Source organism: Triticum aestivum, chromosome 5B, assembly GCF_018294505.1.
Source record: "Triticum aestivum cultivar Chinese Spring chromosome 5B, IWGSC CS RefSeq v2.1, whole genome shotgun sequence".
Taxonomy (NCBI): Eukaryota; Viridiplantae; Streptophyta; class Magnoliopsida; order Poales; family Poaceae; genus Triticum; species Triticum aestivum.
The window spans coordinates 163,890,565-164,178,922 of record NC_057807.1 but is presented as its reverse complement, the minus strand read 5'-3'; positions in this window follow the sequence as shown (position 1 = coordinate 164,178,922).

Genomic DNA, 288,358 nt, shown 5'->3' with positions numbered 1-288,358 from the left:
AAGGACAAGTCATCAAGGAGCTACACAAAACGAAGACATCAAGCTCATGTTGGTGAATGGGTATCCGGCTCCGACTCCGACAATCACTCCGAGAGAAGCTATCACTCCGACTCCGAATATACTCAAGATGAAGGTGTTGCCGGTCTAGCACTTGTGTCAACCAACTCCTACGACATATTTGATTCACCAAATGAAGGAATTGGAAGATGCTTCATGGCCAAAGGTCCAAAGGTAACACATCCTGAGTATGTTGATTTCGATAGTGATGAAGATGACTTGCTTGTGGATGATGATTTACTTGTTGACAACTCTAGTGATGAATACTATGATGAAACGTCAATTAATCATGCTAATCAAGATAAAACGAATGACAATGATAAGGAGAAGATTGAGCTTCTAACTAAAGAACTAAACACTCTTAAGTTAGCTCATGAAACTATCTTCGAAGATCATCGAGAACTTTTAAGGGCTCATGAGAAGTTACGCTTTGAAAAGCTCAATCTTGAGCAAGAGCATGAGTTCTTAAAAGCAATCAATGATGATCTCCGTAAGAAAAGTTCTTCTTACATTGCCAAGCGTTTACTCTTATCTACTTACATGCCTCAAGTCAAGTCTAGTAACAAGTACAAGAAAGATCCTTCCTCTAGTAGTAACAATAATAATGTCAAATCCAATATTGTTGCTTCTAGTAGTTCTCTTGATTCCACTAATGATTCTCTTAGCCAAGTTACACTTGAGCAAGAAAATAGCTTATTGAAGGGAATTATAGAGAAAGGTGTTTACAAGAGCCTTGCCGGGAGTAAGCAATTCGAGGAAATTGTACGCAAGCAAGGAAGGCACCGGAAGAATCAAGGTGTTGGTTTTGAACGAAAGTTCAATGCCAATGGAGTTGAGTGGGAAGAAGATCAATACCCCAAGACGAAGTTTGTTCCTCAACAAGAGAAGTATGATCCTACTTCCTTCAAAGGAACACAAGCACAAGATGATCTTCCACCACAAGACCACAAGAACAAAGGCAAGGACAAGCTTCAAGAAGAGATTGATGCATTTGAAGAAGCACCTAAGGCCTCGGTCAAGTGGGTTCCCAAGACTACGTCAAGTTCTACTTCATCAAGTACAACTACAACTCCAAGGATTCCCATCAAGATGATGTGGATCCCGAAGAAGAAGAACTAGAGAGTTCTTGAGGGTGACTCCGCCAACATTCTTCACTCATATCATTATGGCAAGAACAAGTGCAATCAACTTCCACATCTTGCACTAGTTCAAGGAGTCACAAACCCTCATGTTGGTAAGGCAAGGGACAAGGTAACCTAATGATTTCATGGACATCATCTTGTGTGTGCATCACTCTATGTCTATGGATATTCTTGTTTGTTCCTTGTGGGACTAACCCATGTAGGTAAGTTGAAAGTGCAACTCACTCCAAAGGATTGCTCCAAATGATCTACATCAACATTGAGCATCCACATCTTCAACACCTACATGAAGTCATCATCGACAAAACCCAAGGTTAGTTCATCCCTCTAAAAGGGGATCTCACATCTAGGGGGAGCTTAACTCTAAGAATTGAGTCAAAGCAACTCTAATGGTGTGAACACATCAATGCATTATGTAAAAGTGGTAACCCCACTTGAGCTTAAACGATGAGTATGACCTATGATCAAATGTTTTCATTTGACTCCTAAGTCAATATACTCATATATAGATGACCTAGTCATCGCCAATTGTTTGATAGATGCTAGAATTGGTTGTGCATGTTTTGCCACATATTTCATTTGCCATCTTATTGTGTGAGCATGTTGGTGCATATTTTACTCATTCAAGGACATCCACTTGTTGTTTTGATTGATTGGCTTCTTTTCTTTTTGCCAAGTGGATGGACAAGGATTCCTAAGAACCTTCTCTGGCTATCGATGCTTTTCTCGTCTCAAACTCTATTCATGCTACATCACAAAATTTGATCAAGTCAGATTCGAACCACTCTGTGTGAGGAGCACTCGGAGTCCATGATTCGTCATAGACTTAAACTTCCAAAACTTCTTTGTGATTCTCGGTCTGACCGGTTCCTCCATTTCGGTCCTACCGAGATCACTAAGTCGATCTAGGTTTTCAATCTCGGTGCAACCAATTTGAACTTTTTGGTCACACTGAGTTGTAGTAACTGTATACAGTTATGCATCTCGGTGCCACCGAGTTGTTCCACTCGGTCACACCGACAGGGTCGGGCTATATATAGTCACGGGAAAAAATTTGGAAACTTCTCCGAACCTCTTTGCCCGCGCAATAGCTCGCTCTGCCATCAGGGTCTCCGGATCGTCTCCTCGTCGCCAGCCGCCTCCTGTCGCTGGTCTCCGCCGCTGTCAACGGATTTCACCCCGCTGTTGCCGCCGTAGCGAGTACATCGCCAAGCTAGGGTATGGACTAGATCATTGTGCTATCCTCGTCCGATTCCTAGCACATTGTGTTCTTAATGATTCTTGCCACGATTGAAACACTCCTATCCAGTCAATGCAATCCGTAGATTAGATGAGATTTGAAATTTTAGGGTTAGGTTTCCATCGAAACCATCTCGGACCCACCGAGTTGAAAAACTCGGTCCCACCGATCTGGCTAACGCCATTGCACTAGTAACTCATGGTCTGACCGAGAATTGCTAATCGGTGAGACCGATAGGACTTTGTGAAACCCTAGAAGTCTCGGTGCCACCAAACTGTGACTCGGTCCAACCGAGTAGTTTAGGTTTCAAAACTTCTTCGGTATCACTGAGTTTGAAAATCGGTTGATCCGAAATGCTTTCTGTGGAAAACTAAAACTGAATTTTTGAATCATTCTTTTGCAAAAATCTCTGCATTTTGTGATGCTCATCCACTCTATCTCATCTATAACTCTTCACAGGGTCAGCAGTCAGTGATTTGCAGCATGTCAGACCAAAGTGACAGTCAGAACAGGTCAGAAGAGCAGATTCACATGAGTGAGGGCACTAGTCCCTCTAGCACTTCAGATGATGGCAGCAGGAGCACCCCAAGCAATCTGCCTAAAGCTGCCACCAGGACAAGGAAGAAGAGAACCTCAGATTCTGAGGATGAGAATTATAGAGCAGAAGAGGATGAGGCTACCTCCAAGAAGGTAGTGCTCAAAAAGGAGTATGCCTCAGCACAGAACACCAAACCTGGACTCAATAGGAAGGTTCCTGCCAAGAGGACACCTATGCTGAAGGTCAGAGGATCTACTCAAGTGCCTGAAAGTCTGAACCCAAAGAGGCACCTGCAAAGAGAGTCACAACTTCCAAACCCAAGAAAGTTCCCACTAGAGAAACTATGAAGTTTACCATTGAATCAGAAGATGAAGCTGCTCAGGATAAGAAGAAGAAGAGAGCCAGAACCACTACTGCCCAGGTTCTTGGAAATCCCTCAATGAGGAGAGACTCTGAAGAGGAAGAAGAGGTTGCTGCACCAGCACCCAAGGCACAAAAGCTTATGGGTGATGCTATTAGATCAGGGGCTGCAACATCAAAGCCCAAGGAAGCACCCAAAGCTGCCCCCAAGCCCAAGCTTGCACCAAAGAGGAATACCAGGAGTATTCCAGCTGCTGAGAAGAACAAGGCCCCAGTGCCTGAAGTTGCTGATGAGGAAGATGAAGAAGGACAAGTTCTGAGGAAGCTCAAGCCCAAGATACCAGACCACAATGATGCCCATCCTGTGGCTGAGGACATGAAGATCAGAAGAGACTCAGGGTTGAGGCTATGGAGGATGACAGATCCATATGCCACAAGGAGAAGAACTGCTGTTGATTACAGGTTCCATACAAAGGAACAGCAGGACTTCTATGAGACAATCTTGTTGGACAAGAAGCCCATAGTGTGTGATATGAGGTGGGTCGACTGGACCTACATGAAAGACAATGAAGAACACTATCCTGGAGTGCAAGACAGTTTTGTTGCTTGTGGAGTTGCAGATTTTGTTGGGCAAAAGCTCACCAACTGGAATGATGAACTCATTATGCAATTCTACTCCACAGCACACTTCTATCCAGATGGGAGGATAGTTTGGATGTCTGAAGGTACAAGGTACCATTCAACTGTTGAGGAATGGGCAAAACTGATCAATGCCCCAAAGGAAAGTGAAGATGACTTGGATGTCTATGCCAAGAAGAAGATGGGCCACAATTCCATGGCACACATGTACAAGGAGATCCCAGACAAAGCTATTGAGACACATAAGTTTGGGTCAGTCCACTTTCTTCTGTCAGGGCTGCCAACAATCAACTGGATCCTAAGGCACACTCTGTTGCCTAAGTCTGGTGACCACAACATGATTAGAGGGCATGCAATCAACATGTTGCATTTGTTTGATGTGCCACAGAAATTCAAGGTCATGAGCCTTATGGTAGAGACCATTAAGAGGACTGCAGCAGACCAAAAGAGAAGTTGTGGATATGCCCCTCAGATTCAGGAGTTGATTAACTCAAATATGGGCACAGGAAAATATCTATTGGATAAGGAACATTTTCCTCTCTATCCAGACTTTGAGGACAATCAGGTTGTCATGAATAAGAATGAACCATCATCAGTACAAGCTCAAGAGAAGAAGGAGAAGGCAAGGAAAGAGAAGGCTGCCAAGATGCCAACTCAAGAGGAGGCATCTGAGTACTTTTTGAAGAACAAGCAGGAGCAGCTTGGTTACTTGATAGCATCAACTCTGAGGATTGAGAAGGGATTGGCCACCCTCACTTGAAATCAGGAGAGCTTGGAAAGAATCATGGAACTAAAATTCCATGATCTAGATGTCAAAGTAACTGAGATTCAGTCAGTTGTGGAGCAGCTACAGGATGACATGCAGGAGAGGCAGGGCAAGACTACCACTAATGTATTTGCCAGAGTGCCTAGAACTCAGAGGTCAGCTATAGTGCCTGTGACAGACATCAGAGCCACATCATCTGCACCAGCTACAGCTCCTACAGCTCCAGTGCAACCAGCTCCAGCACCAACTCCTCCAGCTCCATCCACTTCAACTGAAGCCTTCGTTCTTGGAGTTATCCGGACACCACCACCTGAAGATCAAGCCTAAGAAGCAATCTAGCACTATGCATTTTCTATGAACTTTTTGGTAACTTGTTGCCAAAGGGGGAGAAAAATGTATAGATCATAGGCTTCGAGAGAGAGAGTGTTGCTTTTGTTCTCTCTTGCTTTGGTGGTTAAACTTGTTTGCTTTTGATTACTTTGAGATACTATGATGCTTTTGTGAGACATTGATGATCATGTGTTTGATCATAAGCTACACTTATGCATGTTTGATGATATTATCTTACCTATCCATATGTGATCATTCACTTTGCTTGGTGATGAGTGCATGTATTCAATCTTTATCATTTTGAGCGCTCCACCAAGATGTATGTGACATGGAAGAGTAACCCATGAGCCTAATTCCTTGTGCATTTGCAGTCCAAAGCAAATCTTAAACTATGCACAAATTTAGGGGGAGCTCTTGCTTATCACATACTTCTCAAAGCGACGATGTTTTCAATCTTATTATCATTTGTCGAAGCTTTGATCTATATGTTGTCATCAATTACCAAAAAGGGGGAGATTGAAAGTGCAACTATCCCTAGGTGGTTTTGGTAATTCATAACAACATATAGCTCATTGAGCTAATGCTATTCCAAGACTATTATTTCAGGAAAGCTCAATGAATGGCATGGCATGGATGATGAAAGTGGATCCCTCAAAATACTAATGACAAAGGATTGGCTCAAGCTCAAAAGCTCAAGACTCTTCATTTTACATTTTAGTGATCCAAGATCACATTGAGTCTATAGGAAAAGCCAATACTATCAAGGAGGGATGAGGTGTTGCTTAATGAGCCTCTTGCTTCATGTGCTTGTGATATGCTCCAAAAACCCTCAGCTACTTTCTCACATCCACAAATGACCTAAACCTAAAGCCAAAATCGGTCACACCGATTCTTTCTATCCGGCGCCACCGAGTTCTAATGTCATAGCCACTGCCACAAACCCTAGGCAAATCGGTCCTACCGATAGGGATCTCGGTCTCACCGAGATGGGATTGTAATCTCTCTGTTTCCCTTCGTAACATTTCGGTCTAACCGAAGTGAGCGATCGGTCCCACCGAGATTGCAATGTAAACTCTCTGTTTCCCTTTTGTAACATTTCGGTCTCACCGAAAAGAGCAAATCGGTCCCACCGAGTTTACCTGACCAACTCTCTGGAAAGCTTATTACCAAAATCGGTCTCACCGAGTTTGTGTAATCAGTCTTACCGAGATTACGTTATGCCCTAACCCTAACCGAATCGGTCCTACCGAGTTGCATGTCAGTCCCACCGAAAATCCTAACGGTCACTAGGTTTACTAAATCGGTCCGACCGAGTCTGTTGAATCGGTCCCACCGAGTTTGGTAAATTGTGTGTAACGGTTAGATTTTGTGTGGAGGCTATATATACCCCTCCACCTCCTCTTCATTCGTGGAGAGAGCCATCAGAACAAACCTACACTTCCAACTTACCATTTCTGAGAGAGAACCACCTACTCATGTGTTGAGGCCAAGATATTCCATTCCTACCATATGAATCTTGATCTCTAGCCTTCCCCAAGTTGCTTTCCACTCAAATCTTCTTTCCACCAGATCCAAATCCTATGAGAGAGAGTTGAGTGTTGGGGAGACTATCATTTGAAGCACAAGAGCAAGGAGTTCATCATCAACGCACCATTTGTTACTTCTTGGAGAGTGGTGTCTCCTAGATTGGCTAGGTGTCACTTGGGAGCCTCCGACAAGATTGTGGAGTTGAACCAAGGAGTTTGTAAGGGCAAGGAGATCGCCTACTTCGTGAAGATCTACCGCTAGTGAGGCAAGTCCTTCGTGGGCGACGGCCATGGTGGGATAGACAAGGTTGCTTCTTCATGGACCCTTCGTGGGGAGCCCTCCGTGGACTCGCAACCGTTACCCTTCGTGGGTTGAAGTCTCCATCAACGTGGATGTACGATAGCACCACCTATCGGAACCACGCCAAAAACATCCGTGTCTCCGATTGCGTTTGAATCCTCCAAACCCTTCCATTTACTTTCTTGCAAGTTGCATGCTTTAATTTCCGCTGCCTATATACTCTTTGCATGCTTGCTTGAATTGTGTGATGATTGCTTGACTTGTCCTAAGATAGCTAAAATCTGCCAAACTCTTAAATTGGGAAAAGGTTAAGTTTTTAATTGGTCAAGTAGTCCAATCACCCCCCTCTAGACATACTTCAAGGTCCTACAACGGTCGAGCGGGAAGAAGAAGGAAAAGCCTTCAAAGTTCAGCGCCCAGTATATTATCTTTCTGAAGTTTTGACCCCATCAAAGCAAAGATACCCTCATTATCAGAAGCTTGTATATGGGACTTATATGACCACGAAGAAGGTTGCTCACTACTTCTCTGACCATTCCATTACAGTCGTCAGCAACGCTCCATTGTCAGAGATTCTACACAACAGGGATGCAACTGGTCGAGTGGAAAAATGGGCGATTGAACTCCTTCCCTTTTATATCAAGTTTGAGGCAAAGAAAGCCATCAAGTCCCAAGCAATAGCAGACTTCATAGCCGAGTGGGTTGAGCAGCAACTGCCGACTCAAGTTCACTCGGAGCACTGGACCATGTTCCTTGATGGTTCTAAGATGCTGAATGGTTCCAGTGGTGGGGTAGTGTTCGTTTCCCCCTGAGGAGATAAGCTCAGGTATGTGCTCCAGATCCATTTTGATTCCTCCAATAATGAAGAAGAATACGAAGCACTTTTGTATGGGTTGCGTATGGCCATTTCACTCGGCGTCTGTCGCCTCATGGTCTATGGTAACTCAGATTTGGTGGTTAATCAGGTAATGAAGGAGTGGGATGTCAGAAGTCCAGCCATGACTGGTTACTGCAATGCAGTGAGAAAGCTAGAGAAGAAATTCGAGGGGTTAGAGCTCCATCATGTACCCCGACTGAAAAATCAAGCGGCTGATGATTTGGCAAAAATAGGTTCCAAGAGAGAAGCCATTCCCAGTAATGTGTTTTTGGGGCATATTCATGCACCCTCAGTTCAAGAGGATCCATCCACTGAGGAAGCCCCGCAGCCAAAGAGTGTCACGGATTCGACTGAAGTTGAGGTCCCAGCTTTGGTCGACCTGATCATGGAAGTTTTGGTCATCACTCCCGACTGGACAGTGCCATACATCGCGTATATCCTAAGGAAAGAGCTCCCAGAGAATGAAGAAGAGGCTCGACAGATCGTCCGCCGATCCAAGGCCTTTACTGTGATAAAGGGACAGTTATACAGAGAAAGCGCGACTGGAGTCGGCCGGAAATGTATAACACCAGAAGAAGGTCAGATAATTCTTGACGATATCCACCCGGACTATCTATCACACTTGTCGACTATCTATCAGCAGGACTTGCATCGATTCCATGCCAGAAACATGAAGAGTCGAGCCTTCCAAGAAGGAGATTTGGTTCTCCGAGTGGATCAGCAGAAGCCACACAAGCTTGCTCCTACTTGGGAAGGTCCCTTCATCATCACCAAAGCTCTCCACAATGGAGCGTACCGTCTTTACAATATCGATCGCCAGATTGACGAGCCACGAGCTTGGAATGCGGAGCTGCTCCGCCACTTTTATACTTAAGTGCTCACTCGGATGAGATGTAATAAAAGTACCTCTGTAGTTTGTTTATCAAAGACAAGAATGTTATAATTTTCCCAGTGATTGTTATTACTTTTTGTTTACATGAGAAATCCCCCAGTGGGTGGCTTAGCTGCGAATTCGTTTCGCCTAAGTTTGTAAAAAAATCCCTACCGAGTGGTGAGCCAACCTCCCACTCGGGGGCTTAGCTGCGAATCCGTTTCGCCTAAGTACTTGAAAATCCTACCGAGTGGTGAGCCAGCCTCCCACTCAGGGGCTTAGCTGTAGTCCAAGTACTCGCCTAAGTTTGAAAAATCCTACCGAGTGGTGAGCCAGCCTCCCACTCGGGGGCTTAGCTATAGTCCAAGTACTCGCCTAAGTTTGAAAAAATCCTATCGAGTGGTGAGCCAGCCTCCCACTCGGGGGCTTAGCTGTAGTCCAAGTACTCACCTAAGTTTGAAAAATCCTACCGAGTGGTGAGCCAGCCTCCCACTCGGGGGCTTAGCTGCAGTCCAAGTACTCGCCTAAGTTTGAAAAATCCTACCGAGTGGTGAGCTAGCCTCCCACTCGGGGGCTTAGCTGCAGTCCAAGTACTCACCTAAGTTTGAAAAAATCCTATCGAGTGGTGAGCTAGCCTCCCACTCTGGGGCTTAGCTGTAGTCCAAGTACTCGCTTAAGTTTGAAAAATCCTACCGAGTGATGATCCAGCCTCCCACTCGGGGGTTTAGCTGCGAATTTGTTTCGCCTAAGTACTTGAAAATCCTACCGAGTGGTGAGCCAGCCTCCCACTCGGGGGCTTAGCTGCAGTCCAAGTACTCGCCTAAGTATTTAAAAATCCTACTGAGTGGAGAGCAATCCTCCCATTCGGGGGTTTAGTTGCAGTCCAAGTACTCGCCTAAGTTTGAAAAATCCTACCGAGTGGTGAGCCAGCCTCCCACTCGGGGGCTTAGCTACAGTCCAGTACTCGCCTGAGTATTTAAAATCCTACCGAATGGAGAGCAATCCTCCCACTCGGGGGCTTAGCTGCAGTCCAGTACTCGCCTAAGTATTTAAAAATCCTACCGAGTGGAGAGAAATCCTCCCACTCGGAGGCCTAGCAGCAGTCCAGTACTCGCCTAACTATTTAAAAATCCTACCGAGTAGAGAGCAATCCTCCCACTCGGGGGCTTAGCTGCAGTCCAGTACTCGCCTAAGTATTTAATCCATTCCGATCCGCAAGGACGACGAGGTGCAGGTCGACTGCCACCTTCTCCTTCGGAGCTACGCCAAAAATACAACATGCACTCTGCAAGGATGACGAGGTGTAGGTCGACTGCTACCTTCTCCTTCTGAGCTACGCCACAAATACAATGTGCGCTCTGCAAGGACGATGAGGTGCTGGTCGACTGCTACCTTCTCCTTCTGAGCTACGCTACAAATACAATGTGCGCTCTGCAAGGATGACGAGGTGCAGGTCGACTGCTACCTTCTCCTTCGGAGGTACGCCACAAATACAACGTGCGCTTTGCAAGGATGACGAGGTGCAGGTCGACTGCTACCTTCTCCTTCTGAGCTACGCCACAAATACAATGTGCGCTCCGTCCTGATCCTGAAGGACGTAGGTCGACTACAATCTGTGCTCCATCCCCACCTGCAAGAGCGATGAAGTGCAGGTCGACTGGACTTTCCACCTCAGAGCTGCGTCTCAAGCATCAAAGTATATTCCGAATGAAGAACAAAAGTTCGCTCGAAGGCAAATGCAAGCATATTCAATGATAAGCCAAGTTCAGATAACATCCTACGGATTCAGAAGTGCTCATGCGTCAAGCCTGTAGAAGTTTATCGGTTATGAAACCACTCGGCATTCCAAGGCAAATTTAAGGCAAAGCATAGAAGTTTTTCTTACTCCTCAGGTGGAGGACTTTAAGGCGCAACAAACTGGTCCAGGTCGATTCCGTCAGCAATCCGAGTGGCAGCTGCGATGAAGGTCTCCATGAAAGATTGGAAGTTGTGCTTCTTGGTATTGGCCACTTTGATGGACGCCAGCTTGTCCTCTCGTGCATCCTTGCAGTGAACACGGACCAGGGACAGAGCAACGTCAGCACCGCACCTGGCAGAAGACTTCTTCCATTCTTGCACTCGACCTAGAACGTCGTTCAGTCGAGTCATTAAAGACTTGAGGTCATTTTGAAGCGTCTCTCTTGGCCAGAGTGTCGTGTCAATTCGTGACACCGCATCCTTTAGTTGAGCGAGGTAGTCAACCACACCAGCAACACGAGACTCCAGTCGGAGCACGTTCATAGTGGCTTCATCCTTGACAGGAGAGTTAATGGGGTCCAAGCTTGTATCCACTCGACTGGTCTTCTCCTCGAAGTTCTGGTAGAATTCTGTAAACACAATTCGAAGTTAAGCCAACATTTCTATGACGAGTCAATGATGACAAGTCAGTCAGATAGAAGAGATTACCTTCAAGCATGATGAATAACTTTTTGGCGAGCCCTCCCAGATAAGCCTCCAGATCGTTCTTCTTCGCCGCCAGTTTGCTAGCCTTGTCACTCAGAGTTATCTTGTCATTCTTCAGACGGCTGACTTCCTTGTTGGCCGCGTCGAGAGCAGCTTTCAGATTGGCGTTCCCCTCTTCAAGTTTTCCGACTGAAGCCAGTTTTTCTTTCGCAAGCTTCATTTTGTCCAAAGCCGCCTTCTGTGCCTCGGCGAGGTCATGGTCCTTCTTCTTCAGAGCTTCCTTCAGTTTATCTGCAAAGTGGCAATGAGATCAGAATCAGGAATGGACAGAAAGATAAAGACAGTCGTCAAGATTCTCACCAAACATACCTTTTGCTTCGTCCTTCGCCTTCTTAAAGTTCTCCTGAACAAGCTTTAAGTCAAGGTCGAGCTGGATATGCTTGTTTTTCAATTCAGTATAACGAGCCACAAGCTCACAAGATTTCTGCGAAGGGTCAGTCGACAGACATCAAAGATAGGTTGCTTCCGAGTGATTAAGAGAAAAACAATAACATTTCTAAGACTACAGTCGAATCAAAATATTCAACAGTAGTCTTGGGGACAACACCTAGTGAGTGCACTCAGCGTGCCCCCACTAGTTCTACCGACTCGGTCCGATCAGTCGACCGGAAGAGACAAAAAGGTTCTGATCCTAAACCATGGCTCTCTGCCAGCAGTCAGCCACGGTATCATCGTGATCCAAAAAAAAAACAGGTTCTTCAGACCTTAGTCGACTGCCAGCAGTCGACCATGGTCTCGGGGACTACACCCAGTGGGTGCACTCAGCATGCCCCCACTGGCTCCAAGATTCCATTCGACATGGTCCCACCAGCCCGAGTGAAGAAATTCAAAGAATAAAGACTATGGCCGACTGCCAGCAGTCCATCATAGTCTCGGGGACTACACCCACTGGGTGCACTCAGCGTGCCCCCACCAATCCAAAAATTCAATCGACACACCCAGTGGGTGTACAAAGAAAATCTTCAGGTAGCATATCTTAACAGAACAAGCGGTGACCAACTAACCTAGACGTTGCTCTGAAGAGCTGAGCTAGCATCGTAGGCTGCTTGGCTGGCTTACCGGATCGCCTTCACCTGATCCATCATGATCCCTGCCTGGCGTATAGCCTCCTTAGCAGCACCCGCTTGGTCCTCTGGGACGTGGTGCATCGCGAAAAGGGAAGGCGGGTCAGCAGTCGACGACGAAGGTCGAGCACTCGTCAGCGGCACAGCGAAAGACACAGAAGTCCGAGTGATGCTTCCACCCTCCTAAACCAGTGTCTCAGACGCTGATGCAACCTGAGCGGTCTTGCCAGCCAGCGCCTTTTTATTCCTCCTCGGCCTCAACAGCGCCTCATCGTCATCATCAGGGAGATCAATGACATGAGGTGGGGCTACAGGAAAGATTCAAAGTTAAAAATGAAGATCCAATTGACCAAAAGCGAAACTACAAAGATCATATCAAGGTTGGAGGTGGCAGCATCTTCCATTTCCTGGTCTTCGTTCCTGGCTGAGGTCTCGGAGGTAGCAGCGCTGCAAATTTCAGAAATCAGTCGGTTAGCCAACGAGTCGACCAAGAGTTTGTCACTGCTAGACGAGAAAACACAAGTTCTGCTGTTACCCGGAAATGGTGGGAATGGCCATTCTCATCTTGGGCAGGGCCTTCGACTGCTTTGATGATGCCACTCGGGGATGCTTTGGCACTTTTTCAGTCGGCGCTGGAGAGGTCGTCCGAGGGCGTTTCGTCGACTGCCCAACAGGCACAGTCGCTTTGCCACGCTCGACCGCGGGGTCATGGGCGAGCTTGGATCGCCTTTCCGTGCGAGGAGGGTCGACTTCCTCCTCCTCCTCCTCCTCCTCTTCACCGGAGCCGTCATCATCTTCATCCCCCTCACCATCAGATTGCCACTCCTCCTGACTTTCACCTCTGCTCGCCTCCTCCTCCTCGACCTGTTCTTGCACCCCGTTGGGCATCGAGTACATCTCAGTAGTGGCCTAGAAGACAACAAACAAGACCAAAGTCAGTCGACTGATTTTAAGCAAGAAGAGTGAAGAAAACATGATCATAGTCGGAGATGCAGAATTGAACATTGTCTACTTTGTATGATTGGTTGAGTGGAGGAATCCTCCTGGCTCCTCGGGGTTGTCCCTGTTCCTGTGATGGCCGTCAGCCACCTCTCTAGCGTGGCTTCCTCGACCTCCTCCGGGTGGATCCGAGTGGTGTCCTCGGTGCCAGAATACATCCAAATCGGATGGTCTCGATATTGAAGCAGCTGGATGCGTCGTCGGAGGAAGACCTCCAAGAGATCCATGCCGGTCACCCCGTCACGGATAAGCTGGACTACACACTCGACCAACACCTTAACCTGCGCCTTCTCTTCCGGGATCACCTTCAAATAGGAAGGCTTCCTCACTCGGTCCATGGAAAAAGGAGGGAGTCCGGTCGACTGCCCTGGCGTAGGCTGGTCTTTGCAGTAAAACCAGGTCGACTGCCATCCACGGACCGAGTCGGGAAGGACCATGGCCGGAAAAGCACTTTTCCCCCTCATTTGAACCCCAAGACCCCCACACATCTGAATCACTTGTGTTCTCTCATCACTCGGATTGGCCTTTTTCACCGTCTGGGAGAGACAGGTGAAAATGTGCTTGAACAGACCCCAATGAGGCCGACAACCCAAGAAATTCTCGCACAAAGACACGAAAGCTGCGAGGTACACGATGGTGTTGGGTGTGAAGTGGTGGAGTTGCTCCCCAAAGAAATTCAGAAATCCCCGAAAGAAAGGATGAGGCAGCAAAGAAAACCCATGGTCGACATGAGTGGCCAAGAGAACAACCTCACCCTCCTTAGGCTGTGGCTCAGACTCCTTCCCCAGGAGCCGCGCCGATCCATGGGGGATCAGTCCTCCATTGGCCAGGTCGTCAAGATCTGTTTGATGAATCGTTGAGAGGATCCAGTCGCCCTGGATCCAGCCCTGCGGCAGGCCGGCCCTCGATGAAGATCCACCCCGACTGGTCGCCCTTCCATTCGCCTTCTCCGTTGCCTTCTTCGCCCTCTCCAGGGCCGGCGTCTTCTCCTTCACCATCATCGCCGGAGAGACGCGCACAGAGCAGCGGCACTGAGATGGAAGCGAATGCGGCAGATAAGTCTGAGGAAGAGAGGAGGAAATGAGAGCGCACTGTTCAAAAACCCCCGTCCGAGGCCTTATATGAGGTTACTTCCGAGTGACTGACTTGTAGGCCCGGGCGATCCTGTCAAATCCCACAACAGTCGTCCGTGCGATACGTGGCGAAAAAGGTGGCACAGAGATCGAGGCGTCCCTGCCTTATCCCATCCGATTAGTGCGGCTTCCTCCGCCTCGTGCGCTTCCCGAAATTCGAATACCGCTAAATCTGCGGGCTGCACAAACAGAGGATTTCCTCCGCCCTATCAGTCGGAGTTCTCCAAGTAAAGAAATTCACTCGACGGATACAGAGAATGGATCAAGGCGACTGAAAAGGAAGTTGATGTCGTCACCTAAGTTCATTGATCCAGAACAAGACATACTCATAGCACGAAAATGGGTCGGAAGTATGTTCAACTCCTTCCCCACTCAAACCTCCACTACAGGAATCGGCTACTTTGCCGTCTGCCACGGCGGACGGCAAATGCATGAATGGCGGATGGCAAAGGTCTTTGCCATCCGCCACGGACGGCAAAAGTGGACGGCCAAGAAAGGTCCGGTAAAGAGCTACGTTGCTGTCTGCTTTTGGTGGCTGACGGCAAAGGGGCGTTTGCCATCAGCAGCGGACGTCAAAGAACGCAAACGGCAAAAATTTCGCTGTTAGTCCCTTAGGTGGCTAACAGCAGGACTTTGCCATCCGCTGCTGATGGCAAAATTCGTCCTGCCTTTGTCGTCTGCCACTATAGTCAAACTGACTAAATGGGTCAGCTCCCAGGAAGCATAGTTGGCTGCCACATGCCTCATTTGCCATCCCAGGAGACACATATTGGTTACGCATACTGATGATTCAAGACACATATATAGCTAGCTATCAAATTTCATCGGCACGAACACCGGAACAGAGCAAATAATTAATGGGGGAGGAGGACATGTCATTTGTGCTCACCCACGAACGAAGGGGCAGAGCTCGTCAAACGCACGGCGAGGTCGTCGAACACCAAACCTCGCAGTGGTGAAACAACTGCACATTTAAATCAACCCGATCAACACAATTATATATGATGTTTTTCATAACAAAATCGAAAAATATATGACCTAACTAATAATTCACAAACATAAGACCCCGTCGGCCTCGGGGGGTCGGGTGTCGGGGTGGCTGGGTGTCGTGTCGGGGTGTGGTGTCGGGGTCAGGGGGTCGGGGTGTTTCCTTCTATCCTTCTTCTTCTTTCTTTCTCTTCTTTTTCTTTCCTTTCTTCTTCTTCTTTCATCTTTTTTCTACTTTTTTACTTCTTTTCGTTTCTTCTTTTCTTCTTCTTCAACTTCTTCTACTTCTTTTCTTCTTCTTCTTTTTTCATCTTTCTACTACTTCTACTTCTACTTCTTCTAATTCTTTTCTAACACTAACACTAACACAATCAAGCACTAACAATTAAACAGCAAAAAAAATTGAAAAAACAGAAGAAAAAAGTAGTAGTCCCTCGCGGCGACAGGCGGCAGATGCGGCGCCGGGCGGCGGGTGCGGCGCCGGGCGGCAGGACAATGGGGCATCGGCGGGTGGGGTGGGGGCGGAGGGGTGGTGGGGCGACGGGCCAAGGGTGCGGGGGCGGGGGCGGCGCCGGGCGGCTGGGCAGGGGCGGCGGCGGGGGTGGGGGCGGCGCCGGGTGGCGGGTGGCAAAGGGGTGGTGGGGCGAACGGGGCGTCGGCGGGTGGGGTGGGGGCGGAGGGATGGTGGGGCGACGGGCAAGGGTGCGGGGGCGGGGGCGGCACCGGGCGGCGGGGGCGGCGGCGGATCTAGCTAGGGCGGGGCGTCGGGGAGGAGAGAGGAAGAGAAGAGAGAGTAACGGGCGGGGGGTGGCGTCCGTTAGTTACTCGGCTCTTTGCCCTCCGCCCCTCTTTGCCGTCCGCCGTTATCTCTCTTTGCCGTCTGCTGTCGGACGGCAAAGATTCTTTCCCGTCAGCTGATGGATGGCAAAGAAATGGCGCATGGCAAAGAGCTTCTTTGCCGTCTGCCGTTTCTTTGTCGTCCGCTTTTCGGTAGCTGATGGCAAAGAGCTCCTTTGTCGTCCGCTACCGGACGGCAAAGATCTAGCAGATGGCAAAGTAGCTGATTCCAGTAGTGCTCGATCCATTCGGGGGCTAATGATGAAGCCATGTACCTAGGGTAGGGTCATGGACCTGTCCAAGAAACCCTCCCCAAGGACATCTCTAGAAGAAACTACCTTTCAGTCGACTTGGAAGGGTTCCACTCGACGGACTCGAAGACACTCGACCATGAAGCCAACCACTCGACCGCCAGGAGATCTAAAGTCACTCTGCACGCAAACGGTCTGCCATTAAGTAGTTTTTTGGTCATCATAGCACTTTATTTGTGGCGTTACCAGTAATGCCGGCCTTAATGTACTTTAAACCCTACATAACTGAGGGCCGGAGGGGTCTGGCGAACTCTATATAAGCCACTCCCCTCCTCAGTGTAAAGGGTTCGCACCCCTGTAACTCATATGCACATAATCCAGTCGACCACCTCCGGGCTCCGAGACGTAGGGCTGTTACTTCCTCCGAGAAGGGCCTGAACTCGTAAACCCCTTGCATATACAACTACTCCATAAGCTAGGATCTTGCCTCTCCATTCCTACCCCCCTATTCCACTGTCAGACTTAGAACCACGACATGCACCACAAGTACACATGTACATTTTTTCTAGCCATTTTGGTGCACTCGAGCATGTATTTGTAGTTCGGATTTGAATTATAGACATTAAATGCCTAGAAAACTCAATTAATGAATAAAAAGGGTCAAACGAACCCTGAATAATTTCAAAGTTCAGCGCGAATCTCCCGTTGTTCCGTGTTGCGTGTATAAGAAAATACGAGGCTAGAAGAGGGAGAGATTATCGTTTGGCCCACAAGGGGACACGTTTCCCTATCGGAACCACGAGGGTTCTTGCGACATGCTTCGATTTGTAAGAGGTTTGTAATAAAGCTTGGCCCAAACTGGCAATGTTTTTACCACGACATATATGTGCCATGACGTGACACCATGCCACCTTTGATGATTTTTTGGTGAGTTTTGGATTTATGAGGATTTAAAAACCGAGATTCCAAATGTTTGACGACTAGCCAGGACGCCGGTAAGGTTGTAATTCGTTCCCATTCCTAGCATGGGACCTAAACATGCACCCAAGGACACATGTATACTTTTTCTAGCCATTTTGGTGAACTGGAGCATGTATTTGTAGTTCAGATTTGAATTATGGACATTAAATGCCTAGGAACTCAATTAGTGTATAAAAAGGCCAAACGAACCCTGAATAACTCTAAATTTCAGCATGGATATCCTGTCGTTCCATGTTGCCCGTAGAAGAATGTCAGGACCCCGACTCAATGCCACATCGATCTAGCATGTAACACCTCATATCACTTTGTGCCCTCACGCACGGTATTCCCACGGGTGTCGCCTTACCTTGCCCGGGACCGTTTGCGCCTATTGGCACACGTATATGATAGTGTCGCTAGCATCCTTATGACAAGGAGCCCAGGCTGACATGGCTAGTCGTGAACCCAAAGTGGCACTAACTTACAGGGACAGGCATACATGACCCAGCAACGGACATGTCGGTCATCAGCGAGTGAATCCGGGCTGTAGCACTGGGCTAGCAGGACTCCGGTAAACCGGGCTGTAGCGGGCTAACAGGACTCCGGTAGTCATCGCGTGACATTTCCCCGTAGGGACAGACACAAGAACGAAGGAGGACACATGTCGGCCAGCCTAAGTGTTCCGGAGCAGTAGCAAGCTACCATGGCTCAGTGGAAGCACTAGGAGACATTTCCCGGTAAGAGAGGCTACCAAGGATAAACAACTAGATAGTCAGATCCCACACATACCAAGCATTTCAAGCGTACACACAATATGCTCGATATGTGCAAATACAACATGGCATCACAACATGACTCTACAACTCAAGTACTTTATTTAAAGGCTCAGAGAGCCATACATATCATACACACATGTACGGGTCACCCGACCCAGCATTCAAGTCATACAAACATACAAGCCAACACCGGAAGTAACATGTCTGAGTACAGACAACTAGAAATAAAAGAGGCTTGAGAAAGCCTGACTATACTACACGGTCCATCGTGAGCTCAGGATCACCACCTGGGCTTCAGCCTACTCGTCGACATCGACGTCTATGAAGAACCCATCAGAAGGGGTTGCAGCGTCTTCTGTAAAACGTAAATTAAGCAACTTGAGTACAAAGGTACTCAGCAAGACTTACATCAGATCCTACATACATGCACATTATCAAGAAGGGTTGGTGGGGTTATTGCAGCAAGCTAGCTTTGACTGTTGGCTAAGCTATCTTACGAGACTCCAACTTGAAATTTTTTTGTGCACTCGAGTCCACTACACACCACTTAAATACACTATCGAGGATCCACCTCCGTCATCCTACGGAAGAGCCATCCTCGGCACTCACGCTTATCTTGAGGCTTTTAGTAGTATCCATTTACTTGTCTATGAACTGTATAGGCAACCAAGTAGTCCTTTACCGCGGACGCGGCTATTCGAATAGATGATGTTAACCCTGCAGGGGTGTACTTCTTCATACACGCTTTCACCACTTATCGCCGTTTGCACGACATGTACTCGGCAACCTTCAAGCGGAAGCCCAACGTGGGTGTCGGCCACAACCTACCTAAACACCTGAGTCTCTAGTCCAGGTCTATCGCCTATTCAGGTTCCATCCGCAGGGAGTCCAGCCAAGGTTTCCACATACGGCCCCGAACGATGTGTGCAGGGTTCCCGAGATACCAAATGGGCATCCGGTACACCGTGCCACGTACCTTCCGCATCACAGCCCACCCCGCGGGTCAGCGCTGCCCACGGCCTCCAGTAAGCTACGAACACCAGAAACTACTTGCAACTCCTGGACAGAGGACTAGGGTGATTAAGAAGTCGAGAGGGTCCATTGGTTTCGGGCCAAATGCATGGTAGTAGCTGATTCTTAAATCACACATACAGATCTCAGTGCTGAAGGATGGTTCCAATGAAACAACCCACCCTGTACTCCTAAATGGCCTCTCGTCGATACCTTTACCAAATCGTATTCAACACATCACTCTCATTACCGACATGATCATTTCACTCTAGCCCATCACCCAGATGAACCAGACCTGACACGACTTTAAGCATAGCAGGCATAGCAAGGTAGGAAACACATACACATGGCTCAATCAACTCCTACACATGCTAGTGGGTTTCATCTAGTTACTGTGGCAATGACATGTCATGCAGAGGAAATGGGTTCAACTACCGTAGCACACAGCAGTTTGAAACACGTTGTCTTAATGCAGTAAAAGAGGGCAGAGGCGAGAACATGGGATGGTATCGATATGATCAAATGGTTGGTTGCTTGCCTTGCGGGTCCGTGGACTGGTATTGCACCTCGTTTGGATACTCGCGATACTCTTCAGGGGCAGAACCTGCCGCAAAGAGCACCGATATACAAACATCACCAAACAATGTGCAAGAATATGAGATGCATGCATGAGACATGGCAAAATGAGTGTATTGGGCTAATGCAACTAAGACCAGATGGGTTCGAACCATTTTGAATCAAAGATTCAAGTTCCAAGCTCATATATGGTCCTTAATAGTGCTTTATCATGTTCTACACTTAACAGCAGGTTAACTTGCTTAAACATGCATGAAACCAGTACAGATGGATACATTGGATTTTTCTGATCATTTTTCATATATAACACTTTGCATTTGGAGCTACATATTAATTTCTATGAATTTTTGAAGTTTGTAGCATTTTCTGGAATTTCCTTTATAAGAATAAATCCAGTAATTGCGTTATTGCGTCAGCATTGCGTCACGGTGAAGTCAGCGGTCAACGGGGATGGTCCAGGTCAAACCTGACCAGTAGGTCCCGTGCGTCAGTGTCATTAGTCTAACTAATTATAGTTAGTCCTAATCCTAGGTTAATCAGCAGGGCAGGCCCCACCTGTCATTGACACAGGGGGGTCAAACTGGGTCCGCTCGGGGTCAAACACGGTCAGCGGGGTCAAACTCGCCGGTGTTTAGCTGCCGATGAGGCCAAACACGGTGGGGCAGTGCGGGATTCGTGCTCTGGCGACCAAAAAGGCGGCGGAGGGCATCTACGTGTAGCTAGGGACGAGCCGCATCCAGTGGTGGCGGTGGTTGGGCTCGGGGTCGCAGGAAACGGCACCGACGATGACCTTGCCGGCTGCCGGAGCTCGGGTGGGCTCGGGCTCATCGCTAGGAGGCACGGCGAGGAGCATGGAGTAGTGCTGCGACCTCCTGGGGGTGCGGTAGGCTAACAGACAGGGTAGCATGGCCGTTGCATGGCCGGAGTCACGTCGGCGATGAGCTCGGCGGCGGCGCGTGCGGGTGAGCTTCGTGCGGTCGCTATGGTGCTTGAGAGAGGGAGCTGAGAGGATGGGGAGGTAGCTAGGCTCATGGTGGTCACGACAGAGCAGACAGCGGGGTCGGGGACGAGTTGCTGCAGCGGTAACGGCAAAAGGGATCTCCGGCGACGGTCAGTGAAGACGGGGTCGGTGGAGGAGGTGCAAAGTGTGCGAGCGCTTGGGGCTCGGCAAGCTCGACGGAGCAGACGACGGCGGGGGTCGTGGACACGATGGAGCGGCGCGAGGACAACGGTGGGCGTGGCTACAGCGGCGGTGCGGCGGTAGCTGCTTCGGCCATGGCGGGAGAGAGCGAGAGGATGGGGGGGGGGGGAGGAATGAGATGTCCAGGGGCTCAGGGCGGCGCCAAGGAGGCCCTTCGAGGCGTCGCGCTGGCGCGGGTGACGCATGCAGGCAGGGAGGTGGCGTGGCGAGCTCGACGGCGTCGTGGTGTCCCTCCTCTGCCTACTGGCAGAGGTGGGTGGTGACTGGCACGGGCCAGGTGGGCCGGCCCAGTGCAGGTAAGTGGCGTCTGGCCTTTTTCTCTCTCTTTTTTTCCATTTAAATTGTTTTTCTAATTTCCTGCAACTGTTTGGCTTTATTAAAAAAATACTAAAACGTTTCCATAAATCCTGAAAATAATTGTGGACTCTATTGGGATTATTCCTAACAGCCCTCACTTAATTCCAGAATTATTTGGGCATTTGAATTATTTTATAGCATTTAAATGCCCAAATGCAAATAGGTAATGATTTAATCCAGTGACCTTATGTGTCCTAGAAAAATGTGAACCAATTTTGGCAGAGGTTCTGGACCAAGACAAAAATGATGGACATTTTAGAAGGGCATTTGAGGTTCATTGAAATTATTTTAGTAAACCCTAGTTGGTTTCAGGGGGGCTGGGGGTTCTGTCATCCCCATTTCAAGTTTCTGATGAAAGGTAAAGATGATGCAACACTCTAATGCATGAACTAGCTAGGCTGTGACAACTCACCCCCACTCAGAAAAATCTCGTCCCGAGATTTAGGATCCTCCGGAAAGAAGGCGGGATACTCGAGTCGAAGATGATCCTCCCTTTCCCAAGTTGCTTCTTTCTCAGAATGGTGCTACCATTGAACCTTGAGAAACTTGATATTATGACATTGAGTGGTACGCTCGGCTTGATCGAGGATACGAACGGGGTACTCTTGATACGTGAGATTGTCTTGAAGATCAAGCATTTCGTGGTCCACTCCACGAATAGGATCCGAGAAGCAACGCCTGAGTTGAGAAATGTGGAAGACATCATGGACTCTGGAGAGATGCGGTGGTAGTTCTAATTGGTAGGCAACTTCTCCTCGTTTGGCAAGAATGCGAAAGGGTCCAATGTAGCGAGGAGCCAATTTGCCTTTGATACCGAAATGATGGGTTCCCTTCAGAGGAGTAACCCGAAGGTAAGCCTTCTCGTCAACCTCAAAAGTCATAGCCTTATGTTTTTGGTCATATTGGTTCTTTCGACGAGATTGGGCTGTTTTCAACTTTTCATGAATGATGCAAACTTGCTCTTCTACATCCTGGATCATATTCGGGCCAAAGAATTGTCTTTCCCCGGTTTCTGACCAGTTAAGAGGCGTTCGACACCTTGATCCATACAGAACTTCAAAAGGGGTTTTACCCAAGGTAGATTGATAGCTGTTGTTATAAGAAAATTCGACAAATGGGAGGCATTTCTCCCAACCCATTCCAAATGAGATAACAGAAGCTCGAAGCATGTCTTCTAGAATCTGGTTCACACGTTCCACTTGACCACTTGATTGAGGGTGAAAGGCGGTGCTAAAGGAAAGGCAGGTTCCCATAGCATTTTGGAAACTTCCCCAAAATCGAGAGGTGAAGATACTTCCTCGATCTAAGTTGATTTCCAGTGGAACACCATGGAGGGACACTATTCGGGAGATATACAAGTGTCGGTGTCAAAACCGGGGGATCTCGGGTAGGGGGTCCCGAATTGTGCGTCTAGGCGGATGGTAACACGAGACAAGGGACACGATGTTTTTACCCAGGTTCGGGCCCTCTCGCTGGAGGTAAAACCCTACTCCTGCTTGATTGATATTGATGATATGGGTAGTACAAGAGTGGATCTACCACAAGATCAAGGAGGCTAAACCCTAGAAGCTAGCCTATGGTATGATTGTTGTAATGGCTGTTCGTCCTACGGACTAAAACCCTCCGGTTTATATAGACACCGGAGAGGGCTAGGGTTACACAGAGTCGGTTACAATGGTAGGAGATCTACATATCCGTATCGCCAAGCTTGCCTTCCACGCCAAGGAAAGTCCCATCCGGACACGGGACGAAGTCTTCAATCTTGTATCTTCATAGTCTTGGAGTCCGGTCGATGATGATAGTCCAGCTATTCGGACACCCCCTAGTCCAGGACTCCCTCAGTAGCCCCCGAACCAGGCTTCAACGACGACGAGTCCAGTGCATATATAGTCTTTGGCGTTGTAAGGCGGGTTCTCCTCCAAATTCCATGTGCTTGCCAAATAGTGTCCGGCTCCCTTACAAATGTTGTGCTCCTTGGCTTCCATGCCCAATAATGGCCCTCTTCCACGCGTTGCACGAATGCGAAAAGCCAGGGTATATTTTATGTTTTACCCCCTAGCTGCGCAAATAATCTGCCTATAAGAGAGACAAGAATCCAGATCCAAATCACACCATCCTCCTTCCGCGAGTACTCATCAGAGCGATTCTGACCTAAAACCCATTCCATCATGGACCGTCGACGCGGCTCCTCCTCTCGCGCTCCCCGCCCTCCGCCAGGAGATTGGAGGAGATGTTCAGTTCCGCACAACGAGCTGGTGAAGCCTCAAGCGGAGGGATATCTTCCTCCGGCCTTTATGGTCCCGGTTCGAGCCGGGCTGGCCACCTACAAAGGTGGGAAGCAAGCGGAGGCCACCCCTAGCCCCTCTAAAGGAGAGCGGGTGTGTTTCGTCCCCTATCTAATAAGGGGGCTTGGATTTCCCGTACATCCGTTCCTCCGCGGGCTTCTGGAGTTCTATGGACTCCAGCTCCATCACCTCACGCCCGCCTCTATTCTGCACATCGCGGGTTTCGTAGCTCTTTGCGAGCTATTCCTGGGCATCGAGCCCCATTTTGCGCTGTGGATGAGGCTATTCTGCCTCGTACCCCGTTCTCATGAGGGGTCAATATATCAAGTGGGCGGCGCCGAAATATGGCGCATCGCTGGGACCGGATATCCATCCAAAACCCCAAAAAAGGCATCCGAAGACTGGCCTTCGGAATGGTTTTATGTAGAAGACGCTCCACTGCCGGACCCAGTTCGGATTGGCCTCCCAGAGTTCAGTAGGGCTCCTCTGAAGAAACGCCTAAGTTGGCGCCCGCGGAGCCCTCAACTGGAGGAAGACAAGGGCGTCCATTATTTGATGGGCCGGATAAGGTTGCTGGCCCATTCCGGATTGACCATGATTGGAGTCATGGCTACGTGCATAATGCGGGGGGTGCAGCTGCTACAATACAGGGGCCACCCCATGTGGGATTTCAACGGGGAAAATGACGCCACCCGTCATGGCCGCAAAGGGCCGGAATCGGCCGAAGATCTTGCGAAGATTCTGTCCGGCCTGTACAAGGGGGAGAAGGAGGACTTCCTCCAGACGAGCCCATTGAATGGGTTCTCCATGAATAACCCTCGGCGCTGGGTAAGCGGACATTTTATTTATCCGACCCATGCCTTCAAAGTTTAAGTACCTTACTTTACGATTTCGACGCAGGAGCTGCGTCAGGATGTGGAGGGCATACATAGTCCGGCTCCACAACCCGAGGATCCAGGAAGATCCCTTGACCCGGCCTCCGAAGAGGATCCGGACATAAAGGTGGAGCTAATCGATGGGGTGTTCCACCAACTCAGCATGGACAATGCTCTAGTCGCCATTACGGCTGACTACCCCGGCTTGCTACCGGCTTCCCAGGTACTTATGACCGAGGTCCTGACACCATTATTTCATCCTTGCGCATTCCTGACCGCCGTATACAACGGCGTCTTGCAGGAGGTGCCTTCAAGGCGGGAAACCGAACCCGCGGCGGCTGACCCACAAGGGTCAGTCCGACCCCGCAGGCGGAAGAGGGGTGCGGTGCGAATCGAAACGTCACTGCAACGGTATAGCTCGCGTCCGTTATTTAGGAAAAGATTCCTAGGGGGTGTATTAATGCTCATGACTTTTTCAGGAGAAAGAGCGCTCGCCGGACTGTGCCCGGCGAGGTTGCCACCGAAGCCTCCGCCAGCCAGGCTCCACCACCTGGTCCGGAGGGGGAGGCGAGCGCAAGGCGCAAGCCGGATACTCCTCCAACGGAGGATGCCGACAGGCTGTCCGCCACCAGGTCTGAGGTGGAGAGCGCCATGAACCATAGGCGCCGCCGGACAGTTTTTCGTGACGTGTGTCTCTCCCCTGAGGCGTTGAATGCCTTTAACACGGGAGACACGCACCTCCGTGCTGCTCAAGATGGTTTGACCAGAGCCACGGAGCAGTATGTAAAAGACATACGGGTAAGGGATTATAATAGCGGTATATACCAGTAGCCCCCGAGACTTAAAGTAGTTAAAATAACTGATTTAAGGATCTTTTAATGTGCAGGATCTTACAAAGAAGAATACCCAATTGTCCCAGGAGCTACAAGAGTGCAAGGCCCAACTTGAGGCCGCACTCGCTGCCGCAGGAGGAGACACAGAGACACCTCCTGGTAACACATTATTTCAAAAAGATAAGCGTTGTGCGGCTTGCGTGTAAGTCTGACAATGATATTGCAGATGTTGCCGGACTGGACCGGACAAGCAACACCTACTGCACCAGCTGAAGGCCGGCGAGAGGGTGCTTATGAAGGTGCAGCAGGAGAGGAACAAACTCCAGGATGCCCACACCCAGCTTGGGGAAGAGCTGAAAGGTGTTCGGGCCGAGCTGTCTGGCTCCATGAAGGAGAATCAGCGGCTTCGTTGCGGCATCTATGGTAAGTGCTTGAGCGAATTCTGTTGAAGAGAAGAGTTCGGCAAGGAAGCCTATTGACAGAAATATGTCTGTAGGTGTGCTCATAGGTCGCCCTGCGGAGGAAATGCCCGGTTCGACGGGTGACCAACTTCCCGAGCTGGTGCAACTGCTCGAACGTGTTCGGCAGGCGATGGGTGGCGTCGTCCAGGCCCTATGGCCATCCGTCTCCCTACCCGAGGGCCTTGGAGAGCTTGCGGAGAAGCTTCAGGGAGCGCGGCAGCGCTTCCGTTTATGGAAGATATCAACCTGCCGTCAAGGTGCCAGGGAGGCTTGGGCCATGGTGAAGACGCGGTACAAGAAGGCGGATCCAAACCACATGGCCGAGGTCGGACCTGTGGGGCCCGATGGGAAGGAGATCCCTGTGAGCTTAGTATACGGCCAAGTAGAGTTGGCTGCTAAGTATTCCCAACGGGACTGTAAATTAGACAGCCTGTTAGACGGGATTGAGGAGGAGTACAGTCAGTCAATTTGACGACGTATTTAAAATGACATGTAAAATGCCTTCTAGCCGGATTGTAGATCGTTTGTCTTTGCCGACCTTTTCGCTTCGACCTCGGGACCCTAGAGTCTGGAGTGTGTCCGAATACCTTATCGGTTATGACAAAACCGGGGCATGCATGGAGACTAGGCGTAGGGGTCATTAGTGCTTTATCAGACAAGTGCCCAACTAGTTATGTTATATTACATGGTTAGTAAGAAACATCTTCCAGGGAGAATAGTTCCGTTAAGGGTTCCTTTCCCTGGGAGGCATGCCCTAAAGTGCATGTCCGGACTGCGAAAAAAGCAGGAAAACATCTGGGGGCGGATAAATAAATGTGTAAAAAATCGTCTTTCAAGTCACCGACCGAATATTCTCTGAAGAACGCTAGCTTTCGGCTTCACCCAGTCTAAGGTACACATCCAGCTGACCCGGCAGTAACAATCGGAGAGGTGCTCCCTTTACCTCCTAGCCGAACAATCAGGAACGTAGGGGTAAGCACAGGAGCCAGGCAACCCAGCTTGGCCAAAACTTAAGTCATATCGATGCATATAATGGTGAATAAAAGGTACATGTGGAAGTTTGACACATGTGATGGGCATAAAGCCCTTATAAGTAAGCTTCTGTTAGAGAAGCCCCCAGGTATAATGAGTGCGGGTAGCACATCAGGTGTGTGTGAACAATGTGCAAATAGGCCCCCAAGGGCTTTCATGAAAAAGGTAGGAGAAGAGAGAGAAACAAAAGACAGCTGAATTGTGAAAATGTGGAGGAAGGATACGAACTCTTAGTCTGGCGCTAGGCGTAGAATCTTCGGAGGCGGGCTGCGTTCCATGGGTTCAGCTCGAGTTGGTTGTCCGATGCATTCCGCAGACGGTATGCTCCACCGGTCAGGACTTGGTCGATGATGAAGGGACCTTCCCATTTGGGCTTGAGTTTGTCCTTTTTCTTGTCCGGCAGGCGTAGAACTAGTTCGCCAACATTGTAAGTTTTAGCCCGTACTTCTCTGCTTTGATATCTTCGAGCCTGCTGCTGATAGAATGCGGAACGGGCCTTTGCCACATCGCGTTCCTCCTCCAATGCGTCCAAGCTGTCCTACCGATCCAGCTCGGCTTCTCTTTCTTCATACATGCGCACTCGAGGTGAGTCATGAATTATGTCGCAGGGCAAAACTGCCTCTCCGCCGTATACCATAAAGAATGGTGTGAATCCGGTAGTACGGTTTGGCATGGTCCGCAGTCCCTAGAGTACAGAGTCGAGCTCCTCAACCCAGTGCTTGTTAGATTCCGTAAGGGACCGCATGTAACGCCCCAGATCCGATGCGCCAGGTGTCTGCCAGTTATTCGCCTTTGTTGCCATGTCATTTTCTTGCGTGTTGCACTTTGCCATGTCATCATCTGCATTTCATCCGCATGTTTTTCAAAACATGCATCCGTTCGGGTCCTCCCGGTTCTCTCCGTTGTCCGTTCGGAGTCCAGACCACACTCGCACGCGCCCGCGGCACCTCCGAAATATTATTTTATAAGTGGCATAAAAATGTTCTCGGAATGGGATGTAACTTGGCGTGCGATCTTATTATAGTGTAGACAGACCGCCTGCCAAGTTTCGTCGCATTCGGAGTTCGTTTGGTAGCCCAACCGTCATCTGTAGCGGCACCCTTGTCGGTTTATTCGTCGGACATTTCGGTCTCCGAAACTGCCGCCGGGCTGCAGCTTCTCTTCTCTCCTCTCGGCCCAACTCCTCTTCACAGCCCACTAGCCCACCTACCTAACCCCCTCCGCTCTGGACCGTCCGATCGAGATCGAACGGCTCCGAAACGGAGCAGAACACCAAACCCTAGCCCCCCTGCCTTATATAAACAACCCCCCTTGCCAATTTCAGCCTTCTCCATTCCTCCTTGTTTTCTGCGCCCCCTAATCATCAGCGCCGCCGCCCACCTCCATTTCCGCACCTCCCCAGCCGCCGGCCGCCACTTGTCGCCACCAGATTGGCCGCGCCGCCAGCCAGCCACCCTCCAGCCAGTGGCAAAGCGCCACGTCGCCCCTGCCTCCCTCCTCCCGCAGGGCCCGCCGGAGCCCATCGCAGGCCCGCCCCGGGCCAGATCCGGGCCGGGACAAGCCCGCGCAAAGCCGTCGTCGCCCCAACTCCCTCGCGCCCTGAGCTCCCACGCCCGATCCCCGCAGGCGACCAACGCCTCGTCGCCGTCGACCACCACCCCGAATCCCGCAACCTGCTCCTCTCTCCTTCCCGTGCCTGTGCTTCTTCCTCTTCCTCTCACAGAGCTCTCTTTCCCCATGTTCCACAGGACCCCGGAGCCTCATCGTGCCGCTGCATGGAGTTCGCCGGATCTCGCGAACCCGTCGTTCCTGCGCTCGGTTCCGTGCCGCCCCTCGCCGTCCTCGTCCATCTCCGGCTGGATCCGTTGCCCAGGGACCAGATCTGCCCGTTCCCATCATCCCGGCACCCTCCCGGCCTCCCTGCTGACCGGCGCCGCGCTGCCCTCGCCGGAGAGCGCCGCCACTCGTCGTCCAGACCGGATCGGGAGGAGCCCGATCCCGTCGCCCCCGTTGACCGACCACGCGGGCCCCGCAGCCGTGGCCCGTCTCCCCCGGGTCCAGCCACACCGCCGGCCCGATCCGCCTCACCCTTCGCTCTGGGCCAGGCCCATGGTGAGAACCCGTATAAACCCCGCTCAGTGGGACGTATAACTATTTGACGCTCACCTGTTTTTTTCCTGAAAATGACTGTCCCTGAAATTTGCATATTCTCGTGCACTATTCATCGCATCATATCTCTGCATCCGTAGCTCTATTTTGTGCGTGTAATATGTCAAATTGTTCGTCAGGAAGAGTACTTCATTTCATTCCATTGTATCATTTTCATTTGAGGTCATCTAGATGCCTGAATCATCGTTGTTAGAGTGCTAAGTGATGTTAATCTGCTGAAACTGTTATAACTTGCTCATTTGTCATTTTTGCCATGATTGAGGTGTGCATCCTATGAGGTTGATGTCTTCATGTGTTTTGATCTATGCCATGCCATCTTTCCAGAGGTGCTTACCATGTATTTTTGTGATCAATGTGGTGACTAGCACAAGCATGCAAACTAGGCATCGTGATGTTGCTGATTTAAGTCCCTGTTTTGCTGTTATTTTTATGCCATGTAAACTTGAGGCTACAGAGAGATCCATGCATATTTTGAGATACTTCAGTAAGGGTGTTTTGAACATATGGTTGTTGTCAATCCATTGATGCCCTTTGTTGCAATTATGGAGTAGTCTAGCATGTCATTTTGGTGCTCTACTTTTGCTTCCAAAATGTTTCCTGACAGATTGTTTACGTGTTATTCAATTTGGCCAAGCTTGCTATAGTTGATCCTTGCATGCTATGGACTTGTTCTTGCCTTGGTTGGTTACATAAACATGTCTTATTGATGATGCTATGCTTATATTTTCATGCAATGACTTGTGGTGAGTGATTCAAGCTTGTTAAGTAGTGTACTCGCTGTTACTATTTTGCTTGGCTGAATCTGTTATTTCGTGATGCTATATAAACATGTTGCTACTAATCATTCTATGCATAATCTATAGATGATCACTAAACATGTTTTGATCTACATGTTATGTTTTATCCATCCATGCCCCTGGTTGCATTTATAGCTTGCTGTAGCTTATTGTTTTCATGCTCCAAAGTTGCTAAATAATGTTGCTGTCAACCTGTTAACATTAAGTTCAGTTGCTTCCATGCTTATTGTTAGTGTTCCATGCACCCTATGAACTTGCTATTGCCATGCTTAGCTTCACAAACATGTATTCTTACTGTTGGTTGCCTTGCCATGCCATGTATTTCTCTGTGGTGAGTGTAACAGCTCACCAACATGTCTACTTATTGTTGATCCTGCCATGTATGAATCTGTCATATAACTTGTCATGTTTACATGGGTGCCATCATATCTTCTGGTCCTTTTTACCTCTTGGTCAGTAAGGGACTTTCTTTCTATGCAATTAGTAGATTCATGCCATGCCTTTGTTTGCCATGTTAAGTTCCTGTAACATGTTGTTTGATTGCTCTAAACATTGCAACCTGATGTTATTTCCTGATAAGTCTGTAACTGTTATTATTTGCAATCTTACCATGTTTGTTTGAGCATGATCTAGTGATTTCTGGAGATAGCTCAGTGTTCATGTTTTGTTATGCTTTACCTGTACATCATGCCCATGCCTTTTGTTATTACGTTGAGATACTGTAGCATATTGTTTTGATGCTTGCAATATGCCTACTTGCTGTTATGGACAGATTGTTGCTATGACTTGTATAGTGTGTGTGTGTGTTGAACCGTTGCTCCGTTTTGAGTGTGCTCTATATGAAACTTGCTTGTTTTTGCATGTAGCTTCATATTATCATGTTGCATCCTTGTTTTGAGGTGTTTGCTTGATGTTTGGATGCATTTTGCATCAATGCCATATTTAACTTGTTTTGCTCATATCTTCTAGGTCGTAGCTCCGAATCTAATGAACTTTATATGTAACTTGACTAGAATCTCATGTAGATCATCTTGGTGCATCTTAACTTGCTGTTTAACAACTTGAACATAATGTTTATTCAGATCTGGACCAATTTCGAAAAATGCATATGAGGACTTACCGGATTTGTTATAAGTTGTTCCAGGCCTCATTTAAACTTGCTTTGATGTGTTGCTCTTCTTTGCATCATCCCTTGCCATGAATAGCTTCATGTATCTTTGTCATGCATCATGCTTGGTTGTGCATCATGTCTTGTTCATGTGTGGTGTGTTTACCATGTTGTGTGCTTCTTCTTGTTAGTTCCTGTTTCGTTGCGATCGTGAGGATTCGTTCGTCTACGGTTGGTTCGGCTTCATCCGTTCGTCTTCTTCATGGACTCGTTCTTCTTCCTTGCGGGATTTCAGGCAAGATGACCGCTACCCTGGATCTCACTACTATCATTGCTATGCTAGTTGCTTCGTGCTATTGCTATGCTGCGCTACCTATCACTTGTACATCAAGCCATCCCATATTTTCATGAACCTCTAACCTTTGACACCTTTCCTATGCAAACCGTTAATTGGCTATGTTACCGCTTTGCTCAGCCCCTCTTATAGCATTGTTAGTTGCAGGTGAAGTTGAAGATTTCTCCATGGTGGACAGGATTTTGGTTGGGATATCACAATATCTCTTATATTGTTAATGCATCTATATATTTGGTAAAGGGTGGAAGACTCGGCCTTATGCCTGGTGTTTTGTTCCACTCTTGCCGCCCTAGTTTCCGTCATACCGGTGTTATGTTCCCGGATTTTGCGTTCCTTATGCGGTCGGGTGATTTATGGGACCCCCTTGACAGTTCGCTTTCAATAAAACTCCTCCAGCAAGGCCCAACCTTGGTTTTACCATTTGCCTCACCTAGCCCTTTTTTCCTTTGGGAGTCGCACTCTCGAGTGTCATCTTTATTTTATCCCCCCGGGCCAGTGCTCGTTGTGAGTGTTGGTCCAACTTGAGCGATGTCCGGCGCCCCCTGGGCAACCAGGGTTTATGCCAACCCGACGTCTGGCTCATCCGGTGTGCCCTGAGAACGAGATATGTGCAGCTCCTATCGGGATTTGTCGGCATAGCGGGAGGCTTTGCTGGTCTTGTTTTACCATTGTCGGAAAGTCTTGTAAACCGGGATTCCGAGTCTAATCGGGTCTTCCTGGGAGAAGGTCTATTCCTTTGTTGATCGCGAGAGCTTATCATGGGCTAAGTTGGGCCACCCCTGCAGGGTATAATCTTTCGAAAGTCGTGCCTTTGGTTATTGGCAGATGGGAATTTGTTAATGTCCGGTTGTAGATAACTTGACACCAGATCCGATTTAAAACGCATCAACCGCGTGTGTAGCCGTGATGGTCTCTTCTCGGCGGAGTCCGAGAAGTGAACACGGTTTCTGGGTTATGTTTGACGTAAGTAGGAGTTCAGGATCACTTCTTGATCATTGCTATTTTCTCGACTGTTCCATTTGTTCTCTTCTCGCTCTTATTTGCGTATGTTAGCCACCATATATGCTTAGTCGCTGCTGCAGCCTCACCACTTTACCCCTTCCTTACCCATTTAAGCTTTGCTAGTCTTGATACCCATGGTAATGGGATTGCTGAGTCCTCATGGCTCACAGATTACTACAACAACAGTTGCAGGTACAGGTTTTTCCGATGATCATGACGCGAGAGCGATGCTTGCTTGTGTTGAGTTCTTCTTCTGCTTCTTTGATTAGGGGTTAGGTTCCAGGTCGGCAGCCTGGGCTAGCAGGGTGGATGTCGTTTGAGTTTCTGTTTGTGTTTCATCCGTAGCCGGATGATGCTCTGATGTATTGTGATGTTGTATTTATGTGGCTTGTATGCCTTATGTATGTATCCCCATGTATTATGTAATGTTGATGTAATGATATCCACCTTGCAAAAGCGTTCCAATATGCGGGTCTATCCTTAGTGGGACCTTCGAGTTCCTTTTGGATAGGGTCGCATATTGGGCGTGACACCGCACTAGTCTGGGTTTGATGCCGCTCATTATTAGACCATTTGCTCGTTCCACTTGACCGTTGGTTTGAGGGTGGTAAACCGAAGCGTAGTCGAGCTTAATGCCCATGTTTTTGCACCAGAGTTTGACCTCATCGGCCGTGAAGTTCATGCCGTTATCGGTAATGATGCTGTGGGGGACGCTGAAACGGTGTACTACCCCGGATATGAAGTCTATCACTGGTCCGGACTCTGCCGTCTTAACTGGCTTAGCCTCTATCCATTTGGTGAATTTATCCACCATGACCAGTAGGTATTTTTGCTTGTGGGTTCCCCCTTTAAGGGGTCCAACCATGTCAAGCCCCCAGACCATGAATGGCCAGGTAATGGGTATAGTTTTGAGGGCGGTGGGTGGCATATGGCTCTGATTAGCAAAGAGCTGACAACCAGCGCATGTCTGGACTAAGTCCTGAGCATCTGCCCAGGCCGTCGGCCAATAAAATCCTGTACGAAATGCCTTGCCTAAAAGGGCCCGGGCTGCGGCGTGGTGTCTGCCTAGTCCGGCATGAATTTCAGCCAGAAGTTTTCGCCCTTCCTCTTCGGAGATACACCTTTGAAGGACTCCGGTTGTGCTTTTCTTATAAAGTTCTCCCTCGTGGACCTTGTAGGCTTTAGATCGCCGAACTATGCAGCGGGCCTCATTTTGGCCTTCGGGAAGTTCCTGCCTAATTAAGTAGGCTAGGAATGGCTTTGTCCACGGGGCGATTACTGCCATTATTTCGTGGGCTGAAGGTGTTATTTCATCGGCTGAGCCGCCGATTATGTCAGATTGTTCTGTGCTGGGTGGTGCGGCTGCTTCCGGGTCGTTATTTCTGGACTCCTCTTCCCATAGTACGGATGGCTTAAAGAGCCGTTCCAGGAAGATGTTTGGAGGGACAGCGTCGCGTTTCGCGCCGATGCGTGCCAATACGTCGGCTGCTTGGTTATTATCCCAGGCTACGTGGTGGAATTTGAGTCCTTCGAACCGAGCTGACATTTTTAGGACAGCGTTACGATAGGCTGCCATTTTCGGATCCTTGGCGTCAAAGTCTCCATTTACTTGGGATATTGCGAGGTTTGAATCCCCGCGCACCTCTAGGCGTTGAATGCCCATGGAGATTGCCATCCGGAGGCCATGTAGGAGGGCCTCGTATTCGGCTGCATTGTTGGAGTCCGTGTACATTATCTGAAGTATGTATTGGACTGTGTCCCCGGTTGGGGACGTTAATACGACGCCAGCCCCCAAGCCGGCCAACAGTTTGGAGCCGTCGAAATGCATAATCCAATTGGAGTACGCGGCGTACTCTTTAGGGAGTTCGGCTTCAGTCCATTCAGCGACAAAGTCAGCCAAGACTTGCGACTTTATAGCTCGCCGAGGTTTGTAAGTTATATCGAATGTTAATAGCTCAATGGCCCATTTTACAATCCTGCCCGTCGCGTCACAGTTGTTTATAATGTCGTTAAGGGGCACTTCGGACACCACTGTTATCGAACACTCTTGAAAGTAGTGTCGGAGCTTCCAGGATGCCATGAACACCGCGTATGCTATCTTTTGATAGTGCGGGTACCGGGACTTGCAGGGAGTTAAGACAGTGGATACGTAGTACACTGGTTTTTGAAGAGGGAATTTATGCCCTTCTGTTTCTCGTTCGACGACGAGCACCGCGCTTACAACTTGATGTGTTGCCGCGATATATAACAACATTGGTTCGCCCAGGTTAGGCGCGGCCAGGACCGGATTTGTTGCCAATATGGCTTTTATTTCTTCGAGTCCGGCAGTGGCAGCATCCGTCCACTCGAAGTGTTCGGTGCGCCTGAGGAGGCGATAGAGGATCAATGCCTTTTCTCCCAAACGGGAGATGAAGCGGCTTAGAGCCGCCATGCATCCAGTCAATTTTTGTATTTGTTTGAGGTCTTTTGGAATATCCAGCTGTGACAGAGCTCGGATCTTGGCTGGGTTTGTTTCAATTCCTCTACTCGATACAATGAAGCCCAGGAGCTTTCCGGCTGGTACGCCGAAAACGCATTTTTCCGGATTCAGCTTAATGTCATATGCTCGGAGGTTGTCGAATGTGATCCTCAAATCGTCTACTAGAGTTTCGACGTGTTTGGTTTTGACGATTACGTCATCTACGTATGCCTCTACTGTTTTGCCGATCTGGGTAGCCAGACATGTCTGAATCATGTGTTGATATGTTGCACCGGCGTTTTTGAGTCCGAAGGGCATCGTGTTGAAGCAGAATGGTCCATATGGAGTAATGAATGCCGTTGCGGCTTGGTCCGCCTCCGCCATCTTGATTTGATGGTAGCCGGAGTATGTGTCAAGGAAGCACAATGAATCGTGCCCTGCAGTAGCATCGATTATTTGGTCGATGCGGGGAAGGGGGAAGGGATCCTTTGGGCAGGCCTTGTTGAGGTCTTTAAAATCGACACATAGGCGCCAGGATTTATCCTTATTTGGTACCATTACAAGGTTTGCTAGCCAGTCCGGATGTTTGATGTCTCTGATGAATCCGGCTTCCAGTAGTTTGGCTAGCTCTTCTCCCATTGCCTGTCTTTTGGGTTCGGAAAATCACCGAAGAGCCTGTTTGACTGGCTTGAATCCTTTTAGGATGTTTAGGCTGTGTTCTGCCAATCTGCGTGGGATTCCTGGCATATCTGAAGGGTGCCAGGCAAAGATGTCCCAATTTTCCCGAAGGAATTCTCGTAGTGCGGCGTCTACATCAGGGTTCAACTGTGCCCCGATGGAGGCCGTCTTTGTTGGGTCTGTTGGATGGACCTGGAATTTGACTATTTCATCAGCTGGTTTAAAGGAGGTGGACTTGGATCTCTTATCGAGTATCACATCGTCCCTATTTACCGTAGAGCGCAGCGCAGTGAGTTCCTCTGCCGCTAGGGCTTCGGATAGTGCCTCCAGGGCTAATGTGGCTGTCTTGTTTTCGGCGCGGAGTGCTATGTCCGGATCACTAACGAGAGTGATTATTCCGTCGGGCCCGGGCATCTTAAGCTTCATGTATCCGTAATGGGGTATGGCTTGAAAAATTGTGAATGCCTCTCGTCCTAATATAGCGTGATATCCACTGCTGAACGGGGCCACTTGGAACGTGACCTCTTCGGACCTGTAATTATCCGGCAAGCCGAACACCACATCAAGTGTGATTTTTCCTGTGCAGCGTGCTTCCCGGCTAGGGATTATTCCTCTAAAGGTTGTGCTGCTTCGCTCAATGCGGCTCCAGTCTATTTCCATTTTTTGAAGAGTTTCCTCGTAGATGAGGTTTAATCCGCTTCCGCCATCCTTGAGTACCTTAGTAAGACGAAAGCCGTCCACTATTGGACTGAGGACCAATGCGGATGGTGCTCGGGCTGTTCGGAATTTAGGTTCGTCGCTGGCATTGAAGGTGATGGCCGTGTCGCTCCATGGATTTGTTGTTGCTACTTGGTAGACTTTGGCGAGGCTGTGGATTGTTCATTTCCGCATATTATTTGATGCGAAAGTCTCGAAGACTGTTGACACCATACTGGTACTGTTGGAGTGGTTCTCCGGGGCTAGAAGCTCTTCGCCACTTTTGGCCACCTGCCGCAGTATCGAACATGCTCGAAGGCTATGTGTTGGAGTGGCGCCTTCTGTACTGTGAATTTTACAGGGTCCGCTGAGCCATTCCTCCAGTACGGTTCCATGCCTTTTATGGGGTTTCTGCTTTTTGGTTTTTGTACCTGGTGCCTGAGTGTGATGCACCCTTTTGTTTCGGACTAGGGTTTTATTCGGGGCCAGATTGTCCCAAAACTTAGTTTTGGTTTTCCGGAAACTCTCCATCGCACAGTACTTTCGTACTATGGACGCCAGATCGGCGAAGCATGTAATTTCACGGCGACTGACGGCGTTCAACATTCCCTCGTCCGTGTAATGATTGCAAAAAATTGAAATTGCGTTTTCCTCTCAGCAGTCCTTTTTCCTGTCCATAACCAGGAGGAATCTGGCCCAGTAATGATGTACTATTTCAGCGGGCTCTTGCTGGATTTGAGATAGATCGCATATGTCTGGGTGGGTGGGTGGAATTGAGTCCGGAACCCTACCCATCCACCCAGAATTTGGAAGCTTGCATTGTTGGAAGTTGTCCAACGAGTCTGGTCCAATGCCTAACTTTAGGTTCAGTGCTTGATCGAAGTCCATCCCTCCGCGGGAATCCGGCATGGAGGGTTCGGGAGTCTGGACATGACTAGTTTTCAATACAGAAGAAGAGTCGCCGCGTTGTTCCTCTACCACCGCAGCGTGGCGGGTAACCTGGGGAGAGTTAATCTTTCTCAGATCGGTTTTAAGCCCAACATGATTGTAGTCTGTAGCGACTCCCAGGGCGGCGATGCGATCCAAGAGCTCGTTTACGGACGAGAGCTCTATTGGATCCAGCTGCTCGGCGAATTCCGAGCTGACGTGAAGATTGCTTTTGATGACCCGTGAGGTCATCGTCGAAGCGGTGGCCGAACAGGCGGTCATGAGAAAACCACCCAGCCGGATAGTTTGGCCGGCGGCCAAGGCTCCTTTGGCGAAGATACCGTCTTTAAAGACGATAAGAGGCATCCTTCCTATCGGTGACAGCACAGAGGAACTCTCAATGAAAGCACCAATGTCGGTGTCAAAACCGGCGGATCTCGGGTAGGGGGTCCCGAACTGTGCGTCTAGGCGGATGGTAACAGGAGACAAGGGACACGATGTTTTTACCTAGGTTCGGGCCCTCTCGATGGAGGTAAAACCCTACTCCTGCTTGATTGATATTGATGATATGGGTAGTACAAGAGTGGATCTACCAAGAGATCAAGGAGGCTAAACCCTAGAAGCTAGCCTATGGTATGATTGTTGTAATGGCTGTTTGTCCTACGGACTAAAACCCTCCGGTTTATATAGACACCGGAGAGGGCTAGGGTTACACAGAGTTGGTTACAATGGTAGGAGATCTACATATCCGTATCGCCAAGCTTGTCTTCCACACCAAGGAAAGTCCCATCCGGACACGGGACGAAGTCTTCAATCTTGTATCTTCATAGTCTTGGAGTCCGGCCGATGATGATAGTCCGGCTATCCAGACACCCCCTAGTCCAGGACTCCCTCAACAAGTCTGCTAGCTCGCTAGCGGTTATACTCTCACGAACAGGCAAGAAATGGGCTACTTTAGAAAGAAAATCAATAACGACAAACACAGCGTTATTCCCTCTCTTGGTCCTGGGAAAACCGATGATGAAATCCATACCAATTTTATCCCATTTCCATTCAGGAATAGCTAAGGCTTGAAGGGTGCTAGCAGGCCGTTGATGCTCTGCTTTTACGCAACGACAGACGTCACAGTTAGCAATATACTGAGTAATTTCTCTCTTCATCCTAGTCCACCAGAACCTCTGGCGTAGGTCCTGATACATCTTAGTACTTCTGGGATGAATGGTGAGAGGGGATTCATGAGCTTTGATGACTGAGGGAGTCCTGGATTAGGGGGTGTCCGGATAGCCGGACTACCACCATCGGCCGAACTATCATCGGCCGGACTATCATCATCGACCGGACTCCAAGACTATGAAGATATAAGATTGAAGACTTCATCCCGTGTCCGGATGGGACTTTCCTTGGCGTGGAAGGCAAGCTTGGCGATACGGATATGTAGATCTCCTACAATTGTAACCAACTCTATGTAACCCTAGCCCTCTCCGGTGTCTATATAAACCGGATGGCTTTAGTCCATAGGACACAACAACATCAACCCTTACAATCATACCATAGGCTAGCTTCTAGGGTTTAGCCTCCTTGATCTCGTGGTAGATCCACTCTTGTAAACATCCACAATATCAATATCAATCAAGCAGGACGTAGGGTTTTACCTCCATCAAGAGGGCCCGAACCTGGGTAAAACATCGTGTCCCATGTCTCCTGTTACCATCCGCCTAGACGCACAGTTCGGGACCCCCTACCCGAGATCCGCCGGTTTTGACACCGACATTGGTGCTTTCATTGAGAGTCCCTCTGTGTCGTCACCGATAGGCTTGATGGCCTCTTCAATCAACTAAGACGCAGTCCTGCGTGAGACTTTTCTCCCTGGACAGATCTTCGTATTCGGCGGCTTCGCACTGCGGGCCAACTCGCTTGGCCATCTCGAGCAGATCGAAAGCTACGCCCCTGGCCGTCAGGTCAGGTTTGGAAGCCTAAACTTCACAGCCGATATCCGCGGGGACTTGATCTTCGACGGATCCGAGCCACAGCCAAGTGCGCCGCACTGTCATGATGGGCACGACCTAACTCTACCGCCGGACAGTGCCTTGGAGACCGCACACGAATCCGCTCCGACCCATAGTCCGGAGCCGATCGCACCGATCGAGGACGGGTGGCTGGACACCGCCTCGGGAGCTGCAACTTTCACGACGATGGAGCCGAACACTGACCATTTCCCGCATAGAGCTCATGACTCCGAGGTGCCGGACTCCCTGCCGGACTCCGAACCTCTTGCGCCCCTGCCGATCGAATCCGATTGGGCGCCGATCATGGAGTCCGCCGCTGCGGACATCTTTCAATACTCACCCTTCGGCGACATCTTAAATTCGCTGAAGCATCTCTCGCTATCCGGAGAGCCCTGGCCAGACTACGGCCAGGATGGTTGGGATGCGGACGACAAAGAAATTCAGATCCCACCCACCACCCACTTCGTAGCCACTGTCGACGATCTAACCGACGTGCTATACTACGACTCCGAAGACATCGACGGTATGGACGACGATGCCGGAGACGATCAAGAACCAGCGCCTATAGGGCACTGGAAGGCCACCTCTTCACATGACATATATATGGTGGACACCCCAAAAGGAAGCGATAACGAGGAACAACGGGACGCGACAGAGGATAATCCCGCCGACAAAAAACCGAAACGGCAACGCAGACGCCGCCCTAAGTCCCGCCTCGATCAAAGCAGTATTCCTAACGACCCAGCAATAGAGCAGGGCAAACCAGTGGACGACGAACATGCAATCAAGCAACCGTCCGAACAGGATGAACCGGATAATCAACCCCTTCCCGGAGCAATCAACAGTCCGGACACACCACCGGAGCATAAGAACCTTCACAAAAGACTCCTCGCCACCATAAGAAGTTTGAAGAAGGAAAAACGGAAGCTCAAAACAGCGGAAGACATACTCAGAATGAAGTGGAGCAAAGTACTCAAGACCGCAGGCAAGTATGGCAATGGCCATCAAACAAAGAGCTACCCGAAGCGCAAGCTGCTGCCAGAATTTGACGAGGAAGCCATAGAGCCCCACAATCAAAAAATAAAGAGGCCGCCTGGCCGGATAGACGGCCAGATGACAGGCCAAAAGCGGCAAACGGCGCCACACTCAAGCCGACTTACGATTCTGGGAAAATAGACGGCCCAACTAGGTGCATCTACGGGCCAAAAAGGAGGGCCCCAGGAAGCAACACAACACGACAAGTGTTCGAAGACAGCGGCACACCCAAATACAGGGGCGCCGCACACCCACTATGTTTCACTGATGAGGTGCTGGATTATGAATTTCCAGCAGGGTTCAAACCCATAAACATAGAGGCATACGACAGCACAACAGACCCAGGAGTCTGGATAGAAGATTACATACTACACATACACATGGCTAGAGGAGATGATCTCCACGCCATAAAATATCTACCCCTGAAGCTCAAAGGGCCAGCTCGGCATTGGCTCAAAAGCCTCCCAGAAAACACTGTTGGAAATTGGGAAGAGCTTGAGAACGCGTTTAGAGCAAATTTTCAAGGGACTTATGTCCGCCCTCCGGATGCAGACGATCTAAGTCATATAACTCAACAGCCCGGAGAGTCAGCGTGCAAATTCTGGAACAGGTTCCTTACCAAAAAGAACCAAATAGTCGACTGTCCGGACGCGGAAGCCTTAGCAGCTTTTAAACACAACGTCCGAGACAAATGGCTCGCCAGACACATCGGCCAAGAGAAGCCAAGAACAATGGCTGCGCTAACAAGCCTCATGACGCGCTTTTGCGTAGGAGAAGACAGCTGGCTAGCAAGATGCAGCACCAGCGACCCGAGTACATCCAAGATCAGAGATGGAAACGGAAAATCATGGCGCAGGAAGAATCAGCGCCGGAATAAAGAAAAAAGCCCAAAGAGCACGGCGGTCAATGCCGGATTCAAAAGCTCGAGGCCAAACAATAAAACACTGCCTCTTAAGGACAACAGTGACGAGCTATCCAACTTAAACCAAATTTTGGATCGGATATGTCAAATCCACAATACCTCCGGAAGGCCTGCAAACCATACCAACCGAAATTGTAGGGTTTTTAAACAGTCCGGCAGACTCAACGCCGAACACAAGGGGCTCGGTACGCCAAGCAAGGACGATGACGAACCCCACCAGCAGAGCGCCGGAAGTCAGAAGACTTTCCCACAAGAAGTCAAAATAGTAAACCCACTTCATGGGATAGTTCGGAAATACAACACGGCACTCACTAAGACAAGTGTCGCACGGTCCACCCCAGCGGAACACCGGGATTGGATGTAAAAACCAATCACTTTTGACCATCTGGATTATTCCAGAAGTATCCGGAACGCAGGATGGACTGCTCTGATATTGGATCCCATAATAGACGGACTGCGATTTACGCAAGTTCTGATGGACGGCGGCAGTGACTTAAACCTGCTATATCCGGACACAATCCGCAGGATGGGGATAGACCCTACTACAATTCGACATAGCCGCACTTCCTTCAAAGGAGTGGCGCCAGGTGCACAGGTTCATTATTACTAGAAGTTGTGTTCGGGTCACCTGACAACTTCCGACGAGAAAAGCTAACCTTTCAGGTCGCCCCATTCAAAAGTTGCTATCAAGCACTACTGGGACGTGAAGCTTTCGTCCGCTTTAACGCAATACCACACTACGCGTCTCTTACGCTTAAAATGCCCGGTCCACGTGGCATCATTTCATTAAAAGGTCGGCTAAGCCCCCGGACACGGTTGGACGGGTCCGGAATAAATAAGCTAGGGGCTACCTAGCCGCACACCCCCTCACAAGGGTTTGTGTATATAAGCTATAATGAGCTAGCATAGGCTCAGCTTTCTAAATTTATATTTCAATTTTTTATGTACCTTTTTGCACGATTTCTTTTCAAACTAAGTTCCTCTCTTTTTACAGATGAACAACATGCACACCCGTCCAGGATACGGCACAACGGAGACACAGGCGCAGACGTGCAGTAGGGACCCGTTTCAAGGATTCTTTTCAGACTAAGACCCTACGTAAACCTTTCTTACTGTCTCTTGTTGCTATAATCCCCTGGTTTCTCATTATAACCAGAGGGGAGGCTGGCGTTTTGGCATCGGCCGCGCCAGAGGAACCTGCCCGTACCTGGACACAAGGGGCTTAGGGCATTATGCTGCCCGCTATTGTAAAAGACCAAACACCTTCGGGAGTGTTCGGCGTCTCGAGTTAGGCCTTATATGCATCAGCTCCGAATCATGTCTTTGGTCAAATGTTGGGTTTGCCCGGCTCCTGTGTTTTGCTGCCTTACGTTCCGTATCATCGGCTAACGCGGCACCAGGAGAACTACTATGATTGTGCCCCAGTTCGGCTGGGCGAGCACCTCAGTAGAGAAAGCCGAAAACTGACTATCATGATACAGCGAGAGACTAGTCAACCACTCGATCGACCAAGGGAATGTTTAGAATTCCTCCGCCTTGACGAAGGGCCGTTTCCCGGTCAGGCACATACGCGCCCCAAATTCGGAGAGCGTGGTGCCCCCAGGGGCTATGTCGTAGCCCCACCCTCGAACTCCATGGCTAAGTGAAAGTGATAAAGCATTATAGTCTGGTTGCCTTGTTTGCTATGCTACCACCTCCTTTACAGGACCGAGACGTCGGATTAAGTGTGAAAACGCGCTATTTTTTGCGAACACCCCCGCACCTTGTGCATGGGGGCTGAAGCCGACGACTGCCATCTTTTAGGTTATACACACGTATACATGAACGGCCGCATAGGAGATATTACATTACTCGAACGCACAAGTATAAAAGGTGATTACATCATAAATATTGTTTTACAACATAAAATGTTCATTTGAACGTAACATTTTTTGAACACTGCGACTCTATTACACGAGCACCACGCAGCACTTCGCCAAAATAGTGCTCGGCGGGTAACCGACTATCGTCCGAACTCGGGGTCGCAACAGCGGTGGCATCCATCTCTGTCCAATGTGCCTTCACACGGGCGAGTGCCATCTGCGCACCCTCTATGCATGCCGACCGCTTCATCACCTTCATATGCGGCACCGCCCCAAGAAATTGATGTAATAAGCCAAAGTAACTCTTCGGCTTGGGCCTATCCGGCCAGACATGGGTCACGATATCCGTCATGGCAAGCCCGGACAACCTATTCAGCTCAGCCCACTCGGCCAAACGGTCGGTCAGCGGAAGTGAACTCTCCGGACTATGGAATTGAGACCAAAACAGCTCTTTCGTCTCGTGATCCTTCTGGCTTCGAAAATGCACAACGGCATCCGCCGCACTCGCTGCTAAGTCCATATAAGGGTCCTCCGGACCCCACAGTTGGCCCAGCTGAGCATACTTTGGATCCGTAAACCTTCGGCGCAGCAGAAAAGGCTTGCCAGCTACAATGTCTCCGGCCTGGCGCAGCTCCTCCTTTATAGCCCGCATTGCAAAGCGGGCATCCTTGGCTTCGGCAGTGGCCTTCCCCAGGTCTTCTTGCCCCGCCAGGCGCTCCTTCTCAAGAGCCTCATTGCGGTCGGTAGCATCTTTTAACTTCACGGCCATTTCGGCCATCTCTTCCCTGCTTCGGCAGTGTGCGACCCTTTCGGCCGCTAACTCTTCGGCCGCCCTCGAGGCCACCACATTACTCCTTCGGGCCTGCTCCTTGGCTTGAGCAAGTTCGGCCCGAAGGCTCTCCATAGCAGCGACACTATCTGCATTTCACACACATGTTGTAAGAAGCTGGCTTCGGCTCCCTTACCAAGTGACCACACAGAAACAATTACCTTGCGACTCATCAAGTCGCCTGTTGACCAGCGTGATGTCTTCATCCGCAACGGTGAGTTGCCGCTTTAGTTCAGCAACTTCATCAGTCCGGCTGGCCCCCGGACGACCCGCCACCTACATAGGCACGGCGAAAATTTAAACCTGCGATTTTGATCCTCGGCACGATGTCGTTTTCAACAACCTACCGAGTCTTAGGGGCTACTATCTATACAGGGCGCATTCTATATGCAAAACTGTCAAAAGGTGTGTCATTTTTACGTACCTCAAACCCCGCCAGCAAACTCCTGACGGCATTATGCAACCCGCCTTCGGCGGATGAAATCCTTTCAATCACCACACTCATCAATGCGTGGTGATCTTCTGAGATAGACGCCTTCTCAAGCAGATCCTTCAGCCGTACACCAGTTGGCGCCGAACTATCCGGCTTCGCCAAACCCGGGGGCTCCCTCCTTGACGACACTTCAGGCTCGTCCGCCCTATCCGACGGCGCCCCAGACGGAGGCGTCTCGCTCTCCACCATATCCGGACGAAGGTCCCCCGAAGACGAGCTCATTTGCGAAGGACGGAGATCCGAACTACAAGGTAAAAACTTTAGTTATCCTTAGAAGCACAAATAGGGATGCCCTTTATTATGAAAATCCTTCCTTTCTACTTACGGCTCGTTGGAGGGCTGATCCTTTAAGGGAGACTGTGCGGCCGGGGCCTCCCCGGACGCAGGTCCTCGGAGGCAATCCTCTTCTCCCCTTGGAGGGAGGGATTCTCGATCCCCCCTCTTTCAAGAGCCTCCTCAGGCGAGGCAGTAGCTTTTCCACTTTCCCCTTCACCTTCCTCTGGAGGCGCAACCTCCAACATCCGGACCAGCACGGAATCCGGCGCGGTCTCTGGGAGGGGGGCCGGACACCATATCAATTTTGCTCCCGCTATCCACTCCTGTTTAGAAGGAAATTGGTCATAAGGCGAATCGTCGTAAGGCAAACAAACGGTATGTCCGGACTTGGAGCTACTTACTTGAGTATCCGGGAGATTGCAGCTTAGGCCAGCATCCTCGGTCAATTCCGGACGCGCCTCTTGCGATCCGAAGAATAATTTGTGCATCTCCAGGGGTGTCATACCCATGAAGTGTTGAAGAATCCGTGGTCCCTCCGGATTAAATTCCCATAGTCGGAGAGGACGACATTTGCAGGGCAAGTAACGCCTGATCAGCATAACCTGCATCACCACGACCAGATCGATTTCCCTCGCCTGGAGATCTCGAATCCGGCCCTCCAGTAGGGGCACGTCCTTTGACGGCCCCTAGTTGAGCCCTTGGTTGACCCACGACATCAACCATTGTGGAGGTCCCGGGCGGAATAAGGGCGGCGGCTTTTGTTTGCGGCCCCTCGGAACGGTAATATAGAACCACTCTTGCTGCCACAAGCCGAGCTCCTCTTGGAAGGAGCCTGCGGGCCATGGGGCATCGGCCCTCCTACTGACGGCCGCCCCGCCGCACTCTGCTTGACGCCCCCCGATCATCTTCGGCGCCACATTGAAGGTCTTCAGCCACAGGCCGAAGTGAGGGGTGACGCGGAGGAAGGCTTCGTAGACGACGATAAATGCGGAGATGTGGAGGATGGACTCCAGAGCCAAATCGTGGAATTCCAACCCATAGTAAAACATGAGCCCTCTCACAAAAGGATCCGTCGGGAAGCCTAAACCCCGACGGAGGTGGGATACAAAAACAACATACTCGCCAGGCTCGGGGGTGGGGATGGCCTGCCCTTCGGTAGGCAACCTGTGCGAAATCTCGGAGGTCGGAACCGGACATCGTTGAAGGTCCGAAGAGCTCGAATCTGGGGCTCTAGGTGCTGGAACTTGGAGCAGGGAGAGGATTCGATGGAGGATTGAAGAAAAGAAACGAGCCTTGGTCCCGTTATAAAGAGGTAAAATACCAAGAGCCGTCTCCGTGACCGTTCGGGACCCGCCTTCGATAGAGGGGGTGTGGCGACGGGCGCGGTTGGGTTACCCACGTCCGTATTGATGAGAATCCCGGGATAAGGGGAAACACGATCTCTGCTTCGACAATACGTGCCAAGGAAACCGCTTCGCTAAATGCACTGAGGTGGTAAAGTAAAAAACAATTCAAGTAATGGCTTGGTAGTGGTGTGACGTCATGACGCAAAAAACGTCAGCAGATTGAACTTGTGTATACATTATTCTCTCTACGGTGGAATGCGGAATTTATTTTGCAGAGCCGGTCACTATCCTGGTGTTCACAATCTTCTACGAATTATTCAGAGGAGGAACCCGCCTTGCAATGCTGAACGATATGCGTGCCGGACTCATCGTCATTGAAGCCTGGTTCAGGGGCTACTGAGGGAGTCCTGGATTAGGGGGTGTCCGGATAGCCGGACTACCACCATCGGCCGAATTATCATCGGCCGGACTATCATCATCGACCGGACTCCAAGACTATGAAGATACAAGATTGAAGACTTCGTCCCGTGTCCGGATGGGACTTTCCTTGGCGTGGAAGGCAAGCTTGGCGATACGGATATGTAGATCTCCTACAATTGTAACCGACTCTATGTAACCCTAGCCCTCTCCGGTGTCTATATAAACCGGATGGCTTTAGTCCGTAGGACACAACAACATCAACCCTTACAATCATACCATAGGCTAGCTTCTAGGGTTTAGCCTCCTTGATCTCGTGGTAGATCCACTCTTGTAAACATCCACAATGTCAATATCAATCAAGCAGGATGTAGGGTTTTACCTCCATCAAGAGGGCCCGAACCTGGGTAAAACATCGTGTCCCTTGTCTCCTGTTACCATCCGCCTAGACGCACAGTTCGGGACCCCCTACCCGAGATCCGCCGGTTTTGACACCGACAATGACCCACAAGTATAGGGGATCTATCGTAGTACTTTCGATAAGTAAGAGTGTCGAACCCAACGAGGAGCAGAAGGAAATGATGAGTGGTTTTCAGCAAGGTATTCTCTGCAAGTACTGAAATAAGTGGTAACAGATAGTTTTGTGATAGGATAAATGGTAACGAGCAACAAGTAACAAAAGTAAATAAAGTGCAGCAAGGTGGCCCAATCCTTTTTGTAGCAAAGGAAAAGCCAGAACAAACTCTTATAATAGGAAAAGCGCTCCCGAGGACACATGGGAATATCGTCAAGCTAGTTTTCATCACGCTCGTATGATTCGTGTTCGGTACTTTGATAATTTGATATGTGGGTGGACCGGTGCTTGGGTACTGCCCTTACTTGGACAAGCATCCCACTTATGATTAACCTCTATTGCAAGCATCTGACACTACAACAAAAGTATTAAGGTAAACCTAACCATAGCATGAAACATATGGATGCAAATCAGCCCCTTACGAAGCAACGCATAAACTAGGGTTTAAGCTTCTGTCACTCCAGCAACCCATCATCTACTTATTACTTCCCAATGCCTTCCTCTAGGCCCAAATAATGGTGAAGTGTTATGTAGTCGACGTTCACATAACACCACTTGAGGTTAGACAACATACATCTTATCAAAATATCAAACGAATACCAAATTCACATGACTACTAATAGCAAGACTTCTCCCTTGCCCTCAGGAACAAATGTAACTAGTGACAAAGCATATTCATGTTCATAATCAGAGGGGTAATAATGAGCATAAAGGATCTAAACATATGATCTTCCACCAAATAAACCAACTAGCATCAACTACAAGGAGTAATCAACACTAATAGCAACCTACTAGCACCAATCCCGGACTTGGAGACAAGAATTGGATACAAGAGATGAACTAGGGTTTGGAGATGAGATGGTGCTGGTGAAGATGTTGATGGAGATTTCCCTCTCCCGATGAGAGGAGCGTTGGTGATGACGATGGTGATGATTTCCCCTTCCCAGAGGGAAGTGTCCCAGGCAGAACAGCTCTGCCGGAGCCCTAGATTGGTTCCGCGAAGGTTCCGCCTCGTGGCGGCGGAGTCTCGTCCTGAAAGGTTGCCTTCTATTTTTTTTTCTCATCGAAATACTTGACGTCGGAGAGCCACCAGGGGGGCCACGAGGTAGGGGGGCGCGCCCATGGGGGGCGCCCCCCACCCTCGCGAGCAGGGTGTGGGCCCCGTGGCCTTCATCTTTGGCGATGATTTTTCTTTATTTATTTTAAGACATTCCGTGGAGTTTCAGGACTTTTGGAGTTGCACAGAATAGTCCTTCAATATTTGCTCCTTTTCCAGCCCAGAATTCCAGCTACCGGCATTCTCCCTCTTCATGTAAACCTTGTAAAATAAGAGAGAATAGCCATAAGTATTGTGAGATAACGTGAAATAACAGCCCATAATGCAATAAATATTGACATAATAGCATGATGCAAAAATGGACGTATCAAGCTTCCTTAAGGATCAATCGCCTCAGGTTTCGCACCTTGGGAACCACTAGACGGTTCCCGAAGTATACGACTCCTTGATCATCAATGGAGAAACAATCCGCAACTCCTTTCTTGATGTTTCTTTTGATACGGGAAATCCCCGGATCTACCTTCTGAGCTGTGATGATATGATCCGTAAGGGTAGGTTTCGCCACCAAGGTAGAAAGGAATCCTTGAGGAACGATGTGAAGGTTAAGCTTCCGAAATTCCTCATGGAGAAGTGGTTGACTTTGTTGTAACATCACATTGTTACAATAAGATTTACGACTTAGTGCGTCAGCCATGATATTGACTTTTCCTGGGGTGTAAGTTATCCCTAAGTCGAAATCTGTGATCAACTCAACCCAACGTCTTTGCCTGAGATTCAAATCAGGTTGGGTGAATATATACTTCAGACTTTGGTGATCAGTGAAGATTTCGCAATGATTACTGAGGAGGTAATGTCGCTAGGTTTTGAGTGCATGGACTACAGCTGCAAGCTCTAGATCATGAGTAGGATAATTTTCCTCATGTGGGTGCAATTTCCATGAAGCATAAGCAATTATGTGACAATCTTGCATGAGAATGCAACCTAGTCCTTGTCGCGAGGCGTCGGAATAGATAACAAAGTCCTTGGAGAAGTCTGGTGGAACCAGTATGGGAGCATATGTCAGGCGTCTTTTCAGTTCCTGAAAACTGTGCTCGCACTATGGGGTCCACTCAAACTTTTTATCTTTCTTGAGGAGTTCAGTTAGAGGTTTAGCAACTTTGGAGAAGTTCTCGACAAAGCGGCGACAATAGCTCGCTAAGCCAAGGAAACTCCGAACTTGCATGACCGATTCAGGTGGAGTCCAATTAAGAACGGCTTGAACTCGCTCGGGGTTGACAGCAATACCCTTACCAGAGATTACATGGCCTAGATAGGTCACTTCTGGCAACCAAAATTCACATTTAGAAAATTTGGCATAAAGGCGATGCTCTCAAAGTTTCATCAACACTAGACTTAGATGCTCGGCATGTTCTTCCTCATTCTTGGAGTAGATGAGTATATCATCGAGGTAGACCATGACGAATTTATCCAAATACTCCATGAAGATTGAGTTCATTAACTGAGAGAAGGTGGCTGGGGCATTGGTTAAACCGAAGGACATGACAGTGTACTCGTATTGGCCATAACGAGTAACAAAGGCCGCTTTGGGAATGTCCCCGTTCTTGGTTTTGATTTGATGGTAGCCCAACCTCAAATCCATCTTAGAAAAGATTGAGGATCCAGCGAGCTGATCATACAGGTCATTGATCTTGGGAAGCAGATACTTGTTCTTTATTGTGACCAAGTTGACAGGTCGATAATCTACAACCATCCGATCCGTACCATCCTTCTTCTTGACGAAGAGGACGGGACAAGCCCATGGAGATGAACTAGGACGGATGAAACCCTTTTTCAAGGACTCATCGAGTTGTTTCTTAAGCTCGGCTAGGTCTAGTGGTGCGATCTTATAGGGTCTCCTAGAGATTGGGACAGTTCCTGGAATAAGATCTATCACGAACTCGACATCTCTGTCAGGTGGAACACCTGGCAATTCTTCTGGAAAGACATCCAGAAATTCACGGACTACCGGAACGTCTTCGAGGTCTGGCAAAGGACTGGCATTAAGAGAATATAGCTGTCGCTTAGCTACTCAGGTCAAGACATTGACTACCTCTCCCGATGGGTGTGTAAGCTGAACAGTCCTAGAGAAACAATCAATCTTGGCATGATGGGCTGACATCCAGTCCATACCCAAGATGATATTAATATCCGAAGATTTGGGAGCTATCAAAGACGCAAGGAAAACGAGTCTGTCAACTTGAATTTCATTTCCATGGCTTACTCTAGAAGTTTGCCATTTCGATCCCGGGGTTTGAATTACCATGGAGGTGGGCATATCACAAAATGTGGTGTTATGCAAACGAGCATAGCTCTCGGATATAAATGAATGAGATGCTCCAGTATCGAAAAGAACAGATGCCGGGTGGCAATTGACAAAGAGCGTACCGAGAACGATGTTAGGATCCTCCTGAGCCTTTTCAGCTGAGACACATTTCACATGGCCATGTGCAGCGGTGGCCGGCTTGGCATAGTACACCTTCCCTGTTGGCTTGCCACAGCCAACAACCCTTCCAGACTGGTTGGGATTGGTCTATGGACACTCTCACATGTAGTGGCCCGGTTCTCCACACTTGAAACACATCACAGAGCTAGTGCGTGGAGGTGCAATGTTGGTTGGACCACCATAGGGCTTGGCTGGTGCATACTACTGAGCTGGACGAGGCGCCTGACAGGATGGCCTCTGTGTGAACCTGGGTCATAGGGCGGTGTTAGGCACGCACACCCGGCGCTTCTCAGGGACAAAACCGGATGAGGAACCCGTGTCACTGCCATGCTTGCATGTTGCTTCAAAATCAGTCTAACCTGTCTCAGCACTGATGGCCTTGTTCACAAGATTCCGGAAGGAAGTGCACTCGTGCAGATGGAGATCACGGCGGAGCTCGGGGCTAAGTCCCTTGCGGAACCTTGCCTGCATCTTAGCATCGGTGGAAACTTCCTCAGTTGCATAGCGTGCTAGGTTACCGAACTCCCTACTGTATGCATCCACAGAGAGTCTACCTTGGGTGAAACTGCAGAACTCCTCACGTTTGCGATCCATAAGACCTTCCGGAATGTGATGTTCACGGAAAGCCTCACTGAATTCTGCCCAACACGACAAAAAAAATACACTTCCGTGATGATACGTGTTTGTCACAGTAGGTCGCGTTTTCTGTCATGCATGTACATCCATGACGATTTTATGACAGAATAAAGATAGTCATACCTGTGCTATCATAGAAGTGTTCCATGACATTACCAAAATTATCATCACGGAAGTGTCCACTTCCATGATGATAAATCGCGCGTCAGAGAAGTGCTTTCGTCAAGGGTGACCGACACGTTGCATCCACCATAACGGAACACCGTTAAGCTATCGGGTCGGGTTTTGGATCCGATAACCCGTTAACAGCCCCGACCAATGGGGATTTTCCACGTGTAAAATCATCATTGGCTGGAGGAAATACGTGTCGGCTCATCGCTAGGACAGATGTCATCCACTCTTTGGACAGAAGGCGCCTATGATACGTCGACACATGGCACGGCCCAATAGAGGCCCATTCCTGTGAAAAGGCCGGCCCGTTTGACTTGGTCAAAAGGTGGCGGGCCGGCTCATGGAAAGCCTGTTAATGGCCTGTTCGCATATAGCCCATTTACAGCCCGCTAACCCAAGGCCCGTGACGCCCTATTCGAATTAGGTCCAGTGGCGTCATCTGGGCCATCCAATATGATTCCTGCCCGTTTTCACTTCTAGCCCATGTATGGCCCATGACGTCTTTCATCCCATATGAGACCCTATGTAACTCTTGGCCTATTAACGGCCCGTCGTGAAACTGGCCCGTAATGAACAATATATCACTTTACACCCATTAACGGCCTGTGGTGAAACTGGCCTGTAAAGAACAGTGTATCACATTATACCCATTAACGGCCCGTTATTCCGTTGGGCTCATTTCTAGCATTCGTTTACTTATGGCCCGTTACTGTCATTTTCTGCTTGTGGGCCAAATTCAGCCCGTGGTTACAATCGGCCCGTTTGTGGTCCGTTAATATGTTGGGCCGTTTTCATAGCATCATCAAATACGGCCTATTAACGATGGCCCGTTATGGTCAGCCCATGAACGGACGATTCCAACTCTAGCCCGTTTACGGCCAGAATGCGGTCTGTTTGGCCCATTTTTGGCCAATCGATCATACGACCCGTATAAGGCCCATTGATGATACGACCCATAGAAGGCCCATTGTTTCTACGGCCCGTAGAAGGCCCACTATTTCTATGGCCCGTAGAAGGCCCACTATTTATACGGCCCATAGAAGGCCCACTATTTCTACGGCCCGTAGGAGGCCCAGTGTCAATACAGTAAATATTAGCCCCTGGTTATTGTGTCCTAGTTTTAAAAATAGGTTATTGCAGCCACTAGCAAACCGCAGAAAAAAGAACTGCACTGACTACAAGCAAACAAATAAACAAGACAACAAGGAAATAAATAAGCAAGCAACTTACACTAGGCTATCACGGCTATTACACATATTACATCCACTGGGCATCAAAGTTCGCCACCAGTGCAAATATAGGGAACACAGCAGCATATAAACGCCGTAGCAAAACAAGTCCGGAACTGAAACCACTTCATAAGAGCTCAAGAAACAATATCCTGGGTACCCATAATGCTGGCAAGATGCTTAGCAAGCTTATTAACTTCCTCTTGTTTGGCGCTTAAGTCCTCCAGCGCTTGCTGTTGCACCAGAAAGTATGCATCTGAATTTTGCAGGGACTTCCTCAGTCCTTCGACTTCCCGTCGCATAACATCTGATCGATGTCTTTCAACTTGAAGTTGAGACTCAAGAAGCCGAACTGATTCAGGCAACGAGTTCGAAGAGCTGGTGCCAGCAGTGGTAGCCAGTAACTCAAACACTACATCAAGACAGGACTTTGGGGTTGTCTCAGTGTCTTCAATATAGTTTTTATCAGCTTTCTTGGAGACCAACAGGGATGTCTCACTATCTTGAACCTTATCTGCATTACTTCCTTTACCATTGCATAACATGGTACTCTTCTCGAATATTTTATCCGTGTTCTAAAAGAGAAACAAACAAACACATCTCAGGTTTACAATGTAGTATATGAAACTCATTTTGGTAAACCAGTTCAGTAGTAAGGTGGACAGGATAACAGCATGAAACAAACATATATGTCTGTAGTATGGTCACTATATGGTCTTATATCATTCTAGTTTATGTTGCCAAATCAAGATAGATACAGTTCGAATCATATCTATTTAAGACAAAGCAACATAGACCGAATATAAGTGTGGGAAACTACACAACAATAACAACACTTGTAATGTGCATGGCATGAGAACATAACTGTTTATTCAATTGAAACTGAAATCAACATAGAGCAAGTTACAACAGCAAACAACCAAACACGTTGAAGAAACAGGTTTAAAACCTACCTGTTGCGCCATTGGAGTTTCAATTGCATCCTTAAAATTTGAAATTGGTTGGTATCAGTAAATACAGTGATGCAAGAGCAAAGTAGTATGAACCATAGCTACGGAACCTGACCTGAGAACAATTCTTCTTCTGCTTGAAGCGTTGACTTCGGGTTTGGAGTGGTGGTCCTCGTGATTTGGGCACTGCAGTTGCCTTACTAACTGCTCGTGTTTGGGTGCTCTGTGGTGGAGACGGTGCTATGTCAATGGGAACTGGGTGTCTATCTGCTGGGGTCGGGGTTAGAAGGGGTGTAGCTGGTTCTCTGTCCAACTGGGCAGGGGTACAGTCTGCATGAGTGTGGGTTATGTGTGCTGGGGCTGGTTCTTGGGCAAGTACAACCGTGGTTCTATCTGCATCTACAACCGTGTTTTTACTCCCACAGATATTGCCATCACTCCCTCCAATTGAAATGGCTGATAAACAAGAAAAGTAATTGAATGTACAAACATTGTAAGATAGATAGGTGCAATTGATAGTAGGGAAGAAAACAGGGCATGAAATAATTCACATTTATGTTGTCTAAGCAAATAGAATAGCAGGACATAATTTCACATATATGATGGCTAATTAAACAGGATAGCATGACACAATTTCACATGTATGATGGCTAACTAAACAGGATAGAATGACATACTTCAAAATATGATGACTATGTAAACAGGATGACATGATAAAACTATACGATGTGTCTATTAAAGTGGTTGGCATGCCATAAATCACAAACATGCCGTCGATGGAAACATGATGGCATGATATAATTCACGGATAGAATGACATAATTTAAAATATGATGACTATGTAAACAGGATAAGATGATATAACTATATTATGTCTTTAGAAAATGGGTTGGCATGCCATAATTCAGATACATGCTATCTATGTAAACATCATGGCATGACATAATTCAAATATATGATTTATATACTAACGAAGTGAGCAGAGGGCAATCGCATATATGATGTGTCAACTAAGGAGATGACATTCAATATTGTGTATATGTTGTAAAAACTAAGCATTGCAATACAACATATGCATTATATGAGTAATATAACCCTGCCAAGTTTGAGCATACACCTCAGGGGGATAATAGGACTGATCATCTGCCTCTGAATCCTCCTCTAAAGAGCTATTTGTAACCAGCAAGATATCTGCTTCAGCAGGTAGCGTTGTCTGCTCTGAAGACCTTGTTTTCACTCCAGATTTCTCCATGTCACGACCGGTTTTCCAATAAAAATATTTATTGAGAAACCAATCTTTTGAGTCCAGTATGAGAGAAATCCTCCTCACTGGTAGACAATTTCTTGATACAATAAGCCAGTAGCATAAAATATATTACAGGGTCGAACTGCGGTTGCTCAACCAAATTATTACAAGCACGCCAATAATCATACATAATGGCGGACATGACACAGTGGTGTGGAGACATACTACTGACTCGAGGATAGGGTGGTGGTGGAAAAACACAGCGGGGAGAGAAATACAAGACTCTAAGTCTATCATCTCGTCGAGCGTCGAGGTGAGGCTCGATGAATTTATTTGGTAGCGGAAGCGGATATAAAACAGTGACCAAATCCAGGGTCGCACGAGACTGACTGGGACTCCTCTAAGTGTCGGACTCGCTATCGAACTCTTCATCCATGAAATCGCCTTCGTCAGCATCTGGCCAAATCAACAAGCCAGTGAGTACTTTGAAAGTACTCGCAAGACAGTTCGGACGTAAGATATAACAAATGCATGCATGGATGCGTCATGAATAAATTCACCAATGTTCATTCAAAAATTATCATAACAAGGTAAGCAAAAGGGAAACGGCGGTAGTCCGCCTGAAATCCCAACAGAACATAAATAATTTCCGATCGGGTGTCTGAAGCGACGCCTCGAAAGGTGAACAAATAAAAATAAGAAAAAGCTGCCACAGTTGGGCGTCTTAGTGACACCACAGAAAGGGCTTAAAAAGAAATACCATAGTCGGACGTCGGGGCGACGTCACAGAAAGGGCTTCAAAAGAAATGCCACAGTCGGACGTCGGGGCGACATCACAGAAAGGGCTTGAAAAGTAATGCCATAGTCGGACGTCGGGGCGACATCACAGAAAGGGCTTGAAAAGAAATGCCACAGTCGGACGTCGGGGTGACATCACAGAAAGGGCTTGAAAAGAAATGCCACAGTCGGACGTCGGGGCGACATCACAGAAAGGGCTTGAAAATAAATGCCACAGTCGGACGTCGGGGCGACATCACAGAAAGGGCTTGAAAAGAAATGCCACAGTCGGACGTCGGGCGACATCACAGAAAGGGCTTGAAAATAAATGCCACTGTCGGACGTCGGGGCGACATCACAGAAAGGGCTTGAAAATAAATGCCACAGTCGGACGTCGGGGCGACATCACAGAAAGGGCTTGAAAAGAAATGCCACAGTCGGACGTTGGGGCGACATCACAGAAAGGGCTTGAAAATAAATGCCACAGTCGGACGTCGGGGCGACATCACAGAAAGGGCTTTTATGGACAGATAAATAATAATCATAATAAACTTTTAATTCATAAGAATAAATGGGTTAGTCCATCCACAGGAATATCATTTAACCGGAATTAGCACTCATGCGAAACACCGGAGTTTCTGTCATCAACACTGTCATTGTTAGGACAAGATAATACGAATTTGGACATGGAATAGATGACGTGGAGGGATATATGACTCTGCAGAGTTTGTACAAAATTATTCCCACAGCCAACAGATTTCCGTAGTCACGAAGGACTAGTTCCGTTTACGGTATTTTGGAAGAAAACACAGCTAACCAGTACACACCCATCATATCTCTCGATGCTAGGAATCACCCTAGATATCGTCCAAGAAAAACTTTTGAGACGGGGAGATCACAATCTCGAATAGCATGGGATCAAATTTATATATGCGCGCTCTAAGGGGTGCCCCCCTCTCGGTCCCAACCGGAAACATGCATGCCCCCTGACCAGATGACTGGCTTTAATCCAGGGCCATGGAACCATCATCACGGCCTCTCCTTTTGGTGTGTACTAGAAAAGCGGTTTGCAACTTACAAAACCATATTCCTTGCGGAAAACATGTGGTAGTACAGGGAAGGAACTGAAAGGAACTGGACCGATACGGTTTGACACTGAAGTCACATAGTCCGGCATGAGACTGGCATGCTACAACACTGCCATCTCACCCATCCTCATGCCAACACATGGCCATTCATACTCACATCCATCCACTTATGGATCATCGAACTCACTTACCTCATTATCGCATAAAATAACATTCATCGATATGCTTATCAACATGCCATGAAACTAACTAAATGCAAAACATGCCAAGACACTCATCATATCAAAAGTTCAAACATGCTTGCCTGGTTCAGAGTAGTCGGAGCCTAGCACGGTGAAGTTCACGGCTCCGTCACCTCCTTCGGTATCTACGGTATAAAGAAAATATATGCGCTATCGTGAATACCAAGGAGTGCACAGAAAGTATACCAAATATTTTCCAAATAAATCTGATAAAAAACTAGACAAAATTTTAAAGAGAACAGAAAAAGAATCAACCAAAAATACCTTTCTGTTTAAAAGATATAAAGGTTTTTGTCCAGGGACTCATCTGTAATGAAATAGAAGTTTTCTAGGGGCTAGTTTATAAAAACAGAAAGCGCTTCGGTAGCGACTACGCCAGCCCAGAGGGAAAGCATATTCGGAAGAAGACGTTTTCAGAAAACGCTTCGTTTAGGAAGAATAGAGAGGCTGACAGCGGGTCCCGCTTGTTAGGTTTGAAAATATGAACGGGGCGGCAGATCTCGCCGGTGCCCGAGAGCCGCGGTGGTCACCGGCGGCGATCCACGGCGAGGCAGAGAGATCGGAGGGTACCTCCGTGTTCAGGGCACCCTTCCGCGTCGGTTGGTGGTGGTGGCGGCGGTCGGCGAGCCCCATGTCGACGGCGAGCTTTGCTCCGGCGGACGGCGGTTCGGGTGGTTGCGGACTTCGTCGGAGAGAGCTGCAGTGATCAAATTGAGGAGGGGGTTATGCTCCTGGTAGCTAGAGAGGTTAACGAACGGGGTTTGGGCGCCGGAGACGGCCTCACCGGAGCGAATCGAGGTGGCGGCCGAGGCGGATCGGGGCGACCAGAGTTGAGGGGGAAGACCTCCTCGAGGTCCCCCTAGTGGCCTGGCGTGGCGTTGGTGAGGTGTGGGGATGAGGCGTGCACGAGGGTGAGCTCGGGGGCCCTTTTTATAGGCAGCCCGATGCGGTGGCCGTGAACGGGGATTTCCGGCGATGGTTACGGTGGCGCAGTGCTCGGTCGGGGGTGATTAGGGAGTCGAGCGCCGTCGTGGGAGTTTACTGGGTCCGTTTTGATGCTAACCGGACTTGGATTAGAAGCTTAGGGCAGGCTTTGGTCGGAACGGGACGGCGCGGGTCCGTTGGCGGCAGAGAGCGCGTCCAGGGCTGTCGGGCCACGGCGACGGTGCAGCGGGGGTGCGCTGGCGTGCATGAGGCCACGCGGAGAGCCAGGGAGCGCTTGGCGGCGCGGAACGGCGTTGAGCCGCCGTTCTTGCCCCCTGTCAGCCGCCACGGGAGGTCCCGACGCCGCGGAAGACTCCGGTGAGGGCGGGCCATCGTGCCACCGACGCCAGGAAGAGGCCAAGTGAGCGTGTGGTGCTCCAGACAGTAGGAAGAGGCGGAGAGGAACGTGCCAAAAGCACTATGAGCGCGTGAGAGGAACTGACGAATGCACACGACACTGAAATTGAACTTTTCTGAATTTTTGAACAGTAACAGTGCCCGCAAGGTGTTCGACAGAATGAAAATGGCATCTAGGGATTTTTCCTTGAGCTGAAACTTGGTGGAGTGGCTTCTCATTGCTCACATAGGTTGCCTGAATTTTGGTGGAATTTTTGGAGTAGTGTAGATATGAATTTCATCAAATTTGGCAAATCTGGTCCAAACTTGCAGAGGCTGAATTTTGAAAATTTTGAAAAGAGAAGGAGTGGATCAAGATGGTTCTGGGTTGTGGGTACAAAGGACTATCCAGGAGAGTTGGTTTGAGGTCAAAACTCAAATGCAATATGGTACGTGCTTTGAAAATCATTTGGGCTCAAGATAATTTTCAGAATTGATTTGAGAGGGAAAAATAATTAGAATAAAATCCAAAACTTGTTTGGATTAGTTGGGACAGAGAACTTAGGTTGATCACAAGGTGTAGGGGAGGTTTTGGAGGGGTTTTACCACATGGAAACAATGCAAAGTCAAGGGTGGTTCCAAGATATGAAAATCCCCAAATTTTCATAGAGCTTTATTTTAAAAGAAAACAATTTAAACTCAAAAATTAAATTTGAGAGAACCAACAGAGAAGAAGTTTCAAAAGATCAAACACCAAGGTTTTAAAAAATAAAATCCTTGCCAAGGCAAAGGAAGTTTTTAAGTGGGAGGTTTTTTTTTGAAAAAGAAAAATTTTAAATAGCCTCTCCTCAAAAACCACAAAGTTTTTGATAAAAACCAAATAAAATTTTTAGAGTGTCACACTCCATCACCAATTCAAATGGCTGATGCATAGGAAGAGCAGTTGAATATACAAACATTGTTGACAAAAGCAATGAGAAATACAAAAAAGGGCATTGCATAATTCACATACATAATGCCTTGCAACAAGATAACATTGCATAATTCACATACATAATGTCTTGCAACAAGATGGCATTGCTTAATTCACATATATGGTAATTAGACACTAAACAGGTGGCATTCACAAAAAGCATGTCTAAACTAAGCAAATGACATAGCAATGCAAGATACCATACACACGATATGAGCAACATAACCCTGCCAAGTTAGGGCATGCACCTCGGGGGGGGGGGATATGACCGGTCATCTGTCTCTGAATCCTCCTCTGAGGAGCTATCGGTAACCAGCAAGACATGCGCTTCGTCAGATAGCATTGTCTGCTCTGAAGACCTTGTTTCCACTCCATATTTTTCCATGACCGTGCCGAATGGCTGATGCACAGGAAGAGTAATTGAATGTACTAAAATTGTTGACAAATTTAACACGTAATAAAAATGATGGCATGATATAATTCACATATAAGATGACTGGCTAACCAGGGTGGCATTGCAAAATTCACATATATGATGCCTGGCTAGACAAGATGGCATTGCATGATTCACATATACGATAAAGAAACTAAACAGATGGCATTGACACAAAGCATGTCTAAACTAAGCAGATGACATCTTTAATGTATACAGTAAGCAATGCAAGGCAGCATATGCATGATATTACCAACATCAGCATGCCAAGTTAGAGCGAAGACCTCATGGGGTAATTAGGAGTGGTCTTCTCCTTCTGAATCCCCCTCAGAACAGTTATCTTGCTCTTGATTACGATCCGAAATGGGTGGAGGGGGGCTGCCTTTGCGCCCACCATGGAACGACGTCTGCATGAAATTTTATTGCCATGCAAGGCTCGTCTCTTTTGCTCTACATGATCAGTTCCATTGTGTACAATAACTGGCATGCATTGGAATAAAACATAGTGAGATTATGTAAGGAGTGCATGCACAAATCCAGAGTGATGGTAGGAAACTGTGGATAGACCCAAAACCAATGATAGCAGGCAGATAATAGCTTTAGTTAAAAAATACAGATAATGGCTCCTTTAATGTTTGTTTGCACCCAACATGAAACTCATAGTAGACACCAGAGATTAACCAGATAGTAGACAGATAGTACTGATTGCTGCCCCAACATGTACCCCACAACCATTTAAAAACTCAAGTTTCAGCATTAGTTTGGATCTGACTTGGAGTCTAATAGGTGAACACGACGATAATGTAGCATGTCATCATATTAAGCGATGCATAACGTAAGCAGACAAGGAAGAGTGCGACCTCTCTTGCGGACCCGTGTAGTCCTCAAGGTCATCCACTCAGTTGATGATGGTAATGCAGTTGTCGTGGCTGCCAGCGGCGGGGATGAAGATCTGAGGCGGCGAAAGACAGTCTGGAGAGCGGATCCCTACTGTGGTGAACCCTTCCGTCGTTGGTGCAGCTGAGCTGGGGTGGAACACAGCGCCCCAAGAGCAGGACAAACCACACAAGGTTTTCTTTGACACATATCTGTAACAGAAGTAATTGAGTAAGGGCTTCTTTGAATTTGAGGATTCTAACAATCCATGCATAGGAAATAGACAGGAATAGGATAGGAATGCACGTGCAAAACAGAGAATTTAAAAACACAGGATTTCTGCCAATCTGGGTGTTTGATTTAACAATTGGAAGATCACAGGATGCAAAAAAGCATGGTGAGATTAAGTCAAACCACAAGAAAATGTACGGTTATAATGCTATTATGCTACTATCTCTTAGTCTTGTGCTTGATGAATAGGAATATGAAAAGGAGGAGAAGTGGAAAGTAGAATTCCTACGGTTTTTCTTCCAAGGAGACACTAAAGGAACAAATCCTACTGTTTTCCTTTGCTCCATTCCTTTGCACCAAATTCATGAAAAGTAGTACCGTAGGAAACTTTCCAATTCCTATGTTTTTCATTCACTTTTCCTTTCAAGCACTGGCGATTCTAGTAGGCAGGCGTGAGCAAGGAAAATCCTACACTAAAAAAATGTTTTTGTGCTACTTCTATTACTTTGGACCTAGGCCACTGTCGTACTAGCTCAACTCCCAGGCCCATCGACAAATGCACGGCTCAAACACGCACACATAAATAATGATGGCGTTCAAGAGAGTCCATCACGGATAGCCAAGTTGCCTGGTACATCACTACTTGTCATATAGTAGGATAAAATAATCGTATTTCCCATTACTACGAGTGCTGAGTGGACAATATATATAACATGCAGAGTAAAAAAGAGATGCAACAAGTGTACAACCTCTTTGACGAAGCCATGTCGATCTCAGCGTGATTGGGTTGGCCGGTGAGGATGCTCTAGCTGACTTGGCTGTCGGAGGAGGGGAAGAAGATCTTAGGCGTCTGGAGATGGAGCCTGAGGTACTGCTCTGCTGTGATGGAGGGTTTCGTCGTTGGAGCAGCTCAGATGAGTTGTACGATGCCGAGGCTGAAGCAGGACAAGTAGACAACAAACAACGTTAACCTGGGTGGAATTCTAATAGCATCTCCAATACATGACGTAAAATACATAACCACAAAGTGCTACATGTAAAATAAATCAGCTGCTCATCTCTGAACTTAACTGTCAAAACTGAACTTAACTGTCAAAACTGAACTTAACTGTCGAAACTGAACTTAACTGTCGAAACTGAATTTTGCTGTCGAAACTGAACGCACTAGCAAGGTGAGGCTACATGTCGGTCGACTGAATTTTTCATCTCTGGTCAGTCGATTTTGCAGCCGTTGGATACGAATCAAGGGCCTGCAGTTCATCTTCAACTTCCACCCCCATGAGCCGCCAGCCACCATCGGCCAAACAGCAGCCCCCCGCCGCCCGCGGCAGGCAGTGCGCCGCTCCGCCTGCCCTGAAAACACTCCCCACCACCGGTCCGCCGCCGCCCCGGCCATCCCTCTAGCCCCCCCCCCCCCATGCCGAGCTTTTTCTCTGGTGATCCCCACGCCATCGCCCCGCCATTGCCGGCGACCACCGCCCCCATCCTGAACCCTAAGATAGATAGTGGGGTACGTCTCCGGCGAGCCCCCCTCCCCGTTGTGGCTGGTTCTTCCTTCACCCCAGCGAGCCCACCCCTTGAAAATCGACTGACCCAAAAGTCAATTCAGTCGACAGAAGTGTAGCCAAATCGGAGCAGCATCGCAAGCAAGAGCAAGAGCGAGAGCAGCAGCACAAGCAAGAGCAATAGCAAGAGCAGACCAGGCAGGGGACTGAGAGCAAGAGCAGAGCAACAGCGCGAGCGAGAACTAAAGCAGCAGCAGCTCCTACTAATGTGGACGTCGCCGCCGAGGGAGCGGCACCGTGGAGGAAGTGGCCGGCACCGCCGCCGTGGATGGAGACGCGCCGTGTCGGCTCGGGACCGAGCACCGGCAGCACCGTGATATCGAATCAAGAAGAAAATGCGGCGATTGGTGTACAACCTCTTTGGTGGTGCCGAGTAGGCCGCAGCTTCATCCGAGGAAACGGTGATGATGATGCTCTTCCGGTGGTGCAGGTGAAGACGGCGGTGTGGGAATGGAGGAGGCATGAAAGATGAGGGGAACGTCGGGGCAGCTCCTTGGAGGTGGAGGACGGGGTGGCTGAACCAGCGGGACGAGGAGATCGACAACGGATCCTCATCCGGTACGATCGATGAGGGACGTCGAGGTGTTGCTGTGGACGACATCATCGGGGAAGAGGCTCCGGCTGGGTGGCAGACGGAGCAGGGTGTGGGGTTTCATCGCGGGTTTTCGCGGCCTCGGTGTACGAATGGCTGGGCGGATGGGATGGCAGTGGGGAGCCAATGCTTAGAGACGCGCTTGTCCAAAATGTGGGGTAAGTTATGAAAGTACCCCCCACCGATTTGAGGCAGTTCTTCGGTTCAAGGGTACCATGGGCATTTCGCGTGTCGGGATTTCACAGGAGGCGGGAGTTTTCGTGCGCATTGTAATTTCGGAATAGCAAGGCGCGGGTTGAGATGGAGGGAGTTGTCGGAGCACAACGAGACAAAGATATATCTTAAATATTTCGGGCTAACAAGGCGCGGGTTGAAGAGGCGGGAGTTTTGCAGCACGATAGATAGAGACGCTAGCTTGAATTTTCGGCATAACAAGGCGCGGCTTGAAATTTCGGAAGAACAAGCTTAACGTGTACCCCAAAAAAAGACAATTTGCACCTCAACACTCACAACACACACACAAACACCATTTAGACTAGAGTAAGGTACACGTGCATTGCACGCATGAGATTTGGCAACCAAATTATGAATAAATACCACATTATAGCATGCAAGCTTTGAGTCATATATGCATGATGTAGATGTTCGTTTAATTCTTATAGTTCATTTCATTCAAAATCATCTAGTTTTTATAAGAAAGCTAATCTATTTTAAGATTCATGGAATTGTGCGTTGTAAGACATAAAGTAAAAAACAAATAATGGCAAATCATGTAGAAAAACATTTGGGCAATTTTGATACGGAAGATTCTAGAACAAATAAGAAGTGCTTGTGTTTTGATGTTTGTGCATTATTCTTAAGTTCAACCATGGAGTCTTCTAGATTATACATGTGGCGAAATCTGGTGGAATCTAGAAGATATCCAACGGCCAATAGTGCTCAAATTTGCCATCTTTGGACCATCGAATTTGCCTCATCCAACGACCATATTTCAAAGTTAAAGTTACCCGCACACAATATAAATATATATATAGGGGTATAGATATAGATATGTGATGCGAAAGCTGCCCATCATCTCCAATTAGAATAGTGTGTCCATGCACGGATGCGACGTGGCCAAATGATGTCTGCCATTGGTATCTCAAATTCAATTCAGTATGACCTTGTTCAATGTGTATACATTACAACATGCTCGTTTCCAAACCACACCGTGCAGATCTCCGTTATATTCATGCATGCATGGGTTTCAAACATCAGGATCTCTTATTCAAATATTTGAATTCAACTTTACATTCATTATGACCTCACCTATTCTTTTACACCCACACAGTAGTCTTCTCTTTATAATTGTACCACTAACTTTCTCTCGTGCATGCATGCACACACACTACAAGTCGACATTATCCATCGCACGCATGCAATCTTTTTTTTAGGTCGGTCTCCCATGAAGGCAAACACCCACACACATCCCCCTCTCCATCATATCGGGCATTCTTTATCTCTCACGCGTGCATGCGCAACGATCGATGTTCCTCAATGTATGTGTGTATATAGCTAGGTCTTTCATAGTTTTCCACACAAACCGATCAATCGATATATCCACTAAGGTCTCACCCTCTTTCCCACGTCCACATCGATCAATCTATACCTCTCTATATAGGATTAACATATATAGCTAATACACCCATATTAATTATATATCCAACGCCCCCTCTCATCATCCATGCCTTCCGCTTCATCTCTCAGACGCGTGCACAATGGCGAAGACAGGGGCAGTAAGGGCCGTGCCCCCCCTAACATCACTATATATTGAGGCTAATATGAATGTGATCATTAGACAATTGCTGCTAAAAATGTTTTAATTTCATGAATTAACCCTCCTCGTAAAGGATTAGCAATGCTTGCCCCCCTAGCTCATTTATTTTTCATGGCTCCGCCACTGCGTGCAACAGCTGTAACGCCCCGGATCCGATGTGCCAGGTGTCCTCCAGTTATTCGCCATCCTTGCCATGTCATGTGCTTGCGTGTTGCATTTTTCCATGTCATCATCTACATTTCATATCATGTCATCATGTGCATCGCATTGGCATACGTGTTCATCTCATGCATCTGAGCATTTTCCCCGTTGTCCGTTTTGCAATCCGGCACTCCTATGTCCTCCGACGTCCCCCTTGTGTCTCTTGTTGTGAGCGGGTGTTAAACATTCTCGGAATAGATTGAGGTTTGCCAAGCGGCCTTGGTATAGCGCCGATAGACCAACTGTCAAGTTTCGTGCCATTGGGAGTCCGCTTGATACCCCAATGGTTAACCGTGGAACCTTAAAAGCCTCTTTTGTCTGCAGCCCAACACCCCTCCAAAGTGGCCCATTAACCCATCCAAACCACCTCCATGCTCTCGGTCGTTCGATCACGATTGTGTGGGCAAAAACCGCACCTCATTTGGACTCTCCTAGCTCCATCTAGCTATAAATAGGTCCTCCCCCTCCATTTTTCGCGGATAAACCCTAGCCTCCTCCCCCCGCGGCGCCGGACATGTCCGCCGACGGCCGGACACGTCCAACCGCCGCCCCTCCGCGGATCGCATGCCGCCACCTGTCCCGCCGCCGTTCCCCACCGCGGCCTGGGGAAGCCCATCACGGGCCCGCCCGGGCCCAGATCCACCGCCGCCGCCGCCCACGGCCTCGTCCCCGCCGCCGGCGCGCCTTCGCCTCGACGCTGGCGTGCTCCGCCGCCGCCGGCGTGCCTTCACCTCACCACCGGCGTGCTCCGCCGCCGCCCCGCTCGCACACCTCCCACGTCCGACCGCGGCCCTCCTGGCCCGGCACGCCGCCGCCCGCCTCCCTGGCGCCCGAGCGCTGCCAGCGCCCGCAGGCGCCTCGCACCGCCGCCGGCCGTTCGCGCTCCGGCCGCTGCCCGCTTGCCTCCACCGCCGCCCCGACCGGCTCCCGCTGCCGCCGCCCGCTGGCCTCCCCTCGCGCCCTGTGCCTCGGCTTCCGCGCCGCCGTGCCGGAACCACGCCGCCCCGCTGGTCCCCACCGATCGCCGCCGCCTCCCGCGTTCCCGCGCCTCGCCGCCGGCGCGCGGTCGTCATCTCCGGCCGGATCCGGCGAGATACGGCCCGGAACCCCGCAGGTGGATGAGATCCACCCAGCCCCTGAACCAAACAGCGCCAGCTCCATCCCGTACCACCCCGTCCACTTTTCCCCGAGGTGCTAATTTCCACCAAGTCCCCAGATCTGCTACATTTTCATGCCGTGTTCAACATGCCATAACTCTCTGCATGTTTCTCCGTTTCATGCGCATGACATATCAAAATGTTCATCAGGATGTGCTCTTCATTTATTCCATTGTGCCATGTTTGTTTGAGTTCATCTTGCTACCCTAAATGCGGTTCCAAGAGTGCTATATGATGTTAACCTGCTGAAACTATTATAACTTGCTGTTTTGTCTTTTTCGTTGCATTTTGTGTGTGCATCTTATGAGCTTGATGCCTACATGTGTTTTGAACTACATCATGCCATATTTACAGTGGTGCAATCCATGTATTTTTTTGAGTCTTGTAGTGAGTGCATCGAGCTCGTGAAGTAGAGTACTTGTTGTTACTGTTCTGACGGACTGTTTCTGCTATATCATGATGCTATGTCAACCTGCTGCTACAAGTCATTCTATGCATAATCTGGAGATGTTCACTAAGAATGTTTTGTTATAAATGTCATGATCTATCCATCTAAGCCCCTGGTTGCATTTATAGCCTGTTGTAGCTTGTTGTAATCTTGCTCTCAATTTGCTAAATAATGTTGCTGTCATCCTGTTAACATTAAGTTCTGTTTTGCCATGAGCTTTGCTTGTGATCCATGCATCCTATGAACTTTATCTTGCCATGCTTAGCTTCATAGACATGTATTCTTACTGTTGGTTGCCTTTCCATGCCTTGTATTTCTCTGTGGTTAGTGGTTCAAGCTCACCAACATGCCTACTTATTGTTGTTCCTGCCATGTATAAATCTGTCATATAACTTGCCATGTTTACATGGGTGCCATCATATTTTCTGTGCCCTTTTTGCTCATGGTCAGTAAGGGACATTTGTTCTATGCGTCTAGTAGATTCATGCCATATCTTTGGTTGCCATGATAAGTTCCAGTAGCATGTTATTTGATAGCTCTAAACATTGCAACCTGATGTTATTTCTGCCAAGTCTGTAAACTGTTATTATTTGCAATCTTGCCATGTCGTTTTGAGCATGTTCTAGTGATTTCTGGAGATAGCTCAGTGTCCATGTTTTGTCATGCTTTACCTTTACTTCATGCCCATGCCTTTTGTTCTTATGTTGGGGGTGCTGTAGCATATTGTTTTAATGCTTGCTAGATGCCTAGTTGCTGTTTTGGACAGCCTGTCCTTTAAACTTGTATAGAGTGTATGTGTTGAACCGTTGCTCCGTTTTGAGTGTGCTCTATATTAAACTTGCATAGAATTGCATGTAGTTTCATATTCTCATGTTGCATCCTTGTTTTGAGGTGTATGATTGATGTTTGAGTGCCTTTTGCATCAATGCTATGTTTATCTTGTTTTGCTCATATCTTCTAGGCCATAGGTCCGAACTAAATGAACTTTATATGTAACTTGACTAGAATCTCGGGTAGATCCTCTTGGTGCATCTTAACTTGCTGTTTAACTACTTCAACTTAATGTTTGTTCAGATCTGGACCAATTTCTAAATTTGCGTATGTGGACTTACCAGAATTGTTATACGTTGTTTCCGGCCTCATTTAAACTTGCCTTGATGTGTTGCTCTTGTTTGCATCATCTCTTGCCATGAGTAGCTTCATGTAGTCATGTCTTGCATCATGCTTGGTCGAGCATCATGTCTTGGTCATGTGTGGATTGTTTACCTTGTTGTGTGCTTCTTCTCGATAGTTCATGTTTCGTTGCGATCGTGAGGATTCGTTCGTCTATGCTTGGTTCGTCTTCGTGGCTTCATCTTCTTCATGGACTCGTTCTTCTTCCTTGCGGGATTTCAGGCAAGATGACCGTCACCTTGGATCTCATTACTATAATTTTTTGCTAGTTGCTTCGTTCTATCGCTATGCTGCGCTACCTCTCTTTTGCTCCTCAAGCCTCCCAAATTGCCATGTCAGCCTCTAACCTTTTCACCCTTCCTAGCAAACCATTGCTTGGCTATGTTACCGCTTTTGCTCATCACCTCTTATAGCATTGTTAGTTGCAGGTGAAGTTGAAGATTTCCCCATGATGGACAGGATTATGTTGGGATATCACAATATCTCTTATTTAATTAATGCATCTATATACTTGGTAAAGGGTGGAAGACTCGACCTTATGCCTGGTGTTTTGTTCCACTCCTGCCGCCCTAGTTTCCGTCATACCGGTGTTATGTTCCCGGATTTTGCGTTCCTTACGCGGTTGGGTGATTTATGGGACCCCCTTGACAGTTCGCTTTGAATAAAACTCCTCCAGCAATGCCCAACCTTGGTTTTACCATTTGCCTCACGTAGCCCTTTTTCCCTTGGGTTTCTGGAGCCTAAGGGTCATCTTTATTTACCCCCCCCCCGGGCCAGTGCTCCTCCGAGTGTTGGTCCAAACTAGAGCCACTTGCAGCGCCACCTCAGGGAAACTTGGGGGATGGTTTTAGTTGTACGTAGTGTTCATCCAGTGTGCCCTCAGAACGAGATATGCGCAACTCCTATCGGGATTTGTCGGTGCATCGGGCGGCTTTGCTGGTCTTGTTTTACCATTGTTGAAATGTCTTGTAAACCGAGATTTTGAGACTGATCGGGTCTTCCTGGGAGAAGGTATATCCTTCGTTGATCGCGAGAGCTTATCATGGGCTAAGTTGGGACAGCCCTGTAGGGTATTAACTTTTGAAAGCCGTGCCCGCGGTTATGTGGCAGATGGGAATTTGTTAATGTTCGGTTGTAGATAACTTGACACCAGATCCGAATTAAAACGCATCAACCGTGTGTGTAGCCGTGATGGTCTCTTCTCGGCGTAGTCCGGGAAGTGAACACGGTTTTGGGTTATGTTTGACATAAGTAGGAGTTCAGGATCACTTCTTGATCATTACTAGTTGACGACCGTTCCTTTGCTCCTCTTCTCGCTCTCATTTGCGTATGTTAGCTACCATATCATGCTTAGCCGCTGCTGCAACCTCACCACCTTACCCTTTCCTTACCCTTTAAGCTTTGCTAGTCTTGATACCCATGGTAATGGGATTGCTGAGTCCTCGTGGATCACAGATTACTACAACAATAGTTGCAGGTACAGGTTATGCGATGATCATGACGCGAGAGCAATGTTTGCTTGTTTTGGAGTTCTTCTTCTGCTTCTTCTTCGGTCAGGGGATAGGTTCCAGGTCGGCAGCCTGGGCTAGCAGTGTGGATGTCGTTTGAGCTTCTGTTTGTGTTTCATCCGTAGTCGGATGGTGCTCTTATGTAAGATGATGTTGTATTCGTGTGGCATTGTATGCCTTATGTATGTATCCCTACCTATTATGTAATGTTGATGTAATGATATCCACCTTGCAAAAGCGTTTCAATATGTGGGTCTATCCTTGGTGGGACCTTCGAGTTCCTTTTGGATAGGGTCGCATATTGGGCATGACAAGTTGGTATTAGAGCCTCGACCGACCGTAGGAGCCCCCCTGGTTTGATCGTGTAGTTTGGCCGCTGTTGAGTCTAGAAGAAAACTGTTTTCAGAGTCTAGTTATATTGGAGAGTAGGAATTCTTTTTACTCCTCAGCCCCTTCATCGCCCTAGTGAGGAATCTTGACGTAGGTGTTTTGAATTACTTCTCTTCCCCTTCAAATTTTCTTTAGGTTCACGCAGTTGGTTTTCTGTTCGTTGGTTCTCAGCTCTTTTCATCCGGTGCATTTCTCGTCAAGTTGACTCGAGCCTCTTCATCTTTGCCAAGTTCAATCCTCAGTTGTTGTCTTTTTCCCACCCACCCGCCCGTTTTCATCTCGGAGCCGGAGTCCGTAATCGAGTATCCATCCTACTCGTGTGAAGCCTTTGTTTTCTTTCAACCGGTGTTTTCTATTCAAGATATTCGTCGGTTCCCCCTTCCAAGTGTCTTTGTTTTTCCCGCCCTCCCACCCTCTTCTGAACGGAGCCTGAGTCTCTTTTGGGCATCAATTTCTTTCGTGCGGAACCTCTTCAGTCTTTCGTAAATTATCTCAACCGGTGAATTCTCGTTTTGTTCGACATTCTTCATCTCTTTTTCTTTTCCGGTGGTTTCAATTCAAGTTTTTCGGTGTGGATCGTATTCTTTCCCTCGGTTAAAGTGTTCTCCTTGCTCGTTTGCCTCTCGCCATTCAATCATTCCGGAGTGTTCAAGACATCTCAGAAGATTCGTCTGTGTTCCAATTATTTCGAGGTTACCACCTCATTCAAATAATTCTATTGTTCCGGTGCATCATTTCTCATTCAAACAATCCTTTTCAACGGTGTTTTCTTTTAGTGGGCCCTAACCCATAGGTCTTTTCCTAGGATCTTACCTGACTCTTCTAATTTGCCGGAGCTATTCTCAAATTCTTTTCGGAGTTTGATGTAAGAATGAATTTCATCAGTCATATGCCATCTCCAAGATCGCTTTCAAATTCTTTTCATCTTTGGTTAAACTTTTCCTCTTTTACATTCTCCCGAAGTAGCTCAGTAATTTTGGTGGTGTTTCTCGTCGTCATTTGAAGATCGAAGAAGAGTTCCTCTTAAATTTTGCCCGTTCTCTCGAAGATTCGTCGTTCTAGCTTCATATTATCCTCTCGAATTATTCCATTTGTCAGCTATTCTTTTCTTACCCATCTGGAGTATGTCAGGAGTTGTTTTTTCCATTTCTTTTCACCGGAGGCCATCATTCCAGAAGAATTCTTTGTCCTCACATTTCAGCTACCATTATCCAATTATCCTGGTACTTCGTTCAAGTGTTCTTTAATCAGCTCATGATCTCTTTGTTCTTTTGCATCTAAATCCCCTCTAGCATTTTGTCCTTCTAATTCTTCCGGTGATTCATTCTCTTTCCTCAGTCATTTTTGAATTCTTACGGTGGATCATTCAAGATTCTTTTTCTTTCTTTATCATATTAATTCATTCATTTTTCCAATCCTACCGGTGGTTCATGAAGACCTTCTCAAGTTTGCGATATGTCTCTTCTCAATCCTTTTCAAGAAGAATAAGTAGTATGCAAAATCCTTTGCTTGTCATCAATTTAATTTGATGAAGGATAAGCATACAATAAATCTTATTCTTATTTCCTCAAAGTGATTAATCCCTTCCTTCGGAGTTTGCTCGTGAGGAATAAATTCTAGTTCCAAGTGTTTTCATCTTTTCTTTTCTGGAGTTCAAATTCCCTCGGCCATTTCGTCAGAACCTCCATCTAAATCACCGCAAGGCTCATCTTATTCTTTCTTCCTTCATTCTATCTCATCATCCTTTTTTCACCGGAGTTCTTCATGGTGGTTCTTCATGATTTAATTCATTCTTCAAGAGTTCATCAAGACTTTGTTGGAGAAATTCAAGTATCTTTTCTTCTCGCGTCTCGAAGTGTAATTAATTCTCCGTATTCTTTTGAAGTGGAGTTTTGGATTTCTTCGTTCTTCTTAGCTATCCAATCATTTCCGTTTGTGGCTGGTTATCACCTTATGATCTTGAGATGTTACCACAAGACCACAACGAGCTTATTCTTTTTGTTGTTGATTTTCTCAACAACTCCGTTCTAACCTTCTTCTAAGGATGCTATTGAACTCATTCATGGTGGAAGATGTTGTTCTCTCATCCGTTCTTTTCATTCCATTGTTTCAATTCTTCCGGAGGCTTTGCGTTGCTCATCTCATCAAGTATCATTCCATCCTCTCAAGCTCGTGTTCTATTCCTCCATGTTTCAGCCAGAGTGCTGCCTAAATCCTTTCAGTCTTATTCGTTTCTTATCTTGTTCTTACTGGAGTGGTTTTAGAGTCTATCTGATTCCGTGAGTTTTTGATTCTCGTCATTCTTGTCATTCCTCTCTTCTTCTCGAGTGCTCTCGATTCTTTGCTTCTTCTCTTGAGTTCTTGTTTCACTCATCCCTTTTCCCTTCCGTCTTGGTCCTAAGATCTCGGGATGAGATCTCTTGTTAGTGGAGGAGTGTTGTAACGCCCCGGATCCGATGCGCCAGGTGTCCTCCAGTTATTCGCCATCGTTGCCATGTCATGTGCTTGCGTGTTGCATTTTGCCATGTCATCATGTGCATCGCATTGGCATACATGTTTGTCTCATGCATCCGAGCATTTTCCCCGTTGTCCGTTTTGCAATCCGGCACTCCTATGTCCTCCGGCATCCCCTTTTGTCTCTTGTTGTGAGCGGGTGTTAAACATTCTTGGAATGGACCGAGGTTTGCCAAGCGGCCTTGGTATAGCACCGATAGACCGCCTGTCAAGTTTCGTGCCATTTGGAGTCCGTTTGATACTCCAATGGTTAACCGAGGAACCTTAAAAGCCTCTTTTGTGTGCAGCCCAACACCCCTCCAAAGTGGCCGATTAACCCACCGAAACCCCCTCCATGCTCTCGGTCGTTCGATCATGATCGTGTGCGCAAAAACTGCACCTCATTTGGACTCTCCTAGCTCCCTCTAGCTATAAATAGGTCCTCCCCCTCCATTTTTCGCGGATAAACCCTAGCCTCCTCCCCCGCGCCGCCGGGATGTCCGCCGACAGCCGGACACATCCAACCGCCGCCCATCCGCGAATCGTGTGCCGCCACCTTTCCCGCCGCCGTTCCCCACCGCGCAGCCCGGGGAAGCCCATGGCAGGCCCGCCTGGGCACAGATTCCCCGCCGCCGCCCAGATCCAGCGTCGCCGCTGCCCGCGGCCTCGTCCCCGCCGCCGGCGCGCCTTCACCTCCCCGCCGTCGTGCTCCGCCACCGCCCCGCTGGCGCACCTCCCGCGGCCGACCGCGGCCCTCCTGGCCCGGTGCGCCGCCGCGCGCCTCCCTGGTACCCGAGCGCTGCCAGCACCCGCAGGCGCCCCGCGCCGACGCCGACCGGGCGCGCTCCGGCCGCCCCCCCGCTCGCCTCCGCCGCCGCCCCGACCGGCTCCCACCGCTGCCGCCCGCTGGCCTCCCCTCGTGTCCCGCGCCTCGGCTTCCGCGCTGCCCCGCCGGTCCCCGCCGATCGCCGCCGCCTCCCGCGTTCCCGCGCCTCGCCGCCGGCACACCGTCGTCAGCTCCGGCCGGATCCGGCGTGATCCGGCCCGGAACCCCGCAGGTGGATGAGATCCACCCAGCCCCCGAACCAAACAGCGCCAGCTCCATCCCGTACCACCCCGTCCGCTTTTCCCCGAGGTGCTAATTTCCACCAAGTCCCCAGATCTGCTACCTTTTCATGCCCTGTTCAACATGCCATAACTCTCTGCATATTGCTCCGTTTCATGCGCATGATGTATCAAAATGTTCATCAGGATGTGCTCTCCATTTCATTCCGTTGTGCCATGTTTGTTTGAGTTCATCTTGCTACCCTAAATGCTGTTCTAAGAGTGCTATATGATGTTAACCTGCTGAAACTGTTATAACTTGCAGTTTTGTCCTTTTCGTTGCATTTCGTGTGTGCATCTTAAGAGCTTGATGTCTACATGTGTTTTGTACTACATCATCCCATCTTTACATTGGTGCAATCCATGTATTTTTTTGAGTCTTGTAGTGAGTGCATCGAGCTCGTGAAATAGGGTACTTGTTGTTACTGTTCTGCCGAACTGTTTCTGCTATATCATGATGCTATGTAAACCTGCTGCTACAAGTCATTCTATGCATAATCTGGATACGTTCACTAAGGATGTTTTGTTATAAATGTCATGCTCTATCCATCCATTCCCCTGGTTGCATTTATAGCCTGCTGTAGCTTGTTGTAATCTTGCTCTCAAGTTGCTGAATAATGTTGCTGTCATCCTCTTAACATTAAATTCAGTTTTGCCATGAGCTTTGCTAGTGATCCATGCACCCTATGAACTTGCTCTTGCCATTTTTAGCTTCATAAACATGAATTCTTACTGTTGGTTGCCTTTGCATGCCTTGTATTGCTCTGTGGTGAGTGGTTCAAGCTCACCAACATGCCTACTTATTGTTGTTCCTGCCATGTATGAATCTGTCATATAACTTGCCATGTTTACATGGGTGCCATCATATTTTCTGTGCCCTTTTGGCTCATGGTTAGTAAGGGACATTTGTTGTATGCGTCTAGTAGATTCATGCCATGCCTTTGGTTGCCATGATAAGTTCCTGTAGCATGTTGTTTGGTAGCTCTAAACATTGCAACCTGATGTTATTTCTGCCAAGTCTGTAAACTGTTATTATTTGCAATCTTGCCATGTCCTTTTGAGCATGTTATACTGATTTCTGGAGATAGCTCAGTGTTCATGTTTTGTCATGCTTTACCTGTACTTCATGCCCATGCCTTTTGTTCTTATGTTGGGGTGATGTAGCATATTGTTTTGATGCTTGCTAGATGCCCAGTTGCTGTTTTAAACAGTGTATGTGTTGAACCGTTGCTCCGTATTGAGTGTGCTCTATATGAAACTTGCTTAGAATTGCATGTAGTTTTATATTCTCATGTTGCATCCTTGTTTTGAGGTGTATGCTTGATGTTTGAGTGACTTTTGCATCAATGCCATGTTTATCTTGTTTTGCTCATATCTTCTAGGCCGTAGCTCCGAACTAAATGAACTTTATATGTAACTTGACTAGAATCTCGTGTAGATCCTCTTGGTGCATCTTAACTTGCTGTTTAACAACTTCAACTTAATGTTCATTCAGATCTGGACCAATTTCTAAATTTGCGTATGAGGACTTACCGAAATTGTTATACGTTGTTTCCGGGCTCATTTAAACTTGCCTTGATGTGTTGCTCTTGTTTGCATCATCTCTTGCCATGAGTAGCTTCATGTAGTCATGTCTTGCATCATGCTTGGTCGAGCATCATGTCTTGTTCATGTGTGGTTTGTTTACCTTGTTGTGTGCTTCTTCTCGATAGTTCCTGTTTCGTTGCGATCGTGAGGATTCGTTCGTCTACGCTTGGTTCGTCTTCGTGGCTTCATCTTCTTCATGGACTCGTTCTTCTTCCTTGCGGGATTTCAGGCAAGATGACCGTCACCTTGGATCTCATTACTATCATTGCTTTGCTAGTTGCTTCGTTCTATCGCTATGTTGCGCTACCTATCTTTTGCTCTTCAAGCCTCCCAAATTGCCATGTCAGCCTCTAACCTTTTCACCCTTCCTAGCAAACAATTGCTTGGCTATGTTACCGCTTTTGCTCAGCCCCTCTTATAGCGGTTGTTAGTTGCAGGTGAAGTTGAAGATTGCCCCATGATGGACAGGATTATATTTTAATTAATGCATCTATATACTTGGTAAAGGGTGGAAGACTCGGCCTTATGCCTGGTGTTTTGTTCCACTCTTGCCGCCCTAGTTTCCGTCATACCGGTGTTATGTTCCTGGATTTTGTGTTCTTTCCGCGGTTGGGTGATTTATGGGACCCCCTTGACAGTTCGCTTTGAATAAAACTCCTCCGGTATGGCCCAACCTTGGTTTTACTATTTGCCTCACGTAGCCCTTTTTCCCTTGGGTTTCCGGAGCCCGAGGGTCATCTTTATTTACCCCCCCCCGGGCGAGTGCTCCTCCGAGTGTTGGTCCAAACTAGAGCCACTTGCAACGCCACCTCGGGGAAACTTGAGGGATGGTTTTAGTTGTACGTAGTGTTCATCCAGTGTGCCCTGAGAACGAAATATGTGCAGCTCCTATCGGGATTTGTCGGCGCATCGGGCGGCTTTGCTGGTCTTGTTTTACCATCGTTGAAATGTCTTGTAAACCGGGATTCCGAGACTGATCGGGTCTTCCTGGGAGAAGGTATATCCTTCATTGATCGCAAGAGCTTATCATGGGCTAAGTTGGGACACCCCTGCAGGGTATTAACTTTCGAAAGCCCTGCCCATGGTTATGTGGCAGATGGGAATTTGTTAATGTCCGGTTGTAGATAACTTGACACCAGATCCGAATTAAAACGTATCAACCGTGTGTGTAGCCGTGATGGTTTCTTCTCGGCGGAGTCCGGGAAGTGAACACGGTTTTGGGTTATGTTTGACGTAAGTAGGAGTTTAGGATCACTTCTTGATCATTACTAGTTGACGACCGTTCCTTTGCTCCTCTTCTCACTCTCATTTGCGTATGTTAGCCACCATATCATGCTTAGCCGCTGCTGCAACCTCACCACCTTACCCCTTCCTTACCCTTTAAGCTTTGCTAGTCTTGATACCCATGGTAATAGGATTGCTGAGTCCTTGTGGCTCACAGATTACTACAACAACAGTTGCAGGTACAGGTTATGCGATGATCATGACGCAAGAGCGATGTTTGCTTCCTTTGGAGTTCTTCTTCTGCTTCTTCTTTGATCAGGGGATAGGTTCCAGGTCGGCAACCTGGGCTAGCAGGGTGGATGTCGTTTGAGCTTCTGTTTGTGTTTCATCCGTAGTCGGATTGTGCTCTTATGTAAGATGATGTTGTATTCGTGTGGCATTGTATGCCTTATGTATGTATCCCTACCTATTATGTAATGTTGATGTAATGATATCCACCTTGCAAAAGCGTTTCAATATGCGGGTCTATCCTTGGTGGGGCCTTCGAGTTCCTTTTGGATAGGGTCGCATATTGGGCGTGATAACAGCGCACGTGTTCGCCCCCTCTCTTTAAATATCGATCTCACAGTTGTGCATTCCTTCATAGTCTCCCTCCACTCGGCCCCTCGCAACATCTTCTAGCCCCCACCGGATTTTGCCACATGTACAATCTAGCAGACTCCATGGTTGAACTTAAGCATAATGCACAAACCTCAAAACAACAGTGGTTCTCTTTTGTTCTAGAATCTTCCGTATCATAACTGCCCAAACTTTTTTTCTAGTTGAATTGCCATTATTTGTTTTTACTTTATTCTTTACAACGAAAAATTCCATGAATCATAAAATAGATTAAGGGGTTCTTTGATTCAAAGGATTCTCAAAGGAATTTTGGAGGATTCTAATCATTAGGAATTTTTCCTATCTTGGTTGTTTGATTCGTAGGATTGTAAACCATAGGAATTTTTCCATATGATTCATTTGCACTAGATTTCATAGGAAACATACTATCCACTCAATCCTCTTTGAAAGAATTCTGCGTTTTTTCTATGCACAATCAAACACTCGTACAATCCTGTAGGATTCAAGACGACATTCCACTATAATCCCATGTTTTTCCTATTCCCATGTTCTTAGCTTTTTTATAAAAACTAATTGATTTTGAATGAGATGAACTATAAGAATTAAACGAAGGGCTACATCAGGCATATATGACTCAGAGCTTACATGCTATAGTGTGGTATTTATTCATAATTTGGTTGCAAAATCTGATGCGTGCAATGCACGTGTACCTTACTAGTACTTCGAGTATGTGCAAAACACGTAAATTAGAATACCAATGGCATGCTACACAGTCTCTCTCTTACAGTTCATGAAGCCACGTGGCACATGTGGAGGCATTGTCGCGACCTCCTTGCATGGATTGATCACAGTGACGTGCTGCTGGTTCCAGAAGAATGTACTCGTCCTCCCTGATCCATACTGGCGGTACATGCACGAAGCGAAGATGTGCACGCACGCCACACATGCACTCATTCCCTCGCACGCACATGCGGGTACACGGGCGGACGCAATTTTGTACCAAGATCCACCCCATGTGATAATTTGACGCGTGTAAAGTCGTTCACTCCATTGATGGTCAATTAATACAGCGCATGCCAATTGAGTGGACGTGAGGGCGGAAGAAAGACATTATTACTCCACTGCGCGCATGCGAGTAGTTAAATCGTGGGTTGCTAGTAGTACTTCCATTGGTCTCCTTCATTTTTTGTGCCAATTTTTGACAGTAACATAATATTTACGCATTTGAGCAGTGTAGTACTTGAAATTTTTGTTCCGCTAAACTTATCGGGAGCCGTTTCGGGCCTCGAAACCAAAACCATCAATTAATCTTTATCTTGTTCCCATCACATTCGAAAGCCTTCTCACACCTACTAGTACGTACCAAACCTGAACATGTTCCCACTATGCATGTATTAGTACTAGTGCTAGTAATTAGGTTATAAAAAGGGGAACTACCTCACCAAAAATTAGTCTACCTTTCCTCCTCATAAGTGCTTCTTCTTCGTCCGTCGTTGCCATGGCCGGTGAGAAGAGCTCTAGGTCGATAACTACTCATAACAAGGGAGCGGAAACCAAGGCTGCGGAAAAAAAGAGAGGTCTCGCCGCCACACAGAGACCTCGAAAGATCTCTCACGTGCAGGCGATGGCTCCCAGGAGCGCCCTAGCCGCGGAGGAGAACATGCCGAGCCGGCGGAGCTGGAGTCATTATCCCTCGACGGCATGCCCGATCAGCTCAATAAGCACCTCAATAAGCAGAAGGAGTTCATCCAAGGCTTGATAGAGTTGCTGAAGGAGAGCCTCGACGACATGCCCGCTGAGCTCAATCCGCAGGGGGAGTTGACCGCCGGCTTGGTGATGCTGCTGAAGAAGAGCATTGCCTCGGAGAAGAAGGCGACCGGTGAAATCCTGCGACTTCAGGAGGACAGGGCGAAGCTTTGCCACGAGATCGACCTGTTGAAGGAGAAGAATGCCGGCTGGAAGAAGCTACATGAGAATAGTAGTTCCTCGATGAAGATGTTGCAGGCCCTCGTCATGGAACAGAAGGAGGAGTTGGCGAAGCTCCGCATCAAGCGCCCGACTGCTATCAAGGTACGTAATGCGGCCGTGGAATAGATGATGAAGGCTCGCATCGAGAAATCCCGCGTCATGGACAGAATGAAGAAGATGGCGGAGAAGACGCGCAAGGAGATGGAGGTCGTGGAGGCGATGAAGAAGCAGTTACGACTCCGCAGCGAATTAGATCATTTGGGGTGATAATCTTCCTTCTTCTTTTGCTGCTGTGTTTCATCTTTTTCTTCGGGTGTTTTGCCGCACGTGTCACGTTCTCTGCGAGGCATGAATAAAACAATGTTTTTTTAGGGAATGAATAGAACAATGCTAACAATGAGATGACTAGCAAATTGGATCATTTTTATCGCCATATGGCACTGGGCTGCCGTGTTTCGTGCTCCTCCGTCGCAGTACTACTCCAGTGGAAAACTTGAGTATACCGCACGGTTATTTGCTCCTCCTCGATCAGGCCGTCGACGCATTTATACGAGCAGTCAAATCACAAGGCCTCGCCTTCCAGCAGTAATGAGCCGTCAAATCACAAAGGCCCTCGCCTCTCGTGAAACTGACCAAGCTAGACTGCCCCTCCCTCTAGCCTTTTAAAAAATGTATACTTTTGTACAGCAGTAGCATCGATGGATTGCGCCATGGAGCTAAACTTGAAATTAAAAAAAAGGTGGTACATATAGAGAGTGCTCGTCGCCAAATTATGCATATAGTACTATTAAAAAGGCTAGTCATAATAATGGTGTCCAGCACAACCCACCCCTCAAATAAAACTAAGCACCCTGAAATTCTTTGACAACTAAACTGCTGGCTATATGATGTTGGCCATATATATTGTACGTATATAATGTGAAGAAACGAGTGGTAGTACTATACCAACTAAAAGATGAAATGTAAGAAATACTAGTATGTACGTACTGAAGAGTTAAAGTAACAAGAAGAAACATAACATAGTTCTGCTGGGGGCTCAGCACAACACACCCCTCAAATTAAACTAAGCACACTTGAAATTAAACTATGCAACTAATCCGGTAGACACTGCATTAGAAGTTTAGAACCACCATGAGCAACGACACTTCCACCTTACTCGGAGTCCTCGTCCACGTCCTCGACTTCGTCCTTGTCCCTCTTCCTCTTGGCCGACACTTCTTTGCTTGAACCGCACACTTGGCTGTTGCCCTTCATCCAACCCTTGTAGATATTCAAGCAAAGATAGCCATCCATTGCAGCATAGTGGATGTGGTCTATATCTAGTACATTCCGCTGCCATGCATGACGATGAAACGTGTAATGAGGTTTCTCCAGTTTACCGTACGAAGGATGAACCATGGCTCCTGCCAAGGTCAGCATTGAAGGCTGACGAGAGGGCACCAGCCGATTCTTCTGGAGGTCGAAGGTGTTGCCTACAACGAGGCCTATTCGACGTAGGACTTCTTTGTCGTTACCAAAGTCTACAGTAACAAATTTGACTAGGTTGCTCTCGAGGAAGTCCTTAAAATCCTCGCACTCAACGTCGGCATGGCATATGTGGTAGACCAAGCATAAGTCATGCACGCAAACTTGGATCACGGCGGGCTTCTTCCTCTCTTCGGCCTTTAGATGCTTCTCTCGTCCCAGGACTATGGTGTACTCAACATCTAGCCCAGCGACCCACTCATCATCCGAGTCTTCGAACATGCGTCTGAAGCGAGAAAGGCATCCTTTCACCGTCGAGGAAGAACGGGTGTAGATGACGTGGAACTCATCGCCAGTGATGGTTCTAACCTTGTACTCACTGCCGATCGGGGAGATTTGGGACGCCATGGATTTGGGTGGAGGGTTAGGATTAGTGGAATTGCCGTAATGTGAAAGGATGGGACGACTAGGAGCGAACCGCCGTAGTATTAAAGGACGTGCGGGGACGAGTAGGAGCGAACTGCCAGCGTATGAACGGCAGGGTAGTGGCTTTCCATTCTCCCATGTATGAGCTTCCGAGAGCCCTTGGATCTGAGATTGAACGGTTGCATGGCGTGATTCTAGACCTATGGGTGAATATCCTATCCTGGAGGGTTATTCTGCAAATTTTTAGCAACTTAGCATGCGACCATTTGATCTTAGATCCAAGGGCTGCCAACAGCCCGTATCATGGTCGTGCCTACCACGACTGTAGCGTCGCTCGTGCCGTCGCGCCCTTGGAGATTTAACACAGTGCGTTAGGCTATCTGATGTTGGCATGTCATACATAGTCATCACTTAGTCACTCATACTACAACAAGGTTTTGGCTATAAGGTTTGCTATAAGTGTATTTTTTTTACTTCTCTCTATCTCTTTCTTCTTACTCCCTCCGTCCCATAATATAAGGACGTTTTTGACACTAGTGTAGTGCCAAAAACGTTCTTATATTATGGGACACAAGGAGTACTAGTATTTATTGCATTTGCCAAGGAGTGACCTCTTCCAATGAAATGGTGTTGCTAAGTTTGCTTCATTTAATTAGCTATAGACTCAAAATTGTCTTTTCACCTAGGTACACGCGCTTAGAGCATCTCCAGTGTTTGGAGGCAACCTTGCCTCTAAACTGGGACCCACGGGTCTACCTCTAACTATAGATGAAAACTCTGCAGTGTTTAGCCTCTAGCGTTAGAGACAAAGCCGAGCCCAAAATTAAATAAAATATGATGCATTTGTCAACCAACTCATCGGTCCCTCCAGCACCTAACTGACTAACAATGGGGACATCAGAATATTTTATTCACCACAAAGCATTGGAGGCCGGTGCTTAGCATAGAGGCGTCTCCAAGAATTTTTAGCCTAGAGGCGGGTGATGCAGTGTATAGAGGGAGTGTTCATGGGTCTAGAGGCAGCCTTAGTGGCACCAAATACTCACATTGTGGATGCCCTTAGCACCATTTCTTCCTTGGGTCACCAAACTGGTCTCTCTCTTCTTTATGAACTTGCCACATCAGACTTTATGCCTATGTGGCAAGCTTAAGCACCTGTAGGAGCAAGTAAGTACAATAGTGCGCTTTACATGGCATTTTTGCATATGTGGAGGAAAGAGAGGCAAGGAAAAAGTGGAGAAGTGGGCTCTCATGCAAGAGCCAGCCTCTACTACATGGTGGAGCATTGGGAGAGGCACCTGTATGGAGGTGGTCAGGAATCGGGAGACTCATGCCGGTCGTAGCGCCGCGGTTAAAATGATAATGGCAAGTCAAATCACGGGGCTCCACCTGTCCAGCAGTAACTCACTGTCAAATCACACAACCCTATGTTTGCAGCAGCCTACTCTCTCGTCTTCTCTCTTCTCTGTCGAACCGACTAGGAGGAACTGCCCCGCCGCCTACCGTGCAGGAAAAGCCCCGCCCTCGACTTTTAAATAGTATACAGTATACGAATTTTGTATCCATGGATTGCGCCCACGGCATGGAGCAAAGCATCTAGAAAACGGCGGTACACATGTACGGAGTATACAACACACCCGTCGCGTTCGTGTCGCACCCCAGACGGTCGTTCGGTCTGGCATGCTGCTCTCCGAATGGAACGCGCGTCATATTGCGTTCGCACACACATGTGGGACGACAATTGAGAACCGACCATAGGCGCACTCCCGGCCCCGCAAGTCGGGTGACTTAATAGAAGAGGGAGACGAGCGATAGTACTAGAGAAGTGTTGTACTACGTTGGTGCCTGGACGATCCCTGCAAGACACGGAAGATCAGTTCGTCCATGCATGTGACCAGACTCGAGCAGACATGCCTGGATTGGCTATCGTCTACATATCATGCAGGCTATGTTGTACATGGCTGTAGTTGTGGTGAGAAATCTAAAAAAAGGTTTCTTGTCACCTCGCAAAATTAAGTGTCATGTGCTTCGGATCACTGCGAGGGTTAAACAGCGAGAACTGAGTTGGACTAGTCATTGGGGGCACATGCACGAACAGTGACTACTCGGCTGCCATCTAGGTCAAGCCGGCTATGTTAATTAGGACATCTATCGACGGACCCCTTTTCTACGAGTTTATCTTTAATTTGAGCTTTGTTCCTTGTAACACCCCAACAATTTTGATTTGGTTTTCATTAAAACCTTTATTTGAATTAAAGGAGGGTATTTGATTTTTTTAAGAGGGACTCTTCTTCTCAAATCTTTTCTTTTTATGACCAATATTTTTTCTAAGAAAGGTCCTTCTCAATCTTGATCTTTTGTCTTAAGGGTTTTTCAAAATTGTGTTGGCTCAACACAAATAATATAGGAGGGTTTTACAATTATTTTTATTAAAAAGAAATCCTTTGGATTTTTGGTTTTTATTCTTTTACCTTTTAAAGATTTCTCTTTTGCCTTGTCACATGTTGAAATTTTCTTCCAAAATCCCTCCCTACACTTTAGGTCAAGTCAAGTATCCAATCCCTGCAAATTCAACCCAATTTTGATTTTTATTCTATTTATTTTATTCTCAAAACAATTTCTGTCATTTATTTTGGACCTAGGTGATTTACAAAGGAACCACCAGTTCCCTCTTGAGTTTTGGTCCCAAGCAAACTCCTCTGACTAGTCCATAGTACCCCAACCTAGATCCATCAAGATCCACTTGTCCACAGTTCAAAATTTTTAAATTTTGCTTGTTGCAAGTTTGAACCAGATTTACCATTTTTGATGAAATTCATTATTTTTCATCTCCAAAAATTCTGAGATAAATCAGGCAGCTCCCAGATGCATTGAGAGCTCACCCCACCAAAGATCAACTCCAGTAAAATTCTCCACATGCCAAAAACATTTCATCGAACACCTGGCATGCACTATTTTCTGTCAAAATTCAGAAAAGTTCAGGTTTTAGTGTCAGTTTCAGTCGACGGTGTCGTTTTCGTCAGAACTCGTCGACAATCTCGCCAGTAGCCACCTTGGATCGTTGCTCACTGCTCCTTCTCTAGTGTGCCGCACGATCGTTTGGACGAGCGCAAGTGTCGGTGGCGACATGGCACCTCATCACCGGCGTCTTCTGCGATGGCAGAACCCCCCTTGGCGGCCAGCAGGGGCCGGCCCTGCCTTTCGACACTGACCAGCACCGGCCTAGCCACCCGGAGCCTCCGCATGGCCACCCCCTCCCCTGTGCACGCTGCAGCACAGTCACCGCGGTCAGAGAGGCGCAGAGCGAGCTCTCTGCCGCCGACGAGCCCCGTGAGGCTGTTCCGTCGAGAGCGTGGAGTAGCGCCCAAGTTTTGCCAAGCTTAGCCCCGGGATGGAACCAGTGAACCTATCCGCAGCTGCCCCGACCCCTAAACCCCCCGTTCAACCACTGCCTCGCCGTAATCACCGCTGGAGTAATCCCAATCGCGGCAACCGCCTCGGGCCGGCTATAAAAGGGGGCCTCGAGCTCGATCTCGACCAGGCATCACCCTCCACCTCACCAGAGCCACGCCTAGCTACTAGGAAGACCTCGGGGAGGCCTTCTTCCCCGACTCCGGCCACCCCGATCAGCTTCGGGCTTCGGCAAGATCCGCTCTGGTGAGAGCAACCCCACCTCCCATACCCTGTCAGCAACCTCCTAGTGCACCCACACTTCTAACCCAAGCTCCAATTTGAAGGTTGCAGCCCTCCTCGACGAGATCAATCACCACCCGAACCACCGTCCGCTGGAGTAGAGGCCGCCATCGACGTGGTGCTCGCCGACGACCAAATCCACCACCCACAGGTGCGGAAGGACTCAGCGAACCCGTAGGCACCCTTCTTTCCCCCTACCTCGCAGTGGATCGCCGCTGGCGACCATCGCGGCCCTCGGGCGCCGGGTGCTCTGTTTTGGTTTTTAAACCTGACGGGTGGGACCCCCTCGTTAGCTTTTTCTCTTTTTTGAACCGTTTTCTGAAAATGCCTTCGGGCAGAATACGCTTTCTAACTGAAACGTTTTTCTGTCTTTTTATAAACTACCCCTTGGAAACTTTCTATTTCATTAAAGATGAGTCCCTGGACTAAAACCTTAATAACTTTTAAACAAAAGATGATTTTGAATTGATTCTTTTTCCGTCATCTTTATTTTTCTGTCTAGTTTTTTATCATATTTAATTGAAAAGTATTTGGAACACTTTTTTTGCACGCACGGTATTTACGTAGTATCTGACTTTCTTTTATACCGTAGATACCGAAGGAGGTGGCGGAGCCACAAACTTCACCGAGATAGACTCTAGCTACTCTGAACAAGGCAAGAATGTTTGAACCTTTGGTATGATGAGTGTTTTGCATGTTTGCCTTATTAGTTATTTCATGGTGTTTATATATAAGCATCAGTAAGTGTTATATTGCATGCAAGGCAACTACAAGTGAGCTTCGAAACTTGATGTGTCATTTGATGGGAGATAACATGATCATGTGGTGACATGAAAGGTGGTAAGATGGTATTGTTGAAGCATGCCAGTCTTATGTCAACCGCAAAACTCCAGTGTTAACGTGGATCAAGTCACGTTACCGTCCGTCCCCTTTTTGTGCTACCACATGTTTTCTGCAAAGAATACGGTTTAGTAAGTTGCAAACCTTTTGCCTTGTACACACCAAATAGAGGGGCCGTGATGAGGGTTCCATGGCCCTGGATTAAAGCCCGTCATCCGGTCAGGGGGCATGGGTGTTTCCGGTTGGGACCGAGAGGGGGGCACCCCTTAGAGCGCGCATATATAAATTTGATCCCATGCTATTCGAGGTTGTGGCCTCCCCGTCTTAAAGTTTTTCTTGAACGTTGCCTAGGGTGATCCCTGGCAACGGGATGTGGAATGGGTGTGTACTGGTTAGATGGGTTTTCTTCTAAAATACCGTAAACGGAACTAGTCATTCGTGACTACTGAAATCCGTTGGCTGTGGTTAAAGTGTACAAACTCTGCAGAGTCAAAACCATTCGAGTAACCGTATCTATGGTCAGGGACTCTGATCAACTTATTTATGTCAGTGTCAGTGTCAGTCCCAACGTCCGTCTCAGTGCCAATCTCAGTGACAATCTCCGGTGAATTTAACATGAGTGTTAAACCCAGCTGAGTGTTATTCCTGTGGATGGACTAACCCGTTTTACTGAGTATTTCCTTGGAATGATTTAAATTCGTGAACTGCTTGAATTCGAATAATGGAATATAGCCCTTTATGTGATGTCGCTCAGACGTCCGACTGTGGCACTCTTGTTTTTGCTTTCGATATAAGCCCTTTATGTGATGTCGCTCAGACGTCCGACTGTGGCACTCTTGTTATTTACTTTTGATATAAGCCCTTTATGTGATGTCACTCAGACGTCCGACTGTGGCACTCTTGTTATTTACTTTCGATATAAGCCCTTTATGTGATGTCGCTCAGACGTCCGACTGTGGCATCCCTGTTATTTATTTTCAATATAAGCCCTCTTCGAGATGTCGCTTAATACGCCCGACTGTGGCACGCACTGTCATTTACCTTTCAATAAAAGCCCTTTATGCGGTGTCGCCCTGACGCCTGACTACGGCATGTTAGTTCATTTTTACCTTTCGAGGCGTTGCTTCAGACACCCGATCGGTCTTCAGTTATTTTATTGGGATTTCGGGAGGACTACCGCCCGACGTCCTTTTTATTTAACATGCCGTGCAAAAATTTATTTTCTGGGTGTGCATTACTAAACTGCTCATGTGCATCATGTTTGTATTTGTTATACTTATGTCCGAACTGTCTTGCGAGTACATTCAAAGTACTCACCTGGCTTGTTGATTTGGCCAGATGTTGACGAAGGCGGTCTTATGGATGAAGACTACGATAGCGAGTCCGACGCCTAGAGGAGTCCCAGTCAGTCCCGTGCGATCCTGGAATTGGTCACTTGTATCATATACGCTTCCGCTACCCGAATAAATCATCAAGCCTCACTCCGGCGCTCGATGAGCTGTAAGATTAGGAGTCATGTCACCCACTCCACTGTGACATATCCACCACCACTTTTATTATGAGTCAGTAGTTATGCCACCATACCCTTGTGTCATATCCGCCTTTATGTATAATATCGGCGTTCTTGTAATAAATTGTTGAGCAGCCTCAGCTCAACCTTGTATAATATTTAGTACTTCTGGATTTCTGTATCAAGGATTTGTCTACTAATAAGGAAGATATTCCTATACTGGTCTATAAAAAGGGCGGTTTCTCAATAAATGTTTTATTGGAAAACTGGCCTTGACAAACTTGGTACTAGAGCCAGGCTGACTGTAGGAAGCCACTAGGTGCGATCGCTAATCGGTTGTTAGCATAATGAGTGATATTTTAATATTTAGCAAATGTAGCAATTTTCTGTTGGTCATCATACATTTATGATTTGACTATTCGGAATTTTTGTCCACTTTTGTAGATGGATGGCAGCGACTTTGAGTCATAGGTGTTCGCTAATGTACCTGAGGGATTTATCAAGCTTCTCGTATCCATCACCAAAGTCGCGATCGGGCCATCGGCTCGTCCGGAGTTCACACTCTACCAGCACAAGATCAGGACAGTGTGTCTATGCACCAGGTCGCGGTGCAATTCAAGGGAGGGCGTTCTGAGTCACGCCGCTTCCGATTTGTGGGAAGGGCCATGCCTATGGAGAGGCATGCTATGTAGATGGCTGCCCGTGAGGCGATAGCTCGTCCCCGGGATGCTCTTCCTTCGATGAAGGCTCGTCGCTACCGCTACCTCCCCTGCCACATGCCATACACTTGTCACTATGCATTTGCTTGCCCTAGGGGAGAGAGAGATGATGCTATTGAGATGTTGGTTGAGTATCTCAAGGCTCTCGAGGCAGCTTTCGATAACCTCGTGGACAACTTTGTGGCTGCTCGTATGGACTTCGTGCAGGGCTGTTCCGCCAACAGGAGGGAGCTCTTCCATACAGCGCCACCACTGACTTACGTCTCGTCCGCAGCATCCTCTACACCTGCCATCTTCGCCACCGCTCGCCACCTGCCTACCACTAAGGAGTTTGACCAGGTCATTGCTCCTACTCCGGTCAGTGCTGCACCACCTGCCGCGCCCGCACCAGCTCCTCAACTCAGTACTTCGCGCCTGGAGCCTATTAATGAGGAGGAGGTTGAGTCTCCAGCATCACTGGGTCTTACCCTCGGCAGGCCGAGGGAAATTCTCACCATCTCCGACTGAGTGCGCCTAGCAGCCGTGCGATGTACCAGCACGTATGATATGTTTATATGTATATAGGTTGTGAGAAGTAGTTTGTGTGCGCATCATGTAGGAACTCGGAAAAGTGCACTAGCCTAAATAACATGTCAGGAATGTGTACGCACATCCTGAGTGATGTATTGTATAATTACGGCTTGCGTGTAAGATATGTACTGAGCGGTCCTTCTCCACGCGCAATCAAGTATTTTCTTGAAAAATGTTGGAGTTCTTAAATTTCTGTCTTTGCAAAATTATTTATTTTGCCACTCAGTTTTTCTCATGAGTTTTACAAAAATACCCAGAGTGAAAAATGCCTCGTCTTTTGACTCATTCCATGCCAAGTCTGCCGAAAGAAAATTATGGTACCCAGACAAGTAACAATTTCACACAGGGGCAGTCAAGTCAGCAAGGCAGTGAAGCAGCATTTTCTCAAGTATGCCGCCTTTATGAGCAAAGCCAGCAGCAGCATCAAGAAATGATGAACCATGTTATCAATATAGGAAATCACCATGAAACGTATCAGCAGCATTCCAAGTTGTCTGAACTACAAAAGACACGTCCCCCAACATTCTCTCACACTGATAGACCGCTTGAGGCCGATGATTGGCTTCTAGACATTGAAAGGAAATTAATTATTGCACAATGTTCGGACCGTGAGAAGGTACTTTATGCACCTCACTACCTCACTGGAGCAGCTGCATCATGGTAGGAGAATTTCCTACACATACACCCCGATGAAAATAACATCACCTGGGAAGAATTTAAAGAAGGTTTTCGTGGGGCGCACATTCCCAGAAGCATTATGAAGATCAAGAAAAGGGAATTTGATGACCTCAAGCAGAGAAGCATGACAGTGACTGAGTACAATAGTCAGTTTACTCAATTATCTCGTTATGCCAACGAAGAGCACATGACTGAAAATAAAAAGATGGAAAAATTTCTGGACGGTCTAGCGCCAGCACTTAAATGCCAGCTGGTCGTACACACCTTTCCAGATTTCAAAACACTTGTGGACAAAGCCATCACATTGGAAAATGAGCGCCGCAGCTTGGAGGATTTTCACAAGCGCAAAAGGGACTAGACTACTCATGCTCGCAACAACCGGAATAAGACTGATTTTCAGAAGAATGGAGCAAACAAGTCCACAACCAATGTTCCACGCCCAAAAAAATTTCATGCGAGGGACAAGGATTTTACATACCGCCCAGGTGTTACTTGCTACGCTTGTGGAGAGGAAGGGCACTATGCCAAACAGTGGCCAAAGCCAAGAAACTCAGCTCCCAAGCCGAACAATGGTGGAAATAATTCAACACCCAAGCGTAACAACTTCAACCTCAATAACAATCACAAGAAGGGTCACTTGAACCATGTGACCAAGGAGGAAGCACAGCATGCCCTGGATATCATACTCGGTATGTTCCCTGTCAACACAATACCTGCCACAGTTTTGTTTGATTCTGGAGGTTCTCACTCATTCATTTCAAAGAAATTTGCTTTACAAAATGATTTTTCGATCCTTCCCTTGGAAAAATCCATGATCATCAAGTCCCCCGGGATTAAGCAAATTACTCAGAGTTACTGCCAAGGTGTGGTTATTGAGTTTGAGGGACTAAAGTTTCATGCAAACCTCATTGTATTGGAAAATAAGGGACTGGATTTTATCCTAGGGATGGACTGGTTAACCACCAACAAGGGATTTATCGATTGCTTAAATCGGACTGTAGTTCTTACCCATCATCATGGGTAGACAATAAAAATTGCAGCTCAAGAAAGACAAATGTCACGACAACCAAGGTTGAACAAGGTGGACATTTCAGAGTTAAGCAAAGTTCCAGTGGTGTGTGAGTTCCCCAACGTATTTCCCGAAGAACTACCAGGAATGCCACCAGACCGGGAAATATAATTCATCATTGAGATAGCTCCTGGAACCACCCCAATTTACAAGAAAGCCTATAGAATGGCACCATCCGAGTTGGTAGAATTAAAGAAGCAAATAAAAGAATTACTGGACAAAGGATTTATACGAGCCAGCTCCTCACCTTGGGGTTCACCAGTATTATTTGCAAAGAAAAAGGATGGGACACTGAGATTATGTATAGACTATCGAGCACTCAACATGGTCAACATCAAAAACAAATATCCGATGCCACGGATAAATTATTTATTTGACCAGCTCGCACAAGCCAAGGTTTTATCAAAAATTGATTTAAGGTCAGGCTATCATCAATTAAAGGTACGGACAGAAGACATCCCCAAGACATCATTCACCTCCAGATACGGACTATATGAATTTACAGTAATGCCGTTTGGACTAACAAACGCCCCCGCATATTTTGTCCACCTCATGAACAAAGTGTTTATGAAATTTATGGACAAATTTGTTGTGGTGTTCATTGATGATATTCTGGTATACTCCAAGACACCAGAAGAACATGTTGAACATCTCAGGATTGTACTGGGAGAATTAAGGAAACATCAATTATACGCCAAATTCAGCAAATGCGAACTTTGGCTAAGGCAAGTTGGTTTTCTAGGCCATGTGTTAACCCAGGAAGGTGCTACTGTAGACCCGGAAAAGGTCAAGGCCGTACTTGGCTGGAAACCACCAGCCAGCTTAACGGATGTACGAAGTTTCTTGGGAATGGCAGGATATTACCGAAGGCTTATTGAAGGGTTCTCCACCATAGCAAAACCCACGACTCAGTTACTCAAGAAGGATAAGAAATTTGTATGGACTGAAGCATGCGAGAAAAGTTTCCAAGAACTCAAAAGGAAATTAACAACAGCACCGGTATTGGTTCTGCCAGACATACACAAAAGTTTTGAAGTGTACTGTGACGCATCCCGGAAAGGTCTCAGGTGCGTATTAATGCAAGAAGGCAAAGTAGTCGCATATGCTTCCAGGCAATTACGCAAGCATGAAGAAAATTATCCTACTCATGACTTGGAATTGCCAGTAGTGATTCACGCACTCAAAGAGTGGAGGCAGTTTTTACATGGGAATCGTTGTGAAATATATACGGACCATAAAAGCCTCAAATATATTTTCACACAACCAGAACTCAATTTACGACAACGACGCTGGTTGGAATCAGTGAAGGATTATGATGTTGGCATTCACTACCATCCGGGAAAGGCGAATGTTGTGGCAGATGCTCTTAGTCGAAACCCCAGTTCGGGCAACGACGGTCTACCAAACTTGAGACCCGAATTTCAATAGGAGTTCGCCAAACTCAACTTGGTGATGGTCACGGAGGGCAATGTGTCAAATTTGGAAATACAACCTACCCTAATGGAATAGATTAAGGAGGCTCAGCATGGACACCCCAACATCGAAGGCATAAAAAGAAAAGTCAGTTTGGGCAAGGCCTCAGAATTCATCATAGACGATAAGGCAATATTATGGTACGGAGACAGACTTTGCGTACCAAATATAGAAGACCTCAAGCAGCAAATTCTAGCCGAAGGCCACACTGCTCCATATTTAATCCATCTTGGAGGGACCAAAATGTACAAGGACATTCAGGAATTTTTTTGGTCGCACGGTATGAAAAGGGATATAGCCACATTCATTGCATGTTGTGATTCATGTCAGCACATTAAAGACGAGCACCAAAAACCAGCAGGACTATTACAGCGAAACAATATACCTGAGTGGAAATGGGACAAAATTGGAATGGATTTTATTGTCAGACTACCTCGGTCACGATACGGAAATGATGCCATATGGGTCATCACAGATAGATTGACTAAGGTGGCACATTTCATCCCAGTAAAGACGACCCACACCACTCAGAAGCTTGCCAAACTTTATCTGTCCCATATTGTTTGTCTGCATGGAATTCCAAAGACTATAATATCCGACAGAGGCACTCAATTCATCTCTAGATTTTGGGATCAATTATAACAATCTCTGGGAACTCAACTAGCATTCAGTACAACATACCACCCTAGACCGATGGACAAACTGAACGCGTGAACCAAATTCTAGAGGACATGCTGAGAGCATGTGTTCTCAACTATGGAACCAGTTGGGAAGAACGCTTGCCATATGCCGAGTTCGCATACAATAATAGTTACCAAGCCAGCCTACAAATGGCACCTTTTGAAGCCTTATACGGGCGGAGATGTCGTACTCCATTAAATTGGTCAGAGACAGGGGACAGTCGTATCTTCGGCCCAGACATGCTCAAGGAAGCTAAGGAGAAAGTTAGGCTAATCAGGGACCGACTTAAGACTTCTCAAAGCCGACAAAAGAGTTATTATGATCGAAAACATCGGGGAGTCAGCTATGAACCTGGTGACTATGTGTACCTACGAATATCTCCTATGAGGGGCCTGCAACAGTTCAAAGTTAAAGGAAAGCTAGCACCAAGATTTATCGGACCCTTCTGTGTAGTTGCACGAAGAGGCACAGTAGCCTACAAGCTAGACCTACCCGAAGAGCTATCAGACGTCCACGACGTGTTCCACGTCTCACAGTTGAAGAAATGTGTAAGCAACCCAGAGAAGCATGTATCTCATGAGGACATTGACGTGCAACCAGACCTCACCTATAGGGAACGTCCAATAAAAACACTGGAGGATTCTGAAAGGAGAACCCGTCAGAAAACAATTAAATTTTTCAAAGTTCAGTGGAGCAATCACACCGAGGATGAAGCAACATGGGAAAGAGAGGATTTTCTTCAGACAGAACACCCACACCTATTTGAGGATCAGCTGAAATCTCGGGGATGAGATTTTTCCTAAGGGGGTAGGTGTTGTAACGCCCCAAAAATTTTGATTTGGTTTTCACTAAAATCTTTATTTGAATTAAAGGAGGGTATTTGAATTTTTTAAGAGGGACTCGTATTCTCAAATCTTTTCTTTTTATGACAAATATTTTTTTCTAAGAAAGATCCTTCTCAATCTTGATCTTTAGTCTTAAGGGTTTTTCAAAATTGTGTTGGCTCAACACAAATAATATCGGAGGGTTTTACAATTATTTCTATTAAAAGGAAATCCTTTGGTTTTTTGGTTTTTATTCTTTTACCTTTTAAAGATTTATCTTTTGCCTTGTCACATGTTGAAATTTTCTTCCAAAACCCCTCCCTACACTTTAGGTCAAGTCAAGTATCCAATCCCAGCAAGTTCAACCCATTTTTGATTTTTGTTCTATTTATTTTATCCTCAAAGCAATTTCTGTCATTTATTTTGGACCTAGGTGATTTACAAAGGAACCACTAGATCCCTCTTGAGTTTTGGTCCCACGCAAACTCCTCTGACTAGTCCTTAGTACCCCAACCTAGATCCATCAAGATCCACTTGTCCACAGTTCAAATTTTTCAAATTTTGCTTGCTGCAAGTTTGAACCAGATTTACCATTTTTGATGAAATTCATTATTTTTCTTCTCCAAAAATTCTGAGATAAATCAGGCAGCTCCCAGATGCATTGAGAGGTCACCCCACCAAAGATCAACTCCAGTAAAATTCTCCACATGCCAAAAACATTTCATCAAACACCTGGCATGCACTGTTTTCTGTCAAAATTCAGAAAAGTTCAGGTTTCACTGTCAGTTTCAGTCGACGGTGTCGTTTTCGTCAGAACCCGTCGACAATGTCGCCAGTAGCCACCTTGGATCGTTGCTCACTGCTCCTTCTTCTTATCCAGTGCGCCACACGATCGTTTGGACGGGCGCAAGTGTTGCTGGCGACGTGGCACCTCATCGCCGGCGTCTTCTGCGGTGGCAGAACCCCCCGTGGCGGCCATCAGGGGCCGGCTCTGCCTTTCAACGCTGACCAGCACCACCCAAGCCACCCGGAGCCTCCGCGTGGCCATCCCCTCCCCTGTGCATGCTGCAGCACAGTCACGCGGCCAGTGAGGCGCAGAGCATGCTCTCTGCCACCAACGAGCCTCGTGAGGCCGTTCCGTCGAGAGCGTGGAGTAGCGCCCAAGTTTTGCCAAGCTTAGCCTCGGGATGGAACCAGTGAACCTATCCGCAGCTGCCCCGACCCCTAAACCACCCGTTCAACCACTGCCTCGCCGTAATCACCGCCGGAGTAATCCCGACTGCGGCAACCGCCTCGGGTCATCTATAAAAGGGGGCCTCGAGGTCGATCTCAACCAGGCATCACCCCTCCACCTCACCAGAGCCACGCCTAGCTACTAGGAAGAACTCGGGGAGGCCTTCTTCCCCGACTCCGGCCGCCCCGATCCGCTTCGGTCTTCAGCAAGATCGGCTTCGGTGAGAGCAATCCCGCCTCCCATACCCTATCAGCAAGCTCCTAGTGCACCCACACTTCTAACCCAAGCTCCAATTTGAAGATTGCAGCCCTCCTCGACGAGATCAATCACCACCCGAACCACCGTCCGCCGGAGTAGAGGCCACTGTCGACGTGGTGCTCGCCGACGACCAACTCCACCACCCACAGGTGCGGAAGGACTCAGCGAACCCGTAGGTACCCTTCTTTCCCCCTACCTCGCTGTGGATCGCCGCCGGTGATCACCGCGGCCCTCGGGCGCCGGGTGCTCTGTTTTGGTTTTTAAACCTGATGGGTGGGACCCCCTCGTCAGCTTTTTCTCTTTTTTGAACCGTTTTCTGAAAATGCCTTCGGGCAGAATACGCTTTCTAACTGAAACGTTTTTCTGTCTTTTTATAAACTACCCCCTGGAAACTTTCTGTTTCATTACAGATGAGTCCCTGGAGTAAAACCTTAATAACATTTAAACAAAAGATGATTTTGAATTGATTCTTTTTCTGTCATCTATATTTTTCTGTCTAATTTTTTATCATATTTATTTGAAAAATATATGGAACACTTTTTGTGAACGCACGGTATTTACGTAGTATCCGACTTTCTTTTATACCGTAGATACCGAAGGAAGTGACGGAGCCACAAACTTCACCGAGCTACACTCCGACTACTCCGAACTAGGCAAGCATGTTTGAACCTTTGATATGATGAGTGTTTTGCATGTTTGATTGAGTAGTTATTTCATGGCATGTTTATATAAGCATCAGTAAGTGTTATATTGCATGCAAGGCAACTAAAAGTGAGCTTCGAAACTTGATGTGTCATTTGATGGGAGATAACATGATCATGTGGTGACATGAAAGGTGGTAAGATGGTATTGTTGAAGCATGCCAGTCTTATGTCAACCGTAAAACTCCAGTGTTAACGTGGATTAAGTCATGTTACCGTCCATCCCCTTTTTGTGCTACCACATGTTTTCTGCAAAGAATACAGTTTAGTAAGTTGCAAACCTCTTGCCTTGTACACACCAAATAGAGGGGCCGTGATGAGGGTTCCATGGCCCTGGATTAAAGCCCGTCATCCGGTCAAGGGGCATGGGTGTTTCCGGTTGGGACCGAGAGGGGGCACCCCTTAGAGCGCGTGTATATAAATTTGATCCCATGCTATTCTAGGTTGTGGCCTCCCCGTCTTAAAGTTTTTCTTGAATGTTGCCTAGGGTGATCCCTGGCAACAGGATATGGAATGGGTGTGTATTGGTTAGATGGGTTTTCTTCTGAAATACCATAAACGGAACTAGTCCTTCGTGACTACTGAAATCCGTTGGCTGTGGTTAAAGTGTACAAACTCTGCAGAGTCAAAACCATTCGAGTAACCGTATCTACGGTCAGGGGCTCTGATCAACTTATTTATGTCAGTGTCACTGTCAGTCCCAACGTCCGTCTCAGTGCCAGTCTCAGTGACAATCTCTAGTGAATTTAACATGAGTGTTCAACCCAGCTGAGTGTTATTCCTGTGGATGGACTAACCCATTTTACTGACTATTTCCTTGGAATGATTTAAATTCGTGAACTGCTTGAATTTGAATAATGGAATATAAGCCCTTTATGTGATGTCGCTCAGACGTCCGACTGTGGCACTCTTGTTATTTACTTTCGATATAAGCCCTTTATGTGATGTCGCTCAGATGTCCGACTGTGGCACTCTTGTTATTTACTTTCGATATAAGCCCTTTATGTGATGTCGCTCAGACGTCCGACTGTGGCACTCTTGTTATTTACTTTCGATATAAGCCCTTTATGTGATGTCGCTCAGACGTCCGACTGTGGCATCCCTGTTATTTATTTTCAATATAAGCCCTATTCGAGATGTCGCTTAAGACGTCCGACTGTGGCATGCTCTGTCATTTACCTTTCAATAAAATCCCTTTATGCGGTGTCGCCCTAACGCCCGACTGCGGCATGTTAGTTCATTTTTACCTTTCGAGGCGTCGCTTTAGACACCCGATCGGTCTTCAGTTATTTTCTTGAGATTTCGGGAGGACTACTGCCTGACTTCCTTTTTATTTAACATGCATTGCAAAATTTTATTTTCTGGGTGTGCATTACTAAACTGCTCATGTGCATCATGTTTGCATTTTTTATATCTTATGTCTTAACTGTCTTGAGAGTACATTCAAAGTACTCACCTGGCTTGTTGATTTGGCCAGATGTTGATGAAGGCGATCTTATGGATGAAGAGTACGATAGCGAGTCCGACGCCTAGAGGAGTCCCAGTCAGTCCCGTGTGATCCTGGAATTGGTCACTTGTATCATATACGCTTCCGCCACCCGAATAAAATCATTGAGCCTCACTCCAGTGCTTGATGAGCTGTAAGATTAGGAGTCATGTCACCCACTCCACTATAACATATCCACCACCACTTTTATTACGAGTCAGTAGTTATGCCACCATACCCTTGTGTCATATCCGCCTTTATGTATAATATCGGCGTGCTTGTAATAAATTGTTGAGCAGCCTCAGCTCAACCTTGTATAATATTTAGTACTTCTGGATTTCTGTATCAAGGATTTGTCTACTAGTAAGGAAGATTTTCCTATACTGGTCTATAAAAGGGCGGTTTCTCAATAAATGTTTTATTGGAAAACCAGCATTGACATTCCTCCTCTAGTTTGTCCGTCGGGATTCATGTTGTCTCCTTTGGGCAGTGAGGTTATGATTTCTCATCATGTGGCATTTTTTCGTGTTATATGTTATAATCTGGCGCTTTAGATCAAAATGACGACAACTACGCCTCCGGGCCACGTGCATGAAGACTTCTCGACAGTCATTGACGAGATCAAGCCGGCTCCGGTAGACAAAATAAAACTAGTACTACTCCACTATATAGGCAGGAGCCTCCGCGCTTGCTTGCTAGTGTTGCTCTCTTCACACTGTCTCGGCCTCTCCAGATCTAAACACGACAGCGGTGGCCACACACTCTCTCTCTCTCTCTACTCACTGCTAGTCATAGATCTAGCCGGATCCTTTCCGCCTGGGAAGGTGAGAAGGTGCAATGTTCATGCGGTTCTCCTCGGCGACAGCTCTTACCCACTACTGGGCGCGTCCGGATCAGCCTGCCTTGCCGTTCTCTCCCAATCACCGCTGGCGAGGGAGGGCCTCCGACCCCTTCTTCCTTGCTTCCGTAGTGTGGGCAGATCCGGCCTCCCGCCGCCCACCTAGCGACATCCCGGCGACCATCAGGTATAACTTCCTTCAAAACTGGCCTTGCTCTACTTCCCGAGCTCCTGACATCGTTGCATTTGTATCTTTTACTATTTCTCAGGCCCCCTCTTTGATAGGATCGATCGGCTGTTCGAAAGCCACCTAAATGTTTTACGTTTAGGAGGTAAAACTAGTTCATGCACTCGAATCTAGTACTACTTGGTTCAAACAAGGAAGAAAGGGGGTGGGGGTGGGGGAGGATTTGTTACCTGAATCTAGGACTTGGTCGAAAGAGGAAATAATGGGGGTGAAAAGTAGCAGAGACTGGCTATCCAACTGGTCTCTAGGTCTAATAGGGAAATAAAGGGAAACGCAGTACAAACTCAATATAAACCCGATCTATTGGTTGAAAATGGAAAGAAAGTGGGGACTGGGGGACAAGTCAACAGAGTAAGTCCAGCACTAGATTTGCTAGCCTCACACAGTACAAGGTGGCTATACCGAACAAAAATGCAGCAGTCGCATTGTTAAAAGTAAGGACACGTTAAACCAATGTTGTTTTCAATGTAATGCCTCCAGTAATATGAATCAATGGCACTTCTTTACTTGTCCTGCTAAAATTTCCCATTAAGATAAGTTGGTTCTTTTCGTTAGAAATGCAACTGTCCTGGTCCGCCTACTCTCCCGTGCCCAAAGTAATGTAGTATTTAACGGTTGTCATAGTTAATCCTAATGCCCACCCTAATATCTAGCAATGCCACTGCTTTAGAAATTGCTACTGTCCTTGTAGGATTGCCACTCAGATAAGGAGCATGCTTCTTTTCATTTGATGCATGTTTCATGACTTGTTAGTCACCCTCCTTTCCACTTTTTTGTGCAAACAGAGATATACATTTCACGCTCGATCTTAGTTGAACTGCACAAATTATATCCAAATTATAGTTGAGCATTCCAGGAGTATCACAACCAACCTTGATGTTGCTCAATTTTATTGCAACTAATGAAGAAGAAGCTCTGTGGGTTTCATTTTCTGATGGAAATGGAACCGGGGCTGGAGCCCTTTTCTTAAAAAAATTGAAGAAGCTGCTAGCTCACGGGACATTGCTTCATTTTAGGTGAACTGCACTAAAAGGTCCCATGAATTGAATCATCCATGTTGGTTACTGAAAGTGCCAGCTTCAGCATCCCAGTCTAAGCACCCCCGGCCTCCATCCTTGCGACGCACGGTACACCTCGTTTGCCACCTGCTCGACCCTAGTGTCACTGATAAAATGAAGTAATAATACAGTTAAAATAGAGCGAGTGTCGTCTCTATCATTTCATTTCCAATGTAGATAAAGAAAGTGCTTCTCTTTGTTAATGTATGTTTCATCAACTAGTCCCATTGTTAATGTTTAAGCGTTTCTGCAAACTGGGGTGCTTAATTTTAGGTTATATGTACAAAAATAGAGATTTGAATGTCTCAAGGCACCTCCTTGTACTACCGCTGTACGCTGATGTTCATCACTGGCAGAAGGTGTATCTGGGAGACTTGGGACGATGTCCAGTATGAGGCGTATCGTATGAGGCGTCGCAGGGCCCATCTCGCCCTCGCAGCATGGCATACTATGATACTATCGCAATATTTTCTTCTATTTATTTTGGGTGTTTCATCAACTAGTGCCACTATAATGTAATCATGCTTTTTCATTATCTGTGCAAACAGGATTATTCAGCTGCATTTTGGTGGAACTGCACAAATGTACATATGGAACCGGCATAAATGCAGAGTGCGAGGTGTGCCATGTAAAAATTACTGACACCAAGCATGCTGCATGCACGCATTGGCATCCACCACCACCAGTGGGATGTGTTGCGCTCTCTATGGACGGATCTTTCTTAGCAGCAAATCCTCTAAGCAAATACTAGTAGCTTATATTGGAAGTTTTCTAGGGAGTACTCTTTTCTGAAAGAAGCACCAATCTATTTTTCTTTATTTGTACACTGTGTCACAACTTTGACCCAAAGGTCCAGAGCTATTTTAGGGTGATTGGCGTAGTACTCGGAGACTGATTGTAAGCATGATTTTCCTTAGCTGTCACACTGATTGTAAGCATGAGCAGGTGGAAGATTAGGTTAGTGCGAAGCTTACCTTAAACCCTACCGCCGCCGTTTGAACGAGGCGAGCGTCGAGGGAACCATGGAGAACGGCGGGGAAGCGATGTCATGCCATCCGTCCTCCTCTTGCGGTGGGAGAACGAATACTCCTGTGGCTCCGGCTGGATCTGCACCCTCACGAACGGCACCCCATACTCGATCGATTCGTTATCCTCTGGGTGCTTGACCTTCGACCTGTATGCCCACCACCTCTGCCTGACTGTCCCCTCGGGCGAATCTGTCTGCTCCATCGCTCATAGGTGATACTCAATGAACTCGGAGGACTGCGGCGTGACTGCTGCCGAGGAGTACATGTACATCGCCGCCCTCATCGCCGTCGTCTCGCTCTTTCGCATACATTGGCACATGGACTGCACCGTCCTCAAAAGCTCCCACTCATTGTCAAACCAACTAAGGATCTCCTTCAACCTGGCTAACTTTGCCTGGTCGCCGCCAGCGATCTGCCTGATTCACTACTGCATCCTCTCCATAGATGTCCTTCTGAGTGGTCCGGTGCTAGCTTTGGAAGATGGGAGGAGAGATGGTGGTCTTGCAATAGAGAAGAGGGAGAGTCGAGATGGTGGTTTTGGAATGGAGATGATGGAGAGGAGGGGAGATAGTTTTGCAATGGAGAAGATCAGAAGAGGGAGAGGCGAGATGGTGGTTTTGGAATGGAGATGATGGGGAGGAGAGGAGGTGGTTTTGCAATGGAGAAGAGGGGAGGAGAAGAGGTGGTTTTGCAATGGAGAAGAGGGAGAGGAGCATGTGGCATCAATTTAGGATTGGATGAGAGGGCCGGCGCGCTGTGACTGGATCAAAATCAAAATCAATTTACCCTTCAATTAAGAAAGCGACCCCACATTAACTAGTCTCCCTTTTATTCTGGGTCATAATTGACCATGATTTTCGCACATAAAATATATGTTATACATTGCAAAAATAATATAATTTGAAAGTACATTCAGATACGAACCAAACGATACAATTTTTGGTGACATCAGTCACATTTTGCTTGTCAAATACAGTACGTGGTCAAACTTTGACCCAAAATACAAAACAACAAAAAAAATACTTCCAAGACCAGCGCCGCTCTTCCGCTCTTCTCCTCTTAAACCATCGCCGCTCCTCTCCTGTTCTAATCCAAATCCAGCGCTGATCCTCCCCTCTTCCATTTAAAAACCACCGCCCCTCCTCTCCTGTTCCAGTCCAAAACGAGCGTCGCTCCTCTCCTGTTCTAATCCAAAACCAGCGCTGCTCCTCTCCTCTTCCATTCAAAAACCACCACCGGCGAGTGAAGGTGCTGCAGAGAAGTAGATCGATGGAGGAGTACAGCCGATACATGAGGATCACAGACGGCGACCCTGTGAAGCTAGCTAGGATGTTGGAGATACAGTCTTGGTTTGACAACAAGGACCAACTAGCAGCGACGGCGACATCCATGGCCAAATATCTGCAACAGAGCTAAAAGGCGGCGATACTCCCGGAGGGAGTCGCGCCGGAGTACATAGAGCTACTCCTTTGGTGTAACGCCCCGGATACAACTTTCCATATTCGTAACTCCACCTCTTGCCCTTTCCGGAGATGCGATATGTTATTTCCTTCGTGGTTGGGTTTTTGTCTTTTGTTTTGCATTTTGTTCATGTCATGCATCTCATCTCATAGCATCATACGCATTGCATCCACATGTTTTATTAACTTGCACCCGTTCGTAGTTGACCATTCCGAGACCAACCGTGTTTTCGATTCCCTCTTGTCAAGCCACCTAACCACTCTTGTCAGCCCGTGGCCCCCTCGAGTGCGCGTCCGAAACTTCCCCGAACCCAACCCAGGCTGTCGTTATCGGTTTTTTTGACACCTGAAACAGTAGGAGAGGCTCCTACTGTATATATTGAATTAAAGTATCAAAAAGTGTAGTACAATGTCATATCCTTACATCCATAGCCATGATAAAATTAAGGGTATATGTAGGTAGCCTAAGTAAGTACTAGACTATGGGGCAACAAAGGACTGAATAAAAGTGGAGAGAAAATGTTTGAGTTTGTCTTTATCTCTATGTATGAGTAAAGAGAAGTCCTCTTTGAATCTTCTTGCCCATGATCCAACCGTGGGGTCAATTCTCCTAAAGTGCTTGTTGTTTCTTTCCTTCCACAAACTCGAGGAGGCATATAGAAAAATCTCCGTAAACATTTGGTTGTTCCATACGGACTTGGCTTCCTTGATCCAGTTGAGGCGATCTCCATTAGTTGTCCAGTGGATATTCAAAGTGTCCCAACAGGCTAAACTGAAGTGGCAAGTAAAGATCATATGTTCAATTGTTTCTTCCTCATTGCTGCCACACAGAATGCAACCATAATTGTCCCCGATGTTGTAGTGTCTTCTCTTCAACTTGTTTCTGGTGTTGAGGCGATCAGAGAGAAGAAGCCAACCGAAGACTTTGATTTTCATTGTGGCCGAAGATTTCCAGAGCCATTTGTAACTAATATGTGTTGTGGCCTCACGAAAATAGAATTTGTAGTATCTTTTGGCAGTGTATATCTCAGAGCCCCACTCGTAGATCCAGGAGTCCATGTCATCACCCTCACCAACGCCAACATGCGCTGTGATCTCCTGGATATGACGTAGCTCATTGTGTGCTTGCATGGACAGTGGTAGGTGAAAGGTTTCATTGAGATTGGTGCACCTAAGAAAGTCTCGAATAGAGATGTCTTCAAGTTTGGCATAAGAAAAAGCACTTGGGTGTGAATCAGCAAGGACATCATCCAACCATAGATCTTTCCACATAAGCACAATATCTCCTTTGCTAACGATCACTTTTGATATTCCTCTATAGATAGGTGTGAGTTTGAGTACATCTTTCCACCAGAATGATCCGCATGGATCTGAAGCGTGTGGGATTTTGTCATTGTAATATGTGGACCAAATCAAGTCAACCCAAGGCAGATCCCAGTGATTATAGAATTTGTGCATGTGTTTCATGAGTAAAGCATCACTTTGGGTTTGTAAATCTAGAACCCCGAGACCCCCACACTCTTTTGGTCTGCAAACCATTTGCCATGAAGCTAATGAGTTACATTTTTCCCCATCATCAGTTTTCTTGGTCCAGAGACATTGTCCTCTGATTTTATCCAACAGATCAATAATTTTCAGTGGCAGTTTGAGGGTGCAAAGGGCAAAGATTATAAGGGACGTGATTACCGAATTGAGAAGAGATAATTTCCCTCCATAGGAAATCATTGACATCGTCGCCGAAAGTCTCCGTTGAACTCCACAAACCAATGGCATGAGATCTTGTACTGTAGGTTTAGAAGTACCCATTGGCAACCCAAGTTAGGTAAAAGGTAACTTTCCCACCACGCAACCAAAAATTTGCGCAATATGCTGAGCGGTGGAGGCATCACAGTTCATGGGCACGAGAGTAGACTTGTGGAAGTTAATCTTTAGACCAATCGAAGTGGCATAATCAGTAAGAATTGTTTTAACAAGAGAAGCTTGGTCCGGACACACAGGAAGTAGCATGATAGTGTCATCGGCGTATTGAATCACCGGGTAGTCTGATTGGTTGGGTCGGTGAACGGGCAGCTTAAGATCGTTTCTTCGGAAGGAGTCATTGATTGCAGCCTGCAATAAATCTGCCGCCAGGACAAAGATTAGGGGGGACAGGGGATCACCTTGGCGCACCCCACAAACACAATTAAACTGTCTGACCGGGACGCCATTAACGAGCACAGAAGACTTCGCAGATGAGAAAATTGTTTTGATCCATCCCAGCCATTTATCATTGAAACCCATGTGTTTCATGATTTCCAGCATAGCATCATGGTCGATGGTGTCAAACGCTTTTGCAAAATCCAGCTTGAGCAGTACTATTGGCTTTTTAGAAGATTGGCATTGGTATATGTACTCAAAAGCCCAAGCAAGGCAGTCTTGAATAGACCTCTTTTTCAGGAAACCGTTCTGGTTGCGGTGAATAATCTTGAGAATGATTTTTTGTAACCTGTTAGCTAGAAGCTATGTGATGACCTTAAGACAACAATTTAGCAGAGTGATCGGTCTAAAGTCATTAACTCCTTGTGGCGCCGAAATTTTAGGGATGAGTGTGATGAATCCATCGTTGATACTCTCCAAGTTGAGACCACCCTAAAAAAATTGATCACATAGAGCATAGAAATATTCCTTAATTATGTGCCAACAAGATTTGAGAAATGCCCCATTAAATCCATCAGGGCCCGGTGCCAGATCCGCAGGCATTTCTTTGATGACTAGATCAATCTCCTGCCTAGCAAATGGCACAGTTAGGTCATCCAGCACCTCAATTCTCTTGATATTGGAGGGAAGATCAAATTTCATCTCATGCTTAGAGGAGGTTCCAAGTCTTTCTTTAAAAGAGTGATAAATGACAGATTCTTTGCTTGCGTGATCATCAATTATTGTTTCATCATGTAGAGTTAATGAGGCAATATTGTTCCTCCTGTAGCGTTCGGAGGCCATAGCTTGGAAAAATTTGGAGTTTTCATCCCCAAAACGAACCCATCGAATTGTGCACCGTTTCTTCCAATATTTTTGTTGATATGACAATAGTCGTAGGATGTGGGCCTATAGGATAATCCTAAAATTAGCCTCAAGAATTGTCAAAGGCCTTCTGTTCTCCAGCATGTCCAGGTCAGCTAGAGCCTTGTTGGAGTTAGTAATGGCTATAGACCATGATTACGTTCCGGATACAACTTTCCATATTCGTAACTCCAACCCAGTGGTGCAGTGTTGTAACGCCCCGGATACAACTTGCCATATTCGTAACTCCAACTCTTGCCTTTTCCGGAGATGGGATATGTTATTTCCTCCGTGGTTGGGTTTTTGTCTTTTGTTTTGCATTTTGTTCATGTCATGCATCTCATCTTATAGCATCATACGCATTGCATCCGCATGTTTTCTTAACTTGCACCCGTTCGTAGTTGACCGTTCCGAGACCAACCATGTTTTCGATTCCCTCTTGTCAAGCCACCTAACCTCCCTTGTCAGCCCGCGGCCCCCTCGCGTGCGCGTCCGAAAGTTCCCTGAACCCAACCCAGGCTGTCGTTACCGTTGTTTCGGATCATCCCCAAATATCTACAAAATATCTCCATTTTCTTAACTGGACGTCCTAACCTATATTTTCTCAGCCGTCTGATTAAAATCGGAGGGACCAAATGCCCCTCCTACCTACCACCTACTATATATATCGTCCAACCCTAGAAACTAGGGATCATGTCCCATCCATCCACCCATTCCCGAGCCGCCGCCACCCACCTACCTTTCTTCCTCGGGATCTCCTCATTCCTATCGATCCACTCACCTGCCTTCTCCTCGAATCCCCATCCCTCCGGTCCAAATCCTTCGAGCAACCCAATTCCTCCATCGATCCACCGCAGGAGAGCGATTGCTCCCCTGCCTCCCGCGATCCCTGCTCATCCCGAGCGCCATCCGTGCCCGACCTTGACTTCCAGGCCAGCCCTCTGCGCCCCGCCTCCTCAACTACTTTGCGCCGCTGCATCGTCAGCTCTGCTGCCAGCGCTGCCACCAGTGACCAGCAGCCGCTCTAGGCCTCTCCCTCATCCCTCTGCTTCTCCTTCCCTACACTCTCCATCTCTCTCTCTCTCTGACCCCCTGCTTTTCTTCTCTTGTCCTGGACAGGAACAGTGACACCATGGCGCCCGGAGCTCGAGCTCGTCCGGCACCACCGTCCAGACCCACCTCCGGGGACCGGATTCGCATCCCTTCATCCATCCCAGCCGTCCACGCATCGTCGGAGGTCGCCCCGAGCGCCAAGTTCGCCGCCGCCGACTCCCTCCATCTCTGGTTCCGTCCGGCCCTGCTGCCTTGCCGGAGATCCAAGACGCTGCCACGCCACGGCGAACCTCGCTAGCAGGTCCCGTTGACGAGCCCCTACTCCTTTCCTCTCCATCCCGTCCCCCTTCCCTAACCTCTCTCTCATGCCCCGGTCTCTCTCTCTCTCGTCAGGTGCAGGAGCAGCGGAAGCTCCGCTATGGCTGCCAAGGGCCTTCTCCTGCGACGATCCGTCAAGTCTGCCGCCGGGAACGGCCTCCACCGCCCGGATGCATGCCTCCCCTGTCGTCGGCCTTCGTGTCTGCTTCCTCTGCATCATGCCTTCGCTGCTTTGTCAGTTTCAGAACACAAGCGCGCCTCCCCTGCGTTGACCCGCGCCCGGTCCTGCCTCGCGTGACCGTGCCTCCCCATCTCGCTCGATCCAGCTGCGCGCCTAGCAGCCGAGGAACCGGCCTCCTCCAGCCTTTGCATCGAACGGGGCCAAAGCCCAAGGGTGAGCAGCCCCCCAGCCCCTCCTGTGCACTGTTAGCCCAGAAAGATTCGGCCCGATGCGTTTTTTCCTACCTGCGATTTTATCAATTATCCAGTGATTTATTGTTTTACAGAAAAGTCCCTCTAGATCATGCATTTAATAACTCCACAACCGTGCATCATATGTAAATAATTTATACATGAAAAATGCTGTTTTCATCTAGTTTCACATTATGCCACTTTCATCCATGTTTAAAATGTTTAAAATGCTGTTTGCATTTAATTTGCTAAATGCCATGCTAAAATGATTTATTTCATAACTAAATAACCGTAGCTCCAAATTTAGTAAACTTTATATGTAAATGGGGTGGAAAAATGCATTGATTAACATGGTGGCATCACTTTGCATGTTTAACAACTCTAAAATTGTGTATAGGGCAGAACAGTCGCAAATCCAAAATATGCATATGGGGACTTTCTGGAATTGTTGTTTGTTGTTCCGGCCTCATTTAAACTTGTCTAGATAGGTAGTTTAATTATGCTTCACCTCTTGCCATGTTTAACAACATTTAATATTGTTTGGTAGCTTAAACGAGTATAACTAAATATGTCAATGTGGTGTTTTGTCAATATGCAACTCGTGGCATATTGAGCTCCACTTGACTTGTAGTATTGTTTGTTGCACTTTGCCATGCCATGCCTCATTAAACCGGACATGCATCATACTTGATTGTGCATCATGCCATGATTATGCTTGTGCGTTTACCATGTTGGTTGCTTCTTTCCGGGTCGCTTCTCTCGTTAGCTTCGGTTTCGTTCCAGAGTTGTGAGGATTCGTTTGACCACGTCCGCTTGTCTTCTTCATAGACTCGTTCTTCTTCCTAGCGGGATTTCAGGCAAGATGACCGCTACCCTGGATCTCACTACTATCATTGCTATGCTAGTTGCTTCATTCTAGTGCTATGCTGCACTTCCTATCACTTGTTCTTCAAGCCTCCCAATTTGCCATGTCAGCCTCTAACCTTTTCACCCTTCCTAGCAAACCGTTGTTGTTGGGGAACGTAGTAATTTCAAAAAATTTCCTACGCACACACAAGATCATGGTGATGCATAGCAACGAGAGGGGAGAGTGTTGTCCACGTACCCTCATAGACCGTAAGCGGAAGCGTTATGACAACGCGGTTGATGTAGTCGTACGTCTTCAAGATCCGACGGATCCAAGCACCGAACGTACGGCACCTCCGAGTTCAGCACACGTTCAGCTCGATGACGATCCCCGGACTCCGATCCAGCAGGGTGTCGGGGATGAGTTCCGTCAGCACAACGGCGTGGTGACGATGATGATGTTCTACTGATGCAGGGCTCCGCCTAAGCACCGCAACGATATGACCGAGGTGGAATATGGTGGAGGGGGGCACCGCACACGGCTAAGGAACGATCACGAGGATCAACTTGTGTGTCTATGGTGTGCCCCCTGCCCCCGTATATAATGGAGTGGAGGAGGGGGAGGGTCGGCCTAGCTATGGCGCGCCCTGGAGGAGTCCCACTCCCACCGGGAGTAGGATTCCCCCCCTTCCTTGTAGTAGGAGTAGGAGTCAAGGAAAGCGGAGAGAGAAGAGAAGGAAGGAGGGGGCGCAGCCCCTCCCCCTAGTCCAATTCGGACTAGGCCTTGGGGGGCGCCCAACCTCTCCTCTCTCTTTCCCCTAAAGCCCAATAAGGCCCATATACTCGCCGGCGAATTCCCGTAACTCTCCGGTACTCCGACAAATACCCGAATCACCCGGAACCTTTCTGATATCCGAATATAGTCGTCCAATATATCGATCTTTACGTCTCGACCATTTCGAGACTCCTTGTCGTGTCCCCGATCTCATCCGGGACTCCGAACTCATTCGGTACATCAAAACTCATAAACTCATCATATAACTGTCATCGAAACCTTAAGCATGCGGACCCTACGGGTTCGAGAACAATGTAGACATGACCGAGACACGTCTCCGATCAATAACCAATAGCGGAACCTGGCTGCTCATATTGACTCCTACATATTCTACGAAGATCTTTATCGGTCAAACCGCATAACAACATACATTGTTCTCTTTGTCATCGGCATGTTACTTGCCCGAGATTTGATCGTGAGTATCCAATACCTAGTTCAATCTCGTTACCGGAAGTCTCTTTACTCATTACGTAATGCATCATTCCGTAACTAACTCATTAGCTACATTGCTTGCAAGGCTTATAGTGATGTGCATTACCGAGAGGGCCCAAAGATACCTCTCCGACAATCGGAGTGACAAATCCTAATCTCGAAATACGCCAACCCAACATGTACCTTCGGAGACACCTGTAGAGCTCCTTTATAATATCCCAGTTATGTTGTGACGTTTTGTAGTACACAAAGTATTCCTCCGGTAAATGGGAGTTGCATAATCTCATAGTCATAGGAACATGTATAAGTCATGAAGAAAGCAATAGCAACATACTAAGTGATCAAGTGCTAAGCTAACGGAATGGGTCAAGTCAATCACATCATTCTCTAATGATGTGATCCCGTTAAGTAAATGACAACTCATGTCTATGGTTAGGAAACTTAACCATCTTTAATTAATGAGCTAGTCAAGTAGAGGCATACTAGTGACACTATGTTTGTCTATGTATTCACACATGTATTATGTTTCCGGTTAATACAATTCTAGCATGAATAATAAACATTTATCATGAAATAAGGAAATAAATAATAACTTTATTATTGCCTCTAGGGCATATTTCCTTCAGTCTCCCACTTGCACTAGAGTCAATAATCTAATTCACATCGCCATGTGATTTAATACCAATATTCACATCTGTATGTGATTAATATCGATAGTTCATATCGTCATGTGATAAACACCCAAAGGGTTTACTAGAGTCAATAATATAGTTCACATCGCTATGTGATTAACACCCAAAGAGTACTAAGGTATGATCATGTTTTGCTCGTGAGAGAAGTTTAGTCAACGGGTCTGTCACATTCAGAGCCGTACGTATTTTGCAAATATTCTATGTCTACAATGCTCTGCATGGAGCTACTCTAGCTAATTGCTCCCACTTTCAATATGTATCCAGATTAAGACTTAGAGTCATCTGGATCAGTGCCAAAACTTGTATCGACGTAACCCTTTACGACAAACCTTTTGTCACCTCCATAATTGAGAAACATATCCTTATTCCACTAAGGATAATTTTGACCAATGTCCAGTGATCTACTCCTAGATCACTATTGTACTCCCTTGCCAAACCAGGGCAGAGTATACAATAGGTCTGGTCCATAGCATGTCATACTTTTATAAAACCTATGACTGATGCATAGGGAATGACTTTCGTTTTCTTTCTATTTTCTGCTGTGGTCGGGATTTGAGTCTTACTCAATTTCATACCTTTGCAACACAGGCAAGAACTCTTTCTTTGACTGTTCCATTTTGAACTACTTCAAAATCTTGTCAAGGTATGTACTCATTGAAAATCTTATCAAGCGTCTTGATCTATCTCGATAGATCTTGATGCTCAATATGTAAGTAGCTGTGCCGAGGTCTTTCTTTGAAAAAACTCCTTTCAAACACTCCTTTATGCTTTGCAGAATAATTCTACATTATTTCCGATCAACAATATGTCATTCACATATACTTATCAGAAATGTTGTAGTGCTCCCACTCACTTTCTTGTAAATACAGGCTTCACCGCAAGTCTGTATAAAACTATATGCTTTGATCAACTTATCAAAGCATATATTCCAACTCCGAGATGCTTGCACCAGTCCATAGATAGATAGCTGGAGCTTGCATATTTTGTTAGCACCTTTAGGATTGACAAAACCTTCTGGTTGCATCATCTACAACTCTTCTTTAAGAAAACCATTAAGGAATGCAGTTTTGACATCCATTTGCCAGATTTCATAAATTGTGGTAATTGCTAATATGATTCGGACAGACTTAAGCATCGCTACAGTTGAGAAAATCTCATTGTAGTCAACACCTTGAACTTGTCAAAAATGTTTTTGCGACAAGTCAAGCTTTGTAGATAGTAACACTACTATCAACGTCCGTCTTCCTCTTGAAGATCCATTTATTTTTCTATGGCTTGCCGATCATCGGGCAAGTCCACCAAAGTCCACACTTTGTTCTCATACATGGATCCTATCTCAAATTTAATGGCCTCCGGCCATTTTGCGGAATCTGGGCTCATCATCGCTTCCTCATAGTTCGTAGGTTTATCATGGTCTAGTAACATGACTTTTAGAACAGGATTACCGTACCACTCTGGTGCGGACCGTACTCTGGAAGACCTATGAGGTTCTGTAGTAACTTGATCTGAAGTTTCATGATCATCATCATTAGCTTCCTCACTAATTGGTGTAGGAATCACTGGAACTAATTTCAGTGATGAACTATTTTCCAATTCGGGAGAAGGTACAGTTACCTCATCAAGTTCTACTTTCCTCCCACTCACTTCTTTCGAGAGAAGCTCCTTCTCTAGAAAGGATCCATTCTTAGCAACAAATGTTTTGCCTTCGGATCTGTGATAGAAGGTGTACCCAACAGTTTCCTTTGGGTATTCTATGAAGACGCACTTCTCCGATTTGGGTTCGATCTTATCAGGTTGCAAGCATTTTCACATAAGCATCGCAACTCCAAACTTTAAGAAACGACAGCTTAGGTTTACTGCTAAACCATAGTTCATACGGTGTCGTCTCAACGGATTTAGATGGTGCCCTATTTAAAGTGAATGCAGCTGTCTTTAATGCATAACCCCAAAACGATAGTGGTAAATCAGTAAGATACATCATAGATCGCACCATGTTTAATAAAGTGCGGTTACGACGTTCAGACACACCATTACGCTGTGGTGTTCCATGTGGCGTGAACTGTGAAACTATTCCACATTGTTTAAAATGAAGGCCAAACTCGTAACTCCAATATTCTTCTCTACGATCAGATTGTAGAAACTTTATTTTCTTGTTACGATGATTCTCCACTTCACCTGAAATTCTTTGAACTTTTCAAATGTTTCAGACTTGTGCTTCATTAAGTAGATATCCGCATATCTGCTCAAATCATTTGTGAAGGTCAGAAAATAACGATACCCATCACGAGCATCAACACTCATTGGACCACATACATCGGTGTGTATTATTTCCAACAAGTTAGTAGCTCGTTCCATTGTTCCGGAGAACGGAGTTTTATTCATCTTGCCAAAAAGGCACGGTCGCAAGCATCAAATGATTCATAACCAAGTGATTCCAAAAATCCATCTTTATGGAGTTTCTTCATGCGCTTTACACCGATATGACCCAAGCGGCAGTGCCACAAATAAGTTGCACTATCATTATTAACTTTTCATCTTTTGGCATCAACATTATGAATATGTGTATTACTACGATCGAGATCCAACAAACTATGTTCATTGGGTGTATGACCATCGAAGGTCTTATTCATGTAAACAGAATAACAATTTATTCTCTAACTTTAAATGAATAACCGTACCGCAATAAACATGATCAAATCATATTCATGCTCAATGCAAACGCCAAATAACATTTTATTTAGGTTTAACACTAATCCCAAAAGTATAGGGAGTGTGCGATGATGATCATATCAATCTTGGAACTACTTCCAACACTCATCGTCACTTCACCCTCAACTAATCTCTGTTTATTTTGTAACTCCTGTTTCGAGTTACTAATATTAGCAACGAAACAAGTATCAAATACTCAGGGGCTACTATAAACACTAGTAAGGCATACATCAATAACCTGTATATCAAATATACCATTGTTCACTTTGCCATCCTTCTTATCCACCAAATATTCAGGGCATTTCCGCTTCGAGTGAACATTTCTTTTGTAGTGTAAGCACTCAGTTTCAGGCTTTGGTCCAACTTTGGTCTTCTTCACGGGAGTGACAACTAGTTTGCCATTCTACTTGAAGTTTCCCTTTCTTTCCCTTTGCCCTTTTCTTGAAACTAGTGATCTTTGTCAATCATCAACACTTGATGCTCTTTCTTGATTTCTACTTTCGTCGATTTCAACATCACGAAGAGTTCGGGAATCGTTTACGTCATCCTTGCATACTATAGTTCATCACGAAGTTCTAGTAACTTAGTGATGGTGACTAGAGAATTCTGTCAATCACTATCTTATCTGGAAGATTAACTCCCACTTGATTCAAGCGATTGAAGTACACAGACAATCTGAGCACATGCTCACTAGTTGAGCGATTCTCCTCCATCTTTTAGCTATAGAACTTGTTGGAGACTTCATATCTCTCAACTCGGGTATTTGCTTGAAATGTCAACTTCAATTTTTGGAACATCTCATATGGTCCATGACGTTCAAAACGTCTTTGAAGTCCCGATTCTAAGCCGTTAAGCATGGTGCACTAAACTATCAAGTAGTCATCATATTGAGCTAGCCAAATGTTCATAACGTCTGCATCTGCTCCTGCAATAGGTCTGTCACCTAGCGGTGCATTAAGGACATAATTCTTCTGTGCAGCAATGAGGATGAACCTCGGATCACGGATCCAATCCGCATCATTGCTACTAACATCTTTCAACACAATTTTCTCTAGGAACATATTGTCGTGGTTCTAAGCCTGACAGTAGAGTGGGGGGTAGGTATGGAGAGGCAAGGTCCTAGCTATGGAGAGGTTGTAAACACCAGGGATGTACGAGTTCAGGCCCTTCTCGGAAGAAGTAATAGCCCTACGTCTCGGAGCCCGGAGGCGGTCGAGTGGATTATGAGTATATGAGTTACAAGGTGCCGAACCCCTCTACCTGTGGAGGGGGGTGGCTTATATAGAGTGCGCCAGGACCCCAGCCAGCCCACGTAGGAGAGGATGTAAGGTGAGTTAAGTCCGGGGCGTTACTGGTAACGCCCCACATAAAGTGTCTTTACTATCATAAAGCCTACTTAATTACAGGCCGTTGCAGTGCAGAGTGCCTCTTGACCTTCTGGTGGTCGAGTGAGTCTTCATGGTCGAGTCCTTCAAGTCAGTCGAGTGAGTCCCTCGTTGGTCGACTGGAAGGCGACCTCTTCTAAGGGTGTCCTTGGGCAAGGTACTTAGATCAGGTTCATGACCCTACCCTAGGTACATGACCCCATCATTAGCCCCCGAATGGATTGAGGCTTCGAGTGAGGAAGGAGTTGATGTCGTTTCCGATTAACCTTTGCACACTGGTCGTGCGTCGTTCTGGACCAAAGAATCTCTTCGTCGATAGTGAGCAACTTGTCTTCAGTCGACTCGATCCATTCTCTTCTTTCGTCGAGTGATCTTTCGGGCTTCGACGATCTCCGAGCGACGGATCGCGGGAAACCCCGCGTCTGACAGACCGATCTGCCGTTCGCGGATTCCGCGGGATGCGAAATTTGGGGACGCGCACGAAGCGGAGCGGACCGCGGCGTTCGGATGGGACGGGACATAGACGCCTCGATCTCCGTGCCGCTTTCTTTGCCACGTATCCCGTCTGCATAACTGTTCCTGGATATGATTAGATCGACCGGGCCCACCTGTCATCCACTCAGAAGGGACCTTATAAATGCGCCCGGCGTGGATTTTTTGTACTGTGCCCCAGCATTCTCTCTCTCTCTCTGCCCCCTTCGTCCCCGTCCAGCGCGCTCGCTCTCGCCTCCGCACAACTTCCCCTAGCGCATCTCGCCGGCAACCATGGCCAAGGAGAAGACGGCGGCGCTGGAACGCGCCAAGAAGGCGTCGGCGTCGGAGAAGGCGAAGGGGAGATCTACCAGCCGCGGCGGGTCTTCGTCCAGATCCCGCCTGCCGAAGGGCTGGGTCCAAGGAGACTGGATCCAGTCGACCATCACAGAAAAAGATCTCCTCGACATGGCCAACGAGGGCTTGATCCCTCATGGAGCTGCGAGGCTTTCGGGGAAGGAGTGGCAGCCCCAGCCAGAAGAGGGTGAGTGCGTGCTCTTGGCCACCCATGTTGATCGTGGATTTTCTTTGCCGCCAAGTATTTTCTTCCGTGGCTTCTTGAATTTCTTTGGAGCGCAGCTCCACCACTTTACCCCAAATTCTATCGCCTATCTTGCCGCGTTCGTGTCCATGTGTGAGGGTTTCCTGGGCTGTCGACCGCACTGGGGTTTGTTCAAGCATATATTCACGTGTCGCTCTCAGACCGTGAAGAAGGCGAGCCCAGGCGATGAAAGAACCCGAGTCGTCCAAATGTGTGGGGGTCTGGGGATCCAGGTGAGGAATAAGAGCACCTTCCCGCCCATGACCTTTCCCGAGTCAGTCAGAGGCTGGCAGTCGACCTGGTTCTACTACCAGGACCAGTCGACGCCGGGGCAGTCGAGTGGACTCCCTCAGTTTACCATGGACCGAGTGAACAAGCCCTCCTCTCTGAAGTTGATTCCGGAGGAGAAAGCTGACGTGAAGATGTTGATGGAGCGCGTGGTGCAGTTGGTTCGGGAGGGGGTGACGGGCATGGATCTCCTGGAGGTCTTCCTTAGGCGTCGCATCCAGCCCCTTCAGTTCCGGAGCCACTGCATGTGGTTGTACTGTGGGACTGAAGACGAGACTCGAGTCCATCCAGAAGCAGTCGACGATGTCACTCTGGAAAGATGGATGGCAGCCGTTACCGGAAACAAGGATAACCCACGCGGAGCCAGAAGGATTCCTCCACTCGACCACAACAGCGATCCAAACAAGGTACGCTCGCTCTGCTCTCCACTATGTTCTTGTCACATTCATTTCTGTTTATCCTGCCGACTGGTCGATTGATCCTTGTCTTGATATCTGCTAGGCCCTCACCGAGCTGTACTCGATGCCCAATGGGGCACAAGCTCTGACTGAGGAGGGTGAGGCGAGTGGGGGCGAGAGCCAGGAGGAGGAGGAATGGGACTCGGACGTTGCTGAGGATGATGATGACGGTGATGAAGATGACGTTGAAGACGAGGAAGAAGAGGAGGAGGAAGTCGTACCACCGCGCTCAGAAAGGCGGTCGAAGCTTGTCCACGACCCTTCGACTAAACGTGGTAAGGGGATTGCGACCGTTGCTCAGTCGACCAAACGCCCTCGGACCACCTCTCCAGTGCCGACTGAAAAGGCGCCGAAGCAGCCCAGGGCGGCCCCGTCGAAGTCGATCAAGCTCCTGCCGAAGATGAAGGTGTCCATCCCCACCATATCAGGGTAATCGTGCTGCTTAAGTCTTCTTATTTTGTGTGAACTTTGTCTCTGGTTGACGCTGAAGTTAGTCGACTGATTCTTTGGAGTTGCAGTGCTGCTACTTCTGAGACCTCAGCCCGGGCTGATGACCATGAGATGGAGGACGCAGCAACTTCAAAACCAGGTACTATATTCTTAACGCTGTTTTTAGTCGACTGACTCGCGATCTCTGATCCTGATTCTTCTCCGTAGCTCCACCCAATGCTGTTATCAATCTCCCTGATGATGATGAGGATGAGGAACCGCTGAAGAGCAGAAGGAGTAGGAAAGCGTCCGCCAGCAAGGTGCCCCAGGATGTGACGGCGCCTGAGATTCTGATTGCGGAGGAAGAGAACACCACTCGACACACGGTGTCCTTCGCAGATCCACTGACGAGTGCTCAGCAGCCCTCCCTCTTCACGACGCACCACGTCCCAGAGGACCAAGCTGGCGCGGCGAAGGAGGCGATACGCCAGGCGGGAATCATGATGGAGCAGTTGAAGACCATCCGGGATGCGAGCCAGGCAGCTTATGACGCCAGTTCTGCCCTCCAAAGCAATGTTCAGGTCAGTCGACCACTGTTTGTTCTGTTGGATATGCTACCAAAAACTTTTTCCTTTCTGGAATTTATAGTAGTCACCCACTGGGTGTGTCGATTAAACTCCGTGTTAGCGGGGGCACGCTGAGTGCACCCGCTGGGTGTAGTCCCCAAGGCTAAGGTCGACTGCTGGCAGTCGGCCTTAGGCTTTATGATGTCAATCTTTCTGTCAGTCGACTATGTCGAATGGATTTGACAAACCGGTGGGGGCACGCTGAGTGCACCCACTGGGTGTAGTCCCCGAGACTGTGGTCGACTGCTTGCAGTTGATTACAGTCTTAAAGAATACATCTCTCTTTTTTTTGAGGTCGACTGGTCGACTTTATCTTCAACAGGATTAGTGGGGGCACGCTGAGTGCACCCACTGGGTGTAGTCCCCGAGACTACGGTCGAATGCTTGTATTCGGCTGTAGTCTTAGAAACGTGTGATTTTTCCTTTTTCACTCGGAAGTGAATTATATTTGACATTTAGTTGATTGGTTCTTCGCAGAACTCCTGTGATCTTGTGGCTCGCTACTCTGAGCTGGAAAACAAGCACACTCAACTCGAGCTGAGCTTGAAGCTGGTTCAGGAGAAGCTGACGAAGGCAAAGGAGGAGACCGAAGGTATGTTTGGTGAGACCCTGACGACTGCTTTTCCCCTTGCTTGTTTCAGAATCTGATCTTGCTGTAACTTGCAGGTAAGGTAAGGGAGGCCCAACAGAAGAAAGACCTCGAACTAGCTGAGAAGATCAAGCTTGCTGACGAGAAGTTAGCTTCAGTCAACAAGCTTGAACAAGACAATACCAATTTGAAAGCTGCTCTTGGGATCGCCAACAAGGAGGTCAGTCGACTAAAAACTGATAAAGCTGCCCTGACCGACCAAGTCAGTAAGTTGACTGGGAAGAAAAATGATCTGGAGGCCTTCCTGAGTGGTCTTGCCAAGAAGCTGTTTCTTATGCTTGAAGGTAAACCTCTATGCTCGGCAAACATTTCCAATCATGGTTTTTCCATTCGACCATCCCCTTGACTCAGTGATCATCCTTGCAGAATTTTGCCAAAACTTTGAAGAAGAAACTAGCCGGCTGGAGCCAAACCTCGACCCCGTCAATTCTCCGGTGAACAACGAAGTTGCCATGGATGTTTTCCGACTGGAGTCTTGTGTTGCAGCTGTCGTGGACTATCTCGCAAGGCTGAAGGCCGCCACATCTCGCATCGACTCGACGCTTTGGCCTGAGGAGACACTTCAGAATGACCTTGAGTCGCTGATGGCCCGCTTGAACACGATCCCTGGTCGAGTGCAGGAATGGAAGAAGTCCTCGGCTCGGTGTGGTGCAGATGTTGCTCTGTGTCTGGCCCGAGTCCACTGTAAAGATGCGCGAGAAGAGAATCTAGCGGCCCTTCAGGTGGCCAACACCAAGAAACACGACTTCAGGTCCTTTATGGAAACTTTCCTTGCGGCTGCCACTCGGATCGCCGACGGACTTGACCTTGATGAATTCGTTGCGCCTTCCAGCCCTCCACAGGAGGGGGAAAAAACTTCTTCTGGCTCGACGCTTTAAATTTGCCTCGGTATGCCGAGTGGAATTGTAACCGATAAACCTTAACAGGCTTAACGCCTGAGCACTTTCGGTTCCTTTAGATATCGATTCAAACTTGAATTTGGTGCTTGAATACGATTGCTTTTGGCTCGAAATGTCTTTTGCAGGTTCAAAGCAAGGCGCCTTTACTGCAATCGACTTATTCTTTAGTCCACTTAGGCGAGCACTGGGCTGCGGCTAAGCCTCCGAGTGGAAGCCCGGCTTACCACTCGGTAGGATTTCTATAGCTTAGGCGAGCACTGGGCTGCAGCTAAGCCTCCGAGTGAGGGGTTTACTCTTCACTCGGTAGGATTTTGATAACTTAGGCTAGCACTGGGCTGCAGCTAAGCCTCCGAGTGAGAGGTTTGCTCTTCACTCGGTAGGATTTTTATAACTTAGGCGAGTGCTTGGACTGCAGCTAAGCCTCCGAGTAAGAGGGTTGCTCTTCACTCGGTAGGATTTTTGTAACTTAGGCAAGTGCTTGGACTGCAGCTAAGCCCCCGAGAGAAAGTCTGGCTTACCACTCGGTAGGATTTTGATAACTTAGGCGAAACGGATTCGCAGCTAAGCCTCCGAGTGGGAGGTTTGCTCTTCACTCGGTAGGATTTTTATAACTTAGGCGAGTGCTTGGACTGCAGCTAAGCCCCCGAGTGAAAGTCTGGCTTACCACTCGGTAGGATTTTTATAACTTAGGCGAGTGCTTGGACTGCAGCTAAGCCCCCGAGTGAAAGTCTGGCTTACCACTCGGTAGGATTTTGATAACTTAGGCGAGTGCTTGGACTGCAGCTAAGCCTCCGAGTGAGAGGGTTGCTCTTCACTCGGTAGGGTTTTTGTAACTTAGGCGAGTCCTTGGACTGCAGCTAAGCCCCCGAGTGAGAGGTTTGCTCTTCACTAGGTAGGATTTTTATAACTTAGGCGAGTGCTTGGACTGCAGCTAAGCCTCCGAGTGAGAGGTTTGCTCTTCACTCGGTAGGATTTTTACAAACTTAGGCGAGTCCTTGGACTGCAGCTAAGCCTCCGAGTGAGAGGTTTGCTCTTCACTCGGTAGGATTTTTTACAACTTAGGCGAGCACAGGGCTGCAGCTAAGCCCCCGAGTGGAAGTCTGGCTTACCGCTCGGTAGGATTTTGATAACTTAGGCGAAACGGATTCGCAGCTAAGCCTCCGAGTGGGAGTCTGGCTCACCACTCGGTAGGATTTTTACAAACTTAGGCGAAACGGATTCGCGGCTAAGTCACCCGCTGAGGGGGAATTTTATTGGACAAAAATAAAAAGTGACAAAAATTATGGAGGAACTATGACACTATTATTTTGAGGTCCATGAACTACAGAAGTACTTTATTGCAACTCATCCGACTGATAAAACTTAAGTATAAAATGGGCGGAGTAGTTCCGCGTTCCAAGCTCGGGGCTCGTCGATATTATGCTCGACGTTGTAAAGACGGTACGCCCCGTTGTGGAGAACCTTGGTGACGATGAAGGGACCTTCCCAAGAAGGAGCAAGCTTGTGTGGTTTGTGCTGATCCACTCGGAGAACTAAATCTCCTTCTTGGAAGGCTCGACCTCTCACATTTCTGGCATGGAAACGACGCAAATCTTGTTGGTAGATGGTCGACCGGATCAGAGCCATCTCCCTTTCTTCCTCTAAAAGGTCGACTGCGTCGTGCCGCGCTTGTTCAGCCTCTGCTTCGTTGTAGATTTCAACTCGAGGAGCATTGTGGAGAAGATCACTCGGCAAGACTGCTTCAGCTCCGTAGACCAAGAAGAATGGAGTTCTTCCGGTCGACCGATTAGGTGTGGTCCGCAGCCCCCAAAGCACTGAGGGAAGTTCGTCGACCCAAGCTCCAGCTGCATGTTTGAGATCACGCATCAGTCGGGGCTTCAAACCCTTAAGAATCAGTCCATTAGCTCACTCTTCTTGTCCATTCGACTGCGGATGGGCGACTGAAGCGTAGTCGACCCGTGTGCCTTGGGAGTTACAGAAATCTCTGAATTCCTCCGAGTCAAAGTTCAACCCATTATCCGTAATGATGCTGTGCGGGACTCCATATCTGAATATTAGTTCCCTGATGAAGCTAACATCAGTACCGGTGTCAAGGTTCTTGATTGGTTTAGCCTCGATCCACTTGGTGAACTTGTCGACTGCCACCAGTACATGCGTGAAGCCGCTTCGTCCTGTTCTCAAAGGACCGACCATGTCCAATCCCCATACTGAGAAAGGCCAGACGAGTGGGATGGTCTTCAGAGCTGATGCAGGCTTGTGCGACATATTCGAGTAGAACTGACATCCCTCGCACTTATCCACTATCTCTTTTGCCATCTCATTCGCCTTTGGCCAGTAAAATCCGGCTCGGTATGCTTTGGCCACGATGGTCCGAGAGGACGCATGATGACCACAGGTTCCCGAGTGGATATCATTGAGGATGAGTCGACCTTCTTCTGGTGTTATGCACTTCTGACCAACTCCAGTCGCGCTTTCTCTGTATAATTGTCCTTTGATTACGGTAAAGGCCTTAGATCGACGGACGATCTGTCGAGCCTCTTCCTCATCCTCCGGAAGCTCTTTTCTCAGGATATACGCGACATATGGAACTGTCCAGTCGGGAATGACGACCAAGACCTCCATGATCAAGTCGACCACCGCTGGGACTTCAACCTCAGTCGGATCTGTGGCACTCTTGGGCTGTGGAGTTTCTTCGGTGAAAGGATCTTCTTTGACTGACGGAGTGTGTATATGCTCCAAGAACACACCACTCGGAATGGCTTCTCTCTTGGAACCTATCTTTGCTAGATCATCAGCTGTTGATTTTTTAATCGGGGTATATGATGGAGCTCCAACCCCTCGAACTTCTTTTCCAGCTTCCTCACTGCACTGCAGTATCCAGTCATGGCTGGGCTTCTCACGTCCCACTCCTTCATCACCTGGTTGACCACTAAATCCGAGTCGCCATAGACCATCAGGCGACGGACGCCGAGTGAAATGGCCATGCGCAACCCATATAGGAGGGCCTCATATTCTGCCTCATTGTTGGAGGAATCAAAGTGAATCTGGAGCACATATCTGAGCTTATCTCCTCTGGGGGAAACCAGGACAACCCCAGCACCGGAACCATTCAACATCTTAGAGCCATCAAAGAACATGGTCCAATGCTCCGAGTGAACTTCAGTCGGCTGCTGCTGTTCAATCCACTCGGCGAGGAAATCTGCTATTACCTGGGACTTAATGGCTTTCTTTGCCTCAAACTTGATATCAAGGGGAAGAAGTTCAATCGCCCATTTGGCCACCCGACCAGTTGCATCTCTGTTGTGCAAAATCTCTGATAGTGGAGCGTCGCTGACGACTGTGATGGAATGATCAGAAAAATAATGAGCAACCTTCTTTGTGGTCATGTATATTCCATACACAAGCTTCTGAAAATGAGGATATCTCTGCTTGGATGGAGTTAAGACTTCAGACAAATAATACACTAGGCGCTGAACTTTGAGAGCTTTTCCTTCTTCTTCGCGCTCGACCGTAAGCACAGTACTGACGACTTGTCCTGTGGCTGCGATATAGAGCAACAGAGGCTCTTTGCTGATTGGAGCAGCAAGCACCGGCTGGGTGGAGAGCAGAGCTTTTAGCTCGGCAAATGCTGCATCAGCTTCTGGAGTCCACTCGAACTTGTCTGTCTTCTTCATCAGTCGGTAAAGAGGCAATGCCTTTTCACCGAGTCGTGAGATGAATCGAATTAATGCGACCAAGCATCCAGTAAGCTTCTGGACATCGTGCACTCGCACAGGGCGTTTCATTCGGAGAATAGTGCCAATCTTCTCTGGATTAGCGTCGATTCCCCGTTCGGAAACGAGAAAACCGAGTAACTTGCCACCAGGAACTCCAAATCTGCACTTTGATGGATTGAGCTTGATATCGTATCTTCTGAGGTTGGCAAATGTTTCGGCGAGATCAGCGAGCAGGTCGGAACCTTTTCGTGACTTGACAACGATATCATCCATATATGCTTCCACATTCCGACTGATTTGAGTGACTAGACACTTCTGAATCATTCGCATAAATGTGGCTCCGGCATTCTTGAGGCCGAATGGCATGGTGATATAGCAGAAGCACCCGAATGGAGTGATGAAAGCTGTTTTTACCTCGTCGGGTCCGTACAGACGGATCTGGTGGTACCCGGAGTAGGCATCTAGAAAAGACAATCTCTCGCATCCCGCGGTCGAGTCAACAATTTGATCTATGCGAGGGAGAGGAAAATGATCTTTCGGGCAGGCCCGGTTGATGTGTTTGAAATCAATGCATATTCGGAGTGATTTGTCCTTCTTAGGAACCATGACGACATTAGCAAGCCACTCGGAGTGGTATATTTCTCGGATAAATTCTGCCGCCAATAGTCGAGCCACTTCTTCACCAATGGCTTTTCTCTTCTGGACGGCGGACCGCCGAAGATGCTCTTTGACTGGTTTTGCAGATGAGTCGACTCTTAGGCGATGCTCAGCCAGTCCCCTGGGAACACCTGGCATGCCAGCGGGCTTCCATGCAAAAATGTCCCAGTTCTCACGGAGGAACTGGATGAGCGCTTCTTCCTATTTTGGGTCGAGTGTTGTGGAGATGCGGGTCGGAGCTGCATCGGGGTCGGTCGGGTGAATGTGAACAGGCTTCGTCTCACCAGACGACTGAAATGCAGACTCTGTGGCGGGTTTCTTGGATCGCAGCAAGTCACTTGGATCTGCGTTTTGCTTGTATTCCTCGAACTCGACCGCTGTCACCTGGGAATCGGCAATCTTTGAGCCCTTCTGAAAGCACTCTTCTGCCTTTTTCCGATCACCGGTGACAGTGATCACTCCTTTGGGGCCGGGCATCTTCAATTTGAGGTACACGTAACATGGTCGAGCCATGAACCCTGCGTAAGCTGGTCTCCCCAAAATGGCATGATATGCACTCTGAAAATCCACGACCTCAAACGTCAACTTTTCTTTGCGAAAATGTTTCGAATCACCAAACACCACGTCCAAAGCTATTTGGCCGAGTGACTCGGCTTTCTTCCCTGGTATAACTCCATGAAAGCTCATGTTACTAGTGCTCAGTCGGGACATCGGAATGCCCATTCCTTTCAGTGTGTCTGCATACAATAAATTCAGCCCGCTTCCATCGTCCATCAGCACTTTTGTCAGTCGAGTGCCTTTGACAACTGGATCGACCACCAAAGCTTGCCTCCCAGGGGTGGCAATATGAGTCGGGTGATCAGATTGGTCGAATGTGATGGGTATTTGAGACCATTTCAGATAATTTGCTTTTGCTGGGGCAACCATGTTCACCTCTCGGTTAATGACTTTCAATCGACTCTTGCGTTCCACATCTGCAAAGATCATCAGAGTGGAGTTGATATGCGGATATCCTCCCTCACTGTCCTCCTTGTCTTCGGCCTTGTCCGACTCCTTCTCCTTGTCCTTAGACTGTTTTCCCTGAAACTGTTGGATCAGGAGTCGACATTGGCGAGTGGTATGCTTCAGGTAGATGATATTCCCCTCTTCATCTTTCTTCGTGTGGATGTGACATGGCATATCCATTACGTCGTTCCCTTCTTTATCCTTTACCTTCTTGGGGTTCCAGGATCCTTTTGGTTTCCCCTTAAGCTTTCCCTGAGTCACGGCCAGAGCATCTCCAGGAGCTGCCGGTTCAGCCTTCCGCTTCTGTTTCCGACTGGTGTTTCCTTTTTCCGACTGACTCGGCTTGTGCTTGCCGCTTCGGAGTCGGTCTTCTTCTTCACCGTTGGCGTACTTGGTAGCAATCTCCATCATCCGACTCAAGGTCATGTCACTGGTTCGACCAAACTTCAAACTCAGTTCTCTGTTCTTGACGCCATCTTTGAAGGCGCAGACTGCTTGATGATCAGACACATTCTCCACAGTGTGGTGCAAAGTGATCCATCTCTGAATATACTCTCTGAGAGTCTCATTGGTCTTCTGCACGCAGACTTGCAACTCTGTCAGTCCAGCTGGTCGCTTGCAAGTTCCTTCAAACGTTCTAATGAACACTCGGGACAAATCTTCCCAAGTGTAAATGCTGCTAGGCGGTAATTGAGTTAACCATGCTCTGGCAGAACCTTCCAGCATGAGGGGCAAATGCTTCATGGCCACCTCGTCGTTCCCACCACCAATCTGAACCGCCACTCGGTAGTCCTCAAGCCAAGTTTCAGGCTTAGAATCACCAGTGAACTTGCTGACTCCTGTTGCCAACCTGAAATTGGGAGGGATAACTGCGACTCTGATAGCTCTGCTGAAACATTCAGGACCAGAAACATGCACTCGACTGCTTGTGGGCGCGTCTCTGTCGAGTCCGCCTCGATGGGCTCTGTTCCGGTCGACCAAACCTTGCACGATAATGGATCGCGCGTCGAAGCCTGGTTCTCTGGGGTCGACTGGAACCCTTCGCCCTGTACTGTACTGACGCCTGTCATCTTGCTGCCGAGGAGCGTAAGACCCACCCCTCAGAGGGGAATTGGGCACTCCACGCCTATCATCTCGGTCGAGTCGGTCGCCATATTGATCTCGCTGATTCTCGCGCCCTTCACGCCGCGGAGGCGATCTGGGGCTGTGAGCCGACTGAACCGTATTCGCAGTGACGGATCGACTGTGAATTCTGTTGCGCGACTGAGACACGGCTGAATTCTGATCTCCTGCTGCCCGGAGCAGATCCCTGATCTGCATCAAACCTCTGCCAGCTTCCAACTGAGAAGGCTGGATGGACTCTGCTATACGGGTCGCAGCTGCTAAATTCTGGATTGGGGTTCGATATACCTGAGTCGGCGGGAAGAGTTGACGTCGACTGGTGTCGGGAACTCGTTGCCGCGCGCGCTCGTCGAGTGCTCGCTGAAGATTCTCTAGTCGAGTGCGTTCGGCCAAATTGGCCAGACGTGCCTCCTCCAAGGCACGAGCCTCGGGGGTTTCTCCTGCGATGGGAGTACGCAGAGCATCCACGTTCCTGCGGTGAAGTTCCTCTCTTTGCAGAGAGTCGAGTGGCTCGGGCTGGTACTCTTCGTGGCCTCGTGCGGGGTCGCCTCCGTCACCTGCTCCACCATCACGGGCGAAGCCAGGGGGACTGCGGGGCTCGTCGACCATCAAGATTTCCGCCGCTGGATCACTGCTACCGCACTCGGATGCCGTCTCTACGGAGCCAGTCGACAGATCGAACAAGCCGTAGAGAGATTCGTCGGGCTCGATTGCCGCAACTTGGGTGGTGGCCGATTGGCGAGCCACCGCGTGCCTCACCCATCGCTGAAGCCTCGACCGGCCCGAGCGCTTGCGCTGGCGGGAGACCGGGAGGGTGGACGATGGAGGAGCCGACCGATACGGGGTCGACGGTTGCCGCAGCAGAACACCGCGGACACATGCGCGAAAATGCGTCGCACCGCGGACTGGGAGCGCATCAACGTCGAGTGGAGCCTCCTGGAGCCACGCGGAGTCGTCGGCGATGAAGGTGAGAGTGCTGAGACGGATCTCTCGACCCTCGACCAAAACTCCAGCAGACACCATGATGAAAGTACTCGGAAGAATCGCAACTTCTCCACAAAATCGCTAAAACACCTGCCCCACGGTGGGCGCCAACTGTCGTGGTTCTAAGCCTGACAGTAGAGTGGGGGGTAGGTATGGAGAGGCAAGGTCCTAGCTATGGAGAGGTTGTAAACACCAGGGATGTACGAGTTCAGGCCCTTCTCGGAAGAAGTAATAGCCCTACGTCTCGGAGCCCGGAGGCGGTCGAGTGGATTATGAGTATATGAGTTACAAGGTGCCGAACCCCTCTACCTGTGGAGGGGGGTGGCTTATATAGAGTGCGCCAGGACCCCAGCCAGCCCACGTAGGAGAGGATGTAAGGTGAGTTAAGTCCGGGGCGTTACTGGTAACGCCCCACATAAAGTGTCTTTACTATCATAAAGCCTACTTAATTACAGGCCGTTGCAGTGCAGAGTGCCTCTTGACCTTCTGGTGGTCGAGTGAGTCTTCATGGTCGAGTCCTTCAAGTCAGTCGAGTGAGTCCCTCGTTGGTCGACTGGAAGGCGACCTCTTCTAAGGGTGTCCTTGGGCAAGGTACTTAGATCAGGTTCATGACCCTACCCTAGGTACATGACCCCATCACATATCAAAATAAACATATGAAAGCAACAACGCAAGCTATTGATCTACAACATAATTTGTAAAATACTACCAGGACTAAGTTCATGATACATTTAAGTTCAATTAATCATATTACTTAAGAACTCCCACTTAGACAGACATCTCTCTAGTTATCATAGTGATCACGTGATCCAAATCAACTAAACCATGTCCGATCATCACGTGAGATGGAGTAGTATTCAATGGTGAACATCACTATGTTGATCATATCTACTATATGATTCACATTCGACCTTTCGGTCTCCGTGTTCCGAGGCCATATCTGTTATATGATAGGCTCGTCAAGTTTAACCTGAGTATTCCGCATGTGCAACTGTTTTGCACCTGTTGTATTTGAACGTAGAGCCTATCACACCCGATCATCATGTGGTGTCTCAGCACAAAGAACTTTCGCAACGGTGCATACTCAGGGAGAACACTTCTTGATAATTTTTAGTGAGAGATCATCTTAAAATGCTACCGTCAATCAAAGCAAGATAAGATGCATAAAGGATAAACATCACATGCAATCAATATAACTGATATGATATGGCCATCATCATCTTGTGCTTGTGATCTCCATCTCCGAAGCACCGTCGTGATCACCATCGTCACCGACGTGACACCTTGATCTCCATCGTAGCATCGTTGTCGTTACGCCATCTATTGCTTCTACGACTATCGCTACTGCTTAGTGATAAAGTAAAGCAATTACAGGGCGTTTGCATTTCATACAATAAAGCGACAACCATATGGCTCCTGCCAGTTGCCGATAACTTCGGTTACAAAATATGATCATCTCATACAATAAAATATAGCATCACGTCTTGACTATATCACATCACAACATGCCCTGTAATAACAAGTTAGACGTCCTCTACTTTGTTGTTGCAAATTTTACATGGCTGCTACGGGCTGAGCAAGAACCGTTCTTACCTACGCATCAAAACCACAATGATAGTTTGTCAAGTTAGTGCTATTTTAACCTTCGCAAGGACTGGGCGTAGCCACACTCGGTTCAACTAAAGTTGGAGAAACAGACACCTGCTAGTCACCTGTGTGCAAAGCACGGCGGTAAAACCAGTCTCGCGTAAGCGTACGCGTAATGTCGGTCCGGGCCGCTTCATCCAACAATACCGCTGAACCAAAGTATGACATGCTGGTAAGTAGTATGACTTGTATTGCCCACAACTCACTTGTGTTCTACTCATGCATATAACATCAACGCATAAAACCTAGGCTCTGATACCACTATTGGGGAACGTAGTAATTTCAAAAAAAATCCTACGCACACGCAAGATCATGGTGATGCATAGCAACGAGAGGGGAGAGTGTTGTCCACTTACCCTAGTAGACCATAAGCGGAAGCGTTATGACAACACGTTTGATGTAGTCATACGTCTTCATGATCCGACCGATCCAAGCACCGAATGTACGGAACCTCCGAGTTCAGCACACGTTCAGCTCGATGACGATCCCCGGACTCCGATCCAGCAGGGTGTCGGGGATGAGTTCCGTCAGCACGATGACATGGTGACGATGATGATGTTCTACCGACACAGGGCTTCGCCTAAGCACCGCAACAATATGACCATGGTTGAATATGGTGGAGGGGGCAGCGCACACAGCTAAGGAACGATCACAAAGATCAACTTGTGTGTCTATAGGGTGCCCCCTGCCCCCGTATATAAAGGAGTGGAGGAGGGGGAGAGCCGGCCTAGCTATGGCGCGCCCTGGAGGAGTCCTACTCCCACCGGGAGTAGGATTCCCCCCTTCCATGTAGTAGGAGTAGGAGTCAAGTAAAGGGGAGAGAGAAGAGAAGGAAGGAGGGGGCGCAACCCCTCCCCCTAGTCCCCCTAGTCCAATTCGGACTAGGCCTTGGGGGGCGCCCAACCTCTCCTCTCTCTTTCCCCTAAAGCCCAATAAGGCCCATATACTCCCCGGCAAATTCCCCTAAGTCTCCGGTACTCCGAAAAATACCCGAATCACTCGGAACCTTTCTGATGTCCGAATATAGTCGTCCAATATATCGATCTTTATGTCTCGACCATTTTGAGACTCCTAGTCATGTCCCCGATCTCATCCGGGACTCCGAACTTCTTCGGTACATCAAAACTCATAAACTCATAATATAACTGTCATTGAAACCTTAAGCATGCGGACCCTACGGGTTCGAGAACAATGTAGACATGACCGAGACACGTCTCCGGTCAATAACCAATAGCGGAACCTGGTTGCTTATATTGACTCCTACATATTCTACAAAGATCTTTATCGGTCAAACCGCATAACAACATACGTTGTTCCCTTTGTCATCGGCATGTTACTTGCCCAAGATTTGATTGTCAGTATCCAATACCTAGTTCAATCTCGTTACCGGCAAGTCTCTTTACTCGTTACGTAATGCATCATTCCGTAACTAACTCATTAGCTACATTGCTTGCAAGGCTTATAGTGATGTGCATTACCGAGAGGGCCCAGAGATACCTCTCCGACAATCGGAGTGACAAATCCTAATCTCGAAATACGCCAACCCAACATGTACCTTTGGAGACTCCTGTAGAGCTCCTTTATAATCACCCAGTTACGTTGTGACGTTTGGTAGCACACAAAGTGTTCCTCCGGTAAACGGGAGTTGCGTAATCTTATAGTCATAGGAACATGTATAAGTCATGAAGAAAGCAATAGCAACATACTAAACGATCAAGTGCTAAGCTAACGGAATGGGTCAAGTCAATCACATCATTCTCTAATGATGTGATCCTGTTAATTAAATGACAACTCATGTCTATGGTTAGGAAACTTAACCATCTTTGATTAATGAGCTAGTCAAGTAGAGGCATACTAGTGACACTATGTTTGTCTATGTATTCACACATGTATTATGTTTCGGGTTAATACAATTCTAGCATGAATAATAAACATTTATCATGAAATAAGGAAATAAATAATAACTTTATTATTGCCTCTAGGGCATATTTCCTTCAGTTGCTTGGCTATGTTACCGCTGTGCTCAGCCCGTCTTATAGCGTTGTTAGTTGCAGGTGAAGTTGAAGATTGCTCCATGGTGGACAGGATTATGTTGGGATATCACAGTATCTCTTATTTAATTAATGCACCTATATACTTGGTAAAGGGTGGACGGCTCGGCCTTATGCCTGGTGTTTTGTTCCACTCTTGCCGCCCTAGTTTCCGTCATACCGGTGTTATGTTCCTTGATTTTGCGTTACTTACGCGGTTGGGTGATTTATAGGACCCCCTTGACAGTTCGCTTTGAATAAAACTCCTCCAGCATGGGCCAACGTTGGTTTTACCATTTGCCTACCCAAGACTTTTTCCCTTGGGTTTCCGGAGCCCGAGGGTCATCTTTATTTAACCCTCCCCCAGGGCAGTGCTCCTTCGAGCGTTGGTCTGAACCAAGTAGACTGCGGGGCCACCTCGGGGAAACTTGAGGTCTGGTTTTACTCGTAGGATGTCTCATCCCGTGTGCCCTGAGAACGAGATATGTGCAGCTCCTATTGGGATTTCTCGGCACATTGGGCGGCTTTGCTGGTCTTGTTTTACCATTTCCGAAATGTCTTGTAAACCCGGATTCCGAGACAGATCGGGTCTTCCTGGGAGAAGGAATATCCTTCGTTGACCGTGAGAGCTTCTGATGGGCTAAGTTGGGACACCCCTGCAGGGTATAAACTTTTGAGAGCCGTGCCCACGGTTATGTGGCAGATGGGAATTTGTTAATGTCCGGTTGTAGAGAATTTGACACCAGATTCAAATTAAAATGCATCAACCGCGTGTGTAGCCGTGATGGTCTCTTTTCGGCGGAGTCCGGGAAGTGAACACGGTTTTGGGTTATGTTTGACATAAGTAGGAGATTCAGGATCACTTCTTGATCATTGCTAGCTTCACATCGGTTCCGTTTGCTTCTCTTCTCGCTCTTATTTGCGTTTGTTAGCCACCATATATGCTTAGTCGCTGCTGCAACCTCACCACTTATCCATTCCTTTACCCATTAAGCTTTGCTAGTCTTGGTACCCATGGTAATGGGATTGCTGAGTCCTCGTGTCTCACAGATTACTACAACAACAGTTTCAGGTGCAGGTTATGTGATGATCATGACGCGAGAGTGATGTTTACTTGTTTTGGAGTTCTTCTTCTGCTTCTTCTTCGATCAGGGGATAGGTTCCAGGCCGGCAGGCTGGGCTAGCAGGGTGGATGTCGTTTGAGTTTTTGTTTGTGTTTCATCCGTAGTCGGATGTTGCTCTTATATATGATGATGTTGTATTCGTGTGGCATTCTATGCCTCTTGTATGTATCCCCAACTATTATCTAATGGTACGATGTAATGATATCCACCTTGCAAAAGCGTCTCCAATATGTGCTTCTATCCTTGGTGGGACCTTCGAGTTTCTTTAGGATAGGGTCACATATTGGGCGTGACAAGTTGGTATCAGAGCCTCGACCGACGATAGGAGCCCCCATGATTGTTGGCCATTGTTGAGTCTAGAAGAAAACTATTTTGAGTCTTAGGATTATATATATCGGAGAGTAGGATTCTTTTTACTCCTCATCCCCATTCGTCGCTCTGGTGAGGACTCTCGACGTAGATGTTTTGTCTTTCCTCTCCTCAAACTTCACTAAAAAAATTTTAGGATCACACGGGTATCTTGGGATCATTCCGATAGTCTTGTGATAAGAACATTGTTCTTGGTGCCTCCTGACATTTAGGGGTTGTGGAAGTGTCCCGGGGAGTTGAGCTCCGAGGTGTTGTCATCACAATTTTATCGTTGCAGTTCTGGAATACCTGAGTTTTGCCGACATCGAAAATCTCTTTTATGCAGTTGTTGGTGATATAACCTCAACACCACCTAGTACTGGGGAGTTCGGGAGTATTGCCATAGCTCGTATAACGGATGTTTTTCGAAGGTTGAGTTACACGATTTCCGAAGGTTTCTTGGTTATGTGTTGATAGATGGATACAGCTTGGATGTAGGTATTGTTAGTTTGGGTGAGATATATTGCTTCCCCTGTATCCCCAACACCAGATTGCATAACCAGAAAGTTTCGGGAGTTTTATAGGTGGGAATTCAAGTAGCTCCTAGAATATCTTCCCGATAGATGCATGATATGAGATTGGGGTTCGACGTCTGGTGGTCCGCCTATCCACGGTCGTTTTTACAGTGGTCTCGTTGTGTCTTAAAGAGCCCTTGGCTATGCTGGTTCGGGGACGCTTCGTATGTCATGTGCACTGCCTTGTACATGATGGTGTTGTACGATCGAGCCCATGTGGGCCCCACCACGAAAACTTCGGACGAAATCTCTATCATATGTTTGTTCCGGCTTATTTCAGCAAGCCAATCCTTTGTTTTGTTTTGTGTTATATGTGGTATTCGAGTTGCTTCGAAGTCAAATGTTGAATCCATACCTTTCCTAAACGTTGTTCTCATATTTCTATGTGAATACTAATCCTTTGTGTTCATCAAGGTCGTCATGTTAATTCTTTTCCAACCGGCGTGCTTCTCTTCAAGTGGATCCAACCATTTCAACATTTGTGAGATCAACTCTAAGTTTTCTCACCGGTGTTTGTTTCATCCATCTCAAGTTGTCTTTGTTTTCCCTGCCCTCCCACCCTTTTTCTTCAAGGAATCAGATTTCTTAATCATGTATCCTTTTATTTGTGGGAAGTCTCTTCATTCTTTTCAATCAATGTTCTTATCCGGTGATTTCCCATGAAGATGCTCAACAGTTTCAAGTTCATCATCCTTAATTGTTGTTTCTTCTCCGGTGGATCCAATTCAAGCTTTCAATACTCATCATATTCCTTTCCTTGTTTCTAATGCTTTCTCATGCCGATGCACCTCTTAATCATTCACTTCTTCCTATTCACTTGTTCTGGAGTGCTGAAGATATCTCACAAGACTTGTGTTTCCATTCTCAATCCGTTCAAGATATTTCGAGGTTGTTATCCCATTCAAGCCTTTTAATTCAACCGGTGCAACCTCTATTTAAAATTGTTCAACGGTGTTTTCTTTTGAGTGGGCCCTAACCCACAGGTCTTTTCCCAGGATCTTACCTGACTCTTCTAATTATCCCGAAGTTATTCTTAGATTCTTTTCAAGTGTGATGTAAGAATGGATCCCATCAGTCACATGCCGTCTCCAAGATCGCTTTCAAGTTATTTTTCATTGTTGGCTCAACCTCCTTGTTTTTTCATTCTCCCGGAGTATCTCAACAATTCATGGTGGTGTTTCTCGTCGTCATTCTTGAATTTTGAAGACCAAAGAAGAGTTCCTCTTAAATCCTTACCTGTTCTTCCAAAGATGCGTATTTCAAGTTTGATGCCATCCTCTCATAATTTTTTTCGATTGTGGTAATTCTTTTCACCCATCCGGAGCATTTCATGAGTTGTTTCCATTTATTTCCTCTGAAGGCCATCATGTCATAATTCTTCGTTCTTAGCGTGTAGCTATCGTTCTCCAAACCTTACCGGTGCATCATTCAAATAACCTCTAATCAGTCCACGGCCTCTTCGTTCTCATGTATCTAAATCCCCTCAAGTATATTCATTCATTTTCAAATTCTTCCATGTGAATTGTGCCTTTGGTACTTTCATTTTCAATTCTTACGGTGGTTCGTTCAAGATTTCACTCCCTTCGTTATCATATCAATTCATTCGTTGTTTCCAAATCCTACCCGGTGGTTTGTTCAAATTTTTCCCAAGTTTGCGCTATCTCTATCCTTAATCCCTCAAGAAGGATAAGTAGTATGCCAAATCTGTTGCTTGTCATCAATTTAAATTGGTGAAGGATACGCATAACATAATTCTTATTATTGTTTCATCCAAGGGATCTAGTTTCTTCTTTCCATCGTTGTTCATCATGTCACATTTCTCGGTTCGAGATGCTCCATCTTTTCTTTACCAGAGTTCCAATTTTTCCGCATTATCTCATCACGAAGCTCCACCTAAATTATTGCAAGGCTTCACCTTGTGTTTTCAACTTCTCTTCCTTTCTATCACCCTTTTATTACCAAAGTTCTTCATGGAGGCTCTACATGGTCGTTCGTCATGGATTCTTTTCATTCTTCATTTGTTCTTCAACATTTCTCTTGAGGTGATGATCCACCAAGCTATACTCAAAATTAAACATGGTGCTCAACACATGTATTGTTTTGAGGCGTTCAAGTATTCTTCTTCTTGCATTTTGAAGTGCAATTCTTTCTACCTTAGCTTTTGAGGTGGTGTTATATCATTCTTGGCAATTTCCATTCAGGTTTCGCGATTCACATGTTGTCAAGAATGAGGTATTTTAAATCCATCAATCTCTTCTTTGGAGTTATCTTGGTATAGATTTCACCTAATGCCTTCCCTAAGGAATGTTGCTATTTGTGCTGCTTATCAATGATCCGAGTTTTCTCCTATCCTCTTGGCGAAAGAAGTTTTCATCTCTTCTTTGATCTCAAACAAGCAATCGTTTTTCGTTAGTGGCAGAATTTCACCTCAAGTGTTGAGATGTTTCCATAAGTCCACTACAAGATTATTCTTTTCGTTGTTGGTTTCCAATAACTCCGTTATAACCTTCTTGGAAGGGTGCTTTCCAAGCTCATTTGTGGCAGAAGTGGGCATTTCCTTCTCCATTCTGTTATTCCAATGGTCCATCTTCTATTCTTTCTTCCGGAGGCTTTGTCAGGTTGCTCTCGTTGACCCATCATCTCATTTTGTAAATATCATGTTCTTTTTCTTGCTTATCCATTTAACCGGAGTGTTGTGTTCTCATTCAAGTTCTTTCATCTTATCAAGTGTTGCCTCTCTTTTCAACCTGAGTGCTGTCTGAAATCCTTCTTACCCATTATGCCACTCTTTCAATAGTTCCAGAGGTAGTGTTTTGTTGATTTCATCAAGTATCATCCCATCTTCTCAAGTTCATGTTATATTCCTTCCATGTTCAACCGGAGTGGTTTCGAATTCCTTATTGTCCATTGTACTCGCCATTCATAGCTTTGCATCCTCCAAGGTTCACACGGTGTTCCTTGTTTCTATTTTCTACCGCGGTGCTCTCAATTGTGTTCAACTCTGTTGTGTTCTCTCTTTCAACATTTCAACCTCTCAAGGTTCTTTGGTTTCACTCATTGGTCGAAGAAGCAACTTAGTTTCACCTCTTCTCTTCCTCTTCCGTCTCTCGCCAGTGCCATCCTAGATCTCGGGACGAGATCCTCTCATAGTGGTGGAGTGTTGTAACACCCCGGATACAACTTTCCATATTCGTAACTCCAACTCTTTCCTTTTCCGGAGATGCGATATGTTATTTCCTCCGTGGTTGGGTTTTTATCTTTTGTTTTGCATTTTGTTCATGTCATGCATCTCATCTCATAGCATCATACGCATTGCATCCGCATGTTTTCTTAACTTGCACCCGTTCGTAGTTGACTGTTTCGAGACCAACCGTGTTTTCGATTCCCTCTTGTCAAGCCACCTAACCTCTCTTGTCAGCCCGCGACCCCCTCGCGTGCGCGTCCGAAAGTTCCCCGAACCCAACCCAGGTTGTCATTACCGTTGGTTTCGGATCATCCCCAAATATCTACAAAACATCTCCATTTTCTTAACTGGGCGTCCTAACCTATATTTTCTTAGCCGTCTGATTAAAATCGGAGGAACCAAATGCCCCTCCTACCTACCACCTACTATATATATCGTCCAACCCTAGAAACTAGGGATCCTGTCCCATCCATCCACCCATTCCCGAGCCGCCGCCACCCACCTACCTTTCTTCCTCGGGATCTCCTCATTCCTACCGATACACTCACCTGCCTTCTCCTTGAATCCCCATCCCTCCTGTCCAAATCCTTCGAGCAACCCAATTCCTCCATCGATCCACCACAGAAGAGCGATTGCTCCCCTGCCTCCCGCGATCCCTGCTCATCCCGAGCGCCGTCTGTGCCCGACATCGACTTCCAGGCCAGCCCTCTGCGCCGCGCCTCCTCAACTACTTCCCGCCGTTGCCTCGTCAGCTCCGCTGCCGGCGCTGCAACCAGTGACCAGCAGCCGCTCCAGGCCTCTCCCTCATCCCTCTGCTTCTCCTTCCCCACGCTCTCCATCTCTCTCTCTCTCTCTGACCCCCTGCTCTTCCTCTCTTGTCTTGGACAGAATAGCGACGCCATGGCACCCGGAGCTCGAGCTCGTCTGGCACCACCGTCCAGACCCACCTCCGGGGACCGGATTCGTGCCTCGTCCAGACCCACCGTCCAGCCGTCCACGCATCATCGGAGGTCGCCCCGAGCGCCAAGTTCGCCGCCGACGACTCCCTCCATCTTTGGTTCCGTCCAGCCCCGCTACCTTGCCGGAGACCCAAGACGTTGCCACGCCACGGCGGACCTCGCCAGCAGGTACCACTGACGAGCCCCTGCTCCTTTCCTCTCCATCCCGTACCCCTTCCCTAACCTCTCTCTCATGCCCCGGTCTCTCTCTCTCTCGTCAGGTGCAGGAGCAGCGGAAGCTCCGCTATGGCTGCCTAGGGCCTTCTCATGCGACGATCCGTCAAGTCTGCCGCCGGGAACCGCCTCAACGCCCGGATGCATGCCTCCCCTACCGTCGGCCTTCGTGTCTACTTCCTCTGCATCATGGCTTCGCCGCTTCGTCAGTTTCAGAACATGAGCGCGCCGCCCCTGCGTTGACCCGCGCCCGGTCCTACCTCGTGTGACCGCGCCTCCCCATCTCGCTCGGTCCAGCTACGCACCTAGCAGCCCAGGAACCAGCCTCCCCCAGCCTTTGCATTGAACCGGGCAGAAGCCCAAGGGTGACTAGCCCCCCTACCCCTCCTGTGCACTGTTGGCCCTGAAAGATTCGGCCCGATGCGTTTCTTTCCTGCCTGCAATTTTATCAATTATCCAGTGATTTATTGTTTTACAGAAAAGTCCCTCTAGATCATGCATTTAATAACTCCACAACTGTGCATCATATGTAAATAATTTATACATGAAAAATGTTTAGTTTTTCATCTAGTTTCACATTATGCCACTTTCATCCATGTTTAAAATGTTTAAAATGCCGTTTGCATGTAATTTGCTAAATGTCATGCTAAAATGATTTATTTCATAACATGGTGGCATCACTTTGCATGTTTAACAACTCTAAAATTGTGCATAGGGCAGAACAGTAGCAAATCCAAAATATGCATATGGGGACTTTCCAGAATTGTTGTTTGTTGTTCCGGCCTCATTTAAACTTGTCTATATAGGTAGTTTAATTATGCTTCACCTCTTGCCATGTTTAACAACATTTAATATTGTTTGGTAGCTTAAACGATATTAAGCTAAATATGTCAATGTGGTGTTTTGTCAATATGCAACTCGTGGCATATTGAGCTCCACTTAACTTGTAGTATTGTTTGTTGCACTTTGCCATGCCACGCCTCATTAAACCGGACATGCATCATACTTGATTGTGCATCATGCCATGATTATGCTTGTGTGTTTACCATGTTGTTTGCTTCTTTCCGGGTCGCTTCTCTCGTTAGCTTCGGTTTTCTTCCGGAGTTGTGAGGATTCATTCGACCACGTCCGCTTTTCTTCTTCATGGACTTGTTCTTCTTCCTTGCGGGATTTCAGGCAAGATGACCGCTACCCTGGATCTCAATACAATCATTGCTATGCTAGTCGCTTCGTTCTAGCGCTATGCTGCGCTTCCTATCACTTGTTCTTCAAGCCTCCCAATTTGCCATGTCAGCCTCTAACCTTTTCACCCTTCCTAGCAAACCATTGCTTGGCTATGTTACCGCTTTGCTCAACCCCTCTTATAGCATTGTTAGTTGCAGGTGAAGTTGAAGATTGCTCCATGGTGGACAGGATTATGTTGGGATATCACAATATCTCTTATTTAATTAATGCACCTATATACTTGGTAAAGGGTGGAAGGCTCGGCCTTATGCTTGGTGTTTTGTTCCACTCTTGCCGCCCTAGTTTCCGTCATACCGGTGTTATGTTCCTTGATTTTGTGTTCCTTACGCGGTTGGGTGATTTATGGGACACCCTTGACAGTTCGCTTTGAATAAAACTCCTCCAGCAAGGCCCAACCTTGGTTTTACCATTTGCCTACCCAAGCCTTTTTCCCTTGGGTTTCCGGAGCCTGAGGGTCATCTTTATTTAACCCCCCGGGCCAGTGCTCCTTCGAGTGTTGGTCCGAACCAAGTAGACTGCGGGGCCACCTCGGGGAAACATGAGGTCTGGTTTTACTCATAGGATGTCTCATCCGGTGTGCCCTGAGAACGAGATATGTGCTGCTCCTATCGGGATTTGTCGGCACATCGGGCGGCTTTGCTGGTCTTTTTTTACCATTGTCGAAATGTCTTGTAAACCGGGATTCCGAGACTGATCGGGTCTTCCTGGGAGAAGGAATATCCTTCGTTGACCATGAGAGCTTGTGATGGGCTAAGTTGGGACACCCCTACAGGGTATAAACTTTCGAGAGTCGTGCCCGTGGTTATGTGGCAGATGGGAATTCGTTAATGTCCGGTTGTAGAGAATTTGACACCAGATTCGAATTAAAATGCATCAACCATGTGTGTAGCCGTGATGGTCTCTTTTCGGCGGAGTCCGCGAAGTGAACACGGTTTTGCGTTATGTTTGACGTAAGTAGGAGATTCAGGAGCACTTCTTGATCATTGCTAGCTTCACGTCCGTTCCGTTTGCTTCTCTTCTCGCTCTTATTTGCGTATGTTAGCCACCATATATGCTTAGTCGCTACTGCAACCTCACCACTTATCCATTGCTTTACCCATTAAGCTTTGCTAGTCTTGATACCCATGGTATTGGGATTGCTGAGTCCTCGTGGCTCACAGATTACTACAACAACAGTTGCAGGTGTAGGTTATGCGATGATCATGATGCGAGAGCGATGTTTACTTGTTTTGGAGTTATTCTCCTGCTTCTTCTTCGATCAGGAGATAGGTTCCAGGCCGGCAGCCTCGGCTAGCAGGGTGGATGTCGTTTGAGTTTCTGTTTGTTTTTCATCTGTAGTCAGATGTTGCTCTTATGTATGATGATGTTGTATTCGTGTGGCATTCTATGCCTCTTGTATGTATCCCCAACTATTATGTAATGGTACGATGTAATGATATCCACCTTGCAAAAGCGTCTCCAATATGCGCTTCTATCCTTGGTGGGACCTTCGAGTTCCTTTAGGATAGGGTCGCATATTGGGCGTGACATCTGGGCCATGGAGCAAACAGATTCACCGAATCCGATCGTGAGGGAGCGGTGGTGGGAGTATCGATCCCAGATGGAGCATCCACCAGAGATTGAAGGATCGAGCATCTACAGGGTGCCGTTTGTGTGGGTGTCCTGCCAGAGCGAGCTGGTGGAATCTTCGTCGACCGAACCCAACTACAAGAGGAGAAAAGCAGTTGGCTCGACGACGCTTCCCCGCCATCGTCTCCCTCGCCGTTCACATCGTCCCACGGGGCGGCTGTCTACCGCCGAGGAATAGGAGGGGGCTGCCCCCCCCCCCCAGCCCAATAGTCGGACAGGTTGTGAATTGTCAGGAGGAGCTTAGGGTTGTCAGTATTTGCAGGTTGTGAATTGTGTTTTGTGTTGTGTATTTTGAGAGTACTTTCAGATATGAATGTCTTTTGAATTTCAGATTTGAAGTGTTGAGCATATGAAGTATTTTATGAATTCTGGAGATCTATTTTTAGCACTTAAAAATATGTAGTTTCATAGGAGTATAAAAGTGCAGACAATGTGATTCTCAGAGAAGAAACTGCAAGTTTCAATTTCAGATAAGAAACTGCAACTTTCAGAGGCAGAGCATTTATATTAACACGGCCTTTTTTCAAACAAGGTTAACATCATGTTGGAAGTTTTATTCATGGTCGAAAATGGAACTACCAGCCAGTTAACATCATGCTGATCAACATTCATGCATAGCACATCTTCATATGATGCACAGTCAAAATGCCCACACAATGTCGAGTGTGCGAAACACAGAGAAAACGAAGGACGAAGTTTTGGCAAGTGTTGGATGTGGTTTTGGGCTGCCTCGTCTAGGCTTTCATTTTTAACATGCGCAGCCCACGACCTCGGATGGGAGGTCCATAGGCCTATTTGTATTTTCTTAGGGCCCTTATGTATCGACCAGCCTATGGACCTCCCATCCGAGGTTTTATTTTTGGCAGCCCAATGTATGTATTTTTTTGAAGAAAACGCAAAGGTTTGTTCTAGTTTTCTACATAAGAATAGGAACGCCAGGTCCAACTTATGTTTCCCTTCTAACTATCATATATTTAACAGATACTTACATATGTAAGAAAACAATATCCCACATCTTATTAACTTATAAAAATAATTTCTTAACAAATAAAATCCTAGATGTTTTTGGCACGAAAATCCTAGTGATTGTGTACAAAAGCTTGGTAAGATTTAAGGATGAATGTAATAATATCACTTATTATTTAAATATATTTATAACAAAATGCTCAGCCCCTTTTTATTTTTTGATAACATTGCTGGCCCAACCCAACATTATAATTAGACTCAGCCCAGCAAAATCATGTATTTCGAGAAAGTGCAAATGGTCTGTAATGTTTTAAGAAATAGAATAAATGGGCCGCATGGGCGCTACATTATTTGTTCACCCAGCTCAACTAATGGCTGTAATTCAAAAAAAGAAGATCAAATTGACTGTAAATTCTACCACGCAAAAAAGACTGTAAATTTTGAAAAAATGGGTTGAATACGTGCCACATTTTTGGAGGCTGAAATGTGGGCCAATAGGTCGAAGCCAACGCAAGTTGTTGTCAATTTAGTCAACAAATGATTCTGACATGTTAGCCGTTGGATTTACATCCAACGACCGACATCCATCTTCAATCTCTCGTCTTCTTCCTCTAGCACCGCCGGGACCACCTCCTGCCTCCTGCTGCTAGCAGATCTGCTTAGCACGCTTCGCTATGAAGCGCTACTCCACCGTTGGCCAGGCCATCCCTCCATCCCTCCACATCTCCTGTTCTTCTCCACCGACTGCCGAACCACACCGCACTAGAACCATTTAGCCCTCGTACACACCTCCGTCTGCGACTCTACTCCCGCGTCTTCCCATCTCGGGCTCGTTGCTGTCCGGGGCCTCGCTGTCGTCCACCACTTGGATGTGCTCCGCGCGGCGTGGTCAATGTGGTCAACGAACGACACCATCGGAAGTAGAATGTGCATGGAGAGGTTGACAGCTGGATCCACGGCTGCACACATGGAAATTCCTCCTTATTACGCGCAAAATGATGATTCCTCCACCTGACACCTGGGACCCACCGGAAGGGCCTCTGTATTTCGTGAAAAAAACAAGCCCCCCGCTGACATGTCGGACCCACCAGCTATCTTCGCACGCAAGGAAGTGCCTCCTTATTACGCACAAAAAATGAATACTTCCCCTGCCAGCTGGAACCCAGCATAGTCGGAGGCTGACTTGTGGGCCTACCAAGTTGACGGGGATGGAGGGCTTTGTCAACTTAGTCAATATGAACGATTCTAGCTCCTGTTACCGTACGATGTTCATCCAACGGGCGTAGTGCTTCTTCAACCTCTGGTCTTCTTGCTCCAGCCGCGCAAACCAACGCCGGTCGTGCCGCGTGCTCCTGCCTCTCGTGGCCGGCTGTGATGCCACGGAGGCCTCACCGCCCCCTACTACTCCCACCGCTCGCCAGGCCATCCCTCTACTCACCCGCACCTCCTATTATTCTGCGGCAACAGCAGCCTCACACCGCAGCCGAACTAGTGAACCCTCGTACTCCTCTTCGCATGGGCATCCACTGCCGCGTCTTCCCCGGCTCTGAGTCGTCCCCGTCCTAGGCCTCGCTGTCGTCCACCGCCATGGTGCTCTCGGCGGGGCGTGGTCAATGTGGTCAAGGAACGACTTGCATTGGACATGGACTGTACATGGAGAGGCTGACAGTTGGGTCCACGGCCGCAGCAAGGAAGTGCCTCCTTATTACGCGCAAAATAATGATTCCTCCACCTGACAGTGGGGACCCACCGGACGGGCCACCGTATTTCATGAAAAAAACGTTTCCCCTGACTGCTGGGACCCACCAGCTACACCTTCGCACGCAAGGAAGTGCGTCCGAAAAAAAACGATTCGCCCTCCTGACTACTGGGACCCACCAACTACATCTTCGCACGCAAGGAAGTGCGTCCGGGCAAAAAAAAAACGATTTGCCCCCCTGACTGCTGGGACCCACCAGCTACATCTTTGTAGGCAAGGAAGTGCCCGACAGTCGGGACCCACCTGGTCGAAGCGTATGTAGCGTTGTCATTCTTGTCGCGAACGTGTACGTACATATATACTGGTCGATGTATTGGCGCGCACGTGTCGTAGTAGAGGCGCGTACGTGTCGTAGTAGAGGCGCGCACGTAGCATGTACACGTACGTACAGCGGCCAAGGCGCAAGAAAGAAAATACGGCCACGTACGTACATACAGGCAGGGTCTCGAACGCCTACTCGCGCATACGTACATGGCTGGGTCGGAACAGAGAAACAGCGTCGTCGTCGTGTTCATGGGGAGCCAACCGGCTGGGTCGGAACGGAATGCGTGGTCGTGTTCATCGGGAGGGCTTGGATGGAACAGGCGATGGAAACGAGGCCTAGCATACCGCAGAACGGAGGAAACGGACCTCCTACATTCGGAACGAGGTCCTGTTGATCGGGAGGGGTGTGGCGTACCACAAAACGGAGGAAATGGACCTCCTACGATCGAAATGGGGGTCCTGTTGATCGGGAGGGGTGTGGCGTACCGCAAAACGGAGGAAACGGACCTCCTACGGCCGAAACGGGGGTCCTTTTGATTGGGAAGGGTGTGGTGTACCGCAAAACGGAGGAAACGGACCTCCTACGGTCGAAACGGGGGTCCTGTTGATCGGGAGGGGTGTGGGGTACCTCAAAACGGACAAAACGAACCTCCTACGGTCGAAACGGGGGTCCTATTCATCGGGAGGGGTGTGGTGTACCGCAAAACGGGACTCCACGGGATACTGTTCATCTCCACCGTCGACCTCCTCCAGCCTGCACGGGATACCGTCGACCTCCTCCAGCCTCCATGGGCTCCTATTCATCCAGCCTCCACCGTGCGCTACTCCACCGGCTACTGTTCAACCACCCCTCCACCATCTACTATTCATCCAGCCCTCCACACCACGGGGTCCTGTTCAACCACCCCTCCACGGGCACCCCTCCACCGTCTACTGTTCATCCAGCCCTCCACACCACGGGGTCCTGTTCATCCAGAGGCAACACCACCGCTCACTATTCATCCACCCCGCCCCCGCGCAATGCTCACTGTTCTTCCCAGAGGCAGCATCGATCGGCTTCAGTTAGCAGCAGTAGTGAAGGAATCGCTCGATCGGGTTTAGTTAACAGCCATCGATCGATCGCTCGGGTTAAGTAACGCGTAGCCTGCAGTGCAATCGCTCAAGTTCAGTTAGAGCCCAACGCCTCACTCAGGTTCAGTTAGAACCAACGCCTTGCACACACGCGCGTACCTGTAGAGAGTAATGCGCATCGCTCGGCCCCCGACCTCCCACCGTAACTGGCAACTCCCCAAATTTTCCTCCCCCTCGCTTCTACCATGGTTTTTTCCGTCATGGACGGCCCAAAGAATGTCATGCAGCTGCGTGTCCGGCCCACCCAGGACGAAAAGCCCATTTTCTGTCATGATTTTTTGTCATAGAAGTAGGAGCCCACCACATCTATGACGATACTGGGTTTTGTCACAATTATCGTCATAGAAGTGTCATATATATGACAGAAAAAATTTCGTTCGGCCCAAAATGTCATGGATGTGTCTTTTTTTGTACTGCAAGTAGTGACCTGGCCAGCTGGGTGCATGGCCTCATAGTTCTCCCACCAGAGACTGGTGGGGCCTTCAAGATGATAGGCATCAAAAGTGACCTTATCAGCCTCAGCTACGAGTGCAGAACATAGCTTGTGGGTAATGCTGTGAAGCCAATCATCAGCATCGAGGGGCTCGACGGAGTGATGGAAGGTGGGTGGATGTAACTTGATGAAGTCACTGAGCGACACCAAGTTATTCCTATGGTGCAGAGCTGTGCTCTGTTCGATGCCTTCCAACAAACGGTTGGTCTCCCATTTGTTCCTCTCGGCCTCCAGCATGAACTCAGCCAGAGAAGAAGGATGAGGCAGGTTCGCATCTCTAGCTCCACTTCCTTCAGCCTGCTCCGGGGGGCAGGGTTGTTTCGGGTGTTGACCATCCTAGGAAAACAAGACAATGGTTTAGTCCAGAATGATAAGATTCTGACATAGAAATGCAGAATGTAAGGGATAACTCGGAATGCAAGATGATCATCCGTATGAGATGGTAAATACAGAAACTGCTACATTTATTCCATCGTCATACACACCATACAAGGTTTAGTACAAGACCAAACGGAGTACAACTGCGGTGAAAGGAAGATTACATCTCATCGGAGGCATCCCAACCTCCTATACATTATCTATCTACACCTCCGGAATGTGGTACACACTAAGTCATATCCCACGAGTCACGCAGGACGGTGGATGATATAACTGTTACAATACTAGTGGTGCTACCATTAGCTCATACATTTCCGTGGTAATCTTCATAGAGATTACCCCCCATGTCCTAGAAGCTGGACGTGATCATCTGGAAACAGTCGATCTTGTGGAGCCTGCGGTCCATAAGGACTCGGATGTGGCCTGGGTCCAACAATCGGCGGTAGAGAGGTCCACGGGGAGGAGTGATGCCCCCTACATCACGCTAATCCATATGATCCGGCAGACTAGACCGCACGGGGTACAAATCCCGCATATCCATATACCCTGCCTGCACAGCAGGTGCAAACCGGGTTAAAGTGGCCTAGTGATCAGACCGGGAGTTGAAAAGCTCCAATCGCAAGGCATGATTTTCACGGTCCTTATCCTCAAGCATCTGTGCAGTAGTGCGGACTAGTGAATCCTCATGAGAAGTGTCGGTGTCAAAACCGGCGGATCTCGGGTAGGGGGTCCCGAACTATGCGTCTAGGTGGATGGCAACAGGAGACAGGGGACACGATGTTTTTACCCAGGTTCGGGCCCTCTCGGTGGAGGTAAAACCCTACTCCTGCTTGATTAATATTGATGATATGGGTAGTACAAGAGTAGATCTACCACGAGATCAAGGAGGCTAAACCCTAGAAGCTAGCCTATGGTATGATTGTTGTTCGTCCTACGGACTAAAACCCTCCGGTTTATATAGACACCAGAGAGGGCTAGGGTTACATAGAGTTGGTTACAATGGTAGGAGATCTACATATCCGTATCGCCAAGCTTGCCTTCCACGCCAACGAAAGTCCCATCCGGACATGGGACGAAGTCTTCAATCTGGTATCTTCATAGTCTTGGAGTCCGGCCAAAGATGACAGTTCGGCTATCCGGACACCCCCTAGTCCAGGACTCCCTCAGTAGCCCCTGAACCAGGCTTCAATGACGACGAGTCCGGCGCGCGTATTGTCTTCGGCATTGCGAGGCGGGTTCTCCTCAAAATTCCATGTACTTGCCGAATGGTGTCCGGCTTCTTATAAATGCTGCGCTTCTTGGCTTCCACGTCCCATAATGGCCATCCTCCACGTGTCGTACAAATGCGAAAAGCCAGGGTATTTTTACACTTTACCCCCTAGCTGCGTGAATGAGCCTGTCGGATTTCGCGTTCCGGCAGACCCTTGAGATTCGAACACTGGGGTGCGCGCAGAGATTTCGCCCTCTATCTACCTGCTCCTTGCCGAATCACTAGGATCTAAACTACGAAAAGAACAACACAAGAGACACAGGGTTTATACTGGTTCAGGCCACCATTGTGGTGTCATACCCTACTCCACTGTGTGGTGTGGTGGATTGCCTCTTGGGCTGATGATGAACCATACAAGGAAGAACAGCATCGCGAGGGTCTGTTCTTGGCTGATGCGACGAACTGCTAGGAGGAGTACAATCGCTCTATCTACTGGTTTCTTGGTGAGGATCCAGATGCCTCTACCCTGGGGGTGGCTAGTCCTATTTATAGGCAAAGGCCATGGGCCTCTCCCCAAATATTGAGCGGGAAGGGCGCCAACAATTGGCCATTTTGAAGGGGAACAGCGGGTACACCTATCCTGATTAAGTTGGCCCTTGCCTGCCAAAGGCTCTGGCGGTGACGCCTGCTCGGGCTCCACAATGACTTCCTCCCTGCCGTTGGGCTGGTCTTGGTCTTATTGCACCGAAATGGATGCCTTTGCTTGATGCTCTCGCCTGCGCTTGCTCCCTTTGCACCAAAGAGGAAAGGAGGACACTGCGCGGACTGGCGCCCGACTGGCGCCCTTGGTCGTCATGGCTTGCGTGATGGGCACCTCACGATGTACCCTGCCTTGAACTCTCTACGTCCTTGTGAGCCTGCCTGATGAGGCCGTGCCTGAGGAAGCTATCTGTCGTCCGCCCCACGAGGCTTGGCCCCTCGTGAGGGTCTTGAGCTTGTGTTGATGAAGATGGGCTGTGTTGGGCCCCCTTTGAGCCACGCCGCAAGCTGCAGGCAGGAAAGTCTGGGGACCCCCATTCCTAGAACGCCGACAGTAGCCCCCGGGCCCACGGCGCGCCCGGACTTGGCTGAGCAGAGAGGCGAAAGGGCAAGTGCGAAGCGTCGCGGGCCCTAACAGCCTACGGCCTTGGGCGCCGCGTGGCGGTTGATTGGACGTGGGCGTCTCCGCTTCCCCACGACGCCTCGGCAACTGCACAGATTCGACAAGTCCCTGCATGCAAAGCGGGTCACGATTACCTGCGATCGTGGTGGTCGACGGTCGGCCTTTGCCGGCTATAAGTACGGAACGGCACGCGCCCTTCCAGTCTACCCCCTCTTGCTTCTCCTTCTTCTTCATGGCTCTGCCAAGGAAGTTCTCGGCCGCAGAAAAAGGATAGGCTCGCCAGGTCGAGTCTACCTCTCCCCCGCCCAAGCGCGGTCGAGGTCGCCCTCGCAAACATCCTGTGGCCTCCACGGCGGCCCCCCGCGGTCGCGGAGGTGGCTCTCTGCGCGGTGATGAGTGGCTAGCCATGGCCGGGGGGCGTGCTCCGGTCGTGCGACCCCTGAGGCCGCGCCTCCATACTGCGGAGGTGCTGCCAGACTTCATTGTGTGGGCGGCGGAGCCAACCAGCGCCCGGCTTCAGCTCCCTCGCTTCCTCCTAGCTGGCGCCTTGGGCGGCATTTGGCTCCAGGCAGATGGCTGGTGCAGCCGGGCCTCGTGGGCTTTGCTGGAGGTCTCCGCAGCCGGGAGCCTAGCCTTGACCTGCGGCTGGCAGACGTTTGCCCGCGCGCGTGGCCTGAGCCGCCGGTGCACTCTACACTTCAAGTTCGACGGTGACGCCACCCTCTATGTGAGGGTGTTTGGGGAAGATGGTCGCCGCGTAGGGTGCTGCCCTGAAGACGACGACCGCGGCTGGGGACTCAGCCCCGGCAAGGACGGAGAGGACAGCGCGCGCGTGGTTGGCGGCGCCCGAGACTCCTCAAGCTTCACCATCTCTTCTTCGGGTAGCGACTCTTCTAGCAGCGGCCGCGGTCAGCCTCCACGCTGTCGCGCCTGCTTGGAGGGCGGCAATGGGTCTGCCCGCCGTTGCACCCCGGTGAAGCGCGAGAGGGAGTCCGCCTGAGCTCCGGAGGCGGCTCGAGTCTTCCCTGAGGGCCGGCGTAGGGCAAGCTTCGCCTGCTTTGTTCTTTCCTTTCTTTTCTCCTGCACAAAAAAGACAGCAGTGTGGAGCCCTGTGGGGGCGTGTTTGGGTTATCATCGTCAATCATCGTACTATTTCTGTTATTTCGGTATTGTTCCTTTCTGTCGCATGCTCGCGTGTAGGTAATCTCCAGCCTCAGCCGTGGGGGCGATCGACCCAGGCCCTGTATTCGTGTCATGGTGCCCGTGAGGCATGGACTGAAGGGGCGCTCCTGTAGTGGACCCGGGCCTTGAAACCTTGAGCGATAGGGACAGGAACACTCGCGAGGGCTCCCGGGGCTTCCACCTCGCGAGCCCTTGCGCAAGAGAAATCGAGGCAGGAGAGCGAAAAAGTCGAAGAACCACAAGTCAAAAGGCGGCGATAGTTTCGATAAAACTCCAAATGAGAATGAACTAGCCAACTGCAGAAAGCAAATGAAAAAGCTGCGTCCGGCACCTAGTCTAGTCTTCGACATCTTCTCACCAGCGCGGAGCTAAGTGCTGCCACTAGGCGTGGGAGGGAGCCCCAGGGCCTGAGGCCGGCACCCCTGAGACTCCGGGGCGTGTACAGCCCCAACTCATTATTACGTGAGAGTGTCACGGGCGGCGAGCTTGACAGGCGTTGGCCGTCTTCACAGGCTCCGGGCCTTTCTTCGGGGAGCCAAGCTTCACGGGCATTGGCCCTCTTCACAGGCTCTGGGCCTTTTCCAAAACGCGACAGCTTCACAGGCGTTCGCCTTCTTCACAGGCTCTGGGCCTTTTCCAAAAAGATGAGCTTCACAGGCATTTGCCTTCTTCACGCTCTCTGGGCCTTATCCAAAAAGATGAGCTTCACACGCATTCACCTTCTCCACAGGCTCTGGGCCTTATCCAAAAAGATGAGCTTCACAGGCATTCGCCTTCTTCACAGGCTCTGGGCCTTATCCAAAAAGATGAGCTTAACAGGCATTCGCTTTCTTCACAGGCTCTGGGCCTTATCCAAAAAGATGATCTTCACAGACATTCGCCTCTTCATAGGCTCTGGGACTTTTTAGGGGTAAAACCTCCGGAGGTGCTGGATGTTCCACGTGTTCTGGACAGGTACTCCCTCCAGAGTCTACAAGCGCGTGGAGCCGGGCCTGGAAACATGAACAACCTTGAACGGGCCCTCCCACATGGGAGAGAGCTTATGCAGTCCCTCCCTAGAGAGGACCCGCCGGAGCACAAGGTGCCCTACCTCGAGAGTTTTGGGGCGGATGTTGCGGCAGTGGTATCGCCGCAGTGCTTGCTGGTACCTTGCCGCTCGCAGCGCAGCTTCTCGACGATGCTCCTCCCCTAGCACGAGGTCCATCCCCCGCATGGCGTCCTGTAGCGTCTCATCGAACGCCAAGACCCGCGCGGAACGACGCCTGACCTCGTGAGGGAGGACCGCTTCGGCTCCGTAGACCAGGAAGAAGGGGGTCTCCCCAATCGACTTGGTCGCGGTTGTGCGGATGGACCACAACATGGACTGAAGCTCGTCGTACCAACCTCTGCCGCAGGCCTCCAGTTTCTTCTTGAACGTCCTGGTCTTGAGGCCCCTCAGGACTTCTGCGTTGGCCCGGTCGGCCTGGCCGTTGCTTCGGGGGTGCGCCACCGAAGCGTAGCATATCTACTTTCCAAGGTTAGCACAGTACGTTTTGAAGAGGTTACTGGTGAACTGCGAACCATTGTCAGTGATGATGCGGTTCGGCACCCCGAACCGGCTCACGATGCCCCTGATGAACTTGACCGCAAAACCAGCAGGGATGGTGCGGACGGCCTCGACTTCAGCCCACTTGGTGAACTTGTCCACGGCGACATAGAGGTAGCAATAGCCCCCTGGCGCCCGAGGAAACGGGCCCAGGATATCCAGCCCCCAGACTGCAAATGGCCACGTGAGGGGTATGGTTTGCAGACCTCCTGCCGGCTGATGGATCTGCTTGGCATGGAATTGGCAAGCCTCGCAAGCCTTCACTAGTTCGACGGCGTCACTGAGCGCAGTAGGCCAATAGAAACCGCTGCAGAATGCCTTGCCGACGAGGGTCCGTGACGATGAATGATGCCCACAGTTTCCACCACGTATATCTGCCAGCAGTTCCTTCCCTTGCTCCCTGGTGATGCAACGCAAGGACACATCATTTGGTCGTTTCCGATAGAGCTCCCCATCCCTGATGCAGTACGCTGTAGCTTGCCGCGCCACACGCTCTGCTTCCTCCTCCTTCTCCGGCAGGGTCCCTTGCGTTAAGTAGCTTCGGAGCTCTGTGATCCAGCACCCCTCCTGAGGCTCCATCGTCAGGAGCAGGTGTGCTCCTGAGGCTGGGCCACAGGCTGGGGCTCCCGAGGCAGGTGGCTGGGGAAGCTCCACCCGAGGCTGCGCTGTGTTCGATAATGATGGCAGGGCCGAGGGCTTGAAGAGCCGTTCCTCGAAGACGCCGGCTCCTGGGGCAACTGCCTAGAGGCTCGTTTGGCGATGTCGTCAGCCTCTTGATTAGTGATGCGGGGCACATGCTGTAGCTCCAACCCCCAGAACTACTTCTCCATCCTGCTGACCTCCGCAAGGTAGGCCTCCATGTGCTCATCTCTTGGCTCGTATACCTTGTTGGAGAAATTGACGAGGAGCTACGAATCGCCCTTGATACTAAGGCGCTTCACCCCTAGGGCAGCGGCGGCCTTCAAGCCCGCTATCAGTCCCTCGTACTCTCCTATATTGTTGGAGACCTTTTCACCCTGCTGGAAGCAGAGCTGCACGGCGTAGTACAGCTTGTCCTGAGTGGGAGATATGAGCACCGCCCCAGCCCCAGCGCCATGCCTGGAGAACGCCCCGTCGAAGTACATGACCCAGCCTTCTGGCGCCTTGCTTCCCGGGGAGAGGGATCGGTCCTCGTCGGCCTTGAGGTCCGGTGCCTCCGTCCATTCAGCCACGAAATCTGCTAGCGCGGCACCCTTGATGACCCTGGTCGTGCTGAATTCAAGCTGAAACGCTTGCAGTTCAATGTTCCACTCGGTGACCCTTCCAGCCGAGTTAGGGCTCCTGAGCACCCTTTCCAAGGGGTATGCTGAGACAACCTTGATCGGGTGACCATGGAAGTAGTGCCGCAGCTTGCGCGAGGCCACCAGCAGTGCGAGGAGGAGCTTCTGTGGCATGGGGTACCGTGCCCTCGCATCCCGCAACACCGTGCTGACGAAGTACACCGGGTGCTCGACGAGGCTTGCAACACCGGCTCCGTAGGCCGTGGCGCCTATTGAGGAGATGGGGCCTCCAGAAGCTGGTTGCCTGGGGGAGGGGCCTCCTCCGTTCCTGGCGCGCTCCCCTGAGGTGGCTGATCCTCCTCAGCCATGGTAGCGACCTCTGCGAGTCCTTTTTGGTCCTGCTTTGCCTTGACACGGGTAGCAGCCGTGGCTTTGGTCCGATGCTCCTCCCTAACTGCCACTAGAGCCACGCTGGCGGAGTAAGGAGTGGCGGCGAGATAGAGTACCAAGGGCTCTTCAGGGCGTGGGGCCACCATCACCGGAGGGCTGGTTAAGTATCTCTTGAGATCTTGGAACGCCTTGTCGGCTTCTTCAGTCCATTCAAAGGGCCCCTTTTTCTTCATCAGCTGGAAGAAAGGCAGCGCTCGCTCCCCTAACCTGGAGATGAAGCGCCCCAGTGTAGTCACGCGCCCCTGAGCTTCTGCATTTCTCTGAGGGTCTTTGGTGGGCTCATGTCCTCGACTTCCTTGACCTTTTCTGGGTTGGCCTTGATGCCTCGATGGGACATGAGGAAGCCCAAGAGCTTGCCCGAGGGGACTCCAAACACACACTTCTCCGGGTTGAGCCGCAGGCTCACTGCGTTGAGGCTTGCGAAGGTTTCCTCCAGGTCTTGTATCAGGGTCTTGGCCTCGCGAGACTTCACTAGAATGTCATCAACGTAAGCCTCCACATTCTTCCCGAGCTACAGGCCCAAGGTGCTGTGCATGAGCCGCTGAAAGGTTGCCCCCGTGTTGCGCAGTCCTAACGGCATGCATGTATAGCAGTACACCCCACACGGGGTCAGGAAGGCCGTCTTCTCCACGTCTTCCACCGCCATCTTGATCTAGTGATACCCGCAGAAGGCATCCAAGAAGCATAACAGGTCACACTCAGCAGTGGAATCAACGATCTGATCGATGCGAGGGAGCGGGAACGGATCTTGCGGGCATGCTTTGTTGAGGTTGGTGAAGTCGACACACATGCGCTCCTTCCCTCCCTTCTTTGGCACAACCACAAGGTTGGCCATCCAATCTGGATATCGGACCTCGTGAATAACCCCTGCGGCTTCTAGCTTGCGGGTCTCCTGGACGATGAAGGCCTGCTTTTCAATGGACTGCCTCCTCGCCTTCTGCTTCACGGGGCGCACGTTGGGGGACATGTTGAGGTGGTGCTCGATTACGCCCTGGGATCCCTGCCAACTGATTGGGTCCCAGGCGAACACCTTCTTGTTTACACGCAGGAACTTGACCAGGGCTTCCTCCTGCTCGGGCCCGAGGTTGGCGCCTATGGTGAAAGTGGCGTTAGTGGACCCGTCCTCGTTGATAGGTATCTGCTTGGTCCCTGCCTTGTCTTGGGTGAACAACTGCTTCTTCTTGGTTGGCGCAGCCCCCTTGGGCCTGGGGGTTTCTGCGTCGGCCGGCCGTGCCGCCGCAGACGTCTTGAGGGTGAGCTTGAGTACTCGCAGCACATCTCTGGTGTCCCCGGGCACGGGGAGGACGCTGTTGCTCCCAGGCATCTTCATGAGGTTGTACGCCTGGTGAGTCGCGGCCATGAATTTGGCCAGTGCTGGATAGCCGAGGATGGCTTTGTAGGGGAGGCCGATGGGGGCGATGTCGAAATCGACCAGCTCTGTACGAATATTGTCGTAGGTGCCGAAAGTTACCGGGAGCCGGATCTATCCCAAGGAGTTGGACGATCCGCCTCCGTCGCCCGAGAAAGGCTGGCTGGGTTGCAGCCGCTCCCGGGGTATGCAGAGGAGGTTGAAGGCCTCAACTGAGAGCACGCTGAGGCCCACGCCACCGTCGATGAGAGTCCTCGTGATAGCCAGCTGGCAGATGGTGGGCGTGCAGAGCATGGGGAGCGCACCCGAGCAGGCCGAGTTGGAGGGGTGGTGTCGGTGTCAAAACCGGCGGAACTCGGGTAGGGGGTCCCGAACTGTGCGTCTAGGCGGATGGTAACAGGAGACAAGGGACACGATGTTTTACCCAGGTTCAGGCCCTCTTGATGGAGGTAAAACCCTATGTCCTGCTTGATTGATATTGATATTGTGGATGTTTACAAGAGTGGATCTACCACGAGATCAAGGAGGCTAAACCCTAGAAGCTAGCCTATGGTATGATTGTTGTAATGTATGTCCTACGGACTAGGGCCATCTGGTTTATATAGACACCGGAGAGGGCTAGGGTTACATAGAGTCGGTTACAATGGTAGGAGATCTACATATCCCTATCGCCAAGCTTGCCTTCCACGCCAAGGAAAGTCCCATCCGGACACGGGACGAAGTCTTCAATCTTGTATCTTCATAGTCTTGGAGTCCGGTCGATGATAGTTCGGCCGATGGTGGTAGTCCGGCTATCCGGACACCCCCTAATCCAGGACTCCCTCAGTAGCCCCTGAACCAGGCTTCAATGACGATGAGTCTGGCGCGCATATTGTTCGGCATTGGAAGGCGGGTTCCTCCTCCGAATAATTCATAGAAGATTGTGAACACCAGGATAGTGTCCGGCTCTGCAAAATAAATTCCACATTCCACCGTAGAGAGAATAATATACAAATATACACAAGTTCAATCTGCTGACGTTTTTTGCGGCGTGATGTCACACCACTACCCAGCCGTTATGTTTTATATTTTACCACCTCAGCGCATTTAGTGAAGCGGTTTCCTTGGAACGTCTTGTCGAAGCAGAGATCGTGTTTCCCCTTAATCCGGGATTCTCATCAATACGGACGTGGGTAACCCAATCGCGCCATTGATGGTGGCGCTTGGGAGATAAGCGAGTTTTACCAGGCTGGTAGGGACACATAGTCTTCGTCCGCCTATATATGAGGGATAAGGATTCACCTCTTCACCTACGCCTTCTTCCTCTTTTGCTTATCCATCTCCGCGCACTCGAGCTCCAGCGCCCAACTCCGCACATCTCGCCTCAACCTTCCCCAACCATGTCTGGAGCGGGAGGCAAGTGGATGACCTCCTCCGTGACGGAGGAGCACATCGAAAGACTGCGCAGCGCCGGCTATCTGTCCGGCGACATCGCGCACCGGCTGCCCGACGAGGGGCAGCTCATCCCCACCCCCAGGCCCCATGAGAGGGTCGTTTTTCTTCCCCATTTCCTCCGCGGACTGGGCTTTCCACTTCACCCCTTTGTCCGGGGGCTCATGTTCTACTACGGCCTGGATTTCCATGATCTGGCGCCGAACTTCATCCTCAACATCTCGGCGTTTATCGTCCTGTGCGAGGCCTTCCTCTGCATCCAGCCCCACTTCGGCTTATGGCTCAAGACCTTCAATGTCAAGCCGAAGGTAGTGAAGGGCACTCAAGCGGAGTGCGGAGGCGCCATATTGGGCAAGATGCCCAACGTCCTGTGGTTCGAAGGGGACTTCATGGAATCCGTCAAGGGATGGCAATCAGGGTGGTTCTATATCACCGAGCCGTGCGACCCTACGTGGGCGGCGGCCCCCGAGTTTAGATCTGGTATCCCCACGCAGCTCACCTCCTAGAAAAAGAAGGGCTTGCTGTGGGGTAGTTCGGAGGAGGTGACGGGACTCCAAGCATGTATCCAGAAGCTGGTGAAGAAGCTCAGGCTGGTTAACGTGGTCCAAGTCATGCTCGTCCGCCGGATTCTCCCATGCCAAGAGAGGGCATTCAATCTGTGGGAGTTCGATCCGGAACAGCACCAGGCGTTGAGCGGGATCTTCGACACGACGTACGAAGGCGCCTGGAGGGTGCTGTTTAAGGGTGCCGAAGCCCCCGCATCCGCGACTGAAGATCGCGGACTTCGCTCACAGCGCCAAGCTGACGAGGTAAGTGATTCTACCCCTTTACGGGACACTTGCTTTTCATAGTTTGACTCTATGCGGGCTTTGATTTCCCCCTTTTCTTTGATAGGACTGGATGAGGAAGGCGGACCAGATCAACTGCCCGGCTCCCATGCAAAAAGACCCAGTAGACACCCGTCTAGCGAGGCTGCGGGTCCCGGCACCGCACGTGGTGCCGGAGAAGAAGGCCAAGAAGGAGGCCACGGGTACTCGAAAGAGTTCCTGTTTTCAGGTGTCCGACGACTCCGAGGTGGACTCCTCCCCCGAAAACGAGGAGGAGAAAGAGGACTCTCTCCCAGAGGAGGGAGAGAGGAAGAGGAAGGCTTCGCCAACAGGGGAGGCCGAAGGGTCCAAGAGGGGGAGGACTACCCCCCCGGACAGCTCCACCAACATCAACGTTGGCGAGGAATAATGTCCTTCAAGGGCCAGGCCTCCGGCGAGATCGTAAGTATCCAGATCCCTGAATGATTTATGGTTTCTTTTTATGTCACATAGCGTCCTTCTAACGCCGCATACTTCCTGCAGTCCGGCCGATGATGATCTTCCCGCTTCCTCAAGCGGGTCGTTGGCTCCGTCGGATGTGGATTCCATCCCGACGGCCTCTACCCCTCGCGCCACTAAGGACGCCGAGGTGGGGTCCCAAGGAGGGACCCATCAGGGGGAGGCTCCGGAGGCGCCACAAGGCGGCCTCCCGGACTTTGCGCCGGACTCCACATCGGAACCCGCAAGGGCTCCGGAGTCCGGCCGGCGGCCCCTTCGTAAGAAGGGCAAGACCGTGACGCCGGCGGCCTTCGTCCAACCAGAGGTGCCGGACAACTTGTTGGAGGCGCTTCAAGGCACTTCCATCAAGGAAGAACACCGCACTATCATGAAGGTGCAGCTCGCCAAGAGCGGGCTGTCCGAAGCCTGCAGTAGCCTTCTAATAGGCTTTGAGGTAAGAAGTTAAAATTATGTAATGTAATACCGCATAGATAGTAGCCCCTGATGCTCGGTTCGGTTTTCGGAAAGAAAAGCCGGACCGAGGATCTAAAAAGATATACGCAAGGTTGCTAAAAGAAATTATGTCAATATGGGTGTGCAGGCTGCACTGCTGACCTCTGCCGCACTGACGGCGGAGGTCGGTGCTTTGAAGCAGGAGCTCGAGCGGTCCGAGCACTTTGAATAGTTACCTTACAGAAAAGGATTTAGGTTGCAATAAAAGAATAACAAGGATAACATGGGTACTGCAGGGGCCATGAACGAGGTGGCAGCCCTGAAGGAAGCCGTGTTCGCGGCCGAACACAATGCGGCCGCGGAACGGATGGAGCGAGAAAAGCAGGAGGTGCTGGTGGTGGTGGTTCGGCAAGAGCTATAGGCTCTCATGGAAAAGCATGAGAGTTTGGAGCGTGACTCCAAGACTCGAGAGTCTGAGCTTGCCTCGGCTCTCGAAAGTGCCAAAGCCGCCAAACCCGAGGCCCATAAGGCCCTTCAGGAGGTGGAAGATGTGAAGAAAATAGCGGCGGGTAAGGCATTTTTCATGCAAAGCAAGCATGTTAATGTAAACTACCTGACACTTACCCGAATTCGGAGCTCTCCAGGGGCGTTTGCAGATTTGCCTCTGTCACACCCTAGCTAGTCATGCATTAGAGTGTTGCATCATGTTTACTCTTTCATCAGAAACTTGAAATGGGGATGACAGAACCCCCAGTCCCCTCTGAAACCAACTAGGGTTACTAAAATAATTTTTCAATGAACCTGAAATGCCCTTCTAAAATGCCCATCATTTTTGCCTTGGTTCAGAACCTCTGCCAAAAGTGGTGCACATTTTCCTAGGCCATCCTAGGGTTTTTGAATTAAGTCATAAGTATTTGAATTTGGGCATTTAAAATTATATAAAAATTTTAAATGCTCAAATATCTCCAAACTAAAATGTTTCATGTTGGAAATAATCCAACTATGGACCAGGAGTAGTTTGGTGATTTTTGGAGTTGCCTAGGTATTTTATTTAATTCAACAAAGTTGCAGATATATTAAATAAAAACAGAAAACAGAAAAATAAATAAAAGGAGTAGACTTACCTGGACCTACCTGCCCAGCCCAGCCGGCCCAGCACTGTGCTGGCCCGTGCCAGCCAGCTGCTTCCCCTTGCCAGAGCAGGCAGGGAGGTGAGCATGGCGCGCCCGAGCTCGCCACGCACCACCCAGCCTCTCTGCATCGCCTTGGTCGCCGTTGCGCCGCGTGGATCGTCTTCTGGTCGTCGCCCCGACCTCGCCGACACCCCATTCACTCTCCCCCGGCTCTCCCTCGCTCTCTCCCCCGCCCGACCAAACACCACCGTCGCCGCCGTTCGCCATAGCCACCGTCTCCCACCACCCCTCGCTCCCGACTAGCTCAGAAGCTCCGCCACAACTCCCTCTTCCTCCCCACCGCTCCACAGCTCCCCGGAAGCCCTGCATCGCCGCCACGTCGCCGTTCCCCTCTTCGGGCTCCGACCACCGCCGCCGTCGAATTCGCCGTCTCCAGCGCGTCCCCGAGCCCGCTTCGACGCCCACTGCAACCGCGGTGAGCTACGCCACCGTTTCCCCCTCTCCTTCCCCTCGTTCCCTCACCGTAGCTTCCTCCCCACCACGGCCGAACCTCCGCCGTCGCCGAGCTCGCCGTCGACGCAGCTCCGGTGACCATTTGGTCACCCCGGCGAGTCCAACGGGTTCACAGAACCCCGTAGAGCATCCCTAGCGCCTCGCCTTGCTCGACTTCGAGCTCCAGCACCGTTCCCGTGCACGACCGAACCCCGGCGGCCGCAGCCGAGCTCGCCGCCGTCGACTCCGGCCACCCCGACCCCAACGGGCTCCGCCAAGAGCTGCGGGTTGTCCTCAGCTCCACTCCGGTGGCCTCCGCGATCCATTTGGTGGCCGAAACGACCAAAATCACTTCCGCCGCCGTGTCGGGCTCGCCGGCGACTAAACGCCGGCAGCCGACACTGACTTTGACCACGGGTGGGCCCTGGTTGACTCCCCTGAGTCAATGACAGGTGGGGCCCAGCCCTGTTAATTAAACAAGATTAGTTTTAATTAAGTTTTAATTAAAATAATCACCCTGACATGCGGGACCCACTGTCAGGTTTGACCTGGACCAGTTCCGTTGACCTGCTGACGTCACACTGACGTCAGGCTGACGCAGTAATTGAATTTCTGGATTTAAATTAAATCAGGAAATTCCAGAATATTATTTAAACTTCAAAAATTCATAACTTTTATTCTGTAACTCCAAATTGGACAAATTATATATGAAAAATGATCAGAAAAATCCAATCTATCCATCTGTACTATTTTCATGCATGATCAAACAAGTTAACTTGATGTTTTAATCAGAACAAGAAAAGGCACTTTAAAAGGCCATATTTGAATTTGAAATCTGAATCTTTGATTCAAATTTGTTCAAACCCTTCTGGTTTTAGTTGCATTAGCCCAACACACTCATATTGCCATGTTTCATGCATGCATCATATTGTTGCATATTGTTTGGTGATGTTTGTGTATCGATGTCCTTTGCGACAGGATCTGTCCCCGAGGAGTACCGTGATTACCCTAACGAAGAACCGTATCCGTGCAACGAACCATCAGGCAAGCAACCAACCATTTGATCATATCAATACAATCCCATGTTCTCGCTCCTGCTCTCTTTTACTGCATTAAGACAACGCGATTCAAACTGATGTGTGCTACGGTAGTTGAACCCATTTCCTCTGCATGACCTGTCATTGCCACAGTAACTAGATGAAACCCACTAGCATGTGTAGGAGTTGATTGAGCCATATGTATGTGGTTTTCCTACCTTGCTATGCCTGCTATGCTTAGAGTCGTGTCAGGTCTGGTTCATCTGGGTGATGGGCTAGAGTGAAATGATTATGTCGGTAATGAGAGTGGTGTGGTGAACACGATTTGGTAAAGGTATCGATGAGAGGCCATGTAGGAGTACATGGTGGGTTGTTTCATTGAAGCCGACCTTAAGCACTGAGATCTGTATGTGTGATTTAAGAATCAGCTACTACCATACATTGGGCCCTGAAATATGACCCCGCTCGACTTCTTATTCACCCTAGCTCTCTGTCCAGGAGTTGCAAGTAGTTTCTGGTGTTTGTAGCCTACTGGAGGCCGTGGACAGCGCTGACCGTAGGGGTGGGCTGTGATGCGGTAGGTACGTGGCACGGTGTACCGAATACCCGTTAGGTATCTCGGGAACCCTGTTCACATCGTTCGGGGCCGTATGGGAAACCTCGGCCGGACTCCCTGCGGATGGAACCTGAATAGGCGATAAACCTGGACTAGAGGCTTAAGTGTTTAGGTAGGTCGTGGTCTACACCCACGTCGGCTTTCGCTTGAAGTCTGCCGAGCACATGTCGTGTGCAGACGCTAAGTGGTGGAAACATGTATGAAGAAGTACACCCCTGCAGGGTTAACATGATCTATTCGAATAGCCGCGTCCGCGGTAAAGGACTACTTGGTTGCCTATACAGTTCATAGACAAGTAAATGGAAACTACTAAAAGCCTCAAGATAAGTGTGAGTGCCGAGGATGGCTCTTCCGTAGGAAGACGGAGGTGGATCCTCGGTAGTGTATTGAAGTGGTGAGTAGTGGACTCGTGTGCGCAAAACTATTTCAAGTTGGAGTATCGTAGGATAGCCTAGCCAAGAGTCAAAGCTGGCTTGCTGCAATAACTCCACCAACCCTTCTTGATACTATGCATGTATGTAGGATCTGATGTAAGTCTTGCTGAGTACCTTTGTACTCATGTTGCTATGATCTACATTTTTACAGAAGATGCTGCAACCCCTTCTGATGGGTTCTATGTAGACGTTGACATCAACGAGTAGGCTAAAGACCCAGGTGGTGACCCTGAGCTTGTGATGGACCACGTAGTATAGCTAGGCTTTCCAAGCCTCTTTTATTTTACTAGTTGTCTGTACCCAGACAAAGTACTTCCGCTGTTGGCTTGTATGACTGTATGATTTGTATGTTGGGTCGTGAGACCCGTACCTGTGTGTATGATATGTATGGCTCCCTGAGCCTTAAATAAAGTACTTGTGTCATAGAGTCATGTTGTGATGCTTCGTTGTATTTGCACATATCGAGCATATTGTGTGTATGATTGAAATGCTTGGTATGTGTGGGATCTGACTATCTAGTTGTTTATCTTTAGTAGCCTCTCTTACCGGGAAATGTCTCCTAGTGTTACCGCTGAGCCATGGTAGCTTGCTACTGCTCTGGAACACTTAGGCTGGCCGGCATGTGTCCTTCTTCGTTCCTGTGTCTGTCCCTTCGGGGAAATGTCACGCTTTGAGTACCGGAGTCCTGTTAGCCCGCTACAGCCCGGTTTACCGGAGTCCTGCTAGCCCAGTGCTACAGCCCGGACCCACTTGCTGATGACCGACACGTTCGAAGCTGGGTCATGGATGCCTGTCCCTGTAAGTCTGTGCCACTTTGGGTTTACGACTAGTCATGTCAGCCCGGGCTCTTTATCATATGGATGCTAGCGACACTATCATATACGTGAGCCAAAAGGCGCAAACGGTCCCGGGAAAAGGTAAGACGACACCCGTGGGGATACCGTGCGTGAGGCCGCAAAGTGATATGAGGTGTTACCAGCTAGATCGATGTGACATCGAGTCGGGGTCCTGACAGCGTTGGCATCAGAGCCGGACTGCCTGTAGGTTCTCCAAGCCAAACTGGTCGATGTTGAGTCTAGAAATTCTTTAGTTATATGTAGGGGAATTGTTTGTGGGATGGAACGTAAGGCTCTTTTTACTCCTTATATCTTATGACATTCTGATCTGAGTCAGTCCATTCTTCCACCGGGGGTTAAGGAATTAGGATCTATTCTCTCTATCAGGATCACGTGTTTCTAATCAGTAGTACCTTATAAGTTTGATGGATACAAGCCTAGTTCAGTTCTACTACCACATTATGTTGCTAGAATGGTTTCAGAACTTTGATATGATGATGCTGAGTGTGTACGAAATCCTTTGTCAAATGTCTCAAAATCCTTTTTGAGCATTTACAGCTGTTATGCTGCCGAAATTTTGCTAGAAATTCTAATGCCTTTGCATTATGATTGTGCTTTCAGATGGCCACTCGCGACCTTAATCAAGTGGTTCGCCTGACTCGATGCCTAGATGTACCCGGCCATACTGCTAAGTTGGTCAGGGTAATGACTGAGGCTGGATACCGCTGGTATCCTGAGTACACGGTCGAAGAGCAATTCCGAGACTTCAATCAAAGCCAGTATCTCTGCACTGTCAGGATATTTCCATCTTATCCTGGATCCACCGAGCCTCTTCACTGTTCCTATGGACTCGGGGTTACTATTGAGATGGCTGTGCAGGACGCCGCCTACTCCATGATGACCATTATGCGAGTCAGATCTGGGTTATTTCGGGACTCTGATTTCCGGTATATGCCAGGATCACTTCCGGGAGCACAAGGATATCTCCAGGCTATCTATGCTGACTCCACTCAGGAGGATTCACGGACTCGCACCACTGCTGAGATGCTCGAGGATAAGGACCGTGAAAATCGGGCCTTAAGGTTAGAGCTCTTCAATACCCGTGCTGACCACTGGGCCACTTTGACTCGGTTCGCACCGGCGGTGCAAGCTGGATTCTCAGATATGCGCGATCTCTATCCTGTGAGATCTGCTCTGCCAGACGTGATGGTTTGGCGTGATGTAGGAGGCATCACCCCACCTCGCGGTCCCCGCAGGCCACCGTTTGTTGGTCCAAGACCTCATCCTAGCCCCTATGGTCCACAAGCTCCGCGAGATCGTCTGTTTCCGGATGAACATGTTGAGCTTCCAGGCTATGGAGGTGACTTCTATGAGGACTACTACGGATCGGTCTGAGTAGTAGGTAGTATCACTAGTTCGCACTAGCCGTGTCGTCTATCGTCCTGCGTGACTCGTGGGATATGACCTAGTTTGTACTCTTTCCGGAGATGTAGAAAAATAATGTATAGGAGCTTGGAATGCCTCCGATGAGATGTAATCCTCTTTTCACCGTAATAGTACTTGTTTGGTCTTGTACTAAACCCTGTATGGTGTGTATGACGATGGAATAAAGAAGCAGTTTCTGTATCTACCATGTCATACGGATGATCATCTTGCATTCCGAGTTATTTCTTACATTATGTATCCCATGTCGGAATTTCATCATTCTGACTAAATCATTGTCTTGTCTACCTAGGATGGTCAACACGCGCGCTAACCCTGCTTCTCAAGAGCAGGCCGAAGGCAGTGAAGCCAGGAATGAAAATCTGCCTCATCCTCCTTCACTAGCCGAAGTTATGATGGAAGCTGAGAGAAACAAGCGGGAGACAAACCGTTTGTTGGAGCGTATTGAACAGAATACAGCACACCATCAGAGGGCTAACGTGGTGTCACTCAGTGATTTTATCAAATTGCATCCACCCACGTTCCACCACTCCGTCGAGCCTCTCGACGCTGATGACTGGCTTCGCAGTATCTCTCACAAGCTGCGTTCCGCGCTGGTAGCGGAGGCTGACAAGGTCACCTTTGCTGCATATCATCTTGAAGGCCCCGCCAGTCTATGGTGGGAAAATTATGGAGCTATGCGCCCAGCGGGCCATGTCACTACTTGGGCTGAGTTCAGCGAGGCTTTCCGTGAACATCACATTCCGGAGGGTCTCATGGACCGTAAGCGTGAAGAATTTTGCAGTTTCACCCAAGGCCGACTTTCTGTGGATGTCTATAGCAGGGAGTTTGGTAATCTCGCCCGATATGCAACTGAGGAAGTGTCTACTGACGCCAAGAAGCAAGCAAGGTTCCGTAAGGGCCTTAGTCCTGAGCTTCGCCGCGACCTCCGTCTGCATGAGTGCACATCTTTTTCGAAACTTGTCAACAAAGCCATCAGTGCTGAAACTGGTCAGACTGACTATGACGCAACACGCAAGCATGGACGTGACATGGGTTCCTCATCCGGTGCTGGTCCTCAGAAGCGCCGCGTGTGGGTACCCAACACCGCCCTGCCACCCAGGTTCACACCGAGGCCATCTTTCCAGGCGCCTCGCCCCGTTCAATAGTCTGCCCCCGCCAAGCCTTATGGGGGTCCAACCAATAATGCTCCTCCACGTACCAGTTCCGTGACTTGTTTCAAGTGTGGGGAATCTGGTCATTATATGCGTGAGTGTCCCCAGACCAACCCCAATCAATCTGCTAAAGCTGTTGGCCGTGGCAAGCCGACAGGGAAGGTGTTTCATGCTAAACCGGTCACCGCTTCACGTGGCCATGTCAACTGTATCTCTGCCGAAGAAGCTCAAGAGGACCCCAACGTCGTTCTCGGTACGCTTCTTGTTAATTGCCACCCGGCATCTGTTCTTTTCGATACAGGAGCCTCTCATTCTTTTATATCTGAAAATTATGCTCGTTTGCATAACGTTGCATTCTGTGACTTGCCATCCTCTATGGTAATTCAAACTCCGGGATCCAAATGGCAAACTTCTAGAGTAAGCCATGGAAATGAAATCCAAGTCGACAGACTTGTTTTTCTCGCATCTTTGATAGCCCTTAAATCTTCAGATATTAATATCATTTTGGGTATGGACTGGATGTCAGCTCATCAAGCCAAAATTGATTGCTTCTCTAGGACTGTTCAACTCACCCATCCTTCGGGGAAGATAGTCAATGTCTTGACCCGAATAGCCAAGCGACAATTATATTCTCTTAACGCCAGCCCCTTGCCAGACCTTGAGGACGTTCCGGTAGTCCGTGACTTCCCGGATGTCTTTCCAGAGGAATTGCCAGGTGTTCCACCTGACAGGGATGTTGAGTTCGTAATCGACCTCATCCCCGGAACCGTTCCGATTGCTAGAAGACCTTATAAGATGGCACCCCTAGAACTAGCCGAGCTTAAGAAACAACTCGATGAATCCTTGAAAAAGGGTTTCATCCGCCCTAGTTCATCTCCGTGGGCTTGCCCCGTCCTATTCGTCAAGAAGAAGGATGGTACGGACCGGATGGTTGTAGATTACCGACCTGTCAATTTGGTCACAATCAAGAACAAATATCCGCTTCCCAGGATCAACGATCTGTATGATCAGCTCGCTGGATCCTCAGTCTTCTCCAAGATGGATTTGAGGTTGGGATACCATCAAATCAAAATCAGAAACGGGGACATTCCTAAAACGGCCTTTGTTACTCGTTATGGCCAATACGAGTACACCGTCATGTCCTTCGGTTTAACCAACGCTCCAGCCACCTTTTCTCGGTTAATGAACTCAATCTTCATGGAGTATTTGGACAAATTCGTCGTAGTTTATCTCGATGATATACTCATCTACTCCAAGAACGAGGAAGAACATGCCGAACATTTAAGGCTAGTGTTGAAGAAACTTCGAGAGCATCGCCTTTATGCCAAATTTTCTAAATGTGAATTCTGGTTATCAGAAGTGACCTATCTGGGTCATGTAATATCTGGTAAAGGTATTGCTGTTAACCCTGAGCGAGTTCAAGCCGTCCTTGATTGGACTCCACCCGAATCGGTCAAGCAAGTTCGGAGTTTTCTAGGCTTAGCGAGCTATTGCCGTCGCTTTGTCGAGAACTTCTCCAAAGTTGCTAAACCTCTAACCGAACTCCTCAAGAAAGATAAGAAGTTCGAATGGACTCCACAATGTGAGCACAGCTTTCAGGAACTGAAAAGACGCCTGACTTCTGCTCCCGTACTGGTACCGCCAGACTTCTCCAAGGACTTCGTTATCTACTGCGACGCCTCGCGACAAGGACTAGGTTGCATTCTCATGCAAGATCGACACGTAATTGCTTACGCTTCACGGCAATTGCACCCACATGAGGAAAATTATCCTACTCATGATCTAGAGCTTGCAGCCGTAGTCTATGCACTTAAGACCTGGCGACATTACCTCCTCGGTAATCGTTGCGAAATATTCACTGATCACCAAAGCCTGAAGTACATCTTCACCCAACCGGATCTGAATCTCAGGCAAAGACGTTGGGTTGAATTGATCACAGACTTCGACTTAGGAATAACCTATACCCCAGGGAAAGCCAACGTCATGGCTGATGCGTTAAGTCGTAAATCTTATTGTAACAACCTGATGTTACAACAAAGTCAACCGCTTCTCCATGATGAATTTCGGAAGCTTAACCTTCACATTGTACCCCAAGGTTTTCTCTCCACCTTGGTAGCAAAACCTACTCTTACGGATCAAATTATCGCTGCCCAAAAGCGAGATAAGGGAATATCTGAAATCAAAGAGAACATTGCTAGCGGAGGTGCTAGTTGTTTCTCCACAAATGATCATGGTGTTGTGTACTTTGAGAACCGTCTAGTGGTTCCCAAGAACCAGCATCTACGGCAGTTGATCCTTAAGGAGGCTCATGAATCTCCTCTCACCATTCATCCCGGTAGTACTAAGATGTATCAGGACCTACGCCAGAGGTTCTGGTGGACTAGGATGAAGAGAGAAATTGCTCAGTTTATTGCAAATTGCGACGTCTGTCGTCGTGTAAAAGCAGAGCATCAACGGCCTGCTGGCACCCTTCAACCCTTAGCTATCCCTGAATGGAAATGGGATAAAATTAGTATGGATTTCATTACCGGTTTTCCCAGGACCAAGAGAGGGAATAATGCTATCTTCGTCGTGGTCGATCGTCTTTCCAAAGTAGCTCATTTCTTACCTGTTCGTGAGAGTATAACCGCTAGTCAGCTGGCAGACTTATACATCTCCCGAATAGTGTCTCTCCATGGTGTTCCTTTGGAAATTAACTCGGATCGAGGAAGTCTTTTCACCTCTCGATTTTGGGAAAGTTTCCAAAATGCTATGGGAACCCGTCTCTCCTTTAGCACCGCTTTCCACCCTCAGTCGAGTGGTCAAGTGGAACGCGTCAATCAGATTCTAGAAGACATGCTTCGAGCCTCCGTTATCTCTTTCGGAATGGACTGGGAGAAGTGCCTTCCATTTGCCGAATTCGCTTACAACAACAGCTATCAATCTAGCTTGGGTAAAGCCCCTTTTGAAGTTCTCTATGGACGACGATGTCGAACACCCCTTAACTGGTCAGAGACCGGGGAAAGACAATTCTTTGGCCCGGATATGATTCAGGAAGCAGAAGAACAAGTTCGTATCGTTCGTGAAAAGTTGAAAACAGCCCAATCTCGTCAAAAGAGTCAATATGACCGAAAACATAAGGCTATGACTTTCGAGGTTGACGAGAAGGCTTATCTTCGGGTCACCCCTCTGAAGGGAACCCATCGTTTCGGTATCAAAGGCAAATTGGCTCCTCGTTACATTGGACCTTTTCGCATTCTTGCCAAACGAGGAGAAGTTGCCTACCAGTTGGAACTACCTCCGCATCTCTCCAGAGTTCACGATGTCTTCCACGTTTCTCAACTCAGGCGTTGCTTCTCGGATCCTATCCGTGAAGTGGACCACGAAACGCTTGATCTCCAAGATAATCTTACATATCGAGAGTACCCCATTCGTATCCTCGATCAAGCCGAACGTACCACGCGACGTCATAATATCAAGTTTCTCAAGGTTCAATGGTCGCACCATTCTGAGGATGAAGCAACTTGGGAAAGGGAGGATCGTCTTCGACTCGAGTATCCCGCCTTCTTCTCGGAGGAACCCAAATCTCGGGACGAGATTCTTTTGAGTGGGGGTGAGTTGTCACACCCTAGCTAGTCATGCATTAGAGTGTTGCATCATGTTTACTCTTTCATCAGAAACTTGAAATGGGGATGACAGAACCCCCAGTCCCCTCTGAAACCAACTAGGGTTACTAAAATAATTTTTCAATGAACCTGAAATGCCCTTCTAAAATGCCCATCATTTTTGCCTTGGTTCAGAACCTCTGCCAAAAGTGGTGCACATTTTCCTAGGCCATCCTAGGGTTTTTGAATTAAGTCATAAGTATTTGAATTTGGGCATTTAAAATTATATAAAATATTTAAATGCTCAAATATCTCCAAACTAAAATGTTTCATGTTGGAAATAATCCAACTATGGACCAGGAGTAGTTTGGTGATTTTTGGAGTTGCCTAGGTATTTTATTTAATTCAACAAAGTTGCAGATATATTAAATAAAAACAGAAAACAGAAAAATAAATAAAAGGAGTAGACTTACCTGGACCTACCTGCCCAGCCCAGCCGGCCCAGCACTGTGCTGGCCCGTGCCAGCCAGCTGCTTCCCCTTGCCAGAGCAGGCAGGGAGGTGAGCATGGCGCGCCCGAGCTCGCCACGCACCACCCAGCCTCTCTGCATCGCCTGGTCGCCGTTGCGCCGCGTGGATCGTCTTCTGGTCGTCGCCCCGACCTCGCCGACACCCCATTCACTCTCCCCCGGCTCTCCCTCGCTCTCTCCCCCGCCCGACCGAACACCACCGTCGCCGCCGTTCGCCATAGCCACCGTCTCCGACCACCCCTCGCTCCCCGACTAGCTCAGAAGCTCCGCCACAACTCCCTCTTCCTCCCCACCGCTCCACAGCTCCCCGGAAGCCCTGCATCGCCGCCACGTCGCCGTTCCCCTCTTCGGGCTCCGACCACCGCCGCCGTCGAATTCGCCGTCTCCAGCGCGTCCCCGAGCCCGCTTCGACGCCCACTGCAACCGCGGTGAGCTACGCCACCGTTTCCCCCTCTCCTTCCCCTCGTTCCCTCACCGTAGCTTCCTCCCCACCACGGCCGAACCTCCGCCGTCGCCGAGCTCGCCGTCGACGCAGCTCCGGTGACCATTTGGTCACCCCGGCGAGTCCAACGGGTTCACAGAACCCCGTAGAGCATCCCTAGCGCCTCGCCTTGCTCGACTTCGAGCTCCAGCACCGTTCCCGTGCACGACCGAACCCCGGCGGCCGCAGCCGAGCTCGCCGCCGTCGACTCCGGCCACCCCGACCCCAACGGGCTCCGCCAAGAGCTGCGGGTTGTCCTCAGCTCCACTCCGGTGGCCTCCGCGATCCATTTGGTGGCCGAAACGAACCAAAATCACTTCCGCCGCCGCGTCGGGCTCGCCGGCGACTAAACGCCGGCAGCCGACACTGACTTTGACCACGGGTGGGCCCTGGTTGACTCCCCTGAGTCAATGACAGGTGGGGCCCAGCCCTGTTAATTAAACAGGATTAGTTTTAATTAAGTTTTAATTAAAATAATCACCCTGACATGCGGGACCCACTGTCAGGTTTGACCTGGACCAGTTCCGTTGACCTGCTGACGTCACACTGACGTCAGGCTGACGCAGTAATTGAATTTCTGGATTTAAATTAAATCAGGAAATTCCAGAATATTATTTAAACTTCAAAAATTCATAACTTTTATTCTGTAACTCCAAATTGGACAAATTATATATGAAAAATGATCAGAAAAATCCAATCTATCCATCTGTACTATTTTCATGCATGATCAAACAAGTTAACTTGATGTTTTAATCAGAACAAGAAAAGGCACTTTAAAAGGCCATATTTGAATTTGAAATCTGAATCTTTGATTCAAATTTGTTCAAACCCTTCTGGTTTTAGTTGCATTAGCCCAACACACTCATATTGCCATGTTTCATGCATGCATCATATTGTTGCATATTGTTTGGTGATGTTTGTGTATCGATGTCCTTTGCGACAGGATCTGTCCCCGAGGAGTACCGTGATTACCCTAACGAAGAACCGTATCCGTGCAACGAACCATCAGGCAAGCAACCAACCATTTGATCATATCGATACAATCCCATGTTCTCGCTCCTGCTCTCTTTTACTGCATTAAGACAACGCGATTCAAACTGCTGTGTGCTACGGTAGTTGAACCCATTTCCTCTGCATGACCTGTCATTGCCACAGTAACTAGATGAAACCCACTAGCATGTGTAGGAGTTGATTGAGCCATATGTATGTGTTGTTCCTACCTTGCTATGCCTGCTATGCTTAGAGTCGTGTCAGGTCTGGTTCATCTGGGTGATGGGCTAGAGTGAAATGATTATGTCGGTAATGAGAGTGGTGTGGTGAACACGATTTGGTAAAGGTATCGATGAGAGGCCATGTAGGAGTACATGGTGGGTTGTTTCATTGAAGCCGACCTTAAGCACTGAGATCTGTATGTGTGATTTAAGAATCAGCTACTACCATACATTGGGCCCTGAAATATGACCCCGCTCGACTTCTTATTCACCCTAGCTCTCTGTCCAGGAGTTGCAAGTAGTTTCTGGTGTTTGTAGCCTACTGGAGGCCGTGGACAGCGCTGACCGTAGGGGTGGGCTGTGATGCGGTAGGTACGTGGCACGGTGTACCGAATACCCGTTAGGTATCTCGGGAACCCTGTTCACATCGTTCGGGGCCGTATGGGAAACCTCGGCCGGACTCCCTGCGGATGGAACCTGAATAGGCGATAAACCTGGACTAGAGGCTTAAGTGTTTAGGTAGGTCGTGGTCTACACCCACGTCGGCTTTCGCTTGAAGTCTGCCGAGCACATGTCGTGTGCAGACGCTAAGTGGTGGAAACATGTATGAAGAAGTACACCCCTGCAGGGTTAACATGATCTATTCGAATAGCCGCGTCCGCGGTAAAGGACTACTTGGTTGCCTATACAGTTCATAGACAAGTAAATGGAAACTACTAAAAGCCTCAAGATAAGTGTGAGTGCCGAGGATGGCTCTTCCGTAGGAAGACGGAGGTGGATCCTCGGTAGTGTATTGAAGTGGTGAGTAGTGGACTCGTGTGCGCAAAACTATTTCAAGTTGGAGTATCGTAGGATAGCCTAGCCAAGAGTCAAAGCTGGCTTGCTGCAATAACTCCACCAACCCTTCTTGATACTATGCATGTATGTAGGATCTGATGTAAGTCTTGCTGAGTACCTTTGTACTCATGTTGCTATAATCTACATTTTTACAGAAGACGCTGCAACCCCTTCTGATGGGTTCTATGTAGACGTTGACATCAACGAGTAGGCTAAAGACCCAGGTGGTGACCCTGAGCTTGTGATGGACCACGTAGTATAGCTAGGCTTTCCAAGCCTCTTTTATTTTACTAGTTGTCTGTACCCAGACAAAGTACTTCCGCTGTTGGCTTGTATGACTGTATGATTTGTATGTTGGGTCGTGAGACCCGTACCTGTGTGTATGATATGTATGGCTCCCTGAGCCTTAAATAAAGTACTTGTGTCATAGAGTCATGTTGTGATGCTTCGTTGTATTTGCACATATCGAGCATATTGTGTGTATGATTGAAATGCTTGGTATGTGTGGGATCTGACTATCTAGTTGTTTATCTTTAGTAGCCTCTCTTACCGGGAAATGTCTCCTAGTGTTACCGCTGAGCCATGGTAGCTTGCTACTGCTCTGGAACACTTAGGCTGGCCGGCATGTGTCCTTCTTCGTTCCTGTGTCTGTCCCTTCGGGGAAATGTCACGCTTTGAGTACCGGAGTCCTGTTAGCCCGCTACAGCCCGGTTTACCGGAGTCCTGCTAGCCCAGTGCTACAGCCCGGACCCACTTGCTGATGACCGACACGTTCGAAGCTGGGTCATGGATGCCTGTCCCTGTAAGTCTGTGCCACTTTGGGTTTACGACTAGTCATGTCAGCCCGGGCTCTTTATCATATGGATGCTAGCGACACTATCATATACGTGAGCCAAAAGGCGCAAACGGTCCCGGAAAAGGTAAGACGACACCCGTGGGGATACCGTGCGTGAGGCCGCAAAGTGATATGAGGTGTTACCAGCTAGATCGATGTGACATCGAGTCGGGGTCCGCAGCCTCGTAGTGTATCCGGATGCCACCGTATTCTAGCCAGTGGCGAAAGGGAAGCTCAACGGAGAAGGTCTTCCTGGTCTCAGTATGCTGAGGCCGCCCATCCGGTGCCTCCTAGCGATCAAGCTGAAGCAGCTGGTCGAACTCCACAAGGTAGCCGAGGAGGCCATGAAGGCTCATAGTTCCGGCTGTGGCCCTGGAGAGGCCATGCCGGGAGCTATTTCGGCCTCGTACGGCGGCTGTGGATCGTGCCCCTGGGTGGAGGTCATCAAGCGCTTCCGCCTGTTATTGAAGGTTGCTCGTCGGGCCCTTACCCACGCAAAAGTGCATTGGGCAAAGCTGGATGCAAGAGAAGCTGATCAACTGACGGTGTTTTTAGAGATGCGCCGCCAACGGGCAAGGAATACCGTACGCCCGAAATGTACTATAAGACTGTCCTGAAGGGTGCCCGCAAGATTGCGGATGAGTGCCCCCGAGATGTAATTATTGAGTAAACTCGCTATGTAGTATCCTGTGCGCTTGAAAACGTTGTTCATACGCGCTAAGAAACACTTGTTTTAATTTAAAATATTACCTTCTGTGCGGCCGTTTATAAAATCTGAGAGATGGCAAGTCGTTGGCTTCAGCCCCCATGGCACTAGTGCTGGGGTGTTCGGGATAAACTTGAGCACTCTTGTTCCCATATTTGGATCCATCTAGGGAGGCGCTCAACACAACAAACAAGGCAACCGGACTTATAATGCTTGAACACTCTCACTTAGCCATAGAATTCTATAATTTTAAATTTCGGCGAAGCCCCTAGTATTCGGAAGACCGAATTTGGGCCGCTATCCACGCCTTCATCGGACATTATCCGGAACTTCGCTCGAAGCGGCGTAGGCCTTTAAGGACCCGAAAAAACCTCTCGAACAGTGACCAGTCTCTCGCCTTATCATGACGGTCAGTTTTAGCTTTCTCCACTGAGGCGTTAACCCGGCTCAACCGGGGCGCAATCGTAGTGGTTCTCCCAGTGCTACCTTAGCCGATAGAACAGAAACATAAGGTGCCAAACATGGGAGCTGGGCAAACCCAACTATTGACCCAAGACATGATTCGGAGCTGATTCATATAATGCTATAAGTTTGGGGTGCCGCACTTGTGAAAGTGTTCGGACTTATCACACCATAATGCGGGGAACATAAGCCCCTAGTGTATTCGGCCATACCAAAATATACGGATGCAACATGTTGTAAATGAACATATATATAAAGCAATGCATTTATGGGCAGAAGGTGCTGCATTTTATTCAAGAAGTTCTGCTATGAGTGCGGAATGATACAAATAGTGCGGGAAGCAAGGGATTGGACGAATTAAAGGCGTCTCCCTCCAGGGGTAGGCCGTGGAATGGTGTGTAAATTTAATGCTCATAATGGAGACCACCTGAGTGTTCGTCGCAGCCTTTGTCTCTCCCTGGCTGCTACATCATGAGTTCGGCAGGTTCGCCGCCGGACAGAGTCCTGTAAAAAAGGAAAAATAAAAGAAAAGAGCGACACACTTGGGAGCCCCTGGTGTGGTCGAGCCGCACACTGGGTTTGTTGTGGTCGTGCCCCTTCCCCTGGACCCATGGTATCTCTAGGGCATAGTTATGTACGCGGAGAGTCTGTCTTACAATTGTTCGAGGGCTGGGGTTGGGGCCGCATTGCTACGCGTGCTCGGAACGTGCCAGGTGGTCTTGGTTGATGTTGCTCCGGGCACATTTGGTCGTGTCCGGCCGTTTAACGGCCGGACTTGAAAATTGCCTTAAAAGGCTGCTCTGTACTTCTGCTGCGAGAGCCCCTGTATGTTCCTCCGTCCGGAGGGAGCGTTCCGTGTTTCCATTGACCGTGATGACTCCGCGAGGGCCTGGCATCTTGAGCTTAAGGTATGCATAATGCGGCACCACGTTGAATTTTGCGAACGCAGTTCGTCCGAGCAGAGTGTGATAGCCACTGCGAAACGGGACTATGTCTAAGATTAACTCCTCGCTTCGGAAATTATCCGGGGATCCGAAGACCACTTCCAGTGTGACTGAGCCTGTGAAGCTGGCTTCAACACCTGGTATGACGCCTTTGAAGGTCCTTTTTGTAGGTTTAATCCTTGAAGGGTCTATGCCCATCTTGCGCACTGTATCCTGATAAAGCAGGTTCAAGCTACTGCCGCCGTCCATCAGGACTCTCGTGAGGTGAAAACCGTCAACGATTGGGTCTAAAACCAATGCGGCGAATCCGCCATGGCAGATACTAGTCGGATGGTCTCTTCGATCGAAAGTGATCGGGCAAGAGGACCATGGGTTGAATTTTGGGGTGACTGGCTCCATCGTGTATACGTCCCTTAGTGCATGCTTCCGCTCCCTCTTGGGTATATGCGTTGCGTATATCATATTTACTGTCCGAACTTGAGGGGGGAATCCCTTCTGTCCTCTATTGTTCGGCGGCCGGGTTTCTTCCTCGTCGTCGCTGTGTAGCCCCTTGTCATTGTTTTCGGCAATTAATTTGCCTGCCTGCTTAAATACCCAACAATCTCTGTTGGTGTGGTTAGCTGGTTTTTCGGGGGTTCCATGTATTTGACAAGAGCGGTCGAGTATTCGGTCCAGATTGGACGGACCCGGAGTAGTTCTTTTAAAAGGCTTCTTCCGTTGACCGGGTTTAGAGCCTCGGAATCCGGCGTGGACTGGTGTATCCTCATTTTTATCGCCGTTACTGCGGCGTTTGTTTTTGTATGACACGACCTGCCATTGTGGTCCTTGGTATCCGGACTGCCAGCATTTTTGCTCAGGTTGTTGCTGCGAGCTAGCCAGCTATCCTCTCCCGCGCAAAAGCGGGTCATGAGTGATGTGAGGGCTGCCATGGATTTCGGCTTTTCTTGTCCTAGGTGTCGGGCCAGCCACTCGTCGTGGATGTTATGTTTGAAGGAAGCAAGGGCCTCTGCATCCGGACAATCGATGATTTGATTTTTCTTTGTCAAGAACCGTGTCCAAAATTGCCTGGCCGATTCGTCTAGCTGCTGGATTATGTGGCTTAGGTCATCTGCGTCCGGTGGTCGCACGTACGTGCCTTGGAAGTTGTCAAGGAATGCAGCTTCCAGGTCTTCCCAACATCCAATCGACTCTGCTAGCAGGCTGTTAAGCCAATGCCGGGCTGGTCCTTTAAGCTTGAGCGGGAGATATTTGATGGCGTGAAGATCGTCGCCGCGGGCCATGTGTATATGAAGGAGATAATCCTCGATCCAAACCGCGGGGTCTGTTGTGCCATCATAGGATTCGATGTTAACAGGTTTAAACCCTTCAGGGGGTTGATGATCCATTACTTCATCAGTGAAGCATAGTGGGTGTGCGGCGCCTCTGTATTGAGCAATATCGCGACGTAGCTCGAGAGAGCGTTGTCTCCTGTGCTCGGCCCGGCCGGAGAGATTATGCCCGGCGCGACGGTATTCGTCGTGGGTCTTGGGGCGCCTGCGTGATCCATAGATAGATCTGGATTGTCTTGCCTTATCCTCCAATATGTCTCGCAAGTCCGGCGCGTTCCCCCGCGGCTTCGCGCTTTTGAGCGGTGCCGAGGGACGGTTTTGGTGGAGGGCTTGCATGCCTCTCTGTCCCAGCCACGAGGTGGTCGGTCTGCCGTATTGTGCGCTGGTGATGCCGGATTGTATGCTTCCTCCTCTAGTCGGGGGAGCAACTTGCGTTTTGGGTAGCTTTTGGAGGGGCATTTGAGTTCGTACTCTTTGGCCGCGAGGACCTCGGTCCATCTGTCGGCCAGCAGGTCTTGATCAGCTTGAAGTTGTTGCTGCTTTTTATTTAAACTGTTTGTTGTGGCCGTTAGCCTGCGTCTAAAACGCTCTTGTTCGACGGGATCCTCAGGCACGATGAATTCGTCGTCGTCGAGGCTTGCCTCGTCTCTGGAGGGAGGTATGTGATTATCATCCTCGACCTCTTCGTCTGCCGCCCTCTCGTGAGGGCTTGCTTCTACCTCCTCTTGCGCTGAATCTTGCTGGAGGGGGTTGTCCTCGGCACTTTCTGGGGTGTTGTTATCTCCTGTGCCGGAATCTCCATTCTTGCTATGGCGGGATTTAGAGCGGCGCCGCTGACGTCGGCGCTTGGGCTGTTTCTTTAGGGAATCTGCCTCTGCTGCTTCCTCGCCGTCCCCGTCTTTTGGGGTGTCCACCATGTATATGTCGTATGATGAGGTGGTTTTCCAGTGCCCTGTAGGCACTGGTTCTTGATAGTCTCCGGCATCGTCGTCCATACCGTCGGTGTCTTCGGAGTCGTAGTCGAGCACGTCGGTTAGATCGTCGATGGTGGCTACGAAGTGGGTGGTGGGAGGGTTCAGAATTTCTTCGTCGTCCACGTCCCAACCATCTCGGCCGTAGTCCGGCCAGGGCTCTCCGGATAACGAGAGATGCTTCAGCGAATTTAGGATCTCGCCGAAGGGTGAGTGCTGAAAGATGTCCGCAGCGGTGAATTCCATGACCGGCGTCCAATCGGATTCGACTGGCGCGGGTGTAGGAGGGTCGGAGTCCGGTAGAGAGTCCGGCACCTCGGAGTCATGAGCTTTATGCGGGACAAGGTCGGTGTTCGGCTCCATCGCCGTAGAAGTTGCAGCTCCGAGGCGGTGTCCAGCCACCCATCCTCGAACTGCGCGATCGGCTTCGGACTATAGATCGGAGCGGATTCGAGTGCCGCCTCCAAGGCACTGTCCGGCGGCAGAGCTAGGTCATGCCCATCGTGATAGTGCGACGCGCTCGGCTGTGGCTCGGATCCGTCGAGGATCAAGTCCCCGCGGATATCGGCCGTGAAGTTTAGGCTTCCAAACCTGACCTGACGGCTAGGGGCGTAGCTTTCGATCTGCTCCAGATGGCCAAGTGAGTTGGCCCGCAGTGCGAAGCCACCGAATACGAAGATCTGTCCGGGGAGAAAAGTCTCACCCAGGACCGCGTCGTTGTTGATTGAAGAGGCCATCAAACCTATCGGTGAAAGCACCAATGTCGGTGTCAAAACCGGCGGATCTCGGGTAGGGGGTCCCGAACTATGCGTCTAGGCGGATGGTAACAGGAGACAAGGGAGACGATGTTTTACCCAGGTTCAGGCCCTCTTGATGGAGGTAAAACCCTACGTCCTGCTTGATTGATATTGATATTGTGGATGTTTACAAGAGTGGATCTACCACGAGATCAAGGAGGCTAAACCCTAGAAGCTAGCCTATGGTATGATTGTTGTAATGTATGTCCTACGGACTAGGGCCATCCGGTTTATATAGACACCGGAGAGGGCTAGGGTTACATAGAGTCGGTTACAATGGTAGGATATCTACATATCCGTATCGCCAAGCTTGCCTTCCACGCCAAGGAAAGTCCCATACGGACATGGGATGAAGTCTTCAATCTTGTATCTTCATGGTCTTGGAGTCCGGTCGATGATGATAGTCCGGCCGATGATAGTTCAGACGATGGTGGTAGTCCGGCTATCCTGACACCCCCTAGTCCAGGACTCCCTCAGGTGGTCCTCAGAGCTGAAGGCCAGCCTGGCCGATGGCTCCGACCATCCCGGGGGAGCCCCCTGCCGCGTGGAGGCGGCGCCGACCCGGCAGACGAATGGCTTGACGTGGTGGTTGGAGGGCGGCGCCTGCGAGCCGCCCAGGAGGGCCGCGATGACCGAGGGAGCCGGCACGACGGGGTGGGCGAGGAATAGGCCGCGTGGCTCTTCCCACGAGGCCACGGGGGAATGCTGGGACGATGCTTGCTGCCCCTTTCCCGCCGGGCCGGTGGCGGCGTTGACGGCAGGTGAGGGGGAACGACGAGGACGCCCGCCGACGAGAGCCGTCTGGGCGACATGGGAGCGAGGGCGGCTCGGTGCTCAGCGCGGGCCCGATGAGCGTTTGACATGGACGCGATGGTCGGAGAAGAACAGGGCGACGAAAGACAAATTCCGGCGCACCCCTACCTGGCGCGCCAAATGTCGGATTTCGGGTTCTGGCAGACCCTTGAGATTCAAACACTGGGGTGCGTGCGGAGATTTTGCCCTCTATCTACCTGCTCCTCGCCGAATCGCTAGGATCTAAACTACGAAAAGAACAACACAAGAGGCACAGGGTTTATACTAGTTCAGGCAACCATTGTGGTATAATACCCTACTCCAGTGTGTGGTGTGGTGGATTGCCTCTTGGGCTGATGATGAACCATACAAGGAAGAACAGCCTCGCGAGGGTCTGTTCTTGGCTGATGCGACGAACTGCTAGGAGGAGTTCAGTCGCTCTATCTACTGGTTTCTTGGTGAGGATCCAGATGCCTCTACCCTGGGGGTGGCTAGTCCTATTTATAAGCAAAGGCCTTGGGCCTCTCCCCAAATATTGAGCGGGAAGGGCGCCAACAATTGGCCATTTTGAAGGGGAACAGCGGGTACACCTATCCTGACTAAAGTTGGCCCTTGCCTGCCAAAGGCTCTGGCGGTGACGCCTGCTCGGGCTCCACAATGACTTCCTCCCTGCCGTTGGGCTGGTCTTGGTCTTGTTTCACCGAAATGGATGCCTTTGCTTGATGCTCTCGCCTGTGCTTGCTCCCTTTGCACCAAAGAGGAAAGGAGGACACTGCGCGGGCTGGCGCCTGACTGGCGCCCTTGGTCGTCATGGCTTGCGTCATGGGCACCTCGCGAGGTACCCTGCCTTGAACTCTCCGCCTCCTCGTGATCCCGCCTAATGAGGTCATGCCTGACGAATCTCCCTGTCATCCGCCCCGCGAGGCTTGGCCCCTCACGAGGGTCTTGAGCTTGTGTTGATGAAGATGGGCTGTGCTGGGCCCCCTTTGAGCCACGCCGCAGGCCGCAGGCAGGCAAGTCTGGGGACCCCCGTTCCCAGAACACCGACAGACCCGCCTATAAAGAGAGGCGAGGATCCAGATCCGAATCACACCATCCTCCTTCCGCGAGTATTCATCGAAGCGCCTCTGGCAAAAATCCACTCCATCATGGACAGTCGACGCGGCTCCTCCTCTCGCGCTCCCAGCCCTCAGCCAGGAGATTGGGGGAGATGCTCAGTCCCGCATAGTGAGCTAGTGATGCTCCAAGCCGAGGGATTTCTTCCCCCAGCCTTTATGGTTCCGGTTCGAGCCAGACTTGCCACTTACAAGGGCAGAAAGTGGGCAGAGAGCGTCCCCAATCCCTCCAAAGGAGAGCGGTCATGCTTTGTCCCTTATCTAATAAGGGGACTCGGATTTCCCATACATCCGTTTCTCCGTGGGCTCCTGGAGTTCTATGGGCTCCAGCTTCACCACCTTACACCTGCCTCCATCCTGCACATCGCGGGCTTCGTGGCCCTTTGCGAGCTGTTTTTGGGCGTCGAGGCCCATTTTGCGCTGTGGAAGAGATTATTTTGCCTCGTACCCCGTTCTCATGAGGGGTCGATATATCAAGTGGGCGGAGCAAAACTATGGCGCATCGCTGGGACCGGATATCTATCCGGAACCCCGAAGAAGGCGTCCGAAGACTGGCCTTCGGAATGGTTTTATATGGAAGACGCCCCGCTACCGGATCCAGTTCAGATCGGCCTCCCGGAGTTCAGCAGCGCTCCTCTGAAGAAACGCCTAAGTTGGCACCCGCGGAGCCCTCAACGGGAGAATGATAGGGACGTCCAATACCTGATGGGCCGAATAAGGTTATTGGCTCATTCCGGATTGACCATGATTGGGGTCATGGCCACATGCATTATGCGAGGGGTGCAGCCGCTCCAGTATAGGGGCCATCCCATGTGGGATTTCAACGGGGAGGATGATGCCACCCGTCATGGCCGCAAGGGGCCGGGATCGGTCGCCGATCTAGTGAAGATCCTGTCCGGCCTGTACAAGGGGGAGAAGGAGGACTTCCTCCGCGCGAGTCCATTGAACGGATTTTCCATGAACAACCCTCGAAGCTGGGTAAGTGGACGTTTGTCTATCCGATCCATATTCCCAAAGTCAAGTGTCTCACTTTGTGATTTCGATGCAGGAACTGCGCCGGGCCGTAGAGGACATACACAGCCTGGCTCCACAACCCGAGGATCCGGAACGGTCCCTCGATCCGGCCTCCGAAGAGGATCCAGACATAAAGGTGGAGCTGATCGATGGGGTGTTCCACCAACTTAGCATCGACAATGCTTCGTTTGCCATTACAGCCGACTACCCCGAAATATCTCCGGTTTCCCGGGTAACTGCGACCGGAGTCCTGATACCATTACCCATCCATGCTTATCTCTGATCACCGTATACCAATGGTGTTCCGCAGGAGGTGGCATTAAGGCGGGAAGCCGAGCCTGCGGCGGCAGTCCAACAAGGGGCTGCTCGGCTCAGCAGGCGGAATAGAAGTATGGTGCGAATCGAGACGTTGCCACAACAGTATGGCGCGCCACCGTGTTTAAAGGAGAGATTCCTGGGAGGCATATTAATGCTTACGATTTTTCCAGGAGAAAGAGCACGCGCCGGACTGTGTCCGGAGAGGTTGCCAATTGAGCCTCCGCCAGCCAGGCTCCAACGCTAGGTCCGGAGGGGGAGGCGAACGCAAGGCGTGCGCCAGATGCTCCTCCAACGGAGGATGCCGACAAGCTGTCCGCCACCAAATCTAAGGTGGAGAGCGCCATGAATCATAGGCGCCACCGGACAGTTCTTCGTGATGCGTGTTTCTCCTCGGAGGCATTGAATGCCTTTAATGCGGGAGATGCGCACCTCCGTGCCGCTCAAGATGGTCTAGCCAGAGCCACGGAGCAGTATGTGAAAGACATACGGGTGAGTGAATTTTGACCGTTTATATATACGAGTAGCCCCCGAGACATAAAATAGTTAGAATAACTGATTTGAGGATCATTTGTTATGCAGGATTTTCAGAAAAGAATACCCACCTGTCCCGGGAGCTTCAAGAGTGCAAGGCCCAACTTGAGGCCGCACTAGCCGCTGCAGGGGGAGCCACAGAGACCCCCTCTGGTAATATATACTTCAAAAGATAAGTAGTTTGTGAAGTGCGGCATGTGTATAAGTCTGACAATAATATTGCAGATGGCGCTGGACTAGATCCAGACAAGCAACACCTACTACGCCAGCTAAAGGCCGGCGAGAAGGTGCTTACGAGGGTGCGGCAAGAGAAGAATAAGCTCCAAGATGCCAACACCCAGCTGGGTGAGGAACTAAAAGATGTTCGGGCCCAGCTTTCTGACTCCGTGAAGGAGAATCGGCGGCTTCGTCGCGGAATTTATAGTAAGTGCTTGAGCAAACTTTTGAAAAGAAGAGTTCGGCGAGGAAGTCAGTTGACAGAAATATGTCTTTAGGCGTGCTCACAGGTCGTCCTGCGGAGGAAATGCCCGGTTCAATGGGTAACCTACTTCCCGAGCTGCTGCAACTACACGAACGAGTTCGGCAGGTGATGAGCGGAGTCGCCCAAGCCTTGTGGCTGTCCATGTCCCTGCCCGAAGGTCTTGGAGAGCTTGCGGAGAAGCTTTAGGGAGCACGGCGGCGCTTCCGGTTGTGGAAGATATCGGCCTGCCGTCAAGGCGCCAGGGAGGCCTGGGCCATGGTGAAGACACAGTATGCGAAGGCTTACCCAAACCACATGGCCGAAGTCGGACCTGTGGGGCCCGATGGGAAGGAGATCCCTGTGAGCTTAGTGTACGACCAAGTAGAGTTGGCCGCAAAGTATTCACAGCGGGACTGTAAACTAGACAGTTTATTAGATAGTATCGAAGAGGAATACCATCAGTCAGCTTGACTATGTAATTTAAAATGACATGAAAAATGCCTTCTAGCCGGATTGTAGATCGTTTGTCATTGTGGACCTTTTCGCTTCAACCTCGGGACCTGACAGTCCGGAGTGTGTCCGAATACCCTCACGGTTATGTAAAAAACCGGGGCATGCATGGAGACCAGGCGTAGGGGTCATTAGTGCTTTATCAGACAAGTGCCCAACTGGTTATGTTATATTACATGGTTAGTAAGAAACATCTTCCAGGGAGAATAGTTCCGTTAGGGGTTCCTTTCCCTGGGAGGCATGCCCTAAAGTGCATGTCCGGACTGCTAAAAAAAGCAGGAAAGCATCTAGGGGCAAATAAATAGATAGGTAAGAAATCATCTTTCAATTCACCGACCGAATATTCCCTTAAGAACGCTAGCTTTCGGCTTCACCCAGTCTAAGGTACACATCCGGCTGACCCGGCAGTAACAATCGCACAGGTGCTCCATTTACCTCCAAGCCGAACAATCGGGAACGTAGGGGTAAGCACAGGAGCCAGGCAACCCAGCTTGGCCAAAACTTAAGTCATATCGATGCATATAATGGTGAATAAAAGGTACATGTGGAAGTGTGACACATGTGTTGGGCATAAGGCCCGTATAAATAAGCTTCTGTTAAAGAAGCCCCCAGGTATAATGAGTGTGAGTAGCACATCAAGTGTGTGCGAACAATGCACAGGGAAGCCTCCAAAGGCTTTTGAGAAAAAGGGGAGGGGGAAGGAGAGAAATAAAATACGGTTAAAGTATAAAATATGGACGGGGGAAGGAGACGAACTCAGAGTCCGGCGCTAGGCGTGGAATCTTCGGAAACGGGCTGCGTTCCATGGGTTTGGCTCGAGTCGGTTATCCGATGCGTTTCGCAGACGGTACACTCCGCCGGTTAGGACTTGGTCAATGATGAAGGGACCTTCCCATTTGGGATTGAGTTTGTGCTTTTTCTTGTCCGGCAGGCGTAGAACTAGTTCGCCAACATTGTAGGTTTTGGCCCTACTTCTCTGCTTTGATATCTTCGAGCCTGCTTTTGATAGAATGCGGAATGAGCTTTTGCAATGTCGTGCTCCTCCTCTAAGGCGTCCAGACTTTCCCGCCGATCCAGCTCGACTTCTCTTTCTTCGTACATGCGCACGCGAGGTGAGTCATGAATTATGTCGCAGGGCAAAACTACCTCTGCGCCGTATACCATAAAAAATGGTGTGAAACCGGTAGTGCGATTCGGCGTGGTCCGCAGCCCCCAGAGTTTGCACTAGTCTGTGTTTGATGCCGCTCATGATTAGACCGTTTGCTCGCTCAACTTGACCATTAGTTTGAGGGTGATAGACTGAAGCGTAGTCGAGCTTGATGCCCATGTTTTTGCACCAGAGTTTAACCTCGTCGGCCGTGAAGTTCGTGCCTCTATCAGTAATGATGCTATGGGGGACGCCGTAACGGTGTACTACCCCCGATATGAAGTCTATCACGGGTCCAGATTCGGCCGTCTTAACTGTCTTGGCCTCTATCCATTTGGTGAATTTATCCACCATGACTAATAGGTATTTTTGCTTGTGGGTTCCTCCTTTAAGGGGTCCGACCATGTCAAGCCCCCAGACCACAAACGGCCAGGTGATGGGTATAGTTTTGAGGGCGGTGGGTGGCATGTGGCTTTGATTAGCAAAGAGCTGGCAACTGACGCATCGTTGGACTAAGTCCTGTGCATCTGCCCGGGCCGTCGGCCAATAAAATCCTGTGCGAAAGGCCTTGCCTACAAGGGCCCGGGCTACGGCATGGTGCCCACCGAGTCCGGCATGAATTTCAGCCAGAAGATTTCACCCTTCCTCTTCGGAAATACATCTTTGAAGGACTCCGGTTGTGCTTTTCTTATAAAGCTCTCCCTCATGGACCTTATAGGCCTTAGATCACCGAACTATGCAGCGGGCCTCGTTTTGGTCCTCGGGAAGTTCCTGCCTAGTTAAGTAGGCTAGGAATGGCTCGGTCCACAGGGCAATAACTTCAATTATTTCATGGGCTGAAAGTGTTACTTCGTTGGCAGAACCACTGATTGTGTCAGAATGTTCGGTGTTGGGCAGCGCGGTTGGGTCCGGATTGTTCTTTCCGGACTCCCCTTTCCATAGTACGGATGGCTTGAAAAGCCGCTCTAGGAAGATGTTGGGAGGGACGGCGTCGCGCTTTACGCCGATGCGTGCCAATACGTCGGCCGCCTGGTTATTATCCCGGGCTATATGGTGAAATTCGAGCCCTTCAAACCGAGCTGACATTTTTAAGACGCCGTTACGGTAATCTGCCATTTTCGGATCCTTGGCGTCAAAGTCTCCATTTATTTGGGATATTGCGAGGTTTGAATCCCCGCGGACCTCTAGGCAGTGAATGCCCATGGAGACTGCCATTCGGAGACCATGTAGAAGGGCCTTGTATTCGGCTGCGTTGTTGGAGTCCGTGTACATTATCTGGAGTACGTATTGGACTGTGTCTCAGGTTGGGGACGTCAGGACGACGCCAGCCCCCAGGCCGGCTAACATTTTGGAGATGTCAAAGTGCATGATCCAATTGGAATATGCGCAGTACTCTTTAGGGAGTTCGACTTCAGTCCATTCAGCGATGAAGTCAGCCAAAACCTGCGACTTGATAGCTCGCCGTGGCTTATAGGTTATCTCGAATGGGAGGAGCTCGATGGCCCATTTTGCAATCCGGCCAGTCGCGTCGCGGTTGTGTATAATGTCATTAAGGGGTACTTCGGAGGCTACTATTATCGAACACTCTTGGAAGTAGTGTCGCAGCTTCCGGGATGCCATGAACACCGTGTACGCTATCTTCTGGTAATGTGGATACTGGGACATGCATGGAGTTAGGACAATGGAGACGTAGTAAACAGGTTTTTGAAGGGGGAACTTGTGTCCGTCCGTTTCTCGTTCGACGATGAGCACCGCACTTAGAACTTGATGTGTTGCCGCATATATAATAACATTGGTTCGCCCAAGTTGGGCGCGGCCAGGACCGGATTTGTTGCCAATATGGCTTTGATTTCTTCGAGTCCGGCTGTGGCGGCATTCGTCCACTCGAAGTGTTCGGTGCATCGGAGGAGGCGATAAAGGGGTAATGCCTTTTCTCCTAAGCGGGAGATAAAGCGGCTTAGAGCCGCCATGCATCCAGTCAATTTTTGTATTTGCTTGAGGTCTTTTGGGATATCCAATTGTGTCAGAGCTCGGATCTTCTCTGGGTTTGCTTCTATTCCTCTACCGGATACAATGAAGCCCAAGAGCTTTCCGGCTGGTACGCCGAAAACGCATTTTTCCGGGTTGAGCTTAATGTCGTATGTTCGGGGATTGTCGAATGTGAGCCTCAAGTCGTCTACTAGGGTTTCGACATGCTTGGATTTGATGACCACATCGTCTATGTATGCCTCCACTGTTTTGCCAATTTGGTTTGCCAGACATGTCTGAATCATGCGCTGATATGTTGCACCGGCGTTTCTGAGCCCGAAGGGCATTGTGTTGAAGCAGAATGGTCTGTATGGAGTGATGAATGCCGTTGTGGCTTGTTCTAGCTCCGCCATCTTGATTTGGTTGTAGCCGGAGTATGCGTCGAGGAAACACAATGAATCGTGCCCTGCGGTAGCGTCGATGATTTGATCGATGCGTGGGAGGGGGAATGGATCCTTTGGGCAAGCCTTATTAAGGTCTTTGAAGTCGACACATAGGCGCCAGGATTTATCCTTCTTTGGTTCCATCACCAAATTTGCTAGCCAGTCCGGATGTTTTATGTCTCTGATGAATCCGTCTTCCAATAGTTTGGCTAGCTCCTCTCCCATTGCCTGTCTCTTGGTTCGGAAAATCGTCGAAGAGTCTGCTTGACTGGCTTGAATCCTTTTAGGATATTTAGGCTGTGCTCGGCCAGCCGTGGTGGGATTCCTGGCATGTCTGAAGGGTGCCAGGCAAAAATGTCCCAATTTTCTCGTAGGAATTCTCGTAATGCGGCGTCTACATCAGGGTTTAATTTTGTCCTGATGGAGGCCGTCTTTGTAGGGTCCGTTGGATGGACCTGGAATTTGACTATTTCGTCCGCTGGCTTAAAAGAGGTGGACTTGGATCTTTTGTCAACTATCACGTCTTCTCTGTTCACCGTGGAGCGCAGCGCTGTGAGTTCCTCGGCCGCTAGGGCTTCAGATAGCACCTCTAGGGCTAGTGCGGCCGTCTTATTTTCGGTGCGAAGCGCTACGTCCGGATCACTAGCAAGGGTGATGATTCCATTGGGCCCGGCCATTTTGAGCTTCATGTACCCGTAGTGGGGTATAGCTTCAAAAATTGTGAATGCCTCTCGTCCTAATAAAGCGTGATATCCGCTGCTGAATGGGGCCACATGGAACGTGACCTCCTCGGACCTGTAGTTGTCCGGTGAGCCGAACACCACATCCAGTGTGATTTTTCCTGTGCAGCATGCTTACCGACTAGGGATTATTCCTCTGAAGGTTGTGCTGCTTCGCTCAATGCGGCTCTAGTCTACTTCCATTTTTCGAAGGGTTTCCTCGTAAATGAGGTTTAATCCGCTGCCTCCATCCATGAGTACCTTAGTAAGGCGAAAACCGTGCACTATTGGACTGAGGACCAATGCGGCTGGTACTCGGGCTGTTCGGAATTTAGGTTCGTCACTGGAGTTAAAGGTAATAGCTGTGTCACTCCAGGGATTTATTGTTGCTACTTGGTAGACTTCGGCGAGGCTGCGGAGTGTTCGTTTCCGCACATTATTTGATGCGAAAGTCTCAAAGACTGTTAATACCGTACTGGTATTGCTGGGCTGGTTCTCTGGAGCTAGAAGCTCTTTGCCACTTTTGGCCACCTGCCATAGTATCCAGCATGCTCGAAGGCTATGTGTTGGAGTGGCGCCCTCTGTACTATGAATTTTGCAGGGTCCTCTGAGCCATCCCTCCAGTACGGTTCCGTGCCCTTTAGGGGGTTTTTGCTTTTTGGTTTTTAACCCAGGTGTCTGAATATGATGCACCCTTTTATTTCGGAATAGGGTTGTATTCGGAGCCGGATTGCCCCAAAATTTGGCTTCGGTTTTCCAGGCACTCTCCATCGCACAGTATTTTCGTACTATAGACACCAAGCCGGCGAAGCATGTAATTTCACGACGACTTATGGCGTTCATGATTCCCTTGTCCGTGCAATTATTGCAGAAAATTGAAATTGTGCTTTCCTCATGGCGGTCCTTTATCCTATCGATGACCAGGAGGAATCTGGCCCAGTAATGGTGTACTGTTTCAGTGGGCTCTTGCCGGATTCGGGACAAATCGCTTATGTTTGGGTGGGCGGGTGGTTTTGGATTCGGAACCCCGTCCAATCTAATACTTAAGGGCCGAAAGGTTTCCAAACCTGGAAGCTTGGGTTTTTGGGTATTGTCCAATGAATCCTGCCCGCTGGCTGACTTTAGGTTCAGGATTTGATCGACGTCCGTCCCTCCGCGGGAATCCGGCATGGAGGGGTCAGGAATCCGGACATAACTAGTCCTTAATATAGAAGAAGAGTCGCCGTACTGTTCCTCCACCATAGCAACGTGGTGGGTAGCCTGGGGAGAGTTGATCTCTCTCAGATCGATTTTAGGCCCAATCTGATCATAGTTCGTAGCGACTCCCAGGGTGGCGATGCGATCCAAGAGCTCGTTTAAGGAGGAGAGCTCCATTTGGATCTAGCTGCTTGGTGAGTTCCGAGTTGACGTGAAGATTGCTTTTGATGACCCGAGAAGTCATCGTCGGTGCGGCGGCCGAACAGGCGGTCATGAGAAAACCACCTAGCCGGATAGTTTGGCCGATGGCTAAAGCTCCTTCAGCTACGGTGCCGTCTTTAAAGACGGGACAAGGCATCTTTCCTGATGGCGACGACACAGAGGAACTCTCAATGAAAGCACCAATCTCGGTGTCAAAACCGGCGGATCTCGGGTAGGGGGTCCCGAACTGTGCGTCTAGGCAGATGGTAAAAGGAGACAAGGGACACGATGTTTTTACCCAGGTTCGGGCCCTCTCACTGGAGGGAAAACACTACTCCTGCTTGACTAATATTGATGATATGGGTAGTACAAGAGTAGATCTACCACGAGATCAAGGAGGCTAAACCATAGAAGCTAGCCTATGGTATGATTGTTGTTCGTCCTACGGACTAAAACCCTCCAGTTTATATAGACACCGGAGAGGGCTAGGGTTACACAGAGTTGGTTACAATGGTAGGAGATCTACATATCCGTATCTCCAAGCTTGCCTTCCACGCCGAGGAAAGTCCCATCCGGACATGGGCCAAAGTCTTCAATCTGGTATCTACATAGTCTTGGAGTCCGGCCAAAGATGATAGTTCGGCTATTCGGACACCCTCTAGTCTAGGACTCCCTCAAGAAGAGTCGGTGTAAATAGCTGTGAAGTAACCTTCCGCCCTAGGGAGTGACACTAGCATATAGCGGAAGTCAGTGTTCTAAAGCAAGGCAGTTCTAGCCCGCATAATAGTCATCATCGAATAAGCAGCATCCTGCACGGACATCTCGATGGTAACCCCAAGTCCATATGAGCAATGGAGGGGTTCAGTGGATCTAGGATAGGAAGGGAATATCCTGACTGTGCAGAGATATTGGCTTTGATTGAAATCTCTATACTTCTCCTCAACGGTGTACTCGAGGTACCATCGGTAACCAGCCTCGATCATTACGTGGACCAACATAGCGGTATGGCCAGGTACATCGAGGCACCGAGTCAGACGAACAACTTGATTCTGGGTGCGGGAGGCCATCTGAAACATGATGTAATGCAAAGGCATTAGAATTTCCAGTAGAAATTGGACAGCATAACGGCTGTAAATGCTCAAAAAAGATTTTGAGACACTTTGCAAAGGATTGCATAGACACTCAACAACATCATATCAAAGTTCTAGGTCCATCCTATAAACATAATGGGTAGTAGAACTGAACTAGGCTTGCATCTATCAAACCTATAAGGTACTACTGATTAGTAACACGTGAACCTGATAGAGAGAAGAGATCCTAATCCTTAACCCCCGGTGGAAAGAATGGACTGACTCAGATCAGAATGCCATGAGGTAAAGGAGTAAAAAGAACCTTACGTTCCATCCCACAATCAATTCCCCTACATATAACAAAAGAATTTCTAGACTCAACATCGACCAGTTTGGCTTGGAGAACCTACAGGCAGTCCGGCTCTGATGCCAACGCTGTCAGGACCGCAACTCAATGCCACATCGATCTAGCATGTAACACCTCATATCACTTTGTGGCCTCATGGACGGTATTCCCACGGGTGTCGCCTTACCTTGCCCGGGACCGTTTGCGCCTTTTGACACACGTATATGATAGTGTCGCTAGCATCCATATGACAAGGAGCCCGGGCTGACATGGCTAGTCGTGAACCCAAAGTGGCACTAACTTACAGGGACAGGCATACATGACCCAGCAACGAACATGTCGGTCATCAGCGAGTGAATCCAAGCTGTAGCACTGGGCTAGCAGGACTCCGGCAAACCAAGCTGTAGCGGGCTAACATGACTCTGGTAGTCATCGCATGACATTTCCCCATAGGGACAGACACATGAATGAAGAAGGACACATGCCGGCCAGCCTAAGTGTTCCGAAGCAGTTGTAAGCTACCATTGCTCAGTGGAAGCACTAGGAGACATTTCCCGGTAAGAGAGGCTAGCAAGGATAAACAACTAGATAGTCAGATCCCACACATACCAAGCACTTCAATCATATACACAATATGCTCGATATGTGCAAATACAACATGGCATCACAACATTACTCTACAACTCAAGTACTTTATTTAAAGGCTCAGAGAGCCATACATATCATACACACAAGTACGGGTCACACGACCCAGCATTCAAGTCCTACAAACATACAAGCCAACAACGGAAGTAACATGTCTGAGTACAGACAACTAGAAAATAAAAGAGGCTTGAGAAAGCCTGACTATACTACATGGTCCATCGTGAGCTCATGATCACCACCTGGGCTTCAGCCTACTCGTCGACATCGACGTCTATGAAGAACCCATCCGAATGGGTTCCAACGTCTTCTGTAAAACGGAAATTAAGCAACATGAGTACAAAGGTACCCAACAAGACTTACATCAGATCCTACATACATGCACATTATCAAGAAGGGTTGGTGGGGTTATTGCAGCAAGCTAGCTTTGACTGTTGGGTAAGCTATCTTACGAGACTCCAACTTGAAATTGTTTTGCGCACTTGAGTCCACTACACACCACTTCAATACACTACCGAGGATCCACCTCCATCATCCTACGGAAGAGCCATCCTCGGCACTCACGCTTATCTTGAGGGTTTTAGTAGTATCCATTTACTTGTCTATGAACTATATAGGCAACCAAGTAGTCCTTTACCGCGGACGTGGCTATTCGAATAGATGATGTTAACCCTATAGGGGTGTACTTCTTCATACACGCTTTACCACTTATCGCCCTTTACACGACATGTACTCGGCAACCTTCAAGCGGAAGCCCAACGTGGGTGTCGGCCACAGCCTACCTAAACACCTAAGTCTCTAGTCCAAGTTTATCGCCTATTCAGCTTCCATTCGTAGGGAGTCCAGCCGAGGTTTCCACATACGGCCCAGAACGATGTGTGTAGGGTTCCCGAGATAGCAAATGGGCATCCGGTACACCATGCCATGTACCTACCGCATCACAGCCCACCTCGTGGGTCAGAGCTGCCCACGGCCTCCAGTAAGCTACAAACACCAGAAACTACTTGCAACTCCTGGACAGAGGACTAGAGTGATTAAGAAGCCGAGAGGGTCCATTGGTTTTGGGGCCAATGCATGGTAGTAGCTGATTCTTAAATCACACATACCGATCTCAGTGCTTAAGGACGGTTCCAATGAAACAACCCACCATGTACTCCTACATGGCCTCTCATTGATACCTTTACCAAATCGTGTTCAACACATCACTCTCATTACCGACATGATCATTTCACTCTAGCCCATCACCCAGATGAACCAGACCTAACACGACTTTAAGCATAGTAGGCATAGCAAGGTAGAAAACACATACACATGGCTCAATCAACTCCTACACATGCTAGTGGGTTTCATCTAGTTACTATGGCAATGACAGGTCATGCAGAGGAAATGGGTTCAACTACAATAGCACACAGCAGTTTGAAACGCGTTGTCTTAATGCAGTAAAAGAGAGCAGAGGCAAGAACATGGGATGGTATCGATATGATCAAATGGTTGGTTGCTTGCCTTGCGGGTCCGTGGACTGGTATTGCTCCTCGTTTGGATACTCGTGATACTCGTCGGGGGCAGGACCTGCCGCAGAGAGCACCGATATACAAACATCACCAAACAATGTGCAACAATATGATGCATGCATGAGACATTGCAAAATGATTGTATTGGGCTAATGCAACTAAGACCAGATGGGTTCGAACAATTTTGAATCAAAGATTCAAGTTCCAAGCTCATATATGGCCCTTAATAGTGCTATATCATGTTATGCACTAAACAGCAGTTTAACTTCCTTAAACATGCATGAAACCAGTACAGATGGATAGATTGGATTTTTCTGATCATTTTTCATATATAACACTTTGCATTTGGAGCTACGGAGTAATTTCTATGAATTTTTGAAGTTTGTAGCATTTTCTGGAATTTCCTGTATAAGAATAAACCCAGTAATTGAGTTATTGCGTCAGCATTGTGTCAGGGTGATGTCAGCGGTCAACGGGGACGGTCCAGGTCAAACCTGACTAGTGGGTCCCGCGTGTCAGTGTCATTAGTCAAACTAATTATAGTTAGTCCTAATCCTAGGTTAATTAGCAGGGCGTGCCCCACCTGTCATTGACCCAGGGGGTCAAACTGGGTCTGCTCGGGGTCAAACACGGTCAGTGGGGTCAAACTCGCTGGCGTTTAGCCGCCGACGAGGCCAAATGCGGCGGGGCAGTGTGGGATTCGTGCTCCGGCGACCAAAAAGGCGGCGGAGGGAATCTACTTGTAGCTAGGGACGAGTCGCGTCCAGTGGTGGCGGTGGTTGGGCTTGGGGTCGCCAGAAATGGCGTCGGTGACAACCTTGGTGGCTGCCAGAGCTCGAGTGAGCTCGGGCTCGTCGCTAGGAGGCACGGCGAGGAGCGTGGAGTAGTGCTGCGGCCTCCTGGGGGTGCGGTAAGGCTAACGGGCAGGGTGGCGTGGCCGTTGCATGGCCGGAGTCACGTCGGCGACGAGCTCGGCGGCGGCGCGTGCAGGTGAGCTTCGTGCGGTTGCTATGGTGCTTGAGAGAGGGAACAGAGAGGATGGGGAGGTAGCTAGGTCATGGTGGTCACGGCGGAGCAGATGGCGGGGTCGGGGACGAGCTGCTGCAGCAATGACGGTGAAAGGGATCTCCGGCAATGGTCGGTGAAGACAAGGTCGGTGGAGGAGGTGCAGAGCGTGCGAGCGCTCGGGGCCCGGCTAGCTCGATGGAGCAGACGACAGCGGGGCTCGTGGACATGGTGGAGCAGCGTGAGGACGATGGTGGGCGCGGCTATGGCGGCGGTGCGGCGGCAGCTGCTTCGGCCATGGCGGGAGAGAGCGAGAGGGAGGACGGGGGGAGGAATAAGATGTCTAGGGGCTCGGGGCGGCACCGAGGAGGCCCTTCGAAGCGTCGCGCTGGCGCGGGCGACACAGGAAGGCAGGGAGGTGGCGTGGCAAGCTTGGCGGCGTCGCGGTGTCCCTCCTCTGCCTACTGGCAGAGGTAGGTGGTGACTGGCACGGGCCAGCTGGGCCGGCCCAGTGCAGGTAACTGGCCTCTGGCCTTTCTCTCTCTCTCTCTCTCTCTCTCTTTTTCCATTTAAATTGTTTTTCTAATTTCCTGCAACTGTTTGGCTTTATTAAAAATACTAAAATATTTCCATAAATCCTGAAAATAATTGTGGGCTCTGTTGGGATTATTCCTAACAGCCCTCACTTAATTCCAGAATTATTTGGGCATTTGAATTATTTTATAGCATTTAAATGCACAAATGCAAATAGGTAATGATTTAATCTAGTGACCTTATGTGTCCTAGAAAAATGTGAACCAATTTTGGCAAAGGTTCTGGACCAAGACAAAAATGATGGACATTTTAGAAGGGCATTTCAGGTTCATTGAAATTGTTTTTAGTAAACCCTAGTTGGTTTCAGGGGGGGCGGACTGGGCGTTCTGTCATCCCCATTTCAAGTTTCTGATGAAAGGTAAACATGATGCAACGCTCTAATGCATGAACTAGCTAGGGTGTGACAAAGAATATAAAAGGCGAAATGAGGCAGTGCTTACGTTTCGCCACAAGGAGAACACGTTTCCCTATCGGAACCCCGAGGCTTCTTTGAGAGAAGCTACAGTTTGTAAGAGGTTTGTAATAAAGCTTGGCCCAAATTGGCAATGTTTTTACCATGACATATATGTGCCATGATGTGACACCATACCACGTTTGATGACTTTCTGGCGAGTTTTGGATTTATGCGGATTTAAAAACCGAGATTCCAAATGTTTGAGTACGACCATAACGTTGGTACGGTTGTAATTCGTTCCTATTCCTGGCATGGGACCTAAACATGCACCCAAGGACACATGTATAGATTTTCTAGCCATTTTGGTGAACTTGAGCATGTATTTGTAGTTCATATTTGAATTATGGACATTAAATGCCTAGGAAACTCAATTAGTGTATAAAAAGGCCAAATGAACCCTGAATAAGTTTAAATTTTAGCATGGATATCCTGTCATTCCATGTTGCCCGTAGAAGAAAATACAAGGCGAAAAGAGGCAGTGATTACATTTCACCACAAGGGGAACACGTTTTCCTATCGGAACCACGAGGCTTCTTTGAGAGAAGCTCTGATTTTTAAGAGGTTGGTAATAAAGATTGGCGAAATTGGACAACGTTTTTACCATGACATATATGCGCCATGACGTGACACCATGCCAACTTTCATGACTTTCTTGTGAGTTTAGGATCTATGGGGATTTAAAAACCGAGATTCTAAATGTTTGAGGATGAACTAGGACGCAGGTACGGTTGTAATTCGTTCCCATTCCTGGCATGGGACCTAAACATGCACCCAAGGACACATGTATAATTTTTGTAGCCATTTTCGAGAACTGGAGCATGTATTTGAAGTTCAGATTTGAATTATGGACATTAAATGCCCAGGAAACACAATTAGTGTATAAAAAGGCCAAACGAACCCTGAATAATTTTAAATTTCAGCACAGATATCTTGTCGTTCAATGTTGCCCGTAGAAGAAAATACAAGGTGAAAATATGTAGTGATTATGTTTCGACAACAAGGGGAACCTGTTTCCCTATCGGAACCATGAGGCTTCTTCGAGAGAAGCTCCAGTTTGTAAGAGGTTTATAATAAAGCTTGGCCCAAATTGGACAATGTTTTTACCATGACATATATGTGCCATAACGTGACACCATGCCTACTTTCATGACTTTCTGGTGAGTTTAGGATTTACAGGGATTTAAAAACCGAGATTCCAAATGTTTGAGGACAAGCTGGGAGGCCGGTACGGTTGTAATTTGATCCCATTCCTGGCATGGGACCTAAACATGCACCCAAGGACACATGCATGTATAATTTTTATAGCCATTTTGGTGAACTGGAGCATGTATTTGAGGTTCATATTTGAAATATGCACATTAAATGCCTAGGAAACTCAATTAGTGTATAAAAAGGCCAAACTAACCCTGAATAGGTTTAAATTTTAGCACGGATATCTTGTCGTTCCATGTTGCCGGTAGAAGAAAATACAAGGCGAAAAGAGGCAGTGATTATCGTTTCCCCCACAAGGGGGACACATTTCCCTATCGGAACCACGAGGCTTCTTTGAGAGAAGCTCCAGTTTGTAAGAGGCTTGTAATAAAACTTGCGCCAAAATGGATGAAAAAAAATTCGTCGACATATATGTGCCATGTCATGACATCATGCCAAGTTTCATGATTTTCGGGTGAGTTTTGGATTTACTGGGATTTAAAACCCGAGATTCTTCTCATGAAATGTTTTGAAATAGCACACTATTCACTCACGAAAGTCGTGTGCCTACCAAACTGTGGCAGATGCCCCCTCACTGCGTGATCTGAGTCGTGCGTTCTGATTGGCCAGAACCCAAACCCCACGGATCATATGTCTGCACCGTTGGATGCTCCCAGATCGAACGACAACCCTCAGCCCTTTCGACAGCACATGCAGTACATGGGTAAGCACTGTGCGCATGTGTCGTGCTAGCTTGCGCTTCCTTCTCTTCTATGTTTTCTAAACAGGCTACCGTTTCCTGCCACTCCTCTCATCGGTTTCCCACCTCTTCTCCCATTGGTTTCCCGCTACCAGTGTCAGTGCTCATTGAAGGCTAGGCGGCGACACACCAGCCATGTAAATATCGCACACAGTTTCTAAAAGCACAAAGGTGCATGATAGGAGGGAGTAGGTCCCGTAGGGTGACCAACGTGAAACACCTTAAAGGCAAGGAGGCAATTCCTATTAGCAAGGTGTCGCTTCCCATCCTCTAGCAGAAGTTAAGCACGCTCGGGCTGGAGTAGTCCAAGGATGGGTCACCCAGTGGGAAGTTGCATATCTCAAGATTCATTTAATCACCATGACACGGTCATTATAGAGATAAAGAGATAAATATCTCTATAGTGACCTGGCATGATGATTATATAAACCTTGGGATCCTTGTTTTGCTCATTTGTAGACTATGTTTTTATATGTTATATTTTTGTTGTAAAATCACCACGATTGCGCAAGCGCGAGCAAATGGTGGAGGTACTAGCTTAACCATGTGCGATCCAAGTGCGCTGTAAAATCACCACGACTGCGCAAGCGCGAGCAAATGGTAGAGGTACTGGCTAACCGTGTGTGATGCAAGTGCGCTATAAAATCACCACGACTGCGCAAGCGCGAGCAAATGGTGGAGGTACTGGCTTAACCGTGTGCGATGCTAGTGCGCTGTAAAATTACCACGACTGCACAAGCTAAAGGCAGGTAAGTTTATTTAAAATTTAGGACGAACCGTGTGCGATAGACAAGCTAGCTAGAAATATAAAAACAAACTACCCGCCTTGTGTGCGATCTTGGGCACTCCCACCCCACATCAATTCCTTTACCCAAATTTTAGTAGCCACCATACTTCAACAGTCGCCCACACTCCTCCAACACCGACCTTATAGTAAAATTGTAGTAGCTGAGGCATTTGAACCATCGCCCTCCCTCGTTCACCACCATCTCCACCCACCATTACTAAAATTTTCAGTAGCCGCGGCATATCCTCAAACACCACCAGCCCCTCCATAGTCCCCCACCTGGCCCCCTCCCCCCTCGAACCCTAGCTCGCGGCCGCCGCCGGCGCCGACGCCAACCCATGCCAGTCTGCCCGTTCCTCCTAGCTTAGATAATAATGTTTAGGTTACCCAGCGATTCCCATACTGTCGCCCCACTCCCCTAAGTTTTTAGATGAGGCCTGCGGTGTCCCTTCCCGCCAGATCCACATCCCCTGCTCCAGAATGTTGCAACCTAAGCTCGAACACGTTTCCTAGGGAGCCCGACGAGCGTTCGACCAAGAAGAGGTTTATCATGGCCTCTCCGGCGGACGTTGGCGAGGTGGCCGCCGTTCGCCCCGACCTGTCGATCCCGGAGCAACACATCCCTGTGTAAGCCGGCATAGACATTGACTATGTGGCCACGCCGAAGGCTTCATGTCAGCGGGCTTGCGTATTACTTTATCTCAGGAAAGCTGGCTACGACATCAAGCTCGTTGAAAGCGATGGCTTCACGTGGGCCATGTCACAGGTTACGTGGTCCATCCCCAACCCCTCTGGTTCAACCACCGTTGATCTCTTCGACGGCCCTGCCGCTGGTCTCCTTTGCCAAGCGGTCAAGGATTTGCGATCCTTATACACCATCGAGCCCATTTTGTCATTTCTAAAGGACACGTTCTACGACGGCGGCTTGGGATCCTCAATTGCCTAGTCAGATCTCATCGACCACGACCACAAGGAGGGCACCCACAAACGTTCTTCCAAGGTGAAACAGCCCATCTGTGACATCAGAGAGCAAACCATGGGTCTGTGCTCTTCCAACTGGAAGGATCCCATCCATGAAACGTGAGGCAACATCCTATCAGCAGATCTAACCTTTTCTAGCTTTCCAACCCATACCCTTTGTTGTAGTAGCATTTGCCGTGCGGTGCTATAACTGTGCCGTGTTTAATTATTTTAGTTATGCAAAAATGTATTGTTCAATAGGGCTGTGTGATGTTTAAGTATGAATTGTCCACTTCAGTTTCACAAATGGCTATATTTGGTTGTTTATAGTGAGTAGATGCCTTGTTTATCTGTGTTTTTGTTACGTTGGTTGTAGTGAGCATTTTTCCAGTTATCAAGCAGATACCTTGTATTTATGTATTTGGTTCTTAGTTTGGTTGCAGTGAGCACTTGTTCGGTTATCAAGTAGATGCCTTGTTTATCTGTATTTGGTTGTTAGGTTGCTTTTTTAGCATTAGTCCGTTTTTCAAGCAGATGCCTTGTTTATCTGTATTTGCTTGTTAGGTTGGTTGCAGTGAGCATTTGTCAAGTTTTCAAGCATATGCCCTGTTTATCTGTATTTGCTTGTTAGGTTGCTTGCAGTCAGACTCTGTCCAATTTTCAATGGCTATATTTGGTTTTTATACTGATCATTTATGCCTTGTTTATTTCAGTCGTTCACAATGTGTTTTTCATTATGTGCAAGTCAGAACTGTGTCGCTCGACTACATCAATACCATTATGCCTGGTGTAGTTAACACATGCCCTTTATTTCAGTTTTACACATTTATCTAGTGTGATGTTTAAGCATTACCTACGTTATATTCATTTTCAACAATACCAGTTTGAACTGCAATATTTGATGGTTGTTAAGCCTGCTGTCGGTGACATTGCCTTCCATGTTATATATGCTTTAATAGCATGCTGAAACCAACACATTCAAGCTATCATTTGGAGATGATGTTGTTTACCTTTGCTATATTTGTTTGATGTTAAGGTTGTTGTACTTATCATGCCTTTCCACTACTTATGCAGGACAACAACGGGAGTGGCCACCATTTTCCGCCGAGGTTAGCTTCATCCCTCGGCTTGTACTCCCCCCATCGTTCCATAATTTACTACATATAGGTCCAGGCCTGTACACTTGTTAGCTTCTATATTGACTTGTTGCTTGTAGGTATATATGCCCTTGACAAGGATCCACACATCGACCCTTTTTGCGTATGGGGCAATGAGATATTCATGAACAAGCATCACGTGAGGAAACTGATAAGGATTATTAGAAAAAAGATACGCATGGTGGTAATCAAATTATTTGTTTATGCTCTATCCAACACAACAGTGAGATGTAGGATGGTAACTACAAACTCTGAAGCCTTCTCTTTTTATTGCCCATAATGAGTTGTTCGACAACAATGTCTGAATCTTTTTCGTTTGAAGTGGTCCCCGAAGCAGTTCAGTCAAGATTACCTCGCAAAGTACATGATTGGTGGACACACAATGAAGGTTAAAGTATTTCATCCAGACTACAATGAGCATCGAGAAGTAATAATGAAGACAGTGAAGGATGGATAGGCATCCATCACAAGGGGTTGGCCTCGAGTCGTGCGCGCATTACACATCGAGGAGGGCACAATATGGGTATTCCGCTTCACCTTCTCCACCAACCAAAATGTCGTTTGCCTCTCTGTTTATAGTCTTCAGTACAACTGTGGTTCATCATTCTTTACTTGGTGCTTCTGTAGTTCTTCAGTATATGTACATGTGCATCGAGTTATGCATTCGTGGTTGAACATATATTTGTAATAAACATGGTTGGATATGAAATAAGTGATTTCCTAGTACCAATTCAAAACATATGATTTTTAAATTAGGGATTAATTAGGGATTACACTGCACACGGTTGGCAAAAGCGAAACGTTTGCGATAGACGTGGAGATCAGACGCGTTTCTAGGATCCGCTACGTGTGTGATCAATCTCCACTGCACACACGATCAGCCAAGAAAAAACGTGTGTGATGAATCTCCACTGCACACACAATCAGCCGAGAAACAAGGTGTGCGATTAGCAACAACATCGCACACAGTTCTTTCTTATTAAATGTTTGCGATAGTCACCTTATCACACACGCTTCGAAATTATGGACTGTTTGTGATGTTGTGCGCATCGCAAACGTTTGGTACTTCTTGGATTAACTGTGTGATATGTACATACTAACGGAAACATATTCCTTGGATGGACTGTGTGGAATGTACATACGAATGAACACATTTAGCACGGTCTGACTGTGTGGGATATACTTATGACCGGAAACAATTTTGCCTGTATAATTGTATTTTTTAGCACTACTATACGTATAACCGTATTTGAGTGCTCGTCGGTCGCACACGACCTCATTTTGCCGAGCATCTCTGCCAGGAGGGCATATACCCGATGGTTTATTGGTTGTGTGGGAAGGACGCCTCTATCGTAGTCACTCACTTGGCAACGGTTCTGAACGCCGTCGCGGAAAGGGGTTAAAAACCGTTGTATAGCCCCGACGCGTACCAGTGAAGATACAACTCACCTAACATGAAAGGTAACTATCATATGCATGTGATGAACTATTGCAACAAGTATAGAGCACTCATAATACTAACGTGTGACAAGTTAAGAATGTATAGGAAACACTAGAATAACTATAAACATGGAGTATAATAAGGCATGAAAGGTTATTAGCATGACATGTGTAGGCTTAAGCATACCACAACTGCAACAACTAGATAAAGTAGATATGACAAGTAGACTTGTATGGTCACCACAAGAGATACGAGAGTATGCTACCAATACAATACTACTCATAACTATGACATAATTTAGTTGATATCAACTAACATGACTATCAAGCATGGCAATAGCACACAAGCCTACATACTAGTTATGACATGTAAGCACATTGACTATGCATACAAACATGTAACCAAGTAATAATATATCATGGAATGAACAACAATAAGCAATGCACCATAGTAGCATGAATAACAGGGACAAGATCATGACATGCATTTTCTATCTATTACAACTTACACTTGTAAAAACATAACACAACAACCTGGAATGATCTATAACATGAGTTGATACACCGACACACTATGCAATCTAGTCATACAATCATAACAACATGGCATAGTGTTGATCAAGCAAGAAGTTATTTAATCAAAGAAGGTATGAGATCAACAAACTACTATCATGTGAATCATCTTAATGAAGGCCAACCATATGTGCAATCACACGATAGTACATACTCACAATGCTATAACACATGGTAGTAGACAATCAAAACAATCATTCTACTTGAAGCAATTGTTAACATGGCATGGTAATAAACCAATATAAATAAAGAAAAATGATAATTACCAAGATGTAATAAGCTAAGTTCTATGCCACAAGAATAAACTAGTCATAGAAATGTAAACATGACCTAAAGAAACCAACCATGTAATCTTGCATAACAATCATCTACAGAACAAAGGAACAACTAGGCAAAAATATGTTATGTGACAAAGAACCACAATGGATTTGTTTGCAAACAGGAAAGCATTTCATTTGACTTCTATCATAAAGGATCTATGCAACAACACGTACAAACAATATATAACATCCATCATAGACATGACAATGATTTCAAACCAATAAAAGAACACGTCACATGGATGGAAATGAATATGTGAACCATATCAAATATATATCCATGCTAATAAAAAATAAGATAATCAAGACATAAAGTAATTCATGATTCAATGAACAAAGCAAAGCCTAGATTAATCTTACGGAATTATAAGCATGACGAACATTCAATAAAAATTGTACGCATGCATAAGATAGCGCTACATACTACGCAAAAATATCACAGGAGACAACGTACAAATATATAGTAAATAAATAATAGAAATACTTATAACAAATCCATTCAATCACATCTAACTCCTAGAATTTATGGAATAATTAGGAGGACTCTTAGGCATGTCATATGCATACAAATATCATACTACTACATGATACATGAAGTTATCTACAAGAAACCATACAAAAATATATTTAATAAATAAAACGTACATTCAACTTAATTGAGTAAAATACAATATACTCCTGAAATTAAAGTATAACTCAAGATGACTCCTAGGAATAATGAGGCATAAAAATATTAAACTGACAAGAAAAGTTATCAAACTCAAAACACTATTGGATTTAGGCCAAACGACTATAATTAAATAAACACTAAACATGATTACCAAACAAGTAATCTAACTCTACCACGTGGTTACTAAGGACATGGGAAACAATTCATCTATGGGACAGGAAGTCATTCGACGAATATAAACGGAAGAAAACATGTGAATGCCATCAGACGACGTCCGTTTATGTGACCGCGCCCAACACAAGAAGTTGGTCGAATCATGATGTCTATGAGATAGGTAGTACATGGTTTAGTGCACGTGCAAAGGAATTGGATAGAAACTCACTAAGCGCAATGAATCGATGTGATGAACTCGATGAACAGTGTTGACAAACATTGAAAATTGTCCGTGTGTGGTTGGCGAAATGCGTTGTTTCTTCTCTGAAAGGATTCATGGCATGAAGAAGAACCTTCTGTTGCAAGGGCATGGATGGAGATGCTTGGAGTCACTGAGATCAAGTACCGATGTTCATGGATCTTCAATGTTCATGGAGAGGTCTTGGAAAGAGGAGGAAGGAAATAGGCATGAGAATTAATGGGATTGGAAGAGGAGGTGGAGGCGCTCGTATAAGTATTGAAGGGTTTGGAAATGATGGGGAATCAAGGGGATTAGAGAAGGGCAGGAGTTCACTTACATGCCATTTTCTCCTCTATACTATCTGTGTGCGTGTACTTGTGCCTGAAGGAAGGAGAAGAAGCGTTTGAGTTGACCTTGGAAGATGGCAAGTGGACAGCAATAAGGCAAGGAAGGAGCCGAGGGGATTGAATTAAAGGAAGGTCATTAGTGCATGGTGGCTATTGAGTTTTCCTCTTAGGTGAGCTGTGAACATACAAGAAGGAATGGAGAGGAGGAGAGGGGTCGCTCCACTAGGTGAGATGGGCCAGATCGGCCAGGCCCATGAGGAAGGAGGGGAGCAGGAAAAAAAATAGAGAGGGAGTTGTTGAGCTGCGGTCCAAGAGAGATGGAAGAAGAAAAATAAAAGAGATGGCTGGGTCCATTCTGTAGAGAGGAATAAGAATAGAGAAGGTAGATTGGCCATTGGATATTGCCAAGAGTTTGGGAAAGGAAATTAGATTTTCCCTTTTAGGAAAATCTAGGGAAGGAATAGAAACTCAAAACAAAAATTGAAAGAAGCTCCAAAGTACATATGCGCATAAATTAGTATGCCGAAGACGAGAAAAGTAAAACCAACTAAAAAGATAAGAACAAAACTGGAGATTTCAATTTTGGTTGGCATTAGTTCAAATTAAACCCTCAATTATAAAAGTCCAATTTAACCTTTGTTACCAAATAACACAAACGAAATTTTCTCGCCCTGATTTTTGGTAAACTTTTTCTTAAACATTCCGAGAATCCGGATGTTACAATGGAGCAGCAGTATCTCCACTAGAATGATCCAACCTTGGTTGGATAGGTTGGGACACAACCATTGTTGTAGTATGAGTTCCATAATAGTTGCACCCACGGAATGTCATGCCTGTTAAAGAACTTATATAAGAACTTTGTCAGTAGTGCTCTGTTATGTGTTCAGAGGTCAACCAGTCCTAGTCCACCGCCTTTTTTGGGTAAACATATAGTCACCCATTTGGCCAGACATTTGCCATGCCTGTTGATATTTTTCCCATACCATAAGAAGCACCTTCCAGATTTTTCAAAGTGATCTAGGATAGTAAAAGGGACTCTAATGCTGCACATTGTAAAGATGGGCAGAGCATTGATCATGCTCTTAAGGTTTACCAATCTTCCTTAATATGACATCATAGATGGAATGCCAGAAAGCCTAACATCTAATCTTGACACCATAGGCATGAGATCATCAATTTTTGGTTTTGTGGAGCCCATAGGCAGACCAAGGTATGTGAAAGGCATGCTTTCCTTCTTACTGTAACGCCCCGGACACACCCGCCAGTGGCTGTTACTCCTGGCGGGATCTAGACTGGCCCCACAGATCAATACTAGTCTTTTCTACGCACTTTGTCCTCACTCGTGCACACCCGGGAGCAACTTCCCAGTTGGTCACCAATCCTGAAATTACTCCAAGCTAAGCACGCTTAACTTTGGAGTTCTTTCCGAATGGGCTCCCGGAAAAGAAGGAATTCCTTATTGATATGAGTAGTCTATCATCCCTAATAAGCGAGGCAATCACATACACCCCCACTCAGAGGAACCGACGTCCTCGTCGGGCCACATGAACATTCCCTCTTGGCACATACGTCTGTGCATCCAGTCCGGTACATGTGCCATGCTGTGTGCCACAACGGGTCACAAACGTCATGACCAACATGACCACGCACCTGTCCACAAACATCCATGTAACCGCGAGGGTCGGCTCTGATACCAACTTCTAACGCCCCGGACACACCCGCCAGTGGCTGTTACTCCTGGCGGGATCTATACTGGCCCCACAGATCAATACTAGTCTTATCTGCGTACTTTGTCCTCACTCGTGCGCACCCGGGAGCAACTTCCCAGTTGGTCACCCAACCTGAAATTACTCCAAGCTAAGCACGCTTAACTTTGGAGTTCTTTCTGAATGGGCTCCTGGAAAAGAAGGAATTCCTTATTGATATGAGTAGTCTATCATCCCTAATAAGCTAGGCAATCACACTTACATCCAAGTATATTGGCAAGTTGCAGAGCTCTTTCATTAGTTATGTTGATGGGCACAAGGGAAGATTTACTATAGTTTACCTTTAGTCCAGTGAACTAAGAGAAAATTTTCAGAACATGACTGATTTGTTGTGGATCAGCAGGCATGATGATCAATGTGTCATCTGCATATTGTATTATGGGATATTTCATGCTTCCATGGTTCTCAATAGGTGTAGATAGGTGACCTTCTTGCTAGGATTTGTTAATTAAAACTTGTAGAAGTTCAACAACAGTGACATATAGTAGTGGGGACAATGAATCTCCTTGTCTGACTCCAACTTTGCATTTTATAATCTTACTAGCTACTCCATTGAGAATTATAGGTGCATATGTTGTGGTGAGTATCTGGTTGATCCACCTGATCCATTTAGCACCAAAGTCAAGATGTTTTATAATGTATAGTATGGCATTGTAATCAACTTTGTCAAATGCCTTTTAGAAATAAATTTTGGAAGTGATGATTTCCTTTTTCGATCTGTGGCACATATGGATGTATTCAAAGGCCCATGCAAGGCAGTCTTGGATGGTATTTGTTCTAATAAAACCATATTGATTTATGCTGCCCATAGGGATAATGATCTTTTCAACTCTGTTTGCTAACATTTTGGTGAGTACTTTGATTGGCATGCTCACTAGGGTGATGGGCCTGAAGTCATTGGGGGTCTCTGGATTTTCCTTCTTAGGGATTAGGGCTACGTATGCAGAATTGACACGGGACAAGTCCACTTTTCATCATGAAAATATTGGATTAGTTTGTAGAAGCTCTCTTTGACAATATGCCAACATTTCTTCAAGAATAGACCATTAAAGCCATTAGGGCCTAGTGATTTGTCATTTGGCATGGACCTCACCTCATCAACTTCCTCCTTGGTAAAGGGCCTCTCTAGATCTTGTAGGTGATCATGGTTTGACAAATCATCAATGTTGATGTTTTTTATAGTACATTCTTTTGTACCATTCTTTGAAGGATTGCCACAAAATTGCAGTTTTTTGCTCATGATCATGGACAATATTGTTGTCAGAATTCAATAAGAAGGATATATAATTATTTCTAAATACCTGAGTAGCAATGTCATGATTTTTGTGTTTGTTTTCATCTCCCAATTAGGCCCATCTAATATTGGCTCTGATTTTCAAGTACTTGCTCTTAGCTTCCACAAGCTTATTGGTATGATTAATAAGTATCTTCATGAAGTTCTTTTAAGGCCTGGACAATGGTCTTTGATCTTCTAGTTCATCAAGTAATTTGACATGGAAACAACATTTCTCTATGGTCAAGATTAGTTGAGACAACTTTTTACTCCATTTTATCAAGCCCTTCCTGATAGACTAAATTTAGAAACAATGTTTTTTCCTAAGTCACAAAATGGGTACCGTTGGACCAATGGTCTTCAACTGTTTCAACAATGTCACACCCTAGCTAGTTCATGCATTAGAGTGTTGCATCATGTTTATTCTTTCAACAGAAACTTGAAATGGGGATAACAGAACCCCCAGCCCCTCTGAATCCAACTAGGGTTTACTAAAAATAATTTCAATGAACCTAAAATGCCCTTCTAAAATGGCCATCATTTTTGTCTTGGTTCAGAACCTCTACCAAAAGTGATGCACAATTTTCTAGGTCATCCTAAGGTCTTTGAGTTAAATCATAAGTATTTGAATTTGGGCATTTAAAATTTATAAAAATATTTTAATGCTCAAATAATCCCAAACTAAAATGTTCCATGTTGGAAATATTCCAACTAAGGACCAGGTGCAGTTTGGTGAATTTTGGAGTTGCCTAGGTATTTTTAGAAATTCAACAAACCTGCAAAATAAACAAAAAACAGAAAAAAAAAGGGGGAAAAGCTTACCTGGCGCTACCCAGAGGCCCACCTGCCGGCCAAGCCCAGCCACCGCTCCAGCGAGCTGCTTGGCTTGGCCAGGCAGGCAGGCAGCTGCTCGACAGCGGCCGCAGCATGCGCCACGCAGCTGCCCGTCGCCCTGCTTCCCCCTCTCGCCTCCCCGCTGGCCTGGATGAGCTCCACGTCGTGCCCCGATCCTCTCCCTTGCTCTCCCACGCCATGGCCGACGCAACCGCCGTCGTACCCTCGCCGTAGTCGTGCTCCCCGTCGTCCCCACGCCGCGCCACTTTGTCCAGGAGCTCCGCCACCCTCCTCTCCTTCGAGCTAGCCGAGCCCTGGGCGCTCGCGTGCCCCGAAGCCACCGCACCGACCTCGACCGAACCGCCATCGCCAGAGATCCCCTTCGTTGTCGCCGCCGCACCAGTTCGTCCCCGACCGTGCCGTCTGCTCCCTCAAGACCGCTGTGAGCCTGGCTACCTCCTCCCCCTTTCCTTTCTCGCTCTCGTGCACCACCACGAGCACATGTAGCTCACCCGCATGCGCCGCCGCGGAGCTCGTCGCCGACGTGTCTCCGGCTAACCACCGGCCACCCCACCTTGTCTAACGCACTCACCGCGTCCCCAGGGGCCCAACGCACCTCACCACGTGCCTCGCCGTGCCCCGTAGCCTCGGATCCATCTTCACCCGACTCCGGCGACCGCCAAAGTCGTCGCCGGCGACGTCTCCGGCCACCCCGAGCTCCACCACCACCACCAATAGCTGCGGCTCGGTCTCAGCTACGCGTAGATGCCCTCCGCCGCCCATTTGGTCGCTGGAATGCACAAAACCACTCTCACCGCCGCGTTCGGCCTCGCCGGCGGCTAGACGCCGGCGTGTTTGACTTTGACCTTGACTAGGGTGGGCCCAGGTTGACCCCCCCTGAGCCTTTGACAAGTGGGGCCCCCTCTGCTAATTACCTCAAATTAGTTTAAACTAAATTTAGTTATTATAATTAACCACTAACATGCGGGACCCACTGGTCAGTTTGACCTGGACCGGCCTGTTGACTTGCTGAGGTCAGCATGACATCATGCTGACGCAGTAATCCTTCTCTAGAATTAAAATAAATCTAGAATGATTTATAAATTTCTGAAAATGTTCTAAACTTTAAAAATTCATAGTAAATCAACCGTAGCTCCAAATGCAAAGTGTTATGTATGAAAAATGATAAGAAAAATCCAACCTATCCATCTGTACTGGTTTCATGCATGTTTAAACAAGCTAACCTACTGTTTATTGCAGAACAATTTAACGCACCTTAAAGGACCACATATGAGTTTGGAAATTGAATCTTTGGTTCAAAATGATTCAAACCCATCTGGTCTTAGTTGCATTAGCCCAACACACTCATATTGCCATGTCTCATGCATGCATCATATTGTTGCATATTGTTTGGTGATGATTGTGTATCGATGTTCTCTGCGGCAGGTCCTACCCCCGAGGAGTACCATGATTACCCCAACAAAGAACAATATCAGTGTACCGACCCATTAGGCAAGCAACCAACCGTTTGATCATATCGATACAATCCCATGTTCTTGCTCCTGCTCTCTTTTACTGCATTAAGACAACGCGATTCAAACTGCTGAGTGCTGCGGTAGTTGAACCCATTTCCTCTGCATGACCTGTCATTGCCACAGTAACTAGATGAAACCCACTAGCATGTGTAGGAGTTGATTGAGCCATGTGTGTGTGATGTTCCTACCTTGCTATGCCTGCTATGCTTAGAGTTGTGTCAGGTCTGGTTCATCTAGGTGATGGGCTAGAGTGAAATGATTGTATCAGTATGAGAGTGGTGTGTTGAACACGATTTGGTAAAGGTATCGATGAGAGGCCATGTAGGAGTACATGGTGGGTTGTTTCATTGAAGCCGTCCTTAAGCACTGAGATCTGTATGTGTGATTTAAGATGCAGCTACTACCATACATTGGGCCCTGAAATATGACCCTGCTCGACTTCTTAATCACCCAAGTTCTCTGTCCAGGAGTTGCAAGTAGTTTCTGGTGTTTGTAGCTTACTGGAGGCCGTGGGCAGCGTTGACCGTAGGGGTGGGCTGTCATGCGGTAGGTACGTGGCACGGTGTACCGATTGCCTGTTAGGCATCTTGGGAACCCTGTTCACATCATTTGGGGCTGTGAGCGAAACCCCGGCCGGATCTCCTCATGGATGGAACCCGAATAGGCGATAAACCTGGACTAGAGACTTGCGTGTTTAAGTAGGTCGTGGTCTACACCCACGTAGGTTTTCGCTTGAAGTCTGCCGAGCACATGTCGTGTGCAGACGCTAAGTGGCGGAAACATGTATGAAGAAGTACACCCCTGCAGGGTTAACATAATCTATTCGAATAGCCGAGTCCGCGGTAAAGGACTACTTGGTTGCCGATACAGTTCATAGACAAGTAAACTGGATACTACTAAAAGCCTCAAGATAAGCGTGAGTGCCGAGGATGGCTCTTCCGTAGGAAGACGGAGGTGGATCCTCGGTAGTGTATTGAAGTGGTGAATAGTGGACTCGTGTGCGCAAAAACTATTTTAAGTTGGAGTCTCGTAGGATAGCTTAGCCAAGAGTCAAAGCTGGCTTGCTGCAATAACTCCACCAACCCTTCTTGACAATGTGCATGTATGTAGGATCTGATGTAAGTCTTGCTGAGTACCTTTGTACTCATGTTGCTTTAATTTATATTTTTCAGAAGATGCTACACCCCTTTCCGACGGGTTCTTCATAGACGTTGACATCAATGAGTAGACTAAGGCCCAGGTGGTGATCCTGAGCTTGTGAAGGACCATGTACTATAGCTAGGCTTACCCAAGCGTCTTTTATTTTACTAGTTGTCTGTACTCAGACAAGTTACTTCCGCTGTCGGCTTGTATGCTTGTATGACTTGAATGTGGGTCGTGTGACCCGTACTTGTGTGTATGTTATGTATGGCTCTCTGAGCCTTTAAATAAAGTACTTGTGTTGTAGAGTCATGTTGTGATGCCTTGTTGTATTTGCACATATCGAGCATATTGTGTGTATGATTGAAATTCTTGGTATGTGTGGGATCTGACTATCTAGTTGTTTATCCTTAGTAGCTTCTCTTACCGGGAAATGTCTCCTTGTGTTTCCACTGAGCCATGGTAGCTTGCTACTACTCCGGAACACTTAGGCTGGCCGGCATGTGTCCTTCTTCGTTCCTGTGTCTGTCCCTGCGAGGAAATGTCACGCATTGAGTACCGGAGTCCTGTTAGCCCGCTACAGCCCGGTTTACCGGAGTCCTGCTAGCCCAGTGCTATAGCCCGGATTCACTTGCTGATGACCGACATGTTCGATGCTGGGTCATGGATGCCTTTCCCTGTAAGTCTGTGCCACTTTGGGTTTACGACTAGTCATGTCAGCCCGGGCTCCTTATCATATGGATGCTAGCAACACTATCATATACGTGAGCCAAAAGGCGCAAATGGTCCCGGGCTAAGGTAAGGCGTCACCCGTGGGGATACCATGCGTGAGGCCGCAATGTGATATGAGGTGTTACAGGCTAGATCGATGTGACAATTAGTCGGGGTCTTGACAGCGTTGGCATCAGAGCCGGACTGCCTGTAGGTTCTCCAAGCCAAACTGGTCGATGTTGAGTCTAGAAATGCTTTAGTTATATGTAGGGGAATTGATTGTGGGTTGGTACGTAAGGCTCTTTTTACTCCATTACCTCTTGGCATTCTGATCTGAGTCAGTCCATTCTTCCACCGGGGGTTAAGGACTAGGATCTTTTCTCTCTATTAGGTTCACGTGTTACTAATCAGTAGTACCTTATAGGTTTGATGGTTACAAGCCTAGTTCAGTTCTACTACCCTGTTATGCTGATAAGTTGGACCCAGAACACTTGATATGATGTTGTTGAGTGTCTATGCAATTCTTTGCTAAATGTCTCAAACTCTTCTTGAGCATTTACAACCGTTATGCTGTCAAAATTCTGCTAGAAATTCTAATGCCGTTGCATTATGGCTGTGCTTTCAGATGGCCACTCATGATCAAAACCAAGTGGTTCGCCCGACCCGATGCATTGGTGTAACCGGTCATACAGCTATGTTAGTCCGGGTAATGACCGAGACGGGTTACCGTTGGTATCCCGAATAAACGGTCGAAGAGCAGTTTCGAGATTTTAATCAAAGCCAGTATCTTTGCACCGTCAGGATATTTCCCTCTTATCCTGGTTCTACCGAGCCCCTCCACTGTTCCTATGGACTCGGTGTTACTATTGAGATGGCTGTGCAAGATGCGACCTATTCTATGATGACCATCATGCGAGTCAGGACTGGCCTGCTTCGCAACACCGACTTCTGGTATATGCCAGCTTCACTCCCTGGAGCGCACGGGTATCTCCGGGCTATCTATGCTGACTCCAGTCAGGAGGACTCACTAACTCGCACCAGTGCCGAGTTGCTCGAGGATAAGGACCAAGAGAATCGGGCCTTGAGAATGGAGCTTTTCAACACCCGTGCCGATCACTGGGCCACCTTGACTCGGTTTGCACCGGCTGTGCAAGCTGGATATATGGATATGAGAGACCTGTATCCTGTTAGATCTGCTCTGCCAGACATGATGGATTGGCGTGATGTGGGGGGTATCACCCCACCTCGTGGTCCACGCAGGCCACCGTTTGTTGGTCCAAGACCTCACCCTAGCCCCTTTGGTCCACAAGCTCCTCAGGACTGTCTGTTCCCGGATGCTCACGTTGAACTTCCAGGCTATGGAGGAGATTTCTATGAGAACTACTACGGAGATGTCTGAGTTAGTAGTAGTTCCACCAGTATTGTAATAGTTGTATTTCCACCGTTCTGCGTGACTTGTGGAATATGACTTAGTGTGTAGCAATTCCGGGGGTGTAGGAAAAATAATGTATAGGAGCTTGGGATGCCTCCGATGAGATGTAATCCTCCTTTCACCGTAATAGTACTTTGTTTGGTCCTGTACTAAACCTTGTATGGTGTGTATGACGATGGAATAAAAGAAGCAGTTTCTGTATCTACCATGTCATACGGATGATCATCTTGCATTCTGAGTTGTACATTACATTCTACATTTCTATATCAGAATCTTATCATCCTGGACTAAACCATTATCTTGTTTTTCCTAGGATGGTCAACACCCGCAACAACCCTGCTCCCCCAGAGCAGGCCGAAGGTAGCAGAATTGGGGAAACAAACTTGCCTCACCCTCCTTCTCTGGCCGAAGTTATGCTGGAAGCCGAGAGAAACAAGCGGGAGACCAACCGTTTGTTGGAGCGCATCGAACAGAACACAACACACCATCAGAGGAATAACTTGGTGTCACTCAGTGATTTCATCAAGTTACATCCACCTACCTTTCACCACTCCATCGAGCCTCTCGACGCCGACGACTGGCTTCGCAGTATTACTCACAAACTGCGATTTGCACTCGTAGCTGAGGGTGATAGGGTCACCTTTGCTGCATATCATCTCGAAGGCCCCGCCAGTCTCTGGTGGGAGAATTATGAAGCTATGCGCCCATCGGGCCACGTCACTACTTGGGCTGAATTCAGCGAGGCTTTCCGTGAACATCACATTCCGGAGGGTCTCATGGACCGTAAACGTGAGGAGTTCTGCAGTTTCACTCAAGGTCGACTCTCTGTTGACGCTTACAGCAGGGAGTTCGGTAACCTTGCACGATATGCAACTGAGGAAGTTTCTACCGATGCCAAGAAGCAGGCAAGGTTTCGTAAGGGACTTAGCCCCGAGCTTCGTCGTGACCTCTTTCTGCATGAGTGCACCTCTTTTCAGAAGCTTGTGAGTAAAGCCATCAGTGCTGAGACGGGTCAGACTGATTTCGAAGCAACACGTAAGCATGGCCGTGACTTGGGTTCCTCATCCGGTGCTGGACCACAGAAGCGCCGGGTGTGGGTGCCTAACACTGCCCTGCCACCCAGATTCGCACCGAGGCCATCCTTTCAGGCGCCTCGCCCAGCTCAACAGTATGCACCAGCCAAGCCCTATGGTGGTCCAACTAACAATGCTCCGCCACGCACCAGTTCCGTGACATGCTTCAAGTGTGGGGAATCAGGCCACTATATGCGCGAGTGTCCCCAGACCAACCCCAGCCAGTCTGCAAAAGCTGTTGGCCGTGGCAAGCCAGCAGGGAAAGTGTTCTACGCCAAGCCGGCCACCACTGCACGTGGCCATGTGAATTGTGTTTCTACGGAAGAGGCTCAAGAGGATCCCAACGTCGTTCTCGGTACGCTCCTTGTTAATTGCCACCCGGCATGTGTTCTTTTCGATACTGGAGCATCTCATTCATTTATATCCGAGAGCTATGCTCGACTGCATAACACCACATTCTGTGAGATGCCTACCCCCATGGTAATGCAAACCCCGGGATCCAAATGGCAAACCTCTCGCGTAAGCCATGGGAATGAAATCCAAGTTGACAGACTTGTTTTCCTTGCATCATTGATAGCTCTCAAGTCGTCGGATATTAATATCATTTTGGGTATGGATTGGATGTCAGCCCATCATGCCAAAATCGATTGCTTCTCTAGGACTGTTCAACTCACGCACCCTTCGGGAAAGATAGTCAATGTCTTGACCCGAGTAGCTAAACGACAACTGTATTCTCTTAACGCCAGCCCTTTGCCAGACCTCGGAGACGTCTCGGTAGTCCGTGACTTCCCGGATGTCTTCCCAGAAGAATTGCCAGGTGTTCCACCTGACAGAGATGTCGAATTCGTGATAGATCTCATTCCAGGAACTGTTCCAATTTCCAGAAGACCCTATAAGATGGCACCTTTTGAATTAGCCGAACTTAAGAAACAACTCGATGAGTCCTTGAAAAAGGGTTTCATCCGACCTAGTTCGTCTCCATGGGCTTGGCCCGTCCTCTTCATTAAGAAGAAGGATGGTACGGACCGGATGGTTGTGGATTATCGACCCGTCAACTTGTTCACAATTAAGAACAAGTATCCGCTCCCCAGGATCAACGACCTGTATGATCAGCTCGCTGGATCCTCGGTCTTCTCCAAAATGGATTTGAGGTTGGGCTACCATCAAATCAAGATCAAGAACGGGGACATTCCTAAAACGGCCTTTGTTACTCGTTATGGCCAATACGAGTACACCGTCATGTCCTTCGGTTTAACCAATGCTCCAGCCACCTTCTCTCGGTTAATGAACTCAATCTTCATGGAGTATTTACCTCGATGATATACTCATCTACTCCAAGAACGAGGAAGAACATGCCGAACATCTAAGGCTAGTGTTGAAGAAACTTCGAGAGCATCGCCTTTATGCCAAATTTTCTAAATGCGAATTTTGGTTGCCAGAAGTGACCTATCTAGGACATGTAATTTCTGGTAAAGGTATTGTTGTTAATCCCGAGCGAGTTCAAGCCGTCCTTAATTGGACTCCACCTGAATCGGTCAAGCAAGTTCGAAGTTTCCTTGGCTTAGCGAGCTATTGTCGTTGCTTTGTCGAGAATTTCTCCAAGGTTGCTAAACCTCTAACTGAACTCCTCAAGAAAGATAAAAAGTTCGAGTGGACTCCACAATGCGAGCACAGTTTTCAGGAACTGAAAAGACGCCTAACTTCTGCTCCCGTACTGGTACCACCAGATTTCTCCAAGGACTTTGTTATCTATTGCGACGCCTCGCGACAAGGACTAGGTTGTATTCTCATGCAAGATCGACACATAATTGCTTATGCTTCACGGCAACTGCACCCACATGAGGAAAACTACCCTACTCATGATCTAGAGCTTGCAGCTGTAGTCCATGACATGGTGACATTACCTCCTCGGTAATCCTTGCGAAATCTTCACTGATCACCAAAGTCTGAAGTACATATTCACCCAACCGGATTTAAATCTCATGCAAAGACGTTGGGTTGAGTTGATCATAGATTTCGATTAAGGATAACTTACACCCCAGGAAAAGCCAACGTTATGGCTGATGCGCTAAGTCGTAAATCTTATTGCAGCAATTTGATGTTGCAACAAAGTCAACCACTTCTCCATGAGGAATTTCGGAAGCTTAATCTTCACATCGTTCCTCAAGGATTCATTTCTATCTTGGTGGCGAAACCTACTCTTACGGATCAAATCAACGCTGCCCAAAAACGAGATAAAGGAATATCCCGGATCAAGGAGAACATTGCTAGTGGAGATGCTAAATGTTTCTCTACTAATGATCATGGTGTTGTGTACTTTGAGAACCGTCTAGTGGTTCCCAAGAACCAACAATTACGGCAGTTGATCCTTAAGGAAGCTCATGAATCTCCTCTCACAATTCATCCCGGTAGCACTAAGATGTGTCAGGACCTACGCCAGAGGTTCTGGTGGACTAGGATGAAGAGAGACATTGCTCAGTTTGTTGCTAGTTGCGACATCTGTCGTCGTGTAAAAGCGGAGCATCAACGGCCTGCTGGCACCCTGCAACCCCTAGCTATTCCTGAATGGAAATGGGACAAAATTGGTATGGACTTCATTACCGGTTTTCCCAGGACCAAGAAAGGGAATAATGCTATCTTTGTCGTTATCGACCGTCTTTCCAAAGTGGCCCATTTCTTACCTGTTCGTGAGAGTATAACCGCTAGTCAGTTAGCAGATTTGTACATCTCCCGAATAGTATCCCTCCATGGTGTTCCACTGGAAATTAACTCGGATCGAGGAAGCCTCTTCACCTCTCGATTTTGGGAAAGTTTCCAAAATGCTATGGGAACCCGCCTTTCCTTTAGCACTGCCTTTCACCCCCAATCAAGTGGTCAAGTAGAACGCGTCAACCAGATTCTAGAGGACATGCTCCGAGCTTCGGTTATCTCCTTCGGAATGGATTGGGAGAAATGCCTTCCATTTGCCGAATTTGCTTATAACAACAGCTATCAATCTAGCTTGGGTAAAGCCTCTTTTGAAGTTCTCTATGGACGAAGGTGTCGAACACCCCTTAACTGGTCAGAAACCGGGGAAAGACAATTCATTGGCCCGGATATGATCCAAGAAGCAGAAGAGCAAGTTCGCATCGTTCGTGAAAAGTTGAAAACAGCCCAATCTCGTCAAAAGAGTCAATATGACCGAAAACATAAGGCTATGACTTTTGAGGTTGACGAGAAGGCTTACCTTCTGGTTACTCCTCTGAAGGGAACCCATCGTTTTGGTATCAAAGGCAAATTGGCTCCTCGTTACATTGGACCTTTTCGCATTCTTGCCAAACGAGGAGAAGTTGCCTACCAATTGGAACTACCTCCGCATCTCTCCAGAGTCCATGATGTCTTCCACGTTTCTCAACTCAGGCGTTGCTTCTCGGATCCTATCCGTGGAGTGGACCACGAAACGCTTGATCTTGAAGATAATCTTACGTATCGAGAGTACCCCGTTCGTATCCTCGATCAAGCCGAGCGTACCACTCGACGTCATAATATCAAGTTTCTCAAGGTTCAATAGTCGCACCATTCTGAGAAGGAAGCAACTTGGGAAAGGGAGGATCGTCTTTGACTCGAATATCCCGCCTTCTTCCCGGAGGAACCTAAATCTCGGGATGAGATTCTTTTGAGTGGGGGTGAGTTGTCACACCCTAGCTAGTTCATGCATTAGAGTGTTGCATCATGTTTATTCTTTAAACAGAAACTTGAAATGGGGATGACAGAACCCCCAGCCCCTCTGAATCCACCTAGGGTTTACTAAAAATATTTTCAATGAACCTCTGCCAAAAGTGATGCACAATTTTCTAGGTCATCCTAAGGTCTTTGAGTTAAATCATAAGTATTTGAATTTGGGCATTTAAAATTTATAAAAATATTTTAATGCTCAAATAATCCCAAACTAAAATGTTCCATGTTGGAAATATTCCAACTAAGGACCAGGTGCAGTTTGGTGAATTTTGGAGTTGCCTAGGTATTTTTAGAAATTCAACAAACCTGCAGAATAAACAAAAAACAGAAAAAAGGGGAAAAGCTTACTTGGCGCCACCCACAGGCCCACCTGCCGGCCCAGCCCAGCCACCGCTCCAGCGAGCTGCTTGGCTTGGCCAGGCAGGCAGGCAGGTGCTCGACGGCGGCCGCAGCGTGCGCCACGCAACTGCCCGTCGCCCTGCTTCCCCCTCTCGCCTCCCCGCTGGCCTGGATGAGCTCCACTCGTGCCCCGAAGCCCGTAGACACAGCCATTCGACCCCAGCTCCTCTCCCTTGCTCTCCCACGCCATGGCCGACGCAACCGCCGCCGTACCCTCGCCGTAGTCGTGCTCCCCGTCGTCCCCATGCCGCGCCACCGTGTCCAGGAGCTCCGCCACCCTCCTCTCCTTCGAGCTAGCCGAGCCCTGAGCGCTCGCGTGCCCCGAAGCCACCGCACCGACCTCGACCGAACCGCCATCGCCGGAGATCCCCTTCGTCGTCGCCGCCGCACCAGTTCGTCCCCGACCGCGCCGTCTGCTCCCTCAAGACCGCTGTGAGCCTGGCTACCTCCTCCCCCTTTCCTTTCTCGCTCTCGTGCACCACCACAAGCACATGTAGCTCACCCGCATGCGCCGCCGCGGAGCTCGTCGCTGACGTGTCTGCGGCTAACCACCGGCCACCCCACCTTGTCTAACGCACTCACCGCGTCCCCAGGGGCCCAACGCACCTCACCATGTGCCTCGCCGTGCCCCGTAGCCTCGGATCCATCTTCACCCGACTCCGGCGACCGCCAAAGTCGTCGCCGGCGACGTCTCCGGCCACCCCGAGCTCCACCACCACCACCAATAGCTGCGGCTCGGTCTCAGCTACGCGTAGATGCCCTCCGCCGCCCATTTGGTCGCTGGAATGCACAAAACCACTCTCGCCGCCGCGTTCGGCCTCGCCGGCGGCTAGACGCCGGCGTGTTTGACTTTGACCTTGACTAGGATGGGCCCAGGTTGATCCCCCCTGAGCCTATGACAAGTGGGGCCCCCTTTGCTAATTACCTCAAATTAGTTTAAACTAAATTTAGCTATTATAATTAACCACTGACATGCGGGACCCACTGGTCAGTTTGACCTGGACCGGCCTGTTGACTTGCTGAGGTCAGCATGACATCATGCTGACGCAGTAATCCTTCTCTGGAATTAAAATAAATCTAGAATGATTTATAAATTTCAGAAAATGTTCTAAACTTCAAAAATTCATAGTAAATCAACCGTAGCTCCAAATGCAAAGTGTTATATATGAAAAATGATCAGAAAAATCCAACCTATCCATCTGTACTGGTTTCATGCATGTTTAAACAAGCTAACCTACTGTTTATTGCAGAACAAGTTAACGCACCTTAAAGGACCACATATGAGCTTGGAAATTGAATCTTTGGTTCAAAATGATTCACACCCATCTGGTCTTAGTTGCATTAGCCCAACACACTCATATTGCCATGTCTCATGCATGCATCATATTGTTGCATATTGTTTGGTGAGGATTGTGTATCGGTGTTCTCTGCGGCAGGTCCTGCCCCCGAGGAGTACCATGATTACCCCAACAAAGAACAATATCAGTGCACCGACCCATTAGGCAAGCAACCAACCGTTTGATCATATCGATACAATCCCATGTTCTTGCTCCTGCTCTCTTTTACTGCATTAAGACAACGCGATTCAAACTGCTGAGTGTTGCGGTAGTTGAACCCATTTCCTCTGCATGACCTGTCATTGCCACAGTAACTAGATGAAACCCCACTAGCATGTGTAGGAGTTGATTGAGCCATGTGTGTGTGATGTTCCTACCTTGCTATGCCTGCTATGCTTAGAGTTGTGTCAGGTCTGGTTCATCTGGGTGATGGGCTAGAGTGAAATGATCGTGTCAGTATGAGAGTGGTCTGTTGAACACGATTTGGTAAAGGTATCGATGAGAGGCCATGTAGGAGTACATGGTGGGTTGTTTCATTGAAGCCGTCCTTAAGCACTGAGATCTGTATGTGTGATTTAAGATTCAGCTACTACCATACATTGGTCCCTGAAATATGACCCCGCTCGACTTATTAATCACCCAAGTTCTCTTTCCAGGAGTTGCAAGTAGTTTCTGGTGTTTGTAGCTTACTAGAGGCCGTGGACAGCGCTGACCGTAGGGGTGGGCTGTGATGCGGTAGGTACGTGGCACGGTGTACCGGTTGCCCGTTAGGCATCTCGGGAACCCTGTTCACATCGTTTGGGGCTGTGAGCGAAACCCCGGCCGAATCTCCTAATGGATGGAACCCGAATAGGCGATAAACCTGGACTAGAGACTTGCGTGTTTAAGTAGGTCGTGGTCTACACCCACCTCGGTTTTTGCTTGAAGTCTGCCGAGCACATGTCTTGTGCAGATGCTAAGTGGTGGAAACATGTATGAAGAAGTACACCCCTGCAGGGTTAACATAATCTATTCGAATAGCCGCGTCCGCGGTAAAGGACTACTTCGTTGCCTATACAGTTCATAGACAAGTAAACTGGATACTACTAAAAGCCTCAAGATAAGCGTGAGTGCCGAGGATGGCTCTTTCGTAGGAAGACGGAGGTGGATCCTCGGTAGTGTATTGAAGTGGTGAATAGTGGACTCGTGTGCGCAAAAACTATTTCAAGTTGGAGTCTCATAGGGTAGCTTAGCCAAGAGTCAAAGCTGGCTTGCTGCAATAACTCCACCAACCCTTCTTGACAATGTGCATGTATGTAGGATCTGATGTAAGTCTTGCTGAGTACCTTTGTACTCATGTTGCTTTAATTTATATTTTTCAGAAGATGCTACACCCCTTTCCGACGGGTTCTTCATAGACGTTGACATCGATGAGTAGACTAAGGCCCAGGTGGTGATCCTGAGATTGTGAAGGACCATGTAGTATAGCTAGGCTTACCCAAGCCTCTTTTATTTTACTAGTTGTCTGTACTCAGACAAGTTACTTCTGCTGTCGGCTTGAATGCTTGTATGACTTGAATGTGGGTCGTGTGACCCGTACTTGTGTGTATGTTATGTATGGCTCTCTGAGCCTTTAAATAAACTACTTGTGTCGTAGAGTCATGTTGTGATGCCTTGTTGTATTTGCACATATCGAGCATATTGTGTGTATGATTGAAATGCTTGGTATGTGTGGGATCTGACTATCTAGTTGTTTATCCTTAGTAGCTTCTCTTACCGGGAAATGTCTCCTAGTGTTTCCACTGAGCCATGGTAGCTTGCTACTGCTCCGGAACACTTAGGCTGGCCGGCATGTGTCCTTCTTCGTTCCTGTGTCTGTCCCTGCGGGGAAATGTCACACATTGAATACCGGAGTCCTGTTAGCCTGCTACAGCCCGGTTTACCGGAGTCCTGCTAGCCCAGTGCTACAGCCCGGATTCACTTGCTGATGACCGACATGTTCGATGCTGGGTCATGGATGCCTGTCCCTGTAAGTCTGTGCCACTTTGGGTTTACGACTAGTCATGTCAGCCCGGGCTCCTTATCATATGGATGCTAGCGACACTATCATATACGTGAGCCGAAAGGCGCAAACGGTCCCGGGCTAAGGTAAGGCGACACCCATGGGGATACCGTGCGTGAGGCCGCAAAGTGATATGAGGTGTTACAGGCTAGATCGATGTTACATTGAGTTGGGGTCCTGACAAACAAATCCCTCAAACTCCATCCAGAATTCCTCAAACCTGAACATTTAGGGATATGACTATCAATTTGTACCTTTACAGGGATATGATTAGATGATATCTTAGCCAGAGGAATTGCTAGAGTATTTGGAAATTTGCCAGTCCAGTTTGAGCTTGTAAAAATCCCATCCAGTTTTTCAAGTAGAGGCTGGTCCTGCATGTTGCTATAAGTGTATTTTATGCCTTTGAGAGGGATTTCCATGAGGTCATGATTTAGAATGATGTTGGTGAACTGCATCATACTATTAGGATCTCCACCATTTCTTTTTCTATCTTTTGGGCTTCTAAAGAAATTGAAATCTCCCACAATCATACAATGCTCCGTTGTACTGGAATCAAGATTCATAAGCCAGTTACAAAATTCATTGTCCCCTCAGCAGAATTAGGACCATATACATTAGTTAAAACCAAATAGAATTATCTAGATTGGAGGTAAATTCTATAGTGATATGATAGTACTTTGGAAATCCGTCTACATTTAAAAGCATTACCATTCCAGATGGTGATTAGTCCTCCACAACTGCCTTGAAGGGTTGATACGTCTCCAACGTATCTATAATTTTTGATTGTTTCATGCTATATTATCAATCTTGGATGCTTTATATGCATTTTATGCTATTTTATATCATTTTTTCGACTAACCTATTAACCTAATGCCGAGTGCCAATTGTTATTTTGTTTGCTAGTTTTTGGCTTTTCAAAAAATCAATAGCAAACGAAGTCCAAACACGATGAAACTTCACGGTGATTTTTTCTGGACCAGAAGGGACCCTAGAAGGTTCAGGAGGAGGCCGAAAGAGCTACGAGAGAGCCACGAGCTCACAGGGTGCACGTTGGGGGTGGCGCGTGCCCCCTAAGCTCGTGGGCCCACACAACTCAGTTTGGCCTAATCCCACCTCTATAAATTCAAACAATATTCCCAAACCAATAGAGAGCCACCCGAAACAATTTTACCGCCGCCACAAGCTTATTTTCTTCCTCGAGCCCATCTGGAGGCCTTTTTCGATACTCTGACGAAGGGGGAATCGATCACGGAGGGCTTCTACATCATCCTTGCTGCCTTCTGATGATGCGTGAGTAGTTCACCATAGACCTACGGGTCCATAGCTAGTAGCTAGATGGCCTTTTCTCTCTCTTTGATCTTCAATACAATGTTCTCCTTGATCTTCTTGGAGTTCTATCCAATGTAATCTTCTTTTGTGGTGTGTTTGTTGGGATCCGATGAATGGTGGGTTTATGATCAGATTATTCATTGAAAGTAATTGAGTCTTTTCTAAACTTTATTATGCATGATTGTTACAGCTTTGTATTTTTCTCAGATCTATCCATTCGGGTTTGGCCAACTAGATTGATTTATCTTCAATGGGAGAGGTGCTTTGTGATGGGTTCGATCTTGCGGTGTCCTCACCTTGTGACAGAAAGGGTAGCGGGGCACATATAGTGTTGTTTCCATTAAGAGTAAAACGATGGGGTTTATTCATATTGATTGGGTCTACTTTGTCTACATCATGTCATCTTGCTTAAAGTGTTACTTCTGTTTGTCATGAACTTAATACCATAGATGCATGCTAGACAGCGGTGGATTGGTGGAGTAATAGCAGTAGATGCAGGCAGGAGTCAGTCTACTTGTCACGGATGTGATGCCTATATACATGATCATTGCCATGAATACGTCATAACTATGCACTTTTCTATCAATTGCCCAATAGTAATTTGTTTACCCACCGTATGCTATGTGTTCAAGAGAGAAGCCTCTAGTGAAAACTATGGCCCCCGGGTCTACTTTTATCATATTGCTAAAACACACTCTGTTGCAATTCATTTAATTATATTTCACTTTGCAATTTATCTATCTATCACTATCAGAATTGATCTATGCAAGTAACGAGTTCAAGGGGATTGACAACCCTCGTGCCCGCAGTGGGTGCAAGTATTTGCTTTTGTGTGTGTAGGTACCGAAGATAGGAAGTTGCGTGGTTCTCCTATTGGTTCGATAACCTTGGTTATCACTAAGGGAAATACTTATGTCCATTGTACTGCTTCACCCCACCTCTTTGGGGAAATCCCAACAGGGTTTAGAAGTAGCCGGAAGAATTTCTAGCGCCGTCGTCCGAGAGACATCATCAAATTCTTATCAGGTTCCTACATACAAATTATCATCTTCTTTCTCTACTTTTTGTTTGCCTCTGTTTTTCATCTCCCTCCACTTCTCTAAAAAACGAAATACACAAAAATATTTTACTTTGTTAGGTTGGTTGTTTTGCTTGAAGTTGTTATCATGTCTGAATTTGAGAAAGTTATTGTTGAAAGTGCTAGTAAAGATAGCACTAGTGATTCTCTTGAGGGTAAGCCCAATATGTTTGATCTTAGTCATGATCCTCTAGAAAATAAAACCCTTACTATTTTTAAAAACTAAACTTATCATGTGGGTAGAGGGAATATTATTGGGAAGAACATCATTCAAGAATTCTTTAATTAAACTGGAGTCATACCAATAATTAAAGGATCTATTCTTGACAAAACAAATTATCATGTGGATGCTATTGCTATTCTTGTGGTTAAATTAGAAAGAAAATTCTCGCATATTCATCCCTCTTTACAAAAGATATTCTTTGAACTTCCCAACATTCATAATCCCAAGGCTAAAAAGATTATCTCTATTATCCTTATGCATGAATTTGACTACATAATTCGGGAAGCTAGGGATATATTTGCCTTTTGTAAAATTGATTTTGAGTGTCCTCCAATAGGAGATCCTTCATGATAAAGACACCATACATAGGTTGGAATCTAATGATTATTTTGCTTATGGTGAAAATATTGGAAAGAAGGTTCCCCGTGCCGAATTAATAAAAACCTTGTACCACAATACTTGTGATAAATTTGAGTGAATCACTAAGGGAATTGATGAAGGATTTAGTGATGAGTGGTTTGGAAGTACAGCTAGAGATCCTATTGATGATGAACTACATGTTTTATATCGAAAAAGGCTCACACCTCGCTTTATATATAAAGCAACAATCATACAAACCAAGCCATACAACACGGACCTGCAACACACGCACACAAGGCTAGATACAAGGGTGTTAAGGACAATTTTTACACAACCATGAAAACTCGAAGCACACTACATGAGGAAGAAGCTTGGAGACTCCGGAACTCTCAACCGTGAACCAGTCACGGCGAAGAAATGAAGTCGTGTACGACGAGGCGGTTACTTCAAGGTGGCGCCTTCAAGAAGGGCAAGACTCTAGAGCGCCGCCACCGCCTGATCCAAGGAGTAAGGTTTCCCTGGAAGCAACATGAAAGACGAAGAGTAGCTACGACAACACCTTAAATAAGTAAATGACGCTCATAGCTGCCACAACCGTCGGCCTGGCAGAGCCAGTGCAGGCTTTCACCCTGGCAAGCACTTATCCTCCAAAACGTAGTACACCAGGCCACGACGCCGCGCCAACACCACAAACCGCCGGACTCTGGCCACCGCGCCGCCCACACAGCCATAGCACCCAGCCAACACCTGAGTCGCGAGCTCGCCCCTAAGCACTGCAGCTCCCACCACCAAGGCCGCCACCCCGTCATCCCTTGATCCAACTCCACCCTCGTCCCACTCTTGCAACCAAGATGACAAAAGCGATGGGCGGGAAGGCACCACCTTCCCAACCCCTAGACAACCCCCAAGAACACACCCACCTCCGGGCTAGACAGATCTGGCCATCACTGATACATCTCTGTTGTATCTACTTTTCCTAACGCTTTTGCTCTTGTTTTGGACTCTAATTTTTAGGATTTGAGTGAAACTAACCCGGACGGACGCTGTTTTCAGTAGAACTACCATGGTGTTGTTTTTGTGCAGTAATAAAAGTTCTCGAAATGGAATGGAACTTTTTGGAGAATTTTTATACAATAAAAGAAAAACGCTGGAGCTAAGAACCACTGGAGGGGGGCCTGGGTGAGCATAACCCACCAGGGCGCCCCCCTCCAGGCGTACCCAGGTGGGTTGTGCCCACCTGGTGGCCCCATAGACCCTGATTCCGACTCCTTAAGTACCTATATTTCGAGAGAAAAATCAGGGAGGAAGAATTATCGCGTTTCACGAGATAAAGCCGCCGCCACCTCATGTTCTTCATTGGGAGGCTAGATCTGGAGTCCGTTTGGGGATCTAGAGAGGGGGATCTTCGATCTTCGTCATCACTAACCCTTCTCCATCGCCAATTCAATGATGCTCCCCACTGGGAGTGAGTAATTCCTTCCTAGGCTCGCTGGTCGGTGAGGAGTTGGATGAGATTTATCAAAGTCCAACTATCCCTGGGTGGTTTGCGTAATTCCTAACAACATATAGCTCATTGAGCTAATGCTATTTCAAGATAAATATTTCAGGAAAAGCTGAATGATGGCATGGCATGGATGAGAAAAGTGGATCCCTCAAAATGCTAAGGACAAAAGGATTGGCTCAAGCTCAAAGCACAAGACTCTACATTTTCCATTTTAGTGATCCAAGATCACATTGAGTCTATAGGAAAAGCCAATACTATCAAGAGGGGATGAGGTGTTGCTTAATGAGTTTCTTGCTCAAAGTGCTTAGTGATATGCTCCAAAGCCCTCAACTACTTCCTCACATCCACATATGACCCAAACCAAAAGTCAAACTCGGCCCCACAGAAACCATCTATCCGGCGCCACCGAGTTCTAGCCACAACCTCAAACCCTAGTCTTTTTTGTCTCACTGATAGGGATCTCGGTCTCACCGAGATGGGATTGCAATTTCTCTGTTTCCCTTCATAATGTTTCAGTCAAACCGATATGAGCGAAAGGTCCCACCGATATTGCAATGCAAACTCACTGTTTCCCTTTCGTAACGTTTCGGTTCAACCAAGATGAGCGAATCGGTCCCACCGAGTTTGCCTGACCAACCCTCTGTGTGTCTATTACCAAAATCAGTCTCACGGAGTTTATGTAATCGGTCTCACTGAGATTACGTTATGCCCTAACCCTAACCATATCGGTCCCACCGAGTTTACATGTCGTTCCCACTGAAAATCCTAATGGTCACATTATTCCCTATATCGGTCCGACCGAGTTTCACGATTCGGTCCCACCGAGTTTAGTAAGTTGTGTGTAATGGTTCGATTTTGTGTAGAGGCTATATATACCCCTCCATCCACTGTTCATTCATGGAGAGAGCCATCAGAACATGCCTACACTTCCTACATACATTTTCTGAGAGAAAACCACCTACACTTGTGTTGAGGTCAAGATATTCCATTCCTACCACATAAATCTTGATCTCTAGCCTTCCCCAAGTTGCTTTCCACTCAAATCTTCTTTCCACCAAATCCAAATCCTGTGAGAGAGAGTTGAGTGTTGGGGAGACTATCATTTGAAGAACAAGAGCAAGGAGTTCATCATCAACAAACCATTTGTTACTTCTTGGAGAGTGGTGTCTCCTAGATTGGCTAGGCGTCACTTGGGAGCCTCCGTCAAGATTGTGGAGTTGAACCAAGGAGTTTGTAAGGGCAAGGAGATTGCCTACTTCGTGAAGATCTACCCTAGTGAGGCAAGTCCTTCGTGGGCGACGGCCATGGTGTGATAGACAAGGTTGCTTCTTCGTGGACCCTTCGTGGGTGGAGCCCTCCACGGACTCGCGCAACCATTACCCTTCGTGGATTGAAGTCTCTATCAACGTGGATGTATGATAGTACCACCTATCGGAACCACGGCTAAACAAATCTCCGTGTGAACATCGCGTTTGCTCCCTCAAACTCCTCCCTTTATCTTCATATGCAATTGTTTTACATTCCGCTGCTATACTCTTAAAATTGCATGTGTAGATTGATTGCTTGACTTGTGATAAGTTGTTAAAATCTGCCAAGAACTAAAATTGGGAAAAGGCTAGATTTTTATTTGGTCAAGTAGTCTAATTACCCCCCCCCTCTAGACATACTTTCGATCCTACAAGTGGTATCAGAGCTTTGGTCTCCATTTGCTTTGATTTCCATAGCTTTTGGTGGTCATAGCCCTGGTTTCACAACCTAGGAGACTATGCCGTCTAGCAAGGGAAATTACCACTGCAGAGGTCCTTACTTTGATGGTACTAATTTTGCTAGTTGGAAGCATAAGATGAAAATGCATATTCTTGAACATAACCCTGCTGTTTGGGCTATTGTGTGTATTGGCTTGCAAGGTGAATTCTTTGATGGGAGAGAACCGAACCGTGAAGCTACCACGGAAGAGTTGAAGATGCTGCAATACAATGCTCAAGCTTTTGATATCCTCTTCAACGGATTGTGCCCCGAAGAATTCAACAAAATCAGCCGTCTTGAGAATGCAAAGGAAATTTGGGATACTTTGATTGATATGCACGAAGGTACCGACTCCATCAAGGAATCCAAATTGGATGTGCTTCAAAGTCAACTTGACAAGTTCAAAATGAAGGATGGTGAAGGTGTCGCTAAGATGTACTCTAGGCTTGCTCTCATCACAAATGAGATTGCCGTCTTAGGAAGTGAAGAGATGGCCGACAAATTCATCATCAAGAAGATACTAAGAGCCTTGGATGGAAAATATGATACTGTGTGCACATTGATCCAAATGATGCCAAATTACAAAGATCTCAAGCCAACGGAAGTCATTGGTAGAATTGTTGCTCATGAGATGTCACTCAAGGATAAGGAACAGCTCCACAAAAAGTCAAGTGGTGCTTACAAAGCCTCATGTGAAGCTCCCACATCATCAAGTGAGAAACAAACCTTCAATGAAGAATTGAGACTAATGGTGAAGAACTTCAACAAGTTCTACAAGAGTAGAAGCAAGGAAAGAAGTTCCAAGTCAAGGTCCTACAATGATAAAAGATCTTCTAGTCTCGAGCGTAATTGCTACAATTGTAGAAGACCCAGACACTATTCCAATGAGTGTACGGCTCCCTACAAAAGAAGAGAAGATTCTCCAAAAATAAGGAGTAGAAGAGAAGAATCACCATCAAGAGAAAGAATGAGTAGAGATGATCGTTATGAACGAAGAACATTTGGGAGAAGCAAGGATTCGGAAAGGAAGGACAAGTCATCAAGGAGCTACACAAAACAAAGACATCAAGCTCATGTTGGTGAATGGGTGTCCGGCTCCGACTCTGACAATCACTCCGAGAGAAGCTATCACTCCGACTCCGAATATACTCAAGATGAAGGTGTTGCCGGTCTAGCACTTGTGTCAACCAACTCCTACGACATATTTGACTCACCAAATGAAGGAATTGGAATATGCTTCATGGCTAAAGGCCCAAAGGTATCACACCCCGAGTATGTTGATTTCAATAGTGATGAAGATGACTTGTTAGGTGATGATGATTTACTTGTTGACAACTCTAGTGATGAATACTATGATGAAATGTCAAATAATCATGCTAATCAAGATAAAACGAATGACAATGATAAGGAGAAGATTGAGCGCCTAACTAAAGAACTAAACACTCTTAAGTTAGCTCATGAAACTATCTTGGAAGATCATCGAGAACTTTTAAAGACTCATGAGAAGTTATGCTTTGAAAATCTCAACCTTGAGCAAGAGCATGAGTTTTTAAAGGCAATCAATGATGATCTTCGCAAGAAAAGTTCTTCTTACATTGCCAAGTGTTTACTCTTATCCACTTACATGCCACAAGTCAAGTCTAGTAACAAGAACAAGAAAGATTCTTCTTCTAGTAGTAACAATAATCATGCTAAATCCAATATTGTTGCTTCTAGTAGTTATCTTGATTCCACTAATGATTCTCTTAGCCAAGTGACACTTGAGCAAGAAAATAGCTTATTGAAGGGAATTATAGAGAAATGTGTTTACAAGAGTCTTGCCGGAAGTAAGCAATTCGAGGAAATTGTACACAAGCAAGGAAGGCACCGGAAGAATCAAGGTGTTGGTTTTGAACGAAAGTTCAATGCCAATGGAGTTGAGTGGTAAGAAGATCAATACCCCAAGATGAAGTTTGTTCCTGAACAAGAGAAGTATGATCCTACTTCTTTCAAAGGGACACAAGCTCAAGATGATCTACCACCACAGGACCACAAGCAAAAAGGCAAGGACAAGCTTCAAGAGGAGATTGATGCATTTGAAGAAGCTCCTAAGGCCATGGCCAAGTGGGTTCCCAAGACTACATCAAGTTCTACTTCAACAAGTACAACTACAACTCCAAGGATTCCCATCAAGATGATGTGGATCCCAAATAAGAAGAACTAGAGAGTTCTTGAGGGTGACTCCGCCAACATACTTCACTCTTATCATTTTGGCAAGGACAAGTGCAATCAACTTCCACATCTTGCACTAGTTCAAGGAGTCACAAACCCTCTTGTTGGTAAGACAAGGGACAAGGTAACCTAATGCTTTCATGGACATCATCTTGTGTATGCATCACTCTATGTCTATGGATATCCTTGTTTGTTCCTTGTGGAACTAACCCATTTAGGTATTGAAAGTGCAACTCAATCCAATGGATTGCTTCAAATGATCTACATCAACATTGAGCATCCACATCTTCAACACCTACATGAAGTCATCATCGACAAAACTCAAGGTTAGTTCATCCCTCTTAGGGGGAATCTCACATCTAGGGGTAGCTTTGCTCTAAAAATTGAGTTAAAGCAACTCTAATGGTGTGAACACAACAATGCTTTATGTAAAAGTGGTAACCCCACTTGTGCTTAAACGGTGAGTATGACCTATGATCAAATGTTCTCATTTGACTTCTAAGTCAATATACTCATATAAAGATGACCTAGTCATCGCCAATTGTTTGATAGATGCTAGAATTGGTTGTGCATGCTTTGCCACATATTTCATTTGCCATTTTATTGTGTGAGCATGTTGGTTGCATATTTCACTCATTCGAGGACATCCACTTTTTGTTTTGATTGTTTGGTTTCTTTCCTTTTTCCAAGTGGATGGACAAGAATGCCTAAGAACCTTCTCTAGCTATCTATGCTTTTCTTGTCTCAAACTCTATTCATGCTACATCACAAAGTTTGATCAAGTCAGATTCGAACCACTCTGTGTGAGGAGCACTCAGAGTCCCCGATTCATCAGACTTAAACTTCCAAAAACTCTTTGTGCGTTTCGGTCTGACTGATTCACCCTTTTCGGTCACACCGAGATCACTAAGTTGATCTAGGTTTTCAACCTCGGTGCAACCGATTAGAACTTTTCGGTCACACCGAGTTGCAGTAACTGCTTGCAGTTTTGCATCTTGGTGCCATCGAGTTGTTCCACTCGGTCACACTGACAGGGTTAGGCTATATATACCCCCGGGTCAAATTTTGGAAAAAATTCCGAAACCCCTTCGCCCGCACATAGCCTGCTCTTCCTCCTCGGGTCTCCGGATCGTCCTCCTCGTTGCCAGCAACCTCCCGCTGCTAGTCTCTGCCACCGTCAACGGCATTCCGCCCCGCCGTTGCCGCCGTAGCAAGTTCACTGCCGAACTAGGGTATGAACTTGAAACTTTGTGCTATCCTTAACTCCGATTCCTAGCACATTGCTTTGCCATGAATCTTGCCACGTTTGAAATCATTCTATCAAGCAAAATCACTCGATTTGATTTGAAAATTTAGGGTTAGGTTTCTGCCGAATTCATCTCGGACCGACCGAGTTGTAGAAATCGGTCTCACCGATTGGGCTTAGGCCATTGCACATGTGATTTCTAGTCTGACCGAGAATTGCAAATCGGTGTCACCGAGATTGATTCTTTGTGAAACCCTAGCAGTCTCGGTGCCACCGAACTGTGACTCGGTCTGACCGAGTTCACCAGTTTGGTTCCAAAAGCTTCTTCGGTATCACCGAGATTACAAATCGGTAGCTCCGAAATGCTTTCTGTGGAAAACTAAAACTAAGTTTTTGATTCAATTATTTTGCAAAAACCCGTGTGCTTTGTGATGCTCATCCACTCTACCTCATCTACATCTATTCACAGGGTCTGCTGTCAGGGATTTTGTAACATGTCTGATCAAAGTGACAGCCAGAACAAGTCAGAGGAGCAAGATCAGATGAGTGAGGGCACTAGTCCCTCAAGCAGTTATGATCAGGGTAGCAGGAGCACACCCAGCAATTTTCCAAAGGTAGCTACCAGGACAAGGAAGAAGAAAACCTTAGATTCTGAAGATGAGGACTATATTGCTGTTGAGGATGAGGCCACTTCTAAGAAGAAGGTGCTGAAAAAGGAGTATGGCACAGCTGCTACCACAAAGCCAGGCATGAACAGGAAGGCACCTGCTAAGGGAGTGCCCACATCCAAACCTAGGAAGGTTGCCACTTGTGAAACCATTAAGTTCACCATTGAGTCTGATAAAGAAGATGCTGGCCAAGATAAGAAGAAGAAGAGGATCAGAACAACTACTGCCAAAGTCCTTGGCAAGCCCTCTATGAGGAGAGACTCTGATGAGGAAGAAGAAGAGGAAGAGGATGTTGCAGCAGCTCCTAAAGCTCAGAAGCTCATGGGAGATGCAATCAAGTCAGGGGCTGCTCCATCTAAGCCCAAAGCTGCTCCCAAGGCTGCTGCTCTAGCACCAAAGCCTAAACCCAGGGAACACCAGAAGTATACCTGCATCAGAGATGAACAAGGCCCCAGTGCCTGAAGCTTCTGAAGAAGAAGATGATTCTCTTGTTCTGAGAAAGTTGAAGCCCAATATTCTTGACCACAATGATGCTCATCCAGTAGCTGAAGACATGCATATCAGAAAGGATGCTGGACTAAGATTGTGGAGACAGTCAGATCCTTATGCTGTGAGGAGAAGGACAACAGTTGACTACAGATTCCGCACAAAGGAGCAACACGATTTCTTTGAGACAATTTTGCTTGACAAGAAGCCCATTGTGTGTGACATGATATGGATCAATTGGGACTACATCAAGAAGAATGACTTTGTTGATGACTTTGTTGCCCAGAAGCTCACCAAGTGGAATGATGAGCTCATCATGCAGTTTTACTCCACAACTCACTTCTACCCAGATGGGAGGATTGTCTGGATGTCTTAAGGTACTAGGTACCAATCCACTGTTGAAGAAGGGGCTGAGTTGATCAATGCCCCAAAGGAATCTGAAGATGACTTGGATGTATATGCAGAGAAGAAGAAAGACCATAACTCTATGGCACACATGTACAAAGAGATCCCATATAAAGCTTTGGAAACTCACAAGCTTGGATCTATACACTTGCTTTTGCCTGGTCTGCCTACAATCAACTGGATATTTAGGCACACATTGCTTCTCAAGTCAGGAGATCACAAGATGATCAGAGGTCATGCTATCAACTTGCTGCACTTGTTTGGTATAACTCAGAAATTCAAAGTCATGAGCCTGATTGTGGAAATAATCAAGAGATCAATAGCTGATCAGAAGAGAAGTTGTGGGTATGCTCCACACATTCAGGAGCTCATCAACTCAAAGATGGGCACAGGCACATATCTTTGGGATAAGGAGCATCTACCCCTATACCTTGAATTTGAAGATAACACAGTTGAGATGAATGAGGAGGAACCATCATCTGTGCAAGCACATGAGAAGAGAGAGAAAGCAAGGGCAGAGAAAGCTGCAAAGATGCCAACTGCTGAAGAGGCATCTCAAGTGTTTCTGAAAAGCAAGCAAGACCAACTTGGCTATTTGATTGCCTCCACCTTGAGGATTGAGAAGGGCTTGGCCACCCTGACTCAAAACCAGGAGAGTTTGGAGAGAATCATAGAGCAGAAGTTCTATGCACTGGATGTGAAGGTCACTGAGATTCAAACTGCATTTGAGCAACTTCAGGAGGATGTGGAGGAGAAGAAGGGCAAGTATACTATGGATGCATTTGCTAGAGTGCCCAGAGGACAGAGATCTGCTGCAGTGCCTGTTCCAGACACCAGAGCTACATCATCTGCACTAGCTGCCACAGCCTCAGTGCCACCAGCTCCAGCACCCACTCCACTAGCTCCAGCTACGTCAACTGATGCTTTCGTCCTTGGAGTTATCCCTACACGACCTCATGAAGACCAAGTCTGAGAGTTGATTAGCACTATGTATTTTTGAACTATTTGGTAACTTGTTGCCAAAGGGGGAGAAAAATGTATAGATCATAGGCTTCGAGAGAGAGTGTTGCTTTTGATCTCTCTTGTTTTTGGTGGTTGAACTTATTTATTTGTGTTTGTTTGATACATTATGCCTTTTGTGAGATACTTGGATGATATTGTGTTTGATCATATGCTACCTTAATGCTTGTTGGATGACATTATCTTTTATATCCTTATATGATCATTCACTTTGCTTGGTGATGAGTGCATGTGTTCAATTATCATCATTTTCAGCGCTCCACCAAGATGTATGTGACATGGAAGTGACACATGATCCTAACACATTGTGCATTTGCAGTCCAAAGCAAATTTTAAATAATGCACAAATTTAGAGGGAGCTCTTGCTTTTCACATACTTCTCAAATCGACTATGTTTTTCATTCTTATTATCATTTGTCGAAGCTTTGATCTATATGTTGTCGTCAATTACCAAAAAGGGGGAGATTGAAAGTGCAACTATCCCTGGGTGGTTTTGGTAATTCATAACAACATATAGCTCATTGCGCTAATGCTATTTCAAGATAAATATTTCAGGAAAAGCTCAATGATTGGCATGGCATGGATGAGAAAAGTGGATCCCTCAAAATGCTAAGGACAAAAGGATTGGCTCAAGCTCAAAGCACAAGACTCTACATTTTCCATTTTAGTGATCCATGATCACAATGAGTCTATAGGAAAAGCCAATACTATCAAGAAGGGATGAGGTGTTGCTTAATGAGTTTCTTGCTCAAAGTGCTTAGTGATATGCTCCAAAGCCCTCAACTACTTTCTCACATCCACATATGACCCAAACCAAAAGTCAAACTCGGCCCCACCGAAACCATCTATCTGGCGCAACCGAGTCAAGATGTCATAACCACAGCCTCAAACCCTAGTCTATTCGGTCTCACTGATAGGGATCTCGGTCTCACCGAGATGGGATTGAAATTTCTCTGTTTCCCTTCGTAACATTTCGGTCAAACCGAGATGAGCGATCGGTCCCGCCGAGATTGCAATGCAAACTCACTATTTCCCTTTCGTAATGTTTTGGGTCAACCGAGATGAGCGAATCGGTCCCACTGAGTTTGCCTGACCAACCCTCTGTGTGTCTATTACCAAAATTGGTCTCACCGAGTTTGTGTAATCGGTCTCACCGAGATTACGTTATGCCCTAACCCTAACCATATTGGTCCCACCGAGTTGACATGTTGGTCCCACCGAAAATCCTAACGGTCACATTATTTCCTAAATTGGTCCGACCGAGTTTCATGATTCGGTCCCACCGAGTTTGGTAAGTTGTGTGTAACGGTTAGATTTCGTGTGGAGGCTACATATACCCCTCCACCCACTCTTCATTCATGGAGGGAGCCATCAGAACATGCCTACACTTCCAACATACATTTTCAGAGAGAGAACCACCAACACTTGTGTTGATGTCAAGATATTCCATTCCTACCACATAAATCTTGATCTTTAGCCTTCCCCAAGTTGCTTTCCACTCAAATCTTCTTTCCACCAAATCCAAATCCTGTGAGAGAGAGTTGAGTGTTGGGGAGACTATCATTTGAAGCACAAGAGCAAGGAGTTCATCATCAACACACCATTTGTTACTTCTTGGAGAGTGCTGTCTCCTAGATTGGCTAGGTGTCACTTGGGAGCCTCCGTCAAGATTGTGGAGTTGAACCAAGGAGTTTGTAAGGGCAAGGAGATCGCCTACTTCGTGAAGATCTACCCTAGTGAGGCAAGTCCTTCATGGGCGATGGACATGGTGGGATAGACAAGGTTGCTTCTTCGTGGACCCTTCGTGGGTGGAGCCCTCCGTGGACTCGTGCAACCGTTACCCTTCATGGGTTGAAGTCTCCATCAACGTGGATATACGATTGCACCACCTATCGAAACCACAGCTAAAAAAAATCTCCGTGTCAACACTGCGTTTGCTCCCTCAAACTCCTCCCTGTATCTTCATATTCAATTATTTTACATTCCGCTGCTATAATCTTAAAATTGCATGTGTAGATTGATTGCTTGACTTGTGATAAGTTGCTAAAATCTGCCAAGAACTAAAATTGGGAAAAGGCTAGATTTTTATTTTATCAAGTAGTCTAATCACCCCCCTCTAGACATACTTTCGATCCTACAATTTATCATGTAATCAAGTTAGTTTTGTTAGGGCTTGATCCCTAGTATCCATTATGTTCTGAGATTGATGTTGATATGACTTTGCCATGCTTAATGCTTGTCACTTTGGGCCCGGGTGCCATGATTTTAGATCTGACCCGTTTAGTTTATGACCATTATATCTATGTTCTCGATCCGATCTTGCAAATCATATTCACCTATTACGTGTTATGATTCGTAAACCCCGGAGTTACAATAGTCGAGATACTTTCCGGTGATGACCGTAGTTTGAGGAGTTCATGTATTCACTGTGTTAATGCTTTGTTCCATTTCTCTATTAAAAGGAGGCCTTAATATCCCTTAGTTTCCATACGGACCTCGCTGCCACGGGAGGGTGGCACAAAATATGTCATGCAAGTTCTTTCCATAAGCATGTATGACTATTTACGGAATACATGCCTACATTATATTTATGAGCTGGAGCTAGTTTTGTATTGCCCTAGGTTATGACTGATATATGATGGATATCATCCAAGGGATTCACCGATCCAATGCCTACGAATTTTCCACATATTGTTCTTGCTAAGTTACTACTGTTGTTGCTACTTTTACACTTGCTACAAAATCATTGCTATCACTGTTACCGTTACTGCTACTACCATCACTACTATCACTACTATCATATTACTGTGCTACTGATAATATTGCTGCAGATATTTAATCTCCAGGTGTAGTTGAATTGACAACTCAACTGCTAATACTTGCAAGTATTATTTGGCTCCCCTTGTGTCGGGGAAACTGATCCACGAACACCTATGGGACCGGCGGACCGAGCCCCTTTCGGTTCGGCGGGGGGCGGAGATCGCACGAAGAGCAGATCGAGGCGAAGCACACGAGCAGTTTACCCAGCTTCGGAGCTCTCCGGAGAGATAATACTCCTACTGCTGCATGTATGCGTATATTGAGTTCTTGCTCGAGAGCGTTGTGAGCTACCAGACCGAGCGTGAGAGTGTTTCTAGCTTCGAACCAGTCAAACCCCTTCTACGTTGCACATGGGCCTCCTTTTATATGCTCAAGGGGTCACCGACAGGTGGCAACGCAGACAAAGGGCAAAAATGGAAAAAGAGATGCGGTAGGTACAACTACCTATAGTGTAGATACAGTGTATCATACCTAACTCTGACGGTAGGGGACAAAGGCATTAAATGCCCGTCTGTGTCGCCTAAATAGTGCAGAAAGGGACCGTCAGGGGCGCCACCGCTTGCCACGATGACAATCTTGTCAGCGCCGCTTGCCACCGTGCACCACTGGCTGCACAGCCTCTCGCCACGCGCACCTGGAAGGGCCCCAGGGCGACACGTTGGTGGATGTGCTGGAGCGCGGGTGCGGAGTGGCCGCTTGCCGCGGCAAGTGCCTTGCCGCGGTCGTTGTCTTGTCGGTCCCGGGAGCTTGTCGCTCACCGAGCCTTGCCGTGACGTGTGGCGCATCGCGGCAAGCTTTACTTGAGATGCCTTGGTCGGCCTTCCCGGCAAGCTCCTCTTGCCGGGGCCTTGTCTCCCTAGTTTGAATGCCTTCGGTTGGCCTTCCCGGCAAGCTCCTCTTGCCGGGGTCTTGTCTTGAATACTTTGTTCTTGAACGGCTCCAGAGGAACCACGGAGGGCCTTGGTGGTCACCCGGCAAGCCCTGCCGCGGGGTGCTGCGACTGCCCGTGCACAAGTTCGGGATACTAGGGTACCCCTACTCTAGTACCCCGACAGGAGCCCCCGGGCCTGGGCCACACACGGTGCCGAGCGCAGTTGGGCCAGGCCCATAACAGGGCACGGGCATGCGCGGCCTGGGTTGGTGCCGTTTCTTACTCCGTATCCACCGCACCCTCCCGAACGGCACGCGTCGAATGCGGCGTCGTGGGAGAGATAGTGGGTGGTTTCTTTATTCGGAAAGGCGTAACGCTCGCCCCCTCCCTCTTTTATAAGCAGAGGAAACAGGGGCAGTCGCCCATCTCGTCGGTTACTACTCCAAAATCTCCGCCGCTCCCCCCCTCTGAGAGAGAGCAGCGCTCCGCCCCCCATCGCCACCAGCACCACCAACGCCGTCGACCTCTCCCACCACCTCCGCCACGGCTCCGAAAGCCGACAAGGGGAAGGGCGTGAAGTCGGCCGAGGCGCAGCGGCTTGCGGCGCTGCGGAAGGAGCGGGCAATCTCCCCCCCCCCACCCAGCTCGCCGCGAAGGAGCTGAGGGAGTACTACTACCTTTTTTGGTCGACGCAGACGCGAGCGCATCCGCGCACGAAGGTACTCTCAGCTGCCGCCTTGGAGCTAGCTCCAACTGGATACCCTTTCTTCGCGCTGTTCTTCTACTGCAGGCTCTGCCCGCCTTTCTCCGAATTCTTCTGTGATATCATGAACACCTACGGGCTCCACCTCATTGATTTCACCCCCAACGCTGTTCTGACCATGGCAGTTTTCGCACATCTCTGCGAAAACTTTGTCGGACTCCATCCAAATGTAGCCCTTTTCCGCCACTTCTTCATACCCCGAGTCGAGAGAGGAGAGCCCCTATCCGGCGGAATCGCCTGGATCTCAAGACTTGGCAAGAAGGACGCTTATCTGGAGGGCGAGCTCCGCAGCAAGTGGAATGAGTGGAGAGCAGATTGGTGCTGGATCGTCGAGGAGAACCCGCAGCCATTTACCGCCAGCGCCAAGCCCCAGTAGTGCGCGGCAACGATTGGGGCAGCGTGGCCCCGGAAGACGCTAGGCTGAAGATTGCCGTCACTAGGATCCTACGCCTTAGGCTTGCTGGGCTCACTGTAGGCGCTGTTGGCGCAGATTTCCTTCGCCGCCGCATCGCCCCCCTGCAGGAGAGGGGCAGACCCGCCTGGGAGTTCCAGAACGTGGCGGATATCATGAGGCTGCGCCCGGGCCTCAACTTCAACTTCACTGTCTTGGAATTGGATGCGATGCTTCTGGAGCTGTTCAAGCATGATCCTGAACACCCCGGCGCATTTAGGTTGCCGAGGAACATCGTCCCGCTGTGCAACAACTCGTCGCTTGACCGCATCCGTGCAATGATGCTGCTGTGCGACTCACATGGAATCGTCCCCACTTGGCAAGAGCCTGCAGATGACGTCGTGCAGGAGTTCTTTGACAGGCTGGTGGAAGTGGCAGTCCGCCCCGACGAGCAGAAGAGCCTCACCCGCGACACCACTGACGACGAGATGCGGCACATCGCCACCAGGCTGGAAGAGGCGGCAGCAGCCGTTGCCGCAGGCCAATTCGGATTCACCGTGGAGGAGGCAGAGGCAGCAGAGGCGGCAAGCCTTGCCTAGCGGGAGGAGCTTGCCGGCGAGGAAGAGCTCGTCTGGCCTGAAACAGAGTCGAGCGAGCCTATCGAGGGCGCGAGCGATTCGTTGAAGATCGGCTCCACCTCTTCTCCACCTTCAGCCAGCTCGCCGCAAGTGGAGCCCCAAGCCCCACCAAGAAGGCGTCTCCGCAGGGCCGGGGACGCAGCAGGGCGGTAGACAAGTCAACAGCCGCCGCGCCGCGCGACACGCTCTACTGCGGCAAGCACTGTTGCCGCGGGAGCGCCTCACACCGCCGTAGCAACTAGAGCGGGGTCCTCTCGCACCACCGCCACTGCCCCCGCCAAGCGGTCAAGGGAAACTACTCCTCCGCCTCGTCGCGCCAGAGGGGAGCCGGACTTTGGTCTCTCCGTGCTCAGCTCCGACAAGGAAGAAGAAGAATAAGATTCCTCTGCTGTACTTGTAGTTCTTCAATTCGGTTGCTTTGTCTTGTATCTGATTTGCTTCACTCTGAACCCATTCCCTTTCAGGACGCTGGCCCAGAGAGCGGCGAAGAGAGCCAAGGCCCTGCTGATTGTCATCGAGGATGAACCCATTGCGCCAACGGGGGACATGCCTGAGACCACCTTGCTGGACCCGGCAGCTACTCCCCAAAGCAGCCCCCAGCGCAGCCCCAGCGTAAGTATATGGTTTACTTCTTACTTTTAGGCATGCATGGGCGCTCTTTCTTTGCTGATATCTTTGATTGTTGGGTTGTGTAGGAGCAGAGCAGCTTCACCAGGAGCGTCCGGAAACCGCTCCCGAAGTGCCATCTGCTTCGACCACACCGCCAAGGGATGATTCCTCGGCAAGGGAGCGTTCTCCGGCAAGGGAGAATTCTCCGGCAAGGGACAGTTCTCCGGAAAGGGGCGGCACCAACGACCCTCCGGTGGTTGAGACCACGACTGCAGATCCAAGTATGGGTAACCCTCTTGCCTGAAAAACTTCCCTTGGGTTCTTCTTTTTCTGATCTTTCTTTCTGAATATTTGCTTGACTTTTCTCCCTCTTCCGGTCGTCAGATCCTTCTGCCACGGAGCCGATGGAAACTGAGGTCGCCGGCGAGGATAACGCACATGGCGACGCAGACGATGCCGTGGCCACCGAAGAAGGAGCCGGCGCTGATGAGCCTGCCGGAGAGGAGGCCGCCAAAGCTACCGCCGCAGAAGCCGGCGAGGGATCCGGCGATCGCACTGATGGCCCTGAGGCCGCAGGAGCGCCAGGCGCTACGCCGGCCGCGGATCCCTCCGCCGTTGCCGCAGCACCAGGCTCCGAAGAGCCCCAGCCCGACGCCTATCTGAAGGCCGGCGATGGCATCTTCATCAAGCTCCCCTGGGCGTCAAGCTCCAGGGCGCCGGTCGAAGGAGAAGTCTTGGACGGAGAAGTGCTTGCCTCCGCTGGGCTGTCGTTGGTCGACGCGCCAAGCAGCAGCAGCGGCGAGCCTGAGGAGGAGCGGTTGCTGCGGAAGCTGCTGGCGCTCTACTGCGCCCGCCAAGCCAAGCTGGAATCGCGAGAAGCGCTTGTGGCGAATCCGGGGGTGGACATCGAGAAGCGTGCGAAGGAGCTCCGGGGTCTGAGGCAGGAAGCTCTCCGGTCCCTGGCAGAGGAGCGGGAGCAACTCGCTGAGGAGCGGAAGGCCTTCCTCCTCGAGAAGGCGGAAGCTAAGGTGCAAGAACGACTGGCTGCTGAGAAGCTTTTTGCACAGGAAGGCGAGCTGGCGCAGCGCAAGGTTAACCTTGACAGCTACGAGGAAGAGCTTTCCGCGCGGGAGCAAACAGTTGGCGGGGCTCTCAAGGAAGCAAAGGATGCCGCCGCAGCTGCCGAGGCCGCCAAGAAGGAGCTGGAGGCGAAAGTGGCGCAGCTGGAGGCCGACCTCAAGGCGAGCGGCGAGGAGCTTGCCGCGCTCAAGCTTGAGCGCGAGAAGGATGCCGCCGCCCATGGCGAGCTGCAGGGTCTCCTTGCCGAGAGGAGCAAAGAGCTTAGCACAGCCAAGGACTCCAATGCTGATCTCGAGCTGAAGCTGGCCACCTTAACCCAGATGCTGGACGGTGCCAGGGAGCAGGAGGCGGCCTTGGCGGAGAAGGTTAAGGCCGACGAGGCGTTGCTGGCGAGTGCTGCGGCCGCCCAGAACACCTTCAGGGAGAATGTGGAGCACTGGATGGAGGGCCTTGTGGATGTTGCCGCCACCATCGACGGGGAGCTGGCGCAGCTGGGGATGGAGGATCTCGGGTATTCCTCCGACGAGCGCCTCCAACCCAGCGCCAAGCTCAGCTTGTTCTTCAAAGGTGTGGCGATGGCGCTCCAGCGACTCTGGGAGAGGATCCCAAAGCAGCTGGCCGACAAGTCGCGCAAGATCTGCGCGGGAGCTCTTCAGAAGGTGCTGGTGAAGGTGGCCTTCCACAACCCAGGCCTCAACCTCACCAACGTCCTCAGGTCCTAGCCGCCGGATGCTGATCTGGAAGCGCTCAAGGCCCTTGTCGCACCCATTGTGGACAAGGTGAGCGGGATCAAGAGGGTCGAGGGTGATCGCGTAGATTAGGCCGCCCGTTTTCTCTTTTCCTTGTCGCTGCTGGTCATGCCATGAGAACACTCTGTTAGAGCTGCGACAAGCTATTTTGTAATATAACTCTATTTTGGATATCGATTGCTGTGTTATTTCCTTTACTTGATTCCTTCCTTTGTATGTTTTTGCCCTACGCTTTTAAGCAACTTTTCGGCGCAAGCACCCTAGCCGCGAGCGCTGAGTGCGGAACGTCAGCAGCCTGCTGGCAGTGCCGCTACCGACAAGAAACCTTGTCGCAACTAGTTGCAGCTCACTTAATTGTTGAGCGGACTCGAAACAAAGTAAGGGCGCAACTAGCTGCGAGTTGGTTCCTCCGCGCACAGGTTTTCCATACAAAGTACGGTCGTTCGAGGAAGATAACTTAACAATTAAAAAACTAATTGCTCAAACTTTGGCAACTTAGCTTTTCTGTCGTTTGCTTCCCGGTAAGGCGAAACTTTCTTGAACGACGCCTGGTCCACACCCTTATCTTCTCCTTCCCCCCCGGCAAACTTGTGGGCGAGGGAAACTTCCTTCCTTTGAGAAAGAGAAAGAAGATAAAATAAAGATATGGAGCCTTACGGCTCGTTATTGCTTACCGGGGTAGGTGCTGCACAAAGTGTCAGATAATACATGCAAAAAAGCAGAAAGCATGAAATTGACAAGATGTCCGAAGCACATGAGCTTTACTTATGCACGGGGTCTGCGCCCGGCTTTGTACGAAGGATTACATGCAACAGCGGCCAGACTTGTACAAAAGGTGGTTGCCGGAACAGGTTCCGGCAACCGCGCCCTACGGGTAAAACTTACGAAGATGCTCAATGTTCCAGGAGTTGCTCACCGGAATTCCATCTTCGGTCTCAAGGCGGACATTGCCAGGCCTAGTGACTCGTTTCACCCGGTAAGGGCCTTCCCACTTCGGCGTCAACTTGTTGGAATTCTTGGCGGACTGAACGCGCCGAAGAACAAGGTCGCCTTGCTCGAAACTTCTGGCATTAACTTTGCGGCTATGGTAGCGGCGCAAAGCTTGCTGATATCGAGCAGCTCGTACAGTGGCCTGAAGACGGTCTTCCTCAAGGAGCAGCGCGTCATCTTGTCGCAGCTGCTCTTGCTCAAGCTCATCATAAGCGAGCACTCGAGGTGACCCGTATACGAGTTCCATGGGGAGAACTGCCTCTGCTCCATAGACTAGAGCGAAAGGTGTCTGGCCAGTGGCTCGATTTGGCGTCGTCCTGATCGACCAAAGAACCACCGGCAGCTCCTCAATCCAGTTCTTTCCGCACTTGCGCAGCCTGTCGAAAGTCCTGGTCTTGAGCCCGCGCAGCACTTCAGCATTTGCCCTCTCCGCTTGACCGTTGCTTCTCGGATGAGCAACAGAACCGAAGCAGACCTTGGCACCAAGATCTTGGACGTACTGCATGAAGGTGCGGCTCGTGAATTGTGTGCCGTTGTCGGTGATGATCCTATTAGGGATCCCGAAACGGCAAACAATCGACCTGAAGAACTTGACTGCTGACTGTGCTGTCACCTTCCTCACTGGTTCCACTTCCGGCCACTTTGTGAACTTGTCGATTACAATGAACAAGTACTCAAAGCCCCCGACAGCTCGGGGGAAGGGGCCGAGGATGTCGAGCCCCCAGACCGAAAATGGCCAGGATAAAGGGATCGTCTGGAGAGCTTGAGTTGGCTGGTGTATCTGCTTGGAATGGAACTGGCATGCTTCACACTTGGTTACTTGTGCAGTTGCATCCTGGAGGGCTGTGGGCCAAAAGAAACCTTGCCGGAATGCTTTGCCGGCAAGTGCTCTTGCGCCAATGTGGTGACCACATATGCCTCCATGTATCTCTGCCAACAGCTGTTGTCCGTCTTCCCGGCAAATGCACTTCAAGTTCACACCGTTGAGTATGTTGTCGACAAACTTGTACATACTTGACTGCCGGGCTACTCTTTCCGCTTCTTCTTGTTCTTCGGGAAGTTCTCCCTTCTAAAGGAAATGGACAATATGCTGCGCCCATGCTGGAGCTTGCGGCTCGACAACAAGGACTAAAGGCATATCTGCTGCTGCGGGAACATCCGCTTCTACGACAAGGGCCGGCGGCCCAGCCGGAGCTTGATGTTCCCCGGCAAGCTTGCCGGAGCAAAACTTGTCGGGAGCGTCTGCTTCAATGGAACAAACCCTAGGGCTTGCCGGAGCAGACTGCTCCTCAGCACTCTTGGTGTTGATCTTGGGGACCTTCTTGGCGGCGGCTTCGGGAAGCTCGGCCGGAAAATAGTCTCCAGAAACCAACTTCCTCTTCTTGCTCTGTCCAGTTGATGGTGTTACAGAAGGTTGAGTCAGCTTGAGCACAAAGATCCCTGGTTCCACAGGTAACTTAAGTGCGGCGCACTTCGACAGGCCATTGGCAATGCCATTCTGAGCTCTTGGAACATGTTCCATCTGAAGGCCGTCAAAGTGTTCTTCTAGCTTTCTCACTTCATCAACATAAGCTTCCATCAACGTACTCTGATAATTCTTGTTCACTTGGCGGACGACAAGCTGTGAGTCACCCCTGACAATGAGCTTCTTAATCCCAAGGTCTGCTGCGATCCTGAGACTGGCAAGCAAACCTTCATACTCTGCAGCATTGTTTGTTGCTTGCTACTTGGGAAAGTGCATCTGGACTACCTACTTGAGGTGCTCTCCGGTGGGTGCAACAAGTAGCACGCCAGCACCGGCGCCTTGTAGAGAAAAGGCACCATCAAAGTACATCAGCCACTCTTTGCTTGCCTCCTTGACGGGGATGCTCGTTTCTGGAATTTCTTCATCTGGTGTTGGCGTCCATTCTGCTACGAACTCTACCAATGCTCTGCTTTGGATAGTTGAAGTGCTCTCAAACTTGAGGCCAAAGCTTGACAGTTCCAGTGCCCACTCGACGATCCTGCCTGTTGCTTCTGGATTTTGCAGTATCCTCTTCAGCGGAAAACAAGTGACAACTGTGATCTCAGGTGCTTGGAAGTAATGGCGCAGCTTTCTCGAGGCCATGAGAAGGCCGAAAAGCAATTTCTGCACACCAGAGTACCTTGACCTAGCCCCCTGCAGAAGGGAACTGACAAAATAAACTGGGCGCTGCACCATTCTCTTCTGCACCTCCTCTTGCGCCTGCGCAGATCCTTCTCTGTCGGGACCAGAGCTTGTCGGTGAAGGCCCCTGCTTGTCGCTGGATGCACCTGCCGTGGTTGCTGGCTCATCATCCGCCTCCCTCTCTGCCACTAACGCAGCACTAACCACTTGATTGGTTGCCGCTATGTATAGCAGCAACTTCTCTTGTGGCTTAGGTGCGACAAGTGTTGGAGTGGAGGACAGGTATCTCTTCAAGTCCTGCAGCGCAGCCTCCGCTTCCGGAGTCCATTTCATTGGACCTGCCTTTTTCAATATTTTGAAAAATGGCAGGGCGCGCTCAGCAGATCTAGAGATAAACCTGCTGAGAGCAGCCATGCAACCGGCAAGTCTTCGTACATCCTTGACGCGCTTCGGTGCTTCAATCTGCTCGATGGCCTTGATCTTGTCGGGATTGGCTTCAATTCCCTGCTGAGACACAAAGAACCCGAGAAGCTTGCCGGAGGGGACTCCACACACACTTCTCGGGGTTAAGCTTGAGGTCGATCTTGCGCAGATTTGCGAAGGTCTCGTCTAAATCTTGAATCAGGGTTGCCTTGTCCTTGCTCTTGACCACTATGTCATCCATGTAGGCTTCCACATTTCTGTGTATTTGCGGCTCAAAAGCGACATGGACTACCCTTGCAAATGTTGAACCATCATTCTTTAATCTGAAAGGCATCCGTACGAAACAGTATGTGCCACATGGGGTGATGAATGCGGTCTTCTCCTCATCCTCTTTTGCCATGAAGATCTGATGGTATCCTGAGTATGCATCAAGAAATGAAAGCAAATCACATCCGGCCGTGGAGTCAACAATCTGGTCAATGCGCGGCAAGGGAAATGGGTCTTTGGGACAAGCTTTATTCACATCGGTGAAATCGATACAAAGCCTCCATTTCCCGTTAGCCTTGCGCACGACTACAGGATTGGCCAACCACGTGGGATGGAGCACTCCTCTGACAAGGCCTGCCGCTTCCAACTTCTTGATTTCTTCTGCGATGAATTCTTGGCGCTCCACTGCTTGCTTCCTGACTTTCTGCTTGACGGGCCGCGCATGAGGACAAACGGAAAGATGGTGCTCAATTACTTTCCTGGGAACACCGGGGATGTCAGACGGTTACCATGCAAACACGTCGACATTCGCCCGCAGGAAAGCAATGAGCGCGCTTTCCTATTTAGGGTAGAGAGTGGCACTGATGGTGAAGGTACCACCAGTGTCGTCCTCCTTGGGGGACACCTTCTTGGTCTCTGGTGGAGTTGCCATCGTCTTCTTACACTTGCCGGTGGAGCTCGATGGTGCGTCCTCGACGGTAGCGCAGCACTCCGAAGAGGTGCGCTTGCCGGAGTGGGCATCAGAACTCTTGCCGGACTTGGTCTTCTTCTTTCCCCCGGGAGCTTCAGCGGCAAGTGACTTGCGATCTGTTGCGGCTGCTGCTTCCCGGTAGATCTTGTCGGCGCAGATAAGAGCATCCTTCTTGTCGCCAGGGACAGAGATGACACTTATCGGGCCTGGCATCTTCAGCATGTTGTATGCATAGTGAGAGGCTGCCATGAACTTGGCGAGCGCTGGACGGCCGAGTATCCCATTTTAGGGCAATGGGAAGTCAGCGACGTCAAAAGTAACCCTCTCAGTTCTGAAGTTCAACTCGCTGCCAAATGTCACCGGCAACGTGATCTTTCCCTTCGGCTTGCTCCTTCCCGGATTGATTCCTTGGAATGTGCCGGTCTCTTCGAGCTCGCTGTCAGGTATCGGGAGTTTCTGGAGCACCGCGGAGGAGATCAGGTTCAAGCCGGCCCCGCCGTCAACTAGGATCTTAGTGACCTTGAGGTTGCGGATAGTTGGTGAGACCAACATCGGCAAGCACCTGACCGCAGTTATGCGATCAGGGTGGTCCTCAATATCAAAGATGATAGGTGTGCTGGACCATTTCAGAGGCTTGCGCGACTCTACGGATGGTTCTGTTGCATTGACTTCCCGCATCCACTGCTTGAGCTGGCCGTGTGAAGTATGCAGAGAAGCACCACCGTCAACGCACAGGACCTCTGTGGCTTTCTGGAACTCCTGCTCATCGGCCTCGTCATCATCCATATCTTTGTTGTCGTCGTCATCTTCATTCTTGTCGCGGCCGCGGGGAGGTCTGTCTCCTTGCCGCTGCTTGGCCTTGCCGCGGCGTCCTCCCCGGCCGGGGCGTTTCTTGCCGGCTCCTCCAGCACCTTCTTGGGCCTTCTCCTTGTCGCGTCGCTCGTACTCAGCCTTTTGCTGCTCGACAAGCTGCTCAACCTTCTTGCAGCTTTGGAGGTCATGGCCCTTGGTGCGGTGGATCTTGCAGTACTGCTTGCTGGAGCCGTCCTGCTTGTCGGCAACCGCCACAGCCTGCTCGCCGAAGGTACCAGCTTTGGCTTTCTTGGCGCCACCTCCGTTGCCGGACTGCTCAACAACTAGCACATCTTTTCCTTTCTTCTTTCTATTGTTCCGCCGCCGGTTTTTCTTTGCCGGGGCAGCATCTTCACTATCAGATCCTCCTGCTACTGTATTCTCTCCAGGGAGTTTTCTCCCTTCCTCAGCACGTGCACACTTGTCGGCCAAGGCATATAGCTCACTGACGTCTCTAATCTTGCACATCGCCATCTCCTCCCGCATCCTGCGGTTTCGCACATTCTGATGGAACGCGCTGATCACCGCGGCAGGGTGGACATCTGGGATGTTGTGCTGTACACAGATGAATCTCTGAATATACTTGCGCAGGGGCTCTCCTTCCTTCTGGGCAAGCAGATGAAGGTCGCTCTCTTGGCCATGAGGCTTGTGGCCGCCTGTAAAGGCGCCGACAAACTGACGGCATAGATCTGCCCAGGAAGATATGGAGTTATCTGGCAAGTGCATGAGCCAGGATCTGACGTTGGGCTTGAGCACCAGCGGGAAGTAGTTGGCAAGGATCTTGTCGTCCCGTCCCCTGGCAGCTTGCACCGCAATGGTGTAGATGCTGAGGAACTACGATGGATGTGACTTGCCGTCGTACTTCACTGGTACGTCTGGCTTGAAGTTTTTCTTGCTGGGCCACTGGACTTGCCGAAGCTCACGAGTGAACGCAGGGCAACCTACCGCGTCCGGCAAGTCGCCTAGTTCCCCTGGCGCATGCACGTCGACAGAGGGCCCAGCGCGCTGGTCAGATTGACGTCACGCTTCTCTTCGGTGCTCGATGCGAGTACGAGCGTCTTCTTGTTGTCGTTCGTGAAGAACTTGGTGCTGATCGCGACGAACTCGTGGATCTGATGACGCGTTGGAGTCGCTGTCGAGGTGGATCTGACGAGTCGGTGATCTTGGCCTTTGGGATGGAGAGTGCATGGAGGTTGCACCCCCACTGGTTTTGTCGCCATCGGTTCACGCCCGGCAGTCTTGCCGCGGCAACGATGTACTAGGCTGCCGTGGCGTGTCGCCGTTGGCGAAGCCGATGAGACTCTGGATGGTGGCCCTCCATTCGTCGGTCTTGTCCGCTGTCGGAGGGTAATCCAGGAGCAGTTGAGCTCGCGCCAAAGCTTCTGCTGGAGTGGTGGGCGGCAGAGGCGAACGGTGCGAGGAGCGGGATATGCTCGGACTTCTAACTATGTTAGAAGGAGCAGTATCCCGTCCAGGCGACCGTGCCTCGCTCGTGCCAGCGTGTTGGCGTGCACGCTGGTCTTGAGCACCCCGATATCCACCAGCTTGATCTTGGTTCAACGGACGCATGGCACTGCGAGTACCATGACGTTGTCGGTCCTGCGCCTCCTGAGATGGGCGCGGTGCGCGTACGGACGCCGAGGTTTGCCCAGCCTTGTCCTTGGACCCGGCAGCACTGTGATCTCCCTCGTCGATGCCCGTTCTTCCGCCGGCGTCCATCCCACCACTCGTTTGCTCCGGTGGCGGTGGGATCGACACGGACGGAACAGCTGCCTCCGAAACCTTCTTCTTCGGTGGCATGTTGACGAAGAAAAATGAAGATCTTGCTCGTGTGAACGCCGGATCAGGTTCACACAATCTCGACGCCCCCTACCTGGCGCGCCAAAGATGTCGGGGAAACTGATCCATGAACACCTATGGGACCGACGGACCGAGCCCCTTTCGGTTCGGCGGGGGGCGGAGATCGCACGCAGAGCAGATCAAGGCGAAGCACACAAGCAGTTTACCCAGCTTCGGAGCTCTCCGGAGAGATAATACTCCTACTGCTGCATGTATGCATATATTGAGTTCTTGCTCGGGAGCATTGTGAGCTCCTAGACCGAGCGTGAGAGTGTTTCTAGCTTCGAACCATTCGAACCCCTTTTATGTTGCACATGGGCCTCCTTTTATATGCTCAAGGGGTCACCGACAGGTGGCAATGCAGACAAAGGGCAAAAATGGAAAAAGAGATGCGGTAGGTACAACTACCTATACTGTAGATATAGTGTATCATACCTAACTCTGACGGCAGGGGACAAAGGCATTAAATGCCCGTCTGTGTCGCCTAAACAGTGCAGAAAGGGACCGTCAGGGGCTCCACCGCTTGCCACGATGACAATCTTGTTAGCGCCGCTTGCCACCGTGCACCGCTGGCTGCACAGCCTCTCGCCACGCGCGCCTGGAAGGGCGCCAGGGCGACACGTTGGTGGATGTGCTGGAGCGCGGGTGCGGAGTGGCCGCTTGCCACGGCAAGTGCCTTGCCGCGGTCGTTGTCTTGTCGGGCCCGGGAGCTTGTCGCTCACCGAGCCTTGCCGAGACGCGTGGCGCGTCGCGGCAAGCTTTACTTGAGATGCCTTGGTCGGCCTTCCCGGCAAGCTCCTCTTGCCGGGGCCTTGTCTCCCTAGTTTGAATGCCTTCGGTTGGCCTTCCCGGCAAGCTCCTTTTGCCGGGGTCTTGTCTTGAATACTTTGTTCTTGAACGGCTCCAGAGGAACCACGGAGGGCCATGGTGGTCACCCGGCAAGCCCTGCCGTGGGGTGCTGTGACTACCCGTGCACAAGTTCGGGATACTAGGGTACCCCTACTCTAGTACACCGACACCTTGTGTCGAATCTATAAATTTTGGTTGAATACTCTACCCTCGAAAACTGTTGCAATCCCCTATACTTGTGGGTTATCAAGACCTTTTTCTGGCATCGTTGCTAGGGAGCATAGCTATATTTGTTGAGTCACTTGGATTATTATCTATTTACCACTATGAAGAATCTGAAAGATACAAAGACTATGATATTTCCCTCTAAGATGATGGAAGGTAAGGGACTGTCATCTAGCTCTGCACTTGATTCACCATATATTTTGAGTAGACTTGCAACAAGACCACATGCTATTAATCCGGATATGTTGCAAGTTATTGATGATACTACTTCTACTATGAATGCTACTCATGATGATGATACCTTTCTTGATGATAATATGCCACTAGGTGAATTTCTTGATGAACAAATTGCTAGAGCTAAATATATTGAGAATGCTGAAACTGATGAAATACTTGAAACTGAAAATCTTGAAACACCTATTAGACCTAGCTCTCCTAGATATGAATTACTTAAGATACCTGAGGGTTACGTTATGGACGAGGAGACAACTAGAGATTTTCTTGTTTGCAATGAGAGAGATGAACTTAAGAAATTATTATGCAAACTGAAAGAAAAATCTATGAATGCTAAAATGAAATGTGATTCTAAGTTTGCTACTTCACCTATCTTTTTTGATGATAAAGATTATGAATTCTCTTTCGACCTAGAGTTGATTACTTTGGTTGAATCTGATCCTTTCCATGGCTATGAAACTGAAACTATTGTGGCGCACCTTACTAAGTTAAATGAAATAGCCACCCTTTTTGCTCTTGATGATAAAATCCGCTATTATTATATCCTCAAATTATTTTCATTCTCATTAAAGGGTGATGCTAAGATATGGTACAATACTCTTGCTCCTGGTTGTGTGCATAGTTCCCAGGATATGATTTATTACTTCTCTGAAAAATATTTTCCTGCTCATAAGAAACAAACTGCCTTTCAGGAAATATTTAACTTTGTGCAAATTGAAGAAGAGAGTATCCCACAAGCTTGGGGGGCTTTTCCAATTGCTTAATGCTTTGCCTAATCACCCTCTTAAGAAAAATGAAATACTTGATATCTTCTACAATGGCCTAACCGATGCTTCTAGGGACTTCCTAGATAGTTGTGCTGGTTGTGTTTTCAGGGACGAACTGTCGAACAAGCTGAGGAATTATTAAATAATATATTGAAAAATTATGATGATTGGACTCTTCCTGAACCACCACATAAACCCACTCCAAAGAAGAGGGGTATCTTATATCTCAGTCCGGAAGATACACAAGAGGCAAAGAAATCTATGTACGAAAAAGGTATTAAAGCAGAGGATGTTAAAAATTTAGCTCCTATTGAAGAAATACATGGACTTGATACACCATCACCAAAGTTGGTAGAGGTAAACTCTTTAATGAAATTTGATGAAAGTGATATCCCTTAGAATAAACATCCTAGTCAATGCCTTTATGAGTTTGACAACTACATTAGAAAACAAGATCACTTCAATGCAAATGTTATGAAACAATTGAAATATAACTCTGATATGATTGCTCGCTTGAGTGACTTGTTATTTATAATCTCCAATGATGTTAGAGGTGTAGGAAAACATGCCTCTATGGTTCATACTCATTTAGAACAAGTTGCTAAATCTCAAAGAGGATTGCTTGATGAAATGAACAATAATATGAAGGATCATGCTATAAGACTAGTGGCTAGAGGAGGTAGAATGACTCAGGAACCACTTTATCCTGAGGAACACCCTAAAAGAATTAAACAAGACTCTCAAAGAATTAACACTGATGCACCTAGTCCTTGTAAAAAGAAAAAAGAAAAAGAAAAATGATAGGACTTTGCATGCTTCTAGGGAACCTGTGAAAGAAAAATCTCCCGATAATAATGATAATGATGTTTCTATTTCTGATGCTGAAACTCAATCTGGTAATGAACATTGATCTAGTGATAATTAAAAAGATAATGCTGAGGTTCATGAAGATACTCACCCATACAATGATAAACAACCAGATAATGATGTTGAAATAGAACCAGGTGTTGATCTTGATAACCCACAACCTAAAAATAAAAGATATGATAAAATACACTTCGTTGCTAGAAAACGTGGTAGAGAAAGAGAACCGTGGGTTCAAAACTCATTCCTTTTCCACCTAAACCAACTAAGAAAAAAGATGATGAAGAATTTGAACGCTTTGCTGAAATGCTTGGCTAGTCTTTTTGCGCACCCGCTTGACTGGTATTTTAAAGATGGCCCTTTTGCAAAATATATGAAAGACACCATCACTAATAAGAGAAAGATACCGGAAGCTGAAATCTCCACCATGCTTGCTAATTATTCTTTTAAGGACGGAGTACCTAAAAGACTTGTCGATCCGGGAATACCAACTATACCTTGCTCCATCAAAAGAAATTATATTAAAACTTCTTTGTGTGATTTAGGAGCTGGTGTTAGTGTTATACCTTTCTCTTCATATAAAAGACTTGATTTGAATAAACTCACACCTACTGAAATATCTTTGCAAATGGCTGATGAATCAACTGCCATACTTATCGGTATTTGTGAGCATGTGCCCATTGTTGTTGTTGCAAATGTTACTATCTTAACAGACTTTGTTATACTTGAGATGCCCGAGGATGAAAACATGTCGATTATCCTTGCTAGACCCCTATTGAATACTGTAGGGGCAGTTATTGATTGCAATAATAGCAAGGTCACTTTTCAAATCAGTGGTAATGAACATACGGTTGATGCATCTCCAACGTATCTATAATTTTTGATTGTTCCATGCTATTATATTACCTGTTTTGGATGTTTATGGGCTTTACTTTACACTTTTATATCATTTTTGGGACTAACCTACTAACCGAAGGCCTAGCCCGAATTGCTGTCTTTTGCCTATTTCAGTGTTTCGAATAAAAGGAATATCAAATGGAGTCCAAATGGGATGAAACCTTTGGGAGCTATCTTTTTGGAGCAAATGCCAACCAGGAGACTTGGAGTGGACGTCAAGCAACAAACGAGGCGACCACGAGGGTGTCCGGCGCACCTCCTCGGGGTGGGCGCGCCTCCATCCTCGTGGGCCCCTCGTGGCTCCACCGACGTACTTCCTCCTCCTATATATATCCACGTACCCCGAGAACCCAGGAGCAGAACAAAAACCTAATTCCACCACCGCAACCTTCTGTATCCGTGAGATCACATCTTGGACCTTCGCCGGCGCTCCATCGGAGGGGGAATCGACCACGGAGGATCATCTCCAAGGCCTCTCCGATGAGTTGTGAGTAGTTTACCACAGACCGTCGGGTCCATAGTTGTTAGCTAGATGGCTTCTTCTCTCTTTGAATCTCAATACCAAGTTCTCCTCGATCTTCTTGGGGATCTATTCGATATAACTCTTTTTGCGGTGTGTTTGTCGAGATCCGTTGAATTGTGGGTTTATGATCAAGTTTATCTATGAGAAATATTTGAATCTCCTCTGAATTCTTTTATGTGTGATTGGTTATCTTTGCAAGTCTCTTCGAATTATCAGTTTGGTTCGGCCTACTAGATTGATCTTTCTTGCAATGGGAGAAGTGCTTAGCTTTGGGTTCAATCTTGCGGTGTCCTCTCCCAGTGACAGTAGGGGCAGCAAGGCACGTATTGTATTGTTGCCACCAAGGATAAAAAGATGGGGTTTATATCATATTGCTTGAGTTTATCCCTCTACATCATGTCATCTTTCTTAATGCATTACTCTGTTCTTATGAACTTAATACTCTAGATGCAGGCAGGAGTCGGTCGATGTCTGGAGTAATAGTAGTAGATGCAGAATCATTTCGATCTACTTGTGTGGACGTGATGCCTGATATGTCCGTTTTGCATCATGCTTTTATATCAATATTTATTGCATTATGGGCTGTTATTACACATTATGTCACAATACTTATGGCTATTCTCTCTTATTTTACGAGGTTTACCATGAAGAGGGGGAATGCCGGTAGCTGGAATTCTGGCCGGAAAAGGAGCAAATATTGGAAACCTATTCTGCATAGCTCCAAAAATCCTGAAACTCCCCGGAAGTCACTTTTGGAATTAATAAGAATTATTGAGCAAAGAAAACACCGGAGGGGGCCCACACCCTAGCCAGGAGGGTGGGGGTGCGCCCACCCCTTCTGGACGCACCCCCTGTCTCCTGGGCCCCCTGGTGGCACTCCGGTGCCCATCTTCTGCTATATGAAGGCTTTTACCCTGGAAAAAATCATAAGCAAGCTTACGGGACGAAACTCCGCCGCCACAAGCGGGACCTTGGCGGAACCAATCTAGGGCTCCGGGGGAGCTATTCTGCCAGGGAAACTTCCCTCCGGGAGGGGGAAATCATCACCAACAATCCTCTCATCGGGAGGGGGTCAATATCCATCAACATCTTCACCGGCACCATCTCCTCTCAAAACCCTAGTTCATCTCTTGTATCCAATCTTGTATCAAAACCACAAATTGGTACCTGTGGGTTGCTAGTAGTGTTGATTACTCCTTATAGTTGATGCTAATTGGTTTACTTGGTGGAAGATCATATGTTCAGATCCTTAATGCATATAAAGACCCCTCTGATTATGAACATGAATATGCTTTGTGAGTAGTTACGTTTGTTCCTGAGGACATGGGTGAAGTCTTGCTATTAGTAGTCATGTGAATTTGGTATTCGTTCGATATTTTGATGAGATGTATGTTGTCTCTCCTCTAGTGGTGTTATGTGAACGTTGACTACATGAAACTTCATTATTTGGACCTAGAGGGAGGCATTGGGAAGTAATAAGTAGATGATGGGTTGCTAGAGTGACAGAAGCTTAAACCCTAGTTTATGTGTTGCTTCGTAAGGGCTGATTTGAATCCACTAGTTTCATGCTATGGTTAGGTTTACCTTAATACTTCTTTTGTAGTTGCGGATGCTTGCAATAGGGGTTAATCATAAGTGGGATGCTTGTCCATGTAAGGGTAGTACCCAAGCACCGGTCCACCCACATATCAAATTATCAAAGTACCGAACGCGAATCATACGAGCGTGATGAAAACTAGCTTCACGGTAATTCCCATGTGTCCTCGGGAGCGCTTTTCTCATTGTAAGAAATTGTCCAGGCTTGTACTTTGCTACAAAAAGGATTGGGCCACCTTTCTGCACCTTATTTACTTTTATTGCTTGTTACCCGTTACAAATTATCTTATCACAAAACTATCTGTTACCTCCAATTTCAGTGCTTGCAGAGAATACCTTACTGAAAACCGCGTGTCATTTCCTTCTGCTCCTCGTTGGGTTCGGCACTCGTACTTATCGAAAGGACTACGATAGATCCCCTACACTTGTGGGTCATCAAGGCTCTTTTCTGGCGCCGTTGCCGGGGAGTGAAGCGCCTTTGGTGAGTGGAACTTGGTAAGGAAACATTTATAAAGTGTGCTGAAATTTTCTGTCACTTTGTTACTATGGAAACTAATCCTTTGAGGGACTTGTTCGGGGTATCTTCACCCCGACTAGTAGAGCAAAGAGTTGTTCTTCAACCTACTGAACCTACTGAAAATGTTTACTTTGAGATTCCTTCGGGTATGATAGAGAAACTGCTAGCTAATCCCTTTGCAGGAGATGGAACATTGCATCCCGATTTACACCTTTTCTTTGTAGATGAAGTTTGTGGATTATTTAAGCTTGCATGTATTCTCGATGATGTTGTCAAAAGGAAGGTCTTCCCTTTATCTTTGAAGGGAGATGCATTGACATGGTATAGGCTATGTGATGATACGGGATCTTGGAACTATAAACGATTGAAGTTGGAATTTCACCAGAAGTTCTATCCTATGCATCTTGTTCGTCGTGATCGTAATTACATATATAATTTCTGGCCTCGCGAAGGCGAAAGCATCGTCAAGCTTGGGGGAGGCTTAAGTCAATGTTATATTCATGCCCCAATCATGAGCTCTCAAGAGATATGATTATTCAAAAAATTTATGCTCGGCTTTCTCTCAATGATTGCACCATGATTGATACTTCCGGTGCTGGTTCTTATATGCTGAAGACTACTGAATTCAAGTGGGATTTATTGGAAAGAATTAAACGCAACTCCGAAGATTGGGGTTCCAACGATGGTAAGGAGTCAGGTATAACACCTAAGTTTGATTGTGTTAAATCTTTTATAGATACTGATGCTTTTCGTGGATTTAGCGCTAAGTATGGACTTGACTCTGAGATAGTAGCTGCTTTTTGCGAATCTTTTGCTACTCATGTTGATCTCCCTAAGGAGAAGTGGTTTAAATATAATCATCCCACTGAAGTAAAAGTAGTTGCACCTATTATAGTTGAAGAAAAGACTATCACTTATAATGATCCTATTGTTCCTACTACTTATGTTGAGAAACCTCCTTTTCCTGTTAGGATAAAGGATCGTGCTAAAACTTCAACTGTTGTTCGTAAGAGTAATACTAGAACTTATACACCCCCTGAGCAAATCAAAGTTGAACCTAGTATTTCTATGGTTAAAGATCTCTTGGATGATAATATAGATGGGCATGTTATTTATTTCTGTGGTGAAACTGCTAATATTGCTAGACCCGATGCTAAGATACATAGACCTGTTGTAGGCATGCCTGTTATTTGTGTTAAAATAGGAGATCATTGTTATCATGGCTTGTGTGATATGGGTGCTAGTGCTAGTGCAATACCCTTTGCCTTATATAAAAAAATTATGCATGATATTGCACCCGCTGAAATAGAAGATATTGATGTTACTATTAAGCTTGCCAATAGGGACACCATTAAGCCAGTTGGGATTGTTAGAGATGTTGAAGTCTTGTGTGGGAAGGTTAAATATCCTGCTGATTTTCTTGTTCTTGGTTCCCCACAAGATGACTTTTGTCCCATTATTTTTGGTAGACCCTTCTTGAATACTGTTAATGCTAGGATTGATTGTGAAAAGGATATTGTTAGAATTGGCTTAGGGGATATGTCTCATGAATTTAATTTTGCTAAGTTTCATAGACAACCCCATGATAAAGAATCACCTAGTAAGGATGAGATTATTGGTCTTGCTTCTATTGCCGTGCCTCCTACTGATCTGTTAGAACAATATTTGCTAGACCATGGAAATGATATGTTTATGAAAGAAAGAAGGGAAATAGATGAAGTGTTCCTTCAACAGGGTCCTATTCTGAAACATAACTTGCCTGTTGAAATCCTAGGGGATCCCCCTCCACCCAAGGGTGATCCCTTGTTTGAGTTCAAACCATTACCTGATAATCTTAAGTATGCTTATCTTGATGAAAAGAAAATATATCCTGTTATTATTAGTGCTAACCTTTCAGAGAAAGAAGAGGAAAGATTATTGAAAACTCTGAAGAAGCACCGTGCTGCTATTGGATATACTCTGGATGATCTTAAGGGCATTAGTCCCACCCTATGCCAACACAAAATTAAAGTGGAGAAAGATGCCAAACCAGTTAGAGATCCTCAACGACAATTAAATCCTAACATGAAAGAAGTGGTAAGAAAGGAGATACTAAAGCTCCTTGAGGCAGGTATAATTTATCCCGTTGCTGATAGTGAATGGGTAAGTCTTCTCCATTGTGTTCCTAAAAAGGGAGGTATTACTATCGTTCCTAATGATAAAGATGAATTGATCCCGCAAAGGATTATTACAGGTTATAGGATGGTAATTGATTTCCGTAAATTAAATAAAGCTACTAAGAAATATCATTACCCTTTGCCTTTTATTGATCGAATGGTAGAAAGACTATCCAAACACACACATTTCTGCTTTCTAGATGGTTATTCTGGTTTCTCTCAAATACCTGTGTTAGCGGAGGATCAATCAAAAACTACTTTTGCTTGCCCTTTCGGTACTTTTGCTTATAGACTATGCCTTTTGGTTTATGTAGTGCACCTGCTACCTCTCAAAGATGCATGATGGCTATATTCTCTGACTTTTGTGAAAAGATTTGTGAGGTATTCATGGATGATTTCTCCGTTTATGGATCCTCTTTTGATGATTGCTTGAGCAACCTTGATCGAGTTTTGCAGAGATGTGAAGACACTAGTCTCGTCTTGAATTGGAAAAAGTGCCACTTTATGGTTACTAAAGGCATTGTCTTGGGGCATAAGATTTCCGAGAGAGGTATGAAGTTGATAAAGCTAAAGTGGATGATATTGAAAATATGCCATGTCCCAAGGACATTAAAGGTATAAGAAGTTTCCTTGGTCATGCCGGTTTCTATAGGAGGTTCATTAAGGACTTTTCTAAAATCTCTAGGCCCCTGACCAATTTATTGCAAAAAGATATTCCTTTTGTCTTTGATGATGATTGTGTAGAAGCATTTGAAATACTTAAGAAAGCATTGATCACTGCACCTATTGTTTAGCCACCTGATTGGATTTTACCTTTTGAAATTATGTGTGATGCTAGTGATTATGCTGTAGGTGATGTTCTAGGGCAAAGAGTTGATAAGAAATTGAATGTTATCCAGTACGCTAGTAAAACTCTTGATACTGCCCAGAGAAATTATGCTACTACTGAAAAAGAGTTCTTAGCAGTTGTATTTGCTTGTGATAAGTTCAGACCTTACATTGTTGATTCCAAAGTTACTATTCACACTGATCATGCTGCTATTAAATATCTTATGGAAAAGAAATATGCTAAGCCTAGACTCATTAGATGGGTTCTCTTGCTCCAAGAATTTGATTTGCATATTATTGATAGAAATGGAGCTGAGAACCCCGTTGTAGACAACCTATCTGGGTTAGAGAATGTTCTTGATGACCCACTACCTATTGATGATAGCCTTCCTGATGAACAATTAGCGGTCATTAATGCTTCTCGTACTGCTCCATGGTATGCTAATTATGTTAATTACATTGTTGCTAAATTTATACCACCTAGTTTCACATACCAGCAAAAGAAAAAGTTCTTTTATGATTTAAGACATTACTTCTGGGATGACCCACACCTTTAGAAAGAAGGAGTATATGGTGTTATTAGATGTTGTGTACCTAAGCATGAACAGGAATAGATCCTACGCAAGTGTCACTCTGAACCATATGGAGGACACCACGCTAGAGATAGAACTCCACGTAAGGTATTGCAATCCGGTTTTTATTGGCCTACTCTCTTTAAAGATGCTCGTAAGTTTGTCTTGTCTTGTGATAAATGTCAAAGAATTGGTAATATTAGTAGACATCAAGAAATGCCTATGAACTATTCTCTTGTTATTGAACCCTTTGATGTTTGGGGCTTTGATTACATGGGACCTTTTCCTGCCTCTAATGGTTACACACATATTTTAGTTGCTGTTGATTACGTTACTAAGTGGGTAGAAGCTATTCCAACTAGTAGTGCTGATCATAACACCTCTATAAAGATGCTTAAAGAAGTTATTTTTCCGAGGTTTGGAGTCCCTAGATTGTAGCGACAGGACCTCAAATAGTTTGATCGCTGTGCTTTAGTGTCATCCCTGGATCAGTAATGCTGACATGCACAGTACTTGAAGGATTTATAACAGAGTGGCAATAACACACTTATTACATCGAATGTCTCAAAAGACAACTTATTACAATAAATATGGCTTAAGGCCATCTAAACACGATAACAGCGGAAGGCTTGGAAGATAAGCGAGTCCATCAACTCCAATGACATCACTGAGTATAAGACCACGACCTAAGGCACCTTACTCGTCGTCTGAAAAGTATACAACATGAATGTTGCAACCTGAAAACGGGTCAGCACGTGGAATATGCTGGCAATGTAACACATAGAGAGTAATGAACAGAAATATGCTATACTACATGCATATATGGCTTGGTGGAAAGCTCTAAGGTTACAGTTTTGCATAAAGCCAATTCTTCCCTGCTGCAAAGGAATAAATTTTATTGAACTATCATGGTGGTTGTTAAACATTGAGAAGGTTCACCCAACTCAATCCCAATTAAGCTTCATCTTTAAACCCAACAAGATTAAATTAAAGTAACATGATGAGATTCACATGATAATCCAGGTACTAGATAATCAAAACGTCCATAACCGGAGACACGGCTAACCATGATTAGTTTATACACTCTGCAGATGTTTGCACACTTTTCCCCACAAGATTCGATCTCCTTCGTTGGAATTCTCGCACTAAATGATGTTTGAGAAAACGGATGACCGAGACATAGCCTTTCAGAAGTGCTGGCACCTTACGATCGGGTAGACAGTTACACCTACTTTTCTCTACATCTGCTAGTCTACCAATGTAAGAGTTCACACAACTTAATCAACTATGCTAGAGCCCATAGTAGCTTGTGGCTGCACACAGAAGTTTCTAGCATGAATAATCTCATGATCCCTTTGAGCCTGGGTGGCAGTCCATAAAGAAAAACAACAGGCAATCACTGGAATCCTAGGTGCCTCAATCCACCCAGATGTGTATTAAAGTTGCCTCCTTAAATAAACCATTAATTAACAATCTCACATCTGTCATGGATACACTCATCCAATCCACGTCTACTAGCATAGCATGGCAATATAAGCAAACGTAGAAGTAACTCCCAAGGGGTTTGATATTAAAACAGGTAATAGGTACTACCTCATCTACTTCCCAAAACCCACATATTAATCAGATCCTAGTCATGCAATTGTTTGAGGATTGATCTAATGCAATAAAATTGGGTAGTAAAGAAGTATGATCAAAGTGTTACTTGCCTTGCTGATGATCCGTGAAACCTAGAGATTCGAAGTAGCAAGCGGCGCACTCCAGGTACTCTATCGCAAATAAACAAGCATACAATAAGCACTCATCTAATGCACAGGTAAACACACAAATAAGAGATCTAACCAGAAAGTTCAACTTAAGAACTCCGGTTTGCAAAAAGAATCAAATCAAACTAAGCAACGCAAGTCATACGGCGAAAGAAACAAGCTTCTACTAATCGGGACCTAAGTCAAATTTTACAGTAGCAAAAACTTTTTTGAGTTGGTTAAATGGAAAGAGGGTTTCGAGACGAAACTCTAGGCGCTTGAATCGCCTGATTCCGATAAACGAGCGAAAAGATAAACTAAAATGAAAATCGGATTAGAAATCACGATCTGGAACAATCGCGGAAAATCCGAGAAAAAGAAAAACTGACGAAAAGTCTAATGAACAGACGTTCGTTGACTGCAACTAAACGGTGAACTCATCCGTTAAAATGAACGAACGAGCGAACGCTCGCTAAATAAATAAACCGGGAAAAAAATAAAAAAACCGATCTAGAAAAAAAACCTAGGGTTTTCAAAAAAACGAATCGGTTTTCTTTGGAAAACCGGGGCGGCGGGCGGCTACCTCGGCTCGGGGCTCCGGCAAGGTCCTGCGGCTCCGGCGGGGCACTGGGCGGCGGCGGGAGGCGGCAGCGGCGGCGACAGCGGCGGCAGCGCGAACGGCGGCGGCGGGAGGCGAGGCGAGGCGGTGGTAATTATAGGAGGGGGGCGGCGTCCGGCTTGGGGAAGAGGGCGTCGGGTCGGGGTCGGCCTTGGGAGGCGTGCCCTAGCCGGACTCGACGGTGGCGGCGGGTCGGACTCCCGCGGGGGAAGGCAGCGGCGGCGCGGGCCTGGCCTGGCTTGGCTGGGCCTTCGGCCCAGTCGGGCGCGGGACTTTTTTTTTAAATTTCGCCAAAACTAAGAAAAATTCTAGAAAATAAAATAAAATTCTAAAAATGCCAAAATAAATTTTCACCGTCTAAATAAAATATTTAGAACAAGATGAACATTTTCTTGGCCCTAATATGCAGTTTTGAAAAACGTGCAATTTTCCTAAATTCAAATAAAATGACTAAAAACTCCGAAATAAAAACTTATTTGATTTTATTATTAAATCCTAAATATTTATTTATTTTGGGTAAGTCATTTTATTCACTCTCTCATATTTTTATAATAGAATTAATTGAAGATAAAATAAATAAAATCAAATAATCCTATTTTCAAACTTTGAGAAAACTCAAATATGGAAATAACGAAATTCCCAACACTCTCCGTGGGTCCTTGAGTTGCGTAAAATTTCTAGGATTGAGCCAAAATGTAATAAAATATTATATGCAAATGATGATCTATGTATAACATTCCAAATTGAAAATTTGGGATGTTACGAACCTACCCCCCTTAAGATGAATCTCGCCCTCAAGATTCAGGTTGGCCAGAAAATAGGTGAGGGTGGTCCTTCAGCAGATCTTCCTCTCGCTCCCAGGTGGCTTCATCCTCGGTGTGGTGGCTCCACTAAGCTTTCCAAAACATGATAACCTTTCTACGGGTGACTCGGCTGGCATACTCGAGAATTTTGACTGGTTTCTCCTCGTAGGTTAAATCACTATCCAAATGAATCGCTTCCAGCGGCACTGTATCCCTCAGCGGTATATCAGCCATCTCTACGTGGCACTTCTTCAACTGGGAAACATGGAACACGTCATGAACTCCTGACAATCCTTCGGGCAATTCCAACTTATAAGCAACTTCTCCCATACGCTCCAAAACTTTGTATGGCCCACAAAACGTGGCGCTAACTGTAACATCCCAAATTTTCAATTTGGAATGTTATACATGAAATCATCATGCATTAGATATTTTCTTTCATTTTCCGATCCTAGAAATTTCACGCAACTCAAGGACCCTCGGAGAGGAGATTTCGAAATTTTCATATTTGAGTTTCCTCGAATTATGAAAAGAGGATCATTTGATTTTATTTATTTCATCTTCAAATAATTTTCCAATATCAAAAATATGAGAGGGAATAATATGACTTTCCCAAAAATTAGGAAAAATGAAGATTTAATAAATAAATCAAATTATGGATTTTCTCGGAGTTTATTTGCCTTAGGGAAAAATGCGTGTTTTCAAAAATTGCATTTTTTGGCCCCGAGTAAAAGTTCATTTTGTTCGACTCACTTTAGGAGTCGGGGAAAATTTACTTTGTATTTTTGGAGTTCGTTTAGATTTTCTTTTCCTTATTTTTCTTTCTGCGCGCGTATTTATTAAAAAAACCCGCAGCACCCGACTGGGCCAAGGGCCCAGCCGAGCCGGCCCAGCCGCGCCCCCTCGCACGCGCGCGCGCCCGCGCGCAGCCGCGCCGCCGCCGGCGGCCGAATCCGAGGAGGATTCCTCCTCCTCCTCCCCTTGCTTGCCCCCTCCCCCAAGCAACACCCCCCTCCTATAAATACCCCAGCACCCCCCTCTCCTCCCACAACCCGCAGCCGCCGCCCCAAGCAGCAGCAGCAGCAGCCGAGCGCCACCGCAGCCGCCGCCGCTGCCGCTTGCGCCGTCGGCGCCGCGACACCGTCGCCCCGCCGCCTAGCTGCCCCCCCGCCGGAGCGCCGCCTCGTCGAGGTAGCCGCGCCGCGCCACCCTCCCCTCGGTTCGATTTTTAAAAAAAAAAACTCTAGATCAATTTTTATTTCCGGTTTTGTTGTTTAGCGAGTGTTCGCCGGACCGTTCGTCTTAACGAACGTGATCACCGGTTATCCCCGGTTAACGAACGTCCGTTCGTTTAACCGTTCGTCGTTTTTCCTTTAATTGGATTTATTCCGCTATTTTCTGATCGTGATTTCAGATCCGATCTTCGTTCTAGTTTATCTTCTCGTTCGTTTATCGGAATCAGGTGATTCAAGTGCCTGGAGTTTCGTTTCGAAACCGCCGTTCCGACTAATCAACTTAAACAAAGTTTTGCTACTGTAAAATTTGACCTAGTTTCAATTTGCTAGAACCGAGCTGTTTTCTTTTCGCCGTTTGACCTTCGTTTCTTTATTTGATTTGATTCTTTTGCCACCAGGGTTCTTAAGTTGAACTTTCTGGTTAGATCTTTTATTCGAGATTTACTGTGCATTAGATGAGTACTTATTGTATGCTTGTTGTCTGTCTGCGATAGATCACCCGGAGTGCGCCGCTTGTTACTTCGAATCTCTAGGTTTCGCGAATCATCAGCAAGGCAAGTAACACTTGATCATATCTTTTCTACTACCCAGTTTTTACGCATTAGATCAATCCTCAAACATTGCATGATTAGGATCTAATTAAATTGTGGGATGGGAAGTAGATGAGGTAGTACCTATTACCTGTATTACTTATGAAACCTTTGGGAGTTACTTCTGCGTTTGCTTATTATGCCATGCTATGCTAGTAGACGTGGATTGGGTGAGTGAATATCCATGACAGATGTGAGATTGTTAATTAATTGTTTATCTAAGGTGGCAACTTAAATACACATCTGGGTGGATTGAGGCACCTGGGGTATCCAGTGATTGCCTGTTTTTTTGGAAATCCCGGGGTTACTGTGTAATTTTCCTATGGACCGCCACCTAGGCTCAAAGGGATCATAAGATAATTCATGCTAGTAACTTCCGTGTGCAGCCACAAGCCATTATGGGCTCTGGCATAGTTGACTAAGTCGTGCGAACTCTTATAGTGGTAGACTAGCAGATGTAGGGGATGTAGGTGTACCGGTCTACCCATCGTAAGGTGCTAGCGCTTCTGAAAGACTATGTCTCGGTCATCCGTTTCTCAAACACCATGTAGTGTGAGAAACCAAACGGAGGCGATCGAGTCTTGTGGGGAAAAGTGCGCAAACCTCTGCAGAGTGTACAAAATAATCATGATTAGCCGTGTCCCCGGTTATGGACATCTTGAGTATCTAGTACTTGAATATCATGTGAATCTCAACATGTTACTCTAAATCTAATATTGTTGGGTTTGTTAATGATTGCTTTTAATTGGGATTGAGGATGCTGTCAACCATCCTTAATGCTTAACAACCACCATGATGGTTAAATAAATTTATTCCTTTGCAGTAGGGAAAAATTGGCTTTATGCAAAACTGTAACCATAGAGCTTTTCCCCCAGCCATATATGCATATAGAATGGGCTTGTCATTCATTATTCTCTATGTGTTATATTGCCAGCATATTCCATGTGCTGACCCGTTTTCGGGCTGCAACTTTCATGTTGCAGACTTTTCAGACGACGAGTAAGGTGCTTTTAGGTCGTGGTTCTATACTCAGTGATGCCGTTGGAGTTGATGGACTCACTTATCTTCCAAGTCTTCCGCTGTTATCGTTATTAGATGGCCATAAGCCATGATTATTGTAATAAGTCCTCTTTTGGGACATCGATGTAATAAGTGTGTGATTGCTACTCTGTTATAAATCCTTCGAAGTACTGTGTGGTGTCAGCATTACTGATCCAGGGATGACATCTGAGCACAGAGACTTGACCATCTGAGGTCGGGTCGCTACAGAGATGGTATTAGAGCACACGCTGACTGTAGGACACGACCACTAAGTTAAAGCCATAGATCACTACTCTATTCTCATTTTCTAACTCCTCATCTTTTCTACTCTTTTAGGATGACGCACGCAAAGATCAAGTACGCTCAACGAGATGAAGGTACACCCTTTGGATTCCACTTGAAGGAAGTCGCCAAGTACCTGAACATTGGACTACCAAGATTCACCGGGACTTTCAACGCCACTCTGCCTGAAGAGGAGCGCTGGAAGATTCAAGCCCACGTTCTGGGAAGGACATTCGCCCCAATCACCAAGCCTATAGATAGTGTTTTCAGTGCACCAACCTGGAGTCTGGGAAAGAGCATGGCAGCTCATATCACCATGGGACGCATTGGAGAAGTTTATCAAGAAGACCTCAAGTACACTATCTACCAGATTTGCGGACGCCGAGATGAACAATGGGAGATAGTCAACACCAAGAAGGATAGATCCATTGAAGCTTTCATCCAAGAGCTAAACCAGCACATTCTACGCTAGGAGAACCAGATGTGCAATGATATGATAGAGTTGAAGAATGCGAAGGGAAGGATCATCGAACTTGAAGGAGAACTAAAGTCTACACGCAAGGAATACATGGACGAGATCGTAGCTGTAGTAAAGCACAATAGCGATCTTAAGTATGAGATTGAAGAACTCAAGAAGAAATTAGCGCTCAAGAATGAAGACAAATACGTCGACTGTCCGAGCAACTACATCATCATTAACGACACCGATTCGGATCCAAGTGAGCCCGACTTTGAAGACGAAGCTGGAGCAGACATCATGGAGTCTTCCATTGGTTCAAATTAATAGATGACCCCCACATATTAGTAGTATTTCCCTCGATGTAAACATTATAGTACAAGCACTTTTGCGATAGTTAGACCATTGTATGCCCTTTGTTGAAATGAATGAAGTGATTTTGTGTGCATTTGTCTCATGAGCATTTGGGTAGTGTTTTCTCCTTAGACCTCACTCTATTCTTAATTTCTCGTCTTTTCTAAACCCTTCAGATGCCTCCGAGACGCGACCCCGAGTTTGTTTTCCTGCCAGAGATCACTCAGTTGATTCAGCAGCAGAATACTTTGATTCAAACATTGGTACAGAACCAAGGCAACAACAACAACAACCCACCACCACCACCACCTGCGGATCACTTGACTCGTTTCCTTAGGCTGAATCCGCCGGTGTATTCTAGTAGCACCGAGCCGATTGTAGCAGATGATTGGCTCCGCAAGATAGGAAGGGAGTTGACCACTGCAGGATGCACAGATGGTGAGAAGGTGAAGTTTGCTGCACATCAGCTTGACGGACCCGCAGCAGCATGGTGGGAGAATTTCACAACCACTTACCCTGTAGACACTGTCACATGGGATCAGTTTTAGCAAGCTTTCCGCACTGCCCATGTTTCGGCAGGAGCTATGGCCATGAAGAAGCGTGAGTTTCGCAACTTACGCCAAGGAGGAAGGACTGTTGGCCAGTATGTGGATGATTTTAGTAAGTTAGCACGTTATGCCCCAGATGACATTGCTACAGACGCAACTAAGGAGGAGAAGTTTCTGGAAGGACTGAATGATGAGTTAAGCCTGCAGTTGATGGTAGAAAGATTCAATAACTACCAGGAGTTGGTAGACCGCGCCCTCATGATTGAAGGAAAGCAGCAGCAGATTGAGAATCGCAAGAGGAAGTATGGGCAGGGGAAGTATAACTCTGGAGCCCAGCAGAAGCCCCGTTATACCCCTAAACAGGGAGTTCAGTTTCAGCATACCCATGGAGGAGGTAGTTCGCACAACCATAATGGCCACAAGAATGGTAATGGGAATGGAGGAAGCAACGGCCAGAACCGGACCACACCATCAACCCCAACCAAGAAAGACCTGAGCCATGTCACCTGTTACAAGTGTTCCAAGACCGGACATTATGCAAATGACTGTCCCGAAGGCCAAGGTGGAAATGGAAGCTCTGGAAAGAAGCCAAACCCTTTCAAGAGGGGACAGGTGAACCACATTGATGTGGAGGAGGTTTAAGATCAGCCCAATGCAGTAATCGGTAAGTTTTTGGTTAAGTCATTTACTGCACTTGTTCTTTTTGATACTTGTGCATCGCATTCATATGTATCAAGGGGATTTGTAGAGAAGTATAGTCTGCCTACTCAGATTCTTAAAACCCCTATGCTAGTAAGCTCAACAGGAGCGGAGTATATGGCCAGACAAGGATGTTTTTAAGTGCCATTAAGTATAGGAAGGCATGTATTCCCAACGGATTTGATCATTCTGGAATCCCAAGGATTGGATGTGATTCTCGGTATGGATTGGCTGTCGATGTATGGAGGAAACATTGATTGCGCAAGTAAGACGATTTTGCTCACAACGCCAGAAGGAAGAAGGATTAGGTATGTATCATGACATGGACCAAATAGGAATCAAGTAAATTCCTTATCAGGAGTTGTGCAGGAAGAGGTGCCAGTGGTGAAGGATTACCCTGAGGTATTTCCTGATGAATTGCCAGGAATGCCACCGGATAGAGACATTGAGTTTTTGATTGAGCTTTTGCCAGGTACAGGCCCAATATCAAAGCGACCATACAGGATGCCCGCACAGGATTTGGCGGAAATCAAGAAGCAGATTAAGGAGCTATTGGATAAAGGTTATATACGCCCAAGTTCTTCGCCTTGGGGATCACCCGTACTTTTAGTGGAGAAGAAGGATGGATCGTTAAGGATGGTTGTTGATTATCGTGGATTGAATGAAGTAACAATCAAGAACAAGTACCCACTACCAATGATAAATGATCTGTTTGATCGTTTGCAAGGAGCTAAAGTGTTTTCCAAGATCGATTTGCGATCAGGGTACCATCAGCTAAAGATTCGAGAGCAGGACATACCTAAGACAGCGTTCATCACAAGATATGGACTGTATGAGTATACCGTTATGTCATTTGGACTGACTAACGCACCTGCCTATTTCATGAACCTGATGAACAAAGTGTTTATGGAGTTTTTGGATAAGTTCGTCGTGGTGTTCATTGATGATATTTTGGTTTACTCGAAGAATGAAGAGGAACATAAGGTACATTTGCGATTGGTTTTGGAGAAACTAAGGGAACATCAGTTATATGGCAATTTCAGCAAATGTGAGTTTTGGCTAAAGGAAGTTGGATTTCTTGGACATGTTATATCCGGAGAAGGGATAGCAGTTGACCCCACAAAGGTGAGACCGTAACCAAATGGGAAGCACCAACGACAGTTGGAGAGATCCGGAGTTTTCTTGGACTCGCAGGATACTACCGGAGATTCATTGAGAATTTCTCAAGGATTGCAAAGCCTATGACGGAGTTGCTGAAAAAGGATACCAAGTTCATATGGACTAAGGATTGTGAGGCAAGTTTTCAGGAGTTGAAGAAAAGATTGGTTACCTCACCAGTGTTAATTTTGCCAGATCAGACCAAGGATTATGAGGTGTATTGCGACGCTTCACGTCGAGGACTTGGAGCAGTGCTTATGCAGGAAGGAAGAGTTGTTTCGTATGCTTCACGACAACTGAAACCTCACGAATTAAATTATGCCACACATGATTTGGAGTTAGCAGCCGTAGTGCATGCATTGAAGACATGGAGACATTTCCTCATTGGAAATCATTGTGAGGTGTACACGGATCACAAGAGTTTGAAGTACATTTTCACGCAGAAAGAGTTAAACCTTAGACAAAGGAGATGGTTGGAACTCATCAAGGACTATGATATGAGATTGCATTACCATCCCGGAAAGGCTAATGTAGTAGCTGACGCATTGAGCCGCAAGAGCCATGTCAATACGCTATTGACTGGAGAAATACCAAAGGAGCTAGCAGAAGATCTTCGTGAGCTATGTTTAGAAATAGTTCCGAGAGGCTATGTAGCAGCATTGGAGATTCAGTCTACCTTGATGGATAAAATCAGGGAAGCTCAGAAAAATGACAAGGAGATCGCGGATATAAAGGAGAAAATGAGCGAAGGAAAAGCAAAGGGATTTCGTGAGGATGAGCACGATACCCTATGGTTTGAGGACCGTGTTTATGTGCCAAATGACCCGGAGATCAGGAAGTTGATTCTGCAAGAGGCACATGATTCGCCCTATTCGATTCACCCAGGAAATACCAAGATGTATTTGGATTTGAAGGAAACATTCTGGTGGACCGGAATGAAGAAGGATATTGCGGAGTATGTAGCAGTTTGTGATGTATGTCAGAGAGTGAAGGCAGAACATCAGAAGCCAGCAGGATTGTTGCAACCATTGCCGATACCCGAATGGAAGTGGGATAAACTAGGCATGGATTTCATCACAGGTTTGCCAAAGACTCGTTCAGGCTATGACTCGATTTGGGTTATAGTCGACCGCTTGACGAAGGTAGCTCATTTCATTCCAGTCAAGACTACCTATAGCAGTGCTAAGTTGGCAAAGATATACATGACCAGAATTGTGTGTTTGCACGGAGTTCCGAGGAGTATCGTATCAGATAGAGGAACCCAATTTACCTCAAAGTTTTGGAATCAGTTGCATGAAACATTGGGAACCAGGCTGGAATTCAGTAGAACTTTCCACCCACAGACAGATGGACAGACTAAGAGAGTCAATCCGATTTTGGAGGATATGCTGAGAGCTTGTGCACTAGATTATGGATCTAGTTGGGACGATAACTTGCCGTATGCAGAGTTTTCTTATAACAACAGTTACCAAACCAGCTTGAAGATGGCACCTTTCGAAGCTTTATACGGAAGGAGGTGCAGGACACCGTTGTCATGGGACGAAGTTGGAGACCGTCAGTTGTTTGGACCAGATTTGATTAAGGAGTCTGAACAGAAAGTTAAGTTGATTCGCGATTGGCTCAAGGTAGCCCAATCCAGACAGAAAAGCTATGCGGATTCAAAATGCAAGGCGATAGAATATGAAGTTGGAGACAGAGTTTATCTTAGAGTATCCCCACTTCGAGGAGTTAAGCGTTTTGGAGTTAAAGGAAAATTAGCACCACATTTCGTTGGACCGTATAGGATCTTGCAGCGCATGGGAGAAGTCGCTTATAAGTTGGAATTACCAGAAGGACTGTCAGGAGTTCATGACGTATTCCATGTTTCTCAGCTGAAGAAATGTCACGCCGAGATGGCGGAGGTACCACTAAGAGATAAAGTGCCACTTGAAGCAATTCAGTTGAAGGATGATTTAACATATGAGGAACAACCCATCAAGATTCTCGAACACGCTAGCAGGCTTACTCGCAGCAAGTTTATCAAGTTTTGCAAGGTTTAGTGGAGCCACCACACTGAGGATGAAGCCACCTGGGAGAGAGAAGAAGATTTGCTCAAGGATCACCCTCACCTATTTTCTAGCCAACCCGAATCTCGAGGGCGAGATTCATCTTAAGGAGGGTAGGTTTGTAACATCCCAAATTTTCAATTTGGAATGTTATACATTAAATCATCATGCACTACATATTTTCTTGCATTTGCCGATCCTAGAAATTTCACGCAACTCAAGGACCCTCGGAGAGAGTTGGAGATTTCGAAATTTTCATATTTGAGTTTCCTCGAATTATGAAAAGAGGATCATTTGGTTTTATTTATTTCATCTTCAAATAATTTTCCAATATCAAAAATATGAGAGGGAATAATATGACTTTCCCAAAAATTACGAAAAATGAAGACTTAATAAATAAATCAAATTCTGGATTTTCTCGGAGTTTATTTGCCTTAGGGAAAAATGTGTGTTTTCAAAAATTGCATTTTTTGGCCCTGATTAAAAGTTCATTTTGTTCGACTCATTTTAGGAGTCGGGGAAAATTTACTTTGTATTTTTGGTGTTCGTTTAGATTTCTTTTCCTTATTTTTCTTTCTGCGCGCGTATTTGTTTAAAAAAAACCCGCAGCGCCCGACTGGGCCAAGGGCCCAGCCGAGCCGGCCCAGCCGCGCCCCCTCGCACGCGCGCGCGCCCGCGCGCAGCTGCGCCGCCGCCGCCGGCCGAATCCGAGAAGGATTCCTCCTCCTCCTCCCCTTGCTTGCCCTCTCCCCCAAGCAACACCCCCCCTCCTATAAATACCCCAACACCCCCCCTCTCCTCCCCACAACCCGCAGCCGCCGCCCCAGGCAGCAGCAGCAGCAGCCGCGCGCCACTGCAGCCGCAGCCGCCGCCGCTTGCGCCGCAGCCGCCGCCGCCGCCGCCGCGACGCCATCGCCCCGCCGCCTAGCCGCCACCCCGCCGGAGCCCTGCCTCGTCGAGGTAGCCGCGCCGCGCCACCCTCCCCTCGGTTCGATTTTAAAAAAAAAATCGTTCCGGTTTTCTTTTTTGTCATTTCGGTTTTAAAAAAAAACCCTAGATCGGTTTTTATTTCCGGTTTTGTTGTTTAGCGAGCGTTCACCGGACCGTTCGTCTTAACAAATGTGATCACCGGTTATCCCTGGTTAACGAACGTCCGTTTGTTTAACCATTCGTCGTTTTTCTTTTAATCGGATTTATTCCGCTATTTTCTGATCCCGATTTCAGATCCGATCTTCGTTCTAGTTTATCTTCTCGTTCGTTTATCGGAATCAGGTGATTCAAGCGCCTGGAGTTTCATTTCGAAACCGCCATTCCGACTAATCAACTTAAACAAAGTTTTGCTACTATAAAATTTGACCTAGTTTCTATTTGCTAGAACCGAGCTGTTTTCTTTTCGCCGTTTGACCTTCGTTGCTTTATTTGATTTGATTCTTTTGCCACCAGGGTTCTTAAGTTGAACTTTCTGGTTAGATCTTTTATTCGAGATTTACTTGTGCATTAGATGAGTACTTATTGTATGCTTGTTGTCTGTCTGCGATAGATCACCCGGAGTGCGCCGCTTGTTACTTCGAATCTCTAGGTTTCGCGGATCATCAGCAAGGCAAGTAACACTTGATCATATCTTTTCTACTACCCAGTTTTTATGCATTAGATCAATCCTCAAATATTGCATGATTAGGATCTAATTAAATTGTGGGATGGGAAGTAGATGAGGTAGTACCTATTACCTGTATTACTTATGAAACCTTTGGGAGTTACTTCTGCGTTTGCCTATTATGCCATGCTATGCTAGTAGACGTGGATTGGGTGAGTGAATATCCATGACAGATGTGAGATTGTTAATTAATGGTTTATCTAAGGTGGCAACTTAAATACACATCTGGGTGGATTGAGGCACCTGGGGTATCCAGTGATTGCCTGTTATTTTTGGAAATCCCGGGGTTACCGTGTAATTTTCCTATGGACCGCCACCCAGGCTCAAAGGGATCATAAGATAATTCATGCTAGTAACTTCAGTGTGCAGCCACAAGCCATTATGGGCTCTGGCATAGTTGACTAAGTCGTGCGAACTCTTATAGTGGTAGACTAGCAGATGTAGGGGATGTAGGTGTACCGGTCTACCTATCGTAAGGTGCTAGCGCTTCTGAAAGACTATGTCTCGGTCATCCGTTTCTCAAACACCATGTAGTGCGAGAAACCAAACGGAGGCGATCGAGTCTTGTGGGGAAAAGTGCGCAAACCTCTGCAGAGTGTACAAACTAATAATGATTAGCCGTGTCCCCGGTTATGGACATCTTGAGTATATAGTACTTGAATATCATGTGAATCTCAACATGTTACTCTAAATCTAATATTGTTGGGTTTGTTAATGATTGCTTTTAATTGGGATTGAGGATGCTATCAACCATCCTCAATGCTTAACAACCACCATGATAGTTAAATAAATTTATTCCTTTGCAGTAGGGAAAAAATGGCTTTATGCAAAACTGTAACCATATAGCTTTTCCCCCCAGCCATATATGCATATAGAATAGTCTTGTCATTCATTATTCTCTATGGGTTACATTGCCAGCATATTCCATGCGCTGACCCGTTTTCGGGCTACAACTTTCATGTTGCAGACTTTTCAGACGACGAGTAATGTGCTTTTAGGTCGTGGTTCTATACTCAGTGATGCCGTTGGAGTTGATGGACTCACTTATCTTCCAAGTCTTCCGCTGTTATCGTTATTAGATGGCCATAAGCCATGATTATTGTAATAAGTCCTCTTTTGGGACATCGATGTAATAAGTGTGTGATTGCTGCTCTGTTATAAATCCTTCGAAGTACTGTGTGGTGTCAGCATTACTGATCCAGGGATGACACCTGAGCACAGAGACTTGACCATCTGAGGTCGAGTCGCTACACTAACTTTCCCTTAACTCCAAAGCGCTTAACTCCTCGAAGTGGAGATACATGAAGATAAACTCTATCTCCAACTTCGTAAGTTGTCTCCTTGCGTTTTGAATCTGCATAGCTCTTTTGCCTGGACTGGGCTACCTTCAGCCTATCGCGAATCAACTTCACCTTCTGTTCAGACTCCTTAATCAAAGCTGAACAACTGGCGATCTCCAACTTCATCCCACAACAGCGGGGTTCTGCACCTCCTTCCGTACAAGGCTTTGAAAGGGGCCATCTTCAAACTGGTTTGATAACTGTTGTTGTAAGAGAACTCTGCATATGGCAAACTGTCGTCCCAACTAGATCCATAATCTAGTGCACAAGCTCTCAGCATATCCTCCAAAATCTGATTGACTCTCTCGATCTGTCCATCTGTCTGCGGATGAAAGGTTGTACTGAACTCTAGCCTGGTACCCAATGTTTCATGCAACTGATTCCAGAACTTTGAGGTAAACTGGGTTCCTCTATCTGATACAATGCTCCTCGGAACTCCATGCAGACATACGATCCTGGTCATGTAAATCTTAGCCAACTTAGCACTAGTGTAAGTGGTCTTCACAGGGATGAAATGAGCTACCTTCGTCAAACGATCAACTACAACCCAAATCGAGTCATAGCCTGAACGAGTCCTGGGCAATCCTGTGATAAAATCCATGCCTAGCTTATCCCACTTCCATTCGGGTATCGTTAATGGCTGTAGCAATCCTGCTGGCTTCTGATGCTCTGCCTTCACTCTCTGACATACATCACAAACTGCTACGTACCCCGCAATATCCTTCTTCATTCCCGTCCACCAGAAAGTGTCTTTCAAATCCAGATACATCTTGGTATTTCCTGGGTGAATCGAATATGGCGAGTCATGGGCCTCCTGTAGAATCAACTTCCTAATCTCTGGGTCATTAGGCACAGAAACGCGGTCCTCAAACCATAAGGTATCGTGCTCATCCTCACGAAATCCATTAGCTTTTCCTTTGTTCATCTTCTACTTCATAGCGGCGGTCTCCTTGTCAGTCTTCTGAGCTTCTCTGATCTTATCCACCAAAGTCGACTGAATCTCCAATGCTGCAACATAGCCTCTCGGAACTATCTCTAAACATAGCTCATGAAGATCCTTGGCTAACTCCTTAGGTAACTCTCCGGTCATGAGTGTGTTGACATGGCTCTTGCGGCTCAACGCATCGGCTACTACATTAGCCTTTCCGGGATGATAATGCAATTTCATATAATAATCCTTGATGAGCTCCAACCATATCCTTTGTTGAGATTTAACTCCTTCAGTATGAAGATGTACTTCAAACTCTTGTGATCCGTGTACACCTCACAATGGTTTCCGATGAGAAAATGTCTCCAAGTCTTCAATGTGTGCACTATAGCTGCTAACTCCAAATCATGGGTAGCACAATTCAACTCATGGGGCTTAAGTTGTCGTGAGGCATACGAAACAACTCTTCCATCCTTCATAAGCACCACTCCAAGTCCTCGACGAGAAGCGTCGCAATATACTTCATAATCCTTGCACTGATCTGGCAGAATCAACACCAGTGATGTAACCAAACGTTTCTTCAACTCCTGGAAACTGGCCTCACATTCCTCATTACATTTGAACTTGTATCCTTCTTCAACAACTCCGTCATGGGCTTAGCAATCTTCGAGAAATTCTCAATGAATCTCCGATAGTATCCCGCGAGTCCAAGAAAACTCCATATCTCTCCAATTGTTGTTGGTGCTTCCCAATTTGTCACAGTGACAACTTTGGTGGGGTCTACTGCTATTCCTTCTCTGGATATAACATGTCCGAGGAATCCAACTTCCTTCAACCAAAATTCACACTTGCTGAACTTTGCATATAACTGATGTTCTCTGAGCTTCCCGAGTACCAAACGCAAATGCTCCTTATGCTCCTCTTCGTTCTTCGAGTAGACCAAAATATCATCAATGAACACCACGACAAACTTATCCAGAAATTCCATAAACACCTTGTTTATCATGTTCATGAAATAGGCAGGCGCGTTAGTCAGACCAAATGACATAACGGTATACTCATATACCCCGTACCTGGTGGTAAAAGCCATCTTAGGTATATCCTGCTCTCGAATCATCAATTGGTGGTATCCTGATCGCAGATCGATCTTGGAAAATACCTTAGCTCCTTGCAACTGGTCAAACAAATCGTTGATCATCGGCAACGGGTACTTGTTCTTGATTGTCACTTCGTTCAATCCTCGATAATCAACAACCATCCTCAATGATCCATCCTTCTTCTCCACTAGAAGCGCTGGCGATCCCCAAGGTGATGAACTTGGGCGAATATAACCTTTATCAAGTAACTCCTTAATCTGCTTCTTAATTTCCTCCAAATCTTGTGCGGGCATCATGTACGGTCTCTTAGATATCGGACCTCTGCCTAGCAAAAGCTCAATCAAAAACTCAATGTCTCTATCCGGTGGCATGCCTGACAACTCTTCTGGAAATACATCAGGGAAATCCTTCACCACTGGTACTTCCTCCTGTACAACTCCTGATAAGGAATTTACTTGGGTCCTCTTTGGCTCATGCCGTGATACATACTTAATCCTTCTTCCTTCTAGGGTGGTATGCAAAATTGGCTTACTGGCGCAATCGATGTTTCCACCATACACCGATAGCCAATCCATACCCAGAATCACATCCAAACCTTGAGATTCCAAAATGATTAAATCCGAGGGGAAAACATGCCTACCTATACTCAATGGCACTTGAAAACATCCTCGACTGGCCATATACTCTGCTCCTGGTGAGCTTACTAACATAGGTGTTCTAAGAACCTTGGTGGGCAGTTTATACTTATCCACAAATCCCCTTGATATATATGAATGCGATGCACCAGTATCGAAAAGAATAATTGCAGTAAATGACTTAACCAAAAACTTACCTATTACTGCGTCTGGCTGGGCTTCAACCTCCTCCACGTTAACGTGCTTCACCTGTCCCCTGTTGAAAGGGTTCGGCTTCAACCTCCTCCATGTTAACGTGCTTCACCTGTCCCCTTTCCATTGCCATTTCCATTCTTAGCTTCAGGACATTCATTGGCATAATGTCCAGTCTTCTGACACTTGTAGCAAGTGACTTGGCTCAGATCCCTCTTGACTGGGGTAGATGGGTTGGTACGATTCTGGCCATTGCTTCCTCCGTTCCCATTACCATTCTTGGGGCCACTATGGTTGTGCGAGCTCCCTCCACCATGGGTATGCTGAAAACGTCCTCCCGAATTCGGGGTAAAATGGGGCTTCTGCTGAGCTCCGGAATGTACTTCCCTTGTCCATACTTCCTCTTGCGGTTGTTAATCTGCTGTTGCTTCCCTTCAATCATGAGAGCTCTTTCTACCAACTCCTCATAGTTGTTGAAGGTTGCTACCATCAACTGCATGCTCAGATCATCATTTAGTCCTTCCAGAAACTTCTCCTGCTTAGCTGCATCCATAGCAACGTCATCTGAGGCATAACGTGCTATCTTACTAAAGTCATCCAAGTACTGGCCAACAGTACGTCCTCCTTAGCGCAAGTTGCGAAATTCACGCTTCTTCATGGACATAGCTTTTGCTGAAACATGGGCAGTACGGAAAGCCTACTGGAACTGATCCCATGTGACAGTGTCGATAGGATAAGTGGCTGTGAAATTCTCCGACCATGATGTTGCGGGTTCATCAAGCTGATGTGCGGCAAAACGCACCTTTTCCGCTTATGTGCATCCTGCAGTGGTTAACTCCCTTCCTGTCTTGCAGAGCCAATCATCTACAACTATCAGCTCGGTGCTACTGGAGAACACCGGTGGATTCAGTCTAAGGAAACGGGTTAAGTGATCAACAGGTGGTGGTGGTGGTGGGTTGTTATTGTTGTTGTTGTAGTTCCCCTGATTCTGATTCTGGACTAGAGGTTGCATCAATGCATTCTGCTGCTGGATCAACTGAGTGAGCTCCGGTGGGATAACAAATCCATTGTCACGTCTTGGAGGCATCTGAGGGTTTAGAGAGGATGAGAATATAGAATAGAATGAGTTCTAGAGAGAAAATCACTACCCATATGCACATGAGACAAAAGCAAACAATAACACTTCATTCAATTCAAACAAGGGCATACAACAATCTAACTATCATTACAAAAGTGCTCAAACTATACTATAAACATGGGGGAAATACTACTACTGTTATAGTGGTCGACTAGAAAAACTGCTCGGTTGAAGACTCCATGATATCTGCTCCAGCTACGTCAACATAGTCATCATCGCTATCGTCAGGGTCCGAGTCGGTGTCGTCGATGATGATCTAGTTCTTTGAACAATTGCAATCATCGTCTTCTCCTCCAGTCGCGGGGAATCCCATGAATACCTTTAGCTTCTTCTTCAGATCATCATTCTTCTCCACAAGCGTTGCTATTTCCTCCTCATATCCATCGCGTGTAGACTTGAGTTCTTCTTCCAGCTCCGTGATCTTGGTCATAGGCTTCTTCAGATCTATCATGCCTGCGCACATCTGGTTCTCCTAGCGACGAATGTGCTGGTTTAACTCCTGGATGAAAGCTGCAATTTATCTATCCTTCCTGGTGCTGATCATCTCCCATTGCTCATCTCGGCACCCACAAATTTGGTAAATAGTATCCTGGAGATCATTTTGGTAAACTTCTCCAATGCGTCCCGTTGTGATGTGAGCTGCCATGCTCTTTCCTAGACTCCAGGTTGGTGCATCAAAGGAAAACTCTATGGGCTCAGTGACGGGCATGAACGTCCTTCCTGGAACTTGAACTTGAATCATCCAACGCTCCTCTTCGGGTAAAGTGGTGATGTAGGTCCCGGTGAAACTTGGTACTCCGATGTTCAGGTACTTAGTGACTTCCTTCAAGTGGCATCGAAAGGGTGTATCTTCATCCAGTTGCATGAACTTGTTCCTTGCATCCGCCATCCTAAAAGAATAGAAAAGATGAGGAGTCATAAATGAGAAGAGAGAGTAGTGATCTAGGGCTTTAGCTTAGTGGTCGTGTCCTACCGTCAGCGTGTGCTCTGATACCATCTTGTAGCGACCAGACCTCAAACAGTCTGATCTCTATGGTATAGTGACATCCCTAGATCAGTAATGCTGACATGCACAATACTTGAAGGATTTATAACAGAGTGGCAATCCCACATTATTACATCAAATGTCTCAAAAGAGAACTTATTACAATAAATATGGCTTAAGGCCATCTAAAGACGATAACAGCGGAAGGCTTGGAAGATAAGCGAGTCCATCAAGTCCAACGGCATCACTGAGTATAATACCACGACCTAAGGCACCTTACTCAGCGTCTAAAAAGTCTGCAACGTGAACGTTGCAGCCCAAAAACGGGTCAACACATGGAATATGCTGGCAATGTAACACATAGAGAGTAATGAACAGAAATATGCTATACTACATGCATATATGGCTTGGTGGAAAGCTCTATGGTTACAGTTTTGCATAAAGCCAAATTTTCCCTACTACAAAGGAATAAATTTTATTTAACTATCATGGTGGTTGTTAAACATTGAGAAGGTCCACCCAACTCAATCCCAATTAAGCTTCATCTTTAAACCCAACAAGATTAAATTAAAGTAACATGATGAGATTCACATGATAATCCAGGTACTAGATACTCAAAACGTCCATAACCGGGGACGCCACTAACCATGATTAGTTTATACACTCTGCAGAGGTTGGCGCACTTCTCCCCGCAAGACTCGATCTCCTCCGATGGAATTCTCGCACTACATGATGTTTGAGAAAACGGATGACCGAGACATAGGCTTTCAGAAGTGCTGGCACCATATGATCGAGTAGACAGTTACACCTACTTTCCCCTACATCTACTAGTCTACCACTGTAAGAGTTCACACAACTTAATCAACTATGCTAGAGTGCTGCACAAGGAAGTTTTTAGCATGAATAATCTCATGATCCCTTTGAGCCTGGGTGGCGGTCCATAAAGAAAAACAACAGGCAATCACTGGAATCCCAGGTGCCTCAATCCACCTAGATGTGTATTAAAGTTGCCACCTTAAATAACCCATTAATTAACAATCCCACATCTGTCATGGATACACTCACCCAATCCACTTCTACTAGCATAGCATGGCAATATAAGCAAACGTAGAAGTAACTCCCAAGGGGTTTGATATTAAACAGGTAATAGGTACTACCTCATCTACTACCCAAAACCCACATATTAATCAGATCCTAGTGATGCAATTGTTTGAGGATTGATCTAATGCAATAAAACTGGGTAGTAAAGAAGTATGATCAAAGTGTTACTTGCCTTCCTGATGATCCGTGAAACGTAGAGATTCGAAGTAGCAAGTGGCGCACTCCGGGTACTCTATCGCAAACAAACAAGCATACAATAAGCACTCATCTAATGCACAGGTAAATCACAAATAAGAGATTTAACTAGAAAGTTCAACTTAAGAACTCCAGTTTGCAAAAAGAATCAAATCAAACGAAGCAACGAAAGTCAAACAGCGAAAGAAACAAGCTTCGTTTACTAATCTGGACCTAAGTCAAATTGTACAGTAGCAAAAACTTATTTGAGTTGGTTAAACGGAAAGAGGGTTTCGAGGTGAAACTCTAGGCGCTTGAATCGTCTGATTCTGATAAACGAGCAAAAAGATAAACTAAAACGAAAATCGGATTAGAAATCGCGATGTGGAATAATCATGGAAAATCCAAGAAAAAGAAAAACTGACAAACAGTCTAATGAACGGACGTTCGTTGACTGCAACTAAACGGTGAACTCATCCGTTAAAATGAACGAACGAGCGAACACTCACGAAATAAATAAACCGGGAAAAAAATAAAAAAACCGATCTATATAAAAAAACCTACGGTTTTCTTTAGAAAACCGGGGCGGCGGGCGGCTACCTCGGCTCAGGGCTCCGGCGAGGTCCGGTGGGTTCGGTTGGGCTCCGGTGGGGCGGCGGGAGGCGACGGCAACGGCGACGTCGGTGGCAGCGCGAACGGCGGTGACGGGAGGCGAGGCGAGGCGGGTCGGGTGGCGGGGTGGGGCGGGCTGCGGCGGTATTTATAGGAGGGGGCGGTGTCCGGCTAGGGGAAGGGGGCGCCGGGTCGGGGTCGGCCCCGGGAGGCGTGCCCCGGCCGGACTCGGCGGCGGCGGCGGGTCGGACTCCCGCGGGGGAAGGCGGCGCGGGCCTGGCCTTGCTCGGCTGGGCCTTCGGCCCAGTCGGGCGCGGGACTTTTTTTTAAAATTCCGCTGAAACTAAGAAAAATTCTAGAAAATAAAATAAAATTCTAAAAATGCAAAAATAAATTTTCGCCGTCTAAATAAAATATTTAGAACAAGATGAACATTTTCTTGGCCCTAATATGCAGTTTTGAAAAACGTGCAATTTTCCTAAATTCAAATAAAATGGTGAAAATCTCCGAAATAAAAACTTATTTGATTTTATTATTAAATCCTTAATATTTCTTTATTTTGGTAAAGTCATTTTATTCCCTCTCTCATATTTGTATAATAGAAATAATTGAAGATAAAATAAATAAAATCAAATGATCCTATTTTAAAATTTTGAGAAAACTCAAATATGAAAATAACAAAATTCCCAACTCTCTCCGTGGGTCCTTGAGTTTCGTAAAATTTCTAGGATCGAGCCAAAATGCAATAAAATATGATATGCAAATGATGATCTATGTATAACATTCCAAATTGAAAATTTGGGATGTTACATAGATATCTTATGACTGATGGTGGTTCACATTTTATTCATGGTGCTTTCTGTAAGATGCTTGCTAAGTATGATGTTAATCATAGAATCGCATCTCCTTATCACCCACAGTCTAGTGGTCAAGTAGAGTTGAGCAATAGAGAGCTCAAATTAATTTTGCAAAAGACTGTCAATAGATCTAGAAAGAATTGGTCCAAGAAACTTGATGATGCATTATGGGCATATAGAAGTGCATATAAAAATCTTATGGGTATGTCTCCGTATAAGATGGTTTATGGAAAAGCATATCACTTACCTCTTGAACTTGAACACAAAGCATATTGGGCTATTAAAGAGCTCAACTATGACTTCAAACTTGCCGGTGAGAAGAGGTTGTTTGACATTAGCTCACTTGATGAATGGAGAACCCAAGCCTATGAGAATGCCAAGCTGTTCAAAGAAAAAGTTAAATGATGGCATGACAAAAGGATACAAAAGCGTGATTTTAACGTAGGTGATTATGTGTTATTATTCAACTCTCGTTTAAGATTTTTTGCAGAAAACTTCTATCTAAATGGGAAGGTCCTTATGCTATCGAGGAAGTCTATCATTCCGGTGCCATAAAAATCAACAACTTCGAAGGCACAAGTCCGAGGGTGGTGAACGGTCAAAGAATCAAACATTATATCTCAGGTAATCCAATCAATGTTGAAACTAACATTATTGAGACTGTAACCCCAGAGGAGTACATAAGGGACACTTTCCAGAATGTTTTAGACTCCGAAAAGGAATAGGTATGTGGTACGGTAAGTAAACCGACTCCAAAACAATTCTAATGGCAATTTTCCTCTGTTTTGGAATATTTAAGAATTTTGGAAAGAAAGAAGTAATCCGAGAAGGACACGAGGCCCCCACGAGGGTGGAGGGCGCGCCCACCCTTACTGGGCGCGCCCCCTGTCTCGTGGGCACCTCGTGTGCCTCCCGGACTCCATTTTCTAGCATGTTACGTATTTTGGTCGGTAAAAATTCATTAAATAATCTCCTGAAGGTTTTGACCACCGTATCATGCAAAACCCCTCTGTTTTCATTTCAAGTTGTTTCTGTTACAGATTTTGAGCAATATGTCATCTCAGGATTCGGAAGTGGAAAGCTATGTGGCTGATTACCTTGCAGACCCTAAGGTTTACGGGGACTTGGAGCATGGTGGCTGGACCACTGAAGAAGAGGAAGACTATGAGCCTAAGGGAAAGGCGGAGAGGAGTTCAGACGAAGACGAAGCCCCATTACCTCAACTTGGGGACATGCATGTGGAGTTTAAAAAGTCAAGCCTTCCTGTTAGAGCAAAGAAGCCAAAGATCAAGTTTATCCCTTTTCGTCTCTTGCAGGAAAATAAACAGGAACTATGTAAAAGAATAGCAGGAGATCGGTGATCTAAAGGAGCAAAATACTATCCTCAAGCGTAAATTCAGGAAGAAGCCTACATCATCAACAACTCCTTCTTCACCACCTCCGAGGACATAATTACATGGGTATGGGCACTCCCCTTGGCAACTGCCAAGCTTGGGGGAGGTGCCCCGGTATCGTATCACCATCACCCTCCTATCTTTACCGTTTTACTTAGTTCGATCCTTTTAGTAATATCTTGATCTAGTAGATTGAAGATTTGGTATCAAGTAGTTTTGAGTTTTGCTTTGTGATCTCTTTATGTAATCGAGTCCGTGAGCTATGTATAATAAAGATTAGTGTTGAGTCAAGGGCTTTGCTATCTTGCTATGATCTTGAGGAAGTAGAATTAATAAAAAGAATAAAAAGAGTTCATATTGATCTTATGGATAGTAATGACTTCACATATAAAGAGTTTGAGGCATAAAAGTTGTTGAGAGTTGACAAAACATAGTTTTGGTCATCATTGCAATTAATAGGAAGTAATAAGGAAAGAGAGGTTTTCACATATAAATATACTATCTTGGACATCTTTTATGATTGCGTGCACTCATTAAGTATGACATGCTAAAGAGTTGATGTTGGACAAGGAAGACAACGTAATGGTTTATGTTTTTTCACATCTCAGTTAAAGTATATTGTCATTGATCTTCCCAACATGTTGAGCTTGCCTTTCCCCCTCATGCTAACCAAAAATTCCTTGCACCAAGTAGAGATATTACTTGTGCTTCCAAACATACTTAAACCCAGTATTGCCATGAGAGTCCACCATACCTACTTATGGATTGAGTAAGATCCTTCAAGTAAGTTGTCATGTTGCAAGCAATACAAATTGCTCTCTAAATATGTATGACTTATTAGTGCGGAGAAAATAAGCTTTATACGATTGTGTGATATGGAAGTAATAAAAGCGACGAACTGCATAATAAAGGTTCATATCACAAGTGGCAATATAAAGTGACGTTCTTTTGCATTAAGATTTTGTGCATCCAACCCTAAAAGCACATGACAACCTCTGCTTCCCTCTGCAAAGGGCCTATCATTTACTTTATGTCTTTACATTATGCAAGAGTCAAGGTGATCTTCACTTTTCCCTTTTTCATTTTATCCTTTGGCAAGCACCTCGTGTTAGAAAGATCCCGATACATATATCCAATTGGATGTAGGTTAGCATGAACTATTATTGTTGACATCACCCAAAGGTGAATACGTTGGGAGGCAACATTATAAGCCCCTATCTTTCTCAGTGTCCGATTAAAACTTCATAACCACAAGTATTGCGTGAGTGTTAGCAATTGTAGAAGAGTATAAGGTAGTTGAGTATGTGGACTTGCTGAAAAGATCTATTCTTGACTCTTTCTGATGTTATGATAAATTGCAATTGCTTTAATGACTGAGATTATAGTTTGTTAGTTCCCAATGAAGTTTATGAACCATACTTGACATTGTGAATCGATTGTTACTTGAGTATAAGAAATCATATGACAAGATCTATATATGTTGTTATATAACAATGATCATGATGCCCTCATGTCCGTATTTTATTTTTATCGACACCTCTATCTCTAAACATGTGGAAATATTTTTCGATTTCGGCTTCCGCTTGAGGACAAGCGAGGTCTAAGCTTGGGGGAGTTGATACGTCCATTTTGCATCATGCTTTTTTATCTATATTTATTGCATTATGGGCTGTTATTACACATTATGTCACAATACTTATGGCTATTCTCTCTTATTTTACGAGGTTTACCATGAAGAGGGGGAATGCCGACAACTGGAATTCTGGCTGGAAAAGGAGCAAATATTGGAAACCTATTCTACACGGCTCCAAAAATCCTGAAACTCTACAGAAGTCACTTTTGGAATTAATAAGAATTATTGAGCGAAGAAAACACCAGAGGGGGCCCACACCCTGGCCAGTAGGGTGGTGGCCCGCCCACCCCTACTAGGCACGCCCCCTGTCTACTGGGCCCCCTGGTGGCCCTCCAGTGCCTGTCTTCTGCTATATGAAAGCTTTTACCCTGGAAAAAATCATAAGCAAGCTTACGGGACGAAACTCCGCCCCCACGAGGCGGAACCTTGGCGGAACCAATCTAGGGCTCCGGCGGAGCTGTTCTGCCGGGGAAACTTCCCTCTGGGAGGGGGAAATCATCACCATCGTCATCACCAACGATCCTCTCACCGGGAGGGGGTCAATCTCCATCAACATCTTCACCAGCACCATCTCCTCTCAAAACCCTAGTTCATCTCTTGTATCCAATCTTGTATCAAAACCACAAATTGGTACCTATGGGTTGCTAGTAGTGTTGATTACTCCTTGTAGTTGATGCTAATTGGTTTACTTGGTGGAAGATCATATGTTCAGATCCTTAATGCGTATTAATACCCCTCTGATTATGAACATGAATATGCTTTGTGAGTAGTTACGTTTGTTGCTAAGGACATGGGTGAAGTCTTGCTATTAGTAGTCATGTGAATTTGGTATTCGTACGATATTTTGATGAGATGTATGTTGTCTCTCCTCTAGTGGTGTTATGTGAATGTCGACTACATGACACTTCACCATTATTTGGGCCTAGTGGAAGGCATTGGGAAGTAATAAGTAGATGATGGGTTGCTAGAGTGATAGAAGCTTAAACCCTAGTTTATGCGTTGCTTCGTAAGGGGCTGATTTGGATCCACTAGTTTCATGCTATGGTTAGGTTTACCTTAATACTTCTTTTGTAGTTGCGGATGCTTTCAATAGGGGTTAATCATAAGTGGGATGCTTGTCCATGTAAGGGCAGTACCCAAGCACCATTCCACCCACATATCAAATTATCAAAGTACCGAACGAGAATCATACGAGCGTGATGAAAACTAGCTTGACGATAATTCCCATGTGTCCTCGGGAGCGCTTTTCTCATTATAAGAAATTGTCCAGGCTTGTCCTTTGCTACAAAAAGGATTGGGCCACCTTTCTGCACCTTATTTACTTTTGTTGCTTGTTACCCGTTACAAATTATCTTATCACAAAACTATCTGTTACCTACAATTTCAGTGCTTGCAGAGAATACCTTACTGAAAACCGCTTGTCATTTCCTTCTGCTCCTCATTGGGTTCGACACTCTTACTTATCGAAAGGACTACATAGATCCCCTACACTTGTGGGTCATCAATGCCTATCTACATGATCATGCAAAGATAATCTCATAACTAAGCACTTTTCTATCAATTGCTCGATAGTAATTTGTTCACCCACCGTAATACTTATGCTATCTTGAGAGAAGCCACTAGTGAAACCTATGGCCCCCGGGTCTATCTTTTATCATATAAGTTTTCCATCTACTTTTATTTGCATCCTTTTCTTTCCAATCTATATCATAAAAATACCAAAAATATTTATCTTATCTTATTATCTCTATCAGATCTCACTTTTGCAAGTTTCCATGAAGGGATTGACAACCCCTTTATCATGTTGGTTGCGAGGTTCTTGTTTGTTTGTGTAGGTGCGTGGGACTTTTGAGGAGCCTCCTACTGGATTGATACCTTGGTTCTCAAAAACTGAGGGAAATACTTACGCTACTTTGCTGCATCACCCTTTCCTCTTCAAGGGGAAACCAATGCAGTGCTCAAGAGGTAGCAAGAAGGATTTCTGGCACCGTTGCCGGGAGGTCTTTGCTCAAGTCAAGACATACCAAGTACCCATCGCAAACTCATCTCCCTCGCATTACATTATTTTCCATTTTATTCGCCCTCTCTTTCCCGTTTGCCTCCTCTTTCTCGCTTGCCTTTTTGTGTGCTTGTGTGTTGGATTGCTTGTCACGATGGTGCAAGATAATACCAAATTGTGTGACTTTTCCAATACCAATAATAATGATTTCCTTAGCACTCTAATTGCTCCTCTTAATGATGTTGACTCTTGTGAAATCAATGCTGTTTTGTTGAATCTTGTTACGAAAGATCAATTCTCTGGCCTTCCTAGTGAAGATGCCGCTACTCATCTAAACAACTTTGTGGATTCGTGTGATATGCAAAAGAAGAAAGATATGGATAATGATGTTGTTAAATTGAAGTTATTTCCGTTTTCACTTAGAGATCGTGCTAAAACTTTGTTTTCGTCTTTGCCTAAGAATACTATTGATTCATGGAATAAGCGCAAGGATGCTTTTATCTCTAATTATTTTCCTCCCGCTAAGATCATCTCGCTTAGAAACTATATTATGAATTTTAAACAACTTGATCATGAGCATGTTGCCCAATCTTGTGAAATAATGAAATTAATGATTCGCAATTGCCCTACTCATGGTTTGAATTTATGGATGATCATACAAAACTTTTATGCCGGATTGAATTTTGCTTCTAGAAATCTTTTAGATTCGGCCACAGGAGGCACTTTTATGGAAATCACGTTAGGATAAGCTACTAAACTCCTTGATAACATTATGGCTAATTATTCTCAATGGCACACCGAAAGATCTACTAGTAAAAAAGTGCATGCTATAAAAGAGATTAATGTTTTGAGTGGAAAGATGGATGAACTTATGAAATTGTTTGCTACTAAGAGTGCTCCTATTGATCCTAATGATATGCCTTTGTCTACTTTGATTGAGAATAATAATGAATCTATGGATTTGAATTTTGTTGGTAGGAATAATTTTGGTAACAACGCGTATAGAGGAAACTTTAATACTAGGTCGTTCCCTAGTAATTCCTCTAATAATTATGGTAATTCCTACAACAACTCTTATGGAAATTTTAATAAGATGCCCTCTAATTTTGAGAATAGTGTTAAAGAATTTATGATCTCTCAAAAGAATTTTAATGCTTTGCTTGAGGAAAACTTGCTTAAAGTAGATGATTTGGCTAGGAACGTTGATAGACTTTCGCTTGATGTTGATTCTTTGAAACTTAGATCTATTCCACCTAAGCATGATATCAATGAGTCTCTCAAAGGCATGAGAATTTCCATTGATGAGTGGAAAGAAAGAACCGCTAGGTTGCGTGCTAAGAAAGATTGCTTTGTAAAAGCGTGTTCTTCTAGTTTCCATGAAAATAATGATGAAGATCTAAAAGTTATTGATGTGTCCCCTATTAAATCTTTGTTTTGCAATATGAATCTTGATAATGATGGGACTGGAGATGAGTCAACTTTAGTTACAAGGCGTCCCAATGATTCAGAGTTTTTAGATCTTGATGCTAAATTTGGTAAAAGTGGGATTGGACCCACTATTATGGATTTCAAGGAATTTAATTATGATAATTGCTCTTTAATAGATTGTATTTCCTTGTTGCAATCTGTGTTGAATTCTCCTCATGCTTATAGTCAAAATAAATCTTTTACCAAACATATTGTTGATGGCTTGATGCAATCTGTTGGGGAAGCTGATCCACGAACACCTATGGGACCGGCGGACCGAGCCCCTTTCGGTTCAGCGGGGGGCAGAGATTGCACGAAGAGCGGATCGAGGCGAAGCACACGAGCAGTTTACCCATCTTCAGAGCTCTCCGGCGAGATAACACTCCTACTGTTGCATGTCTGAGTGTATTGAGTTCTTGCTTGGGAGCGCTGAGTGCTACAGTACACACTAGCTGCTAACGAGGCCGAGCATGAGTGTTTTTCTGCCTTCGACCCCCCCCCCCTACGTTGCACATGGGCCTCCTTTTATATGCTAAAGGGGTCACCGACAGGTGGCAACATAGACAAGGGTAAAAATGGAAAAGGAATTGCGGTTGGTACAACTACCTGTATAGTGTATCATACCTAACCCTGACGACAGGGGACAAAGGCATTAAATGCCCGTCTGCGTCACCCAAATAGTGCAGAAAGGGACCGTCAGGGACGCCACCGCTTGCCACGATGGCAATCTTGTCAGCGCCGCTTGCCACCGTGCACCGCTGGCTGCACAGCCTCTTGCCACGCGCGCCTGGAAAGGCCCCAGGGCGACACATTGGTGGATGTGCTGGAGCGTGGGTCCAGAGTGGTAGCTCGCCGCGGCAAGCGCCTTGCCGCGGTTGTTGTCTTGTCGCGTCCGGAAGCTTGTCGCTCACCGGGCCTCGCCGGGACGCGTGGCGCGTCGCGGCAAGTTCCTTGAGATGCCTTGGTTGGCCTTCCCGGCAAGCTCCTCTTGCCGGGGCCTTGTCTCCTTGGCTTGAATACTTTGTTCTTGAATGGCTCCAAAGGAATGGAGGACCTTGGCGGTCACTCGGCAAGCCTTGCCGCGGGGTGCTGCGATTGCCCGTGCACAAGTTCGGGATACTAGGGTACCCCTACTCTAGTACACCGACAGGAGCCCCCGGGCCTGGGCCACACACGGTGCCGAGCGCTGTTGGGCCAGGCCCAAAACAGGGCACGGGCACGCGCGGCCTGGGTCACGCCGTATCTTACTCCGTATCCACCGTGCCCTCCCTGAACGGCACGCGTCGAATGCGGCATCGTGGGAGAGATCGTGGGTGGTTTCTTTATTCGGAAAGACGGAACGCCCGCCCCCTCCCTCTTTATAAGCAGGGGAAACAGGGGCAGTTCGCCCATCTCGCCGGTTGTTACTCCAATCTCAAAAAAAAAACCTCGGCCGCTCCCCCCTTCTTCCCAAAGCTGAAAGAGAGCAGCGCTTCGCCCCCCATCGCCACCGGCACCACCAACGCTGTCGATCTCTCTCACCACCTCCACCATGGCTCCAAAAGCCGGGAAGGTTGTGAAGTCGGCCGAGGCGCAGCGGCTCGCGGCCCTGCGAAAGGAGCGGGCAATCTTCCCTCCCCAGCTCACCGCGAAGAAGCCGAGGGAGTATTACTACCTCTTCTGGTCGACGGAGACGCGAGCGCATCCGCGCACGAAGGTACTCTCAGCTGTCGCTTCGGAACTAGCTCCGAATGGATATCCCTTCTTCGCCTTGTTCTTCTACTGCGGGCTCTGCCCGCCTTTCTCTGAGTTTTTTTGCGACATTATGAACACCTACGGGTTCCGCCTCCTTGACTTCACCCCCAATGCCGTTCTGACCATGGCAGTTTTCGCACATCTCTGCGAAAACTTTGTCGGAGTCTATCCAAATGTAGCCCTCTTTCGCCACTTCTTTATGCCCCGAGTTGAAAGAGGGGAGCCTTTATCCGGCGGAATCACCTGTATCTCGAGAGTTGGCAAGAAGGAAGCTTATCTGGAGGGAGAGCTCCGCAGCAAGTGGGATGAATGGAGAGCAGACTGGTGCTGGATTGTCGAGGAGAACCCGCAGCCATTTACTGCCCAGCGCCAAGCCCCAATAGTGCGCGGCAACGATTGGAGCAACGTGGCCCCGGAAGATGATAGGCTGAAGATTGCCATCACCCGGATCCTACACCTCAGGCTTGCCGGGCTCACTGTAGGCGCCATTGGTGTAGATTTTCTCCGCCGCGGCATCGCCCCCCTGCAGGAGAGGAGGAGACCCGCCTGGGAGTTCCAGAATGCGGCGGATATCATGAGGTTGCGCCCAGGCGTTAACTTCAACTTCACTGTCCTGGAACTGGACGCGATGCTCCTGGAACTATTCAAGCACGATCCTCAACATCCCGGAGCGTTCAGGTTGCCGAAGGGTGTCATTCCACTGTGCAACAACTCCTCGCTCGACCGCATCCGTGCAATGATGCCGCTGTGCGATTCGCATGGAATTGTCCCAACTTGGCAAGAGCCTGCAGATGACGTCGTGCAGGAGTTCTTTGACGGCTTGGTAGAAGTGCCGGTCCGCTCCGATGAACAGAAGAGCCTTACTCGCGACACCACCGATGCGGAGATGCAGCGCATCGCCACTAGGCTGGAAGAGGCGGCGGCAGCCGCTGCTGCGGGCGAGTTTGGATTCACCGTGGAGGAGGCAGAGGTAGCAGAGGTGGCAAGCCTTGCCGAGCAAGCGGAGCTTGCCGGCGAGGAAGATCTTGTCGGGCCTGAAGCTGAGTCGAGCGAGCCCGCCGAGGGCGCGAGCGACTCGTTGAAGATCGACTCCTCCCCTTCCTCACCTTCAGACAGCTTGCCGCAAGCGGAGCCCCCAGCTCCACCAAGAAGGCGTCTCCGCATGGTCGGGGACGTAGCGGGGCGGCAGACGAGTCAACAGCCGCCGCGCCGCACGACACGCTCTACCGCGGCAAGCACTGTTGCCGCGGGAGCACCTCACGCCACTGCGGCAACTGGAGCGGGGTCCTCCAGGTCCACCGCTTCTGCTCCTGCCAAGCGGCTAAGGGAACCTACTCCTCCGCCTCGTCGCGCCGGAGGCGAGCCGGACTTTGATCTCTCCGCGCTCAGCTCCGACGAGGAAGAAGAAGAGTAAGATTCTTTGTTGTACTTGTAGTTCTTCAATTCTTGCTGTTTTGTCTTGTATCTGATTTGCTTTACTCCGAACCCATTCCTTTTCAGGACTCTGGCCCAGAGAGCGGCGAAGAGAGCCAAGGTCCCGGTGATTGTCATCGAGGACGAACCCACCGCGACAGCAGGGGACGTGTCCGAGACCACCTTGCCGGACCCGGCAACTATTCCCCCAAGCAGCCCCCAGCGCAGCCCCCAGCGTAAGTATATGGTTTACTTCCTGCTGTTAGGCGTGCATGGGTGCTCTTTCTTTGCTGACATCTGACTATTGGTTTGCGTAGGAGCAGAGCAGCCTCACCAGGAGTGCCCGGAAGCCGCTCCCGACATGCCATCTGCTTCGACTACACCGCCAAGGGAGGATTCCCCGGCAAGGGAGAATTCTCCGGCAAGGGAGAATTTTCCGGTAAGGGAGAAGTCTCCGGCAAGGGACAGTTCTCCGGCAAGGGACAGCACCAGCGACCCCCCGGTGGCGGAGACCACGACTGTAGATCCTAGTACAGGTAATCCTCTTGTTTGAAAACTTCCCTTGGGTTCTTTTTCTTCTGATTTTCTTTTTGAATATTTGCTTGACTTTCTCCCTTTTCCAGTCGTCAGATCCATCTGCCACGGAGCCGATGGAAACCGAGGTCGCTGGCGAGGAGAACGCGCGGGACAATACTGACGATGCCACTGCCACCGAAGGAGAAGCCGGCGCTGATGATCCTGCCGGCGAAGAGGCCGCCAAAGCTGCCGCCGCAGAAGCTGGCGAGGGGTCTGGCGATCGCACTGACGGCCCTGAGGCCGCAGGAGCGCCAGACGCTACGCCGACCGCTGATCCCTCCGCCGCTGCTGCAGCGTCAGGCTCCGAAGAGCCCCAGCCCGGCGCCTATTTGAAGGCCGGCGATGGCGTCTTCATCAAGCTCCCCTAGGCGTCAAGCTCCAGGGCGCCGGTCGAAGGAGAAATCTTGGATGGTGAGGTGCTCGCCTCCGCTGGGCTGACGCTGGTCGACGCGCCGAGCAGCAGCAGCGGCGAGTCTGAGGAGGAGCAGCTGCTGCGGAAGCTGTTGTCGCTCTACCGCGCCCGACAGGCCAAGCTGGTATCCCGAGAAGCGCTTGTAGCGAAGGCGGGAGTGGACATCGAGAAGCGCGCGGAAGAGCTCCGGGGTCTCAACCAGGAGACTCTCCGGTCCCTGGCAGAGGAGCGGGAGCAACTCGCCGAGGAGCGGAAAGCCTTCCTCCTCAAGAAGGCTGAAGTTGAAGAGCAACAGCGGCTTGTTGCCGAGAAGCTGTCTGTGCAGGAAGGCGAGTTGGCGCAGCGGAAGGTCAACCTTGACAGCCATGAGGAGGAGCTTGCCGCGCGCGAGCAAACATTTGGCGGGGCTCTCAAGAAAGCAGAGGATGCTTCCGCAGTTGCCAAGGCCGCCAAGAAGGAGCTGGAGACGAAGGTGGTGCAGCTGGAGGCCGATCTCAAGGTGAGCGGCGAGGAGCTTGCTGCGCTCAAGCGTGAGCGCGAGAAGGACGCCTACACCCTTGGCGAGCTGCAGGGTCGTCTTGCCGAGAGGAGCAAGGAGCTTAGCGCCGCCAAGGACTCCAACACAGATCTTGAGTTGAAGCTGACTACTTTGACCAAGATGCTGGACGGTGCCAGGGAGCAGGAGGTGGCCTTGAAGGAGAAGATCAAGGCCGACGAGGCGCTGCTGGCGAGTGCTGCTGCCGCCCAGAACACTTTTAGGGAGAATGTGGAGCACTGGACGGAGGGTCTCGTGGATGTTGCCGCAGCCATCGACAGGGAGCTGGCGCAGCTGGGGATGGAGGATCTCGGGTATTCCTCTGATGAGCACCTCCAACCCAGTGCCAAGCTCAGCTTGTTCTTCAAAGGCATGGCGACGGCCCTCCAGCGACTCCAGGAGAAGATCCCAAAGCAGCTGGCCGACGAGTCGCGCAAGATCTGCGCGGGAGCTCTTCAAAAGGTGCTGGTGAAGGTGGCCTTCCGCAACCCAGGCCTCAACCTCACCAACGTCCTCAGGACCTTGCCGCCGGATGCTGATCTGGAAGCCCTCAAGACCCTTGTCGCACCCATTGTAGACAAGGTGAGCGGGATCAAGAGGGTTGAGGGCGATCGCGTAGATTAGGCCGCCCGTTTTCTCTTTTTCTTGTCGCTGCTGGTCATGTTATGAGAACAATCCGTTAGAGCTGCGACAACCTATCTTGTAATATGACTCTATTTTGGGTAGCGATTGCTATGTTATTTCCTTTACTTGATTCCTTCCTTTGTATGTTTTTGCTCTACGCTTTTAGGGAACTTGTCGGCGCAGGCACCTTAGCCGCGAGCGCTAAGTGCGGGACGTCAGCAGCCTGCTAGCGGTGCCGCTACCGACAAGAAACCTTGTCGCAACTAGTCGCAGCTCACTTAAGTTGTTGAGCGGACTCGAAACAAAGTAAGGGCGCAACTAGCTACGAGTTGGTTCCTCTGCGCACAGGTTTTCCACAAAGCACAGTCGTTCGAGGAAGATAACTTAAAATTTTAAAACTGATTGCTCAAACTTTAGCAACTTAGCTTTTCTGTCGTTTGCTTCCCGGTAAGGCGAAATTTCCTCGAACGACGCTTGGTCCACACCATTATCTTCTCCTTTCCCCTCGGCAAACTTGTGGGCGAGGGAACCTTCCTTTCTTTGAGAAAGAGAAAGAAGATAAAATAAAGATATGGAGCCTTACGGCTCGTTATTGCTTACCGGGGGTAGGCGCTGCACAAAGTGTCAGATAACACATGCAAAAAAAATAGAAAGCATGAAATTGACAAGATGTGCGGAGCACATGAGCTTTACTTATGCACGGGGTCTGCGCCCGGCTTCATATAAAGGATTACATGCAACATCGGCAAGACTTGTACAAAAGGTGGTTGCCGGAACAGGTTCCGGCAACCGCGCCCTACGGGTAAAACTTACGAAGATGCTCAATGTTCCAGGAGTTGCTCACCGGAATGCCATCTTCGGTCTCAAGGCGGACAGCGCCAGGCCTAGTGACTCGTTTCACCCGGTAAGGGCCTTCCCACTTCGGCGTCAACTTGTTGGAATTCTTGGCGGACTGAACGCGCCGAAGAACAAGGTCGCCTTCCTCGAGACTTCTGGCATTAACTTTGCGGCTATGGTAGCGGCGCAAAGCTTGCTGGTATCGAGCAGCTCGTACAGCGGCCTGAAGACGGTCCTCCTCAAGGAGCAGCGCGTCATCTTGTCGCAGCTGCTCTTGCTCAAGCTCATCATAAGCGAGCACTCGAGGTGACCCGTATACGAGTTCCGTGGGGAGAACTGCCTCTGCTCCATAGACTAGAGCGAAAGGTGTCTGGCCAGTGGCTCGATTTGGCGTCGTCCTGATCGACCAAAGAACCACCGGCAGCTCCTCAATCCAGTTCTTTCCGCACTTGCGCAGCCTGTCGAAAGTCCTGGTCTTGAGCCCGCGCAGCACTTCAGCATTCGCCCTCTCCGCTTGACCGTTGCTTCTCGGATGAGCAACAGAAGCGAAGCAGACCTTGGCGCCAAGATCTTGGACGTACTGCATGAAGGTGCGGCTCGTGAATTGCGTGCCGTTGTCGGTGATGATCCTGTTAGGGATCCCGAAGCGGCAAACAATCGACCTGAAGAACTTGACTGCTGACTGTGCTGTCACCTTCCTCACTGCTTCCACTTCCGGCCACTTTGTGAACTTGTCGATTGCAACGTACAAGTACTCAAAG